Genomic DNA, 222,207 nt, shown 5'->3' with positions numbered 1-222,207 from the left:
CATCATAGGGGGTCCAAGAAGGAGAAGAGAGCAAGTGATAGATAACTTACTTGAAGAAATAATAACTGAACACTTCCATAAGCTGTGAAAGAAAACAGACATTCAGTTCCAGGAAGCACAGAGAGTCCCAAACAAGATGAATCTAAAGAGGTCCACATCAAAATACATTATAATTAAAATGGCAAAAATTAAAGATAAAGAGAGACTCTTAAAAGCAGCAAGAGAAAAGCAACTAGCTATGTACAAGGGAACCCCCATAAGACTATCAGCTGACTTTTCAACAGAAACTTTGCAGACCCAAAGAAGTGGCATGATATATTCAAAGCTATGAAAGGAAAAAAACCTACAACCAAGAATACTCTATCTAGAAATGGAAATAAAATAAACAAATGGAACCTAATGAAAATTAAAAGCTTTTGCACAGCAAAGGAAACCATAAACAAGATGAAAAGACATCCCTCAGAATGGGAGAAAATATTTGCAAACGAAGCAACTGACAAAAGATTAATCTCCAAAATATACAGGCGGCTCATGCAGCTCAATATCCAAAAAACAAACAACTCAATGCAAAAATGGGCAGAAGACCTAAACAGACTTTTCTCCAAAAAAGATATACAGATTGCCAACAAACACATGAAAGGATGCTCAACATCACTAATCATTAGAGAAATGCAAATCAAAACTACAATGAGGTATCACCTTACACCGGTCAGAATGGCCATCATCAAAAAATCTACAAACAATAAATGCTGGAGATGGTGTGGAGAAAAGGGAACCCTCTTGCGCTGCTGGTGGGAATGTAAATTGATACAGCCACTATGGAGAACAGTATGGAGGTTCCTTAAAAAAACTAAAAATAGAACTACCATATGACCCAGCAATCCCACTACTGGGCATATACCCTGAGAAAACCATAATTCAAAAAGAGTCATGTACCACAATGTTCACTGCAGCTCTATTTATAACAGCCAGGACATGGAAGCAACCTAAGTGTCCATTGACAGATGAATGGATAAAGAAGGTGTGGCACACATATACAATGGGATATTACTCAGCCATAAAAAGAGACGAAACTGAGTTATTTGTAGTGAGGTGGATGGACCTAGAGACTGTCATACAGAGTGAAGTAAGTCAGAAAGAGAAAAACAAATACCGTATGCTAACACATATATATGGAATCTAAAAAAAAAAAGAAAGAAAAAAAATGGTTCTGAAGAACCTAGGGGCAGGTTAGGGATAAAGACGCAGATGTAGAGAATGGACTTCAGGACACGGGGAAGGGGAAGGGGAAGCTGGGACGAAGTGAGAGAGTGGTATGGACATATGTACACTACCAAATGTAAAATGGATAGCTAGTGGGAAGGAGCCACATAGCACAGGGAGATCAGCTCGGTGCTTTGTGTCCGCCTAGAAGGGTGGGATAGGGAGGGTGGGAAGGAGACACAAGAGGGAAGAGATATGGGGATATATGTTTATGTATAGCTGATTCACTTTGTTATAAAGCAGAAACTAACACACCATTGTAGAGCAATGATACTCCAATAAAGATGTTAAAAGAAAACTAACAAAATTTAAAAAAGAATACCTAGCAAGGCTTTTATTTAGTTTTGAAGGAGAGATGAAGAGTTCTATAAATGAGCAAAAGCTAAGAGTTCAGTACCACTAAACCAGTCTTACAAGAAATGTTAAAGAGACTTCGTTAAGCAGAAAAAAAAGGCCACAACAAGAAATATGAAAATTATGAAAGGAAAAATCTCATTGGTAAAAGCAAACATACAGTAAATGTAGAAAATCAATCACTTATAAAGCTAGTAGGAAGATTAAAAGACAAAAGTAGTAGAATAATCTATATCCACAATAAGTAGTTAAGGGATACATAAAACAAAAAGAATTAAATCATGACATCAAAATAATTAAACATGGAGGGGGGGAGTAAAAGTAGGGTTGTTAGAATGTGTTCAAACTTAAGAAGTCATTAACTGAAAATAATTACATGTATATATATATAATATATATTTATATCTATCTCTATTAGCTAGCTAGCTAGCTAGCTAACTATGTTGTTATATATGAGCCACAAATTATGGTAACCACAAACGAAAAACCTAAAATAGATACACAAAAAAGAGAAAGGAATCCAAACATAACAATAAAGATAGTCATCAAATTACAAGGGAAGAGAACAAAATAAGAAGGAAAAAAAGAACTATAATAACAACCCCCAAACAATTAACAAAATAGCAATAAGTACATATTTATTAATAATTACTTTAAATATAAATGGACTAAATTCTCCAATCAAAAGACATAGAATAGCTGAACAGATACAAATCAATCTTACATATATATATATGCTGCTCACTTCAGATCTAAAGACACACATAGATTGCAAGTGAGGGGATGAAAAAGGTATTCTATGCAAATGGAAATGACAAGAAAGCTGGGTAACAATACTTAGATAAAATAGACTTTAAAACAAAGACTGTAGCAAGAGGCAAAGAAGGATATTACATAGTGATCAAGGGATCAATCAATTGTAAATATATATGCACCCAACATAGGAGCACCTAAATACATGAAGAAAATATTAATAGACATAAAGGGAGAAACTGACAGTACTACAATAATATAGGGGACTTTAACACCCCACTTACATCAATGGACAGATCACCCAGACAGAAAACTGATAAGGAAACACTGGCCTTAAATAAAACCTTAGACCAGATGGATGTGATAGATATATATAGACCATTCCATCCAAAAGCAATGTTCTTTTCAAGTGCACATGGAACATTCTCCAAGGTAGGTTACATGCTAGACCACAAAACAAATCTCAGTAAATGAAAGAATATTGAAATCATATCAGGCATCTTGTCCAACCACAACACTATGAGACTAGGAATCAATTACAAGGGGGAAAAAAAAGGCAAAACCCACAAAAACATGGAGGATAAAAATATGCTACTAAATAACCAATGGATCACTGAAGAAAGCAAATAAGAAATCAGAAAATACCTGGAGACAGGTGAAAATGAAAATACAATGATCCAAAATTTATGGGATGCAGCAAAAGGGAAGTTCTAAGAGGGAAGTTTATAGGAATACAAGCCTACCTCAGGAAACAAGAAAAATCTCAAAGAACCTAACCTTACACCTAACGGAATTAGAAAAAGAACAAACAAAACCCAAACTTAGTAGAAGGAAAGGAATCATAAAGATCAGAGCAGAAATTAATGAAATGGAGACCAAAAAAAAAAGAAAAAAGAAAAGATTGATGAAACTAAGGGCTGGTTCTTTGAAAAGATAAGCCAAACGAATGACCATTTAGCCAGACTCATCAAGAAAAAAAGAGAGAGGGCCTAAATCAATAAAATTAGAAATGAAAAAGAAGTTACAACTGACACCACAGAAATATAAAGGATCATAAGAGGTAACTACAAACAATTATATGCCAATAAAATGAACAACCTAGAAGAAATGGACAAATTCCTAGAAATGTACAATCTCCCAAGACTGAAACAGGAAGAAATAGAAATTATGAACAGACCAATTACAACTAATGAAATTGAATCAGTAAAAAACAAAACAAAACAAAACAAAACTTCCAACAAACAAAAGTCCAGGACCAGATGGCTTCACAGGTGCATTCTACCAAACATTTAGAAGAGAGTTAACACCTATCCTTCTCAAACTATTCCAAAAAGTTGCAGATGAAGAAACACTTCTGAACTCATTCTGTGAGGCCAGCATCACCTTGATCTCCAAACCAGAAAAAGATATCACAAAAAATAGAAAATTACAGACCAATATCAGTGATGAACATAGGTGTAAAAATCCTCAACAAAATATTAGCAAAACAAATTCAACAGTACATGAAAAGGATCATACACCATGATCAAGTGGTATACAAGGATGGTTCAGTATCTGTAATTCAATCAATGTGATACACCATATTAACAAATTAAAGACTAAAAATCACATGATCATCTCAATAGTTGCAGAAAAAGTTCTGACAAAATTCAACATCCATTTATGATAAAAACCCTCAACAAAACAGATGTAGAGGGAACATACTTCAACATAATAAAGGCCATAGATGACAAACCTATGGCCAACATCATGCTCAATGGTCAAAAGCTGAAAGCATTTCTTCTAAGATCAGGAACCACTCTTGTCAGTTTTATTCAACTGACAATTTAGTATTGGAAGTCCTAGCCACAGCAGTCGGACAAGAAAAAGAAATAAAAGGAATCCAAATTAGAAAAGAAGTAAAATTGTCACTGTTTACAGATGACATGATACTATATATCGAAAGTTGTAAAGACATCCCCAAAAAACAATTAGAACTAGTAAATGAGTTCAATAACATTGCAGGATACAAAGTTAATATACAGATCTTTTACATTTCTATACACTAAAAATAAACTATCAAAAAGAGAAGTTAAGAAGACAATCCCATCTACAATTGCATCAAAAAGAATAAAATACCTAGGAATAAACCTAACCAAAAAGGTAAAAGACATGTACTCAGAAAACTATAAGACATTGATGAAAGATATTGAAGATGAGACAAACAAATGGAAAGATACACTGTGCTCATGAATTGGGAGAATTAATATTGTTAAAATGACCATACTATTCAAGGCAATCTACAGATCAAAGCAATCCCTATCCAAATAAGTGTAGCATTTTTCACTGAACTAGAACAAATAACTCTAAAATTTGTATGGAACCACAAAAGACCGTGAATAGCCAAAACAATTTTGAGAATGAAGGACAAAGCTGTAGGTATTAGGCTTATATATACAAATTATAGTAATCAAAAAGTATAGTAGTGACACAAAACCAGACACATAGATAAATGGAGCAGAATAGAAATCCTAGAAATGAACCCACAGTTATATGATCAATTAATTTGACAGAAGAGGCAAGAATATGCAGTGGGGAAAAGACAGCCTCTTCAATAAATGGTGTTAGGAAATAGGACAGCTATATGCAAAAGAATCAAACTGGACTTCTTTCTCACACCACGAATAAAAATAAACTCAAAATGTATTAATGACTTGTATGTAGGTACCTGAAACCGTAAAACTTCTAGAAGAAAACAGTCAGTATGTTCTTTGATATCAATTTAGCAAAATTTTTTGGCTCTGTCTCCTCAGGCAAGGGAAACAAAAGCACAACTTTAAACAATTGTGCTTGATGGGACTACATCAAACTAAAAAGCTTTTGCACAATGAAGGAAACTATCAACAAAATGAAAAGGCAGCCTACTGAATAAAAGAAGATATCTGATAAGCGGTTAATACTCAAGGTATACAAAGAGCTCTTATAATTTAACAACAAAAAATGAACAACCAGATTAAAAAATGGCCTCAGGACCTAAAGAGATGTTTTCCCAAGGAAGAAATACAGATGGCCAAAAGACACATTAAAAGATGCTCAACATCACTAATCATCAGGTAAATGCAAATCAAAAACCCCAATGAGATACCACTCATATCTGTCAGGATAGCTATCATAAAGAAAAAACAACAAATAACGAGTGTTGGCGAGGATGTGGAGAAAAGAGAATCCTCGTGTGCTGTTGGTAAGAACGGAATTTGGTGCAGTCACTATGGAAAACAGTATGGGGTTTTCTCAAAAAAAATGAAAACTAGAACTGCCATATGATCCATCAGTTCTGAGTATTTACCAGAAGAAAACAAAAACACTAATTCAAAAATATATATGCACCCCAATATTTATTGCAGTGTTATTTACAATAGCTTAGATATGGAAGCAATCTAAATGTCCATTGATAGATGAGTGGATAAAGAAGATTATAGATATAGATAAATAATGGAATACTACTCAGTCATAAAAAATAAAATCTTGCCATTTGTGACAACATGGATGGATCTAGAGGGTATTATGCTAAGTGAAACGTCAGTCAGAGAAAGATAAATACTGCATGATCTCACTAACGTGGAATCTAAAAAATAAAACAAACAAAACAAAATGAAAACAGACTCATAGATACGGAGGTGGTTACCAGAAGGGAGGGGGTGGGGAGATGGGTAAAATAGGTGAAGGGGGTTAGTAGGGACAAACCTCCAGTTATATAACAAATAAGTTATGGGGATGTAATATACAGCATAAGAAATATGGTCAATAATATTATAATAACTTTGTACAGGGACAGATTGTTATTAGACTTATCATGGTGATCACTTCAAAATGTCTACCAATGTCAAATCACTATATAGTACACCTGAAACAAACATAATATGTATGACTATATTTCAATTAAAAAATATTTTTAAACAAAGGAAAAAAGACAATTTTCCCTTCTGTGATGTGGAGTGTGGAATTGCTGGGGACCAGTTGGGAGGCTACTGATGGTGATGAGGACTAGGGTAGAGCAAAGGGGCAGAGTTGAGAGCTCTGGAGGAGATAAACAGAGTAAGCAGACCATGGATCAGGTTCAGAGAGGTATTGGATGGGGGTGGGGGAGGGGAAGTGAGGTGTCAAGGATGACACTTTCTCAGCAGAGACACAGAAGGCTGAGACGCCAGCTCTGCCCTGAGTATGGGATTGGCCGGTGGAGGAGAGAGATCAGCAAGTGTGACAAATTCACCAAATGGGAAGTTTCAATCGAGGTACCAACCAACAATGGATGCCACCTCCCCAGGAGGTGCTGGACCATGTACACAAGTTTTAGACAAATTAGCTCAAAACTAGTTAAACTGTTCTTGGCCCCTTCATGCAGACTGAAGATTATAAAAGAGGTGGCAGAGTTGATAGAATAGTTGGTTTTTGAGAAGGATTTCCAATGTAGAGACCAGTCACCCCCCACAAGATAAAGGGGTGGGGTGGGGGTCAATGATACCTCTTAACCCCAGGCTTAGTGAGAGGGGCTTCCATGGGACCACCTGGGGAGCATGTCATGGATTCCATGCACCTGGAATGCAGGGCACTGGAGCCCCACTCTTGCCTGGGGAAGATAAAGTGGCTCAGGGCAGCATGGTCCAGCGAGTGGGGAAAGTTCCAATAGAGTCCTGGAAGAGATGTGCGGCAGAGAGGTCAGCCAGAGGTCATTTGACAGGGGATTTCTGTGGAAGAGGGTAGCCTGCCAGAGGGAGGGACCCTTGGCAGTAGGGGGTTGTGGGGATGCACTGCTGGGGCAGAAGCTGAGGTTGGATTAGGAACTGTCCATCCAAAGGAGGGGCAGGGAGCTGAGCTGGAAGGAGTCCTGGGAGCAAACACAAAGTTTCCCAAGGAAGAGTTGGCCTTAAATATCCAAGGGACCCAACCCTGCAGTGGGGTGGGTGTGGGGTGGGGTCAGACCTCCAGTCCCCAAGAGAGGGAGGAGGTCAGAGGGATAGAAGGCTGTTCCGCACCTCCCCCCTTCCCCGACCTTGTGAAAATCACAAAGAATGAGTTTGGTGAGTGTGTTCAGGCAGGGTGGGGTGGGGTGCAGGGGCCTGGGACTGGGCTGGAGTAGTAGACAGCGCCAGATTTGGGGTCCTAGTCAGCGGAGCTAAGGAGTGGGTACTTTGTTTTCTAGGAGATGGGGCAACAAGGGAATAATGTGTCCGCGTCAACTTTCTAGAAAAGCAACCTGGCAGGAGGACAGAGATTTGCTGGGCATCCAGCTAGGGGACATGGTCCCAGTGAGAGAGGAGGAAGGTGGAGACTAAGAAGGTGGCACAGGGGACAGAGAGGAGGGGTCGACTGCAAAGACGTGCTCTAAGGGGTTTTGCCCTTGACAATGGGTGTGTGTGTGCGTGCATTTTTTTTGATTGGGACGGGAAGAGGAGTGGGTGGAAATGGGGGTGGGGGGCTGGAGCCAGCATGGCTGGAGAATGCGGGGGGGATAGTGAGGGGTGAGGAGATGAGAGCCTACGGGCCTTGAGGAGGGATCAGGACTTTATTCTAAGGGCATGAGAAGCCTTTGGAACATATACACTGGGGAGTGACATGATCTGATTTATTTTTAAGTAAAATCCCTCGGGCTGCTGTGAGCAGAGTGGATAGGAGGGAAGGGAGCGGAAGTGGTTGAAGATGTACTTTCCTGATACACCAGGTAGCAGGAACAGGGACAGGGTTTGCCTAAAATGTCTGTGAGAACTAACATTTCAGTGAAACAGGAAAACCACCAATCCCACATCACTGCATCACCTGTCCTGCTCCCAGAATAAGAGGTGGTTCATTTTGAGATACCAGACCAGCTAGTACCTTGAATGAGAAATTAGGGACACTAGGTGGGTAGGGAGCCACGGGAGGGAGCCAGAGCTGCCAGCACGAGCACTCCTGTTCTTTGCACTTGTATATGCTCTGTAGCCACCCCCAACACACATACCTGTAATTCACTCATTCACTCATCATTGCTTGAGTCACACTCACATTCTGCTAGGCACGGGGGATACACAGGACCTCCTGGGAAGGAGCTGTGTCTGGTGGAAGAGAGAAGTCATTGCGGAAGATTGAGTTTTGCCCTCGATCTCACCCCTCACCGTGTCCACACCCTTTGCTATGTACATTTACAGCCCTTGACAATGGGCTCAGACATGTGCATTGCTTTGCTTGGTTGAGGATGTTAGCAGATTGATGAAAGTGCTTGCCTTGTCAGGGTGGCCCTCCTTGCCCTTCGACCATGGCCATGAGAAGAGCTTTCTCTGGGCAGCTGAACCCATTAGCGCAGGCCTGCCCTAGCCACAGCCAGCTGGTCCTGTAGCTGGATGCAGAGCAGTTGAGCCCAGTGTAGATGTCACCCCAGCTGAGCCCCAGACATGTGAGAAATAATGCTTATGCCACTGAGATTTCTGTGGTGGTTGTGTCACAAGAGCTGGCTGGTATGGAGATGCACACTCTAGCTCCGATGTTAGAGTAGACTAGGGCTCGCACAAGGAAAGCACCAGGTATGTTTAGAAAACAGAACTTCTTCAGTTTAATTCAGTGTGGGTTTCCTAAGGGGGAGGTTGGGTCAGATTACAGGACCTCCAATGCCATGGAATTCTATTAGTGCCGGGGGTATTTGTTATCCTTTTTTTGGCAGCCCAACATCTGAATGCCCTTCTAAAGTTTGAGGGGAGCACAGGTCCCAGGGTAAGAGCTGAAAATGCCAAATCCTCACTTTTCCAGCCTCCTTTCCAGCAAGGTGTGGGCACACCACTTAGGCTCAACCAATCAGATGCACAAGCCCCAGACTCTGAATTGGCACAAGGCAGCAGAGTCCGTTCTGGTCCAGCATCGGTGGGGGCGGGGCCTTACCCAACCACATGACCTCAGGCATCTTTCCAGGGTGCAGCCCCTAAGCATGGTTCTTAGCCCTCTGGAAAATCCTGAAACCCCTCTTCCCCCCATTAACTTTTAAATAAATAATTTTTCTACTTAAACTAGCCAGTGTTAGTTTCTGTTGCTTGCAATCCAGAATCCTGGCTGTTAAAATTTGGCTGTGCTGAGGTATAACTGAAGGTTTTTGAACTGGAGGGTGACACGACCAAAGGCAAGCTTTAGGAGAATTGATTCAGCAGCAGGGGGATGTAGTTAAAGGGGAAGGAGACTTGGGCAATGAGATCGTTTTGTGTGTGTGAGAGAGCATGTGTGTGCAAGCATGCATTTGTGCACACATGCCAGTGGTCAATGGGATAAACAGGCCCCTCCTTTAACCAGAAGTTTGGGGTCCCAATAATTATCCTGTCTGCACTTTGTGTCAGCTTTATCAAGAGTGCAGAAGTATACGTCCATGTTCAGGGCCTCATGGTAAGCCTAGGTTGGACAAGGTGGCTGACACAGACCTCACTTTGCCTGGAATGGAAGGTAGGTCTGCAAATCATGCCCTGAGCACCTTTTCCCAAGTCAAACATGTGCAGGGTCTTCACACCAAAGAGCCTGGGATGGGGATCGGGTCAGCAGCCAGGACTGCACCGGGGGCCTGGCCCAGATAAGCTTTCATAGTGGAAGACAGAAGGTGAGGCAGGCCAGTGAGAGACAGGGCAGAGCCTGAGGCCCAGCACTGCCCTCTCATGCTCCCTTCCAGTCAATCCCCTCCCCACGTGCCTAGCCCCTACAACCACTAGGCTAGTTTCAACACTTCTAGAATGTCAGATACATGTGATCAGACAGCATGTAGTTTATTCTGACTGGTTTCTTTCTCTACGAATAATGCTTTCGGGACTCATCCGTGTTTGGGCGTGTATCACCTCTTCTTCCCTTTTTTATGGCTGAATAGTCTTGGCCAGTCAATGGGCATCTGAGTTGTTTCTAGTTTGTGGCTATTGTGAATAAAGCTTCTATGAACATTCAAATGCAGCTTTTGTGTGGACATATATTTTCACTCCTCTTAGGTAGATACCCAGGAGTGGAAATTATGGGTTGTGTGGGAAGGGTCTTTATAAGAAAGTGCCAAACTCTTTTGCAAAGTGGTGGTACCATTTTACACTGCCGCCAGCGGTGTGAGAGTTCTAGTTGCTCCACGTCCCCATCAACACTTGGTATGGTTTCAGACTCTGCTCTCTTAATCATTGTGTTCTAAGGCCTTGGGATTCTCTAAAAATATTTTGGTTTCAGTTTTTTGAAAAAATTCCAATAAAAATTTAAATTATTTTTTCTCTGAATGGGTCCTCATGTAAAATGAACACTTCATTTCATTTTTTTCTCTGAATGGATCCTCATGAAAAATGTTATTTCCCTAGTGATTTCCCAGTAATCTTTTAAGGTCTCCATCCTGAAGAACCGAATGCGTAATTAACCACGGAGGTCAAACCATATGGTGCCAGCAGGGGGCGTGCGTCACCCACACTTAAACTCCACTTCTATTCCTCATTCAGCCTTTGAGGGGACCCTATACCATCCCTCAGCAGAACAGAGGAGGAGGTAAAGTTGATCTTTCCTGAGTGATGACGTTTAGGGCCAGAAATACCTTCCCCTGGTAGGGACTTGGGTGGCTCCAAAACACAAAGCTGCTCCAGGCTCTGGGGAGGGATGTGAGTGCTGACTGCTGCTTGGATGTCCTGCATCACCCAGGAGCTTTGAAAACTCCCACTGCCCAGGCTGCCCCAGACTGATCTCTGGGACAACCCAGGCATCAGCGTTTAAAAACTCTCCAGGTGGCTCTGATGTGCAGCCGGGGCTGTGCAACCTGGGATGAAAGCTTGTTAATCCTCTCCCATGGCCCAGGTGAGCTGATCAAGTTAGTGAGTTCACCTGGGACATATAGGTCACGGTGGCTCCAAATTTCAGTACATAGAAAAATCCCTGGGAGGAGAGAGGGGTTGTTGAAAATGTAGGTTCCAAGTTTCCCCCTCAGAGATTTTGATTCAGTGGTTGGGGGTAAGGGATCAGAAATTATCATTTTGATGAGTTGTTCCACAGAGTCGAATCCAGAGTCCTGGAATCCCACCTTAGGAAAAATTGACCTTGACAGCATCTCAGAGGGTAGGAGACTGAGAACAGAGAAGGGGAGGTGGTGCCAGGGGGTCCTGGGCACTGCGGCTTGAGGCTAAGGGCACTGTGGGTGGGCTCAGCTCCGGGCAAAGAGGTTGTGAGACACAGAGATGACAGAGAGGAACCATGAAAGTCTTGTGGCTGTTGCAGACCAGCTCCCTCCTCCTCTCTGCACCCCACCTCAGGCTGGGGGGCCAGGCATGGCGGGCAGAGGCCCTCCTGCCCTCCTCAGTCCCCGGTGGTGGTGGGACAGAGGCCCCTCTGTCTGATCTAGGTTCTGCAGCAGAGCTAGAGCTGGCGAATCACGGTGGCCACTAGCTGGGGGGCCTGTCATTGTTCCTCAATGTCCACCTGCACCTGCCACTCAGTGTCATAGAATGTCCCAGCTACCTGATGGAGAGTCCGCCAGGTCCAAATCCACAAAGGCCCCTGGAGCGCCCCCTGCTGTAGGCAGACAAGCAATGCTATCCAGCCCTCATATCTCTTGTGACACTGTCACCCCAGGCAGTGCTCCCATCCTTCTTCATGGATTGAGCTGAAACCTGCCTTTCTGTAATCACCACCTGCGGGTGTAAGATTGCCCTTTCAGCCTTAGTCTAGACAATCATTCACATTTGTAGACCCTTGAAATGTCCTCTTCTCCAGGCCAAACGTGCTCAGAAGGATATTGGTTCTGGAACACTTTACCCATCTATCTTGTAAAGTGTGTTTGCTTTTCAGCCCATTCTGTTTTCCTTGTAGCTGCTTTAGAGCTCTGCTGCAATTTGCTCATTCGTGCATCCATTCATTCACTGAACAAAGGGGTACTGAAGGCCACAGTGTGCCAGGCATCTTATAGGTACTGGGAACCTAACAGTGAGCAAGGGGGCACCAGCCCTGCCCTCACAGAGCTCAAGGCTGGGAGAGGCGGGAGATGGGTAACAAGTAAGCAGGGCCTTACAAGACAGTCCTCCCAGGAAACTGGATTTCTCATCTGTTCACTAGTGTCTCTGATGTGTTAGTGTGGGTCGGGACCCACAGAGGAAGGAGGACACCGGCGGTTGGTCCTTGCCTACGGGACCCGAAGGAGGGCTTCTGGGACAATCTGAGATGATAACGAAGCATCACACACAACCCACCACCCCCGCCCCCGCCATACAAAATAAGAAAGAGAGAAATCCTCAGTCATGAACATTTATTAAGCTTCTACTGTCTTCCAGGGGCTTCCGCTTACTGAGTATTTTCTCCAAGTGCTCAATATGCTTTAATGAGTCATTCTCCCCCTTTTATAGGTGGGGAGACAGGCTTGCCCAGGCTGCACAGCCAGGAGGCGGTGGGCAGACCGGTTTTGTCTGATGACCTCACGCCACCAGGACAAAGGAATGAGAGGACTGAAAATTTCTAGCTTTCAGGATTTACATAGAAATCTTAAATTCGGGTTGTAAGAAATCTTAATAAAATAAAATAAGCAAGGAAGAGGAGTCCAGTGGCCCTAAGGGGAACTTGCTTGCTGATCTGGGGTAGAGAGGGGCCTCTGGTTCTCTCTCACTCAGAATCCCCGTGTGGGGCTGCAGGGATGGTAAGGGCTGAGTGGGGTGGGCATCCAGGCGAGCTCTCAGGGTTTCTATTATCTCCTTGCGAGCGCAGAGGGCAATATGGGTAAATGGAGAGCTCTTGTTAGAACAGATGCTGGTTAATCTTGCCGGCCTGTCGGGGCACTGTGGGGGTCACCTAGGACTCGGCGGGCTTTCCCAGTGCCCTCAGCTCTGGCTGCAACACCAGGAACTCATGACTCAGAAAACACTCTGTGGGTGGTCTGAGGGCTCATCAGAGCAGCAGGTCTCTCCTGGCTGAATGGCCACTTCCAGAGCCAGCAGACTTGAGGAGGTGGAAGCAGAGAGATCGAGAAGGATCCAGTAAAAACATTGCCTGCCCCGTAAGATGAGCAGAGGTCATGAATAATAGAGAGAAATGGAGTCCTCTGAGTCCTGGGGGCCCAGCTTGTTTGGGGCCCTGCCCTCCTCAGAAAGGTCTCAGGCCCTGGGGGCATCTTTCACGGCCCTTGGGGCTGTGAGGCTGGGGCATCTTTAAGGGAGATGCCCCACCTGCCCCTGCTGTGAGGCCAGGTAGGAAACAGATGCCAAGGGCTTGATGTCACCCGATTCTCCATGAAAGGGGGAGGGGGGCGGGTGGGGAAGGGAGGGGTAAGGAGGATAGCCTGTCCTCAGTCCCCATGAATAAGTCATGAGACCCAAAGAGAACGGCAGGTGCAGAGGAGGGGGCCAGAGAGAGGGGCCAGAGATAAAGCACCAAGGTTCTGCTCAGGGGCCAGCGAGGAGAGGGGAGCAGGGCAGCTCTGTGGGCATGTGTGGGCTCTGGCCCCCCCAGGCGTGTGCACGGGAGCTCCAGGTGAGAGGGCCGCGGGTCCAAGGAGGTGCAAAGGGGTGGGCACCGTGAGCCAGTGAGTGGCAGGAAGGGACAGCCGGCAAAATGATGCCCCAGAAGAGAAAGAGGAGGAAGGAGGACATCGACTTTCTAGCCCTGTATGAGCAGGAGCTGCTGAGCTACGCCTCGGAAGACGACGAAGAGGAGCTGCAGCACGAGTACTACAAGGCCAAAGGTGTGCGGGGTCCTGGCCTGTGGGGCGGGGGCACAGGCGGGGCCCATGGGGCCCATACCATCCTGTCCCTGGTTTTGAAGGAGGAACTTTAGGTTCCAACCCAACCCCTTTCTTGTGGATTATCCTGTTGGGTCTAACCTACATCCCCTTGGGGTACACTGGGGCCTCCACTGTAGCGAGGGTCACAGAGTCTGATTGGCACAGAATAGACTAGAGCCGAAGTGCCCACACTCTCCAGGTCCTACACGTCCCAGAAGCCATGTTCGCGCCTGGTCTCTGAGGTGTGGCCTGCATCAGGCTGTGCAGAGGCCTGTGGGAAGAGACCTGGTCACTCAGCAGGTGCCGAGCAGGGGCTGGGGGCCGCTGCCCACTGCGGCCGATGGAGGTGAGGGCCTGGGACTTTGCAAGGTGATGGCCCTGGCCCACATGGGGAGGGCAGCTGGTGCTTTGGACCCTGGGCCCAGTCCTTCCAGTCTCACCTTCCTCTGGGGTGTATGGGAGCTGCTTAGAAATGCTCTACCTTCTTGTCAGGTAAACCAGAGAAGGGGTGAACGGGGGACCCAGGAGCCAGTGTTGGCTTTTGCAGAGAGATTTTTGTTGCTTTGCTGTTTTTGTTGGTGGTGTTTTACTTTTACAGTTAAAAAAATATGATTGACTGTGAATGCCCATAGGCAGCGGACTTTATCACTCATAGGTCTGTTTTACTCCTCAATGCTGCCTGCCTGGTCCCTGAAGGCATTTAAATTCTCAGCGCTTCCTCTAAACTGGCTCACTTCTCCCTGTAAGCACCAGACTCCCCCATTCATTCACCAGATAAGTATCGAATGCTTGCTCTGTGCCTGCCATGGGCTTGTTTGCCCTCCTTAATTCCTGTCTGCTGGGAGTTCCTTGATTATATCCGATTCTGTTGGGCTTGTGGCCTCAGCCATCCTGACCTCTGTGCGGGAGGTGGGGGTGGGGCTCCTTTATTTGTCCTGACTCCTAACCCAGCTCCCAGCACAGACCCCAGGCTCAGAGAAGGTGGTCGCTGCTATGGCACTTTGAGGCTGTGACTCTGCTGAAGCCTCTTTCCCGGCGTGGTGTCCTGGGCACCTTCTGGGGTGGAGGTGGGTATTGTGGGGAGGAAAGAAGGACCTAGAACAAGTGAGGTATTGCTGCCTTCTCTCAGCGCGTGTGCTCCAAGCTCTGTCTGGTGGGGCTAGGGGCATCGAGGCTAGATGTGCGGGCAGCACCCGTAACAAATACTCTCAGCTTTGGGGTGATTTGCCCCAGCCAGCATGACTGCTGGCGAGAGCACTCGAAAGCCTCTCATAGCCGCCATCCCGTTCACTTCTGTGCATGGGTTCTGCCTGCCTTAGTGTGTCTACATGATCCTTCACAGCTTCCCTCTTCTTTTTACCCTTCTCAAAGCCTCTTCACTTCCATTCTCACTTGGAATCCTCGATATCCCCGAGAACAGTCAAGGCAAGTGTGATTAGTCTCAGGTTAAGGACTGAGGCTCCGAGAACTGACGTGATTTCAACAAGGTCACAAGCAGGAGAGACAAGAACTTCAACGGTTCCCAAGACAAGTCCCCACTTCAGGCCACGATGCTGTTCGGTAGAATCATGTATTTAATGCATCAGGCACCACGCTGAGCACTTTACCCATGTGGATCGGTTTAATCTTCACAACAACCCAACAAGGTGGGTTGGGTTCTTAAAATCTGCTTTTTCAGGTGAAGAAACTGAGGTACAGGGAAGTTAAGTAACATGCCTAAGATCACAAAGCTAGGAAGTAACAGAGTTAGGATTTGAATCTTGCTGCTCCGGCTGGTCCTTACTCTTGTACTGTCCAATCTTGACTCTGCTGAAAATAGCTGGAGGAGAGCAGGCCAGGGTGGGTGCCATGCTGACATTTCTAAGAGACACAGACCCACTGACTCCGCAGTCAGCTACAGGACTGGGCGATAAATGTGTAAGATTCTGACAGTAGTCACTGTCTGAACTTTACCTGCACTGTCATTGTTACCCTCTCTGCTCTAGAACGATGTGTCGCCTACTCCCTTTGAGCACTGGGTTCTCGTATTATGTGGAGAATCTTGATGAGTGTGATGGGGAAGAAGAAGGAAGAGGAGGAAGGCCTAGGTTTCCTTCTCTGTTCCTCAGGTCGCCTCCAGGCTACACTGGAGTTTACCAACAGCCAGAGGAAGGAGAGTAGCTTCCCTCCATGCTCTGAGGGTAGGCTGAGGCTGGTGCACTGGTCTACCTCCTGACTACTACAGGGCCCGTGAGGGGAAGAGAGTGGCTCCTACCAGAATCTGGGATCCGAAGGGACCTCAGAGGTCATGCTGCACAAGCTTCTAGCCCTGGGGCCCTTTTCTCTCCTGTATCCCAGACAGGGGGCTACCCAGCGTCTGTTGGAATACGGTTTCCCAAGGCAGCCTTCCTTCTTGGGGATGTTGTTAATGGAGATGGTGGTAGTGATGTTGACGATGACAACAGTGGAGATGATGATGGTGATGTGATGATGGTAAGAGTTTGCCACTTATGGAATGTGTATCTTTCATCCAGCTGCGAAGGAGTGTCTGTAAGATAAATTCCCAGAAGTGGAAATATGCTAGGTCAATGAGTATGAAAGCTGAAAACTTTGTTTTATTTGATTTAATCCTTATGATAATCCTTCAAGGAAGAAATTCTCTCTCTTTCGGTGATAAGGAAAATGAATCTCAGTAAGAAATTTGGTTGAAATCATACAGCCAGTATGGTAGAATTGAGATTTACATACTGGTCAATTTATTTCCATAGCCCACATTCATTTCATTGATTGTTTCATTCATTCGTTTTTTCATTCATTCATCCATGTAATTATTTATCGAGCATCTCTCATTTGTCATGCTCTGTGCTAGGAACAACCCTTGTTGCTGTTGACAGTTCTTCTTTGTGCTGACCAGGGGATGTTACTAGTTGGGACCCTCCTCTCTGGACCAAACAGAGTTTTGTGTCTTTCATGAGATATCTGTCTTCTCTAAGATAGTTCTTCAGCTGTCTGAACTTTTTAAATTAAAAATTTTAACTTGGAGGATAATATACATGTTATATATATGTATATGCAGCACATTATAGAATATATATAATATGTATGTGCACATATAAATTATATGTGTAATATATATAATTAGCACAAAACTCAAAAAGAACAGCTGGTGAATTTTTACACATGTGCATGCTTGTGTAACCACCATTCAGAACAGGACACAACATTTCTAACCTCCTGAAAGCTCCTTTAAAATTCTTCCCAGAGGTAATGGCCCTCCTGATTCTATCACATACATTAGTTGTTTTTTTTTTTTTTTGCAGTACGTGGGCCCCTGACTGCTGTGGCCTCTCCCGTTACGGAGCACAGGCTCCGGACGCGCAGGCCCAGAGGCCATGGCTCACGAGCACGGCCACTCCGCGGCACGCGGGATCTTCCCGGAACAGGGCACGAACCCGCGTCCCCTGCATCGGCAGGCGGACTCTCAACCACTGAGCCACCAGGGAAGCCCCGCATACATTAGGTTTTTGCTCTTGAGCTTCATATAAATGGAATCACACAGTACACACATTTTTGTGTGTCTAGCTTCTCTTTCACTCAACATTATATCCAAGAGATTTATCCATGTTGTGACTCGTTATATAGTTTGTTCTTTTTTATTATTTGTGTACTACTGCATTTTATAAATATATCACCATTTGCTTAACCATTCTATTGATGGAATTTGGGGTTATTTCCAGTTTTTAGCTATTATGGATAAAGCTGCTACAGATCTTGTACACATTTTTGGATGGACACATGCACTCATTTCTCTTGGATTTATAATTGGAAGTAGAATCACTGAGTCATAGGGTGGGCTTATGTTTAGTTACCAGGAATTGTACCAATTTATACTCCCACCAGCAATGTATGAGAGTGCCAATGGCTCCACATTCTTGACAATACTTAGTATTTGTCCATCTTTTTAATTTTAGCCATTCTGGTGGGTATATGTAGTGTCTCATGGTAATTTTAATTTGCATTTCCCTTATGAATAATGATGCTGAACCCTTTTCCCTATGTTTGTGGGCCATTTGGATGTCCTCTTTTATGACATGCCTATTTAAGTCTTTTGCCCATTTTTCAACTTTATTGAAATATAATTAACAATAAAATGAATCTACTTTAAATGTGCCATTTGATGGGTATTGACAAATGTATACATCTATGTAACCACTAGCACCATTTATATATAGGGCATTTAAATTATCCCTCAAAAGTTCCACGTGCCCCTTCCCAGGCAATTCCCCCTAACTTCAACCCTAGGCAACCATGCTCTGCTTTCTGTTAAAATAGAGTACAGTTCACATAGCTGGCATTACATATCGTGTAGTGCTTTGTGTTTGACTTCTTTTGCTCCACAGCATGTGCCTGAGATTCATCCGTATTGCATATGTCAGTTGTTCATTCCTTTTTATCACTGAGTAGGATTCCACTGTCTGGATATACCACACTTTTAAAAATTCATTCACTTGTTGATACATTTAGGTTGTTTTTCCAGTTTAGAGCTATTATGAATACAGCTGCTATGAAAGTTTGTGTGCAGATCTTTGTGTGGACATGTTCTTATTTCTCTTGGGTAAATACCTAAAAGGGGAATTTCTGGGTCTTATGGTAAGTGTATGTTTATCTTTAAAACAAATTATTGCCCATTAAAGCAATTGTCTGGTCTTTCTTTTTCTTACTGATTTGTGTGGATTCTTTACATTTTCTGAGTATGAGCCCTTTTTTTGGCGACAGGCAGACCCCGGAGATATTGTGGATTTGGTTCCAGAGCCCAGCAATGAAGCAAATATCACAATAAAGCGAGTCATACCAATTTTTTGGTTTCCCAGTGCATATGGAAGTTATGTTTCACGCCATACTGTAGTCTATTAAGTGTACAATAGCATTATGTCTAAAAAATGTACATACCTTAATTTAGAAATACATTATTGCTAAAAAATATGCTAACCATCGTCTGAGCCTTCGGCAAGTCAATCTTTTTGCAATAGTAACATCAAAGATTACTGATCATAGATCATCATAACAAATATAATAATAATGAAAAAGTTTGAAATATTGAGAGAATTACCAAAACGTGACACAGAGACAGGAGTGAGCAAATGCTGAGTGAGCAAATGCTGTTGGAAAAATGGCACCGATAGACTTGCTTGACAGGGTTGCCACAAACCCTCCATTTGTAAGAAACATGATATCTGTAAAGCACAATAAAGGGAATTGTGATAAAACAAGGTATTATGTGGGATGCCTGTGTGTACCTTCCAAATATCTTCTAGTCTGTGGCTTGCCTTTTCATTCTCCTGATGGTCTTAATTTTAACTGTCTAATTTATCATTTTTTAATGGTTAGTGTCCTATTTGAGAAGTAGCTCTGTACACTTGGGGCAGCTATGGAGGTAGTTTCTTTATCCCTCCCCCATACCCCAGACTCCTTTCTCTAAACCAGGCATCTCCAGGCCTATATGTCTTCTCTCATGTGATGTGGTTCTAGAATTTCCACCGTGCTGGTCATTTTCCTATGAACACTCAGTTGGGAAACATCCTTGTATACGTGCAAACCACATGGGCAACACTTCAGGTCCTGGAGTTATCTCAGGGAGGGCTCTAGGAGTTGTTTGCCGATCAGGAATCCCTGTGGTGTAGACTGTGAAGAATGAAGGCTTTGGTTATCACAAGAGACAGGGAGTCACACAAATGTACTGCTTCCTTTCTCCCCCTCACGGGGACCTTCATCAGAACCAGGGACATCAAAAGAAAAGACATCAACAGCAAACAGAACAAGCTTCAAGGGGACAAAGAGAGGGGAATTCAGTGCCCCTGCCTACAGGGACTCACTGGCAAAGATGTGTTATCCTGAGATTGCCATGGCAACACCCAGGAGGTCACAGGAAGTGAGGCCTGCAAGGCAGCCTTGTGTAGAGGGCAGAGAGAAAGGTGAGAGCAAGGGGCGGGCTCTGAAGAAGGTCTTGGCTAGGATGGCACACATGTGCTGTGCTGGAAAGATCACAGACAGGCATTGGGAGGCCTTGGGCTGGGCTCTGGTGTTGACATTGTGTATTGTGTGACCTGGGCTTGTCCCCTTGCCTGCAGGTTCCTTACCTGTAGAATGAATGTGCAGCATTAAGTGGGAGATTGTGGTCTCACAGCAGGGCTTGGTGTGGGTCTGACCCTGGCTCAGAGGCTTGCGGGTTGCAGCAGGGGTCCAGAGCGTGTTCTGTGGCTGGGCATCCCCCTGTGGATCTGGCAGGAGCTATGGCTTCTCCGAGCCCACGTAGGATTCTGGGCTTTCTTCTGAGCCTGCGGTCTGTCTTTTTTCCTCCTCCAGTGTACGAGGTGGTCACAGCCACGGGGGATGTTCGTGGCGCAGGGACCAATGCCAATGTCTTCATCACCATTTTTGGAGAGAATGGGCTCTCTCCCAAGCTCCATCTTACCAGCAAGTGAGTACCAACTCAGCATTGGTGGGGTCCTGGGCTGTTAGTGGGGGTTGATAAAGTTCTGGAACCCATGAGAGAAGACAGGTGTGTCCACAGGTGTATTAAGTGGTGTGGGCCTTGCTAACAACCGATCACGTGCCAGCCAGGCCCCTCCCAGTGATTTCCTCTGCTCCTCTCTTGATTTTTTTGTGTATAGTAATGCTTACTTTGGATCTCAGAATTCCCAAGAATTCATATTAGCTGTCCTTTGATGTGGGAGAATAAGCCCTCAGGATCAAGAAACCTGGTCTAGGCCCAGCTTTACCATTTAGTTGCCATATAACTTTGGTCAAATCTCTTGGCATCCAAAGCTTTGACTTCCTCATATGTCATCTGGAAGTGATAATCCTCATTTTACCAAACTCATAGGACTTTTGGGAAGAGGGGACAAGGTCATGCATGTGAGGGAGCCATGAGCTTAAATGCTCTGCACCTACGTCTCACCTGGGACCAGCATCAAACTGAACCTGCCTGCCCGCTAACACACACTCAAGTCAGTGCGTGTGTTTGTGTAGATGTGCTTGTGTGTGTGTGTGTGCACACTTGTGCCCTCCATTTCATTGTGTCCCATTGAGAGCAGAGGTTGCTGTCTCTTCCTTTCCATCCCCTCCCCCCCACCACACATGTGCACACACAGTTACTAGACATGGCAACATTCTAGCGGAATCATGGAATTCCAGAGATGGCCAGGGACCTCACTGGTGGCCTGGGCAGCTGTTTTTCACCCTGTGCTGAGTGGAACAGGGGATTGGTCAGTTGGTTTTGGGCTCCCAATACCCTAGCGTTCCTCCCCCTGGAGCAGCTTGACTTATGTTTATCATATCCACCGAGTTTCTCAGTCAGATACTCTTTGCACCGTGGGTTCTGTAGCCAAGAAAAATTTGAAAACAACTAAATCTATTCCAACCTGCTCACGGGGAATCTGGGGCCTAGAGGGGAGTGGTGAGCAGCTCTGAGTCATGGAGCTTTTGATGGTAAAGCTGGTCCTCAAACCCCAGGGTCTTGATGCAGACATTTCCTCAAGCACATGACCCCGTGGCCCTAGAGGGTGTGTGGGAGACTCCCCTGCAGGCCTCCTGGGGCTCCAGGGTGTGACCTCTGGGGTTTATAGCTTGGCACCTCCAGGGGCGGCAGGCGAAGCAGTAGAAAGGTGGGTCCACAGGCCAGGATATCCACAAACTCTGTGCTTAGCAGACGGACCAGGCCCAGTGGAACACATTTACCCTGAGGGCAGCCTCTGGTGTAAATGCGGCAGCGTTGAGGCAGGCGTAACGTCCTATTTTGTCCATTTCCGCAGAACAGGGTACCTGCCCTCTTGTACTGCTTACACTGCCGAGTGACTCGCTTGTGGAAGCCCTTTTCTCCAGTGCTGTGGGCACGGTAAAGAGAATACATGAAATGCCCATCCTCTCTGCCATGTGTCCTCCCCGGAGTGCACCCCTCTAGCGAGAAGCCACTAGACCCTGGGGAGTCGGCCAGCTTCGTTTCTGGAGTCCCCAGCCTGTCTTTTTTTTTTTTTTAACAAAAAGAGCCATTTCCCCTCTTGTGGTGGTTCCTCACTGGCTTTCCTCCTTTCATGCACCTGGACCCTCAGACTCTCCCTCCTCACCTTTTTCCTCTGTCAAAACACCTTCTCAGGAAGGTCCCCAGAGTCAACTCTTATAACCCCATGTGAAGGTCTGTCACTGTGTCCCCTCGCCCTGGGAGTCTGAGTTCCAGCCTTCCTTCTCAATGGGAAGGAAGGCTGCGTCACGGTAAAGGGTCTCAGGCATGACTGAGCTGGCAGGGCCAGCAGGTCTCCGGGTGCTTCTGAAGCCACACAGAGGCAGCCAGCTTCTCTGACATAGCCTGCATGTGGGAATCAACTTCCCCCCAATTACTCCACGGGTCTGCTGGTAGGGGTCCCTCCTGTATCTGTGTCCTGCTCCAAGCTGGGCATCAGGGGCAGAGATTAGGCCAGGATCCCAATCCAGCTGGTCCAGAGGGTTCAGGGGCCCGCAGGAAATGGGTAGTTTCAGGGATACAGGCATATTTGCAGCATCAGCTGTATGTCCTTGGAGAGGCTGGAGAGGTGATGCATAGAGGGATGCATAGGTGGAGCCAGAGGATGATGGGAGGTCTGTTTTGTGCCTGCAGCACCTATCCCAGTTCTTTGCAAATAGAGCTCACTAAACGATTTGGTATCAGCGTGGCTAGAATAGGACTTTACAGGGAAGGGTATGTGATCTGGACCTCGACAGGTGAAAAGGACTCACAGAGGAGGGGCAGAAAGAGGGTACTTTAGATGAGGGGTAACAGCTTGAAAAAATATGGAGGCCACAAGGGACATTGCAGACCAATGGGGGCTGGATGGGGACTTACCGGCTGCATGAAGGGGCAGAGAGGAGGGAGGTGGGAAAGGCAGGGGAGGACCAGACTGGAGAAGGCCTTGTGGAGGCTTGACGTACGGTGCAGACAAGAAGGGTTAATCTGACCGCGGTGAGCAGGGTAAACGGGGAAAGAGGAGACCAGAGTCTGGCTGTTGCAAGGCCTGAGAAATTGTCTATAAAGAGAATCGCATAAACACAATCCTCACCATCTGAGACCCTTCCAATTCAAGATGGAGATCTCGAGTCTGGGAGGGGAGTACTGCTTTCAAGGAAGTCCAGGTTGCCGTGTAACCAACGTGCAGACGGCCACGGAGGTCCCCGAGCTCTGTGAGATTTAGATGCAGTTAGCCCAGCCCAGCCCTCACCCTCAACAGTCCCTGGGGTCTGGCCCACTGGTCTCGTAATCTCCTATCCCCTCACTGTCTGCTGCTGTTCCCTCCTGGCCACACTGTGTCACCTCAAACCCACACCCACACCCCTGTGTCAACTGGAACTGACTCCTTTTCCTTGTTTTACACCCACAAACACACACACATACATCCACGCAAGCACACATGCACACACGCACACACGCACACAAACCACAAGGCACTTTGGTGTGCATCAGACTTCACTGATAACTCGGGGTGCCAGAGCTCACATGGAAGCAACACAGACAACTTAAAATGGAATACTAGATAGACGCCCCGCCTGCCCGCACCAAGGTCTTAAAGTTAAGCCACCACCCTTCCTGGAAGTTCTCCCCAACCCCTTTCTCTGCAGCCTCTGGCCGTGTCTCTCACCCCCCCTTTCTCTCCTGCCTCTCCCTCATCCTCTTTCTTCTCTCTCCCATCAATTCCACTCTTTCTTGTGGCCTTTCTCCTCTGCCCCAGGCCTTTACCTTCTACTCCCGGGTGGCTTATTAGGATTTTTTATTCTCCAATACAAAATAATTCCTGCTGCAAGAAGAACCTCGGTGCCTGATGTTAAAATGCTGACGGGTCTCACCCTCATGGTCTGGGGTCTAAATTCCTCGGCACACGTTTGACCCTCTCTTAGGCAGCAAAGAGTGGGACACGTTCAGTTCATTCCCCTGCTGGCTGACCTCTGCCCTGACCTCCACACTAGCGAAATACCAACAGCTCTGGGTCCCAGAGGAAGCCCCTTCCCCGTTACCCAGGACCACCCCCAACAACGAGTCACATGCTCAGGGTATGGCAAAAGGATGGCATCTCGTGTATCTTCTGGAACACGGTTCTCCCGCTGAGAATTCACCAACTGCAAGTGTGGTAGAATCCTGGCATTTTAGCCTGCTGGCTCTGCCCAGGGGGCAGCTAAAATGCCCTGTGTTGCCTGGAAAGGGTGGGATCCCTGTGGAACGGCAGGCACGGGCAGGGAGCTGTGTCCTGCATTTGAGGATTGACCAGGAGCTGTGGAAAACCTGCCATCTCCCACAAGGAAATGTGAAGAAGTGTCTATTTCTGATGTTTCTTTGGCAGGGACCTCTGTCGTTTGCTGTTTCCACACCGCCTTCAGTCAGTTTTCTGAAACCCACCAGCATTTGCATTCTGACTTATTGGAAGGGGGGATTTCGGAGTCTGACCCCAAGTGGGCTGGGGTTGGAGCTCATCTGGGATTGTTTTGGCCCCTCCCTGAGAGGAGGGAGTCTGTAGAGCCCTGTCTCTGCAGTCCTTTGCTTTCCCTTCTCTGAAGAGAGACCCCTGAAATGCAGAAGGCTTTGCTCTTGTCCGCCAGGATATTGGTCTCCATGTTGTAAACACTGTGGATGATTGCGTCACATTCTGTGACGCCCTGGATGCTCCAGTGTGGTCCTGAGACAGCGTGGAGCACGCCTTCTGCCCATCCTGGCAAACCTTTCTTCCTCGTTTCCCTTCTTCCACCTCGCTTTTTAAAATGTCTTTTTTGAGTGACTGTAAAGCAGCATGGTCGATTATTTAACAAACACGCTGGAAAGCGCCAACCCACATTCCACCTGGTCGCGTGTGCAGGGCCTTTTTGAAGGTGCAGAGCTCCCCTTGCTGGATGCAGCTGCTGGAGCTGGAACTCTTATGAGAAGCACCCTAAAAAGCCAGCTGCTTTCCGTCCAAATCACACCTTGTGTTTTCTTTTCCAAATCACCCTCCACTTCCCCTACTCATTGGCGTTGGTTGTTTCCCAAATTCCATGCACCCTCAGCAGATGAAGCCCAGCGAGCCTCAAATTCATTCCGAAGAATTCACCACAAGCAGCTGTGGGCTGGGTGGAGCGGGGGGTTCTGAAGCAGGGGACTGTACTTTTTTCATAATTACGAAATCAAGATGTGCTCCCTTCAGAAAACTGAAAAAAATGAACACAAGAATAAATAACCAGCACTTCATAATAGTCTTATTATGTAGACATGATGTTTTTGTATAAATCCTCCCCCTCTTTATTGTTTTTAAATGAACTTGGTGTCCTTTTTGTATTGGTTGTTGTTTATACGTTCTATTTTTAACCTGTTTTTTCTTTTAAGCCTATTTCATAAACCTGTTTCTGTTGTATTAAACACTCTTTCACAATAGGATTTTTAATGGCTGCATGATATTCCATCATAGAGCTTCCCAGGGTGATTGCTTTGTAGGGTATTTATATGATATAGAGACTCCTGTCTATTCTGAAAATCGATTTCCTTGTCTTGTATACTGAAACAGAAAATACCTCTTATTCATTTCCTTGTTTCCCATTCACACAGTCCTGATGCACATAATCAATGTTCATGTGTTTTGCAAGTCATTTAACAACTGCTTTGACTCTGCAACAGAATACAGGCCATGTTGTCACTCAGCCTTGGAAGTGAGATTCTGACAGGTCCATGTCGCCAGCCTGGGGGCGGGCCTTTTCACTCCAGCAAAACCCGGAAGTTCCCGCCACTCTCTCCTCCCGCTCTGTTCCCCGGGCTACACCACTGGGGGCTCTTCTCCCTGACAAGGCGGCCTCGGTGCACATTTTTACCTGATTTTGTGAGCTCTGCACTGCTTTAGGAGGGCCCTGGGCCCCATGTCTCATGCTGTGCCCACCATAAGGAAATATCTCCCCAGACCAGACTGTTTGCCAGAGTGGGTCTGTTTGCAGAATCACAGCTTCCGGGTCTCTAGAACCTTAAAAGCCTTCTGTTACTGAGAGAGTCTGAGCCTTTGCTGCCTTGGGGAGAAGGCCTTTCACCTCCCTCTTTATTTTGAAACACGTGATGGCCAATGAACAGACACACCTTCTGCGTTTTTCTTTTCCCATGGGCTGTGTGCTAATGCTGAAAGCCCTGGCCGGGAGCACTGAGGGAGGTCCACAGCTCTCAGCCCTGTGAGGCCTTCACTGTGGTAGCAGGAAGAGCTGCAAGCAGGCCTGGGCTCAAGCGGCAGGCGTCCTGGCCTACACAGAGGACAGAGCAGATGTCCACGTGAGGTTCAGGCTTCCACTCCCAGAGGACTCGGTGCTCCAGCCTTCCTGTGTCTAAGCTGATGGATGCTAGGACGCTCCTGAGTCTCGACTTGCTTGGGCATCTCATTGAGAAACATCTCAGGTGCACTTGCTTCTGTTTGCACCCTCTGCGGGATGCCAGATATGCGTTCCCTCACTGCCCCCACTTCCCTGGTCGCTGGTTTGGGTTGAATGTTTCCTTCCTTGGAATGGCAGGACCATGGCCCACCACCCAAGGTTTGCATCCACTTGGGGCTGCCATTGCAACTCTTCCCAGCAAGAGCAAGGCAGGTGAGGAGGAGAGGCCAGGAGGCCTGCAGACCCAAGAGCACCATGGCATTTATCACACCTTCCTTCCTCCTCCACTCTCCCAACCCAGAGCAACCACAGAGCACTGGATCATGACTTTGGGAGCCAGGTTCTGGTCCCAGCTCTGCTACCAAATAGCAATTTATTTGTTTGTAAAATGGGGCTAATGTTGCCCACCATGCTTGCCTTAATGATACATAGCAAGGATCCTATAAGAACCTGGGCGTGAAAGCAAGGAATGAATACTAACCATCCTTGCCCTCCACCTCTCCAAACCATGTCAGAAAGGAATCTCAGAATGGGATTGGCTGGCAGTAGCACTTCCTGGAGTGGGATGGTGGAGGAAGTAGGGGGATGCCAGCCTTTGGCTCTCCTCCAGGGCCTGTGAACCAAGCGCTGGTCTGTGCTAACTGTGCACACCTTCATTGCAGGAGCGAATCTGCCTTTGAGAAAGCCAACGTCGATGTGTTCCGGGTGAGAACCAATAACGTGGGCCTCATCTACAAAATCAGGTGAGAACCTGGCCCCTGACCAGGTTGGGTGAGAGGAAGGCAAGTAGAATAGGAACTGATTTCACTACTGACACTTTTGGGTGTTGATTGCTCTCCTGACATCATCTGACGGGTGACCAAAGGCCCAAATCTTTCCCTCCCACTCTGAGTCATTGTGCCCTAAATTTGCCCATTAGAGTTTCACTTCTTTGGGTTAAGACAACTTGAGACCATTTTTCACACACTTGGGAAATATGCTCTGAGAAACCCTAGCAAAGTGGTTGGTAGACTCAGTCCAGATTGCCTTCGTTCAAATTTCTGCCCTGCCATTTACCAGTTGTGGGACTTTGGGAAGGTTTCCTCTCCAGGCCTCAGTTTCCTTGTCTGTAATAATGGTGCCCAGCTCCTAGGGCACCATTAGAGTTAGTAGGAATTCAATGAGTCAGTGTTTAGAATATTAACTGGCATACAGTAAGCGCCCAGTGAGTGTTAGAGATGCCAGGTCATGTTGCAGGATGCCTTTTGACAGAGATCTCCCCTAATCTTGCTCTGTCTGGTGGAGTTTTTGTGAATGTGTGGGGAGGGATAACTCTACCAGCCTGGTTGCTAAGGAACAGCCTTCAATTGCCCCTGTTTGCCCCCCTCCACCTACTACCACCCCGAATCAAGTCATGCCCATTTGCCAGCATGTCAAGATCACTTATGGTCTGACTGTACCCAGACTAGAGGGCCTGGACAGAAGGGAAATGCTGCCTCCGTTCAGTCCTTGTTTTTTTTTTTTCCTCCCACTAGAAAATATAGGGCCATGAACTCTATTTACTGGGAAAATAAGGGACTTATGAGGGCCCTGGCACCGGTTGTGTGGGGAAAGGGGGTTATGAACACGGAAGGGGCTCTTATGGGGGAGGGTCGGGAAGAAGGTGTCAGTGTGTGGGAAAGGCAGCCACTAAGCTGAGGTCCATTATGTGCCAGGCTCCATGCCGGGCAGAGGCATGCATCCTTGGGTATATCATATGTGTCATCCATGTGTGTGTCGTCTTGGACTGTGGTTGTCCCGTTAAGACCTGCAAGTTGTAAGGCCTCACTGTGATGGGATGCTTGGTGCAAAGTGACGTCGTCCAAGGGTCAAGTTCGGGGGAAGAAGCTGGGCCTCAAAGAGAAAACTGGACTTGCCAAGGATGAAGAGGACTGTAGGAAGTGGCAGAAGATAATCGGGGCCAGGTTTTGAAAAGTCTGGATCTCTGCTGCCCAATGCAGCAGCCCCTGGCCCCACGGGGCGATTGATCACTCTAATGTGGCTAGCCCGAACCAGATGCACTGTGTGTGCAAAAACACACCAGGTCTTTGGAAAACTAGTATGAAGTAAAGGATGTAAGATAGCTCATTAATAGATGTTTACACGGTTACCCACTGAAATGATAAGTGGATTAAACAATATATATTATTAAGATTAGTTTCACCAGTGTCTTTCTTTTTCAATGTGGCTACTAGAAAATCTAAAATTACCTATCTGGCTCACACATGAAGCTCATGTGATATTTCTATGGGGCAACACCAGTTCTGTGTGGCCATGGGGGATCCTCTGGGTGGTGGGACTGAGTATCTGGGGTGCGGGGGTGTGTCTGGGAGTCAGGGAGAGAGGGGAAGCTCAAGATGGTCCCGCTGCAAGCCTTAGCAATCCTGGATTTTCCATGGAAGGCAATATCTCCTTGTGGGCAATGTAACGATGCAATATTCATTCATAAGCTCATCCACCTTGCAAGGAGTCCCCACTTTGTAGATAAGGAAACTGAGGTTGGAGAGGTAAAGTAACAACAACATCAAAATGATTAAACCTCTCTTGGGAACAAACATTGGGGTATTGGTATGGAAGGGGCGTCGTTTCTGTTCTGCCAGTGACGGTGCGGGTGTCTGTTTCTGCACCAGGATCGAGCATGACAACACAGGCTTGAACGCCAGCTGGTACCTGGACCGTGTGATTGTGACCGACATGAAGCGGCCTCACCTCCGTTACTACTTCAACTGCAACAACTGGCTGAGCAAGGTGGAGGGTGACCGCCAGTGGTGTCGCGACCTGTTGGCCAGCTTCAACCCCATGGACGTGCCCAGAGGTCAGTGCCCAGGCTGGCTTGCCCACCATCCCTCCCTGCCTGCACTGGGCTCACCCAGGCCTCTGTCTTGTTCTGGGCAGCCCCATCACCCCTTGCCACCTCTTCCTGTTGGCTAGGGCCCAGGGGAAGCCCCAGCTTTTCCTTGGGTCCCTCCCAAGAGCAAGTCCTGGGGGCTCATGGAAGTGGGAGATGCAGGAGGTCCTGGAGCCGTGATGGAGGAATGGGCACAGCCCCGAGCGTACCCTATGTTTTCAACAGCTCTTGTTGATGAGTATGTATCTACGGAGCGTTCCCTCTGAGTTCAAAGGCAGTTTTCCCTGTCTTCCTGTTCCCTAGCTTTTTTTCTGATGACCAAGGAAGGTGAGTTCTAGCCAGGGGGGCATGGTGGATGTGAATCGCAATCTACAGCTCCCAGAGTTCCATCGTGCTGCCCCCAACTCCTCCTGATTTTATGAGGAGTAAAACAACTTATTTCAAGTACATTTGGCCCAAATCCTTAAATTCAGTCATTTTTAGCTCTACAGGAAAAATGGGAGGCAGGGGATCAAAGCATATAAAAATACACGTTGTATCTCATGTCCTATTTTATCACTCCTTTGTTACCTAAAGTCCTGACCTCACCTCACCCCATTATTGAACATATTTGTCTTTTCAAATAAGGGGACGTCACATGTGGGTACCATCATCATAATAGCCTTATTGCACAGAGTCATGGGCCATCGGAGAGGAAAGGAGCTTGGCGACCAGGAGAAGAGAAGTGACTTTCCCACGGTCACCCAGTAGAACACATTTCACCTCCCAGCACGTACCCAGTGGTCTCCAAGTGCCACTGGCTCTTGCACCCCAGCTGAGCACATAAATATATCCTCTCTTCCAATGGACTTCAGCTCTCAATTTCTCTGTCTACCTCTTATCTCCCACCTCCCAGCTGACCTTGAACACTTGCCCCATTCCTCTGTTGTCCCCATCGCAATAACCTGCAACTTCACTGATTCTTTTTTTAAAGATATGTTATCCATCTTTTACTACAAAAGCCAAATTTGATCATTGCAGAAAATTTAGAAGCTATGGAAACACAATTATATAAGAAGAATACCTGTAATCCCATCACCTGGAAAAACATCACCGGTGAAATTTTTGCGCACTTATTTCTAGTCTTTTCTATGAATATATAGTTTGAAAGGATGGGCTGTTACAACATCTCCTGTTTTAGAGCATGTATATTTCTAAGCCATTAAATGTCACTCAACACCCCTACTTGTAATGGCTCTGTAGCATTCTGGTGTAGGGAGATACCATCATTTATTCATTGAATCCTTTATAGTTGGACATTTATACCGTGTTCCCCCTCTAAATTTTTTGTTATTATAAATAATACTATTATGAACAATACACCTAAATCTTTGCACAGATAAAGATTCTTTCCTTAAGATAAATTCCTAAGTGGAATTTCTAGGTCAGATAGAATACACAGGGTTAAGGCTTTTAATGGGTATTCCCAAAGTGTGCTAGAAAGGACCCATCAGTGCACAGTCCCACCAACTGTGCAAGAGCACCCACTCCACTTGGCCTTGCCAACAGCTGGTAGTATTGTTTAATTTCCCAACTGGATGGGAACAGGGGCTTTTATTATGTTTTTAAATTAATTTTTTATTGGAGTATAGTTTATTTACAATGTTGTGTTACTTTCAGGTATACAGCAAAGTGAATCAGTTATATGTATACATATAGCCACTCGTTTTTAGATTCTTTTCCCATATAGGCCATTACAGAGTATTGAGTAGAGTTCCCTGTGCTATACAGTAGGTCTTTATTAGTTATCTATTTTATATATAGTAGTGTGTATATGTCAATCCTAATCTCCCAATTTATCCCTCCCCCCACTTACCCTCTGGTAACTGTAAGTTTGTTTTCTACATCTGTAACTCTATTTCTGTTTTGTAGACAAGTTTATTTGTACCCTTTTTTTAGATTCCACATATAAGCAATGTCATATGATATTTGTCTGTCTCTTTCTGACTTACTTCAGTCAGTAGGTCCATCTTCACTCTCTAGGTCCATCCATGTTGCTGCAAATGGCATTATTTCGTTCTTTTTATGGCTGAGTAATATTCCATTCCATTCCAATATTTCATTGTATATAAGTACCACATCTTCCACATTGTATATATGTACCACATCTTCTTTATCCATTCCTCTGTTGATGTACACTTAGGCTGCTTCCATGTCCTGGCTATTGTAAATACTGCTGCAGTGAACATTGAGGTGCATGTATATTTTCGAATTATGGTTTTCTCCAGTTATATTCCCAGGAGTGGGATTGCTGGATCATATGGTAACTGTATTTTTAGTTTTTTAAGGAACCTCCATACTGTTCTCCATAGTGGCTGTACCAGTTTACATTCTCACCTATAGTGTAGGAGGGTTCGCTTTTCTCCACACCCTCTCCAGCATTTATTGTTTGTAGGTTTTTTGGTGATGGCCATTCTGGAAAAGGAGCTTTTAAATGTTCTCCCTTTGATTACTGGTGAGGTTGAACATTTTCATATGTTTATTGGCCATTTGTGGTGTGTGTGTGTGAATTGTCTGCCCATGCCCCCTGTGCCTGTCTTTTCTATTGGGGTGAATTTCACCAATTCTCCTATAGACCTTAAGCACTTTAATCCTTGATCCAGTCTCTTTATCAGGATCAATCCTTAGCAAATTGTCAAGCTTGCCATCTTTCTCTTTTGTTCTCTTAGTTTCCCCTTTCTTGGCCTTTTCCCTCCTTTTAGCTCCTTATCCAACCTTCTGCTTTGGTCACATGAAAACCCATTGCTCCACTGTTAGGAGAAGAGCTTCTGAAAATCACCATTGAGAAAGAATGAATTAACTCAGTGGTTCCCCAACTTTCCACAAAAACTGTCCAGGGTAGTGTTTTCTTAAAGTCTCTGAGTCAGGCTGCCTAACTGTGCTCCCTGCTCCTTTATGGGCTGGGGGGCATTGGGTTTTTAGTATTTCCAGGCTAGATTCTGGGAGAGGGAATGAAAAAAATGATCTTCATATATTCAGGGACTGTATTGGTAAACAAAAGGTTAAGTTTCTTTTCTTTTCACCTGGAATTATACTAACTTGGTGTTTGGAGGTCTTTGATCATCAAAATGGGGAAGATAATTATTTCTTTATTCGTAGTTTGACAGGTAAAAATGTTTCAAAATGTGGGATGTGGGCCACAATAGAAGGAGAAGAGAGGAAAGGGGGCATTTTCTGAGTGTATTCCATGCCCTCCTCCCCTTGTTCCCCTCTTCCCACCCCCAAGGGCCATCTCCCAAAGTTCTGGCTAATAATCAGCTGGAACCTTCTTTCATCCCAGCTCCTCAGGGAAGGTGGGTGTTCCAGGCTGACTGACCGGCCCTTTGACCAAGGTGATCAGCAGATAATAGTGGAGTGGAGGGGACTGGGCCTTGATTAGTTTTCTAGATGGTTCCTCTACAGGGGATCTCGCTTATCATGCTTAAAGACACAAGTGCCTGAGGGGAGCTTGCCCTCCCTGGTGCAGAAGCTAAGCCGAGGTGCACTGGAACTGCTGCCCCAGACAAGAATATCACCCTCGCCACGTGGCACAGAGCCTGGCATTTCCTCTTTAGGCTTCTGTTTAAGTATACTTTGGGAGAGGGACCCAACATGTTCCTACCACCTCGAGGGGAATGGCTGAGTCAGGGCTGTCCTCTTCCTCATGGAGCCACTGGCACGAGTATGAACAGAGACAGCAGGTTCAAGAAGAAGGAGGTAGAAGTCGACCAGCTCACAGTCATGTGGATGGAGGATCCAAGAACCTAGTTCTATTTCTTAGTTGTCAATCGGTTGGTAAAATCTGGCACCTTAAGGGAACCAGGCAATAGGACCAACCAAAAAGGCTTTGTCTTTTGGTCTTCTTTGCATCTGGTCACCAGGCCTGGGAGGATGTTGCTGGGGCCTGGGGGCCCAGGCTGTTATATCTCCCCAATCCATCTGGGGTTCCCAAATCCCAGCCACTCACATTCCTCCTTCAGGACTTTTGCTTTATTCAAATATCACTTTCGTTATTATTACTCTTCTTTAACTCACTTTTTACAACTTATATTAACTTGTAAGTATATTTTAAAAAGAAAGTTGAGGGCTTCCCTAGTGGCGCAGTGGTTGAGAGTCCGCCTGCCGATGCAGGGGACACGGGTTCATGCCGGGAAGATCCCACATGCCGCGGAGCGGCTGGGCCTGTGAGCCATGGCCGCTGAGCCTGCGCGTCCAGAGCCTGTGCTCCGCAACGGGAGAGGCCACAACAGTGAGAGGCCTGCGAACCGCAAAAAAAAAAAAAAAAAAAAAAGTCGATATAGCTATCATTAAAAACTTTATTGTTATCCTTTGCTAAAAATATCAAGGATAATTAGCACATATTAAAATAAATATGCAACATTAGATAAGCCTCATGTATCACCCCTAGCATACCACACACCACCAGTGGTGTGCAAACTGCATCCTTGGAAACACTACCAGCCCTGCTCTGGGAGAAAGGGAAAGCAGAGGCCAGGAGGGAGGGGAGGAGGGCTGCGAAGGTATCTGGGCTCTCCTCTTCATGAGTCTTTGCTTCACTTTGTCCTTGCCACACTTCTGGGGGGGGGGTGAGGGAAGGCAGGCAGGTGTTAATTACACAAATGAGTAAACTGAGGCCCGGGAGGTGGTGACTCATCCAAGATCAGACAGCCAATCACTGACAGAGCTGGGACTGGAAGTCAGGGCTACTAGTTGTTGGTGGAATGTGCCTTCTGTCTGCCCCTTGGACAGGGCAAGACCAAGGGCACCTGAGGGATCAGAGCGAGGGGCTCATGGAGGTCAGCTGGCCCAGCCTCCTGCTGTCACAGGAATCCTTCCACAGCATCCCCGCCAGTTGCTTCTCCAGCTTTGGTTTAAATCTAGCCTTTCTTGAGTGGGGAATGCTGCCCAACCTCCCAGTGCAACCCATTCCACTGATGAGCGGCTCTTGTTGTCAGAAGGGTCAGCCTGAAATTAAACCCCCATGAGTCTCCCTGAGATGTTTGCTAATCTGATTCAGACCTCCCCGCACCCGGCGCAGGAGGTTTTCACGTTAGCCCTTTGACTGTAGGAAGACAGGGCTCTCTCCTCTCAGGATTGCACCCCCAGGTTCCTCAGCCTCTCCTCTTGTGGCTCATCCCCAGCCTGGCTCCTGAGCAGCCCTGGTTTATCATTGCCCCTCAAGAACGTGCCTCTCAAGCTAGAACCCTGTGTTTCAGATGGGGCCTCATCAGAACAGCGTGCAGAGGGCCTCCCTGACTCCATTGCCTGCTTTTTAAAAATTATTGTGGAAAAATATACATAATATTTGTTGCCTGCTTCTTTTAAAATATTATTGTGGAAAAATATACATAATATTTACCATCTTAACTATTTTCAAATGCACCATTCAATGGCACTAGTACATTCACATTGTTGTGAAACCATCACTACAATCCATCTCCGGAATTCTTTAATCTTCCCCAGCTGAAATTTGTACCTATTGAAGGATAACTCCATATTCCCCTCCCCCTCCCCCAACCCCTGGTAACCTCTATTCTTCTTCCTGTCTCTCTGAAAATGACTACTTAGGAACCTCATATAAGTGGAATCATAGAATATTTGTCCTTTTGTGACTGCTTATTTCACTTAGCATAGTATCTTCAAGGTTCATCCACATTGTAACATGTGTCAGAATTTCCTTTCTTTGTAAGGCCGAATACTATTCCATTGTATGTATAGACCGCATTTTATTTATCCATTTGTCTGTCAATGGACCTTTGGGTTGTTTCCACCTTTTGACTATTATGAATAATGTTGCTGTAAACATTGATGTACGAATATCTGTTCGAGTTCCTGCCTTCAGTTCTTTTGGATATATACCCAGAAGTGGAATTACTGGATCATATGGTAATTCTATGTTTAACTTTTTGAGGAACTGCCATGCTCCTTTCTGCAGCAGCTGCACCATTTTGCATTCCTACCAGCAATTCCAATTTTTCCACGCACTCATCAATACTTGTTATTTTCTGGGGTTTTTATTTGTTTATATTTGATAATAACCATCTTAATGGTTGTGAGGTGGTGTCTCAACTGTGGTTTCGATTTGCATTTCCTGGGGATAAGTGACGTTGTGCATCTCTTCATGTGCTTATTGGTCATTTGTATATCTTTTTGGAGAAATGTCCATTCAAGTCCTTTGCCCATTTTTTAATCAGGTTGTTTGTTTTCTTGTGGAGTTGTAAGAGTCTATCCAGAATATATTTCTGGATATAAACCCTTTATCAGACATGATTTACAAATATTTTCTCCCATTCCATGGGCTGCCTTTTGTGCTATTTGTGTCTGCTGGTGCATAAAAGTTTTTAATTTTTATGAAGTCTAATTTACCTAGTTTTTCTTTTGTTGCTTATGCTTCTGGTGTCATATCCGAAGTCACTGCCAAATCCTATGTCATGAAGCTTTTGTCCCAATGTTTTCTTCTAAGAGTGCTATAGATTTAGCTCTTACATTTTGGTTGTTGATCTATTTTGAATTAAATTTTGTATATGGTGAAAGGTAAGGGTCCAACTTCATTATTTTGTATGTGGATATTCAGTTTTCTCAGCACCATTTGTGGAAAAGACTGTGCTAAGACCATTCCCCATTGAATGGTCTTAGCACCCTTGTTGAAAATCATTTGGCCATATATATGAGGGTTTATTTCTGGGCTCTCTGTTATATTCCATTGTTCTAAATGTCTGTCCTTATGCTAGTACCACACCATTTTTATTACTGTAATTTTGTAGGAGTTTTGAAATCAGGATGTGTGAGACCTCCAAATTTGTTCTTCTTTTTATTTTATTTTATTTTTTAGATTTTTTGATGTGGACCATTGAATTTGTTACAATATTGCTTCTGTTTTATGTTTTGGTTTTTTGGCCCTGAGGCATGTGGGATCTTAGCTCCTTGACCAGGGATCAAACTTGTAGCCCCTGCATTGGAAGGTGAAGTCTTAACCACTGGATCTCCAGGGAAGTCCCTGTTATTCTTTTTAAAGATTGTTTTGGCTATTCAGTGTCCCTTGATGTCCTGCTTCTTTTTTTCTACTTTTTTTTGTTTATTGGGATATACTTCACATACCATATAATTCACCCTTAAAGTGTACATTCAATGGTTTTTTGTATATTTGTGAAGTTGTGCAACCATCACCACGATCAAATTTAGAACATTTTTATCATTCCAAAAGAAGTCCTATACCCTTTAGCAGTCACTCACAACACACCCCTCCCAATACTCCCTAGGTCTAGGCAACCATTAATTCACTTTCTATCTGTATAGCTTTGTCTATTCTAGACATTTCATATACACAGAATCATATAATATGGGGCCTTTTGTGACTTGTTTCTTTCATACAGCATGTTTTCAAGGTTTTTTTTTTTTTTTTTTGCGGTACACGGGCCTCTCACTGTTGTGGGCTCTCCCATTGCGGAGCACAGGCTCCGGACGCGCAGGCTCAGTGGCCATGGCTCACGGGCCCAGCCGCTCCGCGGCATGGGGGATCTTCCCAGACCGGGGCACGAACCTGTGTCCCCTGCATTGGCAGGCGGACTCTCAACCACTGCGCCACCAGGGAAGCCCTGTTTTCAAGCTTTATTCATGTTATAGCATATATCAGTAATTCACTTCTTTTTATGGCCTAATAATACTCCTTTTTATATTTATACTACATTTTATTTATCCATTCATTGGTTAATGGACATTTGGTTTACATCCTGCTTCTTTTAATGCACCCTAAATTCTCATTAAGTATTTTTAACAGTGACACTACACCATAATCACCTGGAAGAAAAGATGAAAATGCTCTCTCCACCCCAAGTCCCCAGTCCTTGCCCAGGACTTAGAGGCTGCTGGAGAAACCTATGGATTCTCCTGACTCATCCCCACGTGAGTCAGCAGGTGTGGGTGTCCCAATCTTGGCTCACTCTCCACCATATCTCAACAAAAAAATGATCCAGGCAGACATCACACTTCCTAATTAAGCATCTCAGATATATATGCAGCCTGAACAGGGAGGTTGCAGCCACCTCTATGCTCATTTCCTTCTTAGAATGGGTGTCAGGGGTCCTGGCACTTTCTGGGGCCTGGGGAAGGTTGGCAGCTGCTTTTTCAGCATATCTGTGTTGATTATACCTGGAAACACAGTCTTGACTATCGAATCGTTCCAGAAGCGTGGCGAATTTTCCCTCCTGCCATCTGGTTCTTTGCATTCCCCCACCTCCATTGACACGGACGCCTGATTCCCTTCCTGGAGGATTTATTTCATCCTGTCTGGAATGGCTCACCCTTTTGACACCCAGAACCCAGAGGGGCATTGACATTTACACACTGGTGAAAGCCCTTGGCCAGGATCTAAGGACAGTCTCCCAGACCTTGAATTGAAGCTTCATCATTAGCAACTGCCATTGGTGATGCCCCCCCTGAGCTGCTCTTAGATTCCGGGTCAGGGTGAAAACATGGTCTTTTCCCTCAAGGTGCTCACAGTCTAAGAGAGGACAGACATTGCCATAGTACAAGGTATTCACAAAGAGGGTGGAGGGCATGATGGTTCAGAGCTCCCGTCTCAAGTCACAGAGTCCTAGGTTCAAATCCCAACAACGCCACCTACTAGCTATGGACAAAATCCTTCTTCAGACTGTGTCTTCGTGTGCATATACCTTACAGATAGTATCTTATTTACAATTCATAACACCCTGAGGAAGTAAGGTCTATTATTATCTCCGCTTTGCACCTACAACGAAGGTCAGGGTGAACATCCATGACCCTGAGTAGTCTCCTCCTCTGTTTCTTGATCTCAGGCCAGCACCTCCCCTTTCTCAACCTGTTTGCTCAGACTGTGTTGGCTCTAGTGTCTGGCAGGCAGCGCTCTGAAAGCTGTTCTCTCCGGCACTAATAAACCATGAAGAGGTTTCAAGGGACCCATGGGAAATGGGATTGAAGCCTGAGGGACAGGATGAGACACCCTCTCCCCACCTACTCCCAGATTGTGGAGTGGAAGCCAGACTACTGAGAGCAGTTTCTGGGGTTCAGGCCCCACCTCAGCTACCCCGAAAAGAACTGAATAGGACTGCTCTCGCCAGAGCCCCAGGGCCTGCCTGCCTGCCTGCTGCCTTGGGGGCTTCTCCTTTCTCCCAGACATCTGTCTCAAGTCAGTTAGAGAGAAAATTGTGGATCACCCACTGAAATATATACCAGGGTCAGAGGAAACATCAGGGCCCGTGCCTCTTCCCCCTCACCTGCTCTATTTCACCCTCTCCTTCTGTTTTCTCCGTGCCACCCAAACCCCATTGGGTCTAAAGCCCCAGCCTCTCTGGAAAGCATCACCTGTGCCCTTGCCTTGGGTTCTTCTCTCCCTGCAAACTCTGGAGAAAGTGAAGTCTGTGCCTTCCACTGTAGTGCAGTGATTCTCAGAGTGGTGCCCCCACCCCAAAGGCAGTTAGGGGATGTGTAAGGAATCTCATGGGCAGAGAGGAGGAACTTTTCCACCTGCTCCCTGAGGTTCAGATACATTCTGGCTGAATCAGCTATAGCCAGAACGAGCCACTGTGGCTGATGGGGGTGTGCTATAGCCCTCAGGAGTTTTGAGATGGATAAATGGCTGAGAAACACCATATCTCAGAGACCGCTATTTGCCTCTTTGGGTTCTAACTCCTTAATAAGTGTCTATCTGGTGTCTCCAGCTAAGCTCAGGTTTCTCTGAGGGTAACACTTTCACTTGTGCCTGCGCACTTGGTCACTTCGGTGGGTCTTGGGTGAAGATCGATAGGACGCGAGCTCGTGTGTGTGTGGGTTGTGTGCAGACACACCCACTCATGAAGACCAGCAGCAGAGATGGGTGGAAAGAGCTCTCCTGGGGCACAGAGAGCTGGCTTCTAGACTTGCCCCTCTGTAATTGTGCCCCTTAGGCAAGTTACTTGTCCTCTGGGCTGCCTTCTCATCTTACCAGAAAACCCGGATGTTGTCCAAGGTCCCTTGAGGCGCTAGCTTCCTCTGGTACTCTGCTAGCTAAGCATCCCTCGGCCCTTTCACCTGGCTCCATGTTTCTTCCGCCCAGTGATCCCCTTGATGCTGGGTCACCTTTAGTGTGACATTCATGGGGCACAGCACGCACATGCAGTTGAGAAGCACACTGCAGACTTACACAGGCTGAGAACCCAGGGCTACCCGTGCCTTTCTGGCCCCAGGGAGGCTCAGGGCACATCCCTGAAGCTGGAGGTGGGATGGGGGTGGCACTGAAAGATCAGGGGTGGGGATGTGGAGGTAGACAGGCAGGATAAGATGGAGTAGATTTGGGGTGACTCAGTGTTGGGGCTCGAAGGAGCGTAAGCCAGGGGCTCTCACCGGTAGGGAGGCAAGGGCAAGACCTGTTTAGGGCAGACACGGCCTTCTCACTGCCAATATGACATCATTTCCTGCCTGCTGGCCAAGTAATTGTCCCCATCCTGGTGCCAACCCACAAACCCTCCCACCTTGAAAAGCACTGAGTTGATCACGTGGCTTAAGTCAGTACTGAGCCCACATTGCAACAGGAGAGCCTGCCAGCTTGGCAGTGAGACAGGCCTCTGAAGCCAGGAGCTGAGTTCCAGCTGGCCTGGGGGCTGTGCACACCCCAGGGCTGTCAGAGCCCAGGCACAACAGCTCATCAGGGTTTCAGACCAGGCCTCACTGACAGCCGAGAGGGCCCTTGCATTCAGAAGGGCCCGGAGTGAGGTGGGTCCAGCCACCACCCCTGCTCCCAGCTGGGACCTGTTCGTTAGGGACAAACCTTCCTCTAAGGAGCGTTTAGTCTTCTTTGGTGGATTAATAATAAATACGCCTGCAACCAGTTTTGTGTTGTGCTCCAAAGAGACGGAGGGGCTGGTAGTTGGAGGAAAGGGAGCCCACAAGGAGGAGCAACAGCTTGGGCAGGTGGGCTGCATGCAGTGTGTGCAGGCGGCGGGGAGGCAGATGACGTTCTCATTGCTTCCCAGTCTGGAGCAAATGGATTGGCTTTTTTTTTTTTTTGGCTCTACCAAATGAGACAGCCAGTGCTGGGGGCCCAAAGTTGCCCAGAGCTGGGGACCAGGTAAAAATGACATTGCGTTCCTCTGGCACAATCACTGTTTCCACTCCTGTTTATTTCATCAGGTAACTGGGTTATAATTTCCAGCCCAGGCTGTGCTACACAATGATTATCACACAGCTCCGGGTGTGCACCAGGTCTTGGCAAGACTGTGTTGGGCACAGTGCCCAGGGTGCATTTGAAAAAAGGACAGCACAAGAAAGGGATCGTGATTAACGTCTTAGGGGCATGTGCAGGTTGTGTTGACCTGCAGTGGATTACGGACCAGCCAGAGAACTGCATGGTACAGGAGCAAATGCAAGCAGCCTGGGTGACTGATGCAAAAGACACCCATCGTGAGAGCCCTGCCAAATAAACCGGCAGCCCTGACCTACTCCCAGATTCTACTGGATGATATCATAGGGTAGTTAGATCATTAATTTAAAAACATAGCTCTCTGGGTCAGAAAGCACATGGGCTGTGCACCCTGAGTTCTAGTTCTGGCTTTGCCCCCAGCAGGGATGGGACATGGGGCAGAGCTCAGTTCCTCTCCTGTCCTCAGTTTCTTCCTCTGTGGAGTAGGGGGCACCAGATGGCCTCTTGGGTCTTTTCAGTACTAGTAGAGTGTTTATTTTCACAAGCCAACAGAGAGGATTGTCTGGGGCTAGCCTTCCTCTACGGAGGCAGGAGGAGATTGGCTTTTGGCCCCTCCCCTTCTACAGTGGATGCTTCTTCCACATTTCATCCCCACTCCCTACTTTCTATTCTTTTGCACATGCCCATCTCCCCACCAAGCGCTCTGTCTCTGAACCCCCAATCTCTGTGGTCAAAACCTGGCCTCTGCCTTTCTACCAGTTAAGCATGAACAGATGCCTTAATCTCTCTACCTCTATTTCCTCGTCTGTAAAGTGGGGATAACATTAATTCCCACTTCAGAAAGTGCTTGAGCTGGTTAATTAGGGGAGTGAACGTTAAAAGACTTAGTGCAGTGCAGAACATAGAATAAATGCTCAGTACATGAGGCAAGTCTGGTTGTCGCTGTTGTTACAAAGCCAGTGTTTCTCCCCCTGCTGCTTCTTCCACATCTAGGCTTGCGCTGACACTGAGATGCACAGACTCAAGATTCTGGCCTCTCAGACTAAGAAAGGACTTTGGAGGCACTAAGCGTCAGGATCCCCTCTAGAATCCGGCAGGCTCATCTAGACAACTGGGGATAGGCTCATGACCTTGACGGCAGCCAAAGCTTGCGAGGGGCACCGCTCTTCCCAAACCCCTTCCCTCTCCCTGACATTTCCCCTGAACCCAGCTCAAGTGTTACTCAGGGTCCCCTAGCTCTATTTGCTGTGGCTGCTTCATGGGAATCATGATTCCTTGGAGCCCTACAGAGGTGGTCCTGGGCCCACGGACTCACAGCCACGAGGGCTTTGGGGTGGGGAGAGCAGGGCCAGCCCCGCAGCACTCTCCTCCTCTGAACTTCACAGCAGCTTCCCACCCACCCCATCTGCTACCACCTAGCATCGCAGAAAGTCATCTCCGGAAAGAGTGGGAAGAAGAGAACTGCTTTGAATGAGGCCCCAGTGAAGAGTACCAGATAATTTCAGTACCCAAAACGACCTTATCTACCCTCCTCCGTGTTACAGAGAAGAGATCAGAAGCCCAGGGAAGTTGAGCAAGCTGCTCTTGGTCACACAGTGTAACTATAGACAGAGCTAGAGCCTTGGGCTCAAGAGGCCAGCTCATGCTCCTCCAATGTCATTCAGTGATTCAATGGGCAGTGCGCATTTATTGGGAATCTTCTCTGCACCAGATCCTGGGCTCAGGGTAAATATGTAAGGCCTTTTCTCTATAGGAGCTTAGAGTCTAGAGGGGAAGAGAGTCAGGCCAGTAAATAATCACAGTACAAAGGGATAGAATGTTGTAGGTGGGGGATGACCCAGGCCAATGGAAGCACAGAGGAAGGAGGAATCAGGAGGGCTTCATAGAGGAGGTGATGCTCAATCTGTGACTTCATGGGTGAGGAGTTCGCCAGGCTTTCAAACAGAATGAGGGCACTTTAGGAACTGATGGGTCTTGGTGGCACAGTGTCTCATTCACAAAGCTGGGGACAGACCCTCAAATTCGCAGCTTCACTGTGGCCTCAGGTTCCCTGAGACCACTGCCAGCAACATTCTCTTTCAACCAACCAGCCAGAACTTTGGGGGAATGCATGGAATTGTATATTTGCCCCACACTTGGTTATTTTGGTTTTCAAATAGGTGTTTATAATAACCTTTGTTTCTATTTTTGGAAATTGCACTTTCGCAGAGCTGTATTATGTAATCATGAAAATGGGAGTTTATGATCCAGATACTGCCTTGGCCTGTGGGTGTCCATTCCAGCCACCAATGGTTTCCTACTTGACCCCTCCCCTGAGCATCAAGTGTTTTTCATACTCTTTTCCATTATAGGTTATTACAAGATATTGAATATAGTTCCCTGTGCTAGACTGTAGGTCGTTGTTATTTATCTAGTTTATATATAGTAGTTTGTATCTGTTAATCCCAAATGTATCCCTCCCCTTCTTTCCCCTTTGGTAACCATTAGTTTGTTTTCTATGTCTGTTTCTGTTTCATAAATAAGTTCACTTGTACCATTTATTTAGATTCCACATATAAGTGATATTATATGATATTTGTCTTTCTCTGTCTGTCTTACTTCACTTAATGTGATCATCTCTGAGTCCATCCATGTTGTTGCAAATAGCATTATTTCATTCTTTTTTTCTGGCTGAGTAATATTCCATTGTATATATGTACCACATCTTCATTATCCATTCATCTGTTGATGGACACTTAGGTTGCTTCCATGCCTTGGCTATTGTAAATAGTGCTGCTGTGAACATTGGGGTGCATGTATCTTTTCAAATTAGAGTTTTTGTCTTTTCTAGATATATGCCCAGGAGTGGGATTGCTGGGTCATATGGTAACTGTATTTTCAGTTTTTTAAGGAGCTTCCATGCTGTTCTCCATAGTGGATGTACCAATTTACATTCCCACCAACAGTGTAGGAGAGTTCCCTTTTCTCCACACCCTCTCCAGCATTTGTTATTTGTAGACTTTTTGATGATGGCCATTTTGACTGGAATGAGGTGTTACCTCACTGTAGTTTTGATTTGCATTTCTCTAATAATTAACAATGCTGAGCAACTTTTCATGTGCCTGTTGGCCTTATGTGCCTATATGTCTTCTTTGGAAAAATGTCTATTCAGGTCTTCTGCCCATGTTTTGATTGGTTTCTTTGTTTTGTTTTCTTTTTTTTTAAAATTAAGCTGTATAAGCTGTTTGTATGTTTCTGACATAGGGAGGTATTATCACATCCCCATTTTGCAGATGAAGGAAACAAAGGCACAAAAAGGTTAAGTAATTTGTTTATAAGTGAAGGAGCCAAAAGTGAACCCAGAGACTTGAACTTAATCACTGTGTAGGACAGCCTTAGAGACACCTCTGTTAACATTTTGGTGAATTTCTTTTCTATTCTTTTTTTGTGCATGAATGTATTAAACACTATATATTGATGAAAAATGGTATTGTATTATAGTCAGATTTATATCCAATTTTTTTCACTTAATAGCATTGACTAATCTTCTAAACTATTATTTTAAATGGCTGCATGGTATTTCATGAATGAGTGAATACTATAATTCGCCCCCAACAATCCCTCATTTTGGATATTTTTAAGTTGTTCTCAATTTCTTGTCATTACTAACCGTGCTGTGATAGCCATCTTTTTAGGTAATCCATGAACACAATTATTTCCTAGCATAAACTAATTGTTATGCACAGGGATTGAATTGTTGGCTCAAGGGGTTCACAGAATGATAAGTCTTTTGACACGTATTGCTCACCTCGGGCAGCAACTGAGAAGTGCTGGCTTCCCAGCACTGTGGGAGGATAAACTCCAGCAATGGAGTGGAATCTGGGCTGGAAAGAGTGGAAGTGCAGCCACAGTGGGTGAGGGTGCACGTGGAAGGGAAGGACCTTCGGCAGCGCAGCAGGAGTGGGGCAGGCGAGCAATGGGGGTGCGTTTGGAAATAGCTCCGTGGGGCTTGGCAGTGAGGGAGGTGAGCATGAGGTGGAGTAAAAGCTTATCTACTCAATACTGTCAAACACCTGATAGCGTTAGGCTGACATCACAGTTTCCTAGGAAATATATGAGCTGTATATTTATTTGGGGGTGGGGGGGATGAAAAGTGCAGAGTACTTTTTCTTGATTACCACCCAAGAGCGACTATTCATGACTGAGTGATGTTTTAATGTTGTGTAACCAGGCTCAGCTGAGTTCAACCCTTGGCCTGTGTTCTAGCAAGTGTTAAGTGCCAAATAAGTGATGCAGACCCCAGAAGTTCTGGAATGGAGCACTTAGGGCTTGGGAGGTAGGGCCCTTCAGAGAGAATCTGGGGTTTAAGCTACAGCCGGTAGGGTGGGTGTAATGACAGCTAAGGAGAGAGCCTTCTTGTCTGGATCCCTTGAGTCCAGGTGTGGGTTTCAATCTTTTCCAACTGTGAAAACTTGTGTCAACCTCCTGCTTCCATAGATTGCCTCATCGGTAGATGGTGACAATAGTCATTGCGAGGATTACAGGAGATAATAGGTGTGCTGGCCCACACTACGTTCTCAGTAAGCCCTGGAGGCTCTTATTATCTATTTTTTAAAAAATTCTTTATTGGAGTATAATTGCTTTACAATGGTGTGTTAGTTTCTGCTTTATAACAAAGTGAATCAGTTATACATATACATATGTTCCCATATCTCTTCCCTCTTGCGTCTCCCTCCCTCCCACCCTCCCTATCCCACCCCTCTAGGTGGTCACAAAGCACCGAGCTGATCTCCCTGTGCTATGTGGCTGCTTCTCACTAGCTATCTATTGATTAGTGGGTGTGTCTGCAAGGGCAACGAGGTCGAGGGCCTTATAGAGAAAGCAGAGGTGTTCCAGTCCTGTTTAAAGAATAGGGTGAATCTGGGTGAGAGATTTGGGTCTCTGGACTCGAGGGAAGAAGGAGGAAACTGTCTGGGGACAGCACTGGGGGAGGGAGAATTCGAGCCCATGGGCCTGGGAGGGCATTCACTGATCAGTGGCCATGACCTAGCTCTCAGCATGGAGCCTTGCCGCCCATCCTTGGGTTCTGCAGACCACATTCTCCCCATACCCATGCAGGCTTGAGTAGTTAGGGGCATTCCCTGGCTGGGGGGAGAGCGTTCCCCCTCGGCTTCCACCCCCAGGGCAGCCCCCCCGAATCTCTCTCCCTGCCATTTTCATCTCCTCCCACGCAGCGCCTGTGAGATCTCACTTCTGTGTGTTGGCATCCTTGCTCTGGGTGAGCGGAAGTGCCGGGTGTCAGGGTGTGAACCTGGCAGATGCGGTTGGGGGTGGGGTAAAATCAAGACCCGTCATCCTCCTTCCAGCCCTCCTCCCCAGTCTCACCTGCCAAAATAAATAAAGCCACTTTCTAATTAAACAGGATCTGGGGATGGGCAAAAGGCAGGGAAAGAAACTCAGTCAGCTCATCATTAGCTCATTCATGATTCTCTGCTTCCTGAAAAAGCCTGGACCACGTGAGCTTCTCGGAGGCTCAAACCACGTTGGGGATGGGATGGTCTCTTCCTTGGCAAGTGGGCCAGAGGCTTAGTTATGGGGTCTTTGCTAGGCTTCTGCTGTTGGGCACACGATGAGCAGCTCAGCTGGCTCAGTTGTGCACGCGGCACCAGGACTTGGGGCTTCCGGCCCCCTCGGGGCTCTGCCTCCCCTTGCCACCCAGGGTTGCTCTCTGGAGATGTGTCCCGTCACTGCTGTGTGCTGACTGTTCCAGACAGCGCGCTGGGGAGGCTGTGGGAGCCGCTGGCACACCCGGCGCCGCAGGAGGCATCTGGGGCCTGCCAGTGCCTGCCTTGTCTGGAAGCCCGCACAGGCAGCTTCCGGCTGGTCCGCAGGGGACAGATTTCCTGTTTGGAGGGAGTAGCCTTGTGCCTCTGCAATGGGGCGTGCAGAAGCAAAAAAGGACAAGGGCAAGGCTGGACTTGGGTGTCCCCTGGGCAGGGCAAGAAGGACACAGACAACCCAATGATGTGGCCTTGAGGTAGCAATCTGTCTTTAAGCTGTAAATGATACTATCTGTACAGCACCCCAGCTCAACGCTGTTTGGCTTTGGAAGGCACCAGGTGATTGGCACCGTGATCTGTATCTGTTGTATATTGTTCAGATCAAACGTTTCAATTAGTTTGTCCACTCCGAGCTCCCGCTGACCTTTAGTGGAAGGAGGCTACTACCTGAAAGGTAGGGTTGCTGGGTTCAGATGTACAGGCTATGCACTGCACAAGTGCAACTATGTAAGGAGACAGCTTTCACATCATAGAGCTTGTAGATTTATGCATTTATTATGACAGTTATCCAACAGATGGCAGTAATGTGTCTTGAGGAAGGGATCCCTTTATCTAATTTGCACAAAGGCACCATCTGGGCTAACGGTAATCCTGCTGAAAGGCCAGAGAGAAATCAGTTCTAGGGAGAATTTTATAACAGATAATATGCCAAATGGGTAAACCACAGGCCAGCTTTAGGGCTGGGGTGGGCCATCTCTAGTCCCTGTTTCTCCCATGCTCACTCAGGAAGGGGGATGAACTCCTTGTTAGTCCCTCCTCCAGCCTGACCTTCCCCTCTCTCCCCATCTCTGCTCCTTGCTCGTTCACAACCAGGCAATGAACTGAAAGGCATAATGCCAAAGGTTGCAGAACTGGACCTGCCATCGTCCCCACCTTCAGAAAACCCCAGACCAGACCCCCTTCTCCACTGGACTCAAGGGAACAGCAGGCTCAGCCTAGTCACACAACGTTGTAAGAGCAGGAAAAACGGAGCACAGGACCTGCTCCTTCTCACCCCTTCCACCGCAACAGAGAAAGGGCAATAGTTCCGCCACCTTCAGAGCCCTGAGCTGCTTAGCTAGTGGTTAGGTTGTGCTGTGATTATCCTGCAACCAGCAGCTGACTCCCCTGAGCCAGACAGCTCCGTTCCCATCCAGGCCACAGAGAGCAGAGTTGCCTGCAGTCCTCTGCCAGAAACACACAGGACGGTGCCTGAGAGCACAAGAAAACACAGGGCAGGGGGTGGCCAAACCCGGTCTTCTACCTGTCTTTGTGTGGACCATGAGACTAGAAAGGCTTTCACATATTTAAAGGGTTGAAAAGAAATCAAAACAAGAAGAATATTCCATGACACAGGAAGCCTGCAAGCCCTAGAATATTTATTATTTGGCACTTACAGAAAAATGTTGCTGACCTCTGGCCAAGAGCATGAGAGCCCATGAGGTATTCTGGAAACAGCCCTGGATTTGGAGACAAGAGACATGGCTTTGAGCCCTGCTGGCAACATTTAGCAGCTGTGTGTCCTCAGCTAAGCCACCTTGCTCTCTGAGCCCCGGTACCTCGTCTGTCAGTAAGAATGTTCACAGTACCTGCCCTCCTCACGTGGCCCTTGCATGGATCAGACTCCATCAAGGACATGCAAGTGCCTTGTGAACTGCAACCCCTGTGTGAAGATTTAGTATTATTTGCCGGGGAAGGTGAGTCATTCCTGGCCTCTTGTTTCCACCTTTCTTCTCATCATCTTTCTCCAGACTGCCTTGCTCCCTTGGCCTCTGGGGCAGGGATTTTTCCTGGCCCTTCCCCTTTCCCTCTGGCCGAACCACCCACTGTGCCAGAAAGGCAAGTTTGCGTTTGTTGAAACTCTGATCACGGGAAATTGGGGGGCTCTCATGTGAACACTTAAGAGGAAGCCTTGCTGTACTGTGCTGGCCGTTTGCCAATGGTGAGGGAACGGAGCCCTGCTTTTATTCTTTCATCAATATATGCACTTCCTCACAACTTAGAATGGGCGCTGGGCCCTAGGGCTTGCTTGGAAAATGGCAAATCAGATATTATGGGGTTCTGCCTGAAGAGGAAATATGGGAAAAGGGAGAGAGAACAGTAACAAAAGAAGCTTCTTTGTCTGTCTATGGGGCCTTTTTTTTTAATAATTAATTAATTTAGTTTGGCTGTGTTGGGTCTTCGTTTCTGTGCGAGGGCTTTCTCTAGTTGCGGTGAGCGGATGCCACTCTTCATCGCGGTGCGTGGGCCTCTCACTGTCGCGGCCTCTCTTGTTGCGGAGCACAAGCTCCAGACACGCAGGCTCAGTAGTTGTGGCTCACGGGCCTAGTTGCTCTGGGGCATGTGAGATCTTCCTGGACCAGGGCTCGAACCCGTGTCCCCTGCCTTGGCAGGCAGACTCTCAACCACTGTACCACCAGGGAAGCCCTATGGGGCCTTTTAAAGAGCAGATTTAAAAGGCAGTTCTTGGCCACTCCTCAGTGTGATCAAGGGTCATCTTCTATCCATCCAGCCAGCTACATGGGGACCCAGCACCTCATCCTGCTGTAGAAAGTTCCACAGAGTTTAGAAGACAGTCTAGCCTTGTTCCAGAATCGACTTCCTCCTGCATTCTGTTCATCTGGCTTCCTGATCCCCGGGCACGGGCCCCTGATAGCCTCGCCTGGCAAGGCCTAGAAGCTTTCTCTGGCCTATTGGCCCCTGACCCTTGGCTTATCATCCTGCTGCCTCACTTAGGCCCTGATACTCTGCTTCTCTGGTCTTTCCAAGGATGAGGATGTGTGTTCCCAAAGCCCTTCATGGGCTCCTGCTTTCCGGGCCTCATCTGCATGGGACTTGGGTACCTCTCCCATCCTCTGAGATGCTTCCTTGTTCTCCTGGCTTCCCTCCATAGTCTGCAAGGCTGCCTTTCCTGGTCAAATGTTGTGGAATTGCAGATTGAAGAGGACCCTCAGTGTTCTCACATCCCTCACCTCTGCCATTTTCTCCACAGCATCCCTGACAGGTGGCTCCCCACCAATGTGCTTGGCATAGAGTGACTGCTTAGGTGTCTCTGGGATTGGGAAACTCACTTCCCCCGAGGGCATCCCAGTCCTTTGTTGGATAGCCCTACATATTAGAAAATGTTTCTTTTGGTGAGCTAAAATATTCCTCTTTATAATTCAACCCACTAATTCAAATTCCGCCTTCTGGAATGATTCAGAGTGTCTGCTACTCCTTCCACAAATATTCCCTAGCCCCCTCATCCTTTCTCCTGCTTCACTGTGCCCAGTTCCCTTTGGGGTCCTGTTGTCCCTCTGACTGATGCTCAGCAGTGGCCTTCAGAGCCTCTCCCAGTCCCCATGCCACCCTGGCACCACCGGCCCTGCAGAGGGGTTTTGCCTCTGTGTGAAGTGAGCCCTGGACTGCACCTGAGAAAGGACTTGAACCAAAGTGAGTGGCTCTCAGAGGCCCTGCCAGCCAGAGGAGGAAAGAACTCCTGCAGGAGGCCTGTGCACCTTGGAGGATGATCAAGAACGGGATTCGCTGGATGAACCCCCTGATGAAGGGTCCCTGGAAGGCAACCTGGAAATCTGCCTTGTTAACAAGCTCCCCTGGGAGCCTGAATGTGGCCCAAGTTTCAAGTCACTGAGCCGGGGTTTGCCTGTCTGGACTCTTCTGAAGGCCCTGGCTCCGTGTCCCGTCTCAGAAGAGTCTTAGTGGTGAAGCAAGAAGGGGTGGGAATCTGAGAACAACTGTCCTACTGAAGCCTTCATTTGGGGACAAAGATTGGAGGGTCTTCCCTCTCCCTGGATGGGTTTCACCAAGTAAAGATTGAGGAGAGAAAGAGAAGACTTTGCTCCTTCTTGGCTCAATGTCCTCAGCATGTCAAAGGCCAGCCATCAGGGCTGTGCGGGTGGAGTGTCCTCCGTGGGTCCCCTGCAGGATTCTGCACTGTGTCATCTCTAGAGGGCAGCCCTGTACTGCTGGACAGGATTCGAGATGGGAAGGGATGAAATTAGATTTCTTCTCACCTCCCCACCTCAGTCCTTTGCCCTGAGCAACTTCATGAGACTTTGAGATTTAGGAAATTCAATTCAGTTAGCTTTTCAACATACTCAGTGAGACTCTAATATGTGCCCAGCACTGTGCTAGGGGCTGTGAGAGAAGCCATATGAGAGAAGGAAGTCCTGCTCCCAGACCTCTTTTAAGTTCTTGAGGAACATAGAATTCTCACCTGCAGGAAACAGCAAACAGCACAAGGAGGAGATGGTGAAACTTGGAAATCATTGACACAGAGAACATGGCAGAGCCAAGCAACACAGAGGAGCAAGACACGTGGGGGCTGGGACATGAAGGAAGACTCTAGGGAGGAGGTGGGCAGAGGGGCTCTGATTTGGGCCTCAATTAAAACAGCTCTAATTTTTATCAGCTTCATAAGACATCTAAAAAAAAAAAGATTCTGGTACATGAAAAATAGAAAGCTATTGTAGGAAGGGGAAAGGGAAGGGAAAGTTGCCTCAGCCCTTAGAATTGTTGGCACCCAAAGAAAATCTAGAGGAATCTCCATTTCACACCACATAGCAATCCTTGGCTTTTGCTACCTCACCCTAAGGCAGGCTCCGGTTGGGGAGACCCGGGCAGAGCTCAACATGTTGTCAAGTTTACCTTGAGCTCCACCACCCCCTGACTTGAGGCCATGGCCAAGGCTTAAGCATTTTGGGGTTACAGAGAATGGATTTCTGTTCAATAAATGGAGCAAAGATACAGGAAGCTGATACAGGTCTTTAAATTAGGTAATGCCTGAACATGCATTTGCTAGCTATTATTGGTTCCTCTGGTCTTTGCATTGGTTATGGCCTTGACAACTTACATATAAATTCGATTTTTATTTGCATAATCAATTTTCCCCCATGAATTTTTATACTGTGATGCAGCATAGAGAACAGATTGGAGAAGACAGAGTAGAGTCTGGGGACCCAGTGGGAATCATTTCAGTATCCAGAGGAGAAACGCTGGTGGTGGGTTGGTTGTATTTGGGTTGATTCATGCATCCCAAGGCAACAAGTTAGTAGATAAAAACAGAAGTCCCCTCTACCTCTGATTTCTGCTCTGCACGCAGTTCAGCCATGACCATTTAGAACCAACGTCAGGCGACTTGTGTCTTGCTTGGTTATTGAAAGTAATGGTGACAATTCATGCATTGCTGGAGGGAAGGGTGGATGGTTGGTAGCTACTTTGGCCTCTGTTCTTCTCTACTCAGGACCTGAATGAGCTGAGACTTTCTCTGTCTTCATCTCCAGGTAACAAGTATGAAGTCAAGGTGTACACTGGTGATGTCATTGGTGCAGGGACTGATGCTGACATCTTCATCAATATCTTTGGAGAGTATGGAGACACAGGTAATGGGTTTGAAATCCTTTCTTCAAAAGCCATGCCCAGAACTACTTCTTAAGTGGGCTGTTTTCCACCCTCCTGGAAGAGGAAGGCAACTCCAGTCTCCTCTAGGCTCTCCTGTTGAGCCTCTCTCTTCTTCTTGTGACGTGGTTTGTCATGGCCTTCCTTGGGCAGCATGGTGTCCATCTTGTCAAGTTTGTGTGTGTGGTGTGTTTTCAGAGTAAGTTGTGCTTGGATTTTTGGTTGATTTAAAATCATCCTGCATCCTAGAACAGACCCAGGCTCCACATCTCCAGGGGACTCATCCTCACTTACTCTCTATCTATCTCCCTAGGCTCCATGCCCATCTTGAATTATATTTTGGGATGTGACTGGGCATGGCCTGATTCATTGCATGATTTGGGGCAGACAAGAATGGGGCCAGGGGATAGACTTACACTTGGCCTCATAGGTGGAGCAGGAACTGAGGGCACAGACACAGCTGCCGGTGTTGGAAGGAAGTTCAGGCCAGCAGAACTGAGACAGGTGGTGTTGTCCTGCTTCTGCCAATTTAAGGGAATACTATAGGAGTTAGAAAGCTACAAAGACATGAATTTTGGACACAGTATATTAAATAATAAAAATGCATTGCTGGGATTTTAAGAAAAAAGAGAAATCTCCAGGTGTCAGAAATGAAGAGAGAACTTAAACTAAAGTATCAGCTATGAATTGATGCTGTGGATCTTGGAATCAGGGAGCCTTTATGTTCAACAATCTACAGGATGGATTTCCATACACATTTGGGGTCAGAAAATGATATTTTGGCTCTGTATGAGGCAAAATATGCAAAAAATTAGAACCACACATAAAGCCAGGATCCCTGAAGTTCACAGGAACATCTTCAGTGAAAAAATAGACTAGGAAAAAAATTGCTCATCAGTATAGTAAACTTATCGCTGTAAGAACTCTAGATTAAAAAGACAGTTGATGGGAAATTGATATCTTAGGCTTACACACATGTGGGCTTGAGGTCTGATTTTACACTACAAGTGTGATTTGGGAACCCTCCCCTTCAGGTACAGAAAATTCGTTCCATGCCAGTAATACCCTTTGGTGCTTGGCAGAAGCACTTGCAAGACTTCATGAGATTCCCACAGATAAAGTACTGGAGATGAGTTCACGTTCCAAAACTACAAAACACTCAAGGACACAATCCACCATGACTAACCATCAATAGACACAACAGACAATAAGATTAAATTCTCCAGAATTTCAGGTAATAGAGTAATCTGAGAAAGGCTATAACTTAAGTATGTTTAAACTGTCTATAGACATGAAAGAAACAGTTAAGGAAAACAACAAGGCACTATGAAAAATATAGCAAACAGAAATACAGTAAATGAAAATATAGTTACTAAATATAAACACTTAATGGATGGGTTGAACAACACAATTAGAAACTGTTGAATAGAGAATTATTGAACTGTAAGAGAAATATAAACAAAACATGCAGATGTGGCCGAGACATAAAGGGTTGGAAAATATCAGTGAGAGGTCATGAGATGTGGAGGAGAGAATAAGTTCTGACATGTTGAACAGGAGTTTCAGAAACAGAATATATAGAATAGGTGAGAGGAAATATTTGAATAGATAATGGCTGATCACGTTTTTTCAGAATTAAGCAAAGATATGACGCTTCAGATTAAAGTAACAAAAGACACTGAACATGATAAATAAAGACAGATCCACATTTAGATTCATTGTAGTGAAGCCAAAGGCCGAGAGAAAGATCTTAAAAGTAACCAGATTTGGTGGAATGTTTTCTATAAACACAATTAGATTGATAGCAAATTCCTATCAGCAAGCTATAGAGGATATAAGTTTATGGAATAATATCTTCAATCTTCTGGGAATTCCCTGGTGGTCCAGTGGTCGTGGAACTAAGATCCCATAAGCTGTGTGGCATGGCCAAAATAAAAAAAGCAAAAACAAAACAAAAAACAAACAAAAAAACCCCAAACTTCAATCTTCTGAGCAAGGACATACATCAACCTAGAATTCTGTACTCAACTAGGTTATCATTCCAGAGTGAAGGCAAAATTAATGGATTTCCAAGCAAACAAAGAGAAATAGGACTGACCACTCACTCATAGACCCACGCTTAAATAACCACTGAAGGATATACTTTAAGAAAAAGAAAATTGTACCCAGAAGAAAAGTGTGAGATGCAAGAAACAAAGGTGAGCCCCCAAAATGATAATTATATAACAAATTTAAGCAAGCATTGACTATAAAAAATGATACTAATAATAAGTGTTATCAAGACATGAGAAAATGTGGACCCTAAACACTAAAAGATAGTGATCTTTGAGAAAGAAAGGCGATAATGAGAGTTAAAACATAACTTGGTTGTAGCCCATTCCCCTACCCTAGGAGAGCAGAGAAGTTGATTAACTTTAGACTTTAATACGTCAAGTATGCATATTAAAATTGTAAAAGTAACCACCCCCAAATAGAAATGTATAATTTCTAAACCAATGGAGGGAATAAAAGGGAATAAAGACTCAATCAACCAGATAGAAGTCAGGAAATGAAGAAAAAAAAAGCATGGCTACTAGCAAAAAGTAAGATAAGTGTGTGAATAATACAATAAATAGAAATAAGCTAAACTCATCAATTAAAGAATAGATATTCTCATATTAAATTAAAAGAAATAAAATCCAGCTTAAATATATGATACATAAATGTCTGAGAATATATACAATGGAATAAAGTATACCAGGAAATATCAACTACAAGAAAGAAGCTGGTGCTGCTATATTAATATCCATCAAATTAAACTTTCAGACATTACACTTCATTAGAAATAAGTATATTATACAATGACAGAAAGAGCAATTAACCTGGAAGATATGATAATTCTGAACTTGTACAGTTTTAACAACATATTTTCAAAATATGTGAAGCAAAAAATAATAAAATTCTTGGAGAAACTTGACAAGTACATAATCATAGTGGAAGATTTTAATCCAACACTCTCAGTAACTGATAAGTCAAATGGATAAAAATTTAGTATGGGTGCAGATTTTAACAACACAGTTAATTGCCTTGATCTAATGGAAGTATGTAGATTCCTAAATCCAACTGGTAGAGAATACATTCTTTTCAAGTGCATAATGACAAATGCAAGTGAATCAATAACATAGAGACAACATTCTTTGATCACAAGTCAATAAAATTAGAAGAAACTTCAACCTCTGGCCCCATTTAGAAATAAAACTTAATTTTCATAAAAACTAATGATCATCTATAAAATCATTAGAACTTAAAAATCATTAGAACCAATGAGAAAGTTTAATAAAGGTGTTGGATACAAGATTAATACACAAATATTAACATAAACAGCAAGCAAATATTTAATTTAAAAATATATGATTTACAATAGCAATTATATGTCTAAGAAAAACTAGCAAAAGCACATTCTGGAAAAAAATAAAGATTTCTACTTAAGGATACACAAGAATAACTAAATATATGGAAAAATATATTATGTTCATGGATGAGAAAAGACTTAAGTTCAGTAAGATATCCAAATTTCTCAGATTATTCTATAAATGCAATGTAATTTCAGTCAAATTCCCAAAAGGCAATATCCCACAGCTTAAGCTGCTATTAAAATTCATGTCCACAAAGGGCTAAGTATTGCCAAGATAACTTTGAATAATGAAAATAATATTTACAATATTAATAATATGAGGATATTTACCCTGCCAAATATTAAAACATTCAGATCTCTAAAAACTAAAACAGTGAGATATGGATAGAAGGATAAACAAATAAACGAATAGAATAAAGAGTCTAGAAATACACAGAAAGTGGTATAAATCAGAGGGAAGAGGATGAAATATTCAACTACTGATGTTTAAACAATTGTCTAACCATATGAGAAAAGATAAAAGCAGATCTTTTTACCTTTCATCATACACAAAAATAGTTTCCAGATGGGCTAGAGACTTAAATGTGAAAAAGCAAACTATGAAATTTTTAGAAGAAACTTTGAGTGTCTTTTTAAAAATCTCCATTTAGGATGGAGTTTCTTGAACAATTCACTAAAAGCACAAACAACAAAGGGAAATATTGATAAAGTCCATTAAAACAAGAAAAATGTCTATATGCTAAAAGCCATAGACAAAGGAAAGACAATAGAAAAATATGATAAAGTACATGAACAGGAAAATTATGGAAGAACAAGGTCTAAATGGCCAATATATATATGAACCAATCTCTCAAATGTATGTATTGAATATATATATGAATGTCTTTCCAAATAATCTTTTAACCTTTTCAAATAATCAAGGGAATGCAAATTAAAACCATAATTAGACACCATTGTACACACACTGAAACAAAATTTTAAATATATGTGTTAATAATGATTATGGGGAATGGGAACCCTCATGCACTGCTGGTGGTAATTGATGTAGTACAACCATTTTGGAAGGTAATTTTGCAATACCTAATACATTGAAGATGAATATACCTCAGGACCCGGCAAATCTATAGGTGTCTATTCAGATCAGTTCTTACAAATGGGCAGCAGAAGGTAAGTACAAGAGAGTCCAATTCAGTGCTATTTACAATAGCAATCAACTAGAAACAATCAAATGTACATCGGTGAAAGAATGAACACATAATAGTGTTTTCTTCATTCAATGACTATTATACAGAAGTTGGACAAATTCTGTTACTAGCATCAACAGAATAATCTCAAAAGCATGACATTAACTTAAAAAAAAGTAAGTTGCACAAGGGTGTGTGATGATACGATGATGGTAACAGGAGCAATAGCAACGGCCCCGTCCCTTATACAGCACCTACCATCTCCAGGCGCTGCCCTAAGGGCTTTGCACACATCCATTCAGTTAATTCTCACAGCAGCCCCAATGAGGTGGAGCCCTTATCATCCCTATTGTACAGACAAGGAACTTATCTTAAGACAGAACAATGTGCACTATGATCTTATTTCTGTAAAATTCTAAAACATTCAAAAATAATATATTTTCTTTATGGATACATACATGTGCAAGCAAAAATTCATGGGAACAATGGATACCAGTTGACTATAGTGTTTGTTTGTGGGAGGGTGTGGTGGGGGAAGGGATGGACCATGAGACTTTAGACCTACCCATCATGTTTAATTTCCTTTAAAAAAGAGAAAGGCCTAAAGTTAATTACACAAAATGTTAATATCTGTTATACCTCTTACATCTGGGTGGTGGGTACATGGATGACTATTATTATTATCTATATGTTTGAGGTGTGGCAATTTAAAACTTAGAAAAATTTAAAGAATCAAATTTTGGAAAAGGAAGAAAACAGAATAGCATAAGCAAAAGGCTGGTGCTTAGGTGGGGTTGTAAGGGTTAATGTGACTGGTAGACCTCGGAGGGTAATAATGGAAAACTGAAAAGTAGAAGGAACAGGTTAGATCGAGTCCTAGCTATGTGCTCAATACCTGTGTGCCTTTTGGCCAGTTATTTAACTTCTCCAAGTCTCAGTTTCTCCATCTGCAAAACAGAGTTGATAATACTTCCCTCCTAGATTGTGCCGTGGAATAAGTGAGGGAAGAAACCGTGTTAAACACCCAGCAGTGTCTGATGATACTTACCATCCCTGTTTTCCAGAGGAGTCAGGCCTAAGGAAGCCTGCTGGCTGATGTCAGGGTCCCAGCCACAGCCCCTAGACCAACGACCATGGTTGTGTTCCTAGTTCAGGACCAGCAGCCAGTAAACAAGGCAGGGCCTCAGGTCCAGGGATGGGGGTGCAAATCAGTTTACTAGGGTGGAGACTCTGGGCTAAGGCAGAAATCAGAAGCCCAGTTGTGGGTCCTGGGCACAAGCCACACACAAGGCAAGCCTTGGCCTTGACTGGTGGCTGGAGGGATTTAAGGAGCCTGTAGATATTGGGGTGAAGCTGCCCTTTTTTTTTAAATTAGTAAACTTTATTCTTTAGAGCAGTTTTAGGTTCACAGCAAAATCGAGTGGAAGTACAGAGAGTGTCCACATACCTCCTGTCACAACCCACCACCTCGCACCGTGGTGACTTTTGAAACCATCCTTCAGTGGGCAGCCCATTAAAGTCTGGAGCTGTTTCTTTCTCGTCCTCTGGTCTCCTTTGTAACTTTCTCATGTGTCTGTGCATACAGGTGAGCGTAGGCTGGAGAATGAAAAGGACAACTTTGAAAAGGGAGCGGAAGACAAGTTCACAGTGGATGCCCCGGATCTGGGGCAGCTCATGAAGATCAATGTTGGCCACAATAACAAGGGGCCGTCTGCAGGCTGGTTCCTGTCAAAGGTGGGTTCAGCTGACTGTCTGTGGTCCCTTGGCCTGAGAGGCAGGAATTCTGGCTCTTCAGAAGTTATATTTCAGCCCTAACTTCCCTCTTTAGATCTGTCTCCACTCTTCTGCCTAAGTCCACTGGCCAACCATGCTGCCCTCCCAGTAGCCTCCAAGGCTTTGCCTGTGTTATCACCTTCCTAGAAGGACCACTTCTGTCATCTGAACCCAGCCAGGGTCTGATCATCCTTCAGGGCTCTACCATGAAGTGTTTCCCCTCTGGCCACCAGAACCTCTCCCTCCCATGAATGTCTATAACCCCGCCAGGCTTGTAGCGGTTCATTTCACCTTAATTATAAGCTACATTGTGACTTATCTTGGCCTGTTGCTTTGTACCTCAAACTTCTGGATCTCAGGTCCTCATAATTTCACCTACCCAGGACAAAGTGAAGAGTCAAGAAGAAAGCAAAAAGGCTTCTGAGAAGCTAAGACATATCTGGCTCAAAGTTCATGAGGAGAGCTCATGTCCCTGGCATCACCTTGCCCTGCCCTGATTCTGAAGGCAAGACCCCTCAGATTCTCACTCAGTGCTTGCTTATAATCCCTTCCAGCAAACTTGCTACCTGTAATTTTAAACCTATAGTGGAAAATTAGAAGGAAAAAGAGACTGTAATTGGTAGGGTTATTGAGAACTGTAATGGGGAGTCAAAGAAGATATAAAAAGCCAAAAGAATATTGAAAAATGTGAGGTCATTTAGAAAATGGACTATGTATTTTCCTTAGTCACGAGCTCTCCATCTATTTCAGCTCATCACAGAATGATAGGAAAAGATTGATGTGTAACATATTTTGGAAAATACTTTGAAAAGGTCTTATGGCCTAAAAACAGAAAACCCTCGGATTATAATAATTTGACTATTTAGAATGAAGCTGTCTGATAGTTGAGGTTTTGTTATTCCTTAATTTATCATCTTGTGTCAGTTAGGAACATATTTGGCTGCAGGTATCAGAAAATTGAAGTGCAATGTTAACCAATCAGGGGCTTATTTTTCTCATCTCACATGAGATACAGATATGGTCAGCTCAGGGCTGGTGCAGCTGCTTTCTGAGACACCTGGTCTCTCGCTGTGTCACCATCCTCAGCACTGTGGCTTTCATCCTCCAGCTTGTTGTCTCATGATCACGTGGTGGCTGCTGAGCCCCTCTGCATCTTATCTGTGTTCTAGGCAGGAAGAAAAGAGAAGACCAAAGGGGAAAGACATTTTTCTGGCAAGTCTTGCCTTATTTTGAGAGAAACAAAACTCTCCTTGGAACTTTTGCCTGTGTCACGTGGCCACCCTAGCTACGTTGGAAACTGGGACTTCAAGTAGGCTTTCCAGCCCTCATAGTAGAAGTAGGCTAAGAAGGTGATTGGAAAGGGTGTTGAGTAAGCATCCTTGAGTGTCTGCCACACGTCTCTCCATAACTAGCCTCAAAGTTCCTTGAGGGCACCTCCCAGCTCTTGGCATGGGACAAGGTGCTGAATCAGTGAAGCAAGGAATGGCCAAGTGTCCTTTGGAAAGAGCGGGCTAGCCTGGCCCTAAGAGCAGCCAGCCTAATTCTGAACAGGGTTCCAGGAGGCTAAGTGGAACTGCTGCTTGGATTGGAGAAGAAATGAGGCAGGAGTCCAGGTCCCAAAGAGCCAATGTGCGGGCAGAGGTGTGTCTTCAGGGCAGACAAGGGAGAGGAGGCAGGTGTGTTTTAGGACCTCAGCCAGGATGGGGCACAGAGCAGGTACCTTGCAGCCCAGTTCCTTCATCCTGGGAGGGAAGACTGAATGAAAACACAGGTGTAGTGGAAGGAGCTGCAAAGTGCACCCGAGGGCCTGAGGGAGGTCTTGACGTAGTCGTTGCAGCTGTACTTCTTGAAGGCAGCTTCCTTCTTGATCACCTGGGCCCTCACCCCCTATGCTCTCGGGAGCTATGTGCAGGAGGCAGGTTTGCACACCGAAACAGGTCCTTTTGTCGTCTTCATGCTCAAAGGACAGGGCAGCTTGGCAAGATGTGAAATATATGGGTGAGAACACTTTTTTCCTTTAAAACATTACAAATCTTGTTCTGTTACCTTCTGAAATTTGACATCGAAGCCAAGCAGACTTTTATTTCTTTCTGGACAAACTGTTTTGTGGTTTTTTGTTTTTCATCCAGGATGCTTATGGGATTTTTTTCTTTTTATTTATAATTTAAGTCTTGCCAGATAATATCTAGGAGTAGGGTCTTTGTTAGTTCATTCATCTTCCCTCCTCTCCCTTCCTCTCCCCTCCTCTCCCTTCTCCTTTCCTCCCCTCCTCTCCCATTTCCACCCTTCCTCCCTTCCTCCATCCCTCCCTCCCTCCTTTCCTTTCCTCCCTCTCTCCTTCCTTCCTTCCTTCCTTCCTTCCCTTGTTTTTAACTTCTCTGGATCAAGATGAATCTTTTCCATGATGCCTAGGATTATTTGTTTGTTTATAGCTCAGAAAAAAGATTTCCTATTATATACTAGATTCTTGCTTGAATGGCTTTTTTCGGGTCTCTTCTTCAGGAGCACCAGTTATCCATTTATTGGATCTCGGCTCTCTGTCTTCCAAAGATCTCAGCTTCCCTTTTATTCCTTTCATCTCTATTTTCTTTGCATTCCATAAGAACTTGTCAAATTCTCCCCCACCTCATTATTGATTTGATTTTTCACACTACCAGTTGCATTTCTTTCTCCTATTAATATGCATTTTAATTCTGAATGTTTCTTCTAATTATTTTTTTCTTCTTACAAAAGTAATATATATTTATTGTAAAAAGTTTAGGAAATATAAGTAAGCAAAAATAAGATAATCTGAACCACCATAATTTCACCACCCAGAAATTACATATCCTCCAGACATTTTTCTATGAATGAATACACACATGTCATTTTTAATAATGGGTTCATAATAAGCACAATGTTTTACAAACTGCTTTGTTTTTACTTTCAAGTGTAACATGCCTGTTTCCCCATGCTCTTGAAATAGAATAACATTGATATTTCACAACGTAATTTTTAATGCCTATAATATTTCATTGCCCAGATATACCATGAATTATTAAACCAATTCCCCTTTGTTGAACATTTCAATTTTTTTCTCAAAATTATTGATACTATAAATTGTGCTGCAACAAACATTCTTGTAGCTTATCTTTATACACATCTATGATTATTTCCTACGATTAATTCCTAGGAGCTGGTTAAAGGGCATGCAAAATTGTAAGAACTTTGATGTATTTGCTGTTGTATAGTATTGCTTTCCTGGATACCTTTCCCATGTAATCTAGCTCTCTTTTCATATCATTTTACTGCCTTTTCACTGCAGCCCTTTCTATTTAAAGATGTTTACTCCTGTTCATAAAGACCATATCTTCTTATATTCTATTAAGCATACCCGTTTCTTGAATTCTTTTTCTGTATCCTTTATCCAGTCCTTTCCAGAGTTCTGCTCTTCTTCTGATTCTTCAGAATGATGTTTCCTTCCTCCCTCCGTCTCCCACCTTCCTTTTCTTCTTTTCCTCTTCTTACTGGTTGCTAGTCAGACACTATTTTAAACCAGAAGCCCAAGCAGGCTACTTTCAGTGTGAGATTGGTTATTCTCTTTGGAGCCAGTGTTATGTGTAGGGGCAAGTTCAGGGCCTGGTTGTCAGGTCCCCACCTGTCCCCCGAGTGCCAAGGTGGGTGTCCCTCCAAAGGTTCACTGGCTTCTGAAGAACTCCTAACAGTCTGTTCCTTTAATGTAAGCCAAACCAAAATGCTCCTTGGGGATAAGACATAAAAATAATTCAGGAATTTTGCAGGTCAGAACACCTGGATTTACTAGATATTTTCCTGAAGGAAGAATTACGATGAGAGAGGAGGAAGGAGGGTTTTAGGTCCCAGGTAGGGTGGGCTCAAGCTGAAAACCAGAGGCTAGAGGAAACCCTGGGCCACCTCTCATCACTTTGTGACTACACAATGCATAGCCAGCCCTAACCTCCTGCCTTCCCTCTTGACTGGGTCTCCACGCTGCCCCCTCCTCACCTAACCTCCACAGAGACACCAATTAAAATGCTGTTAAATTGTCTGCATTTCCAAATTTGACACTTGCACAGTAAGTGCTCCCATTCTCGAAGTTGCCCAGTTGGTTGCCTTGGACATCACATGACAACTGCTCCTTTGGTATTTATGTGTGAGGGCTTGGTGGGATAAATCTGAAAGCCAATATTATTAACCCCTTCATAAGTCATCTCCCTCCTCTTCTTCCTTAGTCGATTGCCCATGTGTGTTCCTCAGCCCCCTGTTCTTTATCCCCTCTCCGGGGCTGGCATCCTCCCTCGCCCAGGCTTTGCACATGGCTTGGGTCCCCGTGTCTGCTTAGTCCCACAATTGTGACTGACTCAACTGATCAGTTCAGCTCAATGACCACCACAAGAGCAAGAGTCACAGGACGGAGCATTGCGCTGCCAGTGGGCCTTGCCCTTGGCGCATCTGCTTCAGTAGAGGACTTGCTTGAGGCCCCACAGCTCTTCAGTGACAGTACTGGCACCTGCCCCAGGTCCTCTGGACTCTGAGTCTGGACACTCTCCACCGTGTCATGCATTAGAAAATCCAGAATTGGATGGATCGCCTGCCGCATGCCTTAGGGAGCGTTAAGTTCAACCAGTACCACTGGCTCTAACAGGAAGGGGAGACAGAGGCTAATGAACAGATTTCAGGGACCTCAGGAAGCCCAACATGGCCTCATGTCACCAATTTATACTCAACATTCAACAAACATTTACTGATTGATTATTATATCCTAGGCCCTGAGCTACCAACTGCAGCTGTTGCAGTGAACGTGGTTCTGCTTCTAAAAGAGACAAGACGAGTTCCTGAACACTTCCTTGCTATAAGGCAGGTTACTTACTTTAACCTTATATTCCAAAACTTCAGGGAAAGTCCAGCTTTCAGTGAACAAACATTCTGTCCTAAGTGTCCCACATGTGTTGATCAAACCAAATTTCCCAGTTTGAAAATCAGAAAACAGAATCACCCCAACTTTAATACGAAGCAGGACGAGATGAGTCTTACGTGAGGTACAAAAAAAATGTTGGGTGAGTTGTGCCTGACTGAGCAACAGAGAGGGCTTCAGGGAGGGTCCGTTGGAGCTGGGCCATGAAGATGGGCAGGGCTTTGCCAGGAGGAGCAGGGAGGAGGACTCCTTTGGGCAGAGGGGATGACAGATGAGGGGCAGCTGGAAGGTGGCACAGGGATACTAAATAACTGGACCAGGGCACAGGGCTCAGAGAACTGAGAAATAATGTCAGGGAGAAGGTGAGGGCAGGACCACCGCAGGCGCTGATCAGAATAAGCCATCAAAGGTCTTTATTGAATGAGGCAGCCGAGGCAGTAATGAAGGAGTGGGTGTGTGGGCGGGCTCAGAGGGGAGGGATGAAGTGTAGAGGAAAGGGCGAGAGCGTTGGGGGTGTCACCATTCAAATGCTGTCATTTACCATTACTCATATTTGTGGTATGTTACACAGTAATTGACACGGTATTGCAGTGTGATGAGCGAGGTGCAGAGCGTGTGGGGAAGGAAGAGGACACCGACCCCCCTTCCTTCGCTGAGCTTTGTTCCCCCCATAGAACATTCCCTTGTTCTTCCATGACACCAGGTCTCCCCCGCTAAGCCCTGGATGCCAAGACTTTTTTCCAAGTAGGTTTGTAAACTCCAAAGTCTTCCTCTTTTATCTTCTCCTGTGTCAAAACCTATCTGTCCCTTGCCCTATGATCTAAGAACTCCAAATGTAAGCCACAGTTCAATAGTGGTTCCTGGAATGTGGCGATGACTGCTTATGAGTCAAGCAAGGGCCACCTTTACTGGATAACAGATATGCACTTTCAAAGGGATGGTTGGAAACAGGGATAGGTCTTACATTCATTTCCTGCCCTGTGGCTGATACAGAGAGGGAACACTGTGGATCACCCAGACTGTCTGCATCTCAGGCACCTCAGCACGTGGGCGGTAAGGAGGAGACCCTTCAGCTTCTCCAGATTGCCCTATGTGTGTGGGGTTTGTTTCTTCTGCCCAGAATGGGTCTCCGCTCCAATCAGGTTATGGAAAGTTGGTGGAAATTATTCCCATATGGAGGAGGGAGAGCTGCTGTGAGTCATGGTTGACTCTCTACACTGATCTGCAAGGTATCGACTCCAAGACAAACCCCATGTGCTCACACAGACATGTTTACCCTGTGCGGGAGGAAATGCAGGCCCCCGTGTCCTGGACTGTTTGGATGTGTCTGTGAACCATCTGGAGAGAACAAGAAAGAAAGAACCCCTGCTTGGCAGCTTCATCTTTTCCTCCTCTTTTTCGCGGTTGGCTTATCCTTCTTGGCTTTTCGTAACGGTGGTCTCGCCTCGTAACTGCTGTGTCCCTGTTGCTGCAGGACAGAGCGGGCTCCGCCGTGGACAGGCCCCCTTGTCTGGCTGCCATCTCGCCTCCCAAGGGCTCATGTCCCCTGGTTTCCCTCTTAGAAGGTCAGCCCAGCCTATAGGCTTGTCTGCAGGTGAGAATATTCCTCCAGGAGATAACAGCTCTTGTCTTCCATTAGGTTATTGCTTCTGTCTGTCTGTCTGTCTCTCACACACACACTCCAGGTGTGTGCTTCTATCATTCATGATAAAGGCCACTCTGTCTTTCCAGTCTTATTTTACAGTTGTCTCTGCCAGAACGACAGACTGTGAAACTGTGGTCTGGAGGGAGCACCACCATTTCATTCTGTTAGCAAAGACCAGTCCTGAGCTGTCTTGAATTCTGAAAAGGAACTTTATGAAAACCCAAGGATGTCTGGGCAACTTAGGAACACAAGTGGAAAAGCTGCTTGTTCTCCCCTAGAGGGGCCCTTACTAATATCCTTTAAGCAACAGGGGTCATGGGTCCCAAGCAACAGGACCCATATCTGCAGAGGCCAGAATGCCTTTGGGAGAGTCCTCTGCCACGTCCCCCTGGACAATCTTCCTGTACCGACGTAGGCTCCTTCCACATCTCACCTCTCTGCTCCTTCCTACAGCACTCACCATTTGCTGCTAGATGTGTTCCAAAATGTTCCACCCTCTGGGAGCCAGCCTCCTCCAGCCTCATCCTGCAGACCTTGGGACTAACAGATGTCATCAGTAATTGTTTATATATTTCAATACTCATTTGGAAACTTTCCAGAACTGTTCCTGGCCTTTTATACTTTTTATATCGGTGCTTAAGTGTTTATGTCTCAGCCTTTCTTTGTGATTTCAGAATGTCTGATTTTTAGAATCTTGTTGGTTATTCAAATATTCATTCATATATTTTCTCTTCCCTTTGTGGTTCAGCTGTGCAAGCTAGTTTTGTCCCACAGAGTTATTTAATGGCAACACATTCTACTTTTCAGATTAGCTGAACTTCTCAAGCCAGGAATGTCCATCAGCTATCAGGCCAGGAGAAGGCCCTTTATTGATGACATCTTTGTGAACTGTGAGGGTGGTTTGTCATTTGCTCTTGGAATTATGGCTGGCAGACCAGTCTGTGAACATTTAAAGACAGAAATGGTGAATCTGTATATCTGTCAATTAGTAGACTTGACAGCTTATCTGATAAACTAAGTCTTTTCTTTCTTCACCTTGCTTTTCCAACCCTGTGAGGGTCAGCGTAAAGGGGGTCAGAAGGTATAGCCCAGATCCTTGGCTCCCCAATCTCCCCACAGCCTCAACCCTGGGAGAGGAAAGACATAGAGAAATGTGCAGATACATGAATTGGGAGAGGCTGGACTTCCTTTCAAGGCAGAACCCCTTCTGGACAGGCCACAGAGGTCTCCAGGCACTCAGCTCTGAAAGTACAGACACGCAATAAAAATCAGCAAGCTCTGAAGGCTGACTCACACCAACCAAAGTTACAAGGGACTGATTTATAAACCAGAGCTTAAATGCTGATGTATCTGGAGAGAGAACCCTGGTGGGATGGCTGGTCCTGGCCACTAGCTCAGGCCACTGACCGCTCTCTGGTGGGTGGTATACTCAGGAGTTCAGCTCTCAGCCCAGAAGATTCCTTGATGAACATTGCATTAGAACAAGGTGAGATGCCTTTAGGCAGACCAAGACATGCCCTGTTTCCACACTACAGACAGTTTGATCTTAGGAAGTGAGTCTTTCACTGAAAATCGGAGCCCCACTCTGTCAGGCAGTCCTGGGAGTACCTGGGCAGATATTTTTACTTTCCAACTCACCCTGTCTGTCACCAGATGCATCTGCCTTCCCATTATGACTGGAGGACTTCATCTGGTTATTGACGATCACACTTATCTTAGAGTGAGTTTTCAGTTGGATGTTCCTGGGACATTTTAGGAGGGCCCCTCAGCTCCTTGGTGAGCTCTAGAAAACACATTTATCTCAGCCTCGCCAACATAGCTCACATGTGAGTCCCCGTGGGGGCTTCATGGATGCTCAGTTCTAACTTCACTGTCAGTGGCTGACCTTTTCCAACCTGGTCACCAGATACTGGGATTCTGTGTGCCAGGTTCAGGGCTTGTAGTTCCCTTTATGTGGATTCTGCTTCTCAGCAAGAAGGTCAGAATCCCAGCCTTCAGCAGGTGAGGAAGACGGTGGTCTTGATGCTGTCTGTAAATCCAGGCTTCCAGTTCTAGCACCTCAGTCTCACAGGGTCCATCCTGCTAAGTTTCTTGCATAGCATTTTTTTAATGATCCTTAGCAGAGAAGGGAACAAGACTCAGTAATTCAAGGAGTTAATTGTCAGTCATCCCTGTTCGACTCTCAGTGCTTTGCAAGGTTTTCCCGACAACAGGTGTGTCCTTGTGATAAGCTTTCCTTGGGCCACGAGGAAGATGAGAAAGTATACTTGGAGTTCACTCAAGTGATGGAGGAATGGATTCGGTCACCAGGTGTGACCTCAATGACACTTAACCTTCCTTCCCTCTCTTCTCCTTCCCAGATTGTCATTGAAGATATTGGGAATAAAAGAAAATATGATTTCCCTCTTAACCGCTGGCTGGCCTTGGATGAAGACGATGGCAAAATTCAGAGGGATATCTTAGTGGGCGGAGCGGAGGCCACAGGTAGAACAGAAGAAAGGGGAGGCCCAATTGGCTAATATTTCACTTTCTGCCTGAGGGCCAATGTTCTCATCTGTGGGTCTGGAGGCCTGCAGTCCAGTGGGAAGCAGCCATGTCTTTAGACCACATTCCTCCTGCCCCTGAAAGTGTTCTGTCCCCCCGGGCTGGAGTCTGGGGCTCTGCTGATACCAGAGGTGATGAGAAGGCGCCCCTGAGCAGACACTGACTTCCCAGGGCAAGAGAAGTTATGCACAGGATGGAGCCAGGGTGTGAACTCCCGACACACGTGGATATTTATGAGGATGTTGACTGACCCTTACCTCCTCCTACTATTGAGCGCTTCCTATATGGCAGACTCTCTCTAGGCACCTGACTCATGTCATTCCTCTAATACTCACAACAACCCTAGAGTATGGGAACGGTTACTGTTCCCATTTCACAGTAGAGGATATTGAGTCACAAGTTAGGAGACCTGTTCCAGGTCACACAGCTGATAAGTGGCAAATCCAGGATTTGGTCTGCCTCCTAAATCTCTACCCTGTGTGAGTTCCATGGAAAACCTGAAGCTCCCAGCATGGAAGTTCATAGATGTTCCAGAATATCAATGTTGGTGAACACGCACTGCTGAGAACATGCTCTGGGACAGACCCTCCCATGGCTCCCACTGCAGAGAGAATGAGTCCAAGTTCTGGGGTATAAGATAAAATTGCTCCACGATTGGGCTCCAATTGACCATTTCAGCAGCATCTTTCAACATCTTCTACTACCGCTTCCACACACACACTCCCTCTCCCTCCCCCGATCTGCACACCTTTCACTCTTTCCCACACCTACCCCCCTCCCTGTTCCCCCCACCTCACCCACATGCCTTCCCTCTCCCCTCCCCTTAGTTGCTGGCCTTACTCTTTCTCTTCCTTTCTCTTCGGAATATGCTTTCTCCTCAGCCTGTGACGCCATTTCTCTTCTTTCTGCTTCTCAAATTCCTGTGTCCAGTCACTTCCTCTGAAACTTCCCCTACCCCCTCTAGACAGGGCCATCTCTCCCTTCTCTTGCTCCAGACATTTTGGGAAGAACGTGACTGCTATTGTTTAGGAAACCAATGCTCCTCTGCTCCAGTGCTTTTCAACCATGGCATTATGGCGCCTTGGCCTGGGTGAGGGGTGCCACGTTGTCGGGTGTGTCACGACTTTGTATTCTATAGTTTGAAAATTATTTACTTAAAACATCCACTAGAGCAGAATTAATATGCCCCCTTTAACTGTGTTACTATTACTTGCTTCCAGTGGTAGACGAGGAGAAATGACAGTGAGAGGCTGGAATTGCCGACAACCTAGGCTATGACAGTATGTCTAGGGTGAGAACGCCATCTGTCCATGTGTTGTGAAGTAAAGCTGGACACCCACTCTTTGAGGGCAGTGGCTATTCCTTTTTGTCTTCATAGTCTCCCAAGGCCTGTCATAGAGTAAGCACTCAGTAAATGTTCGTTGAGCAAGGGAAGGTGCGAATGTATGAATGAATAATGCGTCCATGTAGTTGCATGTGCTATCTCCCAAAGACATTTTGTTTCTCTGAGACCAGGGGATGGGGGTAGGATGAAAGGGAGGTGGGGGACTAACAAGGCTTAAAGTACCACTTGCCTTAGACTCTGGGACAGTGTGAAAAAAGGCAGACCACATCTTAGCAGAATTTCCTATAGTTTCCTGTTCAAATGTTTGTCTTTGGTGTTTTCCTTTAGTCTGTCTCATCTCAGAGTTTAATCTCCTCTTGCTGGCTCTTCCCCAGAACTCCATGTCCTCACATTGCCTTCTGACTGACCAAAACCCCAAATGGCCCAACCCACAATGTCCTCTCCCTCCCTCAATCTTCCGCATCCCACCCCCTCAGGTGGTAAAGGAGGACATTAGTGCCCTCTATTAAGAGTTATGTTTTTAAGTTATGTGCAAAAGAGCAAGCTCCATGAATCAGATAGTCCTGAATACAAATCTCTCTTAATCGAGGTGATGATTCTAATGAAATGAGACACAATAGAATTCATCTGGCAGCTATTAATAATATGCACGTGGTAATTAGCATTAATAATAAGTACTATTCTTAACCAACCCAAGCTCTTCCTTCTCTTTGTTAGTTTCCTGTAATGGGGGCTGGCAGCTTCCTGTAACCTGCAGTTTGTTCCTAAACTCAGGCGCACTGACACACCAACTCCAAAAAAGATAAAGGGAAGTGGAAAGGGGCACTGGATGTCGTCTGGGGGAGGAGGACTTAGGGGGATGGGGATGTACAGCAGAGGGAGGGTCTAGGGAGGTGTGGTCAGGTGGCAGAGAAGGTGGGTAGGATATTGTTGTCAGCTTGCACTGAACCCTCTCCTTCCCCCTGTTGTTTCCATACCAGCCATCTCATATATTGTCACCGTCTTCACTGGGGATGTCCGGGGTGCTGGGACCAAATCCAAAATCTACCTGGTCATGTTCGGGGCCAGAGGGAATAAGAACAGTGGGAAAATCTTCCTGGAGGGCGGTGTGTTTGACCGTGGCCGCAGAGACATCTTCAACATCGAGCTGGCTGTCCTCCTCAGCCCACTGAGCCGGGTCTCCATCGGACATGGCAATGTGGGAGCCAATAGAGGCTGGTACTGTGAGAAGGTAAGGGAGGCTGGGGAGGACCCTGCCCTGATTCAACCCTTCTCTTTAACTTGCAAATACAAACTCTAATCTGCATCCTACTTCCTACCTCCTTTGCACCAGTTACAAAGTACATGAGAAATCCCTCTCACGGGGCCTTTTTTTTTTTTATTATTCAAACAGAAAGTCACAAAAATTATAATCATCCTCATCAGTTCACTCAGTCCCACGTAATTAATTTTTTTCATCGTGATCTTTTGTTAGCACTTTTATGAGTTCATCAGTTTCCCATTAGAGTTCTGAAAATGCTTCTTCATTCAGTTCAGCAGTAGAGTCAGTTACCAGAAACCTGTGCTTGTCAGAGTCTTTTCCATGAATTCCTTGAAGATGAGACCCTTTTACAGGAACAGTTTTGCAAAAGCATCAGAGTACACACAGAACTGTCTGTAAATGACGAAAGGCTTAAAAATGACCACGGTTAAAGATTTGATGAAAGCTCATGATAATGCAATTGACAAGGAAATTTCGTTATTTCTGAGATATACATTTTAAAGTAATAACTAGAATTATGACTTATAACATTACACCAGAACATATAAGATTTTTAGAAATTTCATGTAACGTCTGAAACATTTATATTAACATATTTCCATACAAATAACCCAAAGAAAGTTTAGTATGAGTTGCTTTTGTTTGTTTGTTTTTTATACTGCAGGTTCTTATTAGTCATCAATTTTATACACATCAGTGTATACATGTCAATCCCAATCGCCCAATTCAGCACACCACCATCCCCACTCCACCACAGTTTTCCTCCCTTGGTGTCCATACGTTTGTTCTCTACATCTGGGTCTCAACTCCTGCCCTGCAAACCGGTTCATCTGTACCACTTTTCTAGGTTCCACATACATGCGTTAATAAATGATATTTGTTTTTCTCTTTCTGACTTACTTCACTCTGTATGACAGTCTCTAGATCCATCCATGTCTCAACAAATTACTCAATGTTCTTCCTTTTAATGGCTGAGTAATATTCCATTGTATATATGTACCGCATCTTCTTTATCCATTCATCTGTCGATGGGCATTTAGGTTGCTTCCATGACCTGGCTATTGTAAATAGTGCTGCAACGAAAATTGGGGTGCATGCATCTTTTTGAATTATGGTTTTCTTGGGGTATATGCCCAGTAGTGGGATTGCTGGATCATATGGTAGTTCTATTTTTAGCTTTTTAAGGAACGTCCATACTGTTCTCCATAATGGCTGTATCAATTTACATTCCCACCAACAGTGCAAGAGGGTGCCCTTTTCTCCACACTCTCTCCAGCATTTGTTGTTTGTAGATTTTCTGATGATGCCCATTCTAACTGGTGTGGGGTGATACCTCATTGTAGTTTTGATTTGCATTTCTCTAATAATTAGTGATGTTGAGCAGATTTTCATGTGCTTCTTGGCCATCTGTATGTCTTCTTTGGAGAAATGTCTGTTTAGGTCTTCTGCCCATTTTTGAATTGGATTGTTTGTTTCTTTAATATTGAGCTGCATGAGCTGTTTATATATTTTGAGGATTAATCCTTTGTCTGTTGAGTCATTTGCAAATATTTTCTCCCATTCTGAGGGTTGTCTTTTCGTCTTGTTTATGGTTTCCTTTGCTGTGCAAAAGCTTTGAACTTTCATTAGGTCCCATTTGTTTATTTTTTTTATTTCCATTACTCTAGGAGGTGGATCAAAAAAGATCTTGCTGTGATTTATGTCAAAGAGTGTTTTTCCTATGTTTTCCTCTAAGAGTTTTATAGTGTCCAGCCTTACATTTAGGTCTTGAATCCATTTTGAGTTTATTTTTGTGTATGGTGTTAGGGAGTGTTCTAATTTCATTCTTTTATATGTAGCTGTCCAGTTTTCCCAGCACCACTTATTGAAGAGACTGTCTTTTCTCCATTGTATATCTTTGCCTCCTTTCTCATAGATTAGTTGACCATAGGTGTGTGGGTTTATCTCCGGGCTTTCTATCTTGTTCCATTGATCTATGTTTCTGCTTTTGTGCCAATACCACATTGTTTTGATTACTGTAGCTTTGTAGTATAGTCTGAAGTCAGGGAGTCTGATTCCTCCAGTTCCGCTTTTTTCCCTCAAGACTGCTTTGGCTATTTGGGGTCTTTTGTGTCCCCATACAAATTTGAAGATGATTTGTTCTAGCTCCATAGAAAATGCCATTGGTAATTTGATAGGGATTACATTGAATCTGTAGATTGCTTTGGGTAGTATAGTCATTTTCACAATACTGATTCTTCCAATCCAAGAACATGGTATATCTCTCCATCTGTTGGTATCATCTTTAATTTCTTTCATCAGTGTCTTATAGTTTTCTGCATACAGGTTTTTGTTTCCCTAGGTAGGTTTATTCCTAAGTATTTTATTCTTTTTGTTGCAGTGGTAAATGGGAGTGTTTCCATAATTTATCTTTCAGATTTTCCATCATTAATGTACAGGAATGCAAGAGATTTCTGTGCATTAACTTTGTATTCTGCTACTTAACCAAATTCATTGATTAGCTCTAGTAGTTTTCTGGTAGCATCTTTTGGATTCTCTATGTATAGTATCACGTCATCTGCAAACAGTGACAGTTTTACTTCTTCTTTTCCAATTTGTATTCTTTTATTTCTTTTTCTTCTCTGACTGCCATGGCTAGGGCTTCCAAAACTACGTTGAATAATAGTGGTGAGAGTGGACATCCTTGTCTTGCTCCTGATCCTAGAGGAAATGCTTTCAGCTTTTCACTATTGAGAATGATGTTTGCTGTGGGTTTGTCGTATATGGCCTTTATTACGTTGAGGTAGGTTCCTTCTATGCCCACTTTCTGGAGAGTTTTTATCATAAATGGTGTTGAATCTTGTCGAAAACCTTTTCTGCATCTATTGAGATGATCATATGGTTTTCATCCTTCAATTTGTTAATACGGTGTATCACATTTATTAATTTGCATATATTGAATAATCCTTCAATTCCTGGGATAAATCCCACTTGATCATGGTGTATGATCCTTTTAATGTGCAGTTGGATTCTATTTGATAGTATTTTGTTGAGGATTTTTGCATCTATATTCATCAGTGATATTGACCTGTAGTTTTCTTTTTTTGTGATATCTTTGTCTTGTTTTGGTATCATGGTGATGGTGGCCTTGTAGAATGAGTTTGGGAGTGTTCCTTCCTCTGCTATATTTTGGAAGAGTTTGAGAAGGATAGGTGTTAGCTCTTCTCTAAATGTTTGATAGAATTCGCCTGTGAAGCCATCTGGTCCTGCGCTTTTGTTTGTTGGAAGATTTTTAATCACAGTTTCAATTTCAGTGCTTGTGATTGGTCTGTTTATATTTTCTGTTTCTTCCTGGTTCAGTCTCAGAAGGTTGTGCCTTTCTAAGAATTTGTCCATTTCTTTCAGGTTGTCTATTTTATTGGCATATAGTTGCTTGTAGTAATCTCTCATGATCCTTTGTATTTCTGCAGTGTCAGTTGTTACTTCTCCTCTTTCATTTCTAATTCTATTGATTTGAGCCTTCTCCCTTTTTTTCTTGATGAGTGTGGCTAATGGGTTATCAATTTTGTTTATCTTCTCAAAGAACCAACTTTTAGTTTTATTGATCTTTGCTATTGTTTCATTCATTTCTTTTTCCTTTATTTCTGATCTGATCTTTATGATTTCTGTCCTGCTAAATTTGGGGGGTTTTTGTTCTTCTTTCTCTAATTGCTTTAGGTGTCAGTTAGGTTGTTTATTTGAGATGTTGCTTGTTTCTTGAGGTAGGATTGTATTGCTATAAACTTCCCTCTTAGAACTGCTTTTGCTGCAACCCATACATTTTGGGTCATTGTGTTTTCATTGTCATTTGTTTCTAGGTAATTTTTGATTTCCTGTTTGATTTCTTCAGTGATCTCTTGGTTATTTAGTAGCATATTGTTTAGCATCCCTGTGTTTGTATATTTTACAGTTTTATTCATGTAATTGATATCTAGTCTCATTGTTGTTGGAAAAGATACTTGATATGATTTCAATTTTCTTAAATTTACCAAGGCTTGATTCGTGACCCAAAGTGTGATCTATCCTGGAGAATGTTCCATGCACACTTGAGAAGAAAGTGTATTCTGTTGTTTTTGGATGGAATGTCCTAAAAATATCAGTTAGGTCCATCTTGTTTAATGTGTCATTTAATGCTTGTGTTTCCTTATTTATTTTCATTTTAGATGATCTGTCCATTGGTGAAAGTGGAGTGTTATTAAAGTCTCCTACTATGATTATGTCACTGTCAATTTCCCCTTTTATGGCTGTTAGCATTTTCCTTTTGTATTGAGGTACTCCTACGTTGGGTGCATAAATATTTACAATTCCTATATCTTCTTCTTGGATTGATCCCTTGATCATTATGTAGTGTCCTTCTTTGTCTCTTGTAATAGTCTTTATTTTAAAGTCTATTTTGTCTTATATGAGAATTACTACTCCAGTTTTCTTTTGATTTCCATTTGCATGGAATACGTTTTTCCATCCCCTCACTTGCAGTCTGTATGTGTCCCTATGTCTGAAATGGGTCTCTTGTAGACAGCATATATACAGGTCCTGTTTTTGTATCCATTCAGCCAGTCTATGTCTTTTGGTTGGAGCATTTAATCCATTTACATTTAAGGTAATTATCAATATGTATGTTCCCATTACCATTTTCTTAATTGTTTTGGGTTTGTTATTGTGGGTTTTTTCCTTCTCTTGTGTTTCCTGCCTAGAGAAGTTCCTTTAGCATTTATTGTAAACCTGGTTTGGTGGTGCTGAATTCTCTTAGCTTTTTCTTGTCTGTAAAAGTTTAAATTTCTCTGTTGAATCTGTATGAGATCCTTGCTGGGTAGAGTAATCTTGGTTGTAAGTTTTTCCCTTTCATCACTTTAAGTATGTCCTGCCACTCACTTCTGGCTTGTAGAGTTTCTGCTGAAAGATCAGCTGTTAACCTTATGGGGATTCCCTTGTATGTTATTTGTTGTTTTTCCCTTGCTGCTTTTAATGTTTTTTCTTTGTATTTAATTTTTGATAGTTTGATTAATATGTTTCTTAGCATGTTTCTTCTTGGATTTATCCTGTATGGGACTCTCTGCACTTCCTGGACTTGATTGACTATTTCCTTTCCCATATTAGGGAAGTTTTCAACTATAATCTCTTCAAATATTTTATCAGTCCCTCTCTTTTTCTCTTCTTCTAGGATCCCTATAATTCAAATGTTGGGGCATTTAATGTTGTCCCAGAAGTCTCTGAGACTGTCCTCAATTCTTTTCATTCTTTTTTCTTTATTCTGCTCTGTGGGAGTTATTTCCACTATTTTATCTTCTAGGTCACATATACGTTCTTCTGCCTCAGTTATTCTGCTATTGATTCCTTCTAGAGAATTTTTAATTTCATTTATTGTGTTGTTCCTCTCTGTTTGTTTGCTCTTTAGTTCTTCTAGGTCCTTGTTAAATGTTTCTTGTATTTTCTCCATTCTATTTCCAAGATTTTAGATCATCTTTACTATCATTACTCTGAATTCTTTTTCGGGTAGACTGCCTATTTCTTCTTCATTTGTTTGGCCTGGTGGGTTTTTACCTTGCTCCTTCATCTGCTGGGTATTTCTCTGTCTTTTCATTTTGCTTAACTTATTGTGTTTGGGGTCTCCTTTTTGCAGCCTGCAAGTTCGTAATTCCCGTTGTTTTTTGTGTATGCCCCCAGTGGGTAAGGTTGGTTCAGTGGGTTGTGTAGGCTTCCTTGTGGAGGGGACTGGTTGCCTGTGTTCTGGTGGATGAAGCTGGATCTTGTCTTTCTGGTGGGCAGGACCATGTCCAGTGGTGTGTTTTGGGATGTCTGTGAACTTATTATGATTTTAGGCAGCCTCTCTGCTAATGGGTGGGGTTGTGTTCCTGTCTTTCTAGTTGTTTGGCATGGGGTGTCCAGCACTGGAGCTTGCTGGTCATTGAGTGGAGCTGGGTCTTCACGTTGGGATGGAGATCTCTGGGTGAACTCTCGCCAATTGATATTACGTGGGGCCGGGAGGTCTCTGATGGTCCAATTTCCTGAACCCGGCTCTCCCACCTCAGCAGCACAGGCCTGACACCCAGCCAGAGCACCAAAACCCTGTCAGCCACACAGCTCAGAAGAAAATGGAGAAAAAAAAGAAGGAAAGAAAAATAAAATAAAATAAATAAAGTTTTTAAAATAAAAAATAATTAAAATAAACATATTTTTAAAGTAATTTTTTTAAAAAAAGAAGAGAGCAACCAAACTAATAAACAAATCCACCAGTGATAACAAGCGCCAAAAACCATACTAAGTTAAACATAAAAATCAGAAACTAGTCAGTCGCATACAGCAAACCCGAAGTCTACAGTTGCTCCCAAAGTCCACCACCGCAATTTTGGGATGACTCATTGTCTAATCAGGTATTCCACAGGTGCAGGGTACATCAAGTTGATTGTGAAGATTTAATCTGTTCCTGAGGCTGCACGGAGAAATTTCCCTTTCTCTTCTTTGTCCGCACAACTCCTGGGTTTCAGCTTTGGATTTGGCCCTGCCTCTGCATGTAGGTCACACTCTGGCATCTGTTCTTCACCCACACAGGAGGGGGTTAAAGGAGGGCTGATTAGGGGGCTCTGGCTCACCCAGGCTGGGGGAGAGAGGGGTCCAGAATGCGGCACGAGCCTGCGGTGGCAGAGGCCAGTGTGACATTGCAACAGCCTGAGGTGTGCCATGTGTTCTCCTGGGGAAGTTGTCCCTGGATCATGGGACCCTGGCAGTGGCGGGCTGCACAGGCTCCCGGGAGGGGAGGTGTGGATAGTGACCCGTGCTTGCACACAGGATTCTTGGTGGCTACAGCAGCAGCCTTAGCATTTTATGCCTGTGTCTGGTGTCCGCGCTGATAGCCGTGGCTCACACCTGTCTCTGAAGCTCTTTTAGGCAGTGCTCTGAATCTCCTCTCCTCGTGCACCCCGAAACAACAGCCTCTTGACTCTTAGGAAGTTCCAGACTTTTTCCTGGACTCCCTCCTGGTTAGCTGTGGTGCACTAGCCCCCTTCTGGCTGTGTTCACGCAGCCAACCCCTGTCCTCTCCCTGGGATCTGACCTCCGAAGCCCGAGCCTCAGCTCCCAGCCCCCACCTGTCCTGGAGGGTAAGCAGACAAACCTCTCAGGCTGGTGAGTGCTGGTTGGCCCCAATCCTCTTTGCGGGAATCTCTCCGCTTTGCCCTCTGCAGCCCTGTTGCTGTGCTCTCCTCCATGGCTCCAAAGCTTCCCCCAAGCCCACTCCCATTTCCACCAGTGAAGGGGCTTCCTAGTGTGTGGAAACTTTTCCTCCTTCACAGCTCCCTCCCAGAGGTGTAGGTCCCCTCCCTATTTTTTTGCCTCTGTTTTTTCTTTTTCCCTACCCAGCTACGTGGGGAGTTTCTTGTCTTTGGGGAAGTCTGAGGTCTTCTGCCAGCGTTCAGTAGGTGTTCTTTAGGAGTTGTTGCACATTTAGATGTATTTTTGATGTATTTGTGGGGAGGAAGGTGATCTCCACGTCTTACTCCTCTGCCATCTTGAAGGTCCTCTCAATGGTGGATGCCATTTAAAAATTTTTTGACATTTACTTTACAATGCACTTCAATTTATGTATATGTTCCAAGAGTTGAATTTAAGATTTTGACTTTATTTATTAAATTCAGTTTGTTACTTTTGTTTTTGAACCTTCTATCTCCTTAATAGCATTTTGTCTGTTTGATCTATTAATTACGAAGAAAGATATGTTGAAATTTCCAATGTCGGTAGTAGATATTTAAATTTCTTACTGTAGAACTAACAATTTTTGCTTTATATAGTTTTAGGCTACGTTGTGAGGTGTAGAATTAGTATAACCTTCTGGTTAATTGAATCTTTATCACAATCCTATCTGATACTATCTAGCTTTTAACTGATAAATTTAGTCATTTATGTTTTTTATAACTATTAACATGTCTGTTTGTCCTGCTTTTACTATGTCTTTCTTTTTTCTTTTTCTTTTTTTTGATTAACTGATTGGTTGTGGGTTTTATTTTCTTGATAGTGATTTGGAAATTATACACTCTCTGGTTTTTTTAGTGGTTACTATTGAAATTTTAGCATACATACTTACTGTGACAAGACCTAAATTTAACCACCATCCCTAATTCCCTCTTAGACAAATCAAGAACCTTAGAAATTTCTAATGGTAATAATCCTGCATCTAGGTTGCATGCCAATTTTGAAAGTAGAGTATTTTAGCTCTCCTTTGAATTAGTTTTAAATTCACATATTATATGCTGTTGTTTTGTAGAGTCATATTTGTCCAGATTTACCTACCTGTTTGCCAGTGTGTTTGCTTGACAATTCTTCTTGCATCTAAGACCTCTTTTCTGGTGTCAATTTTCTTCTTCCTCCTGAAGTAATATGCTTTAGAAGTTCCTTTGGTTAAGTAAGGTCTATTGGTGGTAAACTCTGTTTTTGTTAATTTGAAAATTATTTTTTTTCATTTTCATTCTTGAAAGAAATTTCAGGATACAGAATTCTAGATTGAGTTATAATGCCCCCACCCCCCAATATCCTCTGGCTTCTGTTAGTCCAATTGCCATCATCTGTCTTTTCTCTCTTGATGCTCTTAAGATCTCTGTCTTTGGCATTCTGATGCTTCTCTTCAAAACATCTAGGTGTGTCTGGGTTAGACAGAATGCCATGTTCTAAACCCATAAGTTCAGAATGTGGGTAGAGATGGAGAAGGTGTAGGAGAGAGGGTTAGAATGCCATGTTCTAAACCCATAAGTTCAGAATGTGGGTAGAGATGGAGAAGATGTAGGAGAGAAGGTTAAATAAGGATCAAGTCCTGAAGAGGGTAGTTAGTTTTTGTATTAAATTATAGATATTAATTACATTTTATGTGACTGACCTTTTTTCCACAAGACAAATATAGGGTATTAATTTAGTATTCTAGTTAACTTGGTTCAGATGGAGATTTTACAATGTGCATAAGGAAATATGGTATTCAAAAGGGTATGTGTATAGAGAAAAATGTTTGAGGTTTGGGTTGGTAAATTGGAATATGGATGATACCTACTTGGGAAGATTTCTTAGAGGAGGTATTTCTTGATCTAAGATTTAATGAGATAGGCAGTGGGAAGAAAAGTGACATTCCTTGAGGGTAGTAATGCAGACAACCCTAAATGTGGGGCTAAGGAGGCTGTTGAACATTACAAAGAAGTCCCAGCCAGGGGACCTACTGTAGGAGATGTGATCTGCTCCCCCAGGTGGTGATTTTGTGCCCCTTCACTGGCATCCAGCAGACCTTCCCTTGCAGCAGCTGGCTGGATGAGAAGAAGACAGATGGGCTGATCGAGAGGCAGCTCTACGAGATGGTGTCTCTCAGGAAGAAGAGGCTGAAAAGTAGGTGGAGGGGCCCAGAGCCAGCAAAGGCCAGGATTGTCAAACCACTGGGTGCTCCTTCTTCTCAATTCTCCTCTGGAAAGGAAGGGAAAGGGTCCCCCAGGGACCTCAGTTCTCCAAGGTACAGACCACATAGAATTACAGACATGGCACCAAGGCTGATACTCCAGCAGCCCCAAATCGTTAAGCTGCTGTGATGGGCTAGCTGTTAAACTGAATGGTTGCACACACTGCACTCTGAATGTACTGGTCATAGGGTGGGTGGAGTCAACTATTCCCCCTATTTAAAATATACTAATAGACTTTCACCATTAAAAGGAACATTAAGGCACACTCTCTCAAATAGCAAGGAATCCTTGGCTTCCCAAATTTAGTGTCTGTTATAATGGGTTTCTGAGGGTAGGACACACCTGTATACAACCTGCACTTCAGTCCTGATCACCTTTGATTTGCTTGTCTTCCCCACTGGTAGCTTGAAAATCTCTTCACTTTTGAAGTTAATGGTACAACTTGACCTGTCTCTGCAGAATTCCCATGGTCCCTGTGGGTCTGGACGACCGACTTGAAGAAAGCTGGTACCAACTCTCCTATCTTCATCCAGATTTACGGGCAGAAGGGGCGGACAGATGAGATTCTCCTGAATCCCAACAACAAGTGGTTCAAACCCGGAATAATTGAGAAATTTAGGGTAGGAAGAGGGACAGAGTGGGAGGGAAGAAAGAGAAAGGGGTGTAAGAAGCATTTGTCATGGGATTCTGGTTTCCTAAGCCAGGTTTGGATCAAGTTTGAAGACAAAAAGGTAAAATAGAGACCCTAGGCCCCTGCAAGGAATGCCACATTTAATGTACGGGCAATGTACTGATGGGGTGCAGTTTAGATCTGGCCCTTCATCTGAATCAAACAGTCCAGAACCAAGCATGGGAGAAGAAGCAAGTATGTAATGGCTTTGGACATTCAGGAGCCCGGTGACTTGGGGAATCATTGTGGAACAGAGACCCTGAGCACAGTTAGTGTCAAACCGCCCAGTGTGGACTGAATTAGAGAGTGAGGAACAAATTTAAAGGAAAGTATACATTTTGGAACATTTAAAAAGAAATTCAGCTTTAAATTTTCGGTATGTATATAAGCAGAGCAAGGCTTGTTTTGTCAACGGAAGTGCTGGTCTGACCTTTAGGTAAGAATAATTTGTAATTTGCAGCTCTCTTCTCAGAGCACCCCGTTGGTGCTTCTATTATACCTTCAGTTCATTGCTCTTTATGTATTTGTCTTCCCGGCTAGACTTGGAGCCCCTAGGGAAAGGGCATGACCACTGTATTGATCTTTTTGTCTGTTTCAGTGCCCAGCAGAGTCCTGGGGCTTGGGCCTGTGCTAATTTGCAGGGCTGCCATATGGATTTTGTAATTGAAAGCTTATTGCTTGGAAGATTTTATTTAGTCTGGATCCTACTGTGGGTCAGTTATTTTTGTTCAGTTTCACCAGCCCAGATTGAACCTTAGCTCTACGTGGCTGTCTCTCCCTCATGTGCCATTGGTTAAAAGAGCACAAGAAGATAGAATATATGAGGGTGGTTTGAAGCAAATCCACCCTTGATGCTGAAGAAACAGCTCAAAGTGGGTACCCTCCTGGCAGGGGGTCAGCTATGAGGGTAAACACATTTCACTTGGTTCTGTCCACTCAGGCCTTGTTATTTCTCACCATAGATTGAGCTCCCAGACCTCGGCAGGTTTTATAAGATTCGGGCGTGGCATGATAAAAGGAGTCCTGGTTCTGGATGGCATTTAGAAAGGGTGAGATGTACCATCTTGGGGGTTAGAAGGTGGTTGGGAGAGGAACCAAAATGGTCTCTTTCTAATGACCTTGTCTTGTTAGTTTGCCTTTATCTGTTGGGAGTGTGGGTGGGGAAGGGTTGTAGTGAGACCTAAATTTGGACACATGACACATGGACTTCCTGACGGGGACAGGACTTCCAAAGTAGACTAAGAAGTTGCTTTGGTTTCAGCAGACTTGCACTGTGTCCTAATCACCTGGCTGCTAGGCAACTGTGGGTCTCCAGGGGACCAGAGGGATAAATATTAATCTGGCACTCCATCTTCCACAAGAGTCATCCCTAGGGGACGGCCTTGTCCTCCTTGAGATGAACTAGCAGAACGGGAACCTCAAGGCATGGATGAATATCTCTGGTACACCACTTGCTCACTCCAGGACTTCATTCCAGATGACCCTGATGAACACCCTGACCAAGGACAAGTATAACTTCAACTGTAATCGCTGGTTGGATGCCAATGAGGATGACAATGAGATCGTTAGGGAAATGACTGCCGAGGGTCCAACAGTACGGAGGATAATGGGCAGTAAGTATTGACTGGCTCTCATCCTGGGGGAGGTAATGGAACTCTTACTTGGTGTGCCAATGGGTGTCTAGCCCATGAGCTGGTAGTCTTGTCCACTATGCATCATCAGGCTCCTTCTGAATGAGGAATGGGTTTAGAAGGTCCTAGACTCAAGACCGGCTTGTAGTAGCCATCTCCATGATGCTAAGGCTTTATGATGGGCATGGGTGAGAATGGGGAGATTTCTGGGTCTTCAGGTTGGCTATGAGGGGATGAGAAGAATCCACACTGAACAATATTTCTCCACACACTCCCTGAAATTAAAGGAAACATCCTCTTCAAATTATGCATAAGATGGTCCTCAAAAAGGAAGGCTGGATCTGGGCTCTTATAGCCACACTTGACTGCTCCCTTATGAATCCTCTATTTCTTTTTGCGGCTAGTAGAAGAGAGCTGAGCTTTTAAATAAATTTATTTATTTATTTTTGGCTGTGTTGGGTCTTCGTTTCTGTGCGAGGGCTTTCTCTAGTTGTGGCAAGCGGGGACCACTCTTTATCGCGGTGCGCGGGCCTCTCACTGTTGCGGCCTCTCTTGTTGTGGAGCACAGGCTCCAGACACGCAGGCTCAGTAGTTGTGGCTCACGGGCCCAGTTGCTCCGTGGCATGTGGGATCTTTCCAGACCAGGGCTCGAACCCATATCCCCTGCATTGGCAGGCAGATTCTCAACCACTGCGCCATCAGGGAAGCCCGAGAGCTGAGCTTTTAATCTGGAGTCTAGCATCCACATTCAAAGAGGGAAAAGGAGATCATTTTGCCTCTAGGTTATACCACCAGAGTGCCGGCAAATACACGGCATGTGTCCTATCCTTTACTCTTGGCAGACATTACTGAGTAATCACAGCATTCTCTCCCATTTAGTCTGAAATGAGCTTCATAGCCCTCAATATAGCACTGCAAGCAAACATTAGCAATTGATCAGAATTGGCACTTAATATAATTAACCTATTTTCTATCCTTGTGGCTATGCTTAATTTTTTTAAATAGTAGAATAACATTGCAAAATTACAAAAAGTAAATTACGATGTCATCGATAGTTCCAGTAGTCCTTCTAAGTATTTTGATAGTGTCACTTCTCAGGCATTTGCGCACCCAGTAGAAGCTCTGTATGTATATTTTTAAACAATTTGAACAGAGTTAAGTACACAAAAACATAGAAACCCCAAACAGCAAATATCTAAAAAGGGATCACCCTGTTAGTCTAATTAGGCAATGCTTGCAATTAGTACTATTTTATGGTTCTTCTTCATTTTTAATTAAAATGGACTATGGAATTAATTAAAATGGACTATGGAATATTTGTGTTCAAAGGTCCTTAAAATAGATTGATGCAGATAAGGAAACTGAGGAAGTTCTTGCCCTGATTATACAGTTAGAGTGAGACCTAGAACAAGATCTCCTGCCTCCTAGGTCAGCAAATTATACTCTGCCTTTTCACATTCAGCAGTATTTTCTTTGGCAACAAGGCTGTCATCTCCCTGTAAATATGATAAATAACATATGATTCCTGCCCACCCCCCAGTTAGGACTCTATGTGACATGTATCCCACCAAGGCAGAAACACACCCGCTGTTACCTGATCTGCCCTCTTTATGTGCTAGAATTGAGCCTGCAGGTATGAACAATTGAGGAGATGGTCTTGGGATCTAACTGCTTTCTAAATCCTTCTAACCAGTTCTCATAATTTTAGCTCCTCACTCCTTATTTCCAAAGTTACCTGGTGCTGTCATTCCTGAGACTTTGCAACCTTACTTCTCAAATTTCACAGCTGATAGCTCTGATCAATTCTCTCTGGTCTGTTAAGTCAGGGGACCTCAAACTTCAGCATTGTCACCTGAAGGGCTTCTTAAAACGCAGATTGCTGGGGCCCACCCACAGATTTTCTAATTCAGTAGGTCTGGGGTGGGGGGCTCAGGAATTTGTCCAACAAATTTCTAGGGGCTGTGAGTGCTCCTGCTGAGGACCCACTGTGCTAAGGCGCTGTGAAAAGCACACTTTTCTAGCTGTGCTCCAGCTTCTGAAATCTGGTTGCTGTTGTCTATATTCATCCCTTTCCCTGAGCCTCATTGGTGAACATTTTTTGTTTGGTTAAATCTTTAAAATCTTTTGTTTGGTTAAATCTTTAAAATAAAAAAAATCTTTAAAATTTAAATCTTTAAATTACTCACTGTCAGGTATTTAAACTCGCTATCATTTTAGTGAGTTTTGTTCAGAGAGAAAGCTGCCATTTTTACTTAAATGCCCAGGATGTTCTTTCACCTCCATCTCCTCCGTACCTTGACTGAAGCATGGCTCCCCTCCCCCCCAAACCCAGTTTTCTGTCCTCACAACTGTGGGGCTAGTGGGAGGGGCCGTTCTCCTGACTCCCACTGCCCTTTCGGCCTTGAGGCTCACACCACCCACAATGTGGCCTCTGCCCCAGCTCATTTCCGTCTTCTGTTCACTCTGGACATGTTCCTCTTTTGCAAGGTGCCCCCTGGTCATTCTCTAGACCTCTCAACTCCTACCATTGTTCTAGGACAGTGAACTAGTCTGCTTGGGCTGCCATAACAAAATACCACAGACTGGGGGGCTGAAACAACATAAATTTATTTTCTCACAGTTCTGGAGGCTAGAAGCCCAAGATCAAGGTGTTGGCAGGTTGGCTTTCTCCTGAGACCTCTCTCCTTGCCTTGAAAATGACCATCTTCTCGCTGTGTCCTCACATGATCTTTCCCCTGTGTGTGTGCTCATGTCTATGTCCTAATCTCTTCTTATAAGGACATCAATCATATTGGATTAGGGCCCACACATACGACCTCATTTTACTTTATTTACTTCTTTAAAGATCCTACTTCCAAATACATTCTGAGGTACTGACGGGTTATGACTTCAACATATGGATTTGGTGGGGACACAACTCAGCCCATAACAGATAGTGTCTCTGAAAGTATGCTCAGGGTCCCATTTATATAAAAACTGCCTAGAGTGTTTGTTAAAATGAAGATCCCTGGGCCCAATCCCAGATATACTGACTAGGCTCTCTGAGGGCTATGCCTGGTAATCGGTATTTTTATCAAACACACCAAGTAATTTTTGCACATATCAAAACCTGAGAGCTTTTGTTCCGCTTCCATCAATGTCCATGTGGAAAACCCATTCATCCACATGCTGGTCCTCGTCCACTTTGCTCACCTCCACCTCCCTCCCATGCAACCAGCCACTCCTCAGTACCTCACTTGGGCTCATCCCACAAAGCTGCTCCTCTGAACTCTGACTCAGTCCCCACCTCTGACTCAGGCTCCTGCCCTCGCAGGCCTCTCATGACCTTGATGACACTCACACCACCCTTGAACTTGAACTCCATCCAGTTCCTTCCTCCCCACATTTCTCCTGCTCTGTCAAGGACTTGTGGGTGTGTGGAGGATGTATTTTAGGGACAAGAAATCATCCAGGGGAAAGAAAAAGTGGTCCTGAAATTGTGCAGGGTTCAGGTAGACTGTGGAGGAGGACATAAATTCAAGAAATACTCTGAAGGTGGAACAGGTAGGAGTTGAATGAATGCAGTAGACACAGTAGGGAGGTAAACTTCCTGCTGAGGAAGATGGGAGAAACTTTGTTCAGGCATTTGAGCTAGGTCTTGCATGGTGGGGATGTGATAGATAAGGAGAGATCACGGTGGGAGGGGCAGGAAGGAAGAGCATTTCTATAGGTTACATACAAAAACACCCTTGATACATTTTAAACAGTGTATAAGATATGGGGCTATCATAGCTCTCTTTTGTTTTTGCCTTCTGTGATACTATTAAAGAACAACTGCAATTTAAAAAAATTCTCTAACGACTAGTATTGGATTGAAGTGAGATAAGCTGGGACCTGGCACCATTTACTGGAGTGCTTGAATCTCTAGCGACAGAATACAAAGCAACTATAAGGGACTAAATATAACTGCACACATAAATGCAGTTGGGGGCAATTATAAGATACAAGAAGACCACAAACCAACTGCCATTGCTGAGGTACCGGGAGCAAAAGCATAATCCCTGCACACAGCACCGCCAAGGGTGTGGACAGACACCTAAGCCGCCCCTCCAGCCTGACCCACCAATCCGCCCCCACCCTCACCCCATTTAAGGGACCAGCTTGCCCTCCTCAGAGAGCAAGCAAGGGCACCTGCTACTTGTTTTCACTCCCTTGTGCTCTGGCACGAGTCCCACTAAAGCCTTGCCTGGATTTCTCTTCTGGCCTCTTATCAATTTCTATTGATTAAAGACTTCAAGGACCCGGGTTAGTGACAGAAGGGCTGTCTGTCCTGGCTATAAGCGCAGTTTAATGCCTTCTGGGGGTCCTTGGCAGTACTTTGGAGCCCATATCAACTCGAATTTCTTTTCCCCAACTGTTCTTTCTGGCTCACATAAATTCCTCTTGTTCTTGGAACACTCCCATGTCCTCACTCACCTCTACAGGAACTCAAATCTCCTTTTCTGGTCTGGATGCTTCTTTGTAACAGTAAATAGAGCTGGTGGCAACATCTCACTTCCCCAGTTGGTACCAAGGTATACCAAGGTATAATGTGCAGGGCTTCCTGAAAATCCCTTCAGTGGAGAGTCTTGGACTCATGTAAAATGAGTAAATACCAATTTAAAACCAATTCTCTATGTTTGAAATTGTGTACTCCTAGTTTACTTAAAAAATAAGGGTCAGTCAAACAAGCAATTAACACCACGTCTGAGAGCCAAGATGCCTTCTGGGGTGATTGCACTGATTAACACAGACCAGGAGACACAGACAAAACACTCACCAGCCCACAATTTATCTCCACCTTGCCTTTCCCTCAGGAGCCATGTGAGATAGTAAAACCAATGAGATCTGCATTCTCCACCGCATGTCCAGCAGAAGGGATTACATACCACTGATGAGCCAGCAAGAGACCACTGGTCTCAAGTGCTGAAAACTGTGGCTTCTTGCTAATCAGGCTGAGCTGTAATTTTAAAATTAAAGTACAAGAGGCTCTAGTACTTACCCATCTGTTTAAAGTCTTTCACTGCTGATGGCTAATATAATTATTTTTAATTGTCCACAGACTTCTTGCCAGGGAGGTGCTTAGAACCTCAGTGGCAGGTGGGCTGGGAGTGGCCCCTAGAGAGAATTGGGACCCCTGACAATGTCCAGCCAATAGGACCTTCGAGCTCCTGAGCAAAGGGGACTGGGATTCCCAGGCATAGAGATTTCTAAATTCCCTCATCAGCTTGCCTCTGGGAATGGCCTAATAGATACAGCCCAAAAAGGCAAAACCGACCTTCATCAAAAGTCAGAAGGAAGTGAGACTGGTGCCCTCCCTTCCCTTTTGTGCTTCCACGTTTCAGTGCTCACTCCAGTTAATGCTCTTTGTTCCTCTTACTGTTAACACAGCCTATCATTGGGAGCGTAACACAAAAGCATCAGCTTCATTGATGTGAAGGTTAAAAGTTTAAAACATTTATCTTTTGCATTTTAACAGAGTTGACCGGAGAGGCAGCAGTGGTTGAATTTCAGGTGCTGTCCCTCTGAAGAGGGAGGGACAGGAGACCCTTGGGGGCAGGACAGGAGACACTGTTGGGGGCAGGAGACCTTTCCCCACTCTTGACTTCAGTGGCTGCCTTTGCCAGCCCCACTCAGGCAGGTCCGTGGATAAGCAGTTATCCTTGACCTTTTCTTCTAACAAATGCTTTTGCTATAGACACTATATATTCAGACCCACATATTTAAAGGTCAAATTTAATTTTCAGATGTCTTCATATCTCCAAATAAAAATGGGTATATTACTGAAAAATTAAATTAAACTTACTGGTGATTTGTCTCATTCCTCATGTACTTTATCTTCATTTTAGATGGACCACCAATGAGTAGTGTCCGTTTTTTAAAATAGCTTTATTGAGGTATTCATTTTCCATACAATTCATTTATTTAAAGTATTCAGTGGCTTTTAGTATATTGATAGAATCATGTATCCTTGACCACTATCAAATTCCAGAGCATTTTCATTGCATACCCATACCCATTAGCAGTCACACCCATTCCCCCACCTCACTCCTTATCTCTGTACTTACCCATCTGTTTAAACCAATAATCTATTTTTTGTCTCTATAGATTTGCTTGTTCTGGACATTTCATATAAATGGAATCATTTAATATATGACTTTTTGTATCTGTTTCTTTCACTCAGCATAATGTTTTTAATGTCCATTCACCTTGTAGCATGCATCTGTATTTCATTTCTTTTAAATGCTGAATAATATTTCACTGTAAGGATATACCACATTCAACTGTTAATGGACATTTGGGTTATTTCTACTTTTTGGCTATTATGAATAATGTGGCTATGAATATTCATGTAAAGTTTTTTTGTGGACATATGTTTTCATTTCTCTTGGATATATACCTACGAGCTGAATTGCTGGCTGTATGGTAATTCTGTTTTGAGTTTTGAGAAACTATCATACGATTTTTCAAACAGCTGCACCATTTTGCATTTCCATCAGCAATGTATGAGAGTTCCAATTTCTCTACATCCTTGCCAACACTTGTTATTCTTCTTTATTATCCTCTTTTGCTATTGTTTTGGCTATTCTGGGTTCCCTGAAATTCCATATGTATTTTAGAGATGGCTTGTCAATTTCTACAAAGAAATCATTTAAGATCGTGATAGAGATTGCATTTTATCTGTAGATCAGTTTGGGAAGTATTGCCATCTTAACAATATTAAGTCTTCCAATCTGTGAACATCTTTAATTTCTTTCAACAGTTTTTTAGTTTGCAGAGCTTAAGTTTTTCACTTTTTTCTTTTTTATTGAGGTATAATTGACTTACAATGTTATATTTAGTTTCAGGTGTACAACATAATGATTCAATATTTGTATATATTGCAAAGTGATCACCACAGTAAGTCTAGTTAACATCCATCACAACACGTTGTTACATAACTTTTTTCTTGTGATGAGAACTTTTAAGATCTACTGTATTAGCAATTTCAAATATGCAATATGGTATTATTAACCATAGTTGCCATGCTGTACATTACATCTCCATGACTTATTAATTGGTTTTCACTTGTTTTTAAAAATTTATTCATAACTATTTTATTCTTTTGTTTGTTTGTTTGTTTTTTGTTTTTTTTTGTGTGGTACACGGGCCTCTCACTGTTGTGGCCTCTCCCATTGCGGAGCACAGGCTCCGGACGTGCAGGCTCAGCGGCCATGGCTCACGGGCCCAGCCGCTCCGCGGCATGTGGGATCTTCCCAGACTGGGGCACGAACCTGTGTCCCCTGCATTGGCAGGCGGACTCTCAGCCACTGTGCCACCAGGGAAGCCCTATTTTATTCCTTTTGATGCTATTTTGAATGGAAATGTTTTCTTAATTTTTTTTTCAGATTGTTCATTGCAAGGTAATAGAAATACAGTTGATTTTGCTATATTGATCTTGTACTCCACAACTTTGCTGAACTCTTATTAGTTCTAATAGTTTTTAGTGAATTCCTTATGATTTTCAATATACAAGATCATGTCATCCATGAATAGAGATAGTTTTACTTCTTTCTAATCTGGATACCTCGTTGCCTTGGCTAAAACCTCCAATACCGTGTTGAAGAGAAGTGGTGGGAGCAGAGATCCTTGTCTTGTTCCTGATCTTAGGGGGAAAGCATCCACTCTTTCACCATTATATATGATGTCAGCTGTGGGTACTTCATAGATGACTTTTATGGGTTGATGAAGTTCCCTTTTATTCTTAGTTTGTTGATTTTTCATCATGAAAGAGTGTTGAATTTTGTCAAATGCTTTTTCTGAGTCTATTGAGATGATCATGTGATTTTTGTTTTTTATTCTATTAATATGATATATTACATTACTTGATTTTCAGAAATTTAACTTGTATCCCTGGGATAGATCCTACCTTGCCATGGTGTATAGTTCTTTTTTATGGGGCTGGATTTGTTTTGCTAATATTTTTTTTAGGGTTTTTGCATCTGTATTCATAACATTGGTCTGTAGTTTTCTTTTCTTGTGGTATCTTTGTCTGGTTTTGGAGCAGGGATATGCTAGCCTCACAAAATGAGTTCAGAAGTATTTCCTTCTACTTTATTTGAGAAGAATTGGTATTAATTCTTCTTTACATGTTTGGTAAAATTCAATAGTGAAGACATCTAGGCCTGAGCTTTTCTTCATGTGTAGCTTTCTGAATTCTGATTCAATCTTTTACTTGTTATAAATTTATTCATATTATCTATTTCTTCTTGAGCCATCCTTTTACTCTCAACCTATTTGTGTCTGAATCTAAAGTGTGTCTCTTCCATATATCAGATAGTTAGATGCATTATTTATTCTGCCAATCTCTGTGTAATAAGGAGTATGACTTCTTTTGCATATTTGACTGCTGACAGCTTTCCAGTTACACCAGTAGTTTTCTGCCTCATGTCTGGGCAATTTGGTAAAAAAGCCTGGATGCTCCCTTCCTTCACACTTGTGGAAAGTTCAAGCCATACAAGGACCCATGTGAAGAAACTCTCACCCCTTAACCACCATAAAATGTCAAACCAGTCATCCCTCTCTGCTGTCTCCAGCCATTTTTGGACCTGCTTGAGGGCCTATCATGCTCTCCCCAGAACTGCTCATTATGTGAATAATCATTTTATATTCACTCTTGGTACATGCATGGTATCATCAGCCTTGATAGCTGAGCAAATTTGGAGTAGGGAGACCCATCCTGTCTCTGCAGGATTACCACCATATTTTGCCTTTTGATTGAAATATTTAGTCCATTTACATTTAATGTAACTACTAATATGGCAGGATTTATGTCTGCCATTTTGCTATTTGCTTTCTATATATCTTGTCTTTTTTTGTTGTTTCTTTATTCTTCCTTCTTTTGTGGTAAATAGATATTTTCTAGAATACCATTTTAGTTCCCTTGTTTCTTTTAATATATATACATATACGTATATGTATATACAGTAAGAGTTATTTTCTTAGTAGGAAGAATTACACTTAGGGAATGATACCAGGGAATTACAATTAACATCTTAACTTATAACATTCTAGTTCAGATTAACACCAGCTTAATTTCAATAATATACAAAAACTCTGCTCCAGTGTAGGTTTGTTTCTTTTCACCTCCTTTGTGCTATATTGCCATACAGATTATATCTTTGTACATTTTAAACCCACCAATGCAGTTTTATATTTATTGCTTTATGGAGTTGTCTTTTATATAAGATTTGAGAGGAAAAGAGTTACAAACAAAAATTAAAGTATACTGTCTATATATTTACCTAAGTCATTGCTTTTCCTGGTTCTCTTTATGTCTTTGGGTGTGTTCAAGTTACTGTTTAATGTCCAATGTGAAGGACTCCCTTTAATATTTCTTGTAGAGCAGGTCTGATGGTGATGAATTCTTTTAGTTTTTGTTTATCTGGGAATGCCTTAATATTCGCTTCATTTAAAAAAAAATAGACTTTTTAGAGCAGTTTTAGGTTCAGAGCAAAATCCCTCTGCTTCACTGACTGCTGCTTTTCATCTGAGTTGCTAGCTTCTCCTGGGCTTGACCTCTAATGTTGGTATCCCTCTATAGTCCTTGTCTGCATCCTCTCCATAGGGGATCTCATCTGGTCCTGTGACTTTCAATGGAATCTATATGCCTATGATGACCAAAGTCAGGTCAACACTCCTGACCCTCCACACACATATTCAACTGCCATCTTGACCTCTTTTTATGATCATCTAATACACATCTCAAATTTATAATGAATAAACAACCATTGATTTTTATTTCCAAACCCATCATTCTCCCCAAGTGTCCCTATGGCTTGTTGCTAACACTATTCACCTAGTTGCCCAAGCCAGAAACCTAGGAATCATCCCTGGTTCTTCTCTTTCCCTCAATTAACTATCCAGTCCATCACCAAGTACTGCTGTTTCTACCTCAAAAATATATCTCTAATCTACCAACTTCTCTCCATCTCCACTGCACCCCCAGTCCTAGGCATCCTCCTCTCTTTTCTAGACTACTGTAGTTATTCCACTAACTGGCCTCTCTGATTCACTCTTTCTTCCCCTACAATCAGTTCTCCACATGGCAGCCAAATGCTCTTTAAAACATAGATCAGACTAAGTTACTTCCTTGCCTAAAGCCCTATAAAGGCTTCCTGTTGTATGAAAAACAAAAACACAAAGGAAGCCACATGTCTTACCTTAACCCTGTCCACCTCTGGGCCTCATCTCATCCCCTCCTTCTCCCTCCACTCCAGCCATATTGGCCTTCTCTCTGCTCCTGAAACGTAGCTGCTCATCTCCAAATTGGGGCTTCACACTTACCAGCACCCTCTTCTCTCACTACGCCTGTGGCTGGCTCCTATCACCAACATTTTAGTCCAAGCCTTGCCTCCTTGCAGCAAGCTTTTCTGCATCTCTAAATCATCTTCACCCCCTTACTGCACACCTCCCTACTTCCATCACACCCTGTGGCATCACTCCATTATACTATCTTTGTTACAGATACAACTCAGAAATTTTCCTGTTCATGATTTATGATTTTACTGTCCATCTCTCCTCTCCACCCTTCCATTCTCAACTTTAATATAAGTGCCATTGAACAGGAGTCTGTCTTGCTCACTGCTGAATCCCTGCACCTATAATAATGCCTGCCATTTACTAGGCTTCAGTAAACAGATATTGGGCAAAGGAATGAATGAATGAATTTCACTTTTAGCTTAGGAAGTAAGGCCTTATGTGCCAGATGCAGGTTTGCCTGCTCCACTGTACATTTTCAACATGGGAAGAAGATGCTGCCCTTCCCATAGCAGCTGCACTTTGTGCCTTTCTCTCTGCTTCTCTTCCTGGCATGTCCATAGCACTGGGGAGTTCTGAAGAGAAGGGAAGGCTCAGTTCTGGTTCAAAAGAAAAGTTATCTTACTTTTCTTAATAAGACAGGACTCATGAATTGGAGGACAACCTAAGGCAAAAAGTCTACTGGGTTGGATGGAATCAAGTGCCAAAATGTTTGAATTAGACCTGTGGTCCCCAAACACTGCCAACTCCAACTCCACTAGAGTCCCCTGGGGGAGCTTGTAAATAATGCAGTTTTAGGGGTCCCACTCTGGAAACTAAGATTTGGGAAGTCTGAAGTGGTGCTCAGGAATCTGAATTCTTATAAAAGTTTCCCATGGGATTCTGACAGTTAGCCAGGATTGGGAACCTCTGGTCTGTCTGGGACAAGGGATTTGCAGATGAGCTGGCCCTTGACTGGTGTGAGGCAGCTGGCGGAATGAGCAAGGTCAGCCCAGATGAGAGCCGGGGGGAGAGGGGGAGGCAGTGCTCAGAGGTGGGGAGCAGCAGGGCCAGTGCTGGGAGCAGGGGGCTGCCAGCTAGTTGTGTCCCTCTCTCTGCCTGCCAGTGGCCCGGTACCGCGTGACAGTGTGCACTGGGGAACTTGAAGGTGCGGGAACGGATGCCAATGTCTACCTCTGCCTTTTTGGTGATGTGGGGGACACGGGGGAGCGGCTGCTCTACAACTGCAGGAATAACACCGACCTGTTTGTGAAGGGCAACGTAAGTTCCAGCAGTGCACCTCCCTCAGCCCCGCCCCACCCCTTCCCATTCCCTTATCTTCCCTGCTCTAAGTAGAGCTGATCACTGGTACTGGTGCCTTGACCATCAGGGAGGCTGTCTCTGGGTGTGCGAACAGGGAACTACATGCATGACAGCCACCAAGCTCCTAAGACTGAGAGCTGGCCCACACCTTAGCTTTGAGAAGAGGGCAGAGCAGGAAGACACTTGGGGTGGGCAGGGAAGGAAGCTGGGCACCTTATGTGTGGACTGAAGGTCCCAGGCATGCTGAAAGCTGGGACACCTGAAGGAACATTGCATCTCCACCAGGCATGACCACTGGTGGCAACTTGTTTGTTTCCTTTTTGAAAGAGAAATCAGGAAAGACGCTAAACATGGAAGTGGGAGAATTGGGTTCTATTCCTAGCCTCATTACAAACGTGCTGGGTGATCCCTTTGGTTTCCCCAACCATCACCTGGATTTACTGGGGAGGCTGTGTGAAACAATGGGGAAAGAGTCAGGAGGATTGGGGCCAGACCCTCCATTCTCTGAGCCTCAGTTTCCTTGCGTCTGAAATGGGGGAAAGGATGCCTACCTGTGGCTGGCTGTTGTGAGGATTAGAGATGACAGATGTACTGCCTGCCAGCAGACCTGGCCCTCAGCACACAGTAGGTGCTCAGTTAAGAGTCATAGTTCAATAATGTGAGACCCAAGTTTGCTCATCAGGTGAAGAGATTTGGTAAGCCTTGGTCCTCTCATTCCTCTGCCACCTCTTCCTTAGCAAGGGCAGGGCAAGCCCTGGAATTCAAGTGGAGGTCTTTCTCCACCCTTTCCTACTCTTTTCTTTCTACATCTTCTGATTCCTTCCTTCATGAATCCCACCCTCGAGTTCCTGTTCCCAGAGGGCCCCAGGTACACTTGTGTAGACTTGGCAAGTCTGCAGCCCCTGCTGCATTCCTGCTGCTTCGCTGGCAGGCAAAACTGTGAAATTAATAAGACCACTGGTCCCCCTAATCATTCCCTTTCTCAAAAGGGAGCCAGGGTCCTTCTGTAGCAAGGAGCCAGAGGAGATTAACCAAGGAATTAATTCATGATAAATGGTTAGTGACTGATAACAGCTTAATATATTAATCCTCCTAGGGGGTTTGCCTTTTAAAAGGAGATCACAGGGAATGGCCATCATTTATCCAAAAATACAGATCTCAGTTGTTGGGAACTTGACATCGAACATAGTCCAGTGGGAGAAATTGAGGGAGAGGTGCAATTTGTTCTTTATGGGTAGCCCCTGGCCCACCTGTGAAAGACCAATAGCCCATCCCAATGGCTATGGCTTTTAGGATTTCTGGGCCTGTGTCTTCCCTTAGTGTTTGGGTCCCAGGGGAGCCACCGTCTAACTGGCCTTGCTGTCTTCCCCACAAAGGCCGATGAGTTCACCATTGAGTCCGTCACCATGCGGAAGGTAAGGCGGGTGAGGGTCAGACACGACGGCAAAGGCAGCGGCAGTGGCTGGTTCCTGGAGCGGGTGCTGGTGAGAGAGGAGGGGCAGCCCGAGAGCGACAACGTGGAGTTCCCTTGTCTCAGGTACATGAGTCCTGTCTGTTTTGATTTTCTCCAGCTTAGGTTATGGGCCTTAGTTTTGGGAAGACTCAGCCTATTCCAGGTGCAGGGAGCAAAATCATAGCTTAAGGATATAGTTGGTCCAGAAAGAGAGGTGGCCCTGCTGGTGGCACTTAGACCTGGGCCTCATATCCCCGCCACCCCCAACACACACAGGTGATGGAGCAACAGCATTGGTGTCCCAGTGTGGTGCTGCCACTAAGTCTATTAATTACAAAAATGCTGGCATTTTTCAGTGATAAAATATGACAACTTCAGACTTTAACTGAGAGTTACCTCAGAGGCTTTGTTACATGCTGAACTAAACTTTTGAATTAAAGGTGGGTTTTTTCCCCATTTGGATGGCCTTCTACCACACCTTTTCCCTTTTAATATCTTGTCAAGATATTTTACTTTGTTTTCATTTCCTTATCCCAGCTTACTAGTGAGGTAAAGTTTCTTTTCTCTTTTGTCTTAAGCATTTCGATTTCTTTCACAGCCAGTTTGGGCTCTATCAAACGTTCCTGATAGAGACATTTCTATAATGAGGAACAATACCAGCATTGTTTGTGCTGTCTGGTTGGCCATTCCCATTCACCCGTAGCAATTTCTGGGAGGTACACGCTTAACTGGAGCTTTGGATCAACTAGGCTCTGCAAATCCCAGGCCCAAGCTGAGTCTTGCACCTATGGACGAGGTGCTGTGTGCGTGTCCAAGGTCACTTCTCACCTAAGGGCAGCCCTCAGAGTGGGTGGGGGCAGGTTGCCTAACAGCCCGGCAGCGAATGCATTGCTCTTTCTCTACCAGACACACAGACGCACTCGTGCACACATGTGCATGCAGACACATTTGCTACAGGTGATTTGCTTACCACCACACCAGCCCAGGAAGAGCAGTCTCCCAGCTATGGAGGGCCACTGGGGCAATCCCAGGGCACAATGATTGTGAAATGTTTTTGTCCATGACAAAGGCATCTACAGTCTTCAAAGTATGGCCACTGTTAGTATTAAGAGGATTACGTTGGAAAGATAGGTAATGATGCAGGCAGTTCCAAGTCAGTGGCACTAATAGACAGAAAGAGGCTCCGAGTAAGGGTTGGGGAGCCAGGGAAGGCTTCCCAAGAGAGTCAGAGCAGGACCTGGGCCTGGAAGGAAGATTGGAGAGTGAATGGATGGTGAAGAGAAGGGAGGGTGGGTCATCCAGGCTGGAGAAGTGGTGAGAGGCATGGGACTGAGGAGGGGGTTCGCAGAGGTTGGTAAGGGCTGCCTGGCACATGGGGAGGGAGTACGAAGAAGGAGGGGGTGGGAGAGTTCTGGTCTCTCCTCAACACTGACCCGTTTGCTCCCTGCTGGCCCCGGAGGCTGCCTGGCTGGGATGCTGGATGGACCAGGCTTCCTTGTTTTATTCCCATCCACTCAAAAGATATTTATGAAGCATTTATATACGCTTGCCCCCTGTCTTCATGAAGTTTGTTGTCTGGAGGGGAACTGAACAATACACTGAGAAAGCCACACTTGCTAACTTTGAGGAGTGGGCTGGAGGAAGCGCACAGTGAACGAATACACTGAGAAAGCCACACTTGCTAACTTTGAGGAGTGGGCTGGAGGAAGCGCACAGTGAACGAATACACTGAGAAAGCCACACTTGCTAACTTTGAGGAGTGGCTGGAGGAAGCGCACAGCGGTGGCAGCAGCTGCCGGAGAGGCCGCACTGAGATGGAGAGGGTGGGTCAGAGACGGAGAAGGTGGGTGGGCCTGTCTTCATGGGGACATTTAGGCTGACTTCTTGCAGGATGAAAAGGAGAGTGCCAGGGGAAAGAGCTTGAGGGTTCTAGAACTCCAATGAGACCAAAGCAGGTGGACAAAGGAGAAAGCCACCTGGTGGGGTCAGAGGTGGGCAGAGGCCCATATCAGGAGGGCTTGGTGGGGCTCTTCCATTTTGGGTAGTTCCCTCTGGTTTCTGTGTGGAGGACAGGTGGTAGGGAGTCCAGAGAGGAAACAGAATGGCAGGAGGGGTTGTGGGGTCCATGACGGTATGTATTAGTTTGCTAGGGCTGCTGTAACAACGTACCACAAACTGAGTGGCTTAAACAGCAGAATTTTGCCTCGCAGTTCTGGAGGCCAGAAGTCCAGACTCAAGGTGTCGGCAGGACCATGCTCTCCCGAAGGAGCTCTGAACAGGGTCTGCTCCACGCCTCTCAGCTTGTGGCAACCGCAGGCGTTCCTGGGCTTGTAGATGGCCATCTTCTCCCTCTGTCTTCACATTGTCTTCCCTCTGTATGTGTCTGTCTCTGTGTCCAGATTTCCACTTTTTATAAGGATATCAGTCATTTTAGATGAGGGCCCACCTTAATGACCTCATTTTAACTCAATTACCTCTGTGAGGACACTATTTCCAAATAAAGTCACATTCTGAGGTACTAAGGTTAAGGCTTCAACAGATCTTTTGTTGTGGGGGGACACAATTCAGCCCGTAACTTGGCAGCCTGGCCCCAGGTGGTGGCAGCGAAGGTGGGGGGAAGGGCTACACCACAGGTGGATCCTGGAGGTGGAGTTCATAGGACCTGCCACTAAGAGAGAGGAGAATTGGAGACCCCAGGTCTCTGCCCTCAGTAGGTGGGCAGAGGTCACCCTCTCTACCAAAATGGGAAGCCTGGGGAGCGAGGGCTGAGGGTTGGGGATGGGTGGACTCTGCAGGTCCAGTGGGGCCATGTTAGTTTTGAGATGCTTGTGCATCAAGCAGGCAGAGTCAGGCCTTGAGAAATAAATTCAGGAAATGAGAGCATAGAGATGGAATTTAAAGTCAGGGAAATGGAGGGGATCCTTTAGGGAGAGTGTGGATAAAGAAAATGAGGACTGAGCCCTGGGACAGGTGAGGAAGAAGAGGGGGAATGTGAAAAGGGGATGAGGAAGAAGTCTGAGTGTCCACACTGGCTGAATTGCCACGAGCGTGGTGCAAGGGCCAGGAATCTGGCCACCTACCTGCTATGTGACTTTGGGCAAAGCTCTTAACTTCTCTGGTCTTCTGTGCCTTCCCAACCAGCAAGAGTCTTACGGTGATTATGAGGGTGAAATCCGGTTGCACTTTGAAAGGAGCCAAGTCTGCTCATGACACAGGCGATGCTGTTGCTGCTGCTGATTGTAGGGCTGACTAGGAGCTGAAGCCTCTGACATACCCCAGGGCTCTCCATGCCCCCAAACACTTACGAGTTCACACATTTTTTAGAAAATGGATTCTTTTTTTTTTTTCCCCCGATCTATACAGTAGGTCTTTGTTTGTTATCCTTTTTAAATACAGCAGCGTGTACATGTCAATCCCAAACTCCCTAACTATCCCTTCCCTCCACCCTTCCTCTCCGGTAACCATAAGTTCATTCTCTAAGTCTGTGAGTCCGTTTCTGTTTTGTAAATACATTCATTTGTATCATTTCTTTTTAGATTCCTCATATAAGCAATATCATACGATATTTCTCTTTCTGTGTCTGACACTTCATTCAGTATGACAATCTCTAAGTCCATCCATGTTGCTACAAATGTCATTATTTCATTCTTTTTTATGGCTGAGTAATATTCCATTGTATATATGTACCACATCTTCTTTATCCACTCATCTATCGATGGACATTTAGGTTGCTTCCATGTCTTGGCTATTGTAAACAGTGCTGCAATGAACATTGGGGTGCATGTATCCTTTAGGACCATGTTTTTCTCCAGATAAATGCCCAGGAGTGGGATTGCAGGGTCATATGGTAGCTCTATTTTCAGTTTTTTAAGGAAACTCCATACTGTTCTCCAGAGTGGCTGTACCAATTTACATTCCCACCAACAGTGTAGGAGGGTTCCTTTCTCTCCACACCCTCTCCAGCATTTATTGTTTGTGGATTTTTTGATGATGGCCATTTTGACTGGTGTGAAGTGATATCTCATTGTAATTTTGATTTGCATTTCTTTAATCATTAGCGATGCTGAACATCTTTTCATGTGCCTCTTGGCCATCCGTATGTCTTCCTTGGAAAAATGTCTATTTAGGTCTTCTGTTCATTTTTTGATTGGGTTGTTTGTTTTGATGATATTAAGCAGCATGAGCTGTTTGTAAATTTTGGAGACTAATCCCATGTCGGTCCCATCATGTGCAAATATTTTCTCCCAGTCTGTGGGTTGTCTTTTCATTTTGTTTATGGTTCCCTTTGCTGTGCAAAAACTTTTGAATTTAATTAGGTCCCATTTTTTAATTTTTGTTTTTATTTCCATTACTCTGGGAGGCGGATTGGAAAAGATATTGCTGTGATTTATGTCAGAGAGTGTTCTGCCTATGTTTTCCTCTAAGAGTATTACAGTGTCCAGTCTCACATTTAGGTCTTTAATCCATTTTGAGCTTATTTTTGTGTATGGTGTTAAATAATGATCTAATTTCATTTTTTTACATGTAGCTGTCCAGTTTTCCCAGTACCACTTGTTGAAGAGACTTTCTTTCCACCATTGTATAGTCTTGCCTCCTTTGTCATGGATTTATTGACCATAGGTGCGTGGGTTTATTACTGGACTTTCTGTCCTGTTCCATTGATCTATAGGTCTATTTTTGTGCCAGTACCATACTGTTTTGATGACTATAGCTTTGTAGTATAGTCTGAAGTCAGGAAGCCTGATTCCTCCAGCTCCATTTTTCTTTCTCAAGATTGCTTTGGCTATTCGGGGTCTTTTGTTTCTCCATACAAATTTTAGGGTTTTTCTGTTCTAGTTCTGTGAAAAATGCCATTGGTAATTTGATAGGGATTGTATTGAACCTGTAGATTGCCTTGGGTAGTATAGTCATTTTCACAATATTTAATCTTCCAATCCAAGAGCATGGTATATCTTTCTATCCGTTTATGTCTTCTTCAATTTCTTTCATCAGCATCTTATAGTTTTTGGAGTACAGGTCTTTTGTCTCCTTAGGTAGCTTTATTCCTTAGGTCTTTTGTCTCCTTAGGTATTTTATTCTTTCTGATGCAATGGGAAATGGGATTGTTTCTTGACTTTCTCTTTCTGATCTTTCATTGTTAGTGTATAGAAATGCAACAGATTTCTGTGTATTAATTTAGTAGCCTGCAACTTTCCCAAATTTATTGATGAGCTCTAGTAGTTTTCTGGTAGCGGCTTTAGGCTTTTCTATGTATAATATCATGTCATCTGCAAGGAGTGACTGTTTAACTTCTTCTTTTCTAATTTGGGTTCCTTTTATTTCTTTTTCTTCTCTGCTGTAGTTAGGGCTTCCAAAACTATGTTGAATGAAAGTGGTGAGAGTGGGCATCCTTGTCTTATTCCTGATCTTAGAGGAAATGCTTTCAGCTTTTCACCATTGAGTATGATGCTAGCTGTAGGTTTGTTGTATATGGCCTTTATTACATTGAGGTAGGTTCCCTCTATGCCCACTTTCTGGAGAGTTTTTATCATAAATGGGTGTTGAATTTTGTCAAAAGCTTTTTCTGTATCTTTTGAGATGATCATATGGTTTTTATTCTTCAATTTGTGGATGTGGTGTATCACATTGATTGATTTGTGGATATTGAAGAATCCTTGCACCCCTGGGATAAATCCCACTCAATCATGGTGTATGAGCCTTTTAATGTATTTTTGGATTTGAATTGCTAGCATTTTGTTGAGGATTTTTGCATCTATGTTCATCAGTGATATTGGCCTGTAAATTTCTTTTCCAGTGGTATCTTTGTCTGGTTTCGGCATCAGGGTGATTGTGGCCTCATAGAATGAGTTTGGGAGTCTTCCTTCCTCTGCAATTTTTGGGAAAACTTTCAGAAGGATAGGTGTTAGCTCTTCTCTAAATGTTTGATAGAATTCTCCTGTGAAGCCATCAGGTCCTGGACTTTTGTTTGTTGGGAGTTTTTAAATTATAGTTTCAATTTCAGTGTTTGTGATTGGTCTGTTCATATTTTCTAATGCTTCCTGGTTCAGTCTTGGGAGACTGTACCTTTCTAAGAATTTGTCCATTTCTTCCAGGTTGTCCATTTTATTGGCATACAGTTGCATGTAGTAGTCTCTTGTGATCCTTTGTATTTCTGTAGTGTCAGTTGTAACTTCCCCTTTTTCATTTCTAATTTTATTGATTTGAGTCCTCTCCCTTTTGTCCTTGATGAGTCTGGCTAAAGGGTTATCAATTTTGTTTATCTTTTCCAAGAACCAGCTTTTTGTTTCATTGATCTTTGCTATTGTCTTCCTTGTCTCTATTTCATTTATTTCTGCTCTGATCTTTATGATTTCTTTCTTTCTACTGACTTTCAGTTTTGTTTGTTCTTCTTTCTCTAGTTGCTTTGGGTGTAAGGTTAGCTTGTTTATTTGAGATTTTTCTTGTTTCCTGAGGTAAGATTGTATTGCTATAAGCTTTCCTCTTAGAACTGCTTTTGTTGTATCCCATAGGTTTTGGATGGTTGTGCTTTCATTTTCATTTGTCTCTAGGTATTTTTTTATTTCCTCTTTGATTTCTTCAGTGATCCATTGGTTGTTAAGTAGCAAATTGTTTAGCCTCCACATGTTTGTGTTTTTTATAGTTTTTTTTTCTTGTAGTTCATTTCTAATCTCATAGCATTGTGGTCGGAAAAGATGCTTGATATGATTTCAATTTCTTAAATTAACCGAGGCTTGCTTTGTGGCCCAGGATGTGGTCAATCCTGGAGAATGTTCCATGTGCACTTGAAAAGAAAGTGTAATCTGCTGTTTTTGGATGCAATGTCCTATAAATATCAATTAAATCTATCTGGTCTATTTTGTCATTTAAAGCTTGTGTTTCCTTATTAATTTTCTGTCTGGATGATCTGTCCATTGATAAAAATGGAGTGTTAACATCCCCACTGTTATTGTGTAACTGTCAATTTCTCCCTTTATGGCTGTTAGTATTTGTCTTATATGTCGAGGTGCTCCTATGTTGCATGCATATATGTTTACAATTGTTATATCTTCTTCTTGGATTGATCCCTTGATTGTTATGTAGTGTCCTTCTTTGTCTCTTATAACCGTCTTTATTGTTAGGTCTATTTTGTCTGTTATGAGTATTCTACTCCAGCTTTCTTTTGAATTCCATTTGCATGGAAGACCTTCTTCCATCTCCTCACTTTCAGGCTGTATGTGTCCCTAGGTCTGCAGTGGGTCTCCTGTAGACAGCATATACATGGGTCTTGTTTTCAAATCCATTCAGCCAGTCTATGTCTTTTGGTTGGTGCATTTAATCCATTCACATTTAAGGTAATTATCGATATGTGTATTCCTATTGCCATTTTCTTAATTGTTTTGGGTTTCTTTTTGTAGGTCTTTTTTCTTTCCTTCCTCTTTTGTTCTCTTGTGGTTTGATGACCATCTTTAGTGTTGTGTTTCTGTTGCTTTTTCTTTTGTGTGTGTATATCTATTGTAGTTTTGGGTTTGCTGTTCCTGTGATGTTTTGATATAGCAGTCTATATATGTACAAGGTTGTTTTAAGTTGCTAGTCTCTTTCCCACCTAGAGGAGTTCCTTTAGCATTTGTTGCACAGCTGGTCTGGTGGTGCTGAATTCTCTTAGCTTTTGCTTGTCTGTAAAGCTTTTGATTTCTCTGTCGAATCTGAATGAGATCCTTGCCGGGTAGAGTAGGCTTGGTTGTAGGTACTTCCCTTTCGTCGCTTTAAATATATCTTGCCACTCCCTTCTGGCTTGTAGAGTTTCTGCTGAGAAATCAGCTGTTAACCTTATGGGAGTTCCCTTGTATGTTATTTGTCATTTTTCCCTTGTTGCTTTTAATAATTTTTCTTTGTCTTTAATTTTTGTCAGTTTGATTACTGTGTGTCTCAGTGTGTTTCTCCTTGGGTTTATCCTGCCTGGGACTCTCTGCACTTCCTGGACTTGGGTGGCTATTTCCTTTCCCATATTAGAGAAGTTTTTGAGTATAATCTCTTCAAATATTTTCTCGGGTCCTTTCTCTCTCTCTTTCCCTTATGGGACCCCTATAACGAGAATGTTGGTGCATTTAATGTTGTCCCAGAGGTCTCTTAGGCTGTCTGCATTTCTTTTCATTCTTTTTTCTTTATTCTGTTCTGTAGCAGTGATTTCCACCATTCTGTCTCCCAGGTCACTTATCCGTTCTTCTGCCTCAGTTATTCTGCTATTGATTCCTTCTAGTGTAGTTTTTATTTCAGTTATTGTATTGTTCATCTCTGTTTGTTCCTTAATTCTTCTAGGTTTTTGTTAAACATTTCTTGCATCTCCTCGATCTTTGCCTCCATTCTTTTTCCGAGGTCCTGGATCGTCTTCACTATCATTATTCTGAATTCTTTTTCTGGAAGGTTGCTATCTTCACTTCATTTAGTTGTTTTTCTGGGGTTTTATCTTGTACCTTCATCTGGTATATAGCCCTCTGCCTTTTCATCTTGTCTACCTTTCTGTGAATGTGGTTTTAGTTCCACAGGCTGCAGGATTGTAGTTCTTCTTGCTTCAGCTGTCTGCCCTCTGGTGGATGAGGCTCTCTAAGAGGCTTAGAAAATGGATTCTGATATCTTGGTGAGGTGTGTGGTGATGGCATTTGCTGCTTCAGGACCCAGGAGGACTCTGAAGAACCTGGAGGTAGAACCTGGGCTCACAAACTGCTTCTTTCTTCACCTGAGCTATTATTTTACTCCCTGGGAGAGGAGAACAAACCAGGCCTATTTATCAGAACTTCTTTGCCAGGATCAGGGAGTGGTGAGCATCTTAGCTATGGTAGATGTGTGTGTGTTTATGTGTGTGTGTGTGCCTACGTGTGTACGTGTGTGTTTAGGTGCATGTGTTTATGTGTGTGTGCATGTGTTTATGTGTGTGCATGTGTTTGTGTTTATGTATGTACGTGTGTGTGCACATGTGTGCATACTTGCACATTTTTGTGAGCCCAGAGAAAGAGTAATAAAATCTCCAGCAGACTGGCTTATCCATTTAGCAACATCTCACTCTGAAACTGGGCTGAAGTGTTTGAAGCTGAAAGAAAATGACTATATTTGGAAATACCTATTAATATCCTGCAAGTATTTAGGTGGAAACTGAAATGACAAGTCATGGTTTCCTCTGCTGCTGGGGAGGGCCTGGGGATGGAGAAGTGGTGGAGAGAAAGAAGGGAGAGCAGATGGGATTTTGCGATGGCCAGTGGCCTGCTGACTATCCACCCTCCCTGTCCCTGTGAGCATACTGACAGGGCCACATCACTGCCTCCTCCTCCGTGGTCTCCAAGTGTGTGGGAGATGCTGCAGTGACCTCAGCAGGACAATCAGAGGTTGATTGAGGAGCTCTAGTCAGTACTCCCTTGCTCCCCAAAATCTCTCCCTTACCCTGTCATCAAAGCCATGAGTTTGTACCTTAATGTCTTATAATCTCAGACGGTTTTTGGTGTTCTAGATTCACAGCATGAAAGCTCATGGGAAGCATAACAACTTAATTGTCAGCTAGTGTTTTCTTTTTTTAATTGAAGTATAGTTGATTTACAATATTGTGTTAGTCTCAGGTAGTGATTCAATTATATTTTTCAGATTACTTTACATTATAGGCTATTACAGGATATTGAATATAGTTCCCCGTGTTATACAGTAGATCCTGTTGCTTATCTATTTATGTGTAGTAGTCAATGGTAGCTAACAGCCAGCTGATAGCAAGGTCCCATGGGAATGTAAGATCATGTACTTAGTGGGGGAGGGCAAGAGCGAAGAGATGTGAGAGACCACAGTGTTGCCTGAATTGACCCTGGGGAGGGGAGCAGTATATTGGCAGAGAGGACTGTGGTTTAGAGAAGCCTGAGCTCCATGTTGGGAGCGCTGGGGAGGAGACAGTGCTTTGACTTCCTTTGATAGGTTCTATGGCCCAGGGATTGCCTCCCTCTAGGGAGTATAATAGGAGTGGGCTGCAAAGACAAGCACCAAGATGTAGACAAATGGTCAAGAAGCAAGTACCTTGGTTTCCCCATTGCCCTGGAGAACACTGAGGGTGTCTCTTCTTTTGCCATCAGCCCATATCACAGACTGTCTTGAGTACTGGGGCCTGGATAACTCGTGCTTGCACGATTGTCTGATTTCCCAGCCTGGGTCTCTGTGCTCTGTGGGAGCAGTGCTTTTCAGGCAAATTGGTCCAATGTCTTTTCCACTGGCAGATGCCATGGCCCACTCTGACATATTGATGAGTCATAGCCCTCAAATCCCAGCCCTGCAGGGTCCAGACCCAGCTTCTCCTTGTTGGCAAATCTCATTCATCCTTGAGGACTCAGATCAGTGGCCCTTCACCATGAGCCCTTCTCACTTCTCCACACTTCTGTTGCACTTACTTTGGTTTAACATCCATCCTTGTCTTGGTCTCCGGTACCTCAGCCAGTCTGTCCTGCCTTCTTAACTAGACTGCAGGTTCTCCAGGGGCTGGGCTGTGTCTTATTCATCATAGTGCATCTTCTCTGCCTTCTCCCCACCCCAGAGCTCTCATCACAGTGCCACGCACATGATGGACTCTTAGAAAAAGAGGTGGGTTGTTTTTTTTTATGATAACGATGACACAGGTGTTCATGGCTTTTAGGGCAGACTCTTTACCATGATTACCGAGGTTCCACATCAAGTGACCCTGCCACCTCTCCAGCCTCATCTGCCAGCACTGCACCGTTCACTCATTCCATTCCATCTACACTGGCTGTCCGTCTGCTCCTGGAGGCTCCACTCCGTCCTAGCATGTTGTTCACTCTGAATGCGCCTCCTTCCTCTCCTGGTTAACTCTTTGTCATCCTTCCAGTCTCAGCCAGATATCACCTCCCCAGGGCAGCCCTCCTTCCCTAGTCTGGTTTGGGATCCTTTGTTCTGAGCTCTGGTAGAACCATTTCCCTTTGCTGAGTTCAAAGCTCTGGCCTCCTGGTGACTCTGCATGAATTGTGTGATGGTTGGTTGTCAGGCTGTCCCACTCAAAGAGCTAACAGCCCCTCGTTTGCCCAGCAGGTGGTTGGACAAGGATAAGGATGATGGGCAGTTGGTCCGAGAGTTGCTGCCCAGCGACAGCAATGCGACACTGAAGAGTAAGTTGTCCTGAGGACAGGTGGTAGGTGTGCCCTGGGCAGGACGGACGCCCTCCCTTGGCTGCTTAGAAGGCAGTTGGGGAAAGCACACGCCCTTCACTCCACGGAGGCAGCACTGGGCAGGGTGGAGAGGAGGAGGCTCTGAGGGAGGATCTGGAAATCTGTCTGTCTGCGCTGTGCACACAGCTGCGTTATGGCCCTCAGTGTGGGGCCCTGACGCATGTGGGCCTCTGTCAATGAGAGTAACAAGAGCAGTAACACAGGCTAATGTTGCCCATTGCTGGGGGTACCTATCATTCAGGGCCTGGAGAGGATAAACACGTTTGGAAGGGGCTGTACAATGAAAACATTGTTTTCAATGCCAAGAATTATCCTGGAGACCTTACAGCTTTCCTTAATGGTGTTATTTCTTCAAGTGCCTTGGTTTGATCATGAGCATTAGACAAAGTTTAAAAGAAACATACCCAGAATCCTCAGTAATACCAACACCTCATTTCTTTTACAAGACCTCATATTTATCATTGATTATCTCATGTGAGCCCTGAGATAACCCCAGAAGGTAGGCAGAGCTGATGTTGTTATGCCCATTTGTCAGATGGGGACACATCTGGTGGAGCTAAATATCTTTGTAAGGTCAGATAGAAAACTGAAGAGTTGGAATTCTACATTCTCTGAATGCAGAATTACAGAATTTAAGAGCTGGGATGATCCTTAAGAGATGAACTAATGCCCCCATTAGACACACGACCCATGCCTGTGGCAAGGGGATCCCCTAGTACAGCCAGGTCTGCACCCAGCAGTGTACCAGTGCCCAGGAGTCTGTGTCTCCCTGCCTTGCCCTTTCTACTCCAGCAAGCCCTGCTTTACCACATGGAAAGGACCCTTCAGGCTCTCCACTCCCAAGTCAGAGCTTTTGAAAGGATTTAGATGGAAAATGGTGTAAAGAAGAGGTCTTTTTTTCTCAGTTCCTGCTATATCTTTACAGCAAGAAGGACAAAAGCCACTTCCTCGGTGCCCTCAGGTGTCCCTGGAGGAGCGGGTGTGGGCCATACCCACAGGTCTGGCCTCTACCAGGGCCTGGCGGGTCTGTAGGGCTGTCCCCGCAGCAGCTGTGCTCAGCTGCCTTTCTCTGAGTCTTTTTTGCCAGTGCTGGAAGGCCCCGAGACAGCCATGCACAGTGGGCCTTGGAACTAGCATCACTTGCCTTCTCAGTGCTTCCCTCCTCATTCCCAAGACCCATACCCTGCAACAAACCTATAGGACTTGGGGTCGTGGCTCAGGTTATCCCAGGACTTGCCTTTTACCAGGCCTTTGTATCCTCCCTTGTGGACAGACGATGAAGACCTTTCTAGGTCATAAGATGGAGTAGCATCAGCATGGCATTTCAGTTGAGAACGGGGCCGAACGGGGTCCATGTTAGGGTTTCCCTCATAGCTGACTCCTTCTTCTTCTTTTTTTTAATATCTCCAACTATTTTATTTTAATATATAAACATCAATACATAATAGTTCAAAGAAAGTAGTTGTGATTATTTCAATATCATGCCAGAAAGTTTATTTGCTAAAACTCAGCTTCCATTTCTCCATTTTCTCAATTTTTAAAAAATGAATACAAGGTTACTTTCTTAAATGATTGTGTAAAACACAACTCTCAAATATGCTTAATGTTGAATGCCTAGTGTTTAATGCTAGGTTGGCTCCTTCTTAACTGTTGCCATCTTGAGCCAAATACATTCTCTTCTGACGTTCAGATTCCTCACCTGTAAAGCCGAGGTCAGAACACTCAGCACTAACACCGTGTAAACGTGCTACACACTGTCTGCAGGGAGGTAGATGCTCCCTTTGCCTCAGTTTCTTCATCCATCAGATAAGAAATTGCATGAGGTGTTTGCTTTAAATCCTTGTCTCTTACATTTTAGTATTCTTTGCAAGCCTTCCTGTTCCCAGTGCATTCACACCCCGTGGGGCAGGCCAAGCAGGTATTAGAATTCTGATTTTGAGATGAGGGGGGCTGGCGGGAGCCACCCCCCCAGTCTCAGGGTTACATAAAGAGAGCAAGACCCTGGGCTCCCAACCCCCAACTGAGCGTCCCAGCCCTGGCGGAACAGCCTCCTGCCCCACGCTCCCTCCCGCTCACCCTGCACTAAACCCTCCCTTCCTGCCTCCTGCCTCGGGCTGTTCAGACTTCCGCTATCACATCAGCCTGAAGACTGGGGACGTCCCTGGGGCCAGCACAGATTCCACAGTCTACATCAAGCTCTATGGGGACAAATCTGACACCATCAAGCAAGATCTTCTTGTATCTGACAACAACCTGAAAGACTACTTTGAACGTGGCCAGGTGGATGAGTTCACCCTGGAGACCCTGAACATTGGACCCGTAAGTCTTATTCCTGAGACCATCTGATGGCATCTTACCCGTTCACCTGCGTGTATCTGCACATGGATACACACACACACACACACACACACACACTTGCAGACACACAGATGAACCCATTTTGAAGGAAAAAAATGCCCAAGGGCATGGGTAGTGAAGTACGTTGTTTTCCAGTTATGACCTAGAGCAGCAGAAGACATGTGAACAGTGGTCAAGCTTCCAGAATCTCTTTGGGGCTTGAAGATATATTCTTAGTGGCTGTAATCCCAACATTTCCTTTACCTCCATAGCCAGGACTGATGGACCTGGGTCCCAAACACTGGAGAAGGGGACTGTGGTGTACAGGGAAGGAAGAGAGGAGGAAAAGCTGTAAAGAGGGACTGAAAATACTTCCCAATTCCAAACTAGAGTGTATATCAGAGTGACGCTCAGGAAGCCTGTTTCAGTGTTTACTCCCAGGCCACACCTGAGAGACTCTGCCTTAGAGGATGGGGCCCCCAAGGGTCTCCCTCCATCATGTCTCCAGGTGGCCCTGCTGCGAGGGGTCTGAGCACTTCGCCTGGAGAAGTGTGTATCTGACTGCCTGCACTCAAGTGTTGGAGACTTTTCTAGAAAGAGCTGGGCTTCATGTTATCACCTGCCCGTCTCAGGCGGTGGCTTGTGGAAACTGAGAGGGTTACAACCTCCCCTTTGCTAACCCCTTCCCCTCTTGGTGAGCCTCACCTTATTTCAGGTGCTCTGGGGAATGATCTCATGTCAGTCATTTATATCTTGAAGGTAATGAGCTTAAATCAAGATTTTCCTTGATCCAAATGTATTTACATTTTAAGCTGAATTAATAATTGTAGACTGAAATGCTGTTTGCATTACTAAGGATTTCTGGCAACAGCCAACAGATAAATGAGACATCAGAGGGATGGGGGAGTGCGTTTGGGCCCTTCTTGTGTTTCTGAAACCCCCTCAACAAACAGTGTGGCCAAGAGGGTGGGAGCGTGGTTTCAGGCTGCCGACAGCCTGGGTCTGAAGCCCAGTGTTTCCACGTACCTGCCGTGTGCAAGTTACTTCATCTCTGTTTGCCTCAGTTTCCTCATTACTATCAAAAGGGATCCCAATGGGATTGTTATAGCGTTAACTATGTTAGTAACACCCACATGCAGTAGTGTGTTCAATAAACACTAGCTGTTATTGACTGAACCATTGCTCACGTCCGGTGCTGGTCATTGTGGAACTGACAGGCAGTCCCTGCCATTAAGGTGCTTTCTGTCACATCAGGTAGAAAATACCTGTCCCAGTCTTTGCTCTGTCACAGTCCCAGCACCACAGAAAGACAACGAAGCTCTCCCGTGCCCCTTGGCACACACCCCAAAGGCTCTCAGGCTGTGTCTGTAGATATAGTCGGTCTCCTTCCCACAATTCCAGGGGATCGGGCTACATGCACTCAGCTGCGATAATGCTTCCGTTACCAGCTGCAAAGGTGCACTTAGTATGCATAAGAGTGAGAGCAAGGCTTACAGGGACAATTTTCTAAACCTAGCCTTTGGGCACCAGACTCACGGCAAGCCTCACTCCTCCAAACCACCACAAAGAGGATCTAGGGGGTGCTGGAAGGGATCTCAAAGGCCATCTGATAATTCCATCTGATGTTAGAATTGCCCTGTATACAGCATTTCAAAAAAAACATAAAAGTCATTTGAATGTTGAAGAGCTAGGTACATTTAAGGATGGTAACATGATCATTTATGCGCTCATCTATGTTACCTGTGGGCAAAGATTAACATAAAATATAAAATAGTGAAGCAACTGAACTATGGAGTATTACAGGGAAAAAATGCACTTCAGTGCTAAGAGTGAGAGGAGGAATTGGACACAGAATGACAGAGCCCTAAGAGGCTGTCTGCATATTCTATCACCTGTAGGATGGCTGTGTCGAAGAAGACATGTAAAAATACGTACAATAGTGGATGGTTTAAAACAAAACAAAGCCAAATCACCAGCGTAGCTGTCAGAAGCTGTTGGTGAATACTTTGAACGTTTGCTTTCTTGTGCATTCACCGCATTCTTAGGAAGTCCACCACCTAACTTTCAGTACATACTGGAGCTTTCAAAGCTCCTGCCATACCTGTTCCCACACTTGTTTCTCACAATGTACCCAGGAGGTGAGCTGGACTAAAGACTTGAGGACAGAGGCTCCAGGCAGCAGAGGTGGTGCCCTGGTGCCCTGGCTGGCTGGGGGCAGGCAAGCCTGGGACCCAGCCTCCTCCTGCTAAGCCTGCGCCTCCCAAGGAACTGGAGACCGGGTTGGGGAGGGCCATTTGTGCCGGTGTTTGGGGGTGGGTAGGGATGGAGGGATGAAGGTTTCTACGCAGTGGCTCCTTGCTCACTTGCACCGTGGGTTTCCTTCCAGATCAACCGGCTGGTGATCGGGCACGACAACACGGGCATGAACGCCAGCTGGTTCCTGGGCAGCATCCAGATCCACGTGCCCCGCCAAGGCAAGCAGTACATCTTCCCTGCCAACCGCTGGCTGGATAAGAACAAGGCCGATGGGCGCCTGGAGGTGGAGCTGTACCCCAGCGATGTCGTGGACATCCAGAAATGTACGGAGGTGGCCGTGGTGGGACCGTCAACAATGTTCCCTGTAGGGTGGGGCAACAGGGAAGGAAGAGGGACTGTGGGCGACTTGGGTCTTGTCTCAAAGGGGGGAACTTCCAGTTGTCCCTGGTACCAGGGTTCTGGGAGGGAAACGGGGCTCCTTTTACAGATGAGGAGACTGAGGACTCAATGGATAAAACATTGTTTTCGGGGATAAAGGCAGCAAATGACTTTATTAAGAAATATACTTTCTGGGAATTCCCTGGAGGTCCAGTGGTTAGGACTCCATGCTTCCACTGCAAGGGACATGGGTTCCATCCCCGGTCGGGGAACTAAGATCCCACATGCTGCATGGCGCGGCCAAAAAAAGGAATATAGCTTGTCAGCCCTGTGTTCAAGAGGAGTTTGAGAAATAGTCTTCCCCCCCGGGAAGACTGGGGAGGAGATAAGCTGTTTATTCATTTATTTATTCAATAAATATACGTTGAATGTTTCTCTGTGCCAGCGCTGCCCTAGGCTTTGCAGAGGCAGCCATGAGCAAAACAGACCATTCAATGTTTCTCTGGCACAGAGATTCCTCCCCAATCTTCCTGGGGGGAAGACTATTTCTCAAACTCCTCTTGAACACAGGGCTGACAAGCTATATTCCTTTTTTTGGCCGCGCCATGCAGCATGTGGGATCTTAGTTCCCTGACCGGGGATGGAACCCATGTCCCTTGCAGTGGAAGCATGGAGTCCTAACCACCGGACCTCCAGGGAATTCCCAGAAACATCTTTGAATGGAGGTGAAGTTCAAGGTGATCTGGCCACCACTGCACATGATGTGAGAGCCATAGATTAGGTAGGGGTCAGAGAAACAAGAGGTTATCTAGACGGTCAGGAAGACCGTGGGACCAACCCTGGTACAGACAATGTCCCTCCTCTCACCTGTGCGTTTCCGCACCTACCCTGAAAGCAGGCATCCGAGGCTCACTCCCACAGGAAGCTTCTCTGAGAAAGAACCCACTACAAACTCAGCTCTTCCTCTTCCAGGCTCCTTGTGTCTTTTCACTGTGTGCATTTTCCCTCCCCAACTAACCTGTAAATTCCTTGAGGGCTGTGTCACATATATACAAAGCATATACACATGCTTTGTAATGGTACCTGCCAGTATGAAGAATTAACTCCTTCCCTCTTTTTATGAGTTAAAACTTGATTTCCATCATAGTAATACAGGTACTAGTTAACAAGATAAAGATGAAAAAGCAGGAGTTCCCTTACCTACCTCTTCCCTCAACCCATCCCCTTTCTTCAGAGGTAACAGCTTTTTAATTACTTTAGCTTTTTCCTCTGAAATGTATCTCCATATTTTCAATAATATGCTTACCAATTTCTTGATTTTTCAGTCATAGACATTAATTACTGACTTCCTACTATGCAAGAGGAGGATGTAGCTTTTTTAACACAGGCTCGTGTGCATGCATGCACACACACAATCCCCTCCTTCCAGCCTTCAATAATCAATATTTGATTTGTACATATTATAACCATGTAAATATTCTTCACTACTGACACCTACTTATAACAATTAAATTTAATTTTTAGACAACTTTTTGTTTTTTCTGGAGTTAATAATAGCCTCATTTATTCATTAGCAGAGTTTTCGATATACCCATCTATATTTCTATATACCCATCTGTATACCCACCTATCTGCCTTAGTGTGCTAGGGCTACCATAAAAAATATCACAGACTAGGTGGCTTAAGCAACAAAAATGTGTTTTCTCCCAGTTCTGGAGTCTGGAAGTCCAAGATCAAGGTGTCAGCAGGTTGGGTTTCCTCTGTCCTGGGCTTGCAGATGGCCACCTTCTCACTGTCTCTCACAGGGTCTTCCTGTGTGCATGTGCATGTCTGTGTCCCAATCTCTTCTTACAACGACACCAGCCATTGGATTGGGACCCACCTTAATGGCCTCATTTTAACTTAATCACCTCTATGAAGGCCCTGTCTCCAAATACAGTCACATTCTGAGATACTAAGGGTTAGAGTATCAGCATGAATTTTGGGGGTACGCAATTCTGCCATTACACCATCTTATCTCCATCTTCCCAATAGAACTAAAATTCTTTTCATATGTTCAAACCCAACAGGAATTCTGTTGCTTTCCTCTCTGCACTCTTCTCCCCCACTCCCTGTCTCAAGGGAAACTCTGTCCTGTTCTCTAGGCTGCCATGAAGCTGTCCTTTTGAGACTTCCTTTCTACTATCTTTTGGACATTCCATTCTTCTCTCATCTGGGTCAAATCTCCTGTTTCCTGGATTTCATGCCTTCCTCTGCTTTGGTTTATTCCCTCATTTTAGAGGGAACACATTCTCCTCTGCAATGGAAAATTTGAATGTCTGCAAATGTCTTTGGTCTACTCTCACCATTGATCCATAATTTGGCTTGTTAGAGAATTCTGAGTTCGAGCTCAGAGTTTAGAAGGAATTATTCTACCATCTTCTAGCTCCCAGGGTTGCATTTGGGAAGTCTGATGCCATTCTGTTACCCAACACTTTGGATTTTTTCTCTCTAAAAGCCTATAGGATCCTATTTCTATCCTTAGCATTCTGAAATTTCATGATGTCCTCGCTGCCTTTTGTGATTTTAGTTTCATCCAATCTTCTGGGAACTCACGGGCTCCTTCAATCTAGAAGCATTTTTTAGTTTTGGGACCCTTTTTTGTATTTATTTCTTTGACAATTTCCACCTCTCTATTTCCTCTGTTTCCTTTAGAACTGAACTTGTAGTGAGATGCTGGACTTCCTCTGATTTTCTTACCTTTCTATCATTTGTTCTTGGGAAATTTCCTTTTTGAACTTCAGAACTCTCCTTGACTTTACCGTTGCTTTGGAATATTTTATTTCAGCTAATACCACATTCATTCCCAAGAGCTGGCTCTTGTTCTCTGAATGCTCATTTTTCTCTGTCCTAATTTTGTATAATCCTGGCTGCTATTTTTCTAAGAACCGAGAGAGGGAACTGGGTTCAGGGTTCTCTCCATTCACAATGCCGGCTTTTCCTGAGTCCCCCTGTTGTCCATCTGCTAGCCCACCCTCACTCCCAGCTGAGGCCAATATATCTAGTTCAACTTCTTCAGGCTCTCAGCTAGTCCTCTTGTTTTCAGCCCCCAATTTCTCACATTGCTATGGTAGTGGGAGATCCCTCATCTTGTTGAAAATAAGTCTTAACTTGAAAAAAATTGATTTTGTCTTATAGCATTGCTGAGAGGGCAAGTCTTGTAATAGTCACTTTGAATAAATATGGTCCCACAGTTCTGGGAGACATTTTGCTCTCCTGTGGGAAGTGCCCTCTAGGGATAAATACCTGTAACACATTTCCACCCTCTAACAGCTTGATCAAGTATTACTACTTCAAAATACAGACAATTCTCTGTGTAGCTGTTATCTGTTGATATCATCTGAAAGGTGCATATGTTTAAATGAAAATTATCATTTCAACCCCTCCTCCTTTACTGGAAATAAGGAAAAGAAACAAACACACAGCCTTCTACTTCTTTCTGCACTGTGGTGTCTGCCCGGGGGTAGGCACACAGCAGAGGTGCCAGCTGATGTACTGACTACTCTTCATCCCTGGCTCCAGAGGACATGTGTGACACACAGGGTAACTGAGCTCTGGAGTCTGATGGCTTGGGTTTGCCATTTCCACCACCTGCTCAATTCTTCTAAGCCTCAGTTTGGCAATCTTCAAAATGGAAATAATGGGGTTTATGATATTGATGGGAGGGTTGGATAAGATAATGCCTAAGAAGCACCAGACACAGGGTACAGGCTTGCGAAGTGTTTGCTTTGTAATGATTACTACTACTGTTATTACTAAATGTCCCATTTCTCCCCCATGTGCCCACCCAGTGATCCACTACGAGGTTGAGATTTGGACAGGGGATGTGGGCGGCGCAAGCACCACTGCCCGAGTCTACATGCAGATCTACGGCGAGGAAGGCAAGACAGAAGTGCTCTTCCTCTCCAGCCGCTCAAAAGTGTTTGAGCGGGCATCCAAGGACACATTCCAGGTGTGTGTGGGCAAAGCAGTGGGGTTGTCAACAGAGGGCCCAGCAGATGTCTGAAAGTGGAGGGATTGGTTCTCAGCCCTGGCTTCTTATTAGAATCACCTGGGGAGCTTTAGGAAAAAAGGGCTGCCTGGTCTACGCCTGCATCAGTTAAATCAGAACCTTTATGGTTGAACGTGTTTTCTGGGAATGTTTCTGAATGCTTTACCAGAGATACTAATATGCTGCCAATTCTGAGACCTGCTGGAGCAGGTGATTCTAATTTAGCAAAATACCGCACGAGACCCTTGGTTACTACATTCATTCCCAGCCTTGGCCTCCGATTCTACCACTCACTCAGCCTGAGGGCGGGGCCGTGCCCCCAAACAGGATACTGGGAAGCTTGGGGTCTCCCCGCTGTGTTCTGAGGGCCCCAGGCCTCCTCACGTCCCTTCGAGTAGAGGAGAAAAAGAGATGAGAGTGCGAGCATGTTGTTGACAGGAGAGGAAGGAGGATGCAAGGGTGGTGCCCCTTGGGGCGGCACATGAATGTTTTATGTGGGACATGAGTGCGTGTGTGCATGTGTGTGTCTGCAGGCCTGTGTGTGCATGAAGCGTATTCATGCTGGCTGGTCTATGAGTGTCTGTGTGCCCCAAGCAGCTTGGCCCTCAGCAAAGAGTCCTAACCCAGTGCCCAGCGGAGAGGGTCCTGGCTGAGCTGGGCCAGGGTCACAGGTGTCTGGAATGTTAACACTGAAGGGGCCTCCTGGAGTCCAACCCCTCATTACACTGCTGAGGATGCAGAGCGGTTCCTCTCTCTGAGCCTCAGCTTCTTTATCAGCTCAAACCTAGCTTCATAATACCTGCCTGGCCTGCTTCACAGCCCCTGGAGAGATCAAAATAGTCAAAGTCAGGGAAAGTACTTGGGAAATCAAGTCATGCAGATGTAAGAGCAGGGCATCTTCTGGATGTGAACAGACTGCATGGCTGCACATGGTGGTGGCTGCATTCACGGCTGGGCAGACAGATGGGGGGAGAGGGGACAGCAAGTGAGCTGGCTTGCAAGGATGCTGTGACCTGGAAAGCACTAGAGAGGAGATGGAATGTGCTGAAGAAGGGACTTACCGTATTGAGAGCCCATCCCCTATGTAGCTGAGAAAAATACGTTCCTCTTCCTGGGGGCCCTGGACTCCATTCTGGCTAATAATTTTCTCACAAAGATGGTTTTGGCTGCATTGTGTCTTCATGAACCAGGAGTCAGAAGGCCCGAGTTCTCATCTAGGCCTGGGCTCCAATTATGGGACACTGAACAACTCATAGGACAGCCCTGGGCCTCAGTTTCCCCAGCACACAAGCAGAGAACTGGTGGGACTGGGCTTTAAGGATTGTCAAACACCCAGGCAAGGGCCCATCAGCACAGGGAGCCCTAAGAGTGGCCCGACCGGCAGGAACTCCATGTGAGCTGTCCCCTGAGCTCTGCAGGGGCCAGACCACCCCTCAGTATGAGGCTCAGAACAGAGTGGCAGATCGAAGGTCAAGGACCTGATCCTCTGAAGCAAAGCTAAATCCACGGACACTGCCTTTTGAGCCAGCCACGTGCTAGGCCCAGTGGGAGAGAAAAGCAAGAACGAACAGTCCCTGCTCTCAGGAATTCCCACTTGATGTGCAGACACCAGAGCTCATGGGCAAAGAGGGCATCCAGGCCGGGCCAAGCTCTGGGCCCCCTCCCCTCTGAGCTCCCAGGGAGAGGAGATGCTGGTGTGCAGGAGGGGCCTGGGGGAGACTTCTATTTTTTGAAAAATAACACTTATTTTTTGCTTCTTGCAAAATTTATATATAATTAATGCTGAAAAAAAATGTTTCGAAGGAGAGCACAGAAAAGCACAAACTAAAAAAAATAAGGTAATAATAAAGCTCAGGAATGAGAATGAATAGGTTTTAGAGGTAGAGGAAGGAATGAAGGCATTCTGCGTGAGGGAATAAAGATGAAGATATGGAATTAAAAAAAAAAATAGGAATGAGGGCTTCCCTGGTGGCACAGTGGTTGAGAGTCCGCCTGCCGATGCGGGGGACACGGGTTCGTGCCCCGGTCCGGGAAGATCCCACATGCCGCGGAGCGGCTGGGCCCGTGCGCCATGGCCGCCGAGCCTGCGCGTCCAGAGCCTGTGCTCCGCAACGGGAGAGGCCACAACAGTGAGAGGCCAGCGTACCGCAATTAAAAAAAAAAAAGGAATGAGTGTGATGTGGTGTGTGTGTGTGTGTGTGTGTGTAAAGGGGGAAAGAGACAGAGGGAGGGAGACCATCTTTGCCCTCTGTACAGGGGTTTAGAAGGACACCCGCTTGGGGGGAGGGGGAGGCGGGAAGGGAAACCAGGCTTGTGTGCACGAGAGGAGCGGTGGCAACTTTGAGCTCAGAGGTCCCAGCCTCTTCATCCCACGCTCCTGGCGCAAGACGCGCCAGGCTCCTCAGGGGGCGGGGCGGATGCCACCCCCGACCCCCAGCCACTGCCCCGCGCTTTGAGCAGCTGGAGGCGGCGGACGTGGGCCAGGTCTTCAAGATCCGGCTCGGCCACACGGGCGAGGGCTTCAGCCCCAGCTGGTTCGTGGACACCGTGTGGCTGCGGCACACGGCAGTGCGGGAGGAGGACCTCACACCCGAGGAGGAGGCGCGGAGGAAGAAGGAGAAGGACAAGTTGCGGCAGCTGCTCAAAAAGGAGCGTCTGAAGGCCAAGCTGCAGAGGAAGAAGAAGAAGAAGAAGGGCAGCGACGAGGAGGACGAGGGGGACGAGGAGGAAGAGTCCTCGTCGGAGGAGTCCTCGTCGGAGGAGGAGGACGAGGACACCGAGGAGGAGGAGGAGGAGGAGGAATTTGGACCCGGGATGCAGGAGGTGATCGAGGAGTACAAGTTCGACGCCCACCGCTGGCTGGCCCGGGGCAAGGAGGACAATGAACTTGTCGTGGAGCTGGTGCCTGCAGGCCGAGAGGGTCCTGAGCGTAAGCCTGAGGAGGTGTCAGACGGTCCCCTGGGGGGTGGCAGGGAGGGGGAGGGTGCCCAGCTCTCCTCTCACGTGGGGGGCCCGTGGCTCTCCTCACCTGCCCTCTGCTGAAATGCCTCCACGGACAGTTCTTTGCTGGGGTTGGCATTGCCCTTGTCCTGAGACTCTTGGAAGGAGCCCTGGTATAACTCGCTGTAACTCCACGTGGGGGCCATCGGTAGGAGGGTTGCTGACTGTGAGTTTTGCCAGGACTCTCAGCCTCTTGGGCTTCATGGCAAAGGGAAGTCTTGGATAGGGAGGAGGGACGGGCTCAATTCTAGGTTAATGTAGATGCGGGTGTACCCGGAGGTCCTTCCTACTCCCACCATGTGGCTAGATCAGAGGGGTTGAGCCTCAGGTCCACCCCGAGGCCCAGGTGTCCTCAACACTGTGTGTTTTGTGTCCCCAGCCAACACCTACGAGGTCCAGGTGATCACGGGGAGTGTGCCCAAGGCTGGCACCGATGCCAATGTCTTCCTGACCATCTACGGGGAGGAATATGGGGACACGGGAGAGCGGCCCCTAAAGAAGTCGGACAAGTCCAACAAGTTTGAGCAGGGGCAGGTAGGGCTTGGGCTCTCTGACCCCAGGCGGTGGGTGGGACCCAGATGGAGAGAGCCCTGTGGTGATTCCTGAGGCAGCTCCACCCAGCAGAGCACTGCTGTGTCCAGCGGTGTGGTCTGTTCAATCCAGCCAGGTAGAATGGAAGTGCCTCTTCTGTAAGTACCGGCGCTTTGTGGTGGGGACCTAAGAAAGGCACAGGTGGGGATCAGTGCCAGGAAGCCCACAGCAACTAACTGGAGATAGTATAGGTAGCAGAGGCTCAGGTGCTGAGTGAGTGGGGCAGGGGTTCAAGGAGGACGTGCTGGCCGTAAGATGGTGCTTCGGGGGGATCTTAGTGAGAAGGAGGGATGTGAACTGGGCCGTGGTGGGTGACTATGGTGTCCATGTCTAAAGATGACAGTGAGAGAGGTGTTCTCTGAAGATGTGACCGCATGACAAAGACGGGGGAGTGGAAGTGTGGAAGGCCAGTTGGAGGCCAGTGGGTCTTCTCGCTATGCTGTGGTTAATGCCAAGCCATGGTGGGCGCTGCCTCTGGGAAGCTTGATGGGACCAATTTAAGGGGTGAGGGCATGAGAGCCTTGAAGGACAGGCTGAGAAGCCCAACCTGCATCCTGAGGCAGTGACGCCACGAAGGCTTTTGAGCATTTAGAGAAATGCATACCTCTCCCTCTTCTAGGTATAGTAGGAAAAGCATGGAAAAAGACATCTGTCATTCTTGTCCTTTGAGATTTTACTACATCTTCTGGCTAGACTGTCTCTCATCTCACCTTTCCCATTTCTGCCCCTGTCCCAAAGCCAGATTCCCTTATCAACACAGAGGAAAACCAGAAATAAACCAAATTCATTAAAAATACTTCTGGGCTCATTGCTTGATTTATTTCAGATATCCCCTGCTTTTTCCTTCAACACTGCCTTCCCATGACCTGAGAATCAGGATTTATTTCTGTGTTTCAGTACTTTCATTTAAAAATTATAGCCACTATGATGGCTGGCATTGGAAGAAAATTGCTATAGAGGGTGTAACTGGTACAGCTGATGAAATTTGAATAGGGACTGTATGTTAGATAATAGTGTGTTGACTTTAAGTTTCCTGAATTTGGTCATTGTACTCTGATTATATGAGAATGTCCTCGTTCTTAGAAAATCTATGTTGAAGAATTTGAGTAGAGGATCATGATATCTGCCATATACTTTCAAATGATTCAGAAAAAAAATAGAGAAAGGGCAAGAGAGTGTGGGAGAGAAAGCAAATGTTGCAAAATCTAGGTGAAGGGTATACAAAATTCAGTGGGTCCTGGTATCATCTGATTCCTCCAGTGCGCATGTGTGTACTTGTATCGTACACAGTCTCTCTTCACCTGAATGGTGAGCAGTACTTGTATCATACACAGTCTCTCTTCACCTGAATGGTGAGCAGTACTTGTATCGTACACGGTCTCTCTTCTCACCTGAATGGTGAGCAGTACTTGTATCGTACACAGTCTCTCTTCACCTGAATGGTGAGCAGTACTTGTATCGTACACAGTCTCTCTTCACCTGAATGGTGAGCAGTACTTGTATCGTACACAGTCTCTCTTCACCTGAATGGTGAGCAGTACTTGTATCGTACACAGTCTCTCTTCACCTGAATGGTGAGCAGTACTTGTATCGTACACAGTCTCTCTTCTCACCTGAATGGTGAGCAGTCCAAGTCTTACACTCCGGATTCTGTCAGTCACTTTAGATTTGCACTTTGGCTTATAGTAGGCACTTAATTAAAATTTATGGTTGAAGGAGTTTATGCACATATGTGCACACGCAGCACGTGGTCTCAGCACACACCCAAGCAGCAGGCCGTACACACACACACACACACACTCCCCATAACACAACTGGGAGCGCCCAGCCAACCTGTTTTCTCCTCTACTCCTCTCTTATGGTCACCTTCGTCACCCTCCTACTCCTCCCTCCACCTTGCAGGACATAGTGAAAGTGAGACCTCCCTGGCAGGTGCAGGTGTAAAGACAATAGTGCAATAGGTGAAGGGAATTAAGAGTTGCAAACTTCCAGCTATAAAATAAGTAAGACACAGGAATGGAATGTACGCATAAGGAATATAGTCAATAATGTTGTAACAATGATGGTAACTGGTCTTTATGTGGTGATCATTCCATAATGTATAAAAACAGCGAAACACTATGTTGTACACCTGAAACTAATATAATATTGTATATTAATGATAACTCAATAAACAAAAACAAAAACCAATAGAGTAGACCGAACACCAGACAACTGACTGCATTTTCCATTCCCCCTTCCCCCTGATGCTTTGGGTCTTACAGCCGGTCTCAGGCTGCCCCAGGTCCTGGGAAGGTGAAGCTGATGGCGAGGTGGGGAGGGCTGCCCCCCAGTGTGCTACTCTGACCCTTCCCAGACAGACACCTTCACCATCTACGCCATTGACCTTGGCCCCCTGACCAAGATTCGGATTCGCCATGACAACTCGGGCAACAGACCAGGCTGGTTCCTGGACAGAATAGACATCATTGACATGAACAACGAGATCACGTGAGTGGGACTGGAGGGGAGGGAGGGAAGGCCATGCCTGCCACGAAGTAGTCATGGAAAAAAGCGTGGGAGTGGGGTGGCTGTGATGGGTGAGGGTTGGGGTAGGGTGGCTGTGGTGGGTGAGGGTTGGGGTAGGGTGGCTGTGGCGGGTGAGGGTGGGGGTGGGGTGGCTGTGGCGGGTGAGGGTGGGGGTGGGGTGGCTGTGGTGGGTGCAGATGGGGGTGGGGTGGCTGTGGCGGGTGAGGGTGGGGGTAGTGTGGCTGTGGTGGGTGAGGGTGGGGATGGGGTGTCTAGGACGTGGGTTTGGCCCATGGAGCTGGCTGGGTGGGCATTGCCTCCCTCCCTTCCCTCTCCCTGAGCAGCCCCTCAGCTGCTTGTCCTGTCAGGTGACAGTCTGGTAGGACATCCAATCCAGTTCTTGACTCCATCATTTCAGAAAGTCAGGTTTTCTGTCCTTGCCATGGCCCAATCTCCATGGCCAGACTTAGAACCCATAAGTCTCTCCATGTACAAAGTGACTTCCAGGACATTGTTTTAATGTTCTAGACTAGAAATAAGCAAACTTATTCTGTAAAGGCCAGAGAGCAAATATTTTAGGTTTTCAGGGCCATTTGGTCTCTGTAACAACTGTTCGACTTTGCCTTTGCTGCAGAAAAGCAGCCATAGATGATGCTAAGTGAATTGAAGTGGATGTGTTTCACTAAAACTTCATTTATAGACACTGAAACTTGAATTCCAAGTAATTTTCACATTTCACAAAATATTATTGTTTTTAGATTTTTTTCAACCATTTAAAGATGTGAGATCTCTGCTTAGTTTGTGGGATATACATAAGCAGGTGGGCCAGATTTGGCCCACAGGCCATAGTTTGCTGGCCCCTGCTTCAGATTCACAACTAGCCTCAGGAGCTCACTCCCCTTATCTCCTCCTCTTCCCTCGCCATCCTTTCCCATTGGTGCTGTACAGTTTCTTTTCTTTGTTTCCTTGGTATTGAGCAGCAATGAGGGCTCTGTGCTGAGCCAGCTCCAACCACTTGCAAGTGGAGAGAGCAACTCTGAGCAAAGCCTGCCCTGGGAGATAGATGTAAAATCATGGGAGACTGGTTCAAGATGGTGGAGTAGAAGGACGTGCGCTCACTCCCCCTTGTAAGAATCACAACTAACTGCTGAACAATCATCGACAGGAAGACACTGGAACTCACCAAAAAAGATACCCCACATCCAAAGCCAAAGGCAAAGCCTCAATGAGATGGTAGGAGTGGTGCAATCACAATAGAATCAAATCCCATAACCTCTGGGTGGGTGACTTATGGACTGGAGAACAATTATACCACAGAAGTCCACCAACTGGAGTGAAGGTTCTGAGCCCCACATCAGGCTTCCCAACCTTAGCATCTGGCAATGGGAGGAGGAATTCCTAGAGAATCAGACTTTGAAGCCTAGCAGGATTTGATTGCAGGACTTCAACAGGACTGGGGGAAACAGAGACTCCACTCATGGAGGGCACACACAAAGTAGTGTGTGCACCGGGACCCGGGGGAAGGAGCAGTGACCCCATAGGAGACTGAACCAGACCTACCTGCTTGTATTGGAGGTTCTCCTGCAGAGGAGGGGGGCAGCTGTGGCTCACCACGAGGATAAGGACACTGGCAGCAGAAGTTCTGGGAAGTACTCCTTGGCGTGAGCCTTCCCGTAGTCCACCATTAGCCCCACCAAAGAGGCTGTAGGATCCAGTGCTGGGTCACCTCAGGCCAAACGACCAACAGGGAGGGAACTCAGCCCCACCCACCAGCAGACAAGCCTATTAAAGTTTTACTGAACTCTGCCCACCAGAGCAACACCCAGATCTACCCACCACCAGTCCCTCCCATCAGGAAGCTTGCACAAGCCTCTTAGATAGCCTCATCCACCAGAGGGCAGACAGCACAAGCAAGAAGAACTACAGTCCTGCAGCCTGTGGAACAAAAACCACATTCACAGAAAGACAGACAAAATGAAAAGGCAGAGGACTATGTATCAGATGAAGGAACAAGATAAAACACCAGAAAAACAGCTAAATAAAGTGGAGATAGGCAACCTTCCAGAAAAAGAATTCAGAATAATGATAGTGAAGATGATCCAGGACCTTGGAAAAAGAATGAAGGCAAAGAGTGAGAAGATGCAAGAAATGTTTGATAAAAACCTAGAAGAATTAAGGAACAAACAAACGGAGATGAGCAATACAATAACTGAAATGAAAAATACACTGGAAGGAATCAATAGCAGAATACCTGAGGCAGAAGAACGGATAAGTGACCTGGAAGACAGAATGGTGGAAATCACTGCCACGGAACAGAATAAAGAAAAAAGAATGAAAAGAAATGAAGACAGCCTAAGAGACCTCTGGGACAACATTAAACGCAACAACGTTCACATACAGTGGTCCCAGAATGAGAAGAGAGAGAGAAAGGACCTGAGAAAATATTTGAAGAGATTATACTCGAAAACTTCTCTACCATGGGAAAGGAAATAGCCACCCAAGTCCAGGAAGTGCAGAGAGTCCCAGGCAGGATAAACCCAAGGAGAAACACACTGAGACACATAGTAATCAAACTGACAAAAATTAAAGACAAAGAAAAATTATTAAAAGCAACAAGGGAAAAACAACAAATAACATACAAGGGAACTCCCATAAGGTTAACAGCTGATTTCTCAGCAGAAACTCTACAAGCCAGAAGGGAGTGGCATGACATATTTAAAGTGATGAAAGGGAAGAACCTACAACCAAACCTACTCTACACGGCAAGGATCTCATTCAGGTTCGACAGAGAAATCAAAAGCTTTAGAGACAAGCAAAAGTTAAGAGAATTCAGCACCACCAAACCAGCTCTACAGCAAATGCTAAAAGAACTTCTCTAAGTGGGAAACACAAGAGAAGAAAAGGACTTACAAAAACAAACCCAAAACAATTAAGAAAATGGTAATAGGAACATACATATCGATAATTACCTTAAATGTGAATGGATTAAATGCTCCAACCAAAAGACACAGGCTCGCTGAATGGATACAAAAACAAGACCCACATATATGCTGTCTAAAAGAGACCCATTTCAGACCTAGGGACACATACGGACTGAAAGTTAGGGGATGGGAAAAGATACTCCATGCAAATGGAAATCAAGAGAAAGCTGGAGTAGCAATACTCATATCAGATAAAATAGACTTTAAAATAAAGAATGTTACAAAAGACAAGGAAGGACACTATGTAATGATCAAGAGATCAATCCAAGAAGAAGATATAACAATTATAAATATATATGCACCCAACATAGGAGCACCTCAATACATAAGGCAAATGCTAACAGCTATAAAAGAGGAAATCGACAGTAACACAAAAATAGTGGGAGACTTTAATACCTCATTTACATCAATGGACAGATCATCAAGACAGAACAGAACTGGAACAAAAAATCCTAAAATTTGTATGGAGACATGGAAGACCCGGAATAGCCAAAGCAATCTTGAGGGTAAAAAACAGAGCTGGAGGAATCAGATTCCCTGACTTCAGACTATACTACAAAGCTACAGTAATCAAGACAATATGGTACTGGAACAAAAACAGAAGTATAGATCAATGGAACAGGATAGAAAGCCCAGAGATAAACCCACACACCTATGGTCAACTAATCTATGACAAAGAAGGCAAGGATATACAATGGAGAAAAAGTCTCTTCGGTAAGTGGTGCTGGGGACTTCCCTGGTGGCACAGTGGCTAAGAATCCTCCTGCCAATGCAGGGGACATGGGTTCGAGCCCTGGTCTGGGAAGATCCCATGTGCCACAGGGCAACTAAGCCCATGCACCACAACTACTGAGCCTGCTCTGTAGAGCCCGTGAGCCACAACTACTGAGCCCATGTGCCACAACTAACTGAAGCCCATGCGCCTAGAGCCCATGCTCTGCAGCAAGAGAAGCCACTGCCATGAGAAGCCCGTGCACTGCAACGATGAGTAGCCCCCACTCCCCACAACTAGAGAAAAGCCGCGTGCAGCAATGAAGACCCAACACAGCCAAAAATAAATAAATATAAATTTAAAAAAAAAAGTGGTGCTGGGAAAACTGGACAGCTACATGTAAAAGAATGAAATTAGAAAATGCCCTAACACCATACACAAAAATAAACGCAAAATGGATTAAATACCTAAATGTAAGAACGGACACTGTAAAACTCTTAGAGGAAAACATAGGAAGAACACTCCTTGACATAAATCACAGCAAGATCTTTTTTGACCCCTCTCCTAGAGTAATGGAAATAAAAACAAAATAAACAAATGGGACCTAATGAAACTTAAAAGCTTTTGCATAGCAAAGGAAACTATAAACAAGACAAAAAGACAACCCTCAGAATGGGAGAAAATATTTGCAAATGAATCAACAAACAAAGGATTAATCTCCAAAATATATAAACAGCTCATGCAGCTCAATATTAAAAAAAAACTAAACAACCCAATCAAAAAATGGGCAGAAGACCTAAATAGACATTTCTCCAAAGAAGACATACAGATGGCCAAGAGGCACATGAAAAGATGCTCAACATCACTAATTATTAGAGAAATGCAAATCAAAACTACAATGAGGTATCACCTCACACCAGTTAGAATGGGCATCATCGGAAAATCTCCAAACAACAAATGCTGGAGAGGGTGTGGAGAAAAGGGAACCCTCTTGCACTGTTGGTGGGAATGTAAATTGATACAGCCACTAGGGAGAACAGTATGGAGGTTCCTTAAAAAACTAAAATTAGAATTACCGTATGTCCCAGCAATCCCACTACTGGGCGTATACCCAGAGAAAACCAAAATTCAAAAAGACACATGCACAACAATGTTCATTGCAGCTCTATTTACAATAGCCAGGTCATGGAAGCAACCTAAATGCCCATCGACAGACAAATGGATAAAGAAAATGTGGTACATATATACAATGGAATGTTACTCAGCCATAAAATGGAACGAAATTAGGTCATTTGTAGAGATGTGGATGGACCTTGAGATTGTCATAGAGAGTGAAGTAAGTCAGAAAGAGAAAAACAAATATCATATATTAACACATATGTGGAATCTAGAAAAATGGTACAGATGAACCAGTTTGCAAGGCAGAAATAGAGACCCAGATGTGGAGAACAAACATCTGGACACCAAGGGGGGAATGCGGCGTGGGGGTGGGGTGGGGTGGTGGTGGTGCGATGAACTGGGAGATTGGGACTGACATATATACACTAATATGTATAAAATAGATAACTAATAAGAACCTGCTATATAAAAAATAAATAAATAAAATAGAATTCAAATTTAAAAAAAAATGGCCGTTCAGAGAAAGAAAAATTAGAGCAGCAAATCTGCTCTCTCTCTCGAAGAGACACCGTCTTCCCTGACAGTGCCTGTGGCCTCCCATGACCTTTATTAGCTCAGGAATAAGGCCTTTGCAGCCAAAAGGGTAAATGAACACTGACCTCATCCCTCAGCTGCCCCTGGACCCAGTCACATGTCTCCATGCAAAGTGACTCCACCCTGACTCCCCTTTGCCGCTCATGCCCCACCCCCAATCCATCGCCACTGTGTCAGAAAAGCTCAGCCAGACCCCCTCTCCCCATCTTCAGCACCCCCTGGTCAGAGCCTCCTGGCTGGTGCCTCTGCTTCACCCAGGCCCTCCTAGTGTCTACAGCCATCCAGCCCTTAGGCCACGTCCCTCCTCTGCTCACACCCCGCAGAGGCCTTCTTGGTGATGAAACTCGGGGCCCAGCAGCCACACAGAGTGTAAGGGGAAGAGCAGGGGCACAAACTCAGAGTTCTGGAATTCCAGACCCACTCTGTTGCTACGCTGCTCTTCCAGTACCACCAGTTGACATACTTGATGTGCTCCAGCCTTTATGCACAAAATGGGAACACATTAAATACATTTTACAGCATTCAGTTTTGCAATCCACTCATTCCAGTTTAACTTTCAAGTGAAACTCATACTTCTGGTGGCCCCGAGCTTTGTTCCAACGCTCAGTTTAAACCTCCTGCTGACCTGACCCAACCCCGGGCTCTTCCTTCCATTGCCCTTGCTTAAGTAGAGTGGTGGGCATACCTGGCCAGAACACCTGCATGCCTCTCTTCCCCTTTGCTTCTGAAAAATCCCTACCTACTCCCCTCTGCAGACCTGCCTGAGCAGGATTCATTCCTGTGGGAGGAAGGGGAGGGGCCAGTAGGCCCAGTCCTCCACTAGACCTCCCGTGAGTGCTTGTTGTTGCTGTGAGGATAGAGGCTAAATGTCCAGCGCTCAGGCCCATCCTGGCTCCAGCTCTGGTTCTCCTGCCTGCGGAGTCTGCAGCCATGGGCGAGCTAAGGGCCTTTAACTTCATGGTGCAGTTATCTCAGGGACCATGGGGGTGGTGCCAAGAAGCCAGGCTCTGATTCCCCGCGCGTGCGCTCTTCACGGGTGTGGGAGGGCTTGCGCCTTCCCCTCTTACTGACTTTTTTCTCTCCCAGCATCAGTCTCCCCCAGCTCTCTCTTTATGCATCTCTCTCCCTCTGTCCCTGTCCTCCTCCAGCTTCCCATACTCTCATTACTCCACCTCGGCCCCAATCCCACTCTTTTCTTTACTTCTGTCTCTCTCCCTTATCAGCCATAATTTAGAACTAAAGCCTATTATTCATAAATTAGTAAAAGTTTAACTTTCCCACTCATATATTTGAAAGGCAGAGAAGTGGAACGATATACATTTTTCACTTAAACACTAATGTCATAGCAATTTGGTTTATATCTCCCAAGGTTGAGCTCCTCCCACCCTTTAAATCCACATCTCTCAATACACAGTTGCCCCTCTGTGCCCCATCCGAGCCCCTGGGCCGAGGTGGCGTCCTCTGGCGCTGCCCCTCTACCATGCTCACGTTGGGAAGCAGTAAGGACTGTAGGAGGATGTGGGGCTCAGACAGGGACGAGACCCCTGGCCTACACTGCTCCCACCTCTCCAGACTTTGACCAGACCCTGAATGCATCTTATGCACCTGGACAGCGGTGGGGAAGGGGTGCAGATGGGGCTGTAGAGATGGGCTGCATCCCCAAACCCTCTGAGTTGTTCTGGAAGCTCAGGGGCCCAGTGGGAACTGTCCAGCCCACAATCTCCAGAGATCCCAGGCATGGACTGAAGAGGAAGAAAGGAAGCGTAAGAAGAATCATCGTCATCTTCACAATAGTTCTAGCAAATTCCTAACCAAGAGCATACTGAGAGCCGGGCATTTTTTGGAAGCACTTAAAAATGTTTGAGTCAGGAAATTCTCACAACCACCTATGAAATGTGCACTGTCATCCTCATTCTACAGAGGGTTGCCTGATAAACTGCAGAATGGCCGATTAGATTTGAATGTCAGATAAGCAGTGGATAACGTTTTAGTATAAGTATGTCCCCAATACTAGATAGGACATACTTATATTGAAACATTATTACTTGCTTATCTAAAATTCCAATTTAACTGGGAGTCCTGTGATTTTATTGGCTAAATCTGGCAACCTTTGCACAAAGAGGTAAAGAAACTTGTTCAAGCTCACATGACCGTAGGCGGCAGAGCCAGGATTCAACCCCAGTCTGGCTCTAGAGGCGAGTCCTCATTTCCCGCACCCTGCTGCCTCTCTCGGCCCCAATCCTTCTTTCCCTTCCGTGCAGGCGCCTTCCTTGCTCTGGGTTCAGCCTCTCCACTGAGGAGTCTACCTTGGACCTCCCTTCCCTGGGTGGCGCCCACTGTCTGCTGTGCCAGCTCCTTAGCCATACTCTTTGCACCTTCCAGAAGCATATTTGGGTCATTCCATTAAAATCCACTAATTCAGCCCTTGGGTATGAAGCCCCTCCTATGTGTACAACATTCTCTGCCAAAGTGGCTCTGGCTAACAGGTTGATTTTAGAAAAGGCTGGAACAGTCCCCAGAAGCCCCTTTTCCTCTAGATTCCTCCAATAGGACCGTGATTGAGGGTTTGCTGTGCTCCAGGCACTGTTAGCCAGCCATTTTCAGTGGGGTTGTATGGAAACCACATCCCATGTTTGTTGTCTACTCCAGCCAAGTGACTAATGGGGTGACTCCCAGGCTAGGTAGGATGGGAGGGCAATGCTGGGGGTGCAGGGGAAGACAGGGGAGCATTTGGGCCCCATGATGGCCTCTCGTTCCTCAGCCCACGACTACTGTTTCATGACACCTTTCCAAAGAGACACCCCGCAATTCTCCTCACCCCCTGTCCCCACAGGTACTACTTTCCGTGCCAGCGTTGGCTGGCAGTGGAGGAGGAGGATGGCCAGCTGTCCAGGGAGCTGTTGCCAGTGGATGAGTCCTATGTGCTGCCACCAAGCGAGGATGAGGAGGGTGGGGGAGATGACAGCAACCCCCTCGACAACCTGGCCCTGGAGCAGAAAGGTTTCCTAACCTAGAGCTGATTTCTCCCCTCCAGCACCCCTTTCCTCTGTCTCTCCCCCACTAGGTCTCCATCTTTCCTTCCCCTGTGGGCTCTGGGCACTTCCTTCCCTGGGAATCTATCTGTTCTCTCATTCCTCCATGGCAAGAATGGGGAGGTGAAGGGGGCGTATTCTCACATGTCTAGCATATGGCTGGGTATAAAGTACATGGCCTAGCATGGCGTTATTGTCAGGAATAGAATGGAATGGAATGGAATATAATAGAATAGTTATAGCTGACTCTGACTTAGTCTTGTGTCCTCCCCTCCAGGCACATTATAGACTCTCAATATGGATATTTTCGTCAAGGGAAAGAATGAACTTTCAAGAGTTCTATGATGCTTGTGTTCCCTTCCTTGAAACATGCATCCCTAAAACTTCCCAACCTGAAGGAGTCACACCAGGGCTCCTGGCTGTTGAGTCTCTGAACCCCACAGTCACCCCAAGTCTTCCCCAAGCATCCTGCAACTTTACTGATTGAGGGTTTCCTGAGTGAGCTGGACGTGGGGTGGGGGGACCTCATCTCTGCCTTCAGGAAGTTTCCAGACTAAAGGCAGCTGCAGAAGAACACATGCTACAAGTAAAGTGATTCATAAAAACAGCCAACACGAGCAGAGAAACATGCTCAGTACATTTTCTTCCACCTCCCTTCATGGGAGGTGGAATCTACCACTCACTTCTCCACACTCTTCTCCTGGCAGATAAATCTACCACATTCTCAGTGACCATAAAGACCGGGGACAAGAAGAACGCGGGCACCGATGCCAATGTCTTCATCACACTCTTTGGCACTCAAGATGACACTGGTAAGAGAGCAACGCAGGGCCGAGGTTCACCCACATTCCCCTCCAGGGAGACTGGGAGATCCAGTGCAATTTTCCAAGGAAATACTGGACATGACTCTCCCTCTTTCTCTCTTTTATTTTAAGAAACCATATTTTTAAATTCTCTTTATTATTTTATTTTATTTTATGAAGAATACTTAACATGCAATCTATTTTCTTACCAAATTTTAAATGTACGATACATGGTCATTGACTATAGGTATGTGGTGTACAGCAGATCTCTAGAGCTTATTAAACTTACTAAACTGAAACTTTATGCCTGTTGATTATTAAACCCCCATTTCTTCCTATCCCCAGCTCCTGATAACTACCATTTCCGTCTTTGATTTTATGAATTTGATTTTGATACCTCACTTAAATGGAGTCATGCTGTATTCATCCTTTTGTGTCTGGCTAATTTCACTTAGCATAATATCCTCAAGAACGATCCACATGGTTGCATATTGGAGAATCTCCTTTTACAAGGCTGTATAATATTCCATTGTATGTACATACCATATTTTCTTTATCCATTCATCTGTCAATAGATATTTAGGATTTTTCCCATTCTTAGCTATTGTGAATAGCGCTGCAATGAACACATGAGCGCTAATACTTTTCAAGAATCTGATTTCAATTCTTTTGGATATATACCCAGAATTGGGATTGTGGGTTCATATGGTAGTTCTCTTTTTAACTTTTTTAGGAACTTTCATACTATTATCCATAGCACCTGCATCATTTTTCATTCCCACCAACTGTGTGCAGGGGTTCCAATTTCTCTACATCCTCACCAACACTTGTTGTCTTTTGGTTTGTTTGGGTTTTTAAAAATTTATTTATTTTTGGCTGCATCAGGTCTTACTTGCAGCACATGGGATCTTTCATTGCAGTGCCCGGGCTTTTTGTTGCAGTGCAAGGGCTTCTCTCTAGTTGTGACACGTGGGCTTTGTAGTTGTGGCATGCAGACTTACTTGCCCCGTGGCATGTGGGATCTTAGTTCCTGACCAGAGATGGAACCCACGTCCCCTGCACTGAAAGGCAGATTCTTAACCATTGGACCACCAGGAAAGTCCCCTTTTGTTTTTTTGACAGTAACCATCCTGACAGGTGTGAGATATCTCATTATGGTTTTGATTTGCATTTACTTCATGGTTAGTGACAATGAGCCTTTTTTCTTATACTGTTGGCCATTTTTATGTCTTCTCTGGAGAAATGTCTATTTAAGTCCTTAGCCCATTTTTAATTGGGTTCTTGTTACTGAGTTGTAAGATTACTTTATATATTTTGGTGATTAACCCCTTATAGATATATAGTTTGCAAATATGTTCTCCCATTCTGCTTTTGTTTTTGTTTTTGTTTTTTTGCGGCACGCGGGCCTCTCACTGTTGTGGCCTCTCCTGTTGCGGAGCACAGGCTCTGGATGCGCAGGCTCAGCGGCCATGGCTCACGGGCCCAGCCGCTCTGCGGCATGTGGGATCTTCCTGGACCAGGGCACGAACCCGTGTCCCCTGCATCGGCAGGCGGACTCTCAACCACTGCGCCACCAGGGAAGCTCCTCCCATTCTGTATGTTGCCTTTTCACTCTGTTGTTTCCTTTGCTGTGTAGAAACTTTTTAGTTTAATGTAGTCCCTCTTGTTAATTTTATTTTTTGTTGCTGTGCTTTTGGTGGCACATTCATGAAATCATTGCCAAGGCCAATGTCATAAAGTGTTTCTTTTATGCTTTGTTCTAGGAGTTTTACAGTTTCGGTCCTTCTGTTTAAATCTGTAATTCATTTTGAGTTGATTTTTATGTACAGTATGAGATAAGGGTCCAAATTAAGTATTTTACACGTAGACATCCATTTCCACCATTTATTGGAGAGGGTATCCTTTCCCCATTGTGTATTCTTGCATGCCTCTGACTCTTGAAAGATTTCATGCAACTAGCCCAAACAGAGAAAGGCAATTCCTTTCTTCTTAAAAAATCTCCCTGTGAGGTGACTTGTCTGCCTCAGTTGTGAATGCCAGTTCTTTTAAAACTCTTCCTAAATCTTACTAAGTCAGGCCTACTGCATTCTGGGGACAGAGAGCCCCCTGCCCTCTCTTGGTCCTCACTGCTGCCTCTACCACCTCTACCACCTTTGGAAGCCATGTCAATCATCTTCCCTTCGGTATCCTCTCCCCAAGTAATGGTGCCCGATTCTTTGTCCAGGCCTTTCTGAAAGTTTTTACCATTTCCTGTGCCTTTCCTTGAGGTGTCACTCTGTTTGACTTTCAAAACTGTAGCAAACGGGCTCCTCAGTCCAAACAGCGAGTGATCTCTTCTCTGTGTCTTTTGCCAGCTTTCTCCTTCTGTTCTAAAGGCAGAGGTAGCCCTAACTCTATCTCTACCTCAATAACAACCTGGGAACCAGTGGCTCTTCCCAACCTCCAGTGAGATTCAGCCAGTGGGTTCCATGGTACTCTCCGTATGAGATGCTCAGAGAGTCTTGGGGTCCTTCTGGAGCCTCTGTCAAGGCAATCAGAGAAGGTGGAATATAGTGCTGGAGTCAGCCATCCACTTGGACCATGTCCAGCCATCCTGTCTGAGTTCAGAGAGGAACCAGTCCCTCAAATATGTAGTCATCCCATATTTGCTCAAAACCCTGTGGGTCCAGAGCTCTATGCCAAGAATTGCTGAAGAATGAAGGAGCTTAATCCCTGACTTTGGGGTGCTCTTACTCTAATTCAGCACTGTGGTGATATAGAGCATGGACTCAAGCTTGACTGATTGGTTTAAACTTCTGCTCTACCACTTATTAGCTGTGTGACCTTGGGCAAGTTCCTTAATCTCTCTGTGCTTTAGTTTCCCCCATTTGTAAAATGGAGATTATATTAGTACATGCCTCATAGAGTTGTGTATTTAATGAAATTGAACATGTAAAATATTTGAGACAAAATGACACTCAATAAAGCATTTATTATTATTATTATTTACTAGGTTAGGTAATGCAGATATAATGAATGAATCAGGCCAAAACTTATAAATGAACGTCCTTGTAATAGTTACTGAGCCATGGTCAATGAAATTGAGGGGCCCTAACAACTGCTTTTATTTGCCAAGGAATTGCTATGTGTTAGGCACATGCTTGAAGACACAAGTCATCATGTTATTAAATACTCACAACGACTCTATGGGGAAGACCACCCCTTTTGACATTCGAGGAAACCAGTTTCAGGGAATTAAGTAATTTGTCCAAGGCCACCCAGATGCTAAGTGGCAAAACCGGGCATCTAACCAAGGTCTGTCTGACTCTGTGTGCTGAAACCAGTCTGCAATGAGTCTAGATTATCAGACTTCCTACATGAGGTGGGACTTACAGGGTTAAGGAGACTTGAAAGCTGAGGCAGGAGGAGATGGTGATGATCCTGAAACCACCTTAAATTTCAGACTGACACGCAGCCAGAGTCCCAGGACATATAATGTATGTGAGATGGCTGGTCAGGGGCATTTGAAGCCAACGCTCCTTCTGTCATCCAAATAAGAGTCTCCAGAGAATTCCCACATGCCCCATCCCTGCAGGGGAGGCCCTGTTTCACCAGGGAGTGTGGGAGGGTGGCTCTGTCACTGGCTTCCTCCCGGCCATGGAGAAACGTGGGGATTGTGAAAGGGGAGCACACATTGACTTAGGGCCCCACCACTTCCTTCTGATGACCTTGGATAAGGCACTTAATTTCTGGGTGTGTCTCCTTTTCTTTAGATGCAAACTGGAAATAAAAATATATATGTCAAGGGCTTCCCTGGTGGCGCAGTGGTTGAGAGTCCGCCTGCCGATGCAGGGGACACGGGTTCGTGACCCGGTCCGGGAAGATCCCACATGCCGCGGAGCAGCTGGGCCCGTGAGCCATGGCCGCTGGGCCTGCGCATCCCGAGCCTGTGCTCTGCAACGGGAGAGGCCACAACAGTGAGAGGCTCACGTACGGCAAAAAAAAAAAAAAATATATATATATATATATGTCAAAAGATTATTGTAAAGCTTAATAAAAGGACATACATACACACACAAAATGCCAAAGACCCCAAGTGGATGGTAATTGTACAGTCTAAATTTGATGAAAGTTCAGAAATTTGGTCATTATGAGGAGAGATGAAAAAAGGTGGTCAGACTAGGTTGGGAGGTCTCAGGCCCAGCCAGTCATTTGGGGTCATTTGGTTGGCAGGAATGACCCTCCTGAAATCCTCCAAGACAAACAGTGACAAGTTTGAGAGGGACAGCATCGAAATCTTCACAGTGGAGACCCTGGACCTGGGAGATCTGTGGAAAGTCAGGATCGGCCATGACAACACAGGTCTCTGCCTTCCCTCCCTCTTTTCCTGGCTAAGAACGTGAGGACCATGGTCAGGTCCCCGTGGGTGTCTAGGCAAGAATCTGAGGTAGACTTGGATGTCATCTGCCTTCCATAATGACACAGCTTCCTCAGTCCCTCCAGTCTGGTAGAGTCCTGGCTGCACTCAGAGATTCTGGTCAAATTGATCAGGGAGGAGCCAGGACGCTGGTGACTTTTAAAGCTTTCCCCAAAACCGCACTCTGAGAAATTTCAGTGGGCAGCCAGATTTGACAATCCCTGATCAGTGGTCCTCAAATTTGAATGTGTATCAGAGCCACGTTGGGGACTTGTTAAAACACAGATTTCTGGGCCCCACCCACAGCCTTTGGTTGGAGTAGGTCTGGGGTGGGACCCGAGAGTTTATGTTTATCACTGGTAATGCTGAGGCTGCTAGTCCGGGGGCTTCACTTTGAGAACCACTGATGGAGCCAGTTCTTCCCAGAACCCGCTGCAGCCACACAAAAGCTGTGCCCAAGTTTGTTCTCTCTCAGTAAAGCAGACTCATTTTCTTGGTCTTCAAACCATATCTTCTAAGCCTGAGGAAGGAGGCCTTCCTCCTTCCCTCTGGGACTGAGGAACAGGGTCTCTGCCTGGCTTCCATTTCTTTCTTTAAACCTGAGCACTCATTTTCCCAGGGAGGAGCATCGATCCTTCACTAGTTTCCCTTGCCTTCATGCATCGCAAACTGAGGCCAGGGAGCCCAGTGTTTCGCCCCGTCACTGGGTGGAACTATGGAGTCCTCGTTAACACAGGCTCTCTCTGGCATCTCTGGGCTCCCTCTTTGGAGCACCTTCCGCCTTGGACAGTGTGCTTGCTTCCCTCCCCTCAGACTCTCTGCCTCCTGTCATCTCCTCCCCATGCTCCTTTGCTCTTGCTAATTTCACTGACAGTAGGCTGGAGTGTGATCCACCTTCAGCTGGGTGCAGGGGAATCAGTTCAGTAATGCTGTAAGCAAAAGGGATGGCATGTTCACGGTGGAGCTATAAGCACCAGCCGTCGAGTAGGGAAGGATGTTTGGAGTCCCTGAAGTTGTTCACAGAAAACCATCTGTGTAGAGGTCCTTGATGAGTTCTGTGTCTCCTTCCCTCCAGGCAAGGCTCCAGGCTGGTTTGTAGACTGGGTAGAGGTGGACGCCCCATCCCTTGGAAGGTGCATGACATTCCCCTGTGGCCGCTGGTTGGCCAAGAGTGAAGACGATGGTGCCATCGTCAGGGACCTCTTCCACGCGGAACTTCAGACAAGGCTGTATACACCATGTAGGAATCTTGCACAGCAAGGCTGGGCCTCCTCCTGCACCCCATTGCTCACCACCCCAACTCAGTCCCGGTCCATCATCCAGTGTTGACCCTTGGCCAGGCACACCTTGGAAATTGCCCTGGCCCTGTGCTGGCTGTGGACAGAGCCCTGGACCCAGGGAAAGGAAATATGGGATGTATTCCACACTGTACCCCAAACTAGCTGGTGACAACAGGCAGAGTGCCTGTGCTTTCAGCCAGTCTGTTGTACTAGCTCTGTGATGGGAGAGGCACGGAGACCCTGGTCTGAGGCGATGGGAGCTTTGTGTGGGCACTAGGCATGACAAAACACCTCCCCTCACCCTGTGGTTGCTAGGCAACCATGTGAAGGTTCAGGTCCCTGGGTAGCAGCTCCCGGTGAAGGGACCATCTGGGGTGGTGGTGCTCGTGAAGAACTTGACCTGCCTGTGTCCTGTTTTCACCTCCCCTCTGACTTTGCCCTCTGTCCCCCACCCTTAGTTGTCCCTTACGAGATCACCCTCTACACCAGTGATGTCTTTGCCGCTGGGACAGACGCAAACATCTTCATCATCATTTATGGCTGCGATGGTGTGTGCACCCAGCAGAAGTACCTATGCACCAACAAGAGGGAGCAGAAGCTGTTCTTTGAGAGGAAGTCCGCCTCCCGCTTCATAATGGAGGTACCTGGGTCTGGCAGTCAGCCGGGGGAGCCAGGACTGGGGACGGGATGGACCAGAAGACAAGAAGGAGCCCTTTGTCCAGAGTCTGACATGTGCCTTCCCTCTGATGCACTGCTGTGAGTGAGGGAGACAGGCAGTTCATCCAACCTCTCTGAGCCTCAGTGCATCTGAGTAGCCAGGAGGACAGTGAACCTGCCCTTCCAGGACTAGTGTCTGAATCAAAGGTGATCATGAGTGCATGGGGCTTAGGGAGCTAGAAGCACAATTCCAGTTCCATTGGGGCCATCTCCAGTGCTACCAACAACAGAGACCCGTGAAGAGAGCCGGCTTCCAGACTTTCTCGTCATACAATTGTCTCCCGTTCATCTGCTAAGCTATGGCCAATCCTCTCATATACAAAAGAGCATCCGTATATTCCTCGGCTCCCCCTCAACTCTGGCCTGAGAGTCGTTCGACGGTTACTGCGGATGTATGTCACCACATCCACACCTTGGTATTCTCTGCACTCAGTCCCATGCCTCCCTGTGCACTCCACCGCATGCCAGGTGGGGTGGGAGAGACAAGGGAAGAAGAGGACCCAGACTATGCCTGCAAGGGGCTTGCAGTCCAGCTGGGGAACTCCAGATCTCACACGAGGCTAATGAGAGAGTCTGGCGATCATCATAGTAACTGATCCTGGGGGTAGGAAGGCACCATCATAGGGCTTTACCCATATTAACTCACTTAACCCTCATAGCAACTCTGCGCTTTAATCACCCCTGCTTAAATATGGGGAAACTGAGGCACAGAGAGTTTAGTAGCTTACATGAAATCACACAACCAAAGCATAGTGGAAGCAGGATTCAAAGCCAGGAGGACTGGCTCACAATATGTGCTCTTAGCCGCTGTAGTAGACTAGTCCATGGTGATGAGGGCAAACAGCGGGGCTGGCTGAGACTGCTACAGGTGCTCGGAGATGGGAGAGGGCTCCCTGGAAGTGGTGGTTTTGAGCTGGACCTGAAAGTGGACATAAGCGGGAACAGGGAGGGAAGGCATTCCTAGCGAGGGGAACATCATGGCCAGAGGTGGAAGTCAACACAGCAAGTGGCTTGAGGTTTGGCCAGAGGGGATAGGAGGAGAGCGATGCGACTTGGGTAGAGGACGAGATGGAGCAGGACCTAAAGGGGATGACTCTGCAGGACGAGAGATGGGAGCCAGGTAGTGGGGACCTTTTCAGATGTGCCCCTTACTTTCTGGTGGGAAACAAAGTCCAGAGCCCCTTCCTTCTTCCTCGGGCTGTGTCTGCCCTGGGGGACTCCCTTTCCCGTCTCCTTCTCTGGGAGCAGTCAACACTTCTGGGAAGTTTGCCACCTTGGTGGAGTTTTGTTTGTTTTTTGCAGTACGCGGGCCTCTCACTGCCGTGGCCTCTCCCGTTGCGGAGCACAGGCTCCGGACGCGCAGGCTCAGCGGCCATGGCTCACGGGCCCAGACGCTCCGCAGCATGTGGGATCCTCCCGGACCGGGGCACGAACCCATGTCCCCCACATCAGCAGGCGGACTCTCAACCACTGCGCCGCCTTGGTGGAGTTTTTTAACAAGGAAAATTCAAGGGTGATTCATCTACGCACACAGAGCAACACTTCACCCACCCGAGATGTCAAGGCGTGTGCGTCATGCAAGCCTGATGCCGTCAGGGGCACGAGCTGTGATTACACCTCAGCATGGCTTCTGGGGAGTTTTATTAATGAAGTCCGCCTAATGGGCAGCTATAATTTGCCAGCAATTTGTTGCTATCTTATTTTTCTTTTCAAATCTATCTGGGAGCTGCGTGTATGAGAGCTTAGAAACAAATGAGATCGCTTTGTGTCCCTGTCTCTCCATTTCTCTTTTCCAGTTGATCTTCAGGTAAGAGGTGGAGCGCTGGGTTGCGAGCCCATAACCCTGGGTTCTGGTTCTGCTCAGCCTCTAACTCATGAGCAAGCCCCACCCTCTCTCCGTGGCCTCGCCCTCAGACACACGGATCGGCTGGGAAAATAACAACAATAGCTAATAATTACTGAGCACTTCCCATGTGCCAACCTTGTCCTCAGCACTCGGTGTCCCAAGTCACCATTCCAAGAGTTAGGCTGGCAAACGATCCCATTTGCCATCTGCCTGGCAGCTCAGCGTCCTTGAGTGCAGGTTCTGTGAGCCACGATCTCACCCGTAGCTTCCTGTTTCTCCTGTTGCCAAAGGATAAGGCCCTGTGAAATCACTGGTCTCCGTTTAATGATTCAGAAAGCCCGGGGACTCGTGGGGGACACCGCTTCTCTGACGATGCATGGGTGAGCTGGCCAGCGGGGAGTTGGAGCGGAGCTGCAGGGCAGCAGAAGCAATGACAGTTATAGCATCTTGTTAACTCAGGGCGCCTCCAGCAATGTGGCGCCATATTGGTCACTTGGAAGGAGAGAATCACTGACAAGAAGAAGCACGTCTGCGATCTTAGATGTAGGAGTGACCTCGAAGGGTTGCTCTGCCCATGCCTCTGCCTTCAGCTGAGCAATCTTCCAATTTGATAGATGAGGCAGTTGAGACCTGGAAGGTCAAGTGCCTTGTCTAGATCACACAGCTCGTAGGGCTGCAACTGGGAAGGATGGAGGTGGGGTGGGAATAGGGGGAGGTTTCTCAAGCAGTGCTGATGGGCCTTCCCATGGCTGCTGACTGTGGGCGTGTGTGTGTGGAGGGTATGCAGCGGTGGGAGCTGTTCTAGTTCATTCCCAGGTCACATCTGTCTAGAGTTATAGAGGCTTTGCATTTGATGAATGACTCAATCACTCATTCAGATGCCATTCACTCATCGGGAGCTCTCATCCATCCTGGAGCCGTCTCTTTGTAGCACTGAGACCTTGATGGAGCAGTCCAGGCAGGTAGCTTTGCACAGTTGCTACCAGGAAACTCAAGTCTGCACACCCTCTTTAACCCCCAACTGCCAAAGCAAAAGGCATGAATTCCGTGGACCAACCATGAGCCAGAGCACCTGGGTATTACCATATTTCCCTACCCTCTTTTCCCTTTACCCCGACTTCCTTGTTTATATCCACCTGTGATTGCTCAGATCCCCATAGGGCTGAGGCAGGGTGTGAACTGATACATACAGCACCATTTCACAAGAGAATATGACACATGAGAACTGGGAGAGGCCCTGGAGTGGGACCTGGTGGGACGATGGAGGGCAGCCTGGCAGAGAGAGAGCCGGGGAGACAGGTGCCAGCTGAGTGGCTGCCTTGCCTTGTGTCTGGCCACCTCCCTGCTTCCTTAGAGGGCTCCGAGGGAAGAATCTGGGGATCAGTCACTCCTGACTGAGTTCCTCCCTTGCACCTTAAGCCCATAGGCTCCAGGCAGGAGAGACGGGAGATCATAGCTCCTGAATTTCAGGGACTCACTGTGGCACGCACGTAATCAGCTTTTTCATTCAAGGGGATGTTCATACATACATTTGTGGTTAAGGTTCAGCACTGCATGTGAGAGAACCCAGCTGACTTTGTCATACCCATTTTTCAAATGAGGAAGCAATCATTCTTTCATCCTTCCAGCCAATAGTTATTGAGAATCTAGGTTCTGGGCTTTGGGGATGCAGTGATGAGCAAAACAGATGTGATGCCTACCCTTGTGGCTTTCAGTTGTAGAGAAGAAGGTATCACACCTTCTTTATCACACAGGTAAATGCAAACTTCTGAGAACTGCTGTGGGGGGTGGTTATAGGGTGCTGTCAGACCCTAACATGAAGAGATTTGACTTTCTTAAGGTGGTCAATGGGGTTCCCTGAAGAAGTGATCCTTGAGCTGAGACCTGAATGATGAGGTTGAACAAACACTGGTTTAGGTAAAGAAGAGAAAAGGGAAGGGGCAGGGGGAGCATGTGCAAAGGCCCTGTGACAAGAGAATGTAGAGTTTGAGGGACTGGAATTTGAGAGATATAGAAGAGGAGTGGCTGGAGATGAAGGGGGCTCTTGGGGGCCAAGGAGAAGGTAAGGGTGGTAAGAGAGGGCATGGGCAGAACTAGAACTCATCTTCTGATACCCCCCAGTCAGTTCTTAAGCCACTGCTAGAAGACAAGGAGCTGGGCTCCACCATGAAAAGGGGGGGGGCAGCCTTCCAGAGCTTGAGTGAACTGAGTTCTGAAGTCTAGGCTGATATTAAGCTTTGGGGGAGGAAGGGAGGGATGAGCACGGCATATGTAGGGGAGGGCGGGGGCTGGCTTGACTGGACAGGAGGGACATACTGGGAGAAAGTGACCCCAGGAAGTTCAAAGGGACTCAAGGGTGGATGCCCTGGGGAGGCAGGGTTTTGCTGAAGTTGTACTATCCAGGACCTTTCAGCCAACATCTGGTACATTTTCTCCTTTCCAAAGTTAGAAGACGTGGGAGAAATCATTGAAAAAATTCGGATTGGCCATGATAATACGGGCATAAATCCTGGTTGGCACTGCTCCCACGTGGACATCCGCAGGCTCCTCCCAGATAAAGATGTGAGTTTCTGACTGATCTGTCCTGTTGTTTCTTTTGTCCCTTTCCAGAAGAGATTAAAGACAGATTCTTTGTAAGAAACGGTAGCCTTTTTAAGTTGAGATAAAATCATCTAAGGAAAATTCAGCCAGTTCACTCCGAGTGCAGGAACTAACTCAGGTCCAAGGCAGAATCTTTTAGAACCTGGCTTATGGGTCAAGGAGGAGGGTCTGGGCAACCATGTCTCTGCTCCCCACCCCCAAAGCCATACTACCAGTGAGTGACCAAGTGTGCCCTTCCTGCAACTCAAGGTCAACTCAGAGAAAGAAACCCACCTAACCAACTTGGAAAACATTCCAAAACCACGAAATTCTAAACCTAGGAAGCAGCTGTCAGTCATGGCTGTGGTATGAGCTGGGAGCTGGGAGCAGTTTAAAAAAAACAGAGCTTCCTCCCCTTGCCTGCTGAGTCTGAGTCTCTGGGATGGGGTTCAGATACCTACTTTAAAGTGACTCAGGGAACTCCACCTTCAAGAGCCTACCCCTGACATGGTGTGGAAAGTGCTTTAAGTAAGACTGGATCTGCCGGAATTGGGGCAGGCCGGGTGGGGGTGGGGCTCCTCTGTGGCTTTTGTATTATCAGTAGGGCTCCATCAGCCCTGTCCTTGGTTGGTCCCCATGAGTGTTGACATGGTGATGAATGACTGAAGTTGGCAGTTTCCACATTAAGGGCTCAGTTTCCTCCTTCCTCCTCACCCCAGGGCACAGAGACCTTGACCTTCCCTTGTGATCGATGGCTTGCCACCTCAGAGGACGACAAGAAGACCATTCGAGAACTGGTCCCTTATGATATCTTCACTGAGAAATACATGAAAGATGGGTCTTTAAGGCAAGTCTACAAGGAAGTGGAAGAGCCTCTGGACAGTAAGTGTGGTGTGATCGCCCTCGTCACTGTCAGCAGAGCCCTCCCTTGCAGGGCGCCTGCCCTGTGCTGGGCGGAGCCTTTGCACCCAGGAGGTAGAGTCTATAATTATCTTCACTCCATAGAGAGGGCAGCTGAGGCTCACAGAGGTTACATAACCTGCCGAAGTTCACTCAGCTAATAAATGGCAGGGCTATTCTTCAAAGGTACTCAGCTATCTCACTCCGAGGTTTGTGCGCAAATCCTTTCCTGGTCTGACAGTGTGATTGTACATCCAAATGTGTGCCCTCCTGTGCCTGGACTATACTGGTCCTTGTTCTCTCCCTTGCTTAGTTAATTTGGCTACTAATCTTCAGGGCTTGGTCCTCTCTGCTCTTGCTGGATCCAGCTGTCCCAACCGAGTATGAATCAAATAGCATCCTGGCTTTGTACAGAACTGGAGCTGTGGTGTGTTTGTTCTCAGGGGCTAGGTGCAGCTTCAGTGTCCAAGGTCATGGGTTTCTTTTCTGTATGCACCAGTTTGCTTGTTCTCATTGATGAGGTTTTTTCTGCCTGATTTGCCCCAGCCTGACCACACACTTCTTGCTCTCATTCCTTTGCTTTTGAACTACCATTTTCTGGTTCTCTTCTTACCACTCTGGCTGAGTGCCGTTCTCCCTTCTCTTGCCGGGTGGTATTGCTCCAGGCTCAGCCCTCAGCCTCAGCTGAGCCTCTGCTATAGCTCTCACATTTCCTTTAGTCTGAGTTGCCATTTGCTTCAGAGAGAAAAACAAGTGTTTCCTCAATAGCATGCCTTTCCCTACCCATATCCCTTTCTCCAAATTTGCTTTGCTATTGAATCTGGTGGATAATTCCCTTTTCTACTTGGATCCCAGAGGATGCCCAGGAAAGCTGGCCCAGTGGCACACTTGGCTGTTCTGTATTAATAACATGCCACAAACCCACTCTGTGCTGGGTGGTGTTTCTAGGGAAACATCTTTCCACGGAGAGCTGTGTGGCCTTGGTGGGATAGGGAGGGAGGAAGATCCAGGAATAGTAGGATTTGACTGTATGACCACATTGCTCAGCACCCGGACGCTGAATCGGTTTTCCTAATTCCCAAAGGACTGGAGAGAGTGGCGGGGGGTCGGGGGTGGGGAGAAAGGGGCAGGAAGTCCATTTAATCGCAGCCCTGGGGACACAGCACCCCACTCTGGGACGAGGGCTCCTAGAAGAGGTCCCGCCCAGGTGTGAAGCAGGGCTGAGTGCACAGCCAGCAAATGGATGGGGAGAGAAAATTAGGGGGGTGGGGACAGTCGACTGTCGTGTCTAAACTGTGGCAAGATTCCTAATGTTACCTCATGTCAGTATTAGCCAGACAGGCATGGGAGATGTTGACTCTTTTCGACACGAGAGGATTTGTTTAATGCACACGTGAAATGCTGGCCAGATTCTGAGCTGAGCCGAGCAAGGTGGGGGTGCTTGTTCCTGTCCTTGACGGGACAGGCCTCTGAGAGCAGTTCTCCCAGTGCGCCAAGGAGGTTTAGCCAGCACAGTGCTGGGTGGGGCGGCAGAGAAGGGAGGGTGGGAAAGGGGACGTAGGGAGGGGGCGGAGTTCAGGATTGGATGTGAGTTTGTGCTCTGTGGTCTAGTCAAGGTGGACATGGGGGTGTGGGTCCAGAGCACAGGAGGGAACTGGGCTGGAGATGCAGCCGCGGGGAACTCACAGAAGTCAACACCCGGAGCATGCCGGGTAAGAGGACTGTCCTGGGAGACGTGGGCATCCGAGGGTAGGCAGACAATCAGGAACCTATAAAGCTGCTCAGGGAACAGCCAGAGAGGCAGAAGGAGAGCAGGAAAGAATAATGCTGTGGAATCCAAGGGAAAATGAGGGTAATAATAGGAACCGTGTTCTGGGCATAAGCGTGTTCCATACCAACCGGTAAGAGCAGCTCACATCACCTTACTCTCCTACATTTAATTACATGTGGTTTTGAGCCCACTTGCAAGGGTTGGTAAGAAAGTCCATCTCAGTCACTGCAAGGAGGGGGCATCCCCTTTTCTAGGGTCTTATAAAAATCCTGAGGCTCACATCAGGGGCCTGGCCCTTAGTCTAGGTGGGAACAACCTACACCTGTGGTCTCCTGCCGCTCGGTGACACTGCTGCTGCTTGCTCCCCGCCGACATGCAGGTTTCATCTCTCTGGATGGCCAGCAATGCTTCTCCATGGACCCTGGCTTTGTCAAAAGACCCTCTCTCTCTCTCTTTTTTTTTTTTAATAAATTTATTTATTTATTTATTTTTGGTTGCTTTGGGTCTTTGTTGCTGCGTGCAGACTTTCTCTAGTTGCGGTGAGCGGGGGCTACTCTTCATTGCAGTGTGCAGGCTTCTCATTGTGGTGCGCAGGCTTCTCATTGCGGTGGCTTGTCTTTGTTGCGGTGCACGGGCTCTAGGCACGCGGGCTTCAGTAGTTGTGGCTCGCAGGCTCTAGAGCGCAGGCTCAGTAGTTGTGGTGCACAGGGTTAGTTGCTCCATGGCATGTGGGATCTTCCCGGACCAGGGCTCAAACCCGTGTCCCCTGCATTGACAGGCGGATTCTTAACCACTGTGCCACCAGGGAAGCCCAAAAGACCCTCTCTTCAGCCTGGAGGCCTCCTTACTTCAAGTCCCCAGATAAGCTGTCTCCTTATTGGGTCCCTTTGTGCAGGTGAGGATTTCCTACCACCCATAGGGACTCTCTAACCCTCACCTGCTCCCAGGCTGGGGAAACTGACCTTCTTCCCAGTTGGACCATTTCCGCCTTCACCTCAAAGCCACAACTTTCATCCTTCCCCTTGGGGATAATCCAGCTAAGTCCCCTCTTCCCTGGCCTGAAACTCCAAAGCCCCTAGGATAAAGGAATATGGAGAGGAGACAAAGAATGCTCAGCCTTCCTAAAAACAAAGCCTTGCCTTTCCCTCCTGGGGTGCGGATTGGGAAAGGGGCTACTTTGTTCTTCCCTGATGAGTGTATAGCAGCAAAACAAAAACAAGACAGTGTTTAGTTTCATTTTCCTGAATAACTTTTAATAACTGTCACACCAGTATTTATTGAGCCCTTTCCAAAGGCCATAGGAGGTAAAGGAGTGGGTGGCAGTGACTGTGGCTTTGGTGAGGGGGGTTTCCCTGGAGTGCTGGGGGCAGGCTGGTTGAAGAGTAAATGAAAATACGAAAGACACTGAGGGGAAGCTATTCTTTCAAAAATATTTGATTTTTTCCATAAACCGTTGAGAAGGGTCTGGCACTGATACCAGTCACCCTCACATGGGAAGGCACCTTACTGTCAGTGTGTCACGGTAGATAGATTTAGTGACCACGGTGTGCATGTGTGTCAGGCAGTTTCCTGAGTCTTTCCCCCGGAAGCTGTAAGCAGCTGGAGGGGTGGATGGTTTGAGGGGGCTGGAAAAGTCTCCATCCCTTGGGTCTCTTAGAGGTAAACTTCCCACTGGTGAAGCCACTCCGACCTGTAGCAGAATGTGCGTAAGGGAACAGACAAAAGGAGGACACTCAGTTCTCCTGGAGTCCCGGGCCACAAGCGGAATACCGCCTACAAATCCAGTTCCCCCAAACCTAAACAATGCCATCCCTTTCTTCCCTTTGTCTGTCCGGCTGCCCACCCAGTTGTGCTGTACTCGGTGCAGATCTTCACAGGAAACGTTCCCGGGGCAGGGACGGACGCCAAGGTCTACATCACCATCTATGGAGACCTCGGGGACACGGGAGAGCGGTACCTCGGCAAGTCAGAGAACCGCACCAACAAATTCGAGAGAGGAACGGTAGGCGGAGCCCGCCGAGTTACCCCGCCCCTCTCCTCCCTGTCGCGTTATCATTATGGGGGGTGGCGATGAAAGGGGCCAGCTCTTCTTGTCTTGGAACTTTGCGGGATGTCATGCACCCTTATGTGGGCATTTGCCCCCCACAGAGTCTGCTCCCCTTCTCTTAGCCTATGCAGGGTCCTGCATGTGGTGTAGGGGTGGGGCTTGAGCAAGTGGAGTAGGGGTGGGGCTTTGAGGACAGGGTTGTCTTCAAAGAATCCAGCTCACTGCAGTGGGTCACGAGCATGGAGTGGTGAGCGCCTGCAGAGTGGCGGTGTTGCCCGGACAGCAGCTTGAACTAGGGGTCTGGAGGCCTCGTTCTGCCATCCACTCCTTACATGGCTGAGCATCTCTGGCCTCAGTTTCCTCATCTGTGAAATAAGGAGGCTCATGTGAATCAGCTAAACTGTTGTGCAGAGTCCTGGGCAGCACCGAGGCTGGGCAGCACGGGAGCCACAGAAGGGTAGGGGCAGCAGACGGGCAGCCACTCCTCCCGCACGGGTCCACTCTGACCTGGCCTATCTGTTGGAGCACCAAGAAAGCCCTCTATTAAGCAAGGGTCTCTGTGGCTACGGAAAAGCCTTGAAAACCACCCCACTGGATGGTGTCCAAGGCCCTGCCAGCTCTGACCTAACAGTGGTTTTACAAAAAAGAAGATATCTGACCAAACTTGCCTTCCCACCAGCTTGGCCTCCCTCTCCCCGCCAGAGATCCCCTCTCTGGAAGGTGCCCCTGCCGCCTTCCCCATTCACTGTCCCTCGGCCTCTCTTCCCCCTCCGTTCACCGAAATCTGCCGAAACCCCCAGACCAGGCTACAGCTGTGGGGATGAAAGCAAGGTGATTGGCTCTAACTAAGTCTGCGGCCCTCCCTGTGGCCGAGTGCCTGGGGAGATTCCCGCATCAACCAGCGGGTGTTTATCAGGGGTCTCCTTAAGCCCGACCCCCAGCCAGGCATGACCTTTAGTGCTGAAACATTCGCAACTTGGTGAGGAGGAAAGTAGCTCTGGGCCAAGAAAAGCAGGTGTCACTAAGCAGGTCTGCAGCTGGTGGGTAACCCCAGGAGCCAGACCCCCTGGAAGGAGCCCCAGCCTGACCTCGAGGTCTGGGAGGAGTCAGGCCCCAGGGCTGCCTTTGCTCTATCATCCAAATATGAACCCATTACCTTTAGCTTTGGTTTACTGCTTCTGGAATGGGAATAGCTACTTAGATGCCTGAACTGAAAAACTGAACAAGAGATAGAAGAGCGCTTTGTATCAGGGAGAAAAAATTTATAACACACACACACACACAATATAGTTGTTTGCCACACTTACAAGGTAGCTAATAGGAGGTCTATTCATTTTGGAAAAATAGAATAACAAAGAGGTCAAGTGACTCATGTGGTGTGCCTGACTCTGAAGTAGGGACGTTATTATCAGGCTGACTCACATATGCTGCTCTGGCACGTGGCCATGCCATGCGGCGCAGGTGTGCCCAGACCTGCGGCTGGGGCCAGATCACATGCGTTCAGCTCCTGTCTCTGACACTGACTAGCTGTGTGATCCTGGGCAAGTTCCCTAGCATCTCTGTGCCTCAGTTTCCTCCACCATAAAATAAGTTCACTGAATTAAAACATGTGAAGTGCCTAGAACCATGCCTGGCATGAAGTTAGCTCCTTGTTAGTGCTGGCTGTTGTTGAGGCTTGGGAGAGCCCACCTTCCCTGTAGCTCATCACAGTGCCTGGAAAATGCACCATCAGACAGCAGTGTGCGCCATACGGATGACAGGTCGCTCGTTCGTGGCTAAATCCTAGCAGAGTAGGCGCATAAATATTTTTTGAGTGAATAAATGAATGAAGGTATAAATGAAGGTGATGCAATCCATTCTCCTCTGTATTTAGATTCAGATTTTTTTCTCTCTTAGCAATTATGACATCAGAAGAAAAGTCTCTGCCTCATCCCTTTCTCTTCCTTCCCTCCTGTGTTGATGTCCCACTGGGGGAGCTGCAGCTACTTCTGGCTCAGTCACTGATGAGTTAGGACTTCAAGTTCACTGCTGAGCATCTAAAAGCTTCCACTTCTCTACTTATTTGCTCTAGAATCTAGGAGTCACCTGGACACCCCTCTCCCTATCAGCACTCCCTTCCCACCCATATCCAATCAATCTTGGAGAGTCGTGGAGAGGATCTCTTCTAAATAACTCTCAGATCAGCCCGGTCAACTTTGTCACCACTCAGCCCTTCCTTATTGCACCTTGCTTAGTGAGCCAGTCTCGTCTCCCTGCTCCAGTCCCCTGAAATCCAATCCATCCTCCAGCTGTCCCCAATTAACCCTTCCAAAGGTGGCCGAGTCACTCCCTCACTTCAACCTGTCAAGCTCCCCACTGATCCCAGATCTGGTCTGAGCCTTTCATGGGATTCACAAACCTTCACTGCCTGTCTAGCCAGCCTGCATAGAATGTCCCCCCTGGGCCCCAGTTTCCAGAACGCTCCACACTTTCTCCTGTCTCCACTTTTTTCTGAGCCTTTTCTCTGCATCTGTGCACATACGCACATAGGAAATACAGAGTGCTGCTCTGTGGTTTTAACTTTTTACATAAAAGGCATCATCCTATATGTGTGCTTTTTGCATGCAATGGAGTATCTTCGAAATCTATGTGTCAGGAGAGTCAAACACAGATGTTGTCGTCTGGTTCTTTGTAACCACTGCACGCATAACATTCCACACACGACATTGCCATGGTTATTTACCATTCCCTAAGCACTGTGGACACTGAGGTGGGTCCCAATTTTCCACTGTAAAAAGATATCCTGCAATAAGCATCCTTGTGCACGTATGAAGGTGTCCCCCCAGGACAGATGCAAAGTGGAATTGCTGTGTCGTAAGGTGTACCCATTTTTGCTCTAATGGACTCAGCCACTTGCCAGTGCCCCAAGGCCTGCACAGGCCCACAGCCGCCATCAGCATCACACCATCCACCCGCACTTTCCTCAGCCCGCAGCCTGCCCTGCCCTGGCTGCCTAGAAGGCCCAGCCCCCCAACTTCAGCCTAATGCCTCCACCTGGCAAGTCTTGCCAGCCCTGCCCCTAGTCTTCACACAGGTGGTTGTTCCCACCACCTGGGCTGTCCTGAGGAGGAGCCCAGGGTGTCCTATCATCCCTGGGTTCCCAGCACTCAGCACAGTGACTTAGCAAATCTTTCAGAAGGGAAGTGGGTGTCATTCAGGGTCACCTCTCCCTCTTCCCCCTCTCCAGGCTCCTGCCAGCTGTGTTTTGACCCCACTTCTAGAACTCCACATCTCACTGAGGAATCCTAAAAGAATGCAAGCACCCAAGAGTGCAATGTCACATCACTAAAGATATAATCAGGGACACAGAGAAGGGCCGGTGTCACACCCCTGACAAAATCCCTCATGAACCCACAGTCCAGGTGATATGCCCTGTGCTCTCCCCAGCCTGGCCTCCGCCACAGCCTCTCCCCTCTCTGCCTGCACTCCTGCAGCCTGACCTGGCTCCTCCAGCTGCCAGCTTCCCCTGGGAATTTCAAGCCCCCTCTCATTATTCAGAAAGATTTCACCTCTTCCATAGCTCTTACCGTCCAGCCTCCCACCTGACCTCAAGCCAATACTCAGCATAACTAAGGATGTCCAGGTACCAGGCTGAGCACCTCACTCACACAGCTCGTCAGGGTCCATATTCCAAACACCCACAGGGCTTATCCCAAGAGGAGCCGGACTGCAAAACGGGGCCATTGTGGAAGCGAGGCCTTGGAATACCAAATTCTCTGCGTTAGGGATTTGGGCCTGGAAGGCTCCTGGCTAGAAAGGGTCTGTTCAGCCCAACAGTTGAGGGGGATGGAAGGTACTGGATGGATGGGGTTGGAGTGGGTGGAGGTGGGGAGTGCCCCGCCACCCAAGTCCACACATCTGGACTCCCCAGGCCGACACCTTCATCATCGAGGCTGCTGACCTGGGTGTCATCTACAAGATCAAGCTCCGCCACGACAACACCAAATTGTGTGCCGACTGGTACGTGGAGAAGGTGGAGATCTGGAACGACACCAACGAGGACGAGTTCCTGTTCCTGTGCGGGCGCTGGCTGTCCCTGAAGAAGGAGGACGGGCGGCTCGAGAGGCTCTTTTATGAGAAGGTGCGTGAAAGGCAGCCGGGGGGCTTGGTTCAGCCATGGCCTGTTATCCTCATACCTGGGGTGGCTCAGTGGAACACAGGGTGCCAGAGGTGTAACGGGCCTGGGTTGTGCTCCTCCGGACAGGAGTACACTGGGGACCGGAGCAGCAACTGCAGCAGCCCCGCTGACTTCTGGGAGATCACCCTGAGCTCCAAGATGGCCGATATTGACATCGCCACAGTGACAGGGCCCATGGCTGACTACGTTCAGGAAGGCCCAGGTAAGTCAAGCAGAGAACTCATCAGAGGAGGAGCAGGCACATGGATGTGTTTCAACTGTTCTTGGACAGGCCATGGGTTGACCCCACCATCATTTGACCTACATTTAACACTTTGTAATTTACACACGGTTTCCTCACATGTTGTCTATTTCCATCCCCACAATAGCCCTGTGAACTGAGAGATGTTGACCTAAAACAAATAGATTGCCAGTCATTTCTCCAGTGAAAATGGGTTTATTCAGGATCAGCAGAGAATTGCAGCTTGGAGTCTGCAACCAGGGCAAGCTACATGCAATTCCCCATAGAGCAACGGGAGAAGAACTCTTTTATAGAGGAGAAAATGAAGTTGGGAAGGCTGTAGTAAATGAAGAGTCCGTGGCTGTTCACTGGCTGAGTTGTTGCCAGGAGAGAAGAGGAGTCTTTCTTCTTCCTGTTGGGCTCTGCCTGTTGTCACAAGGCATGAGCGCTCCCCCTTCTGGTCCCCTGACTCTATGTGATTGGGGTTTCTATTTATTAATTTTTTATATTTTCTCCTCTTGATCAAGACCTTTCTATGAAAGTATCGCTGATCAAGAGTCAGGTCTTCTGGTTTCAACAGCTTTTTGTCCCTTAATGTCAGGAAGGGCCTTTCCTGGGTACAGTGTCCCATGTTGGAGAGAAAGTGCACAGATTGGAATCGTAATGAGATCACATTTGAGTAACAAGGAGGGGTAGGAGAGAGACCTCTCGAGCATTTTTTTAATCCGAAGTCTATGTTACAAAGATAATAGACTCTGGAGATTATCTGAAGTGTTATGTCATCATCAAAGGTTTGGAAAGAAACTTCTGACAGACCTGATCTGGATATCTTGGGAAAGTTGTCTCATCAAATATTGTATGCTTCAATTCCAGGAGATATTTACTTTCATGTCACTAGATGATGTGCAAGTCCAATCAGGATTTGGAAGCCTTCTTTGTCACATGAATCCAAGAGTCTATTCCCGGGAGTTTGGCAGCACAAGTGCTGGTTAGCAGTACTTGATAGGGGCCTCTCCAGAAAGATTGAAGATAGTCTTTCTGGAGATATCTCTTCCAACAGACAAACTATCCAGGCTGTAAGGTGTGATGCTTAAGGTCTTTGTCCCCAGAGAGCACGCTGTGAAAAGATTGCTCTACAAAACAACACGATTATTTTTAACAAAATCAGTATGAGAGTATCTCTCCTTTTATTGGCTGTGGCTCAGAAAAAGCAGAAGCCAAGAGCTTTGGGTGTCCTGTGACTATCTCAAAGGGCGAGTGTTTGTGAATTACAAAAGGAGTGGATCTAAGATTTAGAAGGATCAATGGCAAACTTTTGGACAAGGTATTTGGAGGGTTTCTACAAATGTTGCCGTTGAGTCTTAATAATGCCGTTAGTGCACTTGACTAACCAGAGCATTGAGGGTGATAAGCACAGTGAAGTAAAACCAGCCAAACAGTGCAGACTTGTCAAAGTACCTGAGGAGCAAAATGAATTCCTCAATCACTGTGAAGTTCGAGAGGAGTTCCTCAGGTAGGGAGAATCTTTTCCAAAAGGACTTTAGCCACAGAAGAGGCAGCAGCCTGTCTGCAAAGGAAGGCTTTAGTCCAGTGTGAAACATACAGACCATGACTGAAAGATATTTATCTCCATGAGATGGAGGAAGTTGTATGAAATCCATTTATCAGACCTCAAATGGTCCATTAGGAAGTTTAAAATGTCCAGGGGCAGTACAAACAGGCTTCCCTGGGTTGTATTTCAGATAAGTGGAATAGTGAGGTAGGCACTTTTTGTGGCCTTGTTAATGTTTCCTCACTGATATTGATTCATGGATGCTATCTTTTTGCCAGTAGACCAATGGTTTAATGCATGTACAATGGTGATTAGTGGGAATTTTAGATCTCTAGTAGGACTGGGTTGTTATTTGGTCCAAATCAGAGCTTTCTCTTTTTATCAAACCAACAACTGTTGAATTTTCAATCTTGCTTTTCTTTTTTCTGAGGCCAATTGTTGGGCTTCTCTAGCCAGTTTCGCTATGTTATCATTTGGGGAAATATCCCTTTGGACCATGACAGAGGTTTGACTTCTTTCAGTTCCGTTAAGGTCAGCATTCCTTGCAGAAACGTCAGCAAGGTGATTTCCCTCAGCTTCCAAAGAGTCAAGTTTAGAATGCCTCAGAATCTTATCAATAGCTAAAACATTGCATCCAGTCATTCCTGAACATAGGGATCATTTTAAATTTTATTTCCACTGGAAGTAAAGAAGCCATGCTCTCCCCACAACATTCCAAAATCACAAGCTATTCCAAAAGCATATCTACTATCAGTATGAATATTGACAGTTTTGTCCTTGGCTAAATTACGAGCTCGTGTAAGATTGTAACCTATGGAGATCGCTTTTGAGTAACCATATGAACCACAGGGCTGAAGTAGCCATAGGTAACAACATCAAAAGGAGTTGCAATAGCATACCCAGCACAATATTTGTCATTGTCACCTTCTGAATAAGAACTATCAATGAACCATGAGAAGTCAACATTACCCAAAAGAATTTCCTGAAAATCATCAGGCAGAGTCAGGAGGTGACCCATCAGCATTAAGCAGTGGTGAGGGACTTCATCACAGAGGGAGAGGAGAAGGGTAGCCAGGGTAAGGTTATTACAACGTAAAAGAGTTACTTGGGGACTTCCCTGGTGGCGCAGTGGCTAAGAATCCACCTGCCAATGCAGGGGACACGGGTTTGAGCCCTGGTCCGGGAAGATCCCACATGCCGCGGAGCAGCTAAGCCCATGTGCCACAACTACAAAGCCTGCGCTCTAGAGCCCACGAGCCACAACTACTGAGCCCACGTGCCACAGCTACTGAAGCCCACACGCCTAGAACCCATGCTCCGCAACAAGAGAAGCCACCGCAGTGAGAAGCCCGTGCACCACAACGAAGCGTAGCCCCTGCTCGCTGCAACTAGAGAAAGTCCGCATGCAGCAACGAAAACCCAACGCAGCCATAAATAAATAAATAAAATTTTTTTTTTAAAGAGTTATGTGAGGACCAGTTAACAAAAGGACTTCATAGGAAGTAAGCTGGCTGACTTAGAAATGTTGAGTATGATGAGAATTCAGGAGGGCTTCTACTTCATGAGGTACAAAAATGGTTAAAGAAGATCCCACAATGATTTTCTCAGTAGCCCTTAACCAAAAGGGCAGTGGCTGTAATGGCTCTAAGGCAAAGGTGGTATCCCAGTGGCACAGGCTCCAGTTGCTGGCTATAATGCCCTATGGGCCAATGGCGGTCCCTGTGTTTTGGGGTAAATACCCCAGGGATAGCCTCTTCCTTTTCATATACCAAAAGGGAAAAGGAAATCTGATTTCCATTTGGGATGCCCAAGGGCAGGTGGGTTCATCAAACTCTCCTTTAAGGCCTTAAAAGCTATGTAACTGGTTCTTCCCATAATATTAGGTCAGGGTTGTTATTGTTTAGTAAAACATACAGAGGTTTGGCCTTAAGAGAGAAATTTGGAATCCAATTTTTGCAATAACAAAGTAGCCCAAGAAAACCGAGCAGTCAGTGCTTAGTTTGGGGTTTGGGGAAACTTGGGACACCATGAAGTCTATCTGGAACTAGGTATAGTTCTTGTTCTGATATAAAATGCCCTAAATATTGAAACAAGGTTTGGACAAACTGCAACTTTTCTTTGGCAATCTTATATCCCTTCAAGATTAAAAGCTTTAGCAAGTAGACACTGTCTTCTTATGAGGAAGCTTGAGAAGGAGAGAAAAGAAACAAATCATCCACGTGTTGCAACAGAGTAGATCCCTAGGGAAATTTATATCATCCAGATCAGCCATCAGGATTTGTGAGAAATAAGGACTCCTAGAAAAACCCTGAAACATTGCTGTCCAGGGGAATTGTTTTTCTTCCCAAGTGAATGCAAAAAGGTATTGGCTAGCTTCATCAACTGGAATACTAATTGATGTACTGCACAAATCATTTACAGTCAAGAATTTGCTTCAGTGGGAATGAATATTAGTAACATTTGAGGTTTAGGGACAATAGGGTGTTGAGGGTAACTATGCTTTCTATTGCTCGAGGTCCAAGACGAACCTCTACCCTTGACCCTTAGGTTTTCTCACCAGCAAATGGGAGAGTTACAGGGGCTACTACAAGAAATAATGAAGCCTTGAGCCTTGCAGTCTTCTATTATTGACTTTATGCCTTGAAGGGCTTCTTCACTTATACGATATTGATGAATTCTGAGAAGAGATTTTTGGGAATCTATTTGAATCTTGGTGGGAGGTACACTGTGAATTTTTGCCAGTGTTGGTTGGAGGTTTTGCCCTTAAGGAAGCTGGTAGCTGATTCAATAGGGACAAATCATCAGTGTTTCCAGAATCATCTCTACTACTGTCAGAGGTGGAACAAATAAAAAATGTCAAAGGGTCATTTAACTCATCTGGTTGGCTGCTTTGATGACTACTGTCAAGTTCTAGAATTATTTCCCCTTTGGGGGAGAAATTCCAACATGATACTTCTCTAAGAAGTCTTGGACTAATAAATGGGAGTGGAGGAACAAAGGAGAAAAGGGTGTGTATTTCTCAAAGGGCCTAAACAAAAGGGAATAGGTTCAGAGACAGGAACCTCTTTGAGGTTCATTAGAGATCCCCACTATTTGAAGTGTTTTAGTACTCTGGGGCAGGGGCTGCTTGAGTAGGGGGGTTGAGCATTGGGAGTGTGGCTCCGTGACAGGACTGGGAGAGATTCATTCCCAACCTGGAGAAATGTTTCTCCGAGCTGAGTAACAGGGAGGATTGGGCAGAGCTCCTGTATTTTCTGTGAGCCCTGTCTGAGAACTGGGAGAACGTTGGAGGCTGAAGGTGCCTGAAGCACTTAAATCTGTAGCAATCTCTTTTCCAATGTCTTGTATGTTTGCAATAATAGCAGAAACTAAAGAGTTTAGGTTTTGTTTAGGGGCCTTCAGTTGTTGGCGATGAAGAATAAGAATTTTGGTGGTCCTCCTTTTAGGTGGCTCATCTAGAGTGCGAGAGAGCTGGTGTGCCAAGTTAACTAACCTGGAGTGGACACAGTTTACCATTCCATCCTGGTCCTTTTTTGCTAGAAGGGAAAGTTTCCTGTTTAGCTATTAATAAACACAGAGTTAAAAGCTACTCAGGTGGAATCAATAATCTGAAGTCAATTATAATAGTTATGAACAGGTTCATCAGATTTTTGTGTGCAAGCCTGAATTTTGTTGCAATCAACAAGCTTTGGAAAAGCCTTAGGAATCGCCCGACGAAGTCACCTAGCGATTGCCTGAGCCTGATCATATACCTCGTTTTATTGCACTTTGCTTTATTGCGCTTCACAGATACTGCGTGTTTTACAAATTGAAGGTTCGTGGCATCTCAGTGTAGAGCAAGCCTATCGGCGCCATTTTTCTAACAGTATTTGCTCCTTTCCTTGTCTTTGTGTCACATTTTGGTAATTCTTGCAATATGTCAGACTTTTTCATTATTATTATATTTGTTCTGGTGATCCGTGATGAGTGATCTTTGATGGTACTATTGTAATTGTTTTGGTGTGCCACAAACCTATATAAGATAGGTGAACCAAAATAAGATAGTGAACTTAATCAATAAATGTTGTGCATGTTCTGACTGCTCTACCAACCAGCCATTCCCTGTCTCCCTCTCCTGTGGCCTCCCTATTCCCAGAGACACAACAATATTGAAATTAGGCCAGTTAATGCCTACAGTGGCCTCTTGAGTGGTCAAATGAAAGGAAGTTGCAAATCTCTCACTTTAAGTCAAAAGCTTATAATGACTAGGCTTAGTTAGGAAGGTAGATTGAAAGCCAGGACAGTCTGAAAGCTAGGCCTCTTGCACCAAGGAGTTGTGAATGCAAAGAAAAAGCTCTTGAAGGAAATTATTATAAACGTGCTACTCCAGTGAACACACGAATGATAAGAAAGTGATACAGCCTCATTGCAAACATGGAGAAAGTTTTCACGGTCTGGATAGAAGATCAAACCAGCCACAACATCCCCTTAAGACAAAGCCTAATCCAGAGCAATCCTTTAACTCTTCAATTCTATGAAGGCTGAGAGAGGTAAGGAAGCTGCAGAAGAAAAGTTTGAAATTAGCAGAGGTTGGTTCATGAGGTTGAAGGAAAGAAGCTCTCTCTATAACATCAGAGTGCAAGGTGAAGCAGCAAGTGCTGATGTAGAAGCTGCAGCAAGTTATCCAGAAGATCTAGCTAAGGTAATGAAGGCAGCTACACTAAACAACAGATTTTCAATGTAGGCAAAACAGCCTTATATTGGAAGAAGATGTCATCTAGGACTTTTATAGCTAGAGAGAAGTCAATACCTGGCTTCAAAGCTTTAAAGAACAGCTGACTCTCTTGTTAGGGGCTAATGCAGCCAGTGATTTTAATTTGAAGCCAATTCTCATTCACCATTCTAAAAATCCTAGGGCCCTTAAGCATTATGTTCAATCTACTTTGTCTATGCTCTATAAATGGAACAACAAAGCCTGGATGACAGCACATCACTTTACAGCATAATTTACTGAATATTTTAAGCCCACTGTTGAGACATACTGCTCAGAAAAAAAAACAAAAAAAGATTCTTTTCAAAATATTACTACTTATTGACAACGCACCTGGTCACCCAAGAGCTCTGATGGAGATGTACAGTGAGATTAATGTTGTTTTCATGCCTGCTAACACAACATCCATTCTGCAGCCATGGATCAAGGAGTCATTTTGACTTTAAAGTCTTATTCTTTAATAAATACATTTTATAAGGCTATAGCTGGCATAGATAGTGATTCCTTTATTAGATCTGGGCAAAGTGAATTGAAAGCCTCTGGAAAGAATTCACCATTCTGGATGCCACTGAAAATATCTGTGATTCATGAGAAGAGGTCAAAATACCAGCATTAGCAGGAGTTTGAAAGAAGTTGACTCCAGCCCTCATGGATGACTTCGAGGGGTTCAAGACTTCAGTGGAGGAAGTAACTGCAGGTGTGGTGGAAATAGCAAGAGAGCTAGAGGTGGAACCTGAAAATGTGACTGAATTGCTGCAATCTCATGATAAAACTTTAGCAGATGTGAAGTTGCTTCTTATGGATGAGCAAAGAAGGTGGTTTCTTGAAAAGGAATCTACTCCTGGTGAGATACTGTGAAGATTGTTGAAATGACAATATAAGATTCAGAATATTACTTAAACTTAGCTGATAAAGCAGTAACAGGGTTTGAGAAAACTGACTCCAATTTTGAAAGAAGTTCTAGTGTGAGTAAAGTGCTATCAGAGAGCATTGCACACTACAGAGAAATTGTTCATGAAAGGAAGAGTCAATCGATGCGGCCAATTTCACTGTGGTCTTATTTTTCTTTTCTTTTCTTTTTTTTTTTTTTCGCGGTACGCGGGCCTCTCACCGTTGTGGCCGCTCCCGTTGCGGAACACAGGCTCCGGACGCGCAGGCTCAGCGGCCATGGCTCACGGGCCCAGCCGTTCCGCGGCATGTGGGATCTTCCCGGACCAGGGCACGAACCCGCGTCCCTTGCATTGGCAGGCGGACTCTCAACCACTGCGCCACCAGGGAAGCCCCACTGTGGTCTTATTTTAAGAAATTGCCCCAGCTGCCCCAGCCTTCAGCACCACCACCCTGACCAGTCAGCAGCCACCAACACCGAAGCAAGATCCTCCACCAGCTAAAAGGTTATGACTCACTGAAGGCTCAGATGGTGGTTAGCATTTTTTGGCAATAAAGTATTTTTAAATTAAGGTATGTCGTTTTTATAGATATAATGCTATTGCACACTTAATAGATTACAGTCTAGCATAAGCATAACTTTTATATCCACTGGGAAACCAAAAAATTTATGTGACTCACTTTATTGCAATATTTGCCGTATGGCAGTGGTCTGAAGCTGAACTTGCAATGTCCTCAAGGTATTTCTATAGTGAAATAGCAGGATGGCTTCCCAGTTGTGAGTCTAGACACCTTTCAGGATTTTCCCAATTAACAGTTTTCTTTTTTAATAAATTTATTTATCTATTTTTGGCTGCGTTGGGTCTTTGTTGCTGCACGTGGGCTTTCTCTAGTTGCAGCGAGTGGGGGCTACTCTTCGGTGCAGTGCATGGTCTTCTCATTGCAGTGGAGCATGGGCTCTAGGCGTGCGGGCTTCAGTAGTTGTGGCTAGTGGGCTCTAGAGTGCAGGCTCAGTAGTCGTGGCACACAGACTTAAATTGCTCTGCCGCATGCAGGATCTTCCCGGACCAGGGATCGAACCCATGTCCCCTGCATTAGCAGGCAGTTCTTAACCACTGCGCCACCAGAAAAGCCCCAATTAACAGTTTTCATTCAGTGCTGGGCCTGGCCTTCACCACCAAGCATATTCACTGAGCTGAATATCACCACTAGCTGATATGTCAGAGAAACCAGGTTGATGAGTTTGAATGACTATATTAAATTCCTCCTCAAATCTGTAAGGATCATTGGTTACTTTGGGAAAATCTTTGACTATGGCTCAAAGTTCAGCTTTATTCCTGGGAATATAAGAAATTAAGGATTTAGGAGGGAGGAGATCAAGATGGTGGAGTAGGAGGAGACCAAGCTCAACTCCCACCATAAACACATCAAAAATACATCTACAGGGGCTTCCCTGGTGGCGCAGTGGTTGAGAGTCCGCCTGCCGATGTAGGGGACGTGGGTTCGTGCCCCGGTCCGGGAAGATCCCACATGCCGCGGAGCGGCTGCGCCAGTGAGCCATGGCCGCTGGGGCTGTGCGTCCAGAGCCTGTGCTCCGCAACGGGAGAGGCCACAGCAGTGAGAGGCCGCATACCGCAAAAACAAACAAACAAAAAAAAAAAACATCTACATGTGGAGCAGTTCTCACTGAAAATAGACTGGAGGCTAGCAGAAAGACACATCAACCGAGGCTGTAAAGAAAGATCCACGTGGAAGTCAGAAAGGGAAGAGACTCGGTCAGGTCAGGACCTGTGCCCTAGGAGGGAGCACAGAAGAGGAGGGGATGATTACACAGGCTCGGAGACCCTACTGGGGGGCGAGCAGTTCAAGTCACACACTGGACACCCCTGCCCTGGGGTCTGACACCAAGGAGACAACTTCCCTTAACTGGCTTGAAAACCAGTGGGACTAACAGGAGGCTGTAAGAAACCTAGACTCTGCACATAGGCTTGCTTACTCCCAGGAACAAGGCAGAGGAAGCAGATTGACACTTCCCAGGACTCCAGCCTGTTTCCCACATCGAGCACCCACTCCACCCCTCTAGCTCCAATGCAGCTCCACTAGGGTGAAGGCTGGCATTGCCGAGGAGAGTGTGCAATTTTGTGGGGGACAGAGCCAGCTTGGACCTGGCACTTCATCTGAATAGGGTGAGCGTGGCCATTACTGGCACTCGCAGAGATGGTAGATCAAGAGCACAGTGGAGCTCTGACCGACGTACCAGGACCAGCCAGTGCATGCCCCGGCCCACCCTGGGTGCCCACTCTGACCTCTCTTGCTCCAACACTACTCCCCTCTTGGACAAAGGTGCTAATGCTGGGAGGGGGGAGAACCCACTTAGAAGGAACGGAACCAGTTTGGACCTGACCCTCAGGACTTCTGCCTCGGCACCCTGGGACCTGACCCCAACCCCAAGAGGGTGGTGTTGGCCACTGAGCATAGCAGAAGCCCTGGCTCATAACCAGCTCTGGCTCTAGCCTCTCCATCTCCAGCCCCACTTCCCACCAAGGTGATAGCTGCCCGCACACCCCAGGGAAGACATGACTTGTGCTGACTTCAGATCCAGCTCTCTCACCAAAACCATTGGGCACACACAGACTGCATAGGACTCCTCCCACACAAGGACACCCCTTCAAGACTGGGATAGGTAACTGTTTTACCCAATTTCATAGAGACAGAGAAAGTTAAGCAAAATGCGAAGACAGAGGAATGTGTTTCAAATGAAAGAACAAGACAGAAACTCTGAAAAAACAACTAATAAAACAGAGGTAAATAATTTACCAGATGAAGAGTTCAAAGCATTAGAAATAAGAACGCTAACTGAACTAAGGGGGAAAAATGGATGAACACTGAGCATTTTAACAAGGAACTAGAAAATATAAAGAAAGAACCAGTTAGAGCTGGAGAGTACAATAACTGAAATGAAAAACACACCAGAAGGAATTAACAGCAGACTAGGTGATACAGAAGAATGCATAAGTGATATGGAAGATAGAATAATGGAAATCACCCAATGAAAACAGCAAAAAGAAAATCAAATTTTAAAGAATGAGAAGAGTTTCAGGGACCTCTGAGAGAACATGAAGCACATTAACACTCGCATTGTAAGGATCCCAGGAGAAGGGAGAGAAAAAGGTCAAAAATGTATTTAATGAAAGTATGGCTGAAAACTTACTGAACCTGATAAATGCAACAGATATCCAGATACAGGAAACCCTGAGAGTCCCAAACAAGATGAACCCAAAGAGACCCACAGCAAGACATGTAATTACAATGGCAAAAGTTAAAGGCAAAGAGAGAATTCTAAAGGCAGCAAGAGAAAAACAGTCACATATTGTAAATCAACTATACTTTAATTAAAAAAAAAATAGTACCAGACACTGGGGAAAAAAAGAGTCACAAAAGAACGTCCATAAGGCTATCAGCTGATTTTTCTGCAGACACTTTGTAGACCAGAAGGGAGCGGCATGGTATCTTTGAAATGCTGAAAGGGAAAAACCTACAACATAGGACACTCTACCAAGCAAGATTATCATTCTTGCTGGAGAGATAAAGAACTTCTCAGACAAACAAAAATTAAAAGTTCATAAATACTAAACCGGCCCTAAAAGAAATGTTAAAGGGTCTTCTCTAAGTGGAAAAGAAAAGGCTGCGGAGACTTCAAGATGGCGGAGGAGTAAGACGTGGAGATCACCTTCCTCCCCACAAATATATCAGAAATACATCTACACGTGGAACAACTCCTATAGAACACCTACTGAACGCTGGCAGAAGACCTCAGACCTCCCAAAAGGCAAGAAACTCCCCACGTACCTGGGTAGGGCAAAAGAAAAAACAGAGACAAAAGAATAGGGACAGGACCTGCACCTCAGGGAGGGAGCTGTGAAGGGGGAAAAGTTTCCACGCACTAGGAAGCCCCTTCACTGGCATAGAAGGGGGTGGGGGTGGGTGGGGGTGGGTGGACGGGGTGGGGAATCTTCGGAGCTACAGAGAAGAGAGCAGCAACAGGGGTGCAGAGGGCAAAGCGGAGAGATTCCCGCACAGAGGATCAGTGCCGACCAGCGCTCACCAGCCCGAGAGGCTTGTCTGCTCACCCGCCAGGGCGGGCGGGGGCTGGGAGCTGAGGCTCGGACTTCAGAGATCAGATCCCAGGGAGAGGACTGGGGTTGGCTGCGTGAACACAGCCTGAACGGTCTAGTGTGCCACAGCTAGCCGGGAGGGAGTCCGGGAAAAGTATGCAGCTGCCGAAGAGGCAAGAGACCATTGTTTCCTGGTGCGTGAGGAGAGGAGATTCAGAGCACCGCCTAAACGAGCTCCAGAGACTAGCGCGAGCCGCGGCTATCAGCACAGACCCCAGAGACGGGCATGAAATGCTAAGGCTGCTGCTGCAGCCACCAAGAAGCCTGTGTGCAAGCACGGGTCACTCTCCACACCTCCACTCCTGGGAGCCCGTGCAGCCCACCACTGCCAGGGTCCTGTGATCCAGGGACAACTTCCCTGGGAGAACACACGGCGCGCCTCAGGCTGTTGCAATGTCACACTGGCCTCTGCCGCAGCAGGCTCGCTCCGCTCCGCATTCCGTGCCCCTCCCTTCCCCCAGCCTGAGTGAGCCAGAACCCCCTAATCAGCGGCTCCTTTAACCCCGTCCTGTCTGAGCGAAGAACAGACGCCCTCAGGCGACCTACACGCAGAGGCGGGCCCAAATCCAAAGCTGAGCCCCGGGAGCTGTGCGAACAAAGAAGAGAAAGGGAAATCTCTCCCAGCAGCCTCAGGAGCAGAGGATTAAATCTCCACAATCAACTTGATGTACCTGCATCTCTGGAATAACTGAATAGACAACGAATCATCCCAAAATTGAAGTGATGGACTCTGGGAGCAACTGTAGACTCGGGGTTTGCTTTCTGCAAATAATTTGTTTCTGGTTTTATGTTTATCTTAGTTTAGTATTTAGAATTTATTATCATTGGAAGATTTGTTTATTGATTTGGTTGCTCTCTTCCTTTTTTTATATATATAGACATATATATTTTTTTCCTTTTTCTCTTTTTGTGAGTGTGTATGTGTATGTTTCTTTGTGTGAATTTGTCTGAATAGCTTTGCTTTTACGATTTGTCCTAGGGCTCTGTCTGTCCTTTTTTTTTTTTTTTCAGTATAGTTTTTAGCACTTGTTATCATTGGTGGATCTTCTTTCTTTCTTTATTACTTTTTTTTTTTTTTTTTTTTTTGCCGTTCGCGGGCCTCTCACTGTTGTGGCCTCTCCCGTTGCGGAGCACAGGCCCCGGACGCGCAGGCTCAGCGGCCATGGCTCACGGGCGCAGCCGCTCCGTGGCATGTGGGATCTTCCTGGACCGGGGCACAAACCCGTGTCCCCTGCATCGGCAGGCGGACTCTCAACCACTGCGCCACCAGGGAAGCCCCTCTTTATTACTTTTAAATTATTTAATTTTTAATAATTTTTTTATTTTAATTATTTTATTTTTCTTTTTTTTTCTCCCTTTTCTTCTGAACCATGTGGCTGGCAGGGTCTTGGTGCTCTAGCTGGCTGTCAGGCCTGTGCCTCTGAGGTGGGAGAGCTGAGTTCAGGACATTGGTCCACCAGAGACCTCCCAGCTCCATGTAATATCAAACAGTGAAAGCTCTGCCAGAGATCTCCATCTCAACGCTAACACCCAGCTCCACTCAACGACCAGCAAGCTACAGTGCTAGACACCCTATACCAAACAACTAGCAAGACGTGAACACACCCCACCCATTAGCAGAGAGGCTGCCTAAAATCATAAGGTCACAGACACCCCAAAACATACCACCAGACGTGGACCTGCCCTCCATTTACATTTAAGGTAGTTATCAAACGTGGAGCGGGGAGGCCTCTGGTGGACCAATGTCCTGAACTTGGTTCTCCCACCTCAGAGGCACAGCCCTCATGCCTGGGTGGAGCACCAAGAGCCTGTCATCCACACAGCTCAGAATTAAAGGGAGAAAAAAAGAAAGAATGAAAAAGATAAAATAAAATAATTTTAAAAAATAATTATTAAAAAATATTAAAGTAATAAGAAAGAAAGAATAGAGCAAACAAACCAAAAAACAAATCCACCAATGATAAGAAGTGCTAAAAACTATACTAGGAAAAAAATTTTAAAAACGGACAGACAGAACCCTAGGACAAATGGTAAAAGCAAAGCTATACAGACAAAATTACACACAGAAGCACACACATTCACAAAAAGAGAAAAAGGGGAAAAATATATATATCATTGCTCCCAAAGTCCACCTCCTCAAGTGTCCATCAACAGATGAATGGATAAAGAAGATGTGGCACATATATACAATGGAATATTACTCAGCCATAAAAAGAAATGAAATTGAGTTATTTGTAGTGAGGTGGATGGACCTAGAGTCTGTCATACACAGTGAAGTAAGTCAGAAAGAGAAAAACAAATACCGTATGCTAACACATATATATGGAATCTTAAAAAAAAAAGAAAAAAGAAAAAATGGTCATGAAGAACCTAGGGGCAAGACAGGAATAAAGATGCAGACCTACTAGAGAATGGATTTGAGGACATGCGGAGGGGGAAGGGTAAGCTGGGACAAAGTGAGAGAGTGGCATGGACATATATGCACTACCAAATGTAAAATAGATAGCTAGTGGGAAGCAGCTGCATAGCACAGGGAGATCAGCTCAGTGCTTTGTGACCACCTAGAGGGGTGGGATAGGCAGGGTGGGTGGGAGGGAGACACAAGAGGGAAGAGATATGGGGATATATGTATATGTATAACTGATTCACTTTGTTATACAGAAGAAACTAACACACCATTGTAAAGCAATTATACTCCAGTAAAGATGTTTAAAAAATGTAAATGCTCCAACCAAAAGACATAGACTGGCTGTATAAACAAGATACCAAACAAGACCTGTATATATGCTGTCTCCAAGAGACCCACTTCAGATCTAGGGACACATACAGACTGAAAGTGAGGGGATGGAAAAAGATATTCCATGCATATGGAAATCAAAAGAAAGCTGGAGTAGCTATACTCATATCAGATAAAATAGACTTTAAAATAAAGAATGTTACAACAGACAAGGAAGGGCACTACGTAATGATCAAGGGATCAATCCAAGAAGAAGATATAACAATTATAAATATACATGCACCCAACATAGGGGCACCTCAATACATAAAGCAACTGCTAACATCTCTAAAAGAGGAAATCAGCAGTAACACAATAATAGTGGGAGACATTAACACCTCACTTACACCAATGGACAGATCATCCAAACAGAAAATTAATAAGGAGACACAAGTTTAAATGACACAATAGACCAGATAGATTTAACTGATATTTATAGGACATTCCATCCAAAAACAGCAGATTACACTTTCTTCTCAAGTGCACATGGAACATTCTCCAGGATAAATCACACCTTGGGTCACAAAACAAACCTCAGTAAATTTAAGAAAATTGAAATCATAACAAGCATCTTTTCCGACCATAATGCTATGAGATTAGAAATCAATTACAGGGAAAAAAAACGTAAAAAACACAAACACATGGAGGCTAAACAATACGTTACTAAATAACCAAGAGATCACTGACGAAATCAAAGAGGAAATCAAAAAATACCTAGAGACAAATGACAATGAAAACATGATGATCCAAAACCTATGGGATGCAGCAAAAGCAGTTCTAAGAGCGAAGTTTATAGCTATACAAGCCTACCTCAAGAAACAAGAAAAGTCTCATAAACAATCTAATGTTACACCTAAAGGAACAGAGAAAGAAGAACAAACAAAACCCAAAGTTAGCAGAAGGAAAGAAATCATAAAGATCAGAGCAGAGGGGGGCTTCCCTGGTGGCGCAGTGGTTGAGAGTCCGCCTGCCAATGCAGGGGACATGGGTTCGTGTCCCGGTCTGGGAAGATCCCACATGCCGTGGAGCATCTAGGCCTGTGAGCCATGGCCGCTGAGCCTGCACATCCGGAGCCTGTGCTCCGCAACGGGAGAGGCCACAACAGTGAGAGGCCCACGTACTGCAAAAAAAAAAAAAAGATCCGAGCAGAAATAAATGAAATAGAAACAAAGAAAACAGTAGCAAAGATCAATAAAACTAAAAGCTGGTTCTTTGAGAAGATAAACAAAATTGATAAGCCATTAGCCAGACTCATCAAGAAAAAGAGGGAGAGGACTCAAATCAATAAAATTAGAAATGAAAAAGGAGAAGTTACAACAGACACCACAGAAATACAAAGCATCCTAAAAGACTACCACAAGCAACTCTATGCCAATAAAATGGACAACCTGGAAGAAATGGACAAATTCTTAGAATGGTATAAGCTTCCAAGACTGAACCAGGAAGAAACAGAAAGTATGAACAGACAAATAACAAAAATCAAATTGAAACTGTGATTAAAAGTCTTCCAACAAACAAAAGTCCAGGACCAGATGGCTTCACAGGTGAATTCTATCAAACATTTAGACAAGAGCTAAAACCCATCCTTCTCAAACTCTTCCAAAAAATTGCAGAGGAAGGAACACTCCCAAACTCATTCTATCAGGCCACCATCACCTTGATACCAAAACTAGACAAAGATATCACAAAAAAAGAAAATTACAGACCAATATCACTGATGAATATAGATGCAAAAATCCTCAACAAAATACTGGCAAACAGAATCCAACAACACATTAAAAGGATCATACACCATGACCAAGTGGGATTTATCCCAGGGATGCAAGGATTCTTCAATATACACAAATCAATCAATGTGATACACCATATTAACAAACTGAAGAATAAAAACCATATGATCATCTCAATAGATGCAGAAAAAGCTTTTGACAAAATTCAACACCCATTTATGATAAAAACTCTCCAGAAAGTGTGCATAGAGGGAACCTACCTCAACATAATAAAGGCCATATACAACAACCCTACAGAAAACATCATTCTCAATGGTGAAAAACTGAAAGCATTTCCTCTAAGATCAGGAGGAAGACAAGGATGTCCACTCTCACCACTACTATTCAACATAGTTTTGGAAGTCCTAGCCATGGCACTCAGAGAAGAAAAAGAAATAAAAGGAATACAAAATGGGAAAGAAGAAGTGAAACTGTCACTGTTTTCAATTGACAAGATATTATACATAGAGAATCCTAAAACTGTCACCAGAAAACTACTAGAGCTCATCAATGAATTTGATAAAGTTACAGGATAGAAAATTAATGCACAGAAATCCCTTGCATTCCTATACACTAATGACGAAAAATCTGAAAGAGAAATTATGGAAATACTCCCATTTACCATTGCAACAAAAAGAATGAAATACCTAGGAATAAACCTACCTAGGGAAACAAAAACCTGTATGCAGAAAACTATAAGACAGTGATGAAAGAAATTAAAGATGATACCAACAGATGGAGAGATATACCATGTTCGTGGAATGGGAGAATCAATATTGTGAAAATGACTATACTACCCAAAGCAATCTACAGATTCAATGCAATCCCTATCAAATTACCAATGGCATTTTTTACAGAACTAGAACAAATCATCTTAAGATTTGTATAGAGACACAAAAGACCCCGAATTGCCAAAGCAGTCTTGAGGGAAAAAAGCGGAACTGGAGGAATCAGACTCCCTGACTTCAGACTATACTACAAAGCTACAGTAATCAAGACAATATGGTACTGGCACAAAAACAGAAACATAGATTAATGGAACAAGATAGAAAGCCCAGAGATAAACCCACACACCTATGGTCAACTAATCTATGACAAAGGAGGCAAGGATATACAATGGAGAAAAGACAGTCTCTTCAATAAGTGGTGCTGGGAAAACTGGAAAGTTACATATAAAAGAATGAAATTACAACACTCTCTAATACCATACACAAAAATAAACTCAAAATGGATTCAAGACCTAAATGTAAGGCTGGACACTATAAAACTCTTAGAGGAAAACATAGAAAGAACACTCTTTGACATAAATCACAGCAAGATCTTTTTTGACCCACCTCCTAGAGTAATGGAAATAAAAACAAAAATAAACAAATGGGACCTAATGAAAGTTCAAAGCTTTTGCACAGCAAAGGAAACCATAAACAAGACGAAAAGACAGCCCTCAGAGTGTGAGAAAATATTTGCACATGAATCAGCAGACAAAGGATTAATCTCCAAAATATATAAACAGCTCATGCAGCTCAATATTAAAGAAACAAACAACCCAATCCAAAAATGGGCAGAAGACCTAAATAGACATTTCTCCAAAGAAGACATACAGATGGCCAAGAAGCACATGAAAAGCTGCTCAACATCACTAATTATTAGAGAAATGCAAATCAAAACTACAATGAGGTATCACCTCACAGTTAGAATGGGCATCATCAGAAAATCTACAAAAAACAAATGCTGAAGGGGGTGTGGAGAAAAGGGAACCCTGTTGCATTGTTGGTGGGAATGTAAATTGATACAGCCACTATGGAGAACAGTATGGAGGTTCCTTAGAAAACTAAAAATAGAATTACCATATGACCCAGCAATCCCACTACTGGGCACATACCCTGAGAAAATCATAATTCAAAACGAGTCATGTACCACGATGCTCATAGCAGCTCTATTTACAAAAGCCAGGACATGGAAGCAACCTAAGTGTTCATTGACAGATGAATGGGCAAAGAAGATGTGGCACCTGTGTACAATGGAATATTACTCAGCCATAAAAAGAAACGAAACTGAGTTATTTGTAGTGAGGTGGATGGACCTAGAGTCTGTCATACACAGTGAAGTAAGTCAGAAAGAGAAAAACAAATACTATATGCTAACACATATTTATGGAATCTAAAAAAAAAAAAAAAAAGGTTCTGAAGAACCTATGGGCCGGACAGGAATAAAGACGCAGACGTAGATAATGGACCTGAGGACATGAGGAGGGGGAAGGGTAAGCTGGGACGAAGTGAGAGAGTGGCATGGACATATATACACTACCAAATGTAAAATAGATAGCTAGTGGGAAGTAGCCACATAGCACAGGGAGATGAGCTCCGTGCTTTGTGACCACCTAGAGGGGTGGGTTAGGGAGGGTAGGAGGGAGACATGGGAAGGAGACCCAAGAGGGAGGAGGTATGGAGATATATGTGTATGTATAGCTGATTCACTTTGTTATAAAGTAGAAACTATCACACCATTGTAGAGCAATTATAGTCCGATAATGATGTTTAAAAAAAACAAAGCTGCAACAAGAAGTAAGAACTTCTAGGAAAGGAAAAATCCCACTAGTAAAGGCAAATAAATTCTATGACTATAATAGCTAAAAGATAGACATGAAGATATAAAATATGACATCAAAAACACAAAACATGGGGGAGGGGAGTAAAAAAAAATGTAGATCTTTTAGGCAGTATTTGAACTTAAAAGACTACCAGTTTAAAACAAAGTGGATATAGTTATGGGTCAACATATACAAACCCCAAGATAACTGCAAATCAAAAACGTACAATAGATACACAAAAAACTAGAGAGAAAGGAACACAAGCAAATCATCAAACTGAAAGGGAAGAAACTAAAAAGAAGAAGAAAAGAACAAAGAACTACAAAAAGCAGGAAACAAGCAACAAAATGACATAGCTATCAATAATCATTTTAAATGTCAATGGATTAAATGCACCAATCAAAAGACATAGGGTGGCTGATTGGATTAAAAACAACAAGACCCATCTATACTGCTACTTACAAAAGGCTCACTTGCAGAGAGGCAATTTTAGGCTTATGGTAATGTTTGGAAGCCTCAAAGTACCAATCTAAATACACATTCCATTCAGTTCTAGAAATTTTAGCACTATTGTATTCCAATTTGGTTTTAAAAAAATTCAGTTTGGGGATTTCAGAAGTTCCATTTGGCCATTGATATTCTAAATTGCCTTTGGTCAGGTAGATCCATTTAGTTAGAAATGTGTATGAGGAAGAACTGAGGTTTTTACCCATAAAATTGACCAGATTCCCTGTAGGGGTGCCCTCAAAATATTTAGATAACTGGGATCCTATTTCTCAGAGGTTTTTCTATAGAGTAAAAGAATAATTTTAAAAAAGATTAAAAAACTCAACCATCTTACATTTTAAACAACTCAGTTCAATAGCTTAAACAGTTCAAATATCTCAAACAGCTTGCAAAGGAACTGCAGGCCTAACACTAGCAAGTTCTAAGGGAACAGGTTGGTCCTAGAGGAGCCAGGCCAAATGCTTCTCAGCCCACTTCTCATAGAACAACCCCTACTCCAAAGGAATGGGTCAAAGGTTGAAACAGCACAGTTGCAATGAAACAGCCCCCGTTCCAAAGGGAACAGGCTGAAACCTAACCAGTTTCAGTTGAAAGAGTCTGATCTCAAAATCTGACCAAGGTGGCAAATGAGTGCTCATATACAGAACAAGGCCTTAACCAGAAAGGACAAAACCTTAAAATAGATCCCAGATAAAGCCTGGAAAGCTTCAAATGCAAAGAGAGTATGAGCTCAGATCCAGGAGAAAGACATACCTTCAAACTCCAGGGTTGACAAGAAAAGCAGTGGGCACAATGGGCTCAATTGTGGGTATCTCACCTGTTTGCTCACCAGCCCCAGACCTGTCGGGGCTCTTCTCTGGATCCCTGTACGGGCCCACCAAAATGTTGACCTAAAACAAATAGACTCCCAGTTATTTCTCTAGCAAAATGGGTTTTTTGGGATCAGCAGAGAATTGCAATTCGGAGTCTGCAACCCTGGCAAACTACCTGCAAGTCCCCACAGAGCAAGGGAGGAGAACTCTTGGAAAAGGCAGTTGGGAGAGTTGTAGTAAACAGAGTCCAGGACTTTTCATTGACTGAGTTGTTGCCAGGAAAGAAGCGGAGTCTTTCTTGTTCCTGTTGGACACTGCCATCATCATAGGGAGTGAGAGCTCCCCCTTCTGGTCTCCAGACTCTAGTTGATTGACGTTTTTGTTTATTAATTCTGTTTACAGAGGGCAGCAATTAGCCTCCTTTACAGGTGGGGAAACAAAGGCTAAGAGAAGTTAGGATGATGATATCCTTAATTTGCTGATCTACCACCAGGAGGGTATCAGCCTAAACTCTGCCCTCACCCAGACTGCCAAGAAATAGTTTCAGCCCAGAGAGCCTAGGACAATTCTCATGAGACAGAAATCAAGAGCAGCAATGAGAATTCCTTGTATGTTGTTTAGGACTCAGCCATGCAAATTTTAGGCATGAGCAGTGGTGGGGGAGGTGGGTGGGAAGAAGAAGTCCTGAGCTGGTTTTTTGGAGATTTAAGTTCCATTTCTGGCTCTGACAAGAAAACGTGTGGCCTTGGACAAGTCACTCTTTTAGCTTCAGTTTTTTCCTGCTTCTTAAAACAATATTGTAATCCGCTGAGAAGTTCATTTTTTCCAACCAGATTTTTGAGATAAGGCAGTTGTATATTTTTCTGTTGGACATTTAAATCCACTGCTTTTCTGCTCAGTTCTCTTAGATATCAGAGCATGTCAACCACTATATTTTTCTCCAGAAGACCACATGGAGGGTCTGTGGGATAGGATTGGGCAGAGAGCCAATCTTTTTATACTCTACCTTCTTAGACAGGACCCACAAGAAAGTGCTTCTCCTTAATTAAGCACGATGATCAACTGTGGAAAGGCCAGTGGGGCTCTCCTTGTAAAGATGAAATGCAGCCATGGGCAGAAATCAATGCAGGTAATTCCAGCCAGGAAGGTCTAGTCTGGAAATTTTTCAAAGGGCTACAGATTGCATAACCTAACATCTACTACCCCAGGGCAGTGTCTCCCTAGCTGTTGAGGAAGATGAGCCAGGAGAAGGTTTTCCAACCTGTTCCAGTTAGTAACTGCAAGTAACAAGAGACCTAAAGACAGTGGCTTAAATGAACAAGGAATTTTTCTTTTCTTACACATAAAAATTCAAAGAGAAGCAGTTGAGAATGATATAGCAGCCCCAGTGAATTCAGGGACCTAGGCTCTTTCAACCTGACCACTCTGGCAATCTTACAAGTGGCTTCCATCCTAAAGGTTGCCCATGGTTCCAAGATGACTTGGAGCTGGAGCTCCAGACATCACATCCACATTCCAAGCAGAATGAATGGAAGGGTAAGGGGCAAAAAGGTGCTCCTCCCAGTTGAGTCAGACCCTTTAAAAGAAATTTCCCAACATTTTATATATCATGACCACCCCTAGCTGCAAGGAGAATGGAAACTGGCTGGGCAACTAGAACTCTATGCCATACTACCTGAGCAAGTTTTTATGCTGTTTAATCTGGATTGTTTTGGAAATGAGTTCCTTCTAGAACTTTCATTTACCAGGTTACATATATAAATGCTATTTTATTATCTTCCCTAAATTCCTACTTTCCGTGAGACCTTGTTTTTGCCAACCTCAGTTTTGCTGTGATAAGCTTTTCTTATCTATGATAAGCTTTTCAGGCATCTAAACCCTGTACTTGGCTAGCCATTATCGTTCTCACCCCACTTCACATGGGAGTGCTATGTGCAACTAAGATAATTGGTCAACAGGGCTTTTAGATGTGGCAACGATGCTCTCTTTGATCTTCTCTTGGGAGTTACTAGCTCCCTCAGTCCTTGGAGGGTAGATACTTGCCAGTCTGAAAAGCTCTGTTGTACTTTGTCTCAGAGGCAGGGAGCTGAGATCAGTGCCTCCAGAGGTCATTTCCAAGTGTCCGAGCCTACCCTGGTCCATGTGGCCCGTGATGAGGCTGGGCTCCCATGGTCTCTTGCAGTTATTCCCTACTATGTGTCAGTCACCACGGGGAAGCAGAAGGACGCAGCCACCGACAGCAGGGCCTTCATCTTCCTCATCGGAGAGGATGACGAGCGCAGTAACCGCATCTGGCTGGACTATCCCCGAGGGAAGAAGGGCTTCAGCTGCGGCTCAGTCGAGGAGTTCTATGTTGCAGGCTTGGATGTGGGCGTTATCAAGAAAATAGAGGTGCTGGGCCCTAGGGCCTTGGGATGGTGATCACCCCTAGGGAAGGAAGGAAGGAACTGACCAGTACACAGGTGGGAGGGTGAATGGGCCCAACCTGAACCCCACTCAGAGCAGGCAGCAGAGAAGGAGCTCCTGGCTCCTGCCATCAACTAGCTGGGTGACCTTGGTTGCATCACCTGCCTCTCCAGGTCCGTTTTCCACCCACCCAATGGGGATGCCTGTGTATTAGTTTTTTATCGCTGTGTAACAAATTACTACAAACTTAATAACTTAAGGCCACACAAATGTATTATCTCACAGTGTCCTGAGTCAGAAGTCCAGGTGTGAGTTAGCGGGGCCCTCTTCTCAAGGTCTCACTGGGCTGAAATCAAGTTGCTGCCACGGCTGGGGTCTCATCTGAGACTTGGGGTCCTGTCCCAAGCTCAATGGCTGTTGGAGGAATCTGTTTCCTTGTAGTTGTAGGACCAAGGCCAGAGGCTGCCTGCATTCCCTGCCACGTGACCCTCTCCAAAATAAGGCAGTTTGTTTCTTCAAAGCCATTCAGAGAAGATCTCTTCTGCTTCAAATCTCTCTGACTTCTTCCATCTCTGACGTCTAGACCCTCTTTTAAAGGGCTCACCTAATGAGGTCAGGCCCACCTAGATAATCTTTTGATTAATTCAAAGTCGCCTGATTAGAGACTTTAATTACATCTGCAAAATCTCTCCACCTTCACGGGAGGGACTCTGGTCAGTGAGTGCGAAGCACATTGGAAGGCAACGCTGAGGGAGGAGGCAGAAGAGTGGGGAAGCGGACCCTGAGCAGGGAGGGCTTCTTTCCCAGTTGTGCCCTGTCCTCATGGCCCCTGTGTGTCCCCTCCTAGCTGGGCCATGACGGGGCCTCCCCCGAGAGCTGCTGGCTGGTGGAGGAGCTCTGCTTGGCTGTGCCCACCCAGGGCACCAAGTACACGTTGCGCTGCAATTGCTGGCTCGCCAAGGACCGAGGAGATGGAGTCACCTCCCGTGTCTTTGACCTCCTGGATGCCATGGTGGTGAACATCGGGGTGAAGGTATAGAGGGCACCTGTGTGTGTGCATTGTGTGGCTAAGGGCCGTGCAGGCTGAGGTGGGCGAGCAGCAGGGGAAATGGAAGTGAGAGAAGCAGCAGACTCATCCCTCGGGCACTGGCAGGGGCTGCAGCCCTATATAGCAGCCAGACCCACTTTGCTAGGAGCCAAGAGAACCAAGTCACTTCTTGTCTGCAGCTCTGTGACCTTGCACAAGTCATCTGGCCTCTCCAGGCCTTGGTTTTCTCATACAGCACATGGAAATAATGCTTTCCATCCTGTTCCACGTAAGATCTTGATGAGAACTAATGACACCATGAACAGTCCAGAAAAGCTTTGCATGCTCTACACAGACATGCAGAGTCATTATTCTCCAAAGGATGCCGCAACAACACCAGTAGGCCAGTCATGAGGACAGATGGCATTTGGGAGACTGTGAGCCTCTGGGTCTCATAGTGTATTGAGTGCTGTCTGCACAAGACCCCTTAAGGGGAAAAAGCTGGAAGGCAGGTGCTCTAAGCTCCTGTCCCATCTCCACCTCTAACTAGCCAAATGACCTGGGACAAGTTGTATAAAGTCACAGGTCGGTGTCAGGCAGGAAGTAGGACGCCTGGGTGCTGGGGCCCAAGGAAACGTGGCCAGCTGGTGGCGCAGAGGCCTCTGTGTCACATGACCCTGCAGGTTCCCTTTCTCTCTGAAAAGCTGTGGGGTAAACGGAAGGTCCCAGCCCTCATCTCTATTCCTGAATCCAAACCAATGTGCTACTAGATTTAGGTCAGAAGCCGTCACACAAAGGTAAGGAGAAATCGCTCTGGGCCGAGCATGCCCTGCCTATATAGTATATGGAAACAGAACGAAGGGCTGAGTTATGGGCTCTAAAACTCTTGCCAGGCAGGAGTGTGGATGCCTGCCCATCCCCTGCTTGACAGCCAGAGAGCAGAACTTTCTACGGCATCGATACCCCCCTCCCTTGCTCAGCCGTCTCCATCTGTGGCCAGACAGTCAGTGCAGGAGAGCACACAATTCATCCAGGGACCTCCGTCCTGACCCAATTCCCAGCATGCACGTGGGCATGTGTGTGTGTGCCACTCCCAGCGCATACGCACACCCCGCTCGGTACAGCTGCATCTCCCTCTGAGCTCTTTAGTCTGTGGAAATCCAGACCCACACCCCAGTTATTCATGTTACAAAAGAACACACGTTTGTCACTTTACAAAGAATTGTAGGGCTCTTTGGACTGGCCACCTCCCCAGGACATCTGATATCAGACTGGAATTACAAAAGCCCTGTTTCTGTGTCTCTTTCTGGAAACACACCTATGACATAAAAAGAGATGTGTCTGCATAAAGGAGAGAAAGATGGACACAGAGAACACAGGAGTCTGGAGAGATCAACCTTAAAGGGACAGTCTCCATGGGGCCACCAAGCACTCACTTTGATCATTCTGTTTCTATGTCTGCTGGATTAGAGCAAAATAGTGTCAGGCTTCTGCTTTCATTTCTGATAGCTCCGTGCCCATCACAAATGCCCTTGTTAGGTGGTCTAAGAGGATTTTCCTGGTAAAGCAAGGTGCTCTTCAATGACTCCCTTGGCAAACATGTCCTCCTGGCCAGGCCTGAAATACTACTTCAAACCTTGCAGTAGCGTGGTGAAGATTCTAGATGCTGCTTGAAAAGGCACAACATCACTGCCATGAATAACTTGGGTTATGAGTCCGAAAGCACCTGGGTGATGGGGACCTAGCACCTGCACGAGTGACAGCAGCCACTGGGGAAGGGAAGGGCCGGGTACAGGTATGTGCAGAGGAGATGCTCAGCCTGGCACATCCTTGGCCATGTGTGCAAGCCTCTCCGGAACCTTCGAGACCTAATTGCTAGTCCTTGGGCACCTGGTGAGAGGCGTGGAGTAAGAAGCCAGGACCAGAGAATCTTCCAGGTCAGGGGTGAAGATGGCCCCTCTTGACACGAGGCTGCCTCTTGGAGGAAGAACCAAGGCAGGGGCCTCGGTGAGGGCACCACCGTCCTCGGAGGAGTAGGCTCCGCCTCCAGCAGAGACAAAGGGAAAACGTCCTCTTTGGAGCAAACCTCAGGCAAAAGGGCAAAATTCCAATCTAAAGTGAAAACCACGTACAATAGGCGGCTGTCCCACTTCACAAGTGAATGTAGGCAGAAGTCCCTGAACCATCAGACTGGGCGCGCTTCCCACTCACCGATGTGCAGGGTGTGTGCTGGCTGTAGCAGGAAGGAGGGGGTCCCCCAGAACCATCCCCAAGGCGAAGTGTCTGTAGCTCTCGCAACTCTACAAAGGGCTTATCCCTATTTTATGGGGGAGGAAGCAGAGGCTGGAGAAGGCGGAGCCTCTGCCCAGGTCAACAGCTAGCACAGGACGGATCTGGGACTCAAATGGCGCCCTGCATGGCTCCAAAAGCCACTGTCTGGCCAACACACGCTGCTGGGATGAACAGACTTAGGTTGGGATTCGACTGACAAAGAAATCAGTTAACGCTGGGGCTTTTGGTCATATTCCTACTGCGCACGTGTTCTCTATCAGAAACTGAGCTCCTCTCCAGCACTGAACTGGACACAGCCAGGGACACAGACAGTAACAAGGCCTAGCTCTTGCTCTCCAGACATTTACAGTTGATTAGGGGGAGATCTCTTTTCAGAGCCATGGAGCTTGGAGGGCGTGTTGTCTTGCCCCAGTGAGAGTGAGGCAAATCCGTGGGGTTAACGGTTGAGACCAATGCCCAGGACCCACATCCCTCTCGTGGCAGGTGCTCTATGAAATGACGGTGTGGACGGGTGATGTGGTTGGTGGTGGCACCGACTCCAACATCTTTATGACCCTCTACGGCACCAACGGCAGCACAGAGGAAGTGCAGCTGGACAAAAAGAAGGCCAGGTATCTGGAGGTGGCCTGTGCCCCTTGCCCCTTTGCCCCTCCACACACCCAATCCTCCACCATCCAGCCCCATCCTGCCTTTAAATAGACTGCTCCCCTCGCTCTCCCCTCATCCCCTGGGGCCTCCATGCCTCTGTGTGATTTCTCCCTCCTGGGATGCTCTTCATCCACTCTCTCTGTCTCAAGATCCTTCTGTTTCAAGGGCTAGCTCAAATCCACCTCCTCCAGGAAGCCTTCCTTGATCACCTCAGCCCATAGCACTCCTTCCTTCCTACCTTCCGCCTTTCCTTCCTTCCTTCTGTCACTCAAAGATGTTTACTGTAAGGTCTGTGTTAGTTGATAGCGTTGTATCATTGTGTATCTCCTGCTTTCATTCTTTGTATGGTAGTAATGTAACCTGTTCACATCAGGGGAAGCTGGGTGAAGGGAACACAGAAACCCTGTTCTATTTTGCAACTTGCCTGCAAGTTCAAAATGATTACAAATAGCCTAAAATAATTTTTAAAATATTAAAAAACAATTGAACACCTATGTCAGACACTGTCTCAGACATTGGAGAAACAGTACAACCGGGAAGAGAAGATGCTCAAACTCACAAAGCTTAACACCTGAGGGAACCACAGCAACAGCATGGACACTGATGTGGGCTTATTTTGTGCTGGACATTTTTCTAAGCCCTTTGAATGTATTGATATACCTAGTCCTCCCTACAACTCTATGAGGACTGTTATTATCATCCCCATTCTATAGGTAAGAAAACTGAGGCACAGCAGGGTCAAGTCATGTTGCTCAAGGTCCCAGAGCCAGTAAGCTATGGCACTGGGCACGGCACCCAGGTGGCCCCAGTCTTAAGCATTAGGTTCTACTGCCTCTTAAAATAGTTATTAGTAATGGCAATAAAGGTGAACCTCTCGTAGTGATTCCTGTCTGCGCCTTCCGGCAAATCCTCAGCTTGGTCCTGGGTTTTGTTTGGTTTTCTATGTCCAGCCATCGTCCCCTAAACCACCCCTGACCCCTGATATCTTAAGCATCAGAGGCGAGAGACTCAGAGCCCAAGCCTAGGATTTCTAAAACCCATCCACAGCCACTCACCCCTGAGGCCACACTGCTGCCTCCCCAGGCTGGAGGGCAGGATCCAGAGAAGCCTCCTTTCTGAGTCCTCACAGCTCCTGACTCTGGCCTTGCATGTAGCAGGCCTCAGTAAGTACTTCTGGATGGTGGCGGTGGTGAGGATGGTGAGGACGATGCTGAAGCTCTTGGGAGCCAGGCACAAGTTTCTTCCCACGGACAGAGCCGTTCACGAGGGCGGGAGCTCTGCTCATCTCACGCAGCTCGTGCCTGGGGGCCCGATGAGAACAGTTTTTGCCTGTCTTCTCTTAGCACTTCTACACTCTCCTTACGCAACTCCTGTTTCCTCCTGGAACTCCCCCCTGACCAATTCTCCCCGATGATGATTGTAACAATGGCTAACATCCAGTGAGCACCTGCTCCCTGCCAGGCGCCCTTGTAAGTGCTTTTTAAAGATATATTAACTCACAACCAATAAGGTGCCTGAGACACAGAAAGGTGAAGTAACTCCTCAAGGTCACTCAGGTAGTAAGCAGGCGAGCTGAGGTTCGAACTCCTGAAATTGTGGAAATAAACGAAGGCCGAGTGAGAACAGAGGCTATTTCTTTAGAGCTTGCTCTAGCAAGGGTGTGAGCCACCATCACTTTGTTTGGCAGAGGCTAAGGCTGTCAGGACTCTGGCAAAGCTTCAGAGTGTAGCATTACTGGGGCCATGGCGAAGCTGAAGGGGAGCTACCTAGAATCGGGCATCTTATGTGATTGAATTGGGGAACGTATCTGGGTTTCTCTGATGGTCTTGAGTTGGGAGAGGGGGCAAGTCAGGGAAGCTGGCAGCCACTCCCCGCATCCTGACCATCACGGGCCCACTGCTGGTGAGGCTGCAGTCTGGCTGCCTGGGATGGCTGCTGCTGCAGAGGTGGGGGGTCAGAGTTCTGTTATCATCTCTGGTCTAGCCAGTGTCTGTTTGTATCTTCAATGTCTCACAATATTTACCGCTATACTTTGACCCTAATCTCCACCCCGCCTCCAGATTCCTGGAATTTCTCGGATTAATTATCCCACACCTACATTCCACCTTATTTTATAGACACACGCAGACACAGTTGCTGCTGGGAAAGATAGATACCTCCTTTCTGGTAGTATCTAAATTCCAAAAATGTTGCTTGAAAGTTATACCGTATTGTAAATGCTTCGAGGCACCTTGTTAAAGAATTTTGGTTTTCCAAATTAAGATTTATTCTTTGAAGAGAGCCATCATTTCTTAATTATTCTGGAGGGCAAGCTCAGGGCTCTTACCCAAGACATATTTTGCTTCATTGCATTTGCAAGTGGCCCGAAGTTCGGCCTGTGTCTTGGAATCCTCATTATAGGGGTCAGCGTCTTGACTCCGGGACTTGGATTGTAAGACCCACTGGGCTTGTGTCGTGCACACAGCTTAGTGTTGTGCAAGGGAGCCTTTCCCAAGAAATGGTGTGTGACCAGGATGGAGGCAGAAACATGCATGTGTCACACAGAAAGCATTGTGTAGGTTTGCCTGCTGCAGTGCCCCTGTTGTAAAATGCTACACCCAGAGGCCAAATTTGATAGCAATTCCCTCAACCCCACTCCCCAGCTAAAGCTCCCAACTTGTCATCTTGCCACTTTGGGGAAAACTGTTCTGGTAAATTAATTCACAGTGAGATGGTTGTGAATGCATGTGGCATTCAAAAAAGTGATGCCCTCAAAAGGTAATGCTTAAACCCGAGGAATGACTGTCTAACAGTGGAACTTGAGGCAATTAGTTTCTAATGGATGTAGGGGCTATTTTTAGGCAAATAGATGTGGTTTTTCTCTAGAGGGAAGTAAGCGCCTGTAAGGAATCATTCCTAGGCCCAGTGGAGACACCATGAACTGGGAAATTCTTTGGTCTGGAAGCAAACCAGATTCTCAGAGTTCTGTTGGCTTTGCCCTTCTGGATGGCCCCCTGGCTTCCACTAACCCTTAGTGCAAAGAAGATGAAAAGAGACTCAGCTCAAGAGAACGCAAACGGAGGGCAGAGCCCAGATGGCTTTCCAATTGCCACTTCAGGAGGCATTTGGGAGCCACTAGTGACGGTGGCCTGGGCTTAGCTTGTAATAGCTTGTAAGTTTTGAGTCTTTCCTTCATATCTTTCTCACTTAGATCTCACACTGCCTGGTTAGTGATAAAGCTCTGAGAATGGAAAGGGCCCATCTTTGGGGACTTCATGGGCAGGGGAGCTGGTGGGGAGGCTCCTGGAGTTGGTCAGGCTTGGACGGAGGTCTCAGGGCTGAGTGGGAATGGTGGTAGTCTGAGAGAAGAGGCAAGCGGGCTGAGTTCCAGGGACGGGTGCCTTTGAAAGATCAGGCAGTTGGAAAGTCCTAGCACCCACTGCTGGGTGACCCCTCTTGACACATCATCTTCAACTCAGAGGCTGCCCTTTTAAAGGACACTGGAAGATTCGAACATGTGCTGGGCCTGATCATGGCATTTGAGGATGGTAGAGATTTCAAATCTGTTTGAGATTTCTTTAACTTTGATCTTCTCTCAAACCAGGGCAAGGATGCCCATGAGATATGGATGCAGACGAGTTGATGCAGCTCCCTGCTGGGCAGCAAGTTCAATGATCTTATTGGTCCCTGAGGAGCCCGGTTCAGAGGAGCCAGGGCCTGTGGGCTCTGCCTTTTACCCCTCAGTCACATCAGCACCTGTGGACACCTACACCACCGCTGAGGCAGTCCTGCTGCTACTCACCAATGCCTGGAGTTCTCTCTGTGCTGGGTCTCTCATCTGCCCCCCCTACAGTCCCGAAGTGCACATTCTTGACACTTGGGTCTGTATTAGTTTCCCGAGGTTATGATAAAAATTTACTACAAACCTAGTGGCTTCAAGCAATGCAAACTTATTCTCTAACCTTGTGCTGATGAGCACTTCGGGCCTGGAGAACAGAGGTCTGGTGGCTACTGCAAGGGCCTGGGGAAGGGAGACAGTAGAGGCACCGAGGTTGGCCAAACTGTTGACAATTAAACAATTGGCTCTTGGGGCAGAGCTGGGGCCGACTTATTAAGGGTTGGCCAATGCTGTCCTTAGAGGGACAGAGCTGCCCCCAGTTGCTGTGGGATGGAACATGGGCTAGATGGCCACTGGTACTGGAAGGAGCTGGGTCTAACATGAAGCTACAGGTGAGCCTCTGATCCCAGCCAACTCCGGAAGCCCCAGCCTTACCTCTAAGATGCACAGAGGCAAAGTGCCTGAGCAGCTGCCCCAGGGAGGCTGGCTTTGAACCCATAACCTTCTTCCCTATCTTCCAGCCACCCCCTCCGCAGGCTCCCTACCCATAAATCTTCCCCAGCTTCTTAACAATGTCTAAAACTTTTCCATTAAATACTGGCCCTTCCAGCCTAAGGTTTTGGGTTTGGTTAGCCTTAGGCTGTCCTCCTTCACAGAGACTGGTGAGTGAGTGGGCGCTAGGCTGTTTCCCAAGGACAGCCTTTGACGGGGTGGAGAACAGAAAGAAGGGATAACAGGAAGGGAGTGAGGGGCAGCTAAAGCTGCTGAGCTCCTTCAGGTGGATGAGCAGGACAAAGCCAGGGCCACTTCGGCAGCCCCAACCTTCTGAGCCAGAGGCAAGGGGACCTGACTCAGAGGCTGACCACTTCTCCAGCAGGGGCCCCTCAGTGTGTGGCTCTCTCTCGTGTCAACTGGGATGTCTTGAGGGGCTTGGAGCAGCAGGAAAAATGTGGCTGGTGAGCTGTGGAGGAATGAAGGGCCAATGAGGGGCTTTCCTTTCAGATGCAGGCCTTTTACCCTGAGGAGAGGGGCCTATCCAGGTGTAATCGGGGTTTAGCCTTTAATGGAGGGTGAGGGGGCAACTGTAACCCAGTCTTTGGTTTTCTAAAAGAAAAGCTTAGGGCTTCCCTGGTGGCGCAGTGGTTGGGAGTCCGCCTGCCGATGCAGGGGACACGGGTTCGTGCCCCGGTCTGGGAAGACCCCATATGCCGCGGAGCCGCTGGGCCCGTGAGCCATGGCCACTGAGCCTGTGCGTCTGGAGCCTGTGCTCCACAACGGGAGAGGCCACAACAGCGAGAGGCCTGCGTACCGCAAAAAAAAAAAAGAAAAGCTTATTTCTCTCTCCCTTTTTCCTTACACCTGCCCCACCATAAAATCTCCATAAAAGGGAGATATTTGGCTAAATTCAAAGGGCGAAAAATTTTTTAAAAGTACAGAGCACAGATTTCTAAAGTTCTGTGTTCTGCAAAGTTCTAAATAAAGTTCTAAAATTCTGCAAAATTATACACCTGACAAGAGTAAGGAATCAATGAGTTGAAAGATTATTTGAGAGAATCTCCACTATGTGAGATGAGCTTGACAGGGGAGTTTGTGAGCACCGCCTTCCAGTTCCCACGTGACCAGAGGGACAGACAGTTTAAACTAGAGCAGGAGGGATTTAGGGCAGACTTCTGGGAGAGTGTTTTTACTTCTAATAATCATAAAGTGCACATAAGCAAGTTATCAAAGGGATTAGGCCTCTGTTCCACTGCTGTCTTGAAGACGAGGGGTGGTTAGTTCTCAGCATTTGCAGTTTGCAGCATTTGCAGTCCCAGCTCCCACTGGCTGTGGCCTCTGTTTTTAAAAGTACGTTTTGTTCAAGGAAGCATAAAATTGCCACGCAGTGTCATATCTTCAGTGATACCTGCGTTACCCCCAGGGGCTTATCAGCAGCAGCGTCTGAAATCAGTGAGCAGTCGAGCAATGTCAGCACTGAAGGTCGCATTTTGTATGCAGCACTGTGGGAAGAGCAGTAAGAAATAAAGATAGAGTGTCTCTGAGATGATGTGGTCATTCGGTAGCAAAATAGTAATAGCAACAAAAGCAATGTTAACTGCCATTTTACAGTTATTACTAGTATTTCCCAACCTAGGGCCACTGCCTTCAGTTATGCATATTCTGTACAGAAAAATGTGAACAGCACTATCTAGAGTTGTGCAGTGCACAACTTGCCCCACCATTCGTGGCAGCCTGTCACTCATAGAGTCTCATTTAAAATCTTGCAGGTATGGAATTTTTTTCACATTTTAAGTTGATTTCACACCCATTTGGTCCTCATGACAGTTTTATGAGATTGCCAGGCCAGTGTCATTTCCCCTAGACTACAGATGAGGAAACCAAGTCCCAGAGAGGAGCTGGGACTGTTCCATGTGGTTAGCAGAATGAGATTAAGACCCAGAACTGGTACCTCTTGAATCAGGACCATATCTACCAGCAACTCACTTAACCCAGTCTTTTGGAAACACATCTGGGGTGCAAGAGACAGGCTAGTTGGGAGTCACTGGGAGCTGAGAGGCCTCTTCTTCTCTCCTTACCCTGAATCTGGTCTCTGGCATGGCCTCGCCCTCTAACCATGGCCAGACTCCCTTCTTCATGCCCCTCCTCTCCACCCCCAGATTTGAGCGAGAGCAGAATGATACCTTCATCATGGAGATTCTGGACATCGCCCCGTTCACCAAGATGCGGATCCGAATTGATGGCCTGGGCAGCCGGCCCGAGTGGTTCCTGGAGAGGGTAACATGGCTGGACCCTCACCCTCCCTTCCACCCACTGCCCACCCGTTCTTCCTGCTGCTTTGGGCTGTCAGTGGGCCTTGTTAAAGTGCAAATGTCACCTTAAAGGGTTGTTATGCGGACCTGGCCGAGATAATCAATACGCCCTTTGGTGTGAATTAATCAGAGAACCTAGTTTTATTTATTTGAGTCCAGTCAAAACTGAATCAGCTGCCAGGGAATACAGCCTGCCCTGTCAGTGCAGTGTGGACAGAGACAGGGTGTGGGCTTCCTGGAGGAAGCGAGTTGGGAGGGGTGAGAGGGGAGCAGGAACTGGGGCGGCAAGGCTCCAATGGTGGGAACATTAGGCAGACGGCAAGGAGGCTTCCGGTGCCCCTGTGATCACGGTTAGCTGGCTGCCTCTTCTTCCATCTTGGGCCAACGCTCCCCTCTGAGTCATCCTCTCATCCCTCATCCATCAAAGGCCATCTGTCCCAAGTCCCCTCAGGCTCTGCTCCCCTGTCCAGCCTTTAGCAGATTTTTCTTGAGCCAACAGTAGGGTGCTCCCACCAAGGACAATCTGGCGAGCTTGGGTACACAGTTCCAGGGGTCTATGGCTGACAGTGGTTTGGTTGGTCTGTTTTTCTGTCATTCATTCAGCAAACATTTCTCATGCACAGTGACGGGCACCTCTCGGAAATATATTTAGACGAATTGCCCATTTCCAACTCCCCAAGTGAGGGTAGTCATGGCAGGGGCTTCAGACCCTGTGCCAGGCCCGCGGGGCAGGGTCTTTTCCTGGAGAGGACCCTTTCCTCATGCCTCGAGTCTAAATCAGAAGAACTTGTCTCAGGCCTGGGATCATGGGTCCCGGGGGTCCAGATGAGGGGACTGCATAGCAGGTAGGCAGCTGGCAGAGGTGAGGGAGGACTTCCCACGCTGGCCCCTCTCCCCCAGATCCTGCTGAAGAACATGAACACTGGAGACCTGACCATGTTCTACTACGGAGACTGGCTGTCCCAGCGGAAGGGCAAGAAGACCCTGGTGTGTGAGATGTGTGCCGTCATCGACGGGGAGGAGATGATGGAGTGGACTTCCTATACCGTCTCAGTGAAGACCAGTGACATCCTGGGTGAGTCAGTGGGTCCCTCCCTTCTCCTATACCCACCTGCCCCTCCTTACATTCTGGCTCAGGTCCTGGGCTCTGGTCAAGACATTTTTCTCTGGATGGCCTTCCAAAAGTTGGTCAGGCCAGCTCCTTTCCACAGTGTGCCACCTTCTGCCTGAACAAAGTATTCCTCCCAGTGACTGACTCGGCCCTGTCCTTCCTGCCTCAGGGAAGTGAGGGAGAACGTTACCAGGCCGTATGGTCAGCACTTTTGAAAACGGTGCAGGAGATTAGCTCAGAGGCCCTCTGTCCTCCTGCTGCCTCCTGACACCCCTCACCCAGGTGCCATGCATCTTGGATGCCCCTGGGTTCCTTCCCACATCCCTGTGCTTGGCCGCCATCTGCTGTGTGCCAGCTTTGGCCTGGGGTCTTAGGATGGGATAAGTCCCTGAGCCCGTGTGTGACTGACATTCGAGGGCAGCAAAGACAGTGAGGCTGTGACAGAAGTTGGCACAGGTGCTGGGAACCCAGAGGAGGGCACCTTACCCAGCCTGAGATCAGAGGCAAGGGTCATGGAACTGCTTCCCAGAGGTGGTGCCAAAGTCTGGCCCAGAAAGACAAACAGAAGCTGGTGAGGCAGAGGGGACAGCAGAGGAGGGGCCTTCCAAGCAAAAGTACAAGCATGCTCAAAGGCCAGCAGCTGAGAGGAAAGCAATGCCTCCTGCCTCCCCTCCCCTATACCAAGCCTGTTCCCCAGCAGCTGGTGCAAGGAATCTGGCAAACTCACTCACACTACTTATAAATGGCTAGTGAGAGAGCCCCTTGTTGGCCCTGGTAGCTTACATTTTCAACAGAGAAGCATTCAGCCAAAGAAATGAAGCATCTCCAGCATACATGATGGGTCAGGACAGCTGGCAAAGTGTTTTTTGGCACCTCCCTTCTTCCTTTCCTCCTCAGAGTGAAGCCTTCACTCTCTTCGCTTAAAGTTCCAAGTGTTCACAGTTTTCGAGTCCCTCATCCCGTCATGATGTGCTCTCAGAAAACAATAACTACATTTTTAACCACAGGGTGTGTAACAGAAAATCTTCAAGGAGTGACCTCTCCCAGAAGCCTTTTCTTTTCAGCCGGGGTCAATACCTCTATTTGGCTTAAGCAAATGATGTGAAGCTCTAGCGTAGAATGTCAACCAGAGATGGATTTGGGAACAAGGAACTTTCACATTTTACAGGAGGGAGTTTATTTCTAAACTGTAAAGCCAGTCTACACGGCACATGTTTAAGTATGGGTGTATTTCCCCCAAACTAGGTGAGTTCTTGTACCAAACCATTCACACTCGGTAACCAGGATCCCAGTTAACCCAACAGCATTTACAAGCCACAGAGGTGAGATGAAGGATGGAGTTGTAGACCTGGGAGCCCTATGACACTGACCAGCCCTTTCCGACCTCACCCCTGGCCTCGATGACTCTGAACTTGCCCATGTGCCCCCCTGGCTCCTCCCAGGATCCCGAGAGTGAGGCCAGAACAAGAGAGCTATGATTCACAAAGTCCAGCACCTAGAGCCCTTGTCTTGTGCACCCCAGGAGCGGGCACCGATGCCAATGTGTTCATCATCATCTTTGGGGAGAATGGGGACAGCGGGACCCTGGCCCTGAAGCAGTCTGCCAACTGGAACAAGTTCGAGCGGAACAGCACCGACACATTCAACTTTTCCGACATGCTGAGCCTGGGCCACCTCTGCAAGCTGAGGGTCTGGCACGACAACAAAGGTAGCTCAGGCTCAAGGTCAGGGTGGGAGGGAGGGCAGGCCTCAGCTCTCCACCTGAGCCCCACCCCATCTCCCTGGCAGCACGTGGATCCTTCTACCCCAGGGTGACAGGGAGCCGAAAGCAGTTGATTGCCACCATTTTTTAAAATTTTATTTATTTTTGGCTGTGTTGGGTCTTTGTTGCTGAGCGCAGGCTTTCTCTAGTTGCAGCGAATAGGGGCTACTCTTCATTGTAGTGCGCAGGCTTCTCATCGCGGTGGCTTATCTTGTTGCAGAGCACAGGCTCTAGGCACACAGGCTTCAGTAGTTGTGGCACGTGGGCTCAGTAGTTGTGGCTCGCGGGCTTAGTTGCTCCGCGGCATGTGGGATCTTCCTGGACCAGGGCTTGAACCCGTTTCCCCTGCACTGGCAGGCGGATTCTTAACCACTGCACCACGAAGGAGGCCTGATTGCCACCATTTTGACCATTCCATCAGTTAGAACAGCCAATGTTTCTGGGCAAATTTTAGTTCCTCCTGCCCCCCTGCCCCCCGGGGTGTTGAGTAGCTCTTAATTTTCTGTTATGTTGGGGCATTAATTCTACTTAGTTCAGATATAAAAATTAAGAAAAGAAGGGCTACATCACCAAATTCACTTCCCATGGATTTTCTGTAAAGGATTATGTTTGTTTATTTATAATAGCTAGTCTAAAATTAGTCAAATTCACTTATAAATATGAATGATAGGATAGACTATAAGCCAAGCAAGAAATTTATTTTTAACTTCAAAATACCTAAGGAATACTTTATCATATCTGTAATTGTGCTGAATTTTTTCATTATCCTTTTGTTGTCTTCAGGCCACTCTGAACACTTTTTTCTGGCTTTGGGTCTTTATGTTACATATTATATAATTAGAAAAGAGTTGTTAAATACTAAATTTCACCTCCTTGAGACACATTACTTTCTTAATTTATGTGTTCTAACCCACTCTCTTGTCTTCCATTGAAACTGGCCTCCACAAAGCTATTCATTCAAATCCTTCTCCAGTCTTTCCTGAGTTTGCCCCATGAGTGGCCCAGAGGCGTCCTGAGTGTTGTATTTGTCCTTACTTCTTCCAAATCCTGACAGAGGACCAATATGTCTGTCATGGTATCTGATGAAGCCCAACTTGGCAGCTTTAACATGGGTTAAACAGTAAAATTTTTTCAATAACATGGGATAAGCTCTTATTAAGCACAGAGAAAGTACTCAGTCTTCAGAGCAATAATCTAATGATTATTAGCACAGCCCTCAGTTTTCAAATCTCAGTGTACCCATTCAGTCATTCATTGAGCGAACATTTACAGCATTCACTATGGTCCTAGTGCTCTGTTAAATATGAAAGATACAAACAATTGACCCTTACAACAATCTTGTGAATTCCTGCAACAAAAACACTGAATTATCTCTCTTTTCAACAACCAAGGAATATTGAGGCCCTGTGAAGTTTGAACAACTTACTCAGAATCACACAACAAGAAAGAGACACAGCCAAAACTCAAATTCAGGTCTTCTGATGCTTGTTCTGGGATACCAGCCCATCCTGCCAGTTCCATTCTGCACCCTCACCAGCCACTGTGCCAACAGGTCAAAAAAGAAGATGAGGAGACGAGGACAGCTTCTTCTACCTCCTTTCTCCCCCATACATGTTTATTGTCAGGGTACAGGGGGAGGATGACTTCTCCAGAAAAGTGGAAGGGGATGCTTATTCCTCTCCTGTTCATTCTGTGTCATTATACGTCTATGGAAAGAAACATACTTGCAAAATATTCTCAAAATATCCCTAATGAATCTCTACTCTTTCCCAATAAGGAAGCAAAACAAAGATCCCTGAATTCTTTCTCACTCTCTCATCATCCATTATGATTGTTTTAGAACTAGTAGAAGGTTGGCCGGTGGTCGAAAGTCTGGCTTAACAACAAGAGCCAAATTATTAAGATCATCTCCTGCCCCAGACAGTTCATAAGATCAAGATGAGCCGCTGCCCATGACACGCCACAGATGGATCACTCAGTCAAGGCAGTCACTTCAGTGTTTGAGCAAGATGCCAGGGGCTCAGTAAAAGCGCTGAGCCCCAATGTGTGTGTCACCACAAGCCTAATTAGAGTGTTTTGACAGACCAGATTGATGAGGGTGGGTGGGGATGGGGTTTGTCTACCCTAATATCCATGCATACAGTTTCCTGTTGCAGTGTCCATGCCAGAGGCAAACCATAGTTTAGGAAGTATATTCCTGGGAAGTGTGCCCCTGTCCTAATCAGAAAGAAGCACATTTTATCTCTGGACTGCCAACACACCCTGGCAAGGCATTACTCTTGAGAGCAGGGGCCATGACTCATTCATATTTATTTTCATAACTGCCTACAAAGGTGCCTGTGGCACAGTGGAGACTCACTAAATCTTAGCTTAGTTGAGACTCCACCCCCTCCCCCACTCCCAGGACAGAGCTGAGAAATACCAGGGCCTTTAATTCTGTTCTTCCACAGCCCCTATCTCAGAAGCAACAGAGAAGCAAAGGGACTAGAACCTTGAGAAGGAAGAAATATTATTCCCAACCAGTCTGAACAATCCCCTTAGGGTTCAACCACATGATGGGATCAGAGGTCAAGGGGCTCCCTGATCACCTCCTGGTCAGGTCAGAGAGCTGGGCAGGGTAGAACTTCATGTAGACCATGACGACCTCCATCCCTTTTCCAAGAAGGGAAGACAGTGTCAGAGCCATTTTTAATATGAAGGTTTCACTCACAGGGTTGTGAGGGTGGAGGGGATGACCAGAAAGACTGAGGATGCCCGTGTTAAATACCACAGTTCTGGGTAAACACGCTATAGCCTTAGCCTTTGGAGCTGTGTAGCTGTCCAGGGTACTGACTTCTCTCTGGCGTCTCTCAATTCTGGACTCTGCCACCTGTTTCTAGGGTTCCCACATTTGAGGCTGACTATTTTCAGAGTGGACTGCTATAGACTTCCCTCAGCTTGCCAAAATGGTTCAACTTACCATACGTCTCAGCCTCAATTCACAGCAATAAAAGACAGATAATTGCTGATCCAAGATCAGAGTTCATCTCTGTTTCCTGTCTTCAAAGGGTGCTGTCTTCACCTCCATCTTATCTAACTCCACCTGACTAAATATCTGAAACCCTACTGGTTCTTTGTTCCTTGGATGACTTCTCCTGTTGCTACCACATCTTCAAAGTCTGCCTTCTCCTTCCATCCCCATCTGTTTCTCATCACAGACTTTCCAGAGTCCTCTTAGGCATTCCTGCTCCATGTGGTATCCCTCCTTCCAAACTACCTAGGAAAGCAAAGGCACACATATTTGAGAAAAATGTTCCAGAGAGTCAAGCAGTAACATTCCAGGAGTCAGGGATAATGTTTGCCTGTAGTGATGCCTATGTTTCCCCCTTTCTTGTTTTTCTCCTCCTACCTGACATGTCCTCTTCCCAGGACATGAGCCTTTCAGTTCCTCTACTACTGTAGTCCTAATGATTCCTAACAAGTCCTAACAAGTTTTTATATTGATTTCGGTCAATAAATCAAATATAACCAATTCTCATTATCCACAATGCTTTTGCACTCTAAAGTTGCTGCAAACAATGGACCACTGCTCCTGGCAGTCCAGGGAAAATACAAGGTTAGGTTCCTGCAGGCCTCTGGTCACAGCATTTTCATCAACCAGTCAATACATAACTTTGTTTTATGTGTGTTCCTGTTTAAAGACACCTCATCTAATATATATTCTTGATTAATTTTTTAACATCTTTATTGGAGTATAATTGCTTTACAATGGTGTGTTCGTTTCTGCTTTATAACAAAGTGAAGTTATACATATACATATGTTCCCATATCTCTTCCCTGTTGCATCTCCCTCCCTCCCACCCTCCCTATCCCACCCCTCTAGGTGGTCACAAAGCACCGAGCTGATCTCCCTGTGCTATGCGGCTGCTTCCCACTAGCTATCTATTTTACGTTTGGTAGTCCATGCCACTCTCTCACTTTGTCACAGCTTACCCTTCCCCCTCCCCATATCCTCAAGTCCATGCTCCAGTAGGTCTGTGTCTTTATTCCCGTCTTACCCCTAGGTTCTTCATGACATTTTTTTTTCTTAGATTCCATATATATGTGTTAGCATACGGTATTTGTTTTTCTCCTTCTGACTTACTTCACTCTGTATGATAGACTCTAGGTCTATCCACCCCACTACAAATATCTCAATTTCATTTCTTTTTATGGCTGAGTAATATTCCATTGTATATATGTGTCACATCTTCTTTATCCATTCTTCTGTTGATGGACACTTAGGTTGCTTCCATGTCCTGGCTATTGTAAATAGAGCTGCAATGAACATTTTGGTACATGACTCTTTTTGAATTATGGTTTTCTCAGGGTATATGCCCAGTAGTGGGATTGATGGGTCGTATGGTAGTTCTATTTGTAGTTTTTTAAGGAACCTCCATACTGTTCTCCATAGTGGCTGTATCAATTTACATTCCCACCAACAGTGCAAGTTCCCTTTTCTCCACACCCTCTCCAGCATTTATTTTTTCTAGATTTTTTGATGATGGCCATTCTGACTGGTGTGAGATGATATCTCATTGTAGTTTTGATTTTCATTTCTCTAATGATTAATGATGTTGAGCATCCTTTCATGTGTTTGTTGGCAGTCTGTATATCTTCTTTGGAGAAATGTCTATTTAGGTCTTCTGCCCATTTTTGGATTGGGTTGTTTGTTTTTTTGTTATTGAGCTGCATGAGCTGCTTGTAAATTTTGGAGATTAATCCTTTGTCAGTTGCTTCATTTGCAAATATTTTCTCCCATTCTGAGGGCTGTCTTTTGGTCTTGTTTATGGTTTCCTTTGCTGTGCAAAAGCTTTTAAGTTTCATTAGGTCCCATTTGTTTATTTTTGTTTTTATTTCCATTTCTCTAGGAATTCTTGATTTATTAACAGTGAACTCATGGTCATCAATACTATAACTCATGCCTAAAGGAACATTAAGTGACAAATCTATTTTCTTTGTAAGGCACATCACAGCCTTGTTGCACTTAGAAACACTAGACAGCTCTCTAGCACTATGCTTGGGGGACATTTAAAGCAGCAAAATTACCAACAAAAAGCATAAAAATGTAAAAATAAAAAACCATAGCACTAAATAGACCACACAAAGGACACTTATTCATAGTGTGAGAGCTGAAACAAGGAGGCAGAGCACCGTCTTGTTTAACCTCAGCTGGCAACATGTGCATCAGACAGCTCAAATTTTTTGCCATTCTGCACATGTCCATGAATAACTGTGAAAGCACTGTGAGTATTGATTTTAGGGTTACAAATAAATTTTAGCAAGTAGGTTAATTTGTAAATATGGATAATACACAAATAATAAGGTTCAACTGGATCTATCTTTGAAAAAGTGATATTTAAGCTAAGACCTGAAGTATTGATAGGAATAGACATTTGGTGAGGTGTGGTGTTTACCAAAAATGAAGCATATTTGAGGCAGAATGAATAGAAAACATAAAAGTCCTGAAATATAAAAAATATTGATATGTTCCAGAAATGAAAGAAGAGTTCAGAGTGACTACAAAATAGGGAATGGGGTTGGGAGCTAGAAAGTAGACTGGAATCAGGCTGTGCAAGGTATTATAAGCCATGTCAAGGATTGGGTCTTTATCCTAATTGTCCTGAGAAGCCATCAAAGGATCTCAGAACAGTAGTCACATGGGGAAGATTATCATAGTATCTGTGGGGGATAGGTTAAATGGAAAAGAAAACAAACTTCAAAAGACTGGCTAAGAGATGATGGGAGATAATGATGATTTGCACAATGATGGTAGCAGTGGAAAATGGAGAAAATGTAGAAAGATTTGAGAAATATTTAAGGCAGAAAGCTTATTAAATGTTTGGCTAAGAAGGAAACTTGAGCAAGAATGGTGAGGATGCCTGAGGAGTTTCTTCATCTTGATATGTTTAATTTAAAGGTCTGGAAGACATCTAAGAGGTGAGAGCTAGTAACAGTGGGGTCTGGAGCTCAGGAGGAAAACTAGCTGGGAGATATTGATCTAACAGTTGTTAGTACGGAGACATTACTGGAGCCATGAGAGTGATAAGAGCATTTGTGGAGGAAGTGCAGCTTGAGAAAAACAAAAGTGGCCGAGAGCAGATTCCTGAGAATTCTAACCTGAGGTTAGATAATAGAAGGGAAGGAAGAGGAGAAGGAGGAAGAAAAGAGGAGGAAAATGGATTGCCTTAACATTTTTTTACTTCCAAAGGGGAATGTGTCTGGGGAGAGGGACCCTGTCTGGGGAACTATGTAATGTTGAGGATCGTTCACTGGTCATGAAATCCCAAGAAGTGGTGTGTTGGTTCATGATGCCATAGTTTCCTGGGCATAAATTTAATAAAGGAAATATGAAAATACATTTGTTTTCAAATAGCAAAGCAAGTTAAACTATTGAAAATGTTCATTTCTCCCTAGCAAATTCCCAGAATCCCTTGATGAGAATTTTTTTATGCAGCTAAACATTTAAATCACTGTAACAAGGGAAAAGGAGGGGAAGATAAAGAGCCTTCTGTCATTTATGGATTCATGTTTATAAGACAAAAATGTTCGTCATTGCCTCCTAAGTACTCCTCCCCACACACACACACAAATTGTCAGGGAAACTTTCTCACCTAGCTTCACCCTCTCTGTTTTCTTGTCCTTTTTATAAAATGGAATTGCCTTTTTATTCCTGACTGTTCCAGTCCATCCAGTGAATGGTGTGGTACATATGAATTTGCAACAATGAGAAATCTCTAAGATGAACTTCCATTAAAAAGGTTTTCTCTTCTCTTCACTCTCTTCTCTTTCCTAGCTCTCTGAACTTCAAGGCCAGCCCTTGTTTAAATTTTACCTGGCATGAAATAACTTACATCTTTGGCCAAGCTAACAGTTATTCATAAATAGATACCTAAGAGATGAGTTTTCACCTGAAATTCTCTTCCCCTGATAAATTCTAATGCATCCTTCAAACTCCAGATTAACTACCACTTTTTACATGAAATGAAATTAGATGCTCCTCACTCGATGCTCCCGAACTGTTCTGTTTATAACTCTATTCATAGCGCCTACTGTGCTGAATTGTAATTGTCTTGCCAATTACGACTGGCAGATTTTGAATCTCTAAACAGTAGGTCTCTAACTTGTTTGATTCAACTTTGAATTCTCAGTGCCTTGCACTTAGTAGCTATTTAATAATTATGTGAACAAATGACTAAATTCATGTCAAACATCAGCTTGTAGCAGCTTCTTAAGCCTAAATGGATGACTCCAAATGCCATCCTTTTCTGGACTCCCAGGGAAATATCTTTCTCCTCTCTGTGTTTGAGAAGCTCCAGATGTAGCACATTCTATCAGACACTCCTTCAAAGCATTTGTAATTCTCCAAAGGCAGATTTAGTGTGTCGAATGTTCCCCCTGAATTCTTGGCCACCTAGAACTTCAGAATGTGACCTTAATTGCAAATAGGGCCTTTATTAGTTAAGGATTTTGAGATGAAATCATCCTGGATTTAGGGTGGTTCCTAAATCCAATGACTTCTGTTCCTATAAGAAGATGAGAGGACACAAAGAGACATATGGAGAATAAGTCCATGTGAAGATAGAGGCAGAGACCAGAAATAGAGAACACAGCTCAAAGACATTGAATGCCAGGGATTGCCAGGACCTACCCAGAGCTAGGAAGAGGCCAGGAGCATTCTTTCTTTGAGTCTTCAGAAGGATCATGTCCCCACTGACACCTTGTTTTCAGACTTGTAGCCTCCATGGTGGTGAGAGAATAAGTTTCTTTTCTTTTTAAGCCACCGAGTTTGTGGTAATTTGTTACAGCAGCCCTAAGAATTGAATACAGTAAGGAAGAGGCCCTTCCAGGGAATAGTGTAGACTTCCTGAGGGCTCCAATTCAATCACCTCTCTGCAGCAAAATATCTGCCTCAGGATTTGCTGCTGGATAGAAAAATATTCAAGGCCATTGGGCCAAGATAAAATGCACCAAATCAGAGTGAAGTCCCATCAGAGAGCCTGAAGTCAGCAAGGTTAACTGCAGCAGCTTAAAGTACAGTGAGGTGGTCCAGAGCTATAATTCTCAAGGTGGTGTCAAGTTGGGATCTGCTTGACAAACATTGCTCTTAACTTTTGCAGCTGGGGTCTCCATAGCCCTGCAGGCAGTTCAGTGGTAACTGGGGCTCAGAAACCAACCATTCTTCTAAGCAGGAAAAAGAGGAAGAATCTAGAACTAAAAGGCATCAGACTAGCTTCTGTTTCTACTATGTGCTTGACATTGAATTCCAGCCCCTGAGACTTCTGCCTTGTGACCTAACTCCAAACATGCACCCTGCCATGATTACATCTCCCTGTTTGTGATTAACAAACTCTCTTATGTACTAACCTCCTCACTGTAAGTTCCTCCTATTGCCTTACCTTACTTAAACCGTCCCCCAGAATAGTCATTACGTTTGTAACTACATGCTTAGCCTCTGTCTCCCTTACTTATCAGCTCCATGGGTACCATTTTCATATTCATTGCTCTTTCCCTAATGCCTATCACACTGCCTGTAATATAGTAGGAACTTAATATAGAATTTATTTATACCTCTGTTCCAGTCCCTCTGATCATCCCTGTCTTTTTATGCCTCCACCACAGGGAACGCACATTTTTCCCAAATCAGAATTTTTCCTTGTGTCTTAGTACTTTCAAAAACTGAGTACTGGCCATGAACCTCAGGGTCATCACTAGGTCCTCTAATAATGGCTGTCCCCACTCCTTAGACACTATGCACATATCTAGATTTTCTCAGTTTTCTCAAGGAAAAAAACTGCATTTTTCTTCTATGCAAAAACTCTGCATTCAAATTTGTCTCACCACTGTCAAAACCTTGAAAGAAAAGGGAGGCAGTTCAGCACCTTGGACAGCTCTAAGCCATACTAACGATTGTTTGTTGCTACTACTTTGGCTCTTCAAAGAACTTGATGCCTCCCTTGGATAGCCCAAGACTGATTGCCTTTGGCCCCATCATGGCTCTTGAACCTAAAGAAATCCCAAGTCATTGACGTTAATCTCTTCCCTTTGTAAGCAGAGAAATGGCCTTCTCCTTTCCAACCAGACTTTGGATCTGAAAGCAGGATCCTATCATCGGCAGGGAAAGAAAGATTTTTGTGTCTTCATTGAGCCCAAGTGGTTGGGATACTAGGGTCAGGAGAGGAACAAGGTTCTGTGCCTAACTTTTTCTTTATAGTAACTTTCTCTTCCAGAGATGAAAGTTTAAATATTAATATAAGTCAAGACAGCTAGATATGTAAAATGAACTTCCACATACCCATCACATGGATTCAACACATGATTTGTCATACCTGCTTTACCCTTTTTTTTCTTTTTTGGCTTCTTTTTGTTTGCTGAAAGATATAAAATCAAATCCTAAACCTCATGTCATTTCGCCCAAACATATTTAGTATGCTTCTCTTTTAAAAGTACATATTTTCTCAATGCCATTATCACACTTAACAATGATTTATTTATGTCATCCAATTTCCACTTCATATGAAAATTTCCTTAATAACATAAAAAATGTCCTTGTACTTTTGGTTTTATGTGAATCAGGATGCAAACAAGGTCCACACAGCATATTTAGTTGTTATGCTTCTTTAGCCTCCTTTAATGAAGAGCCATACCTAATCCCTTTATTTTTTCATGCCATTGACTGTTGAAGGAACTGGGCCCAATGATCTATAAAATTTCCACACTCCAGACCTGCCTGTTTGCTTCTTCTTAGTATCATTGCTTCCTTATTCCCCATATTTCCTACAATCTGGAGGTCAGCTCTAAAGGCTTGATTAGCTTCAGGTTCAACATTCTTTGGCAAGAATGCCTTATAGGTGGTATCAAGGCTACTTTAAAATGGGACCTGTGTCCTTCATATTACATCACAGCTGTCTCAGTCTCACTGATGCTCACATCTAATGGTGGATCCAGGGGCTGTCTACTCGATTCCTCCATTGTAAATTTACCCCATCACTCTTCATCTAATGGCTTCTCCCAGTGACGATCAATTAGGGTTACAAATGATTTTCTAATTGTTATTTCTTATCCACTTATTAGCTAGAATTCTTCTGTAAAAAATTGTCCCTCAGGCTATTTGATTACCATGAAATATAGTTCATAAATGAAAATCGAGATAAATGATTAATTCTTCTCCTTAATTCCAATCACCCAGATAGCTTTTACAACACTGAACAAATTATAACAGAGTGTTTATTTTCTAATTCATCTTGTTCTTCTTGCTTGCTTCCGCCGAAAACTCTGATGAAATCACAGAATGAATTTATATATTTTCTTTTGAATAATATAAATTCATAGAAATATAAAGGACCACAGAAATCACGTATTTTAACCCAGTCACATTGCTCAAGTAAGGAAACTGAGGCATGGAGACATGATAATACGTTCAGTATGGGGGGTATGCTGGGAATGCAGTCCAGATTTGCCAAATCCATGTGTGTCATTCTGGGCATCCTAGTTTGGATGATGTACATGTGAAAGTGTTTGTGGAAGAATAATAGCTAGATTCTTGTATTCTTTAATAGCTAGGACTGTGATGGCTCCATAACTCATTTCAAATCATCTATTTATCTTGTTTAAGAAATTTTGTTTACCCACATGGACCTTAGCTTGACCAAAAAAAAAAAAAAAACCTGAGAATTCACTATAGAAAGTAAATATAATTTATCAATTCTATGTTTATTGAGCATTAAGTCAATATCCCTGTGGTGCAATCAAGAAGTCATAAGACATGGTTCCCACACCTTAACATCTAACTGGAGAAGTCAGACATACAACGTAAAATCACCATAAAAGAGTTAGTTCATGTTCATGACCTCAACAGCAAAGATTTCCCGAAAGCCATCTGTGTCCATAGCCAAGTGAATGGACACATGATGAATGCCGTGGGACTGGGGAGTTTGGAGGGTTTCATGGAGGAGGTGGGACCTAAGTTGTCCAGAGGATAGGTGGGAATTTAGGGCAGGGAAATAGCTTGGAGCCTTAATGAAGAGGAAGGAAACGCTCAAGTGGTGCTGAATAAATCTGTCTAAGTAGGGTGGAGGATTTGCATTAGCGGGGTCTTCCTTATTGAGGTAAGGAATGAAGTGTATGGAGACAGGGTGAAGAAAGCCCTACATATGAAAACACAGAATTGGGCCCTTTTTTCCCATCAGGTATGGAAGGCCACTGAGGAATCGCAGGTAGTAGATGGCATGATGAAATCCAGGGAGCATGTAGCAGTCAGTCTCTCTCCCACTCAGAATCTGCCCTCTCTTGGCTGGAAAGATTGGGACCCCATGCTCATTCAGTTTTTAAGCTTTTTTCTTATGGTAAACCTTAGGACATTTGGGATAAAACAATCAATTCTACTAGGGCAGGCCTCTGCTCCCTGGTGGGGCTTTGAATTATTTTCCCCCTCCACTCACAGAATGTTACCACCAGTGTCCTTCTTCCTCATTCTTCCCTATTCACTAATAGTGCACACTCATGCATTCAATGAACATTTGTTGAATAATGTGCTATAAGCATTGCTCTAGGCACTAAAATATAGTGGTGGATATATCAGGCAAGACCCCTGCTTTCATGGGGCTTACAACCTAGTAAAAGACAGACAATATATAGAAAATGTGCAAGGAAATAAAAACAAAATTATTTCAGATTGTGAAATGGGTATATGTTGATGTGATGGCAAGTAATTGAGGATGAGGAAACCTCTGCAAATAGTGTGGTTAGGAAAGGTCTTCCCAAAGACAGGACATTTGATCTGACGCCTCAGTGATGAAACACTATGGGCGTTCAGAGCCTGGGGTATATTTTTCCAGGCAGACCAAAAAGTATATGCAAAGTTTCCAAGGCAAGACTGGATTTCATATATTAAGGTACTAAAAGGCCAGTGTAAGTGAAATATAGTAAGTAAAATTGCAAGTAGTATGAAATGAAATCAGAATGGAAAGGGACAAAGTCATGTCGATTCTTAGAGTTGTTAGTGAGCTGTTTGTATTTTATTCTGAGAGTGCTGGGAAGCCACTGAAGGGTTTTCGATGGAGAAGTCACAAAATCCTATTTACGATTTTAAAAGATCACTATGATGCATGTAGAAGGATAGTAATTATACCATTGCATATAGAAGTAAAAGTCTGGCTAGCAACTAATTATCCGTCAATAAGAACAAGGTAGAAAACTTCTTTTGTGCGCATACAATGGAATACCATGCAACTGTGAAAAATGATGGGAAGATATTTATGTACTGATATAGATTGTAAGTGAAACGGTAAGATGTCAGGCAGTGTGGAGTGTTTGCTATATTTGTGTCAAAAAATAAAGTAGGACTCTAAAAGAGGAGACTTTGTAAAGAAATGGATTCTCTAATGGTGCGATTCAGATGGTTCCCTATTGGCCTATGGTGGAGACCATCCAGGTAGTGCTGGCCACACAACTAGCCATGCTATAACTGTCGGTCTGTCAACTTCTCTGGTGCCTTCACCAGCAGAACCCAGCCACATGGCATCAGCCTGCCCAGGGCTGCCTGCTCCCATGTTTGATAGGTTATTAGTCTAGAAAGTTGTAGTAGGATCCTTGTTAATCACATCCAACATTTCCAAAACAAGGCAACTAAATAAGCAGTGAGCATGAGGCTGAGAATGAAGCTTCTTTATCTCAGAATGGTTGGGGTTAGCCTGCTATTTACCATGGAAGAAGTTTCTTTGCAGAGTCAGACTTGGAAAGAGAACTGGGGATGGGGTGAGACAATGCCATGCTTTCAGAGGAGAGAGGAAAGGGGGATGCAGAGGGAAGGGAGCAACCTGCCAAGAAGCACCAGGGCAACCCGGGCCAGGTAGGCTCCTCCTCTGGTTGTCTTCAACCACACACTGGGGCACTGAATTGCCTGTGGATAAAGTCAAAGCCAGCCCAGAATCCACCCTTCCCATGAGCTCACTGTTTTGCTCTGTCACCACCCTGCCTGGAGCTCAGGAAGCGTAATTCAGGAGTGAAACCTGCCCAGGACGTACAGCAGGGTGAAGAGTGCATTCCAGCAACAGAAGTGATCTCATGATGACCCACCTCTCCGGTTAATGTCATCCCCCTCCACTAACACTCACACACACTTATGCACACACTAACACAAAATTCTCATTGATTCCCATTGATCATTATTGCCATGATATCATAGAAACACCATCATCCTGGAGAGAAGATGACTCTGATACATTAAGCCAAGGTGTGGCTCTGGGACCAGCAGAACCAGGAGCACCTGAGAACTGGTTAGAGAAAGAAATTCTTGGACCCCAGGACCCCACTACAAACCTAACTGAATCAGAATCTCTGGGGGTGGGGCCCAGTTATCTGTTTTAACAAAGTCCTCCAGGTAATTGCCATGCAGGCTCAAGTTCTCAGCCTTGGCTACACATTGGAATCACCTGGGAAGCTTTAAGGACTGTTGATGCCTGGGTCACACTCCAGAGATCCTGTTGTAGTTGATTTGGGTAAGGCCTGGACAGGGAATCACCTCATTCATATTCACACACACACACACACACACACACACACACACACACACACACACACACACACACGGTAGGGGATTGGGGGAGAGCAAAGAATATCTTCCACTGGGACATCTTCCAACAGGACCAACGATTTGTCTTCTCTTCCTCTGCCTCCCTCTTCACTCCCTCTTCCTTCCTATGTTCCGCTCTGGAAGCCTGTTAGGACTGCTTCCATGGGTCTGACATGCACCATCTCTAGGCTGAATACTTCGAGCCTTATTAAGCAGTTGAATTAGTGTATGATAGTATCAGGAATCATCTCAGAAAGCAACCAATTTACAAACTTACAGATGGAACTGGCCCTAATGCAGGAAAGTCAATATATTTATTGAGTTTTAAAAAATTTATCATAAATACTGACATTTTAAAATAAAGCACCTTAAGTGTATCTAATAGAATGTAAACACTCGAGCAGTTTGATGCCCACATTTATCCACTTAAACGAATACCCAGACTGTTACTAGTCAAATATTTTACATCATTTCTTAATCTTTTTGAACTTATATTCTATGTAATTCTGAAAAGATGAGGAACAGGGAGGTGAAGTAACTTGCCCAAGGTCACATAGCATGTATATGGCAGCTCTGGATACAAATCCAGATATCTTGCTTCGGATTCTGTTATTTCCATTTATTACTAACCATTTGTTATTTACATTTTGAATTTAAATAAAACTTAAAATATGCATGCCAAAAAAATTTTGTTGATAAAATAACTCACCACTTTTTAACTCGACAGAACTATTTTAAAATTTAACTTGTTTTAGGACTTGCTGTTTAGGACTTGCTGTTAGGACTAAAACATAGTAAAGATCTATGTTTTAAAACATATGAAGTACTTTTTACACTGGGAATGAAGCTATACTAGGACTGCCAGTATGTATGCTCTGTCCATGAGCCTTAATATCTACTCCCTGCGGACTGGGCGACTGGAAGTGTGTGTCCACCTTTGTGTGTCTCTTTGTGTTTATAACCCTTGAGACCAATGGCAAGATCTAGAGTTGTTGCTTTGAGCAGTGTCTGGTCCTAGAGAATGGCTTTTTGGTGGGAACAATGGGACTGCCCCCACGGCCCCAAGTGGCACGAGAAGGCAAGATGTGAGACCAGAATATAAACATGCCTTCCTTGTAGGGTTGCCTTGTGGACATACTATGGACATATACATATTAAAGGACATACACGACCCTCTAAGAGTTCATGAACCCAAGTTAAGGATTTTGCAAAGAGAATTATAGCCTCTGGGCTAGAAGTGTCTCAGAGATAATCTAACCCAGCCCTTCATTTCATCAACAAGGAGACAAAGGCCCAGGAGGACAGAGAACTTGTCCAGGGCCACACAGCCAGTGGGCAGGGGGAATGGAAGTCTGATAGGGGAGGGAGAACACGTTCAGCTCCCAGTCCCAATGTCTCTTTCCTACAGGGATATTTCCTGGCTGGCACCTGAGCTATGTCGACGTGAAGGACAATTCCCGCGATGAGACCTTCCGTTTCCAATGTGACTGCTGGCTCTCCAAGAATGAGGGCGACAGGCAGACAGTCCGTGACTTTGCCTGTGCCAACAATGAGATCCACGATGAGCTGGAGGAGACGAGTACGTGTGGAGACCGGTGGGCCCTGCTTAGATTCAGCCTGGGCTGAATCTTCAGTTAAACAAGAGTTAGCTCAGGAGGGAGGTGGGAACAATGTTGGAAAATCTAAAGAAGGAACTCTTACAGCTGCAGGGGAATCAGATGCCCAATGAAGGAAATAATATTGGAGAGGTGCATAAGTAAGCACCCTAAATGTTGTTTCGTGGACCTGGAACAGCCAAGATACTGGTACCAGCTCATGGCCCCAAATCACAGGGACTAATCAGGTAGAGGAAAACCCACGGGGGATAAGCTTACTCTGCCCTGAGGGCTGGGCTGGGCAGTTTGATGTGATGCTCCCTCTGGTTTATTTTTCTGTCATGGACTCTCTCCAACTGATGTCTGTGACAACAGCCACCAAATCAAGCCTTCCTGGAAACAGAATGTGCAGGGCAGCCAGCTTCTCCACCAGCCACTTTCTCTTTGGTTCCTTCCTCAGGGGATGTTTAAAGGGAAAGAGTAATTGGTCCCTAAGGTGGATGGCCATCCAGGACCAGGGAAGTGTTTCTTTAATACAGATGCTAGTATCTGCATCCAACAGATTTGACAAAGGCTTATCAATAGCAGAGCCTGATGTGAAGAAAGGATCTTCCAACCTTAGTTATTAAGGTAACACTAGCTGCATGAAGACATAAACCCCCAAATCTCAATGGCTAAATACAACAAAATTTGTTTCTCACTCACATAATAAACCATCCAGTGCGAGTGTTTGGCAAGAGGCCTTCCACACTGTGATTCAGGGACTCTTCTCATCTGCCTGCCATTTTCAACACGTGACTCCCACATTTCTTGCAGAGGGAAAAGAGAGCATGGAGAAGGCACACTCCCCTACCTTAACATATTAACTCACATTCTATTAGTCATGCAGCTCCACCTAGATGTAAAGGCATCTGGGTAATGCCATACCTGGCTGGACAGTCACTCCCTGGCAAGCACTGTACACCACGTGGCAAGGGAAGCGTGGATCCTTGGTGGAAAGCCACTCAGCCTTCTCCGCCATGCCATCAAAACTACCCAATGATGGACTTAGCTACTTCAAGAGGCAGTGAGCACTGATGTCCCTGGTAGCATTCAAACAAGGGCCAACTACTCATCTATCAGCTTTACTGCATGGGAATTCCCGCCCTAATTCAGAGGGTGAACTCTCAGCTTCTGTAATTGCACTTACTGGGAAGTTACTGGGGGCCCAGTTTTATTTTAGATGCTAAGTGTGATGCACACTGCTTTGTGATTTCTAGTTTATTTGTATGGACCTTTGTCCATGTGCAGTTCTCCCTACACAGCTGTAAGCTCCCAAAGGTCAAGGACAAAATCACTCATGTTTGTAGCCCTCTGCAGCTCTCTAGGCTTTGGGACTTAGTGGGTACACAAGTCGTTAGTGCTCAGCAAATGGAAGAAGATGCAGTCGGTCGTTTTCCTTAGAGCCTCACAATCTCATTAGAGGGAGAGGCTAATATACAAATGCCAACACAAGCAATAGAGGCTCCTTGGGCCATTGGTGTTCAGGGGAGAAGAGATTCGCCAGGCTGGGAGAATAACCACTGAGTTTCCTTCCCAGATTTCCTGCCAAACAGCTGCTAAGACCTACGGGATTTGGGTTGGCAGGGAGATGGGCAGAGGGGAAGCATCACTTGCATTATTTCCAGAAGGATGTGTGTGAGCTAGAGATGGGAGGGCAGGGACACGGAGCCCAGGAGACGGCCTGGATCAGTCCGTCTTTACTAGGAGCCTGCAGAGGGCAGAGTGGCGCCTTCTAGGCTGCCCACAGGGGGAGAGACAGTGACACCCGTGTCCTAAGATGGAGGCTTATCCTGGGGAGAGCCAGGGACGCAGTTCAAGCCAATCATTTCAACCCTCAGCTAATTTTATTTAACCACTTGGCAAATACTTATTGAAAACCTACTAAGTGCCACGGCCTAGTGTGGGTTCTGGGGACACGCTAATGAAAACCTACTAAGTGCCACTAAGTGTGGGTTCTGGGGACACACTAATGAATAAAGCAGAGACCCTGCCCTCATGGCACTTACATTCTGTGTCTGTGTCCCCAGGGGCACCTCTGGGCGCTTGACTTGTGAGAATAAATATGCTCTCATACTTGAACAGAGCTTCACGTGTGTGAAAGCATTCCACACGTCCCCTGCTCTCACCAGGTCCTCACCACCCCACTCCCACCCTATGAGCTAGATAGGGGGCAAATTCACCCCTCTATATCATAGGTAAGGAAAACCAAAAACCAGAAAGGTGAAGTGACATGTCTAGGGCCTACCCATAGCTATTAGGACTCATATATCCTGATTGCTAGATCACGACTCATCGCACCACCGCAGCCTAATTGGGCCTGGCTGGTACTCCAGACTGATCCATTGCCCCACCTTGTTTAGCTTCCTGTTTTCTGCCTTCACCTCCAACTCTTTTTTTTTTTTTAATATAAATTCATTTATTTATTTTTGGCCGTGTTGGGTCTTCGTTTCTGTGCGCGGGCTTTCTCTACTTGCTTCAAGTGGGGGCCACTCTTCATCGCGGTGCGCAGGCCTGTCACTGTCACGGCCTCTCTTGTTGCAGAGCACAGGCTCCAGACGCACAGGCTCAGTAGTTATGGCTCACGGGCCCAGCCACTCCGCGGCATGTGGAATCTTCCCGGACCAGGGCTCGAACCCGTGCCCCCTGCATTGGCAGGCGGGCTCTCAACCACTGCGCCGCCAGGGAAGCCCCGCCTCCAACTCTTGTGAGCGGTTCCTGAAGCAGCTCCCCATCCTCTGCAAGCATCTGCCTCTGCAGGTGATTCCAATGTGCAGGCAAAGCTGAAAATCATCGGCAGCCTTCAAATAACACTGATGTCGGAGTCTCACCCCAGAGGTTTTGTTGTAATCACTCCTGGCTAAGCCCTGAACAGTAGGATCACATGCTCATATGTGCATACACATGCACACAGCACACACACATACATGCACACCCTCATGCATGCACACACACACACACACATGCATACACACATGCACACCTGGGAGGACAAAAATATCTCTCTCTGGAACATCCTCCAACAAGACCAATGTCTCCCTCTTTACAGCCCTCCTCCTTCTTATCCACCCGCACTTGAAGCCTTTTAGGGCTGCTCAGTCAGCCTTATCTGCAACATTTCCAGCCCAAATACAGTCCAACTTGATGGCCAACTCCCCAAGGATGGAAGACTCACTGCTCCACAAGGCAGCCCTGCTTAAAAAAAAAATTCATCTTTATATTTACGTTCTTGAAGTTTCTATCCTTTGGCAGTCCCAATGGGATGGGGTCAAACAGAAAATTTCAGAAGTGGTCAGGACCCTTGTTTGTACATGCCTGAACCCCACCCCTAAGCTGGCTCCAGCAAAAAGGGAGCATATTGGTTCCCAGAACTTGGAAGTTTCAGGTGGAGCTGGCTGGGACTTGGCTGTCTCCAGAGGCTACAATGGTTTTAGTATGTCTTTGTCCCCCTTTTCCTCTTAACTGTTTCTTTCTCTACATCATGAGAAGATGGCAGCTGGTACCCGCAACCCCACTGCCTTCTAACTTAACAGCTTCGGTGGAAGGGAAGAGAGCATCTCTTAGGGAATAATTCTGACTCTCCAGGCCCAGGACTCTCAGCCCCATGCAAACCACATGGTAGGAGCTCGCCAGAGAAGGGTCCTGACAACATGAGTTGGGGAAGGTGACGTGGAGCAGTAAGGTCCTGATGCCCACCAGATGCCCAGGCGTCCTCTGGTGCTACTCCATGGAATCAGGTGCCCCTGCAGTCCTGGCCTCAAGGCAAACACCTGTCTGTTCAGGAGTTGCTCACCTGATAGGATGTTGGATCCTCTCGGTGCATCCTGGGTTGCTGGTTCATCTCCCTCTGAGGGTGCCACGCCCAGAGCCCAGACAAGATGTCAAGGGTAGCCAGATCTCCTCTCTCCTCTCCTGCCACCTGAACCACATTCACCACATTCACTGGCTTTGCTGGTGGCCCCTTCATGTGAGGGACTCGCATGGTGGCTGCTGAGCCACTTTCTCCAGCCGGGCTGGTCCTGTATGGGTGTTGGCCCCAGGGTGAGCCTCATACGGACCCCTCCTAGGCTGGGCTCCTACCGGCCCCACTCTTTCAGGTCCCTGGTCCTCCTCTGTCTTTTCCTCCCAGCAACCTATAAACAAAACTGAGAGTCATGCCTTCCACATTTTTATCAAGCCATTGATGAAATGACTTTCCAAGGTGGACATATGCTGATTGAGAGACCGTTGATGCAGCTGGCCGCATTTGTTTCTAATCTGTGTAAATGTCCTCACTTACACACCTTCCTTCTCTACCTTCTCCCCGGGGCTATGAGGAGAGGATTGCTTATGGTCAACATGCGCTGCTTCTCGAATGGTCCACTTGAGTTGATCGTAGAGAGCAAGTAGGTTCCTAGCGCTCCCTGCCTCCTCTCCTGGGCTCTGACAAGCCATTTCCCCTACAATGCCCAGGATCCACTTTGAATTCACAGGTGTCTGGTTTGCAGAAATACTTTACCGGCTGCTGGGAAAGCAGAATGGCAGTGGGACCACCCCCTCCCTGCAACGGCTTCGAGCCATGGGCAGTGGCTCAGCCATTTCACGTCCCTGGGCTGTGAACGGTTGGGCCTGCAGAGCCCCGCTCTTCTTCCAGGGCTTGTGCTGTGGATCTCTTCCCCTATCGTGGGCATTTTTGCCCTGATTCATTCTACCTGTGACTTGAGAGGAGTCACAAAGGCAACAGTTTGCTGAGAGGCCGGGATTGACGTTACATGGAGCTGTAGGCACAGCCATCCCTTCTAATTGTCTTTATCACATCTCTGAGATAAAAGCACAGAGATCAAACTATCCCTTTGGATCCAGAATCCCAAATCCTCAATGATTCACTTACTGCAGCAAGAGCTGTATGCACAGGGAAACCTCCAGACAAATATTGTGTCCTCCCGTGTGCCAGCTCCATCCCAGCCTGGTCCCTGGGGAGTGGGGCTGGATCATGTGGATTTCAAGCCCCTCTCATGCCCCTCAGTATCTTTGCTTACGCTGCACCCTCCTCCTAGAGCATCCTTCGGTTTTCCGCTGATCATAATCCTGGCTCTTTTTCAAGACCAAGCTCATACGCCATCTTCTTCATGAAGCTTACTGCGATTAGCCCAATCATTCATTGTTCACTCAACAAATATTTATTGAGTGCCTATGTGCCAGGCACTGTTCTGGGCTCTTGGGATCTATAAGTGAGCAAAACGAAGACCCCTGCTCTCATGGAGCTTACATTCAAGTGGGAGGGGGGAATACAATAAACGGTAAAATAATCAGTAAACTCCTTAGCATGTTAGAAGGTACTAGGTGATAAGAGAAGATAATAGAGCTCAGTAGGGCAGGCGCTGGGAAAATCAGGCAGGAAGTGTTGTTCAGGTGGTCTGGCAGACTCTGTGAGAAGGTGACATCTGAGTAGGGAGGAAGGAGGGGAGGGAGTGAGTCAAGCCAACATGGGTGGGGGTGGGGAGAGAAAGGGGACATGCTCAAGGCAGAGCTCTGAGACCAGAGTGTGCCTCCTGTTCTGGAATGGCACGGAGGCTGAGCAGAGCGAGCAAGGGAGAAAGTACTGGAAGGTGAGGTTTGAGAGGTAATGGGAGCCTGCTTTACCCTCCCTCCCATGCTATTTTGGCCCTTCTTTTAAGGTTATTCTGTCCTGTGGTGCAGTCGGTGTTTCTGTCTGGGGCTAGAGATGGGCTCTAGTGTCGCCCAGAGTCTAGCCCAGTCCTGACACTTGGCAAATGCTGACATGCTTGTGGGAGCTGCGGGGGAGGGAGGTCGTGGTGCTGAGCATGACACCGGAGTGAGAGCCGAGACAAGACAGGGAATGAGACTGCTTGCTACAGAAAGTTCGAGCCAACTGGATCTTCCCCTCCCCTTTCTGTAGCTGGGCCCCGCCTCTCCTCCCTTCTCTTTGCACACCGTCTCCACTTTGTATCTCACAGACTCTTCCACCCCTGAGAACCGGGCCCCAGCGTCTCTCTGAAAACTCATCCCAACCTCATGGATCCCGGAGGCAGAGGCGTTTGGCCCTTCACTCCCAGTGGCTCCCATGCTTGCCAGGAAAAGAGATTGCTACTATAAACAAAATGAGGACACCACTCTAGACCCCAGATTGAGGCAGGTTCTATTTATAGTGCCTCAGTTGTAGTGATTTTAACCTGCGCCCCACCCCAACCCCCTTAAGGCTGTGATCTAAGACCAGATGTAGGACCTGCAAGGAGTGGCCAGTTTGCTCCTGCTCTGATGGTGAGTGCTGCTTCCCCTCTACTGACTCTCTCCCACCTTTTCCACCACAGCCTATGAGATCATCATAGAAACCGGCAACGGAGGCGAAACCAGGGAGAACGTCTGGCTCATCCTGGAGGGCAGGAAGAACCGATCCAAAGAGTTTCTCGTGGAAAATTCTTCTAGACAGCGGGCGTTTAGGAAGTAGGAAGAGGGGTGCCCACAGGGGAATGTGGATGGGTGGGGCGCGTAAGAGAGGGACCCCAAGAACCAACCCTTTTAGTGGGGGCCATAAATATACAAATGGGCCTAACCAGCAAGAATTTATTGAGTGCCTACTGTGTGCCAACCCCATTCGAGCTCCAACGGATGAAACATGGAGATTTAGAAGAGGGAAGAGAGGGGACTGTCATTTAAAGAGAGCCCCCTCTAAGAAACTAGAATCTATATTATTCCAACTACTAGAAAGAAGGGATAATTTTGTAATATGATAGAAGTGCTAATTATGGCTACAATGGCAATCATAGTACAATATATAAATGTTTCCAAGTGACATGTTGTACACCTTAAATTTACACAATAGTATATGTCAAATGTATGTCAATTTTTAAAAAGTTAATGGAAAACTACAACAAAGATCAGTTAATAAATTAATTAAAGCAAGCCCACTCTGCGGCAGGGCCGGGAATCACACAGATATTATCCTGTGTCCGTGCAGGTGAGGAGCTCACAGTCTAGTTGAAAAGGGAGACATTCACCCATAAGAATGCAGAAGGATCATATAAGACAGCGTAGACTTTTAGGAGGGAGGGAGGGGAGAGCCTCTAAGATGCTTTATAGGAAAATCAAAATTGGGTCTCGTGTAACAGGTGCCTCTGCTCAGCACTCCCGGCTGCCTGCCACACGCCGGAGACTCTCACCGCCTCCTGCACGTCTGAGCCACCTCTGAACTGCTCAGAAGCCCCCTTCATCTCCCCGCTCTGTCCAGAATTGCCTACATAAAATCTCCCCCTGCCATAACCCCACTGTACCTTCTATTCAAACCCCTCTGAGTGGGGATGGTTGGAGCTGACCCCACACCTGCAGACTGCCCCTCCCCCTTCTTTTCCACTGCCCTTTCCCTCAATGAACCCAGCCAAGTCAGCACTCCCCCCAGAAATGTCTGCACCTCCAATCCCACTGTTCCCATCCCTTGGCTTTGCCAAGTCAGATCGACATCAGAGGACTCTTCCCTTCCCCCGCCTCTGCTCTCTGAATCTCATCACCCTCTTCAACCCAATGTCCAAGGCCCAGGACCTCACCCACCTCCAACACCATTCGATATTACCAATCATTGATTCCGGAACCAAGTAGCCGGAAGGGCTTTTTAATGGTTATGATTGTCTTGTTCCGAAACTAGACTGAACCCTTAAGCAGTGGAGACCTGACATCAGGTCTTGCTTGCTATTCTATCTCTGTTCTTCAGACCAGTGCTTAGGTTACAGTTGGCACTCAGTAAATGCTTACTTCCTTTAGTGGGCATGGGCAGTTCTCACTGGCCATATCTTTGCATCCTGCAGGGGGACCACGGACATATTTGAGTTTGACAGCGTCTATCTGGGAGACATTGCCTCCCTCTGCGTGGGCCACCTCGCCAGGGAGGACCGGTTCATCCCCAAGAGAGAGCTGGTCTGGCACGTCAAGACCATCACCATCACCGAGATGGAGTACGGCAATGTGTATGTCTTGGGCCTCTGCCCTCTTCCCCAGGAAGTGCCACGCAGTCAACGGGGAGGGCCTGTGGCCAGACCAGATGGCAGGGTGTGCGGTGTCCCCTTTGAGGTGAGGTCACCTCACTCAGGAGGCGTATGAGGCAGGAAGGGAAGAGGCAGCTACACTGCTTCTGGAGCTTTCTGAACCAGAGTCTTACCCCAGAGGCAGGGGACTAGACTGGATGACCTTGGGTGCTCCAGTGATGCTTCTTTGGAAGGAAAGAAGAGCCAGTCAGACAGGGCCAGACGGCTGAGTCTTTCCTTCCCTTCCCCCATGATCACTGTATAATGATAAAGAGATACAGCTTTGAAGCCTGCTGCTCCACAGTCAGAGTGAAAGCCCGTCATTCCTGTGGGCAGAGTAGAGACCAGCTGGAGTAATCCCATGGCCCACGGGCCCTGAGGACCCCAGATAAGGAGATTTACATTTCCCCCACCAAGGCCTTCTGGGAAGTCAGGCATTTCTGCAGGATTAAGGGTCTTAGTTACCTGGGTAACAGTTCACAGCCATCAGTTTTTCTAATTAATACCACTTGGTAACCACGTTGGAAGACAGAAAGAGCCCTGAGGCTCTGGGAGGCAGGAAAGACACTAAGAAGGAACCGGGAGATGAGCAAGGGGAGGCCAAGGGCAGCGCATGCCTCGGGGAGGGTAGGCCCAGAGAGCAGCTAAGGCAGCTGGACATCCCCCCAGAACCACTGCCGCCCCCCCCCCCCAGCTCCCCTCGTGCCCCTCCCGGCCTGGCCCTGCTCCTGGCAACGCCTCTCACAAGAAGCGCATGGGACAGAAGCAGCAGCCCTGCCTGACCAGGCGGGTCCCAGCTTCAGGCTCCAGCCTTCAGGAGCCCAGCTTCTCAGAGAAATGTCTGTCCACGTTAGACCTGCCACCTGCAGGCTCCCTGGAATTGGCTGCCTCTGACCAAGATTCCACTTTGGGGATTAAGCAGGAAAGGTTCTCACATTTGAACTTCCGTCTTAGCCATCTCAGGCTGCCATAACTGAATCTACAGACTGCGTGGCTCAAACAACAGGCATTCTTTTCTCACAGTTCTGGAGTCTGGAAGTCAGAAATCAGGGTGCCAGCAGGGTTGGGTTCTTATGAGGCCTCTCTTCCTAGCTCACTGTGTACTCGCATGGCAGAGAAAGAGAGAGGGAGATCTGGCATCTCTTCCTCTTCTTATAAGGGCACTAATCCCATCATGAGTCCCCACCCTCAGGACCTCATCAAAACCTGATTACCTCCCAAAGCCCCCATCTCCAAATACCATCACTTTGGGGGTTAGGGGCCTCAACATGTGAATTTGGGAGGAGAGAACTCAGTTCATAGCAGCTTCCCTCTCGGGCTGCAATGTTTGTTATTTATTGCTCTCTTTGAGAAAAGAGCAATAAATTTACAACAGTAAATTCTGTAAGAGCAATACTGACGAGGACTTGAGAGCTGGGATACAGGGGCCTGGAAGAGTTCCAGCTCACCCAGCGAGCCAGGGCCAGGTCAAAGCCCCTTCTGCAACTTGAACTGTCTCCCTATGGAAAGGAGCGTGGCTGCTGATACTGCGCCTCTGCAAATGCTCCAAATAAACAAAACAATACAATACAATAATAAGTCACCACCTGAGTTAGCTTTAAATCCACAGTGTTGGCTGTGAGAGAGAGAGCCAAAGAGCTCAGCACCACTCGGCACCTTCTAGTGTCAGGAGGAAGGGGGTGAAGAACTTCCCATCCCACAGTCCTGGGGCCGTTATAGGATTTTTCATCCAGTGGAAAGAATCTGCCACTCCCGGTGAAGCATCTTTTCCTACATTCTCAAGAGTGTGGCCTTTTGTCAGCACGGTGCTTGGGCTGGAAGGGGAGGGAGGGATGTCCATGGGGTGGGGATCTTCCCAAAGGGGAGTGGGTGCAGAGCGTGCAGATACCCAGGTGCTAGAGCTGTCACGGATCAGCCGTGTAGCCTCAGGCCATAACCCAGCACCTCTCAGGGAAGAGAGCTCGATGCCTTCTAGAGTCTGGTGGGAGGGGAAGGATGGCAGGCGTTCCAGCCTGGAGGGCTCTCAGAAGTCATACTCCAGCCTACCTACCTGCGCTGGGTCAAGCCTGTGATTCCTGGTGTATGAGAACCTCCCCCCAACAAAATATCACCTCTATACAGAGAGGGGACAGTACAGGGGTGTTCCATCATTGTGGCTATTTTCGTGTCACCATTCTAGAACACATTTAAATTCTGCCGTGTAAAGACCACTTAAATAGCACTGTATATGGATCCACAGTTCCTTTCTAACCAGCATGTTGGACCATAATATTTGGATTTCCATGAAATACAAATTAATTTGATCTCAATCTCATAAACACAACAATCTCAAATTTTTATGTTCCAACCGATTCCAGTCCTGACTCTTCTTCAGCGTTTCTGACCAGCTCTTTTTCGTCACTAATATCCTCAGGACCTTGGTGGAAGGACACACAGAGAGGCTTTTGTTTCTTTTTTTTTGTGAGGGGGGCGGGGTACACGGGCCTCTCACTGTTGTGGCCTCTCCCGTTGCAGAGCACAGGCTCCAGACACACAGCCTCAGTGGCCATGGCTCACGGGCCCAGCCGCTCCGCGTCATGTGGGATCTTCCCGGACCGGGGCACGAACCCGTGTCCCCTGCATCGGCAGGCAGACTCTCAACCACTGTGCCACCAGGGAAGCCCTGTTTCTTTTTTTAAAAAACCAAAGTGGAATCGTTGTTTTATCCCATTATCATATATAATGCATAATCATTTTAAAATTCAAATAAGGCAAAAAAGTGTGTAAAACAAAGTAAAAATTCTCTAAAGCCCTACCCATCAGAGATGGCCATCTTGAGCATTTGGTGACTCTGTTCTCTCTGGCATATTTCTAATGTCTCACACACACACACTGTTCACAGAAGTGTGATCATATTCTACTTGGTTTTTTTAACATGTTCATTTTTTTGTTTGTTATTCTCTGCCTTGCCTTTATTGTCACCCATGACCCTACCCCCATTGCCAGTGGGAACAGCCTGGCATGTTCTTCTGCAGCTGGAGTCTTAACTCCACAAAGCCCTGAGGTCCCACATTTTGGTGATCTTATAATTACATCTATTAGGAAACATTTCCTTATAACTACACCAGTGAATATTTTTCAGCCATTAAAAACAACAAATTAGGTTTCCCTGGTGGTGCAGTGGTTAAGAATCTGCCTGCCGGGCTTCCCTGGTGGCGCAGTGGTTGAGAGTCCACCTGCCAATGCAGGGGACACGGGTTCGTGCCCCGGTCCAGGAAGATCCCACATGCCGCGGAGCGGCTGGGCCCGTGAGCCATGGCCACTGAGCCTGCGCGTTCGGAGCCTGTGCTCCGCAACGGGAGAGGCCACAACAGTGAGAGGCCCACGTATAGCAAAAAAAAAAAAAAAGAATCTGCCTGCCAATGCAGGGGACACAGGTTCGAGCCCTGGTCCGGGAAGATCCCACATGCCGCGGAGCAACAAAGCCTGTGCACCACAACTACTGAGCCTGCGCTCTGGAGCCCGTGAGACACAACTGCCAAAGCCCACGTGCCTAGAGCTTGTGCTTCTCCACAAGAAGTCACTGCAGTGAGAAGCCCGTGCACCGTGATGAGGCATAGCCCCCACTCGCTGCAACTAGAGAAAGCCTGAGTGCAGCAACGAAGACCCAACGCAGCCAAAAATAAATAAATAAATTTATTAAAAAAAAAAGAAAGATTTAAATATGTACCAGAAGACTTGGATCAATTCCCAGGAAGTATTGTTGAGTGAGAAAAGTAAGATATGGGAAAGAATGCATTATACGATGCCATTTTGTAAAGCGAACACTGACGTCCCGAATGTGTCCGTGTCTATGTGGGTCTGTGCAGGGTTGGGTGAAATGGAGGGAAATTTGGCAAGATACATCTACAGCTGTTACATGGGTTATCTGAGGTGAAGGCGAGATGCAGGAGGGGTACGGAAAGAGAAAAAGGAGATAGAGCCAAGCAAAAAGGAAAAGAAAAAGAATGCATTTAGAAGAACACCCATATGATCACAGGATTTTTGCATTTATATAGAATTATGTATATTAGTGGGCATTTGCATAAAGAAATACATTTTAAGTGAATGTTTAAGCAAGAATGCGATTATATCTCCCTCTTAGAAAGTATGGTATGTAACAACAATCTAGATTTATCAAGTGACGAGTTGGGGGCAGAGAGATCTCAAGACAGAGTAATGATTTCTTGTGAAGTGTCTTTAAATGGCTGGCTCGTCAGGTGGCCGGGCAGGCTGTCTCTGGGCCCCAGCTCTGTGTCAACTTGTGCAGTGACTTCTCTTCTCCAAGCCTTCATTTCCTTTCTGTGAAATGGGAAGACGAAGTCTACGTATGACTCAGGGTTGTTGTGGGAGTTGATGAGATGCACGAATGCAAAGTCCAGGCATTTAGTGAGCAAGCAGAAAACCAAGTTCTTTTTGCTGTTATGTATTTTCATCTAAAAATTGATTTTGCACCACTGGGCACGCCCTTTCAGGACTGTGTTCCTGAAATCATTAGCCAGCGCCAGGATTGCTTATTTCCAAAGCTGTTATTTCCAAAGCGATTTGGATGGGAAAAAAAACATGGCAGTTGTTCAGTCCAAACCTCTAGCACTGCCAGTGGGAAAATCAAAGTCACATAGGTAGTAGGTGGCAGGGCTGGGGCAGACCCCAGGCCCCCTTACACCCTATGCAGTGTTTTCTCACTGTGTCCTCTGACTTCTTTCTTGGTAATTATTGAACTCACTGTCATTACCCAGAGGCTAACATTGTGGCGGGGGGAGGGTGTAAAGAAGGGACTTTTTGGTCCAAGACCATTTCTCTTGGCCCTGGACTTGCTTCTGTTTGTGGTAGCTTCTTCAGTACTTTGTACTGAAGTACTTTGCACCCCTTTGTACTATGTTGTCCATGAGCACATGCGTGTATGTGTATGCACACGCAACACACACACACACTCATAGTTCAACTCAGCCAAGTGCGAGGGTTTTGGGAGCATACATTTCATAGCTACTTTTCCACTTGGCTTTGCCTGAGATTGTTGTTCTGGATCCCATAGCGCCTCTGAAGGTGACAACACTGGGTAAAATCATTCATCGGTCCCTTTGAAGGGGCAAGGGGATCAGCCTGGTTGGCGTGGAGTGAGCTTAGAGAAAGGCAGACAGCAAGTCAGAAAGGTAAACGCTGGGAGGAGGGTCGGATCATGTAAGGTCTTGCAGGCCTTTGTAAGGTGGTGATTTTTATTTATTCTGGGAAGCCGGTGGAGGGTTCTGAGCAGAAGGATGACATTCTTGGGCTTACATCTCCACAGGATCACTTGGATGCTGTGGAGAGGAGTCACGATAAGTAGCGAGGAGCAGGCAGACCAGTCAGGAAGCTGACACGTTCCAGGTCAAAGATGGTGGTGACCTGGATGAGAGGGGCAGCAGGGTGGAGAGTGAGATAGCGCATACCTTTTCAAGTGGGCTGATTCTGGGCCTATTGTGAAGATGGGGTCAATGGGAATTGCTGGTGGATCGGATGTGGAGTGTGAGGGGAAAAGGAAAAGGAAAATCAAGGAGCAACTAAAATTATGAAGATGTCACTCACTGTCAACTCTCAGATAAACGAGACCCATCTTCACATTTTAATGCAGACATTTCCTGCCCTAAGATCCTGTCACCTGGGGAAGGAACCACTTGTGGATGCCCAGGGTCCTGGGGGAGGGCGTGAGCCTTGGCTGGTGTGCACTAACCTCCCCGACTCCCCCCGCTTCCAGGTACTTCTTCAACTGCGACTGCCTCATCCCCCTCAAGAGGAAGAGGAAGTACTTCAAGGTTTTTGAGGTCACCAAGACTACGGAGAGCTTTGCCAGCAAGGTCCAGAGCCTGGTGCTGGTCAAGTACGAGGTCATCGTGACGACGGGCTATGAGCCAGGGGCGGGCACCGATGCCAACGTCTTCGTGACCATCTTTGGGGCCAACGGCGACACGGGCAAGCGGGAGCTGAAGCAGAAGATGCGCAACCTGTTCGAGAGGGGCAGCACCGACCGCTTCTTCCTGGAGACGCTGGAGCTGGGCGAGCTGCGCAAGGTGCGGCTGGAGCACGACAGCAGCGGCTACAGCTCCGGCTGGCTGGTGGAGAAGGTGGAGGTCACCAACACCAGCACCGGCGTGGCCACCATCTTCACCTGCGGCAGGTGGCTGGACCAGAAGCGGGGCGACGGGCTCACCTGGAGAGACCTCTTCCCTTCCGTATGAGGGCTAGAGGCCCTCGCTCCCCCTTCCCACCAACTTGTCCCAACCACACCCGCTACCCCCCACCTTGGCTTTCAGCAGTCCTTTCCCGAAAGCCTCCTGGAGCTGGGACTGGGGCCAGAGCTCCATGGTCCTTCAGAGGCCATTGTGGGCAACGGCTTGTGGGGTCCTACACCCTCTCGGGTCTCCTGGATCCAGATGAATCCATCAACCTGTGTCATAATCCGTTGCTGCACAAAAATAACTTTTTGCATTTTCTTTTTCAATAATAGCAGTGACCAGGCTGAAGCTTGCTGCCAGGTGTGGATGGGAAATTGGGGCTTCACCCAGGGGATAGAAGTGGGGAAGAAGAGGCCATCAAGATGATGTATTTTAAGCAAAAACTAATTAACACTTTTTTCCCAGAAAAGCTGGGCTAATTAAATTATTACCAACCACACCCTGCAAAGGACTCATCTGGGCATCTGCTCACTTAGATATGCATCCTTTTTCCCAGTTTCAATAAATCCAGGGGCAAACAGAGAAAAACATCAGGAGGAAGAATTTTAGCTGGAAGGATTTATGACCCTGTGAACAGGTACATGAGCCTTTCTGTCACTTTACAAAGGACGCATTGCCAAGTGCCGGCTGGCTGCCCCAGCCAGTGATAACACAGTTGAGACCCGGAGACCTGAGCAGGTGATAGGGTGCAGGGAATAGGGGGAAGAAGGTGCCTGGAACAGTGCCTGGAACTGCCTGGTCCCTGCTGCACCCGGGCTTGGAGGGGAGGAGGGCATCGGTGGTGTTTAGAACTATGGCTCACTGTGGGCAATGTGGACTGAAAGCTGAGAAGGGATTGGAACAAAATAAAGATGTGGTCTCTGCCCTCAAGGGGGATGTGACCCTGATGGAGAGGCAGCAAGAGAACCATATATTCATGGGCATGCACAGATGTGCACGTACACACACACACACACACACACACACACACACATCCTGATCAACAATCACAGCTGGAGTGCAGTACAACTCAGCCCCTGACTTCTGATTTTCCTGCGGAGGCAGGGGTGGGACTGAGCAGAAAAGTGCATCAGGCCAGGAAGTCTTCCTGTAGGAGGTACCCGGTACCAGGATTCCTGCTGTGTCACCATGGACCCTCTAGCCCAGACAGGTGTAAACTTGGTGAGGCTTCATTGCTCTGAGCTCTCGGAGACCCTTGGAGAGAGGCTGTGGCAGTAAGCACAGGGCCGGAGGCAGCAAGAAGCAGTCTTAAGTCCCAGCTCTTCCTTTTCCCTGCTGGGAGAGCTTGAGCACATTGCCTCATCTCTCAGGCCTCAGTTTCCTCATCTGTCAAATAGGAAGAATGATAATACCAACCTTGTAGGCTACTATGAGGACTACGTGAGTTAAAATGCAGACAGTTAATTCAGCGCCTGCACTGAAGAGTTTGTCCATCATGTTAAACAAGCAGGACTTAAGGGGGCTGGGGTGGGGTGGGAGAGAAGTAATCATTAAATAGCTTTATTTGTATCTTTTTCTGGAGCCGGTTCTTCCCTTGTCCCTGGATGAAAATTAAGGCAAGCCTCATAACTCTTCTGGACTCTCATAGGTAATAAAACATCCAACAACCACTTTAAAGTCACAAAGTCCATCTCAGTTCTGTAATTTAAATGTGTGGCTCCAATACAAAGGCCAAAACATTCCACTCAGAGTTGAGCCTCCTCCCGTCCCCCAGTTCAGTCCTATCACAAGTGGTAACGAGAGTGAGTAAAGAGCGAGCATGTGGGTGTGTCAATGTGCACACAGGTGTGTATGTGTGTATGAGTGTGGGGTCAGCCTCACCTCTCGTCCCCACCTTGCCCTTTTACCCCTGCTCCCCGCTCTAGCTGACCCTGGTTTCCCACCCCTGGGGGGCAGGGAAGAGAGGTGACGAGGACAGCTTCCTGTTGGGGGTGCTACGGTGGTCAGTGTCCTTTCTGGACTGGCAGCTGTTTGGAGCCTTCCTCCCATGAGCACTTGTGTGGGTTCTAACTCAGGCCCTTCACCACCCCCACCGCCCCCACTCTGTCTTGCTTAGGATCTAAGATACCCAATAGGATGTCATCTGGCATCCTTTGCTCTGACAAACTCTGGGCATTCAGACCACTTGTCTCTGCTGTCAGTGGCCGGTCAGCCCATCCCTCATCCACACGATTTCTCTGGACACATCCCTTTCTCCAAATAGCCCCACTGAAACCCCAGTCACTAGCCTTGGGCAAAGGGCAGCCAAATGGAAGGAAGGAAGGGAGGAAGGAAGAAAGGAAGGGAGGGAGGGAGGAAGGGAGGGATACTCCCAGCCCACCCTCAGCTCTTTCTGAAAATCCTGCCCTCGTATCCATGGCCCCTTTCTCAGGCTCTCCATCCTCTGTCATACCTGGAGGACGAGGCTCAGCTCAAAGTTAAAATCGCTTTCTGCCGTGTCCTCTGGCAAGTGCCACTCAGTCTCGCTATGGAATGCATCATCTATTGTCTTGTGGAACCAGCCAAGATTGGATGGGAAAAGCCCCTTGTTTTGTCAGTTGCTGATGTGCTCAATCAATGTTGGCTCACTCTTACTGGGATAGGGCGGGTCTGGTTTGGGGACATACCCCATGACCTGAGTCAACTTTCTTTCCATCCCTTACCTTCCCTGCCTCCTCTGCTTCCCCTCAGGGGACTTGTTAAGATCAGATGAAACTACTGCTGTGAAAGCCCCTTCGAATCTGTTATGCCTTCCGTTCATCCGGGTGCACTTCATCTCACACAGGGCACTCCCCCACCTGCCTCGTTCCCCAAGTTCTCGGGACCTGGGCCGGTTGCCCACAGATCTGCGTCCAGCATGTTACCCTCCAGCAAGGCCACACCCACCGTACCCTATGCTGTGCCTCCTCTGGGGCTGTTCCTGTGCTCTTAAGTCTCCTCACCACCGTCCACCCCTCCCTCCCACCCTGTTCTGAGGCCCCAGGCTTGGAGGGTATAATGGTCAGTAAAAAAAGTCAGACAGAGCAAACAAATATGGTATATCATCACTTAGGTGTGGACTCTAAAGCAAACAAACAACGACAAAAAACATACCAGACCAGTCTAGCCTCCCTGCTTTGTAGGGACGGGAACTGAGGACCAGAGCAGGCCTCTGACTCACCAAGGGTCCCACAGGGGGAAAGCCGCACTTGCACTTGGCTATCTGACGCCCTTCACACTCTGCGGAGGAGGTGGAGGAAGACGTGCACATCGGTGGAGAGGGGAGTCTTGCAGAATCCACGTGTGTCAGGTCCCATCCCCACAGCCCTGCGTCTTTGCACTGGCACTGCCTTTCCCTTGGGGCCCTACACTTCTCCTTCCTCCACCCAGGCTGCAGGCAAAGGTCGAGGGAGACCCACTTACCAGGGTGTTGGGGAGAAGGGTAGAGAAAGGAGGAGCCCCTGCTGCCCTCTGCTCCCACCTTCTGCGCCCCCGAGCCTGCCCTCTGCCCTGAGGAAGGGGTGCCAGACACCCATGAGAAGCCCCCAGGGGAGGGCTCGCTCAAAATCTCACCCCGTCTGCCTCTGGGCTGGGCTTTACCTCTCAATTCCTGCCTCTTCCTTGCAAGCCGGCACAGGAATCCCCCTTTTGGCAGGGCAGAAAGGAAAGCTGGGATCGGGAGGAACAAGCAGGCCGCCCAGGGTGCAAACTTGAGGGAGGCGCTAGACCTCAGGCTTGTGCAAAGCCAGGGCTGGCACCCGAAGCTGGGGCTTCCTTAAACATTGCACCCAGGGCATCTCTCTTGCCTCACCCTCAGCCCTGGCCCTAGAAGAAAGACAATCTTCTACCCAAAGCCCCCACAAAGCTCTGTACCCCAATAGTCTGAATTCCAAGGCTGAGACCCAGCAACCAGCCATGGGGAAGATGATGATATACTCTTCTCTTGGGAAGGTCCCTCACGAACCCCTCTCACCCTAAGGCCCCCGCTGCCGACATGGCCCCTGGTCATCACTGGGGTGGTCAACCATGGCAGGTGGTCCTGGATGCCACCTCTCCTCCAGCCAAGACCAAACCCCTCACCAGGGCTCTGGGTGAAGAAGACAAAAGATTTTTTATAAGGATGACTTCTTGAGTGCCAAGGTTTTATATCAGTGTGATCTTTCCTCACTTGATTTAGAGATAAGTCAGCATTAAAGAATATTTGGAGAGAACCTTAAATGTAATGCTACAAATACAAACAAAGTACTTCCAAATAAATATCCCGGGGGTCCACATTAAAGAAAAAAGACTCATTCGCAGTTAGCACAAGCTACTTACACAGGAACTGTTGCACCAAAATCTAAGAAACACTTGCTCTTAAGCAGGTTAAACAAAAGCCTTCCATTTTATTTTCTCAGCTCTTTGGCTGAACAACACTTTTCTTCCAAGATTTTGATATAAGTACACTCAGCCCAGTTCAGATACACCCCTTCTTGAATTCTGATTATGTGGGCTCCAATGGCATGAGGTCAGAAGTCCTATGGGTGCCCCACTTCCTGAGGACCCTTGGTGTTGTGTGTCTGTCCTGAACAGGTACCCCCATTAGTCCCAGCCCCTTGACAGAGCTCAGCACCAAGCATCACTCACGCACAGACACCCAAATGCCCTGAGTGAGGGCAAGATAAAGCTTCCAGGGACAGGTGGGGGACCTCAGCCCTGGACAAAGGGAGTAGTAGAGCCTAGAGGAAAGGAGATTTGACATGATGGGCCTGAGTGAATGACTTTTTAAGGGAGGAAAGAACATTTTACCCTAAATTTAAAAGGGGAACTTTGGGCCCTGGGATGGTGGAGGGGGTGGGAGGCAGTGTTGCTAATGAGCTGGAGGGAAGGTGCTTCCAGCCTTGAGGACTCAATGTGGCTTTTCTTCTAGAATCTCCAGCTGAATGTGGAAAAGACTTTTAATGAAGCAGCGATTCCTGGTGTCTTGGTGTTGAGGCCTCAGCCACCAGTCCTCCTACTGGATAGACAATTACCAGTGGCTGACCATGGCGTGGAATGGCCAGAGGGGAAGAGCAGACATTGATGGGGCCTGGGAAACTCTCCAGGAAAAGGAGACGGAGAGAAGGACAAGAGGAGAAATACTATGGAAGGCAGGGATTTAACAAAAAACAAAACATCACCATCATCACCCTCCACATGGCTAATATTTATAGAGTGCTGACTACGTTCCAGACAGTGCCTTACACACGTGAGCTCATTAAACCCTCAGAAAGGCCTATGAGGCAGGTGCTACTGTTATCCCCACCTTATAGATGAAGAAACAGTAGCACAGAGAGTGTAAGTAACTTGCCCAAAGTCACACAGCTAACAGGTGCCACAGGAAGTCCAAGGGCAGGGGTTCTCCTCAAATGAAATGTTAGCTGGAAGCTCGAGGTATGTAAAGGTGGAAGGACTTCAGCTGTGGCTGGTTGGGGGCAGGGAGGGTTCTGGGACAGAAAGTGCTCAAGAAGTGCAGGCCCCGCGGGAAGGAACCCTGCTTGCAGGTGAGGCTACGTGCAGGGCAAAGGGGAGTGCGGAAAGGACAGTGCCTGGCGGGGAAGGCTCTGGTTTTCTGCCTCCAGGTAATGGAGAGTGTGGGGGAGAAGAAAGGGCCAGAGGCCAGGTGTCATCTTGGGGCCACGCAGTGTCTGCTGGGGTGCAGCAGCTGGGGAGGCCTGGGAGTGAGGTGAGGACAAGGTGCAGGTTAACTTGCTGGGTCACCTTGACTGGCCACGGGGCGCCCAGATTAAACATGATTTCTGGGTGTGCCTTTGAGGGTGTTTCAGATGAGATGAGCATTTGAACCGGTGGGCTCAGTAAAGTCACCAGCCCTCCCCTGTGTGCGTGGCCTCTTCCAATACCTGGAGGGTCTGGATAGAGCCAAAAGCAGAGGAATGCAGGATGTACCCCTTCCTGCCTGTCTGCTTGAGCTGGACGTCGGTCTCCTCCTACCAGTGGGACTGGGATTTTCCCCACCGTTCCCTAGCTCTCAGGCCTTCTGGACTCAGACTGAATTATACTGTTTGCTGTACTGGGTCTCCAGCTTGCAGAGGGCAGATCATGGGACAGCTCAGCCTCCAGAATCATGTGAGCCAATTCTTCCTCAAAATAAATCTCCACATATATAATATACATATGATATATAATATATATCATATCAATCCCATTGGTTCTGTTTCCCTGGAGAGCCCTGACAATCACAGCTGGACTCTGTCCTCCTTGACCTCCTGAGGGTTATGGAGACTACGAGTCACGGGCAGAGCTTGGGTGATTTCTGAGAAGTCTGTCCTCCTGGGCACTGAGATAGGAGGTGGGAGAGGGGTGGAGATTCGCAAGGCTGCCCGTTGGCCCACGTGTTGGATAGGCAAAAAATCCGAGGAAAGAGAGTCACTCCCCCAGCCCCAGAAGGCCATGACCCAACAGAGATTAAGTAGACAAGGACAACAGAGGTAGTCCGGGGAGATGTTGGGGGAAGGAGCCTGGTCTGCCATCCTCATGCTTACATTTGGCAAACCGGGGACGGGAGTGTCCACATGGTTGGCTAGTGGCGGGGCAAGGACTAAGAAGCTATGGTTCCTGAAGGAAGAGACACAGGTGGAACTGGGTGGAAAACAACAGACAGCATTTTGGATCATCTCACTCGAAGGAGAACTGGGGATTCTGAACATTCATTAACCTAAGGAAAACCATGGACTTTAGTTAATAATAATGTATCAATATTGGCCCCTCCACTCTAGCAAATGCATCTAACCAAGGCAAGATGTTAATTACAGGGGAAACTGGGTGGCCATGAGAGAACATATGGGAACTCTCTTTATTTTCAATTTTCTGTACACCTAAAACTGTTCTGAAAAATAAAGTCTCTGACTTAAAAAAAAAAAAAAGTTCATTAATATGGGTTCTGCTTGCAGTTTATGAGAGCCATCTTCCAGTCCACTGACCCACACTTTTCTGAGAATAGACTCTAGACACCACAAAGAGTGTCTGACTTTGGGCTCTTAGGAAGGAATAAAAAATCCACTCCAACTTTCAAAAATCAAATTCCTTCTCTCCTATGGATAAACTGAGGAGC

The 222,207-nt window shown here is 46.0% G+C and overlaps 1 protein-coding gene across 1 annotated transcript; it reads left to right on the top strand.

The window, feature by feature from the left end:
- Window positions 1–13,758: 13,758 nt before the first annotated feature.
- On the top strand, window positions 13,759–215,489 carry LOXHD1 (lipoxygenase homology PLAT domains 1). Its single transcript, XM_089895136.1, has 41 exons — window positions 13,759–14,029; window positions 20,411–20,525; window positions 27,103–27,183; window positions 29,089–29,273; window positions 51,557–51,655; window positions 57,835–57,983; window positions 66,940–67,063; window positions 69,449–69,699; window positions 78,969–79,104; window positions 79,632–79,792; window positions 80,805–80,891; window positions 81,320–81,455; window positions 92,896–93,050; window positions 94,469–94,629; window positions 105,592–105,668; window positions 107,851–108,047; window positions 110,452–110,644; window positions 114,530–114,690; window positions 117,190–117,658; window positions 118,109–118,263; window positions 120,677–120,810; window positions 129,068–129,234; window positions 129,974–130,078; window positions 134,282–134,410; window positions 135,541–135,705; window positions 136,204–136,385; window positions 140,754–140,870; window positions 141,608–141,770; window positions 145,407–145,561; window positions 149,517–149,726; window positions 149,850–149,985; window positions 172,002–172,210; window positions 173,073–173,258; window positions 176,028–176,155; window positions 182,664–182,781; window positions 183,717–183,891; window positions 185,450–185,635; window positions 200,689–200,859; window positions 207,226–207,358; window positions 208,714–208,872; window positions 214,682–215,489. Exons 1-41 carry the CDS (start codon window positions 13,900–13,902, stop codon window positions 215,160–215,162), a joined length of 6,831 nt encoding a protein of 2,276 aa, XP_089751262.1. The 5' UTR covers window positions 13,759–13,899; the 3' UTR covers window positions 215,163–215,489.
- The last annotated feature ends 6,718 nt before the right edge of the window (window positions 215,490–222,207 follow it).

Source organism: Delphinapterus leucas, chromosome 14 (assembly GCF_059928025.1).
Source record: "Delphinapterus leucas isolate spDelLeu-1000000601 "Yukka" chromosome 14, BTC_Dleu_Yukka2, whole genome shotgun sequence".
NCBI classification, from domain to species: domain Eukaryota; kingdom Metazoa; phylum Chordata; class Mammalia; order Artiodactyla; family Monodontidae; genus Delphinapterus; species Delphinapterus leucas.
Note: the sequence above shows the minus strand (reverse complement) of the source record. Positions and strands in the feature narration are given on the sequence as shown.

Excerpts from the sequence above, each read along its gene's own strand:
- LOXHD1 (XM_089895136.1), top strand. The coding sequence starts at position 13,900 with ATGATGCCCCAGAAGAGAAAGAGGAGGAAGGAGGACATCGACTTTCTA. Across the intron at positions 20,526-27,102 it reads AAGCTCCATCTTACCAGCAA|GAGCGAATCTGCCTTTGAGA; the intron begins GTGAGTACCAAC and ends CCTTCATTGCAG. Across the intron at positions 135,706-136,203 it reads GACAAGGCTGTATACACCAT|TTGTCCCTTACGAGATCACC; the intron begins GTAGGAATCTTG and ends CCCCACCCTTAG.